Raw genomic sequence first — 228,509 nt, forward strand, 5'->3', positions numbered from 1 at the left:
CCCAGTGGGAGATGTGCAGGAGGCAGCTGATCGATGTTTCTCTCTCATCGATGTTTCTAACTCTCTATCTCTCTCCCTTCCTCTCTGTAAAAAATCAATAAAATATATTTAAAAAAAAAAAAAAATTCATGTGAGGGGATTTGTATTGTTGGCAGTGGACATGGAAAAGAAGAGAATGAGAAGACACATTGAAAAGAAAGAAGTTATAAAAAATTTGTTAAAATTCTCTCTCATGACTACCATGAATGCATAGAACTCATTGTTTACTGATTATTCAATACCCTAAAATTCTGATGACAGAAATAAAGAGGGGATAGGATAATGAGGTAATAAATTAATCTATTTTAATAAAGTTTATTATTGTTACTATTTAAATTTTAAAAGTTATGTTGAAAATTGAAATCTCAGGCAAAAGTTCTACATTTTGGACGCCAAGGCCTAGTTGCAATATCTACTGCCACCTGCTGGCAGAGATGAATGACTGGTCTCTTAATTGCAAATCTACAGACTTAAGTCATGCTTGTTATAGTCATCTAAATGTCAAGCATTTGGATGGTAATAGGGATTTCTATTCTTTTAAAAAATATATGTTTTTATTGGTTTCAGAGAGGAAGGAAGAGGGACAGAGATAGAAACATCAAAGATGAGAAAATCAAGGCCCCAACCCAAGCATGTACCCTGCCTGACCTGGAATCAAACTGTGATCTCTTGGTTCATAGGTCAACACTCAACCACTGAGCCAGGCTGGCTGGGCAGGGGTTTCTATTCTTTATTATATAATCTAATTGCTGAATATACAGACCAAGGACTTTCTAATAGCTAAGTTTGATACCTAATCCCATTTTAATTCCTATTAGTGGTTTTAGGATTTCCTTAGGTTAACAGCTTCTTAAATTCTAAGATTAAAACAGCAAAACTTTGCTAGTTGCTTTAAGGAAAAATGTCATAAAAAAGAATGGAGAAAACCATGTTGAAAAGCAACAATACTTTTGTTTATACCAGGCATCTGCTTTGTTCTACAGACTGATTTTTTAAAAATTTTTATTCAATATCATAAAATTTTTATTTTTGCCATGTTGTAGTAATATGTTTTGAAATCCAGTAGAGCGATTCTATATTTAAACAAAATATTGATGTGTTAATATTGGAAATACTGGATTTGTATACATATCCTTAAAATATTTCGGTCCTTTTACCCAATTTCATTTTGGAAATCTATGAAAGTAATCACAAAATGGTGAAACAATATTATTATTATTTTTTTTTTTTAATATATTTTATTGACTTTTTACAGAGAGGAAGAAGGGAGAGAGATAGAGAGTTAGAAACATCGATGAGAGAGAAACATCGATCAGCTGCCTCCTGCACATCTCCCACTGGGGATATGCCCGCAACCCAGGTACATGCCCTTGACCAGAATCGAACCTGGGACCCTTCAGTCCGCAGGCCGACGCTCTATCCACTGAGCCAAACCGGTTTCGGCGAAACAATATTATTTACAAACACGTATCACATCATTTGTAATAACAAGAAATTGACTTTTTATTTAACTTTTTGAGAGACCACCAAACTGTTTTCCACAGCGGCTGTACCATTTGGTATTCCCGTCAGTCATGCATGAAGGTTCCAATTTCTCCACATCCTCACCAACACTTACTATTTTCCATTTGTGTTTTGTTTTTATAATAATCGTCACGCTGTTGGGTGTGAGAGACACCCACATTTTGTGTCCTGTGTGTCCTTAGCAAGCACACTACCAACAGACATTTATATGTGTTTGTTACGCTTTGTCACGCTAGTTAACATTTGACCCTGGGCAGTTGAAAACTAAAGTTTGCTGTTTACTTTCTCGCCTCCAAACACCTCCTACACACTTCGTGTAGGAAAGCTGGCAGGGAGCTAGGCAGTCACGGGAAAGCATGACAACTGCGGCAGGAAGAGTTCCCCGGGAATACTGGAGACAGCAAGCCCAGAGCCCAGAGGAAACCAAGCAAAGCCAAAAGGACACGACAAAGAGGTAAATTTACAAAAGAAGCAAGAGCAACGAGTTAGGGGAAGGAGCAAGGAACCAAAGAGTCGAAGGAGATTTTCCCAAACAGAAACATCACAGCCTGCTTCCAGAAAAGCCAGTTTGGCAGCTTAGAAAGAGGAAAGGGTAAAAGGCGGTTTCTGATCTGAGCGCTAAAAAACATATCTGGACATGACTTTTCTACAGTTTGATCTTTTTTGCTTGCTTTTCTAATCCCCATCCTGCTTTAAGTGATTTCTGAAATTAACCTAGGCATGACACCATCACAGAATTATTCAGGCATCTGCGATGAAACTCCTTTCACTAGTTTTCAAAAATAGATGTCTGGGTGTGTGCAACCAGCTAATTACCAAACTCGAATGTCTCATACGCCAGTCTAGTACACAAAAGCATTTTAAAAGATTAAAACATTGTATTTTCTATTTTTTGCCAGAAGCATTAGATTTTTATAGAAGCCTCCTATTATAACTGTAAAGATTTAACTTCTAGGTCTCCAGTAAAAAATTTTAAATGACAGCATATATGAAATTTTTTGTTGCAAAAATTAACTCCTATTCCTAGATGACTCATTTCCTCCATTTCACACCTGAACTTGGTGGTCTGAAAATACAAATTTTTTTTTATCTTAGAATTAAAAACAACACATGATAAATACTTTTTCTTTTGAAATTTTTACATAGCAAAATACCAAGTAAAAAATATAAAAATTTTAAATGGAATTCTGGTGTATTAGGTTATTCTTCCAAACTAATTTTATTTCTAGGCATAACTAACTGGAGACCTTCAGGGGAAACCAAGTGTGCTCATAATATAGATGATTTAATAAGAAAAAATTTCCTTCTGAGTAATCCTGAGACACTTTTATACTTAAAATGATACATAAGGCATTAACAGTAATCTCAGGCTGAAATTTTAAGGTGCCAAATAGACATTATCTCCTCTATTATTATATGACATTTTAAGAAATTATTTATTTACAATTCATCTCTATTATTCTCTTCTGAGACACCAGCCAGGGCTGCCTTCTTTTACTTGAGGTTTTCGTATCCAACTATAAATCCCTAAACACTTGGGTAAAATCCCAAGTTAACTGGCACAATATTTTATTTTTTAATTTTAAATATATTTTATTGATTTATTTTTTTACAGAGAGGGAGAGGGATATAGAGTTAGAAACATTGATTCAGAGAGGAAGTATTTTAAAAAATACTATTAAGCAATATCTCTATACCAGAGAATCAATCAAATTGTGTATTGAGCCTTCATACTGGCAGACATTGTGAGGGATAGAAATGAGGTAAAGCATAATTCCTGATCCTTAGAAAAGTGACTTTTTTTCCTTTTAAGAGTTCACATTGATGTTTCTAACTCTCTATTCTTCTCCCTTCCTCTCTGAAATCAATAAAAAAAATTTACAAAAAATAAAATAATAATAAAAGATCAGGGCCTGGTCTGGTCACTCAATTGGTTAGAGCATGGTCCTAGTCTGCCAAGGTAAGGGCACATACAAGAAATAACCAATGAATGCATAAGTAAGTGGAACAACAAATGGGTGTCTCTTTCTCTCCCTCTCACTCCATTCCTTTCTAGAATTAATAAATTAAAATTTTGCCAAAACCGGTTTGGCTCAGTGGATAGAGCGTCGGCCTGCGGACTGAAAGGTCCCAGGTTCGATCCCGGTCAAGGGCATGTACCTGGATTGCGGGCATATCCCCAGTAGGGGATGTGCAGGAGGCAGCTGATCGATGTTTCTCTCTCATCGATGTTCCTAACTCTCTATCTCTCTCCCTTCCTCTCTGTAAAAAATCAATAAAATATATTTTAAAAAAATAAATTAATTAATTAAAATTTTAAAAAATCAGCCGTTAGTCCAAGACCTTTTTTTTTTTTTTTTTAAATATATTTTATTGATTTTTTACAGAGAGGAAGGGAGAGAGATAGAGAGTTAGAAACATCAATGAGAGAGAAATATCGATCAGCTGCCTCCTGCACATTTCCCACTGGGGAAGTGCCCGCAACCCAGGTACATGCCCTTGACCGGAATCGAACCTGGGACCTTTCAGTCCGCAGGCCAACGCTCTATCCACTGAGCCAAACCGGTTTCGGCTAGTCCAAGACCTTTTAGCTAACAGCTTCCTGGAGCCTGGTGATCATAACCAATGAAATTCGCATAGTGTAAGGGCTAGTCACAGAGGGCTAATTGCTTTATTGTCTAATGTTTAAAAAACATTGTTATTGATTTCAGAGAGGAAGGGAGAGGGAAAGATAGAAACATCAATGATGAGAGAGAATCATTGATCGGCTGCCTCCTGCACACCCCTCATTGGGGATCAAGCCCGCAACCCAGCCATTTGCCCCCAACAGTAATCAACCTGGGACCCCTCAGTCCACAGGCTGACGCTCCATCCACTGAGACAAACCAGCTAGGGCTATTGTCTAAATTTTAAACAGTTTCATGTGTCTCCCCAAAATATAAAATGGCACAACCACTTTGGAAAACTGGCAGTTTCTAATAAATATAAATATGTGCCTTTCGACCCAGCAATTCTGCTTTTAAGTAACTTCCCAAGAGAAATTAAAACATATGTTCATGAAAATAATTGCACACTAATTTTCTTTTTTAAAAATATATTTTATTGATTTTTTTACAGAGAGGAAGGGAGAAGGATAGAAAGTTAGAAACATCGATGAGAAAGAAACATTGATCAGCTGCCTCCTGCACACCTCCTACTGGGGATATGCCTGCAACCAAGGTACATGCCCTTGACCGGAATCAAACCCGGGACCCTTCAGTCTGCAGGCCGATGCTCTATCCACTGAGCCAAACCAGTCAGGGCTGTACACTAATTTTCATAGTAGTTTTATTCATAATAGCCTGAAAAGATCTGGAAACAGTCTAAAGGTCCATCAATATGGGAATGGATAAACAAATTATGGTATACCCATACAATTATATATTATTTAGCAATAAAAAGAACTATTACATGCAGCAACATGGGTGAATTTTAAAATATGCTGAGTAAAAGAGCCAGACCCCCCCCCAAATTTACATATTGTGTGATTCCATTGATATGAAGTCTAACAACAGACAACTCTAATTTGAGATAACAGCAGTCAAAATTGTGGTTATTGCTGAAGGACAAAATAAATTATTATTCTCAGGAAGTTTTCTGGTTTGGAGAATTACTAGTTATAGATCTCTTAGTCTTAGTAATTTTTTAAATATATTTTATTGATTTTTGACAGAGAGGAAGGGAGAGAGATAGAGAGTTAGAAACATTGATGCGACAGAAACATCGATCAGCTGCCTCCTGCACACTCCCTACTGGAGATGTGCCCGCAACCAAGGTACATGCCCTTGACCAGAATCAAACCTGGGACCTTTCAGTCCGCAGGCCAACGCTCTACCCACTGAGCCAAACCCATTACGGCAGTTTGAGTAATTTTTATAAATAAAAAAACTAGTTTCTCTCTGCCCTCGCTAAATAAATGTTGAACATTTACAGAATATCTGTTCATTTAATGGGGTACTAAGTTTTCAATCCATCCCTGGGAGTAACTGTTATCCTGTCAAGAACAAGGGACATGCACTGGGAGGGTAGGGGAGGCCAGGGGAATGCCAAGGACGGGGGGAAAAGGAGACATATGTAATACTCTTTGTAATACTTTAAGCAATAAAACAATTAAAAAAAAAAGAACAAGGGACATGGAAGGGAATAAAAAGGGAGCATACATACCATTGAAGGGGTGGCAAAGAGTGTCAATTTACCGAAAGGCATTTTCAGTCTCAGCCACTAGGGGGCAGAATTGCGGCAGCAGTAATGGTGGAATGTTTCCAGAAATGGAGAAGCCGGAGGTAGAATCAGGCACCTAGCCAGTAAAAAAGCAAGAAAAGGTGCAGGCCAGAAAAGGCACAGGAAACATGGGCTCAGCAGAGCTGGGAGGCAGGAGTGAGGGTATGGACAACCAGGAGCATAACGCTGAGGTGGCAGGAGGCTTCTGAAACTGCTGAGCTGCAGGCTGAGAAAGGTTCAACCAACCTGCAGAACCTGGCATGGCATCCGACACGGGTACCCATGTTATAAGCGACTGGAAACAAGAATCTGTAAGTCTGGACACTTGAACACCCATTGAGGGTGGGGGAATGGGTCTAACTAAGGAAGAACAGTTTTCCGAGGGAACCTCCCAGGAAAGTTGGAAGGGATCCAGAAGCAAGTACAGACAGAAAATGGGGGTGGCCTGAAACTAGAGGTATGATTTTTCAGGGGTGTGGCGAAGAAATGCTACTTGGTCAGTGAATGGATGATTAAAATTTCACCAGCTCGCCTGGCCGGCGTGGCTCAGTGGTTGAGCGTTGACCTATGAACCAAGAGGTCACTGGTTCGATTCCTGGTCCAGGCACATGCCTGGGTTGTGGGCTCGATCCCCAGTTGGGGGCATGCTGGTGGCAGCCAATCAATGCAATGATTCTCTCTCATCATTGATGTTTCTATCGCTCTCTCCCTCTCCCTTCCTCTCTCCCTGAAATCAATAAAAATATATTAAAAAATAAATAAAATAAATAAAATTTCACCAGCTTGCTTTTCCCTGATCTTAAAGCTTTGATCCCAGTTAAAATGCAATGCCCAAGAAAAAGGGAATACTTGGAATACCGGTGACTTATTAAACAAATGTTAATTGAGCATCTGCTTTGTGGAGCTAGAATTTGCATCCTAGTCAGGCCAAACCAGCAATAAACAAGTAAACAAACACATAGATGAAACTGTCAGATAGTGAAAGGGCAATGGAGAAAATGCATCAGATACCAAGAAAAAGGAAGACCAGGCATGTTGGGAGAATCATCAGATAAGATAACTCAGAAAATTTTCTCTCCTAGTGATATTTGAGTCCAGGCCTAAATGCTGAGAAAGCTGCAGTGCAAAGATCTGTAGGAAGAACCTTCAGGCAAAGGGGGCAACAATGCAAGGAGGGTTCAGGCCTTTGTTATTTAAAGCTCCATAATAAGGGGCTGGCTTACTTTTCTACTTGAAAGTCATTAGAGAGTTCTAAGCAGGAGAGTGGTCTGACTTCATTTACATTTTTAAAAATATATATTTTTATTGATTTCAGAGAGGAAGAGAGAGGGGGAGAGAGAGATAGAAACATCAATAATGAGAGAGAATCACTGATCGGCTGCCTCTTGCATGCCCCCTACTGGGAATCCAGCCCACAATCCAGGCATGTGCCCTGACCAGGAATCAAACTATGACCTCTTGGTTCATAGGTCGACACTCAACCACTAAGCCATGCTGGCTGGGCCATGTATATTTTTAATGATGCTTAGTGAAGCATCAACTCAAAGGAGGCAAGAATGGAAACAAAGGTTGCAATTAGGGAGCAATTGCAATGGTTTCCATGAGAGACAATGGTGGATGGACTAGAGAAGTCGCTGAGGGATGCTGAGAAGTAAAGAGATTTTGACTTCGTTTTATAGGTGGGTGAGGGAGGAAAGGGGAAGCATAGGTGACTGCTAGGTGTTTAGCTTGAACAACTGTGTAGATGAAGGGGCTGTTAAATGAAATGAGGAAGCCTACAGACCCATCTGGTTATTTGGGGTGGAAAGGGGGGGGGGTGTAAATCAAGAGTTCTATTTTATACTTGGTAAATTTGAGGCGTCTAAGAGATATCCAATGGAGATGTCAAGTAGGCACCTCTGGAAGAAGGTCAGGGGTGGGACTATAAATACCATTAGCATAAGGATAGTAGAGTATTTAAAGCCAGCTGCCTAGTCCACCCAGTGTGGCTCTGTGGTTGAGCACCGACCCATGAACCAAGAGATAACTGGATCCATTCCCCATGTTTGGGGCTCGATCCCCAGTAGGGGGCATGCCGGAGGCAGCCAATTGATGTTTCCATCTCTCTCTATCCCTCTAAAATCAATAAAAACATATTAATTAAAAATAATAATAAAGTCCTAGCCCATTTGGCTCAGGGCTTAGAGTGTCAGCCTGCGGACTGAAAGGTCCCAGGTTCGATTCCCATCAGGGGCACATGCCTGGGTTGCAGGCTTGATCCCCAGTAGGGGGCGTGCAGGAGGCGGCTGATCAATGATACTCCCTCATCATTGATATTTCTATCTCTCCTTTTCCCTTCCTCTCTGAAATCAATAAAAATATATTTTAAAGTTAATAATGATGATGATGATGATAATAATAATAATAATAATAATAAAGCCAGCTGCCTAAGTGGGATCACACAGGGACAAAGTGCGGACCTGGCAGAAAAGAGTCCAGCCAAAGTTCCAGGTCTGAGAACTTGAGGAGTGAGGCAGGGGAGTGGAGCCAACAAAGGAGCTGAAAAGTACAAGTCTGAGAGGTAGGACAGCCCAACGTTGTGGAAATAAAGGCTTGAATGTACCTCAACGGAAGAGGGTGTGCCATGTGTCCGATGCTGCTGACCGTTGAGCAAGATGAGAAAGAGAAGTGATGATGGCCTTAGCAAGGGTGGTTCCACGGACTGGGGAAGTTGAAAACCCACTGGGAACCTGGTTTTGATGGTAAGGAAACCTTTTGTGAAAACAGATTATCCAGAAGAGAGGCACACACAGATACGTCAGAAAAAGTCCATCCAGGACACTAAAAACAGATCCCAAATAAAAGGGATTCCCAACTTGGCTAGAATGTCAGAATCACTGAGGAACTTAAACACCAAAACAAAACAAAAAAAAACAAAAAAAGTTTCCCATTCCCTTTCTAGATCTAGTGAATTAGTAGAAATGAGAATCGGAATATATATATACAATCGTCCTTCCTTATTCAAGGGGAATACCTTCCAAGCCCCCAGTGGATGTCTGAAACCACAGATAGTACCGACCCCTATATATATACTACGGGGTTTTTTTCTATACATAAGTACCTATGATAAAGTTTAATTTATAAATTAGGCATGGTAAGAGTTTAACAATAATTAGAAAAATAGAACAATGACAACTACACTGTAATCAAAGTTATGTGAGTCTCCCTCAAAATACCTTATTGCACTGTACTTACCCTTCTTATGAAGAGGTGAGTTGATACACTGCCAACATGATGAGATAACGAGAGGTGAATAACATAGGTTTTGTGACATAGCATTAAGCTACTTTTGACCTTCTGACAATATATCAGAAGGGGGATCATCTGCTTTGGGGGATCCTGGATCTTCGAGCCATGACATGTTGATTGGCTGTCAGGATCAGATGACGTTGATAGTTGGCGATCCTCAATAGTTGAAGGTTTTTTAGGTATTTTTCTTTTTACCCCCAAAAAGGCTTTTGGAAGAACACTGTAATCAAAAGTTGTTTCTTTTTAAATCATCAAGGTGTTGCGGCAGAGGTTGTAATCCTTTGGTAATCACCTGGGTGACTTCAATGCTGCATGACATCTAGAAAATATTCCATAATTTTTGTAAAATAAGGGTTACTTGAACACCGAGACAGTCGATCTGATAACCCAGAGGGCTGCGAAGTGACTCAGAGGCGGGGATACCCTGGACAAAGGAATGATTCACCTCCCAAGTGGGATGGAGTGGGAGGGCATGAGATTTCATCATGCTACTCAGAACTGCACACAATTTAAAACTTATGAAGTGTTTATTTCTGGAATTTTCCATTTAATATTTTCATACCACGGTTGAACACAGGTGACTGAAACCACAGAAAGTGAAACTGTGGATAAAGGGGACTACTCTATATGTGTAAATTATTATTTTTATTGTCATTAGTTTTGAATTTAATTTTTACTAATGAATCTATTTTTTAAAAACTCCTCAAATAAGCCCTACCTAGTTTGGCTCAGTGGATAGAGCATATGCCTGCGGACTGAAGGGTCCTAGGTTCGATTCCAGTCAAGGGCACATGCCTGGATTGCAGGCTCAATCCCCAGTAGGGGGCATGCAGGAGGCAGTCAATCAATGATTCTTTCTCATCATTGATGTTTCTATCTCTCTCTTCCTCTCCCTTCCTCTCTGAAATCAATAAAAATGTTTTTTAAAAAACCCAAAAAACTCCTCAAATAATTCTGACTTAACTGAACAGAGTAGAAGGTGAGCTGGATAGGAACATTCCCACCCAAACAGAATCAATACCTTTCTCCTGGTTAAAGAAAAAAAAAAGAAAGATAAAAAGGTTAATAGGTAGAACATTCAAATTTTAAGATCTCTTCCATAAATTTTTTTCTTTATACGAAAAATTAGAGCATGCTACCACTTATCTTCTGACGAACTTCAGTGGAACACAGAGTGAATATGTCCTGAAAAACGCAGAAACAGGTAACCACACTTGCTCTTTTTTTTTTTTTTTTTTTTACAGAGAGGAAAGGAGAGGGATAGAGAGTTAGAAACATCGATGAGAGAGAAACATCGATCAGCTGCCTCCTGCACACCCCCCACTGGGGATGTGCCTGCAACCAAGGTACATGCCCTTAACTGGAATCGAACCTGGGACCCTTCAGTCTGCAGGTCGACCTGCTAGGGCCATCCTGCTCTTTTTTAAAGGGGATGTGTGCTCATGGTTGAGTTATGATACTGGAAACGCAGAATTAAAGGGGTTGTTTTTGCCACTAATTTTTTTTAATTTTTTTTTTTAGTGATTTCGACTGTGTTACGGCAAATTGCATGTAATTTTTAGGTATTCTGCCTTCAGAACAGGTTTGAGAATGCTTGAAATGAGCTCTGAAACCTTCACGCTCGCCCTCTCCCTGCTCTCTCTCCCATCTCTTCCTCCCTCTCTCCTGTTAATCTCTCTCTCCAACTCCCTCCTCCCTTTTCCCTCCACCCCCACCAACTCTCTCTATCCCTGCTCAGATAAGTAACATCCTCGAGGTAGACCTAAAAGCTAACTCTCTGCACCCCTTGAGTTCAACTAGATAGGAGAAAATTCCCCAAATAGGAGTAATTTGATGTCTCAAAAAAGTAGGAAAAATAATATTTAAAATGGGATCTTCCCTCCAAGAGGCCTTATAATCCTTTACAGTTCACAGTGCATCATGACTTTATTTGATCTTTATATCCATTCTGGGAGAAACTATGCTCTTATCAATTTCCAACCATTAAACAAACAAATAATAATAATAATTTAAAAAAAAAACACCCACCCTGGCCGGTGTGGCTCAGCAGATAGAGCGTCAGCCTGCAGACTGAAGGGTCCCAGGTTCGATTCCGGTCAAGGGCATGTACCTGGGTTGCGGGCACATCCCCAGTGCAGAGTGTGCAGGAGGCAGCTGATCGATGTTTCTCTCTCATCGATGTTTCTAACTCTCTATCCCTCTCCCTTCCTCTCTGTGAAAAATCAATAAAATATTTTAAAAAAACACCCTAGGAGATGAACTTTCTAAAAACAAAACAAAAACACTCAGATGAATAAATGAAGTCTTGGAAGGGTTAAGATAATTCCCAGGATCCTTCAAGTAGAAAAAATAAAAACTAAGAGACTTGTTCACAATTACAGAGTAAAAAAAGAATAAACTCAGCAATATAAAGGAACAAACTATTGATATATGCAACAATTTGGATGACCCTCTGGGGAATTATGCTGAGTGGGGGGAAAAAAGAGCCAACCCCAAGAGGTTAAATACTCTGTGATTTCCATTTATATAAAATTTGTGAAATGATGAAATTTTAGAAACACAATAGTGATTGTTACAGGTTAAGTATGGTGGAAGGAGGGGGGACAGGAGGGAAGTGGGTGTGGTTATAATAAAGCAACACAGAGGATGTTTATGGTAATGGAACTATTCAATATCTACACTTTGATGGTGGATACATCCTTAAGGAGCAATAGAAGTGTAAATACACACACACACACACACACAAATGAGTACAAGCAGAACTGAAGAAATCTGAATAATGGACAAATCACTGTCAACATCCTGGTTGTGATATGGTACTATAGTTTTGCACAATAATACCATAGGAAGGAACTGGGTAAAGGGTAGATTTTTCTCTGTTTAATTTCTTACAACTGCACATGAACCTGTAATTATCTCAATAAAATTTTCAATTTGAAAAACAATGAATGAGTCAGAGTGTATCTCTGGCTCCTGGTTCTTGCCTGTGATTATTTACCTCCCCAGCGTGTGATGGAAAGAGATGTGGTCTTGTTCTTGGAATTGCCAGTTTGGCTCAATGCCCCTTTAAGTTAGAGATGGGGGTGTATCCAAATTTGACTCTGGAAGGTATTATTACATCAGGCTAAAAAAATAGGTTCTCCAGAATAACGAAACTCCCCGTGTTTCATACATGGAGAGCCAGGACACCTTACATTTTATATGGGGCATTCCAACATTTTTATTTTCCTGAGCCAGCAATTCCAACACATACCCTGAGTTTTCCCTGACTTTCTGGGCTCAGCTTTTGATGGGGACAGTGTTTAAGGGTGGGAAAGAAGGGAACAGTAACAGAGCCTTAGGTCTGGGGGGAGGGCAATTAGAGTTGCTTGCTTGTGGGAGTGGCAGAGTTCTCTAAGGAATTGTTTGTGTGACAGAACCAGAAACTGAGGGTCGGCTTCTGACCAACAAAGCTGGTGCAGGATGCTCGCCCATTCAGTACCTCAGTCTCGACTCGCCCTTTTCCTTCTTCTGTTCTCCTCCTGCCACTTAGCTTTACCCACCTCTCTCCCCACTCTCCCCACCCCATCTTCTTTTCAGTCTCTTCCTCTTGATTTTTATTTTTCTTCTTTTTGCTACATTGTTCTACTATGGCCACATTATAATTAATACGCAATTTTAAAGTATTAACAAAAAAATAGCCCAGCCGGCGTGGCTCAGTGGTTGAGCATTGACCTATGAACTGGAAGGTCACCGTTCGATTCCCAGTCAGGGCACATGCCTGGGCTGCAGGTTTGATCCCCAGTGTGGGGTGTGCAGGAGACAGCTGACCAATGATTCTCTCTCATCATTGATGTTTCTCTCTCTCCCTCTCTCTTCCTCTCTGAAATAAATAAAAATTTAAAAAAATTAAAAAAAACAACAAGACAGTCACTAAAGCCTAGTGTGGTTGTTGCTGTAAGGTCACAGAACTGCAACTCTAGTCCAGAGCTGTCTCCGCCATGAAACCGCTTCTTGCTGCAGGAGTGCGTTGCTGGGGGTAAGAAAACCTGAGTTACAGTCTGAGCTCCCCCACTAACTTGCCACTTGACCTGAAGCAGCTTGTTTCCTCACCTAGGAAAGAAAAGGAAAGGACTCAGATTTCCCTGTCGAAAGTCACTTTCAGTTTTGCCTGAGTCTAGAGAAACAAGTCTTTCAGGCCAGGGGTGGTGGAATGCTGGAAAAAGACGGGCCAATCTTGATGGAGAATGAGAAGTTAGGTCACTTCACTTGGCATCTTTCCTGGAGGCTCAGTATTCTTATGGGCCAGGAAGTTATCATCAAACCATGTGTCATCAAGCCAAGGCTGCTCTGCAGGCCGACGCTGTAATTATCCTTCCCCCTTAATAGCAAGCAGGAACTGTAGGTGCTGGACCACAGAGGAGGGGCAGTTCATCAGGAGAGGAGGAGGGATCTGACCAGTGCTGAATGACTGTCAAACTAGGAAGGGAGATGATTCCTTTCATGTATCCAGGAAAAGGTTTGCACGGGTGGCTTAATGGCAGGGAGAAGGCTCTTGTGAGGGACTCAGTGAAGAGCAGAAAATGTAAATAGAGTGGAAAACACTGAAGAAAGAGAAATTGCTCTTCCCAAGACTGATTCCCATGGCAATAATAATACCCTAATTCTAGGTCCTAACAGGTTGGGTTCAAAGTAGAGGAGGAGTTTACCTTTGGGGAGGAATATACACACGTTTATGGTGCTTAGTACTTGGGCCAGCACTTTCAAGGGTGTTCTCTCATGTAATCTTCACAGCAGATGAAATAATCTACAAAATATTACTACCCCCATTTTATACCTGAGGAAACTGAGGCTCGGGGAGGTTAAATCACAAAGTAGCATGTTGGGCGGAACCAGCATTAAAGCTGGGCTCGTCTGAGTTCTTTTTAGCAGCTTCTGAGCCACCACTTGTTCTGAAATCTCTCGCCTCGCCTTGCCACTGACCATACACTAATGACAGCTCTAAGAATGCTCTAGTATCTGGCAGTGGGCAGGAAGCTTGGTCTTGATTTTGAGTCAGAAAATCCTGAATTTGAATCTGCCTCTGCTAAGTCTGTGCCTATGGGCAAGATACAAAACCTTAGACCTCAATATTAACGTCTTTAAAGTGCCTCACCCCCAGATCTAAGGCTCTATGACTGTTCCATTCTTTCCCAACCTTAATTTCCTCTAACTGTTGACTTAACAACATCGGAAATGTCTTATGTTTTTGTTGTTTAGAAAGCTGATGATACCGTGATCTGGATTTGCTTCGTGATGACAGCCAGTTAATAAAATTGATAATAAGCACAGTGATGGTTTATTAAAATTTTAAAAAGAGAAAACCTAACAGTTCTTGGCTGCCTTATTGTTTATGCACAGACAGAGGCAGCTGCCCCTACAAAGTCAGACCTTCCTGTTTCAGTAGGGCTATTAGGAAAAAACATCCAATCAGAAGTAACAGCGAGGCTCCCAAGCTGACTTTTCAGCTTACTAGCAATGTGAACTTGAAGGAATCATTTAACCTACCCAAATCTCACTAGTCTCATCGGCAAAATGAAGATAATACTTGCCCTACCCTTCTTCTTTTTAACAGATTTGAGTATCAAGTGGAACAGTGCACATGAAATCCGTGAATACCGCATAGTTCTATTATATTGCAATGCCAGACAGTATTCTCACACATTTACTAGGGCCTGGTTTTTAAGCTTTTTCTAAAAATAGTCAACTGATGGGTCTTTGGTGCCAATTCAAGGCCAACAGGAACCCCCACATTGTGACATGGTGAAGACGGAAACTCTATTCAGTGCAAAACAGCTCAGTTGTAATATAGCTCAGTTGTAATACAACTACAGCAGAACTGTGAGACAGCTCTGAGGCCAGGCTCCTCTCCAGCCAGACAGCTCTGTTCCATGCTGGTCTGCTCCAGAAAAACAAAACAAAAACAACACAACAGCAGGGAAACACTCTTTAGTGAAAAGGGAAAGTGCACCCTCAGAGAGGAGAGCTGACTTATATAGACAGAGGTCCCCGCCCTGTTCCCTGATTGGTCTGTCCTCATGCAAATGAAGACTCCAAATCCACACAATTTGATTGGTCCCAAAGGCACTGTCCAGATAGCTCAGAGTGGAGTCACTTTGGTCAGTGAAGAAGCTGATTGGGATACAGGTGTGTAGCTCTGATTAAATGGGGAAAGCCTCAGTCCTACTGGTGGAAATAGGATTCCAGGAACTCCTTTGTGAGGATTGGCTCAGCTGGCGGAAATACAGCGCAGGCAGGCAGTTCAGTGCAGACTTCTCCCTGAAGTGCAGTTTGTAAGGGAGGCCCCTGCGTAGGAATGGCTCCTAGGTTCTGGTGTTCTTTTGTTTGTTTTTAATTTGAGCCCAGGTAGCCACTGGGAGCCTTTTTTTTGTAGGTATGTTCTTTCTTAGGGTCCACGCTACAAACAGTCCAATAGAAATCCTTCAATTCAACATTGGATACTACGACATACACTGAGAAGCATAGTTTACTTATTCGCTGCCATGTCCAGTGCTGGTGCTATACCTGGCAAAAAGTAAGTGCTTGGTAAATATTGGTTGAATGAAGGAAAGAAGAAGTGAAGCTGGGCAAGTAGGTGTGAGCAGGTTTGTGGCGTTAGGACTGTGTGAAAGTAGGGCAGAGTAATTGTGTGAGTGAAGCATGAGGATCACCTTAGGCTTTTACAGTAGTATTTCCAGAGTGGACAGAGCCGGGTTGTGGCAGCCAAAGATGAAACTGTTTTCTTCCTGTTTTGTTCCAAATGGAGCAACCTCCCTTGCAGTTTCTTAACTAAACTAAGGAGATAGGAAAAGGCATAGGGGAGAATGGTTGAATCAGCATTTTTGTCTGAAAATATTTTTAGTTAGCAAAACACCATCAATTCACAACAATATTTAAGAACAATAAAAAACGGAACAGCCCTGGCTGGGTAGTTCAATTGGTTAGAGCATCGTACCAATAAGTCAAGGTTTTATCCCAGATCTGGGCACATAAAAGAAGCAAGCAATGAATGCATAAATAAGTAGAACAACAAATGGATCTCTCTCTCTCTCTCTCTCTCTCTCTCTCTCTCTCTCTCTCTCTCTCCCTCTCCCTCTCCCTCTCCCTCTCTCCTCTCTGTAAAATCAATTTAAAAAAAATTTTAATGGCCCTAACCGGTTTGGCTCAGTGGATAGAGCGTTGGCCTGTGGACTGAAGGGTCCCAGGTTCGATTCCCGTCAAGGGCATGTACCTTGGTTGCGGGCACATCCCCAGTGGGGGGCGTGCAGGAGGCAGCTGATGGATGTTTCTCTCTCATCGATGTTTCTCTCTATCCCTCTCCCTTCCTCTCTGTAAAAAAATCAATAAAATATATATATTAAAAAAAATTTTTTTTAATGGAACAAAGAATAGTTAGTACCGACTTTACTACTCACATTTGGCTGCTTCTTTTCTTGTGTCTGTAGCCAGACAGGAACTACTGGTTGCTCAAACCGGGCGCTTTTTCTTCTCCAGGCCTCTGGCTCAGCCACCAATAATCTTTCCTGCCAACTGCCAAAGTCAAAAATGCCAATGAGTTAATCACTGGCTCAGCAAGTATTTATTGTGTTCATTTAGCATCGACAATGTGTAAGGACGGAGGGAGCAAACAGGCTAATTTTGGTAGAAGGAGAAATATATATAAAGGCATAACTGTAATGCTGCAAGATAGGTTCTTTTGTTATACAGCAGTTTTATTGACATTTAATTCACATACCATAAAATTCATCTCTTCAGTGTCCAGTTCAGTGGTTTTTTGTATATCAGACTTGTAAAACCAACATCACTATCTAAATTTAGAACATTTCATTGACTCCTGAAAGAAACGTTTATGTTCATTAGCAGAAATTCCCCATTCCCCACGCCCTCCCGGGTCCTAACAACCGCGAATCCACTTTCTGTCGCTACGGATTTGCCTATTCTGGACAATTCATGTAAATACAATCATACAATATGTGGCCTTTTGTGACGGGCTTCCTTCATTTCACATAATGTTTTCAAGTTTCATCCAGGTTGTAGTTTCTGTCAGTACTTCATTCCTTTATATAGCTGAATATTATGTTGTATGACTATAACACATTTCTGCACTTAGATTCATGAGCCTTTTTAAGTTATTTTCTGTACAATAAATGGAAGTGGTCCCACTTAATTATTTTCCACATAACTATCCATTGTCCCAGCACCACTTTTGAAAAGACTATTTGTGGGGAACCGATATAGGGTTAAGCCTCGGACTGACCTGTTGGCAATAAATAACATCATCCTTTTCTATTTTGTTATAACCTTTTCTATTTACAACACTTGAAAGACTTATTTTTTTCCTTTGACTGAGATATAGGGCCATCATAAAACTTATCTTCACTAACTCCAAATGGCTGTATCTGCCAAGTATATTATCTCAACTTAACAACACTTTAAAATACTTCACACACAAAGCAGGGTGACAATGAGTTCCTGATCTTGTGGTTGCATTTTGCCAGAATAACAAAACTGTCCCTTTACCAGTCAAATGGATGGACGAGGAGGTATACGACAGGTAAGCAGAGGAAAGTGAGAATAAAACAAAGCTTCTTAAACCGTTCTTTAAATACCCACTCCTGTCAATCCACCTTGACTTAAAAGAAAATGTGTGCACCCTGGCCAGTGTGGCTCAGTTGGTTAGAGCATCAGCCCACACACTGAGAGGTCTCTGGTTCGAGTCCTGGTCAGGGCACATACCCAGGTTGTGGGTTCAATCCCCAGTCGGGCACGTGCTGATCAGTGGTTCACTCTCACATAGATGTTCCTCTCTCTCTCCCCCCCTCTTTTTCCCTCACTCTAAAAAAAAAAAAAAAAAAAAAAATCAGAGTGGATTAGAAAATGGTGGTACAACTACACAATGGAATACTACGCTGCTGTAAAAAAGGAATCCTTACCATTTGCAACAGCATGGATAGAACTGGAGAGCATTATGCTAAGTGAAATAAGCCAGTCGGAGAAAGATATCACATAATCTCACTCATTTGTGGAATATAATGAACATCAAACTGATGAACAAAAATAGATACAAAGAAGCATCAAACAGACTGTCAAACTTTAGCTGGAAGATAGCGGAGGGTTGGGGGGTGGGGGTAAGTGATCAACCAAAGGACTTGTATGCACGCATATAAGCATAAGCAATGGACACAGACACTAGGGAGGTGAGGGCATGTGCCAAGGGTTGGGGGAGGCTGGCAGGAGGTCAATGGAGGAAAAAGGCGACATATGTACCACTATCCATAATACTTTAAATAATAAAAGAAAAATAAAGTTCCTCATGAGCTATTAACCTAAAAAAAAAATCAATAAGAATAGATAAGGTTTGCTATTGTGCTTCCCTCTCTGACTGGATTTTGGGAGAGGCAGGTAACTATTCCTCAGCAAAAGGCATGAGGCCAGAAGTAAGGAGGGCCAATTCCCCTGGGTGGGCTCATTTCCCTGGATGCCCACTTAAATAGATAGGTCCTGTGGTCCCCAAGGAGAAGGCTTATCTTGTCCAGATTCATGGTGGATTTCCCTGTGACAATGGTCAGTAAAGGCTTGTTTAAAGGTGTCCATCTGCCTTGACGGGGTCTTTCGTCTAAGCTCAGGTCAGAGGGCTAATGGCTTTTGTGGTTGTTGTCTGGAGAGACCCCATACCACATGGAGATTCCCCTTGAGCTGCAATTTTCGACCTTTTTCATTTCCTGGCACATATCAACTAACTACTAAAATTCTGTAGCACGCCAAAACTTACATATATTTCTTTCTAATCTGACCAAAAAGTAGGTATAATTTTGATTCCTTCGCACCTATGACTATCGTAGTGTTGGCTGGTTGTCTTTTTATTTGACAGTCTATGGGAAAAGAGGCCAGGCTCCCAGACTAAATAATCAGGTATGGCATGTTTTAAAAATTCTTGTGGCACACTGATTAAAATCGCTGCTCTTGAGTAGTAACTTTCCTGGTTTTCAGGTTTGTTTTCTTCAAGGAAAACGTTTCTTTATACATATCCTCTGCCCTTAAAGTGCACATTATCATCATGCACACTTTTACAGGTGAGAAACTGAGGCCTTGTGAGGTTAAAGCACATACCCAAGGCTGCGAGGTAGTAAATGGCAGGGCTGATTAATAAACCCATACTTTGTCCACACAGACTGTCTATAATAATTGCTATAATAAAAGTTCAGACCGGTAATCTGTTTAAATATGTAATGCACAGAGTAATTAATAGAAAACTATATTGTATTTAGTTATCTTGACCATCACCTCTCCCTACTACCTCACTTCAAAGAAGATGGACTTGTCCAGAGACTATAACATGTGATCTCTCTTACAACTACATCTAATACAAATAACTAAGAAATATCAATGGCTTGTGGCAGCCTCACAATTTTATTTTTAAAATTGTATTTTAAAAAACAAATATAACCTACATACCAGAATTGTCCACCCTTTTAAAGAATACAATTCAGTGGTTTTTAGTATTTTACATTTGTAAAAACCAATACCACTATCTAATTAGAGAACATTTTTATTCACTTCTGAAGCCTCTTTTCTTACAGGTACAAGAAAACTCCAAGAAAGATCGAGATCCCAAACACAACTGGAGCCAGCAAGTGTAGTGCTGCTACTGTAGTCATCAAAAGGAAACTGCATTGCAAGTAGTATGAATATGACATATACGGCCATGGCCGGAGTGCTAGGTTGATTAGAGTGTCATCCCAATATGCCAAGGTTGCAGGTTGGATTCCTGGTCAGGACACATAAATGCACATATATTTGTATACTCTATCAGAATCATTCGGAAGTGTCATAGACATGATTCTCCCTTATTCCTGTCAACTTTATCAGAATCATTCAAAGGTGTTACAGACATGATTCTCCCTTATTCTTAAATGCTGGGTACTTCCTAAAACAAAGGACAGTCTCCAGACAAACCACAATATTACAAAATCAGGAAATTAACACTGATATAATACTGTTATTTAATCTACAGACCTTATTCAAATTTTTTCTATTGGCCCAATTAACAGATACAATATTGTTATTTGATATACAGGCCTTACTAAAATAGTTTTCTTTTGTCCCAATAATGTTCTTTAAAGCAAGAAAAGATTAAAAGAAAAAAAAAAGGATTTCTGGTCCAGGATCCATATTTAATAAATTCCTTTAATCTGGAATAGTTCTTCAGTCTTTCTCATTCATGACCTTCATAGTTTTAAGAATATAAGCCAGTTACTTTTCAGCCTGCCCCAAGAACAAGGAGGATGAAGAGGAGAAAGGGAAGGAGGGAAGATTCTAACTTATTCTGGAAGTTTTAAAGGTGGTTTCCAGTGAAGACTATAGGTAAAGTGAGCTCCTATTCTCAAGGTTCCTCTCAGCCAACTCATACTGATTATTCTAATACATATTAGAATTATTTACAGCCCAGAGGCCCGGTGCACAAAATTCGTGCACTCGGTGGGGGTGGAGGGGTCCCTCAGCCTGGCCTACACTTAGTCCGGGAGCCCTCAGACATCCTTAGTGCTGCTGCAGAGGCGGGAGAGGCTCCCCCCACCACCACCACCACCAGCTCAGGGCTTCTGGCTGAGCAGCGCTCCTCCTGTGGGAGCACACTGACCACCAGGGGGCAGCTCCTGCATTAAGCATCTGCCCCCTGGTGGTCAGTGCACATCATAGCGACCAGTCATTCCGTCATCGGTTGATTTGCATATTAGCCTTTTGTTACATAGGATGGGATAGACAATAAAACCTTTTGTATTCAGAATGGATCTGCTTGTACAACATAGATTTTGTTCTTGGCATTCCTGCATCTTACAAGAGTTGAATTTTCTCAAAAGTAGGGTTGTGTCAAAGAATTACCACCTACTCTCTTTTAGTCCTTGAGAATTAAATTACCTGCAGACTCCCATTTTCAGAAGCTCACCTTCAGTAGCTGAACTATGGCCTAAATCAGGAGACAAGAGCTGCAAAATGGATGGGTATTCTTCCTTAAAATCATTCAACAGATATTTGTTGAGACCTGACCAGGCAGTTCAGTTAGAGCACTGTCCCAATAGCCAGGGTTTCGGGTCCCGGGTCAGGGCATATATAAGAATCAACCAATGAGTGCATAACGACCTCTCTCTCTCTCTCTCTCTCTCTCTCTCTCTCTTCCCCTCCCTTTCAATAAATAAAATAAATTAAAAAAATACATTTGTTGAGTGCTCAGTATATGTCAGGCTCTGTTCCAAGCCCTGGGAATACCTTCGAGAACAGAAGAAAACAAATCAAAAGCCTTATCCTTGTAATCTAGTTGGGCAAATTAAAATTTAAATGAGCAGAATCAGAAACCCAGGCTCTGGCTTCCTTAAACAGGAAGAAGGCAAACCTCGGTGAAAGGGGGAGCCCGGAGATTGGATTCTAACATGGGCAGCCCTGCGGAATCTCTGGCCGGCGGGCTGATAATAAAGCTCAGTTTCCCCCACGCCCTTTCCAAACGGTTAATCCGAACACGAAGGCCTGCGAGGAGGAGCGGGGCAGGATTACTGAGCTTTCTAACCACTTTCTCAGCCACACGTGCGGCGCGGCGTGGGACGTGGGACCTCCGGGCTGCGTGGCACGCACTGGGGTGCGCCCGGCCAGGCTGCCAACCCGCGCGCACCCCTCCCGGGCGGCACCTCCCGGCCCAGGTAGGGCCGAGCACCTGGGAACCGAGCGCCCAGCAAGCCCGGCGGGGAGGCGGCTCGGGGGAACCGGCTCCTCCGGGCGGCCTCGCCCACTGCAGTGCAATCTGGGTGGTTTTCCCAGGTCCCTCCCTGCCTCGCCCGCGCCCAGTCCCAGCCCCCGCGGCGCCGGCGGGCCCCCGAGGGTGGCTCCGAGGTCCGGGGATGAGGCGGGGACCCTCTCGGACCCCGCACCCCGCAGTCCGGGAGGTGGTAGCACACGCCGCAGCCTGCACGGCAGGCGCGCGTGGGACCGAGTCACCTCCCCGGCCGCCGCCCGCACTCGGGGGGCGGGAGCAGCTCCCCGCGCCGCGGGAGGCAGCGTCGGCCCCCGCAGCCTCGCAGCTAGGAAACGCGGCGGTTCGGTCCGGCTCCCGAACCCACCGCCCGCCCTGCTCCCGAGGCGCCAACCCCCTCTGCCCTCCGGCCGCGCTCCCTCCCCGTCGGTTCAGCCCGGCCGCCAGCTCCCCCGGGCTGGGGTGCTGCAGGGGGTTTCCCGTGGCGATAGGTGTGCGGTTCCTGACTTTTTATCATGAATATAAAGAGACCTGGACTCGGAATAGTAATACTTGAGACGGAATCGTGTACCCCAAAAGAGACCGGTCGGAAATCTACAACTCGAGGAAACTTCACCGCCAGGGCTTTCCTCTCCAAAATGTCAACAGGACCCACCGCAGCGCCCCCCGACGTGGTGGTGGGCGCGCAGCCCCGGGCCAGACCTCGCCGAGCGAGAGCAGGGGCCGCGCTGGGGACCTGCCCCAGCCCCGCAGGGACACGGGCCAAGGTGTAGAGGGCGCGGGGTCCGAGGGGAACCGAGGGGAGGCTGGTGTCTCGGTCCTCCCGGTGGCGGCATCTTATTTAGGGCGCGGGGCAATCCAGGCAGCGGCCCCTGCCCCGCGGGAGGTTTCCGCCCGGAGCCGGCAGCCAGCACCTCACAGGACGTGGCCAGGACGGGAGTAGCCGGGAGGAAAGGCGATGGGGTCCGCGGTGCCTGCACGTCCTCCCGGGGGACCCCTGACGCCCGGCGCGCAGCGACTGCTTCTCGGAGCGTCGCCGAGAGGCTGGCCGTCCGGGCCCGGAGCGCGGCGCGCTCACTCCCGAAGGCGGGCAGCACCCGGGGGTTCGGGGGAGCCGGCGCCGGCCTCCAGCTGGAGGAGACGGGCCGCGGGTCCCGCTGTTTGCACGGCAAGGTGTGCTGGGCGTGGGAGCGGCTGTTCCGGGGCCTGGCACGGCCCCGCCACCTCCCCGCTGCCGTTGGCGGGCCCTCCCTCCGCCCTCCCTCCGCGCCCCGGGCAGCCCCGCACCCGGGCTTCACCTCTGGCCTCCTTTCGCCTCCCCGCGCCGGTCCTCCTCCGGCTTCGTTCCCCACGGCCGGCATGTCTCCAACCCCCTACACCTCTCGGTTACCTCCAAAGGCGTGACCCCCCCAAACCCCCGTGCCCTTTCCCCCTCACCCTTTTCCCTTCGGGCCTCAGCTCTCCTCTGGGTGGCCACAGCCTCTTCCCGCCCTGCGTGTCTCCCCCACCCCCCCGTCCCCCGCCCTTCCCGGCCGCCCCTCTCCATTCATCCAGCCATTGTCTCCCGCCCCCTCCTCCTCCTTTTCCCCAGGCGGCCTCCTCCCCCACCGCTGCCACGTCGTGGTTTGAAGGAGCCAATAGGCCGGCGCCGCCAGGTGTCTCTTACCTGCACCACGTGGGGGAGGGGGAAGGGGCGGGCAGGTAGGGCCACATCCCAAAACAGAAAAGCTTTCAGCCATTGCGCGCGCCTCCCGGGGGTGCAGCCCGGCTCGAGGCTCTTTGCATAGACGCACCGGCAGCTGAATACAAAAAGGGCAGGTCGGCGGCGCCCTCCTTCCCGCCCCCCTTCCTGCCCAGGGCGTGGAGCGCTGGCCAGGTGTCGGCTGGGGTGGCTGCTTACCGCCTTTTGCTCCGGCTGCGGCGAGAGGAGGAGGTGGCGGGGGTGGGGGTGGGCGCACTTTCCTTTTCTTTCTGGAGCGGTGCTAGCGCCGGGCCACCCGTCCTCTCTCCCGCGCCGCCTCGCCGCCGCCCGACCCCCCTTCTCCCCCTCCCCACCTCTCGTCATGACGGCGTCTCCGGACTACTTGGTGGTGCTTTTTGGAATCACTGCTGGGGCCACGGGGGCCAAGCTGGGCTCGGATGAGAAGGAGCTGATCCTGCTGTTATGGAAAGTCGTGGATCTGGCCAACAAGAAGGTAGGTTCCCGCAGCGCCTGCCCAGACGGCGGGAGCGGGGCCAGAAGTTGGCGGCGGCGGTGGGGGGAGCCCAGTTCGGTAAACAAGTGCCCTCGTTTGTTCACTTGGTGAGGCGGGACCTGGGGCCTAGAGAACCCGGGGGGGAACCGAATTCGTTGGCCAACAGCCGGGGAGCTGTTTCTGCACCTTCCCGCCCAACCCCCCAAACCTGGCGCAGGTGGGGAGGCCGGGCGCGGGACGCCCCGCGGAGCCGCGTGGAACCCCCCGGGGTCCCCGGTCCGGGTGGGGATGGGGGTGGGGTCGGAAGCTGGGCCGCGCCGACCTCGCCGCCTCCGGAGTGGCGGGCGACACGTGAGCTCTGGTTCCGGCGGCCGGACCCCTCCGGAGGCGCGGGCCGCCCCAGGGGGGGAGCGGGAGGGGGGAGAGGGGCAAAGGCCCCCGCATGGAAGAGGGGGGACACTGACTCCCGCGTCTTGGCCCCCCCGCCTCCCTCCCCCGAGGTGGGACAGTTGCACGAAGTCCTGGTGAGACCGGACCAGTTGGAGCTGACGGAGGATTGCAAGGAAGAAACGAAGATCGACGCCGAAAACCTGTCCTCGGCGCCGCAGCTGGACCAAGCCCTCCGACAGGTGACAGCCCCGGCCGGGGCCCGCCCGCCCCCCGCCCCGCCGCCCAGGTGTCCGGGGCAGCGGGCCCGGCCGGACCGGCCCCCCACGCCCTCGCCCGGCGGTCCCCGCGCGTTCCCGGGGCGGAGGGGCCGGCCGCGTGGGTGGGGATCCAGCCGGAGGCCCGGGGCGGACCTTTGGGGAGCAGGTCGCTGTTCCTCTTCCCCCGGACCCTTCGGGGTCTTGGGCCAGAACTCGCTGGCTTTCCAGCTGCTTCCCGAGTCCAGCTGCTGGGCCCGAGAATCGGCCGGGTTTTACCCATCGGGGGATGAACGGGGTTTGAATCCTAGCGCCCCCACTTCCCCGGCCCAGACCCCCGACGTCCCTGCCCGCTGCTGGGTTTGGGCCTGCGGCTCAGCCCCGGGTCAGGGGGCGCTGTGGTGTCGACCCGGGGTCCGGCCCCGTGCTTGGGTGCAGGATTCTGAGCTCCCAAGGGCTCGATTCCGGTTCCATGATTGCTTCTGCGGTGGCCTTGGTCCGAGCGCCGCGCCGGGGAGGGTTGGCGGGCCCGGACGTGCGGGGGTGCCTCTGGGGCCACCGAAAAGAGGTGGAATCGGTCCCCTTCTTGGAATCGAGGTGACCTAACCCCCAGCTGCTGCGGGGTCCTGACCTGCTAGGGGTTGGGAGGCGGGGCCGAACACCTGTGCACAGGTGCGAGTCCGATGCTCTCCTGGCGGGTTGCCCATGATAAAAGGCGAAAGTCATCATTTCTGAGGGGTGTTCCAGGAAGCGTGTGACCCGACTTTCCAGAGGTCTATATAGACATCCACCCACATTGCCCAACTGGCATCTTCCTTAAGCCTAGAACAGCCAACCATTAAAAAAAAAAAAAAAGGGAACACCAGGGAATGATGTAATCTGAAGGCAATCTGCTGATGAAACGAGACCTCTGATTTAAAAGTCTTGGCTTTTTCGCAGACACAGAAAGGGGGTACGGACGGATGGTAGGGTGCATGTACTGAATTTTCCCTCCATGAGGTTGATTGGAAAGCGTTCCTATTTAAGGAAGCTCGGCAGTTTGTGGGAACCTGGTCTTCCTAAAGTTGCCCCCGCCCCCCCAACCCGATGTCCCTTTCCGCAGCAGGCAGTTCGATTTTCTGTGGTTATCACCAAGTGGGGCCACTTTGCAGAGTTTGTAAATCCTGCATCAATTGCATCGTGTGTCTTGTTCTTTTCAGTTTAACCAGTCAGTGAGCAATGAACTAAATATTGGGGTAGGAACCTCTTTCTGTCTCTGTACTGATGGGCAGCTTCATGTCAGGCAAATCCTGCATCCGGAGGCTTCCAAGAAGGTAAGAGTGCTGGCTGGTGACTGGAGGGTTTTGTTGTTGTTGTTTTTAATGGTTTACCCAATTTTCTCGATTTTGAAGAGATGCATATGGGGAGTCATTGTTGCAATTGTTAAAATGTTACATAGCGTGTGATGTATATTTTACCACAATACGAAATTCACAGCACTTTCATAGAGGCGTTTGAGATCGCAGTAATTTTTAGAGATAAAGTTTGGTGACTTAATAAAAGTTTTAGTTTTGTTTATGTTAAGTTTCTGAAATGTTTGACAGTCTCTCTTTTCTAATGCATATTAGCTACACTTTTGACACTTAAAACTACAAGTAAGAGAGAACTGTATTTTAATACTCTGTAATATTCCCATCTACATGGAAATTGGTTTATCTTAGGAAGGAAGGGGCAAAGGAAAAAAAGTCCAATTAAACTTTTTAAGTTATATGTCTCATAATTTCATTCAGAAGCTTGCACTTCAAAAGTAAGACTTTACCATATAACCAGTAAAACGTTAATTGTCGTATAGTGAGCTTTCTCTGACTTAAAGTAAATGTTCAAAACTGATTGGATCCTGTGTCAAAATAATAGGGTCAGCCCCATTTTTCACCTTTGCTTATCTTTCTGATAATGGAAGAGAGTATGGGGTGCCAAAAGTGCAATCTTATTGTAGATATAATGTGTTTTCTCTCCCCGGGAAGAATGAGGGTTTGGGCATAGATAGCAGACCCAGTGTCGCCAATCTTTGCTAATATAGTTCATCTGATCGACTTAATTAGCTTGCGCTCTAACTTGAAAGAATGGAAGTAATATGTTTTTAGGGAAACTGTACGAGGCAATTCTTGCAATGAAAGGTTTAGACTGACAGTTGATGTTGCAACTGAGTAGTCCGTGCAGATCTTCCTTTTTACTCCAGTAGGGAAAAGGGAAGAAATACATGTACAGTGATAATTTTTAAAGTTTGAAGGAGAAACTCAAGTTCCTATATCTTGAGGATTGAGAAAAGCACTCCCTTTGTAGCAACCTTAGTAATTATTGGATTAGAAGGGGGAAGTATTTTTTGTTAATTAAATGCTAGACCAATTGCTATACCCTTGATCCAGAGATAGACATATTTGAGGATTCCACACCCCCCTACTCCCCACCCCACCCCTGCAACTCATATGAGGTAGGATAAAGCTTAATCCTTTCCCTGTTGGGCTGAAGAGAAACAGCTGTTTTTCTTATTTTAGATAGGCTGTCTTGGATATGGGAAAACCTCCAGAGAAAAAGAGACATTTTCCTGAGTCACTTGTATTAGGATTTTGATTAAAGAAAACAGAAACAATTAATTTAGTATAATAAAACAATTTAGTATCATAATGAATGTTATTCTATTCGTTAAGGAAAAGTAGAGAAAATGGTAAAACATAAAAGTAAATATTCCTGCCACTCAGAATATATTAAAGTATTTTTCTCTAATATGAACATATCTGGATATATTCTTAAAGATTTTTGTAAAGAAAAAAAAGCTTCATTTTTACAAGGAGCATTCACACTGCACAAACCTTTTCGCCTATTTTATAATTTAACAATATGAATGTCTTCTGTAAGTACTAAATAAAATACTCAGCATTTTAAATGGATGCAACTATTTAAACCGATATTTTATGTTAAATATGGGCGTTATTGTCATTAATAGTAGCTTTTAAGTGAGCATTTTTGTAAGCAATTGTGAGGATTCATGATTCTTTTGGTAACTATTTTGAAAACTGGCCATAATACAGTGCTAACCCTATTTCAAATATAGTATGAGCAGGTTACATGTAATAGAATCCAAAAAAGGAAAGTTATATCGAGACATTCATTATGGCATAAATGTTAGGGGTTACAAACATTAAAAGTCTTTATTTCCTTGATTTTCTAATTTACAAATGAGAAATTCCCAATAAGTAAACACAATGAGAGGTTTTCAAAATTTTAAGAAAAATCTAAATTCAGTTTTAAAAAATCTTCAAAAGTTATTCAATGAGGGTCCCCTGGGGTGGGGGTGGGGGTGGGGGGGTCAGAGAAGAGAAGAAACAATAGTGTAATATTTGTCCTGACAGTTGCTTTGTATGATAATCCTAAGAGTGGTACCTAAGAATAGCAGGTAACTATATCTCCGTTGCCTTTGAGATTTATGGTATCTTTTAAGTCTAATTTGACTTCTCAGGTATAGCCAAGAATAATGGTCAGGAAAACTAATGTGGCACTGTAATTTCGCACAAAAATAATTCTTTTCAGGTAATCAGGAATTCACTATCTTAATGTGATTTTGGTACAGAAAATATGCATTATTAGAACCTAGTATTTAAAACTACGTTTTCTAACTGAATCCTGTATGTGAACATATGCATTTTTAGGAGAACTGAAGGCTGGTTTGCTGCTGAAAATACAAGTGGACTAAAATGATTACAAGTTGCAAAAGAGTGTAGTTTTATCAAACAGAATTTATATTTTGTATTTTATATAAAATACAACAGCCTAAATGTATTACAGCATTAGAAGTGTTTTTGAATGGAATGAATAATGGAACATAAGCATTATAATCCATTGCCTTAAACTAAGATGAATTTTCCCATGAGACTTGTATATGCAATACAATACTATAACAGAAAATAAAAACACCCTAACATTCAATTTAAAAAAATTGTGGTAAAATATATTTACACTCAATCCTTAGATTTATAGTTATTAGGGAAACAGTAACCTAAATTCATCTAGTTAACGATGTATACCTTGTCCTTCCTCAGAATGTATTATTGCCTGAATGCTTCTATTCCTTTTTTGATCTTCGAAAAGAATTCAAGAAGTGTTGCCCTGGCTCACCTGATATTGATAAACTGGATGTTGCAGCAATGACAGAGTGTATCCTTTAAGTGGTTACCCAAGTATCATTTGAAAGGATAGCTGCAGGGAAAAAATGGCAACGCAAAAGAAAAAAACCATTAAAACATTTTTAACTTTATCAGTGTATGGATGAAAATGGCCTGTCCTAAACTTGTCTATGTGCTATGAGAACTAGCGCCATTATAGGCATCTTTTAAAGTATTTATAATTTGCTGAATTTTGATAGTGATTTAGTTAGATGAATTTTTGTGAGTTGAACACATCTAGAGTAGAATAGAGTTTCATATTATGGGAGTAGCTTGGGTCTTCTTGGTGGTTGATGAATTGAAGAATGTGAAGACTTAATTTCTTTGATGCCAATTCCAAGGCCACTTGTTCTTGACTATCTTGAGCAACTCCACTAGAGCAATAAGCCATCTTTTGAGATAAAGTGAGGTTGTTTTTTTTTACCCCCAAATTTTGTATTACCAAGGTGTAGTGTATCTAATGCATTATGTCTTTAAAAGTAAATCTAATAATCACAAGTCTTATAATCATGAATGACCCATCATCTTTAATCCGGTAACTCTTTAAAGTGCTAATTAATAAGCAGTCATGTGCTAACATATCATGGAATACTGAGTAATAGAAGGGTTAGGTGACACGCCCAAAGCCACTATGAGAATTGTCATGACGTTGGGTTCATGTTGCTTTCAGGAAGTTGTGGGTTATAGATGTTTCTTCTTAAACTTTCTCATTCTTTTTCAGGAGCTAAAGCCTGGCTTTGTGTTTCTTTTCTTAATCCAAAGCCTGGTTTTGTTTTGTTTTAAATATATTTTTATTGAGTTCAGACAGGAAGGGAGAGGGAGAGGGAGATAGAAACATCAATGATGAGAGAGGATCATTAATCAGCTGCCTCCTGCATGCCTCCACTGGGGATCAAGTCCGCAACCTGGGCATGTGCCCTGACCAGGAATCGTTTTGGTTCATAGGTCAATGCTCAAATACTGAGCCATGCTGGCCGGGCTAACGCCTGGTTTTTTAATTTATTTTAACATTTCTTTTCTTGATTGACAAAGGTTTGCGTATTTTTCTTAAGCACTTGTAAGTGTGTCAAACTCTAAATTTTATTTGCCTTCTTCCTAGAAGCAGTTAGCTTCAGTTTTGGTTTAGCTGGTTAGTAGCTAGTTGTTGGTTAGCCAGTTTAGTTCCCAGTGGAGCTGGGAGAAGGGTGGAATAAGCACATTTTGCGAGGATTCTTTGTAAGAATTTCATTAGAAAGTTGGGACAGCAGAAAAATTCTTACTTTTTGTTCTGTTGGTTTGAATGCTTGTATTTGTTAACTCCGGCTGCCGTAACAAATACCATAGACAGGTGACTTAACACAATTCTGGGGTCTGGGAAGCCTGAGATCAGGAGGCCAGTTTCTGGTGAGGGCTCTTCCTACCTCCTCACTGTGTTTCACATGGGTGGGGGGAGCAGTGGGGGAAATATTTCTTTTTCTCTGTAAGGCCACAGATCTAACAAATGAAGGCCCCTTCCTTATGGCCTTAACTGCCTCCTGAATACTGGTCTCCAGATACAGTCACATTGGGGGTTAGAGCATCAACATAGAAATTTTGGGGAGGAACACAGTTCAGTCCATAGCAAATGCTAACCTATCTGATGCACTGGCATAAAAGAGAGAACCAAACATTCTAAAAAGAAATGAAGAAATAGTGGAGGAAAACTCTTATAAGTTATCTTAATTTAGAAAAAGACAGTTTGAGTAGGAAAGGCAGTTAAGAATCCTTTATCCCTGACTATTCAGTTTCCTCTTTAAGCAAAGAAACTCTTTCCCTAGTGCTTATAGGTCAGATACTGGTAAAAATTTACATAGCTACAAATTTTTTTATATTTAGGTATTTTGGTTTTCTTAATGTGTTGATAGTTTAGGGAAAACTTGTTAAAAGTTCATCCATTTTTTTCCTCTTGGTTTCTTAAGAGTTTCACATATATAAGATTTGGGTTTATTATTCAACATTTTCAAATATGGTAGACTGGGCTTTTTACTTGTTCATGTTACTTTTAAAAATAAAACATGGCATTATCTGACCTTTAGGTGAATGGGTAGGATTCTGTGCCAATTATTTTTTGTCATTCCTTTTAATCCTAATTCTATAACTATTTTGTTGGTGGTTCTTTTTCAAATGCCATGGAGATGAAAATTAAATATAGCATGAGTTGTGAATGAAGCTAGGTCAGGCTCCATTTCAGGCATATCACACGTGAACTTTTAGGAAGGATCTCATAGCCATTAAATAATGCCTTCATTGAAAAAATTAGGGCCCTGGCTGGATTGGCTCAGTGGACAGAGCTTTGGCCTGGGGATTGAAGGGTCCTGGGTTCAATTCTGGTCAAGGGCACGTGCCTGGGTTGTGGGCTTGATCCCTAGTAGGGGGTGTGCAGGAGGCAGCTGGTCAGTGATTCTCATCATTGATGTTTCTATCCCTCTTCCTTTCTGAAATCAATAAAAATATATTTTTAAGAAAAGTAGGGAATTTTATATTTCTTTAAAAATAGCTTAATTAAAGCCTAGTTTCTTTTGGCTTCCATTGGGAGAGTTAGATTTATAGTTTCACTACCAATCAAGAAGTGGATTTTAATCTTAAGTGTGTTCATTAATGTTTACTTGTGTGTCCCCCCCCACCCCCCCACCCCACTTAGCAGGTAAGAAATATTATTAAGCTTTCCTAGGAGTGGCTTTTGTTTTACTTTGCTACTGTGATCAATTATTTTGTGACTCCTATTCAGAGGAATCATTATTTCCCTGAGCAGGCCACCAAAGCAATTCCTCAGGTCAAAAGCAATTATACCAAATTTGACTTATCAACTTGCCCTTATCTATGCAAAGGATTTCTATAGTGCCTGCATTGAAGAGCTGTCCTATTCTTTCAGACCACTAGACATTTTCCTTTGTAATATGGAATTGGCACTAAATTGGGAAACGGTAAAGATGGTCATTACACATCCTTGGTGGTTTTGCCAAGTAGATGTAGAGTCACTTGCTCCTGAAGGATTTACCTGTTCTACCAGGTAAACCAGCAAGGAAGGGCGGCTCTTGCCAACCCCTGGGAAGAGACAAGCGAATACGCGGCTTGGCTTTCCTGGGAGAGTCACTTGCTTTCTCCAAGCCTCAATTTTATCTCAGGTATTCCCAAATGAAAGCTTTGCAAACTATCAGGTGCTATGTAAACAAAAAAGTGTAGCTACTTTGATAAGAGAATGGGTTTTAGGAATTTCTTGAATGCAGTTCTGGTTCTTATTTTAGCACTTATTTTCCTCTTTTGTGCTGGTTCTAAAGCCACTTCTGGTGTTAGTGTTGGGCCCCTCTGAGGTACGCCAGTGGCAGTGTTGTTACCTGCCTTTTGAGTTATTCGGTCCCAGCTGAAGAGACTTCCTTAGTAGGTGAACTGTGGGTGGCATTTTGTAAGGTTTTTACTTAATCAGGTGAGGTGGTGAGGGTGTGGTGATAGGTACTGGGGCCCTTGTGATCTGTTGTTTGGTTTGGGGGAAGAAATAATCTTAGGTCCCTTATGGAAATTAATACTATTTGTCTTCTGGTAATAGGACATTTTGCTTGTGGGACTATTTACATAAATGAGTTCCCCAGTTTTCAAAAAGTGTAACTGTATTTTATCCCCCTAATGTTGGATAGAATTGGTTTCTTGACCTATTTTTTGTTAGCTTTGGTATTTGTGAACTGATTTACTCTGATTAATCAAGACCCTCTCCTGTTTTGTTTACTCCACTTTGCCAAGCCTCTACTAAGAACTTACTTTTATGGCCTGTAAGGAGAGTAGGTGAAAGAAGAGAATTGTTTGTTGAGTGCTTACTATATATGCCATCAGTAGCCTCACAAGTGCCCAGTGGAGGGTGGTATCACCCCTTCTTACAGCTGGGGAAACTGAGGCTTAGAGGTTTTATCTTTTGTTACTTAGGAGCTGCCAGCATTTAATCCTGAATCTGTTGTAAAAGTCCTACTCGTTAACTAGGGAGTAATATTCTAAAATGTATAAAGATCTTTTGAGGGTGGGGCAGGCATTTTAAGTAGATTATCTCCCTTATAAATTTACATTCTGTGCTTCTTGAGCACATACTAAACTAATCAGCAGGAAAAGGAAGTTGATTTTGTAAAAATTCTATTCAGTGGTAGGGTATTGCATCTGTATGTACAGTTTGACATTAGCAAACTAGAGACCCGGTGCACGTGCACTAGTGGGGGGCATGGCCTATGGGGATAGGCCTGCTGTGGGGGTGCCGTTTATCCTGGTCAGCTGAGCTGCACTCCACTGTGGGAGCGCACTAACCACCAGGGGGCAGCTCCTGCATTCAGTGTCTGCCCCCTGCTGGTCAGTGCACATCATAGCGACTGGTCGACCAGCTGTTCTGGTCATTCTGCCTTTCGGTCCCTGGGCTTTTATTATATAGGATACCATTGTATTAATGCAGCTTTTCATTATCAGGGTAAAAAAAAAAAAATCACTAAACCACTCTTACCTGCGCATCCAAGGTTTAGTAGAGGTGTGAGTCTGTGTTTATACGTGTTTTACCACCTCTCAGTGGGGGTAAAGGATATGTGTGTGTGTGCGCACATGCTACTAACACAGTGAGATTGGCCTGTTTTTTTCATATATTAACGGTGTTCATATATAGCAGAGTGCTTAAGAACATGAGCTCCAGAGTTGAATTCATAGGGGGCGAATTTAGCCCCCTCTCTACCTCAGTTTCTCCAGTTTGAAATGGGCATGGCTGTTGTAAGGAATGATGAGGCATTGTATGCAACCACTTAGCCAGTGCCTGGTCTGCGGCACACCCTCCAAGGTTGACTGTGATCCTTCAAACCTCACCAGGTTGTTGGGTGTCTCTGATGAAGAAAAACAGCTGCCAAGAACTTTGAAAAGGACTTCCTTATTGATTTAAGATCATGTCTAAATTGCTTTGCCCTTAAAACTTTTTTAACTTCGTGTGAGACTGGATATAGACCTTTAAAAGCCTCAGCTGCATGTTAATACAGGCATACTTCAGGGTTAATTTCACTTCTCTGTTTGTAGAATATTCTGTGTTGTGAGTGTCGTTCATTCTGCTCTTACTGTGCCTATTTGTTCTGACTAATTGAACTGGGCCTTTGCAATCGCACAAGGCTTCATTGCCCTGCTTGAAAAGTGAAGGAAGGATTGAGAATCCTACTTAGTACCTTTCAGCGTATGAAAGGGATTTTTAAATCTTACCAAGTGCACAGTTAAGCTGGGTTAGGAGTGACCTTGTTAGCTAGAGAGGTAAGAAATGATCTTTGGCATCACATTGATATGATGTGAGCCAAATCGGCAAATACTCTGGTTTGTGGTCTGTAATAAGTTAGGGACTAGAAATACTGTATATTCTTGGCCAGCACTCAGAGATATGTTGATTTCCTATGGTTTATTTTAATTACAATTTACTTGTAAAGTGTGAGTTGGGAATTCCAGGATAATTTTTTTGTGTTACACGGCCTTAGAAGACTTGTTTACTATCATGGAATCTCCCTTCCCTAATATACCCCATATCAATTGTTTTTTCTAAAGTAAAATTTTGGTCTCTTTTGTTGCGTTAGTCCTTACTTCCATCTTTTTTCTTTCAGGATGTAATTGACTTGTCAGTTTTGTTAGACATTCATGTGGTGCTTCCTTACAGCAACACCTCCTGAAGAAATATTTATTAGGGTAGATGTCATTGTTTTTTTCCTCTTGGAAAGAGTAAGCTTCTGAGGAATAGAGTTAAAGGTTATTTTCCCAGCATTTATTCTAGATATAAAGACATTTTTCTTGCCTTGGCTCCTAGTTATGTTCTTATACATAGGCATTCTTGATTGACTTCTTTTCAAAGCTCCTTTTAAAGTATAGCAGATCATTTATAGAACTATATTTTTAAATTTTCAGGGGAATTTGTCTCTTGTTTCTTTCCTTTACATAATTGTAGGAAATTCAGTTCTTAGTTGGAGCAGTAGTTCAGCTTTTCTCTTGACATATTTTGTTTGCTATTCTTTTATTCATTGCCATAGGTATTTTATTGTAACATGCCTGGCAATATAGTTAGTTGTGTTATACTACAAATAAAAGGGAAACACCCTTGTTTTTGAGGGGTCTCTGGCAGGGCAAAATTGGCTTTGAGTTGAAATTTTGAATTGGGGTGCAATTATAACTTAGGATATTTAAATTGTAGTATATAGTTTAAACATCATTCCACAGTGTGTTGTTTTATATGTGTGATTCTCTTAGATATTAACTAAAAATTTGGTTTGGTTTAAAAAGATACTTAGAAGTAAAAATTGGGCCTTCTATAAACAAATTTGTCCATTTTCAGGCAGTTGGAAAAGGTAACTTTTTTGAGTGGATAAGCTAATGAACTTTGTAAAATTGCTCTCTCTGAATTCTACTTTGAGCTAATAAAAGTGTGGGTTAAATCCTGAAATCTGTTTCACTAACGGTGGCACTAAAGAAAATAACTCTCTTGTTCAAATAGAGGCAAGGTCTCTGGGCTTCTAAACTCTGTATAACTGTAGCCGTTTGCTCAATTTTAGCCTGAAATGTTAGATTTGTTCCCACCTGCGTGGCTTTACCCTTCCTCATTTCCTCACGGCGTTCCTCATCTGTAAAGCTGGCTGAGCCTGTTGGTGCTGTTGAAGCTGCCTCAAGGGCAGGATGAGTAAGTTGCATGACGAGCCATAAATCAGGAGGCACAGACTCATCTTGCCTTCCCTCAAGATCAGACGTGCAGCAATTCAATATATAATTATAAATTGATAGGGGAAAGGATTGGCACTGAAACTTTTTTCTTACTTCCTTTCATTTGTTCATGTTAAATTCTGGTAAAGATTATGAATGGAGCAAACCTTCCAAAAGAGAGGGAGGGTGTGTGTGTGTGTGTGTGTGTGTGTGTGTGTGTGTAAGGGGGTAGTTTGGGTATGCAGGAGGTTAGGTGACTTTTAAAAATTAGGAGCTTAGAAATGTGTGATGACTTGAAGAGAAACGTGTTGGCACATGTTATGTGGAACCAAGTTCGACAAATGTCTAGAACATGCCCCTCCCCAATTACATTTTGCATTCAGTATTATTCTGTATTAGCTTCAGATCTACAGCACAGTGGTTAGAAAATGATGTACTTTACAGAGTGGTCCCCCTGACGTTTCAAATGTCCATCTGGCCTCATACATGTTTATTACAATATTATTGACTATATTCCCTATGCTGTAATTTGCATCCCTGAGAACATTCTCTTAATTAAAAAGTAGAATTCAGTAAAATAACTCATTAGCTACAAGTCTGTGTCTACACAGGATACTTTACATTTGCTCTCTTTTGCTTGGCTCTTACATATACATGTAGAAAGCTTCTCACAACAAAGTATTGCTCAAAACAAATGAGGGAAAGCGTCTTGGTGCAGGGAATCGAGTACCCATAGTCATGTCAGAGGTGTGTTGTAATTCCAGCTCCCTTTCTTACCAGCTGGGAGACTGGGTGAGTTACGGCACTTCTCTAAATTCTAGTTTCTTGACCTGTTTGGTTCTGCTATTGGCAGGGCTATTGCAAAAACAGGAGGAAATAGATGGTGTTTGGTCAATGTTCTTTAAAAATCTCTGTCCAGTAATGGCCTCTAACAGGAGAGAGCTTTCTCTGACAGTTCAATACATGGCGAAGGGGGGAAGGTGGAGTTGTTGGGAACTGTTAGCTTTCCCAGTCGTTCTCAACCTGGGGTGGGTTTTGCCCACCAGAGGACATTCAGCAATGTTTGGAGAAATTTTTAATCATAATCAGGGTGGGTAGCAGCCAGCAGGCTACAGGAAACCCTATAGTACATAGGAAACCCCTTCCCAACAAAGAGAAATCTCTGCCCTACATGCCAGTAGTGCCAAGGTTGAGAAACTGGCTTATCCAATAGGGTTGGTTTCCATTTCTTGGATATCTTTCTCTCTACTCCATTCATTGCTGACAAAGCTGAAAATGTTACTGTACTAGAATTGCAGGGTTCCAAACTATTATTCAGCAGTAACAAAGTTTTGTATGACAAACTATGGCTGGTCACAGCTAATCTTTCTTTGTTCTGTAAGGATCCTTAAAGTAGTCCTCCCTGATCGCCTGTTCCTCCACAGAAAATTTAGGGCAGTCATCTCCCCAAAGTATCTTTACCTTTTGATTCTGGTTTTCTATCCTGTTACTATATTCTTTGAAAGTGGTACAGAATTAATAAATATATATAGACTAGAGGGCCGGTGCATGAAATTCGTGTGCAGGTACGGTCCCTAGGCCTGGCCTGCGATCAGGGCCATCTTCCCCCGCTGCCTGGAGCCGGATCTGCACCCCCACCCCCGCCACCACCCACCCCTGATTCCCCATTCACCATCAGGTGATCAGAGCCTGCCGGCGTGGGGGAGGAGCCAAGAGGTGGTCATTGTGCCTCATAGTGACTGGTTGAGTGGTCGTTCTGGTCATTCTGCCGTTAGGGTCAATTTGCATATTACCTACCCTTTTATTATATAGGATAGTACAGCCTTTCCACAGGTGACCATTTTAGTGACCCCAATAGGTGGTCATTGTTCTGTTGTTCAAATATCTCCTGGGATTGATTTTTTTTTTTAATCCTTCAGTGAGCAGCACATTTATTTCATCACTAGATGATGTAAAGGGAGTGATTGCGCAGGTGTGTGTTGCAGAAATTATTTACCATTTTAGCCTGATGATTATCTTATGAGTATCCAAGTCGGCATCTGGTGAATTCAGATTTTTTTAGTCATAAATGTGATCCTCAAAGTGTGATGAAATAATGGGTTATAATGGGAAAGTTGGTCACCTGGTGGTTCTAGGAAGAAGGGGAAAGGGTATCACTTATTAAATGCCTGCTTTATGCCCTTGCTTGCTTTATCTCATTTCATCTTTACCAAAAAAACAAACAACAAACAAGAAAAACAACCCCAGGAAACTAAAGATGATTACAGTTTATGCTTTACAGATAAGCTGAAACCACATGGCTGCATTTGTACACGTGGTATATGTAACTGCAGAGACATGCAGCTGGTGAGGGACAAGGGAAAAATGAATTTGCCTAGCAGGGTGGGTCTCTGCTGGAGGAAGGAAGAAAGGAGGAGGCTTAGGAGGGGGTTGAAATGGAAAGGAGATTTTGGAGAACGGAAAAGGGTATTACTTACTGAATTAACTACAGATGATTGGCTCTAATGATTGGTGGAATGGAGCTCTCTGAATTTTTTTTTTAACTTTTTTTTTATTGATTTCAGAGAAGAAGGAAGAAGGAGAGAGATAAAAATGTCAATGATGAGAATCATTGATCAGCTGCCTCCTGCATGCCCCCCTATTGGGTATTGAACCCACAACTCAGGCATGTGCCCTTGACCGGAATCGAATCTAGGACTCTTCAGACCGTAGGCTAATGATGCTCTAGCCACTGAGCCAAACCAGCAAGGACTCTCTAAATTGTTTTAACATTGTACATGTCCTCTTCATTTGAAGTAAAATAGTACCTAAGAACTTTTTCTTAATAGCTGCCTTCATATTTTATCCTTATAAAATACCAGTCAGAAAATTATAAAATAATGCAAATAGGCTAATAGCTACCACCCTAAATATAGGCTATCTTCATTTTATTTCTTTTAGTTTTTTTAATTGTGATAAAATTGGTATACAAGCCTATATTTATTTCAGCTGTACAATATAATTCAATATTTGTATCCACTACAAAATATTCACCACTGTAAGTCTAGTTATCATCACAATACAGTCTATCCCCTTCATTCCTTTTGCTCTCCTTCCAACCTTTTCCCCTCCAGTCTGTTTCCCTGAAATCTATGGTGTGTTTTTTTGTTTTTGTTTTTTTAAGATTCCACAAATGAGTGAAATCATATGGTACTTGTCTTTCTTTCTTTGATTTATTTCACTTAGCATGGTACCCTGTGTCCCTCCATGTCGTTGCAGATGGCACAATTTGCGTCTTTTATGTGTGTGTGTGTGTGTGTGTGTGTGTGTGTGTGTGTACTGATTTCCGAGAGAGGAAGAGAGAAGGGGAGAGAGATAGAAACATCAAAGATGAGAGAGAATCATTGATTGGCTGCCTCTTGCACTCCCCCTACTGGGAATCAAGCCACAACCTGGGCATGTGCCCTGACCAGGAATTGAACTGTGATCTTCTGGTTCATGGGTCGATGCTCAGTCACTGAGCCACACCAGCTGGGCAAGATTTCCTTCTTTGTTATGGCTGAATAATACTGTGTGCTACATCTTTATCCTTTCATCTAGGTTGCTTCCATATCTTGGCTATTGTAAATAATGCTGCAATGAACACGGGTGCAATATATCTTTTTGAATTAGTGTTAGTATTCTTGGGATAATTACCCAGAAGTGGAGTAGGTAGGTTAGATGGCTCTATTCTTAATTTTTTAAGAAATTGCCATATAGTTTTGCATATAGTGGCTGCACCAGTTTACATTCCCAACAACAGTGTGTGAGGACTCTCTTATTTCCACATCCTTTCCAATACTTATTTGTTGTCTTTTTTATAATAGCTGTTCTGACAGATGTGAGGTGATCATTATGGTTTTGATTTTTTTGACTTCAATTTTTCCAATAATTAGTGATGTTGAACATTTTTTATATACCTGTTGGTCACTATTTTCATTTTGAACTTGAGAAAAGATAAAATCCCATTTATTATGATGTGTTTTTTGTTTTGTGCTTTAAGGGCAAGAAGAATATAAAAAGAAAAGACTTATCTGGCTTTAATTGGCTTTCATTTCTCTTGTCAAACGGGTGTGGGATTTTATTTGTATACACGTTCTAGTGGTCCTAAGCAACTCATTAAATCCTTAAACAGGGTAAGCTGTGGGGCAGCTTAAACGATCTATTGGGGAAAATCTTTTTTTTAATATGTTTTTGTTGATTTTTTTTTTTTTTTTTGACAGAGAGCAAGGGAGAGAGAAAAACATTGATGTGAGAGAACATTAATTGGCTGCCTCCTGCATGCCCCTTACTAGGATCGAGCCCATAATCTGGGCATCTGCCTTGACTGGGACTCAAACTGGAGACCTTTCAGTGCATGGGAAGATGCTCAACCCACTGGGCCATACCGGCCAGGACTATTAGGAGAAATCTTAATCAGGGAGTAATTGCTCCGTCTTGCCTAATTCTTTCCCTTCTGCTTCGTGTGCACTATAAAGTAAGCAGTGCATGCGAGGGTAAGCCTAGTGGTTAGCAAAAAGGAAAACTTTGTAAGCCCACTCTGCCATCTCAGCACTGGTTCAGGTCCATCATTTGGCCACAGCCTGTTTGATTTTCTAAAATAATCCAAGGAATCCCTTTTCCATGAGTACTCTCAGGCTCTCCTTTGTTGAGTAGCCTTTAACCTCAGCACATTCGTGAAATGTGAACATCATGACTTCCATGGCGTCTTCCATTTGAGATGGCATTTTGGTGAAGTCTTGGCTGGAGGCGTACCGGACTGCGAGGCTGACTGGAACATGGGGCCAGTCAGTACTGTTATATGACTTGTACTACGTTATAAAATTGATGCAAATCTATGCATAATACAAGTGTGACTGTAGCATTGAAACTTAAACACTTTCAATGACTGTTAGCTTCTAAAGGTAACTATCTTAACAAAGATACATGCTTATTTTAGAGAGATTTTAAATTCATAAGACTTGATGGAATTCTTCTTTTGGGTTCCACCTTGAAACCCAATTTGAGCCATATATTTCTTAAAAGCCACGTGTCCTGTCTTACCCAAACAATCTCCTTTCTGGATCAAGAGCTATGTTGGCCAGTGTTGGCGTGAGTGCTTGAATTGTTTCTTAACACAGTTACTCTCAAAGGACAAGCGTTTGCTGCCATGCAAGATGGCCATACTCTGGGACTCGAAAAATCTTTCAGAAGAGAAGTTTTGAGTAGAGGTAGCATCCCCAAAAATAGCATCATCAGTAATTTGAGGTGTGTTTTTCCAACATTAGACTTAAAAAAAAAAAAGTCATTTATGATCTTCACGGACATAACCACATCTTTATGTCAGCTTAGTCATTGCCTTGTGTGTGCTGTAACGATATATAAGATGAAGAGTTCTCTTGATTTTGTTGAATACTTCATGGTTTGAAACTCAACAAAAGTCTCAGTATTGATGCATTTACTACTGCTCAACAAACAAATTTTGTTGCTGGTAGTACCTCAGGACAGGGTTTATTTGGCCATTTTTATGTCGGAGAGATGGGAGACTTCAGGAAGTGTGGGTGAAGTCCAAGCTGATGGGATGCAGCCATGCTGAGATTTGAAAGAATTGCCTATCTAGGTACATTTTACTTCGCTTCTTAGCTGTGCGTGTTTCATTTGAAGTTAGAAGCAACCTCATTTTACCTCCCCAAAATGCTTCCTTGACTTAACCTCCCAGGTTTAAATTTTGAGAACAACAGTTCGGTGTCCCGGTATGGAGCCTCTGAAGTTGAAGATATGGGGAATATAATCTTAGCAATGATTTCAGAGCCTTACAGTGAGTATCACCGTTGTAACGACGTACACCTAGAGTTTGACCCCACCCTCTCTCCCTCACCTATGCTTTTGAATTTCCTTCCATCACCTATCTCTCTAATAGCTAAAATGATGACGTGTGTGTTCTCATTTTTAGATCACAGGTTTTCAGACCCAGAGAGAGTCAATTACAAATTTGAAAGTGGCACTTGGTGAGTGTTGGAGCCTTTTGGTTTGTTTCATTCGCTTTGTGACATTTAACTTCCTTTATTCTTTGGCTATCCATTTTTCACAGAGCAGGTCATTCCTAGAAGAAGGTTTATCTTAAACTGTGCTTGGATGTCGGGATTAACATTTAATGAAATATTTGCATCCTTAGTCACTGTGACCTTAGGTACAGCAGCATGTGTTTGTGTCTGTGATTACTGTAGCCTCTCTGAACTATCCATTCTCTCACTGGAAAACTTCCAAAGGGGAAAATCATAGGCTTTACAGGAGTTCACAAGGGTCTTTCCTGAGATAATTTGAAGTATGTTCTATCAGCTTCTACTTTAAAGCAAAGGAAATAACTGGGGAGGAGTAGGAGGTGGTGGTATCTCTGTTTGTGATCACAGGCAGACCTATTTAAGTTTGTAAATCACTGCAGTGAATTGTGTGAGATTGCCTGGTGCCTGACATGAACAGAACCTTCTGGCATCTTTGCCCACAGAGAGACTTTGAGGCCTATTTAGTTGTAGAGAAAGTGACTCACTAGGAAAATGTCCTAGGAGTACTGAAAATATGAATGTGGGAGGAATAGAACATCAAAAGGTGTTCAAAATATATCATAGGTGGTTTGCAAATGACTCATTAAGGGGTGTGGGCACTCCTGGGCATTTCCGTAAACACTGTCTGTGATGGCTCCCCTGTTTGATAGAGGAGATATTTTAATGGCAGACTTGTGACCGTGCACACACATTCCTGACGTGGGTTAACCGCCAGCTTCATGCACACCTTAAATTTTGCTATCAAAGTGGGTTTAAAACCCTCCGGTGTCCTGGCCAGTTCTGAGGATGAATTTAAGCCTGTCCTTCTTGGCTCTGAATTCTCCCAAGCCATCCGGATGTTGGGAGAACTCTGCTTTCTCAGAATCGATCCTGGGCCCTTTCGAGTGTATGGCAGGCAAGCAGCGACTCAGCTGATGGATGGATTGCAGGGGGAGCTAGCGTGTTGGATCTGTACAGCCAGTTGTCTTTCTGTAGTGAACCACCTAGACATAACTTTGAATTGTGCCCAGATAATCTTTGACTTTACGCAGTAAATTAGGCAAGATTAAAAGTCTGTCCACACTCCAAAAGAATAACACTTCATGTGTGAATAGGCAAATTGTCTTACTGGGGGTAAGAGGTCAGACGCCCTAGCTTTAATCATGCAACCTGAAGTTTCGCTTGATCCACAGCAGCAAGATGGAACTTGTTGACGACAACACGGTAGTCAGAGCCCGGGGTTTGCCGTGGCAGTCTTCGGATCAAGATATTGCAAGATTTTTCAAAGGACTCAATATTGCCAAGTTGGTTTTCTTTCGTCTCTTATTTTTTACTTAACAATCCCAAAGGGATCATGGGTTGCCCATCATTTTTCCCCTGACTGTATTTTTTTTTTTTTTTTCCTACTGCTCCCTGTTCTGATCTTTCTAAAGGGGAGGTGCAGCACTTTGTCTGAATGCCCAGGGTCGGAGGAATGGAGAGGCTCTGGTTAGATTTGTGAGTGAGGAGCACAGAGACCTCGCACTGCAGAGGCACAAACATCACATGGGGACCCGGTACATAGAGGTACGTCCTCACCACCTGAGACCCTGACATCTTGAGTGCAAACATTAGAAGGCTCAGAAACCGTATCTTAATTTCCCTTTCTTTTCCTAGGTTTACAAAGCAACAGGTGAAGATTTTCTTAAAATTGCTGGTGGTGAGTGCCTTTTATAAAATGTGGCTATAATAAGAATCTGAAACTTTGACCTATATGCCAAGGTTAGATAAGCAGTGTCTTGAATAGTTTTTAGTTCCCAATGAAACATAGAAATTAACTTTTTTTTTTTTTAATAGGAGGAAGAAAATGTCCAATAGTATCAGTAAGTGTAATGCATAACTCTTGCCCTAAGGCTTGAGTCAACCCACTATAGTTAAATAGCCATTAAAAGTAGGATTACACAAAGTGAACGGGTCATATAAAGTTCATGTACAAAGGGGGAAAAGTAGTTCTTAAAAGAAATGAGGTAGTCTGAAAACTACTTTTAAACAGCCAAGTAGAATACCTGGCATTGTTGCATATCTGCTGCTAGTTTTTCTCTAAATTTCCTTAATTCATCAATGGCCACGACTATGGTAGCTTTCTGGCATCTGGTATTTTAGGATACGTGGCGTAAGTCTTTATCCAATTCTTGGGTGATTTGCAACTTTAAAACCTAAAAATAACAGATGCATAAAAAAATGTTAACTAGGACTTGTCCAACAGATTTTTTTCTATACGTATAACTGCTCTGTAAGTTTCTATTGCTCTGTTCAGATTGCTTTATAACTCCCTTGCTCCTTTTAGCATATTGAATATCTTCCTATGTTACTCAATTTTCTTAAATGTTCATTACTATTCAGTATTATATGTACCATACATTTTTATTAAACATCCCTGTTGGGCATCTAGAGCTTATGTCCAATTCTTCATTCTTAAGTATGTTACAGTGAATATTTTTGTGTCTATGTATGTGCCACTCATTGGGATGAGTGTCTAAAAGTAGGTTAGCTGAATCAAAGGATGTGGGTGAGTCTTGGAAGAGACCTTGGATACCTATTGCCAAAATATACTAGGGTAACTTTCACTTAAGTACAGAGGACATTTGTACCCCTGCATTATGTAGCGCTGGTAAAAAAATTTTGCCATTGTAGAACTTGTAGCAGCAGCTTCTGGTTTACACAATTTGCTGGCATAATTCTGTTCTCGAACTTATTTCTTGAGATAAACCACGGCTTCCAAATTTAGAGCTTCAAGTTTAATAGTGTTTCCAAAGTAATGTTTGGTATTGGTTGAGGATAGAGTGTGTTTTGAGTTGCTATGATTCTGAGGTCCTATGATAGATAACATTGTAAGTTGCAGGTGGCAACGTTATTAATGTTCAAGTTAATACCTAGTATTTCATGGTATGTGAGCAGTATAAGTAAGGGAAAATATTGCTAGTGTAGAGCTTGAATGATGTGCATTTGAGTATTTGCTACATGGCCATACTGTACAAAATGCTTTATGCTAGGCAGAAATGTGAATAAGTGTTGAAACTAACTGCTAAGTATATTTATTATACTATTCTCTGTACTTGAGTATGTGTTAATCTTTCTTAATAAGAAGTAATCAGAAAACAATAACAAAAATCACTAAAGTACTTTATATATAATAACTTATAATTTATGAGATAGGTAATTTTACCCTCATTTTACAGATGAGGAAGCTAAGTCACAGAGGTTAAATTTTTCCAAGTCCTGTGTACCCTAGTAAAATGGTAAAGCCAAGATTGGACCCAGGCATTCTGGCTCCAGGACCTATGCCCTTAACCATCATGATGATTAATTGCCTCTCCATGAGAAGAATATGGTGGCTGGTCCATAATTGAATTGTCTGGTTATCCTCCTAATTGAGAAGTGTTTTATGAAAATGGTAGGGGGAAAGTTTTAAGACTGTGGGAAGAGAATTCTTTTTTCCTGGGTTGTTACTAAGAAACTCAACTGGGAGTGTGGGACTTCATTACAAATTCAAGACCTTGCCAAGAATTTTACCATTTCAAACTTGGTGAAGTTGATGTCCTAATCATTTCTCCCCCTGCTTCCTCATCTTTGTGTTTCCTAGGTACATCCAACGAGGTAGCCCAGTTTCTCTCCAAGGAAAATCAAGTCATTGTCCGCATGCGGGGGCTCCCGTTCACAGCCACGGCTGACGAAGTGGTGGCCTTCTTTGGACAGCATTGCCCCATCACGGGGGGGAAGGAGGGCATCCTCTTTGTTACCTACCCAGATGGCAGGCCCACGGGGGATGCTTTCGTCCTCTTTGCTTGCGAGGAGTATGCACAGAACGCGCTGAGGAAGCACAAGGACTTGCTGGGTAAAAGATACATTGAACTCTTCAGGAGCACAGCAGCTGAAGTTCAGCAGGTTGGTTTTTAACAGCGTGTTGGTGGTTTTGCATTATTTCTATTTATTTCCGGAACCAACCCTACACTATTCGTTGTTAAAATAAAATCTTACTCTGTAACAAAATGATAGCCACTGTTAGCCTGTGTACACACATACAAAAATACCAGGTGTTTTTATATAACTGGGATGCTGCTATAGATATTCTTTTGTATTCTGTTTCAAAAGTATATATCTGGCCTGGTCGTTGTGGCTCAGTGGTTGAGCATCGACCCATGCACCAAGAGACCATCGGTTCGATTCCTGGGCAGGGCACATGCCCAGGCTGCAGGGTCAGTCCCGGGTAGGGACTGGGCAGGAGGGAGCCAATCTTTAGCTGTGTTCATTCTTTGTTTATTTGTCACTTCTTACTCAGAGAGCAGCTGTGAACGGGGGTGAGTGAGGAAATTAGGGCAAATTTTCAGGTGTCTTTTGGTTGCTATATTTTTAGTTTATAGGATGATTAAGTTTGCAATGGTAAATTGTTCAGAAAATCCGGGGATGCCACACATGGCATTTGCACAGTATTATCAAATAGAGGGCATGTTCTAAACTAAGACAAAAATCTGCAAGAGCTTTGAATTTTGCATGGGAACGTTTTTTTTTCTCCAAAATGAACTTGACCACGTTCATTCTCAAGATAGTTAAATTTCTTGTATTTAAAAGTCAAGATCCTCTGCCTTGCCAGTGTCTAAAGTTCACATGGAAGCTAGTGATTATTTTTATGGTCACTAAATTATTATTTTTTCAGTTTCACATTGCCGTTCTATCTTTTTGCTTTATATATTATTTACTTTGTAAATGTGGCATTATAGTTTAATATAATCCAGAGTCACTGTTTTACCTGTGGTTCCATTACTGGGCTATTCTCCTTTTACTTCTTGGGTTTGGAGCAATGTGAAGCAATACTACTTAAATAAAATGAAACTGATAGATTGCTACAGTAGTCCATGATTAGCCATCCCAGATATTTATGCAAGTGATAGATTTTAAGGATAGTTGTCCCAAGGCAGATAGTGATGTGTTTGTCGAGTAGACGAGTCCTTCATCTAAGCAGATTTGTGCTGTGTGTGGTACATACCTCAGCACACATTTGCAAAAGTGGGTCTCACGCTTGCCCTGATGCAAAGCATGAAGCCCTTTCTCCATGAGTGCGTCTCAAACTTTCATATGCTATGCCTTACCTGGGGACCTTGTTAAAATGCAGGTTTATATTTAGTAGATTTGGGGTAGAGCCGAGATTATGCGTTTCTCACAGGCTCCTCCCCCAGTGATGCCAGTGCTGGTCTGCAGACAGCCTTGGCAAGGCAAGACTGAGTCCCTTCTGTTTTGCTTTGAGTACAGGTGCTGAATCGATTCTCCTCGGCTCCTCCTCTCATTCCGCTTCCGACCCCGCCCATTATTCCAGTACTACCTCAGCAGTTTGTGCCCCCTACAAACGTTAGAGACTGTATACGCCTTCGAGGTCTTCCCTATGCAGCCACAATCGAGGACATCCTGGACTTTCTGGGGGAGTTTTCCACAGATATTCGAACTCATGGAGTTCACATGGTATTGAATCACCAGGTAAGAAAGTCACTTAGCTCGAAAACTGATTTGCTTATCATTATCATCAAAGAGTCTCTCCCCTTAAAAGAGTGCAAATGTTTGTCAGTTTTGTAGTTAGCCTTGCAGGAAAGATGTAACTATAAATGCGAGAGGTCTTTAGGATGAACTCCAGAAAGAATGCTGTCATCATTACGGTAAATACAAATTTGAGTCTGATTCTGTCATCACGTATATCCATCAGATTCTCAGTAGCATCACATAGTACACATCAGTCTAATACAACATTTTACTGTTGCTACTGCTGAGCTCTGCAACGCTGCTGTCATAGTGTGAAAGCAACCGTGGACAAGATATACCCATGAGCTTGTCTGTTCGAGAGTATTTTGTATCCATAGACTGTTTAGAAAACGTGTATGTGTGTTACATATCAAATTACGTTCAGTAAAGTACAACCTCAATAAAGACTAGTATCTGTACCAGCTAGAATAGGATGTGGTCATAACAGGCACTCAAATGTATTAATGAATTATTTCATAGAAACCTATCAAAATCTAACCAAATTCTGTGGTATGCAAGTATACGCTCTAAGCATATTAAAAATCATTCCTGGCTTAGTGTCCCTTAATTTGTGGTTTAAATATAATTAATCATCTTTGTTGCTGGACAATATGCCAGTATTTTGTGCTGTCATAAGCAGGACAGAATCCTCAAAACCTATAAACCCAGTAGTCCTAATTAAAAATTTTGCAACTCTTTATTCAAAGCGAAGTTGTATTAATCTTTGAAAATGAGATGTTTCTGATCAATGATGGGTTTAATACGGGTTTGTATTGGAAATGCCAACGTTTTTCTAAACTGCTAGTGTTCCATTTTCCCTTCCACATGGAGATTTGGTCATATTTGAAAGCATAATCCTGCCTCACTGGGAAGTGCATGTCACTGGGTACAGGCAGTCGGAAACTCCTGAACCCCTGCTTGGGTTTCCACACCAGCACATGCTAGGTCCCCTCTCAGCATGCTTCACTGGTGAAAGTCCTTTTGAAGAAAATGCCCCACAATTGTCCATAAATCCCCACCAGGGATTGGTTTGGTTTTTCTTTTGAGTCACCATTTCTAATAACCTAGGGGCTATTACTTTTTAACTAATAACAGTAGACAGATTGACCTATCATTGACCCACATGACCTATTGTGATTGCACTTGGGAGAAATGCTTCTTAGATGATGGACAAGCTGCCTCAAAGATGTTAGGTTTCCCTCTTGGACTGGGTTTCCCTGGTATCCCTGATTTCCCTGGTTTGGCAACTCGTATGGTAACTTGCATGGTAATCATTTGCACTAAATAGTCCCTGAGAGACTTTTAAAGAAATCCATAACTATGAAAGAATTCCTATAAGCTGATTGTGTCTTTTTCTCCCCCCCATAAAATGTCCATGCTAAATATAACTAAGGCATTCCAGTTCTGTGGAACACATCTATCAGCTTGGTTCTAAATAGGAGATTTTTAGCAAGCTACTTGTCATAGAGAAAATTACTATCAGCACCTGTTTGACTAAGATTTAAGATGGAGATGCATGGGCAGAGGCGAGAGAAGGGCTTCCAGACTAGGCTGGTGGCACTGCTGTCCCCAGCCTGAACTGTGCTTGGCCACTGCCCATTTCCTGTCTCCCTTCCTTGCCCCAGGCCACATTCCAACCTAGGCTGCAGGGAGAAGAGAAAGGTATGTTGCAGGTCAGTGATGGACAGAACTGAGAGCCGAAAGAGAACACTCGTTCATCCAGTTTCTTACAGGAGGATATGTAAGGCTCTAGTACGCATTCTCTTATCAGCTTTTCTCAATCAAACGTTATAATTGGATTTTTCAGAAGTGCAAGACCCAATACACAATCCTATACTTTGAAACCACAGTTACAAGGAGACCTCGTCAACCCTTTGTAAATCTGATAACTAATAGAAACCAAGAAGGATCACTTTCTCCCACGAACCCTCAAAACTGTTTCTTCCATGTTTTGCGGGCCATTCTGGTAATTAGGGGATGAAATGCCAGTCTGATTTCAGGACAGCACACTGTCACCCAGATTTTGTGCCTACAGTGTTTGTGCTGTGGGTGATTGTCACTTTGCATGTTTTGAAAGCAACCATTTCCTCATTGAAGGAGACGGTCTCCTTTTGTTTTTTATTCTTCCCCCGCACGCTCAGGGCCGCCCATCAGGAGATGCCTTTATCCAGATGAAGTCTGCGGACAGAGCATATTTGGCTGCACAGAAGTGTCATAAAAAAACCATGAAGGACAGATATGTTGAAGTCTTTCAGTGTTCAGCTGAGGAGATGAACTTTGTGTTAATGGGGGGCACTTTAAATCGAAATGGCTTATCCCCACCGCCATGTAAGTTACCATGTAAGTTTTTCTTGGGTCTTGGCGCTCTTCTACGCTATATGCTGGTAGGTGCTTAAGCTGCTTTCTGTGTTCCTGGTTCTTTCTGAGGCAGGCAAGGTGGTTACGTAGGCTTTCCCATCTGAAATCGGTAGTATCTGGGAATCATTGAAGACCTTGGTTGCGGACACCCCCATAATTAGAGATGCTACAAATACCTCCTTTCCAATTATATTCTCGCTTTCCAGTGATATAAGCCCTTGATTTCTGAAGCTTAGTGTGCTCAAGATAAGCACTGACTCTGGGAGGCAACCTGGCTATTGTAGATATTTTAATACGCATTTAAAGGTAAAATAAGTATGGCCGGATCTTTATTTTTTTCTCCTGTAACCCAGGAAGCTTTCTGTAGAAGGGTCATTTGATACCCATTTTGCATTTCTAAGTCACTGAGCATTAAGTATTTTTGGATAGGATAACTTGGGGAGCATTTCTCTTGCTCTCCAGGATATCTGGAATGAGCAAGTTAGTAAAACAAAATATATAAATGCGTAAATAAATTAGCCAAAGTTTCCATTGGATCACAGGATCAGTGCTTAATTTCAAGACATGCTCTTGCGCATTGGCCCCTGGGTGCAAGCCCTCTGGAACCCCAATTGAGAGGAATAAGCCCTGTAGTCTGAAGACCAAGTTCTGGTTAGTCATGAGTGTTAAAACTTCAATCTTTGGACAGTTTTCACTTTCGAATAAAACATACCTGTCAGGAGGCATGTTGGGTATGTTTGAAGCGTGTAGCACTTGGAATACAGTCCAGAGATAATGGAGACAGTAAACTGGATGATGTGCTTGATTCCAATAAAATGGGGAGTGTTAGAGAACATTTCTTTCTAATACAGAGAAATCCATACCAAGAAACCTATTTCAATAAGTGTTAATTCAGAGAATATTCAGTGGGGCTTAATCCTTTTTTTCCCCCTTGGAATTCCTAAATGCTAATATTCCATTTACCTGCTGCTTGCTGTTGGTGAATATCTAAGAGTTGATCTAATGAGCATCAAGTTTTGAAAGTTTATGATTGGGTTTAAGTAGTAACATATATATATTTTTTTAATATGTTTTTATTGATTTCCGAGGGGAAGGGAGAGGGAGAGAGAGAGAGAGAAACATCAATGATGAGAGAGAATCATTGATTGGCTGCCTCCTGCATGCCCCACACTGGAGACCAAGCCTGCAACCCAAGCATGTGCCCTTGACCAGAATCGAACCTGGGACCCTTCAGTCCGCAGGCCAATGCTCTATCCACTGAGCCAAACTAGCTAGGGCTAAGTAGTTATCGTAAAGTAATCTTAGTCACATGTATTCTGTCCATAAGCCACTGATTATGTCAGTAACTTTTATGATTTCTCTTAGTGATAATCTATCGAGTGTTATGAGATAAGGGAATTTTTCCTTCATGTGTAACCCAAATTCTGCTGTGATATCATTTTATTTCTCTCTTCCTGGTGCAAAACTGGTCATTACACTTTCTTCATAAGACTTTTCATTTCTTCCCTTTCTCCCTCAGAAGCCCTAAAATAATAAACATGATAAATGTATTTTTCACATAAAAATATATTTACACATTTTTACTATTAATATTTTCCCAAAATTTTAACTAAAATTTGGCCATTTTCCATTTTAGTGAAAGAGTTCACTTATTTTTTAGTTTAAGTCAGAATTCCAGTTTGTGCTAATGTTACGCCTGTTCTACTGGACTGTTCTTTTCCTGCCGACTCACATTAGGTGATTGCCTATTTATACAACAACCAAAAAATTTACAGAAATTGCATTGTTTTTTATATAATCTCAAGGACTAATACAGTTAAAATAGTGATTAGTTATGACTCACTGAGGAGTTTCTTACTGAATTTGGGAAAGACGTGCTGCTAAAGTATCATTGTTTTAAAGTTGTAAACTTTAATTTGTTTATAAAAATTTAACTTTTCTAAAAGCTGAGCATTTTAATTTCACCTCCATGTTTCTAGTCTATGAAAGTATACTCCTTATTCTCTTTTAGGAATATGAGAATAGCTGTCCTATCATTTGAGGAATACCCAAATCTGAGTAGACTAATATGTTTAGTTATTAAAAATTACTACTTTTCTTTGTTTTAAGGCAGAAAAGACTTATACCTACTATATATATATATATCTGTCTTCTTGGTTTGAGATACTGTCATTAATGAATTGCTGGATAGTTTTGAAAGCAGGAAATACACACAGGCTTTATAATTTTTTATGTGACTGGTGCCTTAACTTGTCCTGATTGCCCTTTTAAGGCCAGGAATCATAATTTTAAAATTCATGTACATGTAGCTCGATTTTCAGTGAGTATGAACGAGGTATCCAGTAGGTGAATACGAGGTCGATATGTGTACCCATATGCAGCTGACCGCCTACTCCTCTCCATACACATGTAGAAACACACAAGACTTGCAGAAGACGGGAGAGATTTTTCATGTGAAAAAGTTATCCCTAATGCCTCTGAAATTTGCAAAATAGAATAGGTCATTCCAGGTGTGCAAATTACAGTTAGGAACCCTGCCCTAGCCGATTTGGCTCAGTGGATGGAACGTTGGCCCGAGGACTGAAGGGGTAGGGGTCCCAGGTTCGATTCCAGTCAAGGGCATGTGTCTCAGTTGCAGGCTCGACCCCCGGCCCTGGTTAGGTGACCTGTACTGCGGTAGGTGACCAGTTGACGTGTCTCAGTCTCTCCCCATCCCTTCCACTTTCTTTGCAAATCAATGGAAAAATAGCCTCTTGAGGATTCACAAAAAAACAAAGTTAGGAACCCTCAATTCAGGCAACCTCTCAGTTACCTCATTGTTGGGTACAGATGGCCTGGATAGTGTTCATCTCACTTAGTGAGTTAGGGAACCAGAAAACAAAGGAATTTCATTCGTTCTCTTTTCTATATAATCTGAGTATACAATTTACTGCTGAGTCTCAGGAAGACTTACACTTCTGTTTCTCAGGGCTAATTCCCAGGTTGGATTTTTTAAAACATGTTTGTATTGATTTGAGAGAAGGGAGAGAGAGAAGAAGAAGGGAGAGGGATAGACAGATAGAAACATTGATGAGAGAGAAACATCGATCGATTGGCTGCCTCTTGCATGCCCCCTACCAGGGATTGAGGCCACAAACCAGGCATGTGCCCTGACCAGAGTAATCCATCTGTGACTTCTTTGTTCATAGGGTGACTGATGCTCAACCCCAGAGCCACATTGCCTGTGCCCAGGTGGTTGTTTTGTTTTTGTGGTGTTTTTTTTTTATAAGTTTGAAGGTGTAGATTAGCTTCAAATTTCATCATCTGGGTTACCGTTAGGTGGAAATAATGCAAAGTTAATCCAGCTTTTAGTTGGAAATTATACTAAATGTCAGCCCTATGCTTCTTTCCTCAAAGTTTTTGTGGTAACTGGCACTCAATCGTAGGGGGGGAGGAAATCACATGTCAAGAAATGGTTGAGCTGATGTTTGATGGTACTGGTTTTTTCCAACTTTTAGACCAAGAACGGTTCTGTAGGTTGATGGAGTGTGAGAATTGAGATTACTTCTAAGTTTTGTCTGTATAACCAAAGGAAGTTGCATGGGGTAGTATAAAGATTTGCTCTCTTACTTTAAAGGAATATATATGTATACGTGTGTGTGCGCGCGCGCGCGCGCGCGCGCGTGTGTATGCGCAATAGTAACCTATGGCTTGAGTGTTAAGCACACATGCGTCAGCTGTTACAAATGTCTCAAAGTGTCTCTCTCTGCTTATGTAGGCCTGTCTCCTCCTTCCTACACATTTCCAGCTCCTGCAGCTGTGATTCCTACGGAAGCTGCCATTTATCAGCCCTCTCTGCTTTTGAATCCACGAGCACTGCAGCCCTCCACAGCATACTACCCAGCGGGCACCCAGCTCTTCATGAACTACACAGCTTACTATCCCAGGTGAGGCTATGACGGAGTGGAAATGAGGGACAGAAACAAATGACTCCTTTGATGGCCGCTGCCTGAGTTCACAAAAGACTATTGTCTGCCACGTTGAAGGTTACCATGGTAGGCAATAGCTTCTGGTCATCTCTAAGCAAGAAGGTCCTTTTAAGACAAAGCAAAATAAGTTGTGTGTTTTTTCTAAACCATATATTAACAACATCTTTTAGGCTATTTTTGTATACAACTTTGCTTTTCTCCTTTCTTAGGGCCCTAAGTGAGGGGCACTGTGATCATTGCAATAGGGTGGCAGTATCTTGTGAATGAATTTTAAAAAAGCAAACACTAAGAAAATCCTTAACGATAACAATTATATTTTTAAATAGCATTAACTCCTGTTACCCCACAATAAATAAAAACAGTTCTTTTAAACTGTACACAACTTGTATTCTTTCACCCCTAAGTCTTTACTAACAAGTCCAAAATGAGACTTATTTAGAACTTCCTTAGAATCAAATTTTTTATTTTTTTCTGGATTCTAGGGGAAAAAATTTTAAAAATTATAGTTGATATACAATATTATTCATTTCTTATGTACAACATAGTGATTAGACATTTATACAACTTACAAAGTGATCATCCCGATATGTCTAGTACCCACCTGATACATACGTAATTAGTACAATTTTATTGACTATATTATAACTGCCAATATGTACTTCCTAATTCCTTCATATTTTTCACCCACCCCTTCAAACCTCCTCCCATCTGGTAACCATCAATTTGTTCTTTGTATCTGTAAGTTAGTTTTTGTTTTGTTTGGTCATTTATTTTGTTTCTTAGATTCCACATATGAATGAAATCATTCCATATTTGTCTTACGCTAAGTGAAATAAGTTAGACAAAGACAAATATGGCATGATTTCAACCATCCATGCTATTATAAATGGCAAGGTATTTCCTTTTCATGGTCAAGTACTATTTTATTATATACATGAACCACAACTTTTTTATCCAGTTGTCTATTGATGGGCATTTGGGTTACTTCCATATCTTGGCTCTTGTAAATAATGCTGCAGTGAACCTAGGGAGGCATATATATCTTTTTGAATTGGTGTTTTTCTTTTCTTTGGGTAAATATCCAGAAGTGGAATTGCTTGGGTATATGGTAGCTCTATTTTTAATATTTTGAAGAACCTGTATACTGTTTTCCTTAGTAATACCACCATCCCACCAACAATTCATGAGGGTTCCTTTTTCTCCAAATTCTCATCAACACTTGTTGTTTGTTGCTTTATTGATAATAACCATTCTGATAGATGTGAGGTGATGACCGATTGTGGTTTTAATTTGTATTTACCTGCTGGTTAGTGATGGTGAGCATCTTTTCATATATCTATTCGCCATCGGTATGTCCTCTTTGGAGAAATGTTTGTTTAGGTCCTCTGTCCATTTTTATATATATATATATATATTTTTTTTTTTTTTTTTTATTGATTTTTTACAGAGAGGAAGGGAGAGAGATAGAGAGTTAGAAACATCGATGAGAGAGAATCATCGATCAGCTGCCTCCTGCACATCTCCCACTGGGGATATGCCCGCAACCCAGGTACATGCCCTTGACTAGAATCGAACCTGGGACCTCTCAGTCCGCAGGCCGACGCTCTATCCACTGAGCCAAACCAGTTTCAGCCCTCTGTCCATTTTTTAAAATATATTTTTTTATTGATTTTATAGAGGAAGGGAGAGGGAGAGAAAGAAACATCAATGATGAGAGAGAGTCATCCCTCACACATACACACTCGGGATCGAGCCCAGAACCTGGGCATGTACCCTGATTGGGAATCGAATCATGACCTCCAGGTTCATAGGTCGATGATCAACCACCAAATCACACCAGCAAGGCTGTCCCATTTTTTAATTGGATTGTTTGTTTTTGATGTTGAGTTATATGAGTTCTTTATAATGTTTTTTAAATATAAATTTTGGATAGTAACCCTTTATTAAATGTATCATTGGTGAATATCTTCATTCAGTAGATGGTCTTTTTGTTTTGTTGCTAGTTTCCTTCCTTGTGCAAAAGCTCTTTATTTGGATGTATTCCCAGTTTTTTCTTCTGTTCCCTTTCCCTGGGAGACATATCCCAACAATATTGCTATGAGGGATGAGAGATGTTACAGATTTTCCTGCATATGTTTTCTTCTAGGAGTGTTATGGTTTCAGGTATTATATTTAAATCTTTAATCGATTTTGAGTTTATTCTTGGATATGACATAAGAAAGTGTTTCAGTTCCTTTTTTTTGTTTGTATCTGTCTAGTTTTCCCAATACCATTTATTGAAGAGACTGCTTTTATCGTGTCATTCAATACTCGTTTTATATATTTAGGTCCTTTTGGTACTCCTTTGATGTGAATGTTGGCACACTTGATGTTTTCCCCAAAGTCCCTTACATTATTCTCATTATGTAAATGCTTCCTTTTTCTCTTTTGATATTCCAATTGGGTGTTTTCCACTACGTTATATTATAGATCACTGATACTATTTTTTTTTTTTTTCCCAGTGACACAGATCTAAGTTTATTGTGTAAGTGCAGCAGTATATATAACATTTTGGACCAATCAGAAGTTTACACAATCCTTAGGGCAACCAATAGTAGGAAAGATCAGGGTACTATGTAGGGGCTCTAGGGGGCTTACTCAGGCGGGCGCTGCCACTTCCCGGTGTGCCGAGGAAGCTTGTATAGGCGGAGTGTGCTCACTCCATTGCATCTGCCACTGCACTGAGATAAATCTCCTGAGCTCTTGCCACAGATTGGCACTTTCCGCTACTACCTGAGTCCTGATCTATCACCCCAGGGAGAGCTTGCCAATCCTGCACTTTCCTGGGTTGGAAAGGCTGCAGTGGGGTTAAGGATAAGGCTCCTTGGGCCTACCTTCTCCCATGCCTCTACATTTACCTTTCCTTCCTCAGAAAAGCATGGACATACTTCTTGTGTAAAACATTCTGTCTGACTGGGAGTAACCTTAACTCCTCTGCTAGCAAGCATATGTGTTAAAAGATCAATACGGAGTCTTTTTTCTTTAGACTCAGTATGGTACATCTTCTTAATCTAAAGATCAATGCAGAGTCTTCTTTCTTTGGACTCAGTATGGCACATCTTCTTTTTTTTTTTTTTTAAATATATTTTATTGATTTTTTACAGAGAGGAAGGGAGAGAGATAGAGAGTTAGAAACATCGATGAGAGAGAAACATCGATCAGCTGCCTCCTGCACATCCCTACTGGGGATGTGCCCGCAGCCCAGGTACATGCCCTTGACCGGAATCGAACCTGGGACCTTTCAGTCCGCAAGCTGACGCTCTATCCACTGAGCCAAACCGGTTTCGGCGGCACATCTTCTTAAAATTTAAGTTCTGTACTATCTACCTTCTTACCCTACTTATCCTCTATAGGGGGGTCTGCAGCACCCTGGCGGAGTCCTATCTGTCCCGAGTGTGGGGGTTCTCAATGGGGGAGAGGGGACTTACCTAGGGGAATCCTGTTCCATGGGTTCTCAAAGGTGTGGACGGAGTCGGCGAAGACTATCCACCCTTTTCCTACGGTGGAGTCCTATCCGTCCCGAGTGCAGGGGGGCTTACCTAAGGGTCTCTGTTCGAGCACCATATGTTGGGGTCCATCCCCAGCAGGTACAGGGGTTCCCATAGGTAGGGATGGAGTCGGTGAAGAAGGAATGACATGGAGGCAGTGTTCAGTTGATCAGCATAGCGAGTTTCTCCCTCCAGGATCTACAGCCAATTTCTGTCACGATACTATTGTTTTATTTTAATTATTATTGATTTGAGAGAGAGATAAACATTGATTTGTTGTATGCATTCTTATATGTACCCTGACTAGGGATCAAACCAGCAACCTTGGTATATTGGGATGATCCATTATGTTTAATTCTTTTATAGAGTTTTTAGGGTCCCTGGCAGGTCTAATTGCCCATGATTCTCACTTGAATACATAAGGACCTCTCATTCTTAATTTTCTTTTTATAAAATTTATTAAAAATCTTTGTTAATCCAATAACCAGTTCAGTTTATTAAAATTTTACTTTAACAAGCAATATTGCTCAAAATTTTAAAACTTTTATCAGGTTTTGTTGTTTTCTTCCCCAGCTGTTTAGACTAAATGTTTTGAGTACGTCCACCAATATGTGACTTTTTAAAAAAGTGTCCTGGAACTAACACATCTGATTCCTACAGTTGCTATGTTGCATTGTATTTTTCTTTCCTCTCCATCTCTAGTATTTTAGTAGGAAGGAAGAACTTTGGAATCTCAGTAGCAGTGAAGCTTGTAGCCACATTATTGAAACTATTCTTTATTCTACTGGGGGGAAAAAGAATCAGGAGATAGCCATGATAATTGTAAGCTGGCCAGCTTTTAAAGGGTTGAAAAGACACAGAAGCATGTGTAATTAATTTTTCATCATTGAGTACTGTGTCAGGCACCTCTCCCAACTCCAATCTGTCACCTTCTGTGGACTCTGTGACAATCACTTGCTGGCAGTGGTTATAACAGAGGTCTTTGTTTACCTTTCTTACATCATTAGAATGTCAGGAGTGGAATGCATTGTTTCACTGCATACCTGGTGGAGTTTCTCATGCCTACAATACGTTTATTTGCAGAATATGCAGTTCCCTCATTGACTTGCTCTCTGGCACTATTAAAAAAAGGAATCTCTTAGAAATAATTTTCCACCACAGCGAGATGGAAAACTCTTGAATTGAAACCCCAAATGCAGGAGGAACTGACATGTATGGCTTAATAGCTCCTGTAATTTTGGGCCCCTGACTATATGTTAATTTTTTTTTTCCTTTATTAGTTTTAAAGTTTGTAAAATCCTCATTGTCAACTTTTTTTTTTTTTTTTAAATATATTTTATTGATTTTTTACAGAGAGGAAGGGAGAGAGATAGAGAGTTAGAAACATCGATGAGAGAGAATCATCGATCAGCTGCCTCCTGCACATCTCCTACTGGGGATGTGCCCGCAACCCAGGTACATGCCCCTGACCGGAATCGAACCTGGGACCTCTCAGTCCGCAGGCCGACGCTCTATCCACTGAGCCAAACCGGTTTCGGCGTCATTGTCAACTCTTAAGAGTATAAAGTATAGTAAAGAAAAGGATATTCCCATTTACACACTTCACAGTCTAGATGAATCACTATTATTAGTTTGGTAACATACACATTTGTATGAGCTTCTAAATAATGTGGCATACTTAAACCTGTACTGCCTATTTGTTCTGTTATATATAAACTTTCCAATATGTCATGGAGCTCTTCCTATTTATCTCATTCTTCTAACTTCCACATGATGTTAATATAATCGTAATTTAACTATTTTTAGATATCTAATTTTCTCTAGTAAATAAAAGGTTTTGTTGATCTTTGTGTACTTATATTTCTGTAGGATAATTTAATGATAATTTATAAAATAAAAATAATTTGTAGGAATAATAACCTATAGAAATAAAATAAGCAAATTCCCAAAACAATAAGATATTGTACAGTTTTGGTAGAACACCATTAATTTCTAACCTCACATGATTATTAAGGCATTTGAGGCTAACGGAAAACTTCGTTGTGTACATGTCTTTGATAAATAGGCAAGTTTGAGATCTCACACTCTAAGCTAAAAAAGATATTAAATCAGAAGATTTGGAGTTTGTCTCTGAAAGTAACATTTCTGTAATTTCCCTCCATTTTAAAAAATGATATATGTCAGTTTGATTTCAGATTAATGCAATGTATTCATTGCTTTAAAACATCAAGATTCTAATGTATTTTGTGGATTTCTAAAAGCATGTCCCTCAAAAAAAGTTAAGCATTTTTAACTTTTAATTTTACTGAGCAAACTTATTTAGTATCTCTTGAGTGTGACATTGGGACTAGTAAGATTAATAATACATGGACCCATTGGTTCCACAAATGCAAACCGGAATTCAGTGTACAATATAATGACACTAGAATGTTGTAATAGTGCAATAAAAGCAATAGTGTAATAATGAAGAAGCGCCAGATAATTTTTGTTGATGGAAATGATTATCTCATTTTTTTTCAGTTTGGATGATATTTCTAAATGATGTAAACAAGAACTGCTGTGGGCAATTTTTTCTCTACTATCAGTGAGAATTCATTCTAGCTTTCATGGAAGAAGTAGTCATTTGCTAGTCCAAAGACCTAATACATATAATGAGCAGTTCAGGGAATTAAAATGCAAATATACTTACAATTATTTTTAGCATTACAGAAAATTATGAAGCACAGGGAATCTCAAGAAAAAAAATAATTGCTCAAAAAACCTAATGAAATTGGTTTCAATTTATAGATCTGTTTTTCTAAGGATTTTTCTTACAAAATTGGGATCATGTTATTTTCAAGAATAAGTTTAAAAATCTGTAAATATGCAAATAAACATAAGTTGAGAATATCTACTACCCAGTTGTATCAATATTTTGCCATTTTTGTTTCATCTATTAACACTCTTTGCCTTACTACCAGAACACTACAAAAGCTAGGGATTGCTTCTTTCTATTGCTATTTATGATGTGTCAAATATATTTTTAAATATAATGCTTTAAGAGTGAGTAAGCACCTTCCTCTTAAAGCATTAACACTCTAGTTAACAGAGAGAGAACTTGACTAAAATACATGTGCCAACCTTGATAAAGAAAATAACTCTGCCATGGCTGGTGTGGCACAGTTGGAGTGACCTCCCGTATGCTGAAAGGTCGCAGGTTCAATTCCCTGGTTGGGGCATGTGTGGGAGGCAAACAATCCATATTGATGTTTCTCTCTCTCTCCTTCTCTCCCTCCCACCCCCATCCCCCCCCCAAAAAAAATAAAATAAAAAACATTAAAAATAAAATAACCCTATTTTGCATCTACTGTCCTATTGAAGCATTTCCTTGGTATATCTTTAAGGGACTACACTAAAGTAGGCCCAATAGAAGAACTGACATTTGTATATGAATTTTACTTAATAATAGAGGCTGATTTGTGATTTTCTTTATGAGTTAAGTAGTTTCTTAAACTACCTCTTTTTAAAAATTTTTTTCACTGAAAGCAAAATGTTGTATGAGCAAACGTTTTCCACTTACATACAAAATAATCAATAAGGTATCTCTGGAAACATAGACAGTAGATAACCAAGGAGCTGTAACAGGTTGCTTTTACAGAGTGGTTCAGATCTGTTGGGGGAACGGGTATGATGGAGTCATATCTGTATCTTCCCTATTGTACACTATTCCTATTCAAAAAGACAAAACTGTATTTTTTTTAAATGACCATTTTTTTCAAAAGTAACCTGTGAATGGACATTGTCTTCTGCTGCCGTGCCAAGAAGCACAAATTCCCATGTATCACGGTGTGTTTTGCTTGTTTCTTCGTTCTATGATGTAGCATCATATTACTTTTTAAAGTGCATTTTCTAAAACATGTAAGAGGATCAGTTGTGTTATGATTTTGTGCTTTCAGTCAAACAACAAGATTACCTTCAGAATAATACCGAGTGTGGTAGGATTCAGTTTTCAAATGAAACATGGGGCTTGCCCCAGCCTGGTGGCTCAGTTGGAGTATTGTCCCTGACAGAAAGAGGGTTTCTGATTCGATCCCCTGTCAGGAGGCACAGGACCCATGTTTCTCTTTCTCTCTCTCTTTTTCTCCCCCTGCCTCTCTCTAAAGTGAGTAAAAACATATCCTCGGCTGAGGAATTTTTTTTTTTTTTTAATGGGGCTTTCTGGAGGCTCTCCTTGCTTTGAGTAACCAGTCTGTCGCTATACTATGTACTTGAAACATGATAACTGTAATGGCGGGTTATATTTTATACCCTTTAACATAGTTGGATTAAAATTTAAGTTTAGTTACTAAACTGTTTTGACAGAACATAAATTAGCTGACTAGGTGAAATAGATTCTTGGAAGATCTCTTTAAGCATTCTGAAGTGTTTTCATATCCGTTGGTTATTTAACTTTTCTTTGAAAGGTAGATACACATGCATAAAGAGGTGTATACAGTCATGGCGCCCCATAAGGATGTTTCAGTGAGAAGTGTCAGTGATGGATTGCACATAGAAAGGTGGATCCACAAATTATAAGAGCGCTGAAAATTTCCTAACACCTGATAGCCATCATAACCTCATTGCAAATACTTGTCATCGTGTTACAATTGTCTGCAGCAGGGGTGGGGCACATCCAGCCCGCGGACCATATAAGGCGCATGAAATCACTTGGTCTGGCCCTGCCAAGGCATTAGGGGTGAGTTAATTAAATGTTTGACCAAATACAGCAGGCCAATTTTTAAGTTGATCATGTTGTATGGCCCTCAAATGATGTTATACATGTCCAAATGGCCCTTGGCAGAAAGAAGGTTCCCCACCCCTGATAGTATTCAGTAAAATAGCCACCTACACAGGTTTGTAGCATAGGAGCTGTATGGGAACGGAATGTTACCCCAAAATATGTCTTTGGCATTAGGATTATTTTAGCCTGATTAAGAATCAGCACACAAGCTTTGCGCAGTGGCAGTATGGTATGGTAGCCAAAGAGGTTTATCCGAGGCGCGATTATTGCCGATCGTTTAAAAAGCAAAAGAAACAGCACACAGGGAGATGCTCTGAAAAGCAAGTTGAAGTTACTTTTTGTAAAAGTTATTTACGTTCGTTAGGAAAATCTCTCTTAGTAAGAATATCCCCTGCCTGTGAAGAAGAGGATGATTTTTATCACTAGAAACTCTTAGTACTGAAAACAACAATCTTAAATCTGCACAACCTTAACCTTGTTTACTTTGCTTTTCCTGGTAACCTGTCCCCCTCCTCCTCAACTCCTCACTCCCCCTTGTGGTAGTTAAGGTGGCGGCTTCAGCCATTCTGGGGAGTTACTCAGATCTCCTAAATCTCTCCCATGCTTACAGAAAGTATACATGTCATTAAGCTTTTTGTTTTTCTCCTGCTAATCTGTCCTTTTTTATTTTTTAATATATTTTTATTGATTTCAAAGAGGGAGAGGGGAGAGAGAAATATCAATGATGAGACAGAATCATTGATCATTTGCCTCCTGCTCGCCCCCTACTGGGGGTTGAGCCCAGAACCCAGGCACATAACCTGTCCTGGAATCGAACTGTGACCTAGTTCATAGGACAATGCTCAACCACTGAGCCACACCAGCTAGGCTAATCTGTCTTTTAATACAGCCAAGAACCTAGGAGAGAAGAAAATTATTTTTCCTCCTTTACAAAGCAGTAAGCTATACCATTTAGGTCTTATAAGTGCACTCACTCAATGATGTTCAATCAATGATGAAATTACCTAAGGATGCATTACTCAGAGTTAAGCAGCACATGACCGAATATAGCCTTTCAAAAGAGCTAACAAATCCAGGATCCAGATATAGTAAGCAGTCCATGAGCAGTCAGGGAATTAAATTTCCAAAGAGTACTGAAAAGTTAACCTTGCTGAAATGATTGATTTCAGATGAAAACTTAAAGTTAGTTCAAAAATTTCCTATATAACATCCAGCCGGGGTGGGTCAGTGGTTGAGTGTCTTATCTATGAATCAGGAGATCATAATTCGATACCAGTCAGGGCACATGCCTGGGTTGCAGGCTTGATCCCCAGTGGGGGACTTGAAGGAGGCAGCCAATCAGTGAATCGTTCTCATTATTGATTCTCCTTCTCCCTTCCTATCTGAAACTTAAAAATTATAATGAAAATTTTTTAATTTCCTACATGAAAACAGTCACTTTCCAAATAAAAGGTCTTTATAACACTCAGGGATTTAATGAATGTTAGTCCAAAAGGATCTGTGTAGTAATTTTGTCAGGCAGTGGGAACCAGGTGTCTTTCACGGGACTTCTCATGTTTCCTATGCTGATGTGTTGTGCCCATCCAGAGGGGAGAATTCAGTCCTCTAATCTTTTCAATTAACCTCTTTCTTTACCTGATAGGTAATGCTGTGATCCTCTCTCCTCTAGAGAAATATGGCAAGTCCTCAAATGATAAATACTGCCACACTATGACATTATATTTTAGAATGCCGCCCGATAACATTAATCAGTGTCACCAATGTTTAGTAATTTGTAATATTAAATGAGTAAAGTGTATGTGACCCTTGTTTTCTCTAGAGTGTATATTATGAGTGTCATGGGGTAGGCATCCTGGCCCCCAGTATTTTATTTATTTATACACACACACACACACCTGTTCACAGAATTTTGAATAACTTACTAGGATACATTGAACATTATGAAATTAAATGATATAAATTAGTATCTGGGAAAATGTAGGATAGGAAGCAGTGTTTGAATAGTCTCACAACAGGATCTCAAGCAACTAAATTAGAATTGCAAACCTCAGAACTTCAAAGGAAAGGAGGCCAGACTCTGAGGGAAACAGGTTTTCTCTACATTGGGTTTAAAATTTTTCTTTTTTCTTTTTATTTATTTTTATTTTTTATTTTTTTTAAATATATTTTATTGATTTTTTTTTACAGAGAGGAAGGGAGAGAGATAGAGAGTTAGAAATATCGATGAGAGAGAAACATCGATCAGCCGCTTCCTGCACATCTCCTACTGGGGATGTGCCCGCAACCCAGGCACATGCCCTTGACCGGAATCGAACCTGGGACCTTTCAGTCCGCAGGCCGTCGCTCTATCCACTGAGCCAAACCGGTTTTGGCTAAAATTTTTTTTACCTAAATATGTAGGAAGGACGTGGAGCACTGCAGTGGAGGAGATCTGGAACAACTTTATGATACGCGCACTTGTGCGCTAAATTCAGCGATTCTTCACACGTGTGGCTTGTGAAGGAGCCTCGGCCGTGGTCATAAGTACGGTCTGTGCAGCAGCAATGCTCCGTGGTGCCGAACTAAGCCTTTGGTAAAGCCCCTCTCCTGATGTTTTTCTTTTCTTCGCTTCATTTCCTCTCACCCCCACCTCAGTTCTTTGTTCAGGCAGCTCAGCAAGGTTTCTGACCAGCTCAAGTGCAGTCCCCTTGTTCATTTACGTGACGTGGTACGATCTTCCAGCACTCTCTAGACCTTTGAATTCATTGCTGTATTGACTTGTGGAAGTTACATTATTAACACTATGTGCACAAGAGACACTGATAAATATTGACACTTGGGAATCTAAAACCTAACTAAAAATACAACGGATGTGAGTAAGAACCAAAAACAGTGACTAACAATTGAGCATAAAGATTAGGATGAGTTTCTGATATAGTCTGGCTTTGATGGACAGCTCCTACCTGTTTTTTCTTTTTTAACTGTATTGATTTCAGAAAGGGGGAGAGAGACAGAAACCTCAGTGATGAGAGAGAATCATTGTTCAGTTGCCTCCTGCACGCCACCCGCTGGGGATTGAGCTTGCAACCCAGGCATGTGCCCTGACTGGGAATCGAAACGTGACCTCCTGGTTCATAGGTGGACGCTCAACCACTGAGCCACGCTGGCCAAAAAAAAAAAAGATATATTCTCTTTTTCAATGTTTGGTAAATTCACCTGTGAAGCAATCTCTCCCAGGTGACTCTAATAGGCAAACAAGTTGAGGATCACCGCTTTAGAAACTGAAGTGGTTAAAGGCAGCTTGATGTCAAGTATGTAATGCTTTCAGGCTCTCCCATATTTTCAAAATAGTGCAATAGAATGATGGTTATGGAAATAGCAAAAGTGAAATAACAAATTATTGCATTCTATGGTTTATGGAATAACGTGGTATGTTTAATCATTGAATCTGCAGAACAGTTCTGTGAAACTTGAGAGGTGCTATCATCCCCATCTACCAAATGATGTAATTGAAGTTAAAAGAAATTAAGTGACTTGCTCAGGGCTACTGTGCCAATTATAAAATGGAGTCTGGAACTGGATGCACACCTGGCATCATTCCTCTTAACCATCAGTTAGGATTATGTAGGCTACAGAATCTCAAAGATTTTGTCCCTTTCATTTTTGTGTTTGCTTGTCTTTAAAATGGGATATTCACCTACTTAGAAAGATTTATGAAGGTTAATAATCTAAAACTGTGGGTCTTTATTGCTCTTTAAGCTAATAACCTATTTTAAAATTTTCCCAACATTTTCAGTTACGGGTTTCTGGCCACTAATTGTGGTGGAAAACCTATTGGGTGGTGAATAGGATGAAACTTATTTAATAATATGGTAATTACTTAAGCTGCCATATAAAGAAGAATTAGGGATTCACTTGGTGTGTGCTCCTTGGGGGTGATTGCTGTAGGTGTACCAAGAGGGACTCATGCGTCAGCTTTCCCGTTGTGTTAATGGTGGTTGATTTTAATTTGCTGTGAATCTTTTCCACTTTACCCACCACCTCCTCCTCTTGCTTTTTAGTCGAGTTGGAAGGGATAACAACTCAGAGGTGCTTCAGTATTTTTGTATTATTGTGCTCCACTTACTGTGCTGTACCTTTGCTTGTGGGCATGGGTAAAGCAGTCTGTTCCTTGGGAAAATCCCTTCAAATGCTGCTTTCTTTCGGTGTCTGTGGCGATGGCTCCTGTTAGTCCTTCGTATTCATGCCTTAGTATTCCTGATGGCGAGCCAGTTAATCATCAATGAGCTGGGCTGTGCAAGTGGTGCTTTGTGGTTGAGTGCCCTGAAAGGCTTAATTCTCTCCTTCCTGTCCCTTCAAGAATCTCAGCGAGAACGGGATCTTTGAGGAAGCCCTGCACTTAACTCTGCATTAACCCTTCTCCCTTGTAACTTCAGGCTTTTCTGGGAATGCGGTGTTCTTACCTGGCTTGGGAGTGAAACCTCGGATGATTCTGAGATCACCCAGAGAGAGTCTGTTACCTTAAGTAGCTAATGTTTGTAGAGTAAATATTCGACGTTGTCTGTTCCTATTGGTTCACTGTACTTTCTCTTCCTTTAGCCCCCCAGGTTCGCCCAATAATCTTGGCTACTTCCCTACAGCTGCTAATCTTAGCGGTGTCCCACCACAGCCTGGCACGGTGGTCAGAATGCAGGGCCTGGCCTACAATACTGGAGTTAAGGAAATTCTTAACTTCTTCCAAGGTTACCAGGTCAGTAGCTTGAAGAAGAAAACTATTCAGTGCCCTTAATACTTAAGTTGATTTGCCTAAAGAATGCAGCCAGGAAAGAAACCGATTCTCTGTAACTCGTGTGTGTGCAAGCGTTACTAGATGGCTTACGGAGGCAAAAAGAGCCCGCGTCAGTCAGCCAGGAGGACCAGTGTGCGTGCTGACTTCTAGCTCATCCCTTTGACGAGATCAGGCCTTTTTCCACTCTATGTTTGTTACTTCTGTTTAATCTGTTGGTGCTTTTTTGGGAAGAGCTCTTTAGGGCACCCACAGTGTGGGTCTTTCCATCTAGAACAGGACTGGCTAAAGAGTTTTCCTCGAAGTCAAATTCTTTTTTCTTTTTTTTAAATCCTCACCTGAGGCTGTATCGTTTATTTGTTCAATTCTTTGTTTTTATTGGAGAGAGAGGAGAGAGAGAATCGAGGATTGGTTGCCTCCTTCTGGGATTGAACCTGCAACCTTTTGGTGTACAGGAGGACACTATGACCAGCTGAGCCACCTGGAGGGGCCCAAGTCAAATTCTTGACTAACAAAAAAATACTTAAATGTGGTGTTGAAATTGAATATTTACAAAGTTGTCAGAGGGCTCTATGCCTATCCTGAAAAAAAGAAAAGAAAAGGAAACTCAATGAATCTGTAGTTAAGAACTCCTTAAAATGAGCTGTAGGATATTCATTGAGCCTTTTATGTAATGATCCACAATTAATTCTTGTGAAACTGGTATTACTCTTGTCACTCTGCCACTGCCTGTGTCCATCAGTTGTTTTCCGACTTCAGATAAAGAATGAGATTTTTCTTGGTAAGCTCTCTTTAACAATGAGCAAAATCCCCTCATTGCCATCTCATCTGAGCAGACACCTTTCCTTAAATCACATAATACCTAGAACCGAACTCTTCTTTCTTACAGTAGCTAAAAATCATTATCATACAGCCTTTTGATTGCATTAATAGGAAGAACTGTCTTTCTTCTTGGAGCTGAACTTGGCTTGAGTCTTTACAAGTTGGGAAGCCTTTATAGCAGCGGTTCTCAACCTGTGGGTCGCGACCCCTTTGGCGGTCGAACGACCCTTTCACAGGGGTCGCCTAAGACCATCCTGCATATCAGATATTTACATGACGATTCATAACAGTAGCAACATTACAGTTATGAAGTAGCAACGAAAATAATTTAATGGTTGGGTCACAACATGAGGAACTGTATTTAAAGGGCCAGAAGGGTGAGAACCACTGCTTTATAGGCATAATTGTCAAATCCTGAAATAGCCCTTAATTGTTTATAGTACAACATTTTAAGGGTTGTGCCCGCAGAAGCTGTTTTCACTATTAGAATGGACTTACAAGCTTGGTGTCCATGAATCATGGAAGATTGTGGAGCTCAACGAAATTTTGTGTGTGTTTTTTTTTCCCCAGATAGCAGTAGATACTTTGCTTTTTCCCTAAACAATTAAGCTGCCTAACAGAAGAAGCCCTTGCAGAGATGACTCAGTAGTTGAGCTTCAACCTATGAACCAGGAGGTCAGGGATCGATCCCCTCCGGGGGGGGGGGGGGGGGCATGCAGGAGGCAGCAGATCAATGATTCTCTCTCATCACTGATGTTTCTATCTCTCTCTCCCACTCTTCCTTCCTCTTTGAAATCAATAAAAATATCTATATATTTTTTAAAACTTACTTTCTAAGCTTCATATCTGATTCATTAGGTTATGAAAAGAATAGAGAATTTTATCAAAGGTTATTGAGGGGTTGCTTAGCCCTGGCTGGTGGTTCTCAGTGGTTAGAGCTTCAGCCCACGCACCAAAAGGTCTCAGGATCGGTTCCCAGTCAAGGGCAAGTACCTGGGTTGTAGGTTCATTCCCAGGCTGCAGTCAAGGCGCGTGTAGGAGGCAACCAACCCATGTCTCTTTCCCTCTCTCTGTCTTTCTCTTTTCCCATTCCCTTCCATTCCATCTAAAAGCAATGGAAAATCCTCAGATAAAAAGTAAAAAAAAAAAAAGTTTGCTTAATCTCATGGAGTAAACATTTGAGTTTTGTAATTTCCCCCATTGTTTTTCAATTCTAGAAAGTATAAGCAAAGTTTTAGGTTTTAGTTGTCAGCTGAATTAATTTGTTTTTTGTTTTGACTGATCAACTTTTACATTCATACTGAATAGAATTAAGCAGTGGTACACATACGTTGGTTTGAGATTAAGCAAAATTGCTGCTGTTATGAAGTGTGCAATGGCTGGCTTTTGTGGGTATTTATTCTACCACAAATAAGTAATAATCATTTTTAGATTTGTGGCTAAAATATTGGTGTGCTGAGTTGTGATACAATAACTTCAATCTGCGGCAGTTTATCATCAAGATTGGGGTAGAGTTATCTGATATCAAAAGCAGGAAGGTTGTGCAAAATGATTTCATCTCTAGGCATTTGGCCTTCCATTTCCGAAGTGCCTGGAATTTATGACCTGGCCCAATGACTTAGGCGTATGTAGGGACCTCGATTTTTCAATTCAGTATATCAAATTATTGCAATGTTTTCCTTCAGTAATTTAAGCTTTAAGATAGTTACAATGCCTCATTCAAAATCTTTTCTGTCCTAAGTTTTTACCACTCTCACATAAAAGCTCATCTTTTCTACTATCTCTAAGACTTCATAATTTTTTTAAATAAATTATTTTTATCTCAGTTATATTAAGAACAGAAAATAACAGCCATGCTTTTCAGCAGCTGTGAAGCTGAGGAGATCTGGCCGGGCCGAGGACATAGGATCTCATTATCCTTCCAGCGATCTGACCCTCCTGTGAAGGCCCTCCGTAAAAGAGACTGATCCTAAAAAAGAAAGAAAATAACAGCCACTAGCTGTGGGATTCCAGATTCTTTAGATACCATTTTGTCACAAGACCAGTCAATTAGAGGAGGACTTTTTAAATCTTTACTTACAGTGTATTTATTGCTGGTTGCTGATTTAATAGTTTTTCATTTGATTTCTGGTTATTTAGCATTTGTTTTATGTAATTATATAATTTACTTATATTAAGCAAATACTTGGTAATAATTGGTTGAGAGAATGAAATCTCTCCATAGTTTAATTCTGGCATTTATTTATTTATTTATTTATTTATTTATTTATTTTACATATATATATATATATATATATATATATATATATATTATTGATTTTTTACAGAGAGGAAGGGAGAGAGGTAGAGAGTTAGAAACGTCGATGAGAGAGAAACATCGATCAGCTGCCTCCTGCGCAACCTCCCACTGGGGATGTGCCCACAACCCAGGTACATGCCCTTGACCGGAATCGAACCTGGGACCTTTCAGTCCGCAGGCCGACGCTCTATCCACTGAGCCAAACCGGTTTCGGCTTAATTCTGGCTTTTAAAAATACATATATCTTGCCCAGCCGGTGTTGTTCAGTGCTTGAGTTGTCGACCCATAAACCAAGGGGTCTCTGGTTTTATTCCCGGCCAGGGCACATACCCAGGTTTCGGTTGTGGGCTCAATCCCCAGTGGGGGCTGTGCAGCTGATTAATGTTTCTCTCTCATTGATGTTTCTCTCTATCGCTCTCCCTTCCTCTCTCTCTCTAAAATCAGTAAAAATACTTTTTGAGCCCTAGCCTGTGTGGCTCAGTGGATAGAGCACCAGCCTGGAGACTGAAGGGTCCCAGGTTCGATTCTGGCCAAGGGCACATGCCCAGGTTTCGGGCTCAATCCCTGGTAGGGGGCATGCGTGCAGGAGGCAGCCAATCAGTGATTCTCATCATTAATATTTCTCTCTCTCCCTCTTCCTTCCTCTCTGAAATCAATAAAAATATATTTAAAATATATATGTTTTTGAAAATACATATATCTTGATATAATGATGGCATATATTATTCTCTATACATATGTTATTTTTTTTTTTTAAATATATTTTATTGATTTTTTACAGAGACGAAGGGAGAGAGATAGAGAGTTAGAAACATTGATGAGAGAGAAACATCGATCGGCTGCCTCCTGCACATCTCCTACTGGGAATGTGCCCACAACCCAGGTACATGCCCTTGACCGGAATCGAACCTGGGACCTTTCAGTCCGCAGGCCGACGCTCTATCCACTGAGCCAAACCGGTTTTGGCCATATGTTATTTTTAAATACAGTTTTTGGAATTATGTTTCCCCCACTCAGCAAAATTCCTTCTATAAAACTACTCCAACTTAAGTTTTCCATACTTCATTAAGGGTGAGGCTGGAAAGGGCAGGATTTCCACAAAGGGGGGAATTCTGGTGGGCTCAGCAAAATGCAGGGCATGGGTTCTGCTAGGAAATCTGAGTCTTATAAAGTTAAAGTACCTGAGTTAGGCCCATTTTGAGGAATGAGATTAATAGAATGAGGACTGCATTTACTGAAGATAAACCACCAGTAAAACATTTGATGATGAGAATGTCATTCTGGTCATGAAAATAAGCCTGTATTTTATATTTTAGTTGATGGGTCTGTTATTCTGAATGGACTCTTGAGAATCCTTATACTAATTCCTTTTAAGTTTTTCATTTCCTCTTTGCATGATCTTTTACTGTCAATGATTTTGCATTTTCAGCAAGTGCTAGACTTTAATCATGATCTCTTTGGGCCTTTCACTGCTAAGATTTTTACTTGCTGTCTTACTGAGAGATTAGAGCAGTATTGAAAATATATTGAATACTATTTAAAGTTGACAGGGTTGTTAGGACATATTTGGCTTATTTTAGAATACCTTGCAAATAGTTGGTGCTCAAATATTTGCTAGCTAGTCATACCTGTGGTATCATGGAAACTGTACTGTTAGCAGGCCCTGAAGTATTTGGTGATGTTTACTGTGGAATGGTGGTGGTGTGTGTGTTTAATCTATGTGTTCAATCAAACTTCCCTCCCAGAAGGGATTTTTAAGGTATTCAGACATGTTAAGTAACAAATGAAGACTTGGGATTAACACTTATGTATATGGCTTGTACCTGTTTTAACTTGTTTTCTATAGTCTAAATGCCCAATAATTGGTTGGTAGATCTATTCAGTTGAAATACTAACCATTCGTGGTGACAGTTTGTCCATCTTTTGATCCTGTTTGTTTTAACTTGCATTTTAGTATGCAACCGAGGATGGACTTGTACACACAAATGACCAGGCCAGGACTCTACCCAAAGAATGGGTTTGTATTTAAGGGTCCCAGCAGTTAGACCACCCTCAGAAAAGAAGGTAAGGCTCTGTGATATGAAAGGTAAATTATAAAGGGCTAAACAAATAGAGATCAAGAATCAGAAAGTGTTTTCTTAGGAATCAGGTGAGAAGTTTCCTCTTTTCTCTAGTGTGATGTAAGTGTGTCAGAAACACTGGAAGGGATGGAGACTGCAGTTAAGATTGTCATCTCAGTAGGTGGTATCTAAGCAACATTTGTGGATAATAGTAAGTTATCCTCCTATATAATAAAAGGGTAATAAGCAAATTGAATGGTGGCATGACCAGTTGCTATGATCGCACTGACCACCAGGGGGCAGACACTCAACGCGAGAAGCTGGTCTCACAGCTGGCAAGTGCAGCAGGGGTGGCAGGAGCCTCTCCCGCCTCCACGGCAGCGCTAAGGATGTCTGACTACCGGCTTAAGCTGTCAGTTGTACATCCTCCGAGGGCTCCCAGACTGTGAGAGGGTGCAGGCTGGGCTGAGGGAGTCTCCGAGTGCATGAATTTTGTGTACTGGACCTCTAGTTTGGGATAAGGGGAAACCTTTCCATTTGGAAATTCTCTTGCTATATCTCATGTGGACTATTGGTTAGGATTTGCCTATTCTGGATATTTCGTATAAATGGAATTATATCTTATACCTGGCTTCTTTCACTTCACATGTTTTTGAGGTTCATCTATGTTGTAGCATGTATCATTACTTTATACCTTTTTGTGGCTGAATAATATTTCATTGTACAGATATAACACATTTTGTTTATGCATTTATCCACTGATGGACATTTGTGCTGTTTCCATTTTCTGGCTATTGTGAATGCTAGCACTGATGGTAGCATTTATGTACACATATTTAAGAACTTGCTTTTCATTTTGGGACTTATGTATCTATGAGTGGAATCACTGAGTCATTCTATTAAGTTAGATATACTTTTTTCCCAGTTTCCTTTTTTAAAAATTGTGGTAAAATATACATAACATAAAATTTATCATTTCTTAAGTTTACAGTTCAGTGACATTAAATACATTTCACATTGTTGTGTAAACATCGCTACTATCTAACTCCAGAACTTTTTTCTTTTCTCCAACTCTGTTTACCTTAAGTAATAAATTCCCATTTCTCTCTTTCCCCAGCCCCTGGCTTCTCCCATTCTTCTTTCTGTTTTAATGCATTTGACTGTTCTGGTTACGTCATAAGTGGAATGACATAGTATCTGTCCTTTCATGACTTGCTTTTCACTTAGCATAATATTTTTAAGGTTCATCTAGGTATAATTTAAATGTGATTTATTCCAAAATGATTGCAAGGTTTTTGTTGCATATCTTTTTCCTTTTCTAAAACTAAATCTAGAGGGAAGGAACCCTGATAAGGTTTCTTTGAAATTAGTTGGGTTGGGTTTTGTTTTTTTTTTTCCTTTTCCTATTAATTATAGCCTTTTCTGGAAGGATGATGCATTCTGGGTGAGGCTCCTCAAGGGGTGGAGTTGTAGGAACATGCTCAGGCAATAGTGTGGTTTATTTCTTTATTACTCGGTTTGCTGAAACTGGCTTGCTGACATGTTGTTTTCAAATTTTGTCAACATTTTCATGGTTAAGGACCCTGTGGGCTTCAACCATATGGCTTCTAAATTGAAATTGGGGTTGCCAATAAAATGTTATCCTTGAGAAGTCACAATTGGGGACTTACCCTCTTATTCTGAGGTTGTAGAGACTCCAGTTCTGATTTGGAAGTGATAGATTCTCTGCCATTTTCAAAGAGGTTTCAGAAAGCATCATGCCCAAATACTTAGCAGTGGGACTGTGGAGGATTTTCTAGTGTAGTTCACAGTGGTAGGAACCCATGAGTCTAGCCTGTGGATATTCATTTCGGTTCGTACTTTGTCTTTCCCAATGTTCTTTATTCAAGCCCTTCATGCTGTGTATGAATTTGGTAAACCTACTATCTCTTGTAAAATTAGTATATTGAATAAGAAATGATTATAAAAGGAACTTTTTGATGTTACGTTAGAAATGTTCTAAATTGACTTTTGGTGTATCGGAGGATGCTCTCACCGGCTGAGCCCCACCGGCTGCGCAGTGTTTTTATTTTAAAGTGTTTGTGTGGCGTATAACTGAAATATCATAGTGCAACCAGTACTGTGTTCAGATTCTCAATCTGCCAGTTTTTCAGCATCTATAGGATTAATTGCTCTGTGCCTCAATTTTCTCATCTGTGAAATAGGGAAAACATGGTAATCTAATAGGGTAGTTGTGAGGGTGAAATAACCCAACTAAAGGTTCTTAATCCACTACATGCTAGTCTTTGGCATGTAGAGCTCATGTTTGCTGCTGTGTCATGCCTCCGTGCTTCTTATTGATTCAAATATTTTTGTTTGAAATTAATGGTTTTATTTCCTTTAATAATGATATTTAAATGTCTGAAATCAGAAGGATGCCGTCATAACTTGGGGACCCAGGCTAGGGAGTGAATAGAATAGTCTCTCCACAAAAGGAGTTGAGTCAAGTAGGGAGATGGAAATATACACAGTATTCTATGCATGATAATACAAAGGGTAGGAAATTGCTGAAATGCAAATTATCACATAACCTTCATTTGCCTATGCTGTACTCCCCAAGAATTTGCTGTATAAATGCCAACTATGTGAACTACCTTAAGGCTTTTTTAGAGCTTTTAGAATTGAAAATTATTATGTTTTTATAGCTGCTAAGAATTAAAAATTTTAGAGACTATAATATTTCCTTTTATTCATTCCCCCCCCCCTCCAGTGTTTGAAAGATGTATGGTGATCCTGAAACCATCAGACACCTCATCAACTTCAAGCAACTTCAGGGGACGTTTGTCTACACTCAGGCTGCAGTGTTTTCAGCAAACATGATTGGACAGTGGGCCTGTGCCCGATCTTTTGGTGGAGTGGAAAATTTGAGCCAGTGAAGCCAAATCCTTCTAGAAGCAGAGTGCCTGGCTCCTTGCTGATTGCATTTAAAATGTGAAATGGAAATTGGATGTCTCCATTACTTCCAGCCAACGTGGCATCATACGTGTTTCTTAAGTTTCATGCCTTGGGAGGAAAAATACTCCACTTACATGTCTACGATCTCCACCAAAAACTCTGTTATGCAAACTTCATTTTTGTGTGTTCCCACTCTTCTCTCCACCTCCCTACTTTCTACACAATCATGTCCTCTTACTAAGTAATTCAAGAAAAAGGTCTTGGAATACTTAAATCACAAACTTAGAAATAAAACTAATATTTTCTTAGTTTCCTGGCCATGATGATATCTCATAGCTAAAGAAAAAAAAAAAAAAAAAGAAAAAAAAAACCACAATGAAAACAATTTTAAAATACCTTGGGATAAATCAGAAATAGCGCAGCCAACACAAAACATACATAGTTTAAAAGTTGGATCTTTTTTCCCAGCAGACACCAGTTGTAAATAAGAATGAACTCTAGGGGCCAAAATGCAAAACCAAAAAATGAAGCAGCTACATGCAGTTTGTAATTTCTAGTTTGATCTGTAACTGAACATTGTGGCTTTATATGTATTATTTTATATTGTACTTTTCCCATTGTTGATTGTTTGGACTTGAATAAGAGTAATTCCATAGTTTTAAATATGACAAAAATGAGAATATTTGGACAGTGTGTTCTGGAAAGCAATGTACTCACTGAAGTGAATGCTTGTATATATTAAGATAGCCTTAAACCTTCTCTAATGCCTTAACTATCAAACAATAAAACTTTTAAAGCCTAGGATTATAGTCAGCATGCTAGATGGAGAGGTAAACACTGGTGTGGTTAGAGCAGGTACTGATGCTGTCAGTATTTAGCACTATGTGTTTAGCTGTGTTTATGCTAGCTACAAAAGTGCAATAGTAGACACTCGCTAGCTAGTACTGCTGCCTCATGGAACTCCAAAGAGGAAAACAGGATTTGATTAACTCAGTGCACGTTTCCTTAAGTTACTCATGTTGTCCTTTGCTTGAATGCAATGCCATGCAGATTTTCGTGGCTGCTAATTTTTATTTACTTTGCATTATGTTGACTAACGCTTGGAGAACCAAACATCCCTTCTTCAGCTGACCACGAATAGCCCTTTAACTGCAGTAAGAAAAAATAAAAATAAAAAACAAAACCATTGTGTGTGAATATTGGTGATAACTGGCACTTAAGATCAGAAAACAGTTCTTTATACTTGATGCCTTAAGATGCAGTCTGCCCAAAGTTCTGAAAGACTGATAGGCAAGTAATACTACAATACTACTACTGAGTTTTTGTAGAATATTTACATTTGATAATAAAACTCACCTGTTTAATCTCAGTGTTTCCATTCTTTTTTTGTTATTAAAAGAGCTATAATGGTCGAAGGGCAGTGGGTCAGCCATCTTTTCCTGAGGTGGTAAGATTTTTCCCTAAGTTTACCATAAGTATTTATAAAAACCTCAGTGGATAGGGCGTCGGCCTGTGGACTGAAGGGTCCCAGGTTCTATTCCAGTCAAGGGCATCTACCTTGGTTGCGGGCACATCCCCAGTAGGGGGTGTGCAGGAGGCAGCTGGTCCATGTTTCTAACTCTATCTCTCTCCCTTCCTCTGTAATAAATCAATAAAATCTATATTTTTTAAAAAAACTATTAATGATAAATGCACTCCAAATACAGTACAACCATCCCTAGATGGTTAATTATTGAAACTTGGTGACTTTTTTTAAAAAAAAATATTTTTATGATTTTAGAGAGGAAGGGAGAGGGATAGAGATTGAAACATCAATGATGAAAGAGAATAATTGACTGGCTGCCTCCTGCACGCCACCTACTGGGGATTGAGGCCTCAACCCAGGCATGTGCCCTTAGCCCAGAATCAAACCTGGGACCCTTCAGTCCACAGACAGACACTATGCACTGAGCCAAACCGGCTAGGGCCTTGGTGACATTTAACTGTTGTGGAAGTCAGAGATATTAATATTTGGTCCTTGTATTTACTGGAGCTCTAGTTGCTTGACGACTTGAAAACCTGTTTAAGCCACATAAAAGTAACACAATCTAGAACTTTAGTGTTTCTGAATTTCACATACTTATTTTTTCTAATCACTCTTCCTGCTGATGCTAAGTTCTCCACTATTGTCTAGTCCAAATCCTATCCATTTTTGGGGGCTATAGTACAGTCTTGACTGACTTCTTCCATTTCAGAGCTATATATATTGCCATTATCACTTGTTTGACATATAATCTTGTTAAAGAGCTGAAGTGTATCAATTCTGAGTTTCTATTATAACCATAAGGGCAGGAAGTATACCTGTATGTCACTCAAATGTCTAGCACATTTCTGTTCCCTCAGTTTGCCGTTCTTAAGCACTCACTGAAGAGAGTTTAATTTACCCAGGAAAGTTTTTCATTCCCAGTCTTTGCCGGTGTCATTTACAAAAATGGGACCATTGCTTTCAGGTTTGTATTTCAGCTTTGGGTCTCTGCCGTTATCTGCAAGGAGATAAAAAATAAAATTTTCTCCTTTCAGAGCCAGGGTGGACAGAGCATTTGCAGAAATGCCCACACATGATTGTGCACACGTTACTGCCCACGGCAGGTGACTCATGCTGCTCTTGTGTGTTGCGATATACTCGGAACAAAATGAAGCCAACGCCATCATTTTGCAGTGCCCAACCAAACTTCTTTCTGTGGAGATTTATATTCTGGACTACACTGCAGTTTTTGGTGGATGGCAGTCACAAAACTCAAAATCAAGTAGTATCTACTGGCTTTCTGAACTCTGTGCACACCCTATTTTAGTCTCCTACACTTGTTCTTCCTGGAATGTCTGCATCTCTACATTAATGCAATTTCCCTCTCAAAATTAAAGATACACTGCCGTTTCTGACACTTACACATCCCACGCAAAGCCTCATTGGACTTTTTTTTGTTAAATTAAAAATGCATTCAACAATCAAGTTTCTAAGGTGTTAAGTGGGGAAAGATAATGTGTAATAATCAAGAAATGAATTTACGCCCTAGCTGGGTTGGCGCAGTGGGGAGAGCGTCAGCCTGTGGACTGAAGGGTCCCAGGTTCGATTCTGGTCAAGGGCACATGCCCAGGTTGCGGGCTCTGTCCCAGGTGTGTGTGGGGGGGGGGGTGCAGGAGGCAGCCGATTAATGATTCATCAGTGATGTTTCTCTCCCTCTCCTTTCCTCTCTGAAATCAATGAAAAAAAAAATAAAAAATATATATATTTTTTTTTTTTAATTTTTTTTTTAAAGAATTTACTAAAAGGGAAACAGAAACATTGACCATTTTTTCCTCAGGAAGGAGTAGAAATCTGTGGTGACCGTAACAGACTATGAAGTCTCCTTAAAAAGCAGTATTCTCATAAAAGAAGAATCAAGTTTTTTTTAAAGCCCTAACACTAGAGAAACAGGAAGATTTTATATGTTGTGTATGGGGTTTTTTTTTAACGTTTTTTGCCTAAAGATTGAATATCTTTCATATTTCTGTAAGAAGCTATTTCTTCTCTTTATCCACTACTGTATAGAGCAGGCAAATTTATAATTAAGTCCATCAGTCACCCTGGTGATGGTGAAGGAACAACAGAAGGAATGGACATCACCTCAAGACCCTCAACTTGCAAAACAGTGGTCCTCATTGGTCACTGTATTCTTCTCCCATGAAGTGGAGCTTTTGCAGAAGCTCCTCTAGTCATCAGGACACTGGTATCTTCTGCCATATCTTGCAGTTTTCAAGGTCCATACATTGTGTTTTCTCTGCTTTGACCCAGGTCTCTTCTGGCCCACTAGTACCTGCCATGGTATTTCTTTTTCTTTCTTTTTTTAAAAAAATATATTTTATTGATTGTTTACAGAGAGGAAGGGAGAGAGAGAGTTAGAAACATCGACGAGAGAGAAACATCGATCAGCTGCCTCCCGCACATCTCCCACTGGGGCTGTGCCCACAACCCAGGCACATGCCCTTGACTGGAATCGAACCTGGGACCTTTTAGTCCGCAGGCCAACACTCTATCCACTGAGCCAAACTGGTTTTGGCTGCCATGGTATTTCTAACTCGTGTCCATTGTTGCTTGTCAGCAAGACATATGTAGAGGCAACCAAAAGCAAAAAGAGTCCCTGGAACTGATTTTGCACAGTATTGAAAACTGACAGCTGCTCCCCAAACATCCTCACTTGACAAAGGTGCTATTAGGAGACTCTTGCTGCCTGCTAAGAATGGGGCATCCATAATTACCCCAGACTTCAGTGAATTCTAATCCTTTTTTGCTCTTGCTCTAAAATGGGCATTTGGTCAGTTTCTAAATTTATTTAGAAGTACTGTTAGAGGAAAGGTCCTGGTATTTGTTTAAGAATGTCATCTCTATATATAAAAGCCTAAGCCACCAAACTACGGAATGATGGACTGGTCCCTATGACGAGCACTGACCACCAGGGGGCAGACACTCAATGCGGGAGCTGCCCCCTGGTGGTCAGTGCCTCCCACAGTGGGAGCGCCGCTCAGCTGACCTGGATGAGCGGGGCAGGATGAGCGCAGAGGCTCCTCCCAGGCCACCTGCAGACTGGCACACTACTACATCCCTAGGGTATGTTGGACGCTGAGGGACCCGCCTCTAGTATAGCTAACAAAATTGAAGACATACACAGTTTGACGAGTTAAAAGTATGTTCCATTGTTGTGGAATACCTTCCAAGTGCATCCTGTCTTCTGCATAGAGGACAGGATTATTGTTTTTAAAAATAATATCATGAGCCTCGCCAGTGGCTCAGTGATTGAGCATCCACCTATGAAACAGTTCCATTCCTGGTCAGGGCACATGCCTGGGTTGCCGCCTAGGTCCCCAGTTGGGGGAGTGCAGGAGCCAGCTGATCAATCATTCTCTCTCATCATTGATGTTTCTCTCTCCCTTCTCTGAAATATATATATAATTAAAAAAGAATATCATGAAATGCAGATTTACTCGGTTAACAAGTTTGGGTGGTTAAACACACGGAGCTCCAAGTACAAGCTTCTTTCTTGCCCCGGTCAGGAGGCCTACTACACCCAAGCTCTCACCCGTGGTGGGTGTCCTGCGCGCCCGGAAAACCCGAGCCTGCAGACAGGCTCCGAGGTCGGGGCCCAGGGCTCGCTCTGCCCAGCTTCTCCCGCCCCCCACCCCGCACAGGCGGGACCTGTTTCCCTTCTGCAAAATGGGGCGGGGACGGGACCGGCCGGATCTGGAAGGTGTACCCGACGGCACCCTCTAACTCCCTGAGTGGAACCTCAAAAGTCCCGGAAAGCAGCTCCACCTCCCGCTTTCCCGGTTCGGAAGGCGACGGGGAAGGGCTGCCGCGGGGATATCAGCCCGGGCTCCCGGAGGGGGCGGTGCCCCGGCTTCCAGCCGCCTTCCTTCCGGCGCACCCGCCTAACGCGCCCGCCGCTCTCCGCTCCCGGCACTCTGGTTCCCGGGCGCGCGGGGGACGCGGTTGGCGGAGGCGCCGGAGGGGGACGGGCCCGGAAGTGGGGGCGCGGCGGCGCGGGCCTCGCGCGACGGAGGGGCTCGGCGACGCGCGCAGGGCGGAGACTCCCCGCCGCGCGGGAGCCGCAGGGGTGCCCGGCCTCCGCGGGGACGATGGCGGAGGAAGAAGGTGACGGCCCGGGGTGCAGCGCTCCGACTGGCTGCCCAGGTCGCGGGGAAGAGGGGCCGGGGCTGCGGGCGCGGGGGGAGGTTCCCGAGGGAGCGGAGTGAATGGGCCCAAGTTCTGTGGGCCGAGGTGGCGCTGAAAGTTGGGAATCGAGTAGGAACAGCAGAAGCTGGGGGGGGGGGGGGGGGGGGAGTGGCCGAGAGCGCGGGCTGTGAGCGGATAATCCTCGGGTCTTAGGAAATAATACCTTTGAAGGGTCTGTTTTAGAAGCTTAGGAGCGGGGACCTATGAACCAGGGGGTCCCGGTTCGATTCCCGGGCACATGCACGGGTTGCGCGCTCCATCCCCAGTGGGGGGCATGCAGGGGGCAGCCGGTCAGTGATGCTCATCATTGATGTTTCTTTCTCTCCCCCTCTCTGAAATCAATAAAAAGATATATTTTTTAAAAAGACAGTGGCGTTAAAAAGAAATAGCACAGCCATGCCCTGTATAAAAAATGCAAAAAGGGGTAGGTAGGCACCCAGTGGCTGTTTGAAAGCGGTAGTTCTTGAACCAGGTGCGCTCCGTGCTGCGTGCGCAGGTGAGAGGCGGGGGAGGGGGAGGGGGCCTCCGCCCAGGGCCCCCAGAAGAGACGGGGGTTTGGGAGGAGATGAACAAGCAGAAACTGAAGACGTTCACCCGCAGGGCAGGAGGAGATGGCAAACGTGGAAGGACCAGAAGTCGTTGGGGATTGGGAGGCCAGGAGAGCCGTGGAGGTGGGGGTGGGTGAGCGGAGGCAGCGCCCCGTGCCCCCGCAGGGTGCATGCCAGGGAGTTCATTCTCGCTGCAGGATCAGCCCTAGGAAAGGACAGGTATGAGCCCTGGCCGGTTCGGCTCAGTGGATAGAGCGTCAGCCTGCGGACTGAAGGGTCCCGGGTTCGATTCCGGTCAAGGGCATGTACCTGGGTTGCGGGCACTTCCCCAGTAGGAGGTGTGCAGGAGGCAGCTGATCATTGTTTCTCTCTCATCGATGTTTCTAACTCTTTATCCCTCTCCCTTCCTCTCTGTAAAAAAAAAACAATAAAATATATTTTTAAAAAAAGAAAGAGAAGGACAGGTATGAGAAAAATGGGGAACTGGGAGGCACTTGGCGAGTGATAGCTATGATAGGAAACATGCGTGCCACAATAACTTCACGATGCCATATTAGCTTCAGGAACAGGTATGATGTCCCAGGACTGAGCGGTTTTTATTTTGCTGGAAAACATCGCTTTTTTTTTTTTTTTTTTTCCCCTATTGACTGGAGTTTGTATTGTGATCTATTTAGAGTTAAATCTTATTGACCCAAGGAGTGCAAGGAGAGCGTTTCAAGAATTCAGTGGAAAGCGATTTTTTAAAAAAAAATATGTACTTTTTAAAATTGATTTCAGAGAGGAAGGGAGAGGGGGAGAGAGATAGAAACTTTAATGATGAGAGAGAGTCATTGATCGGTTGCCTGCTGCTTGCCGGCCACTGGGGATGGAGCCTGCAAGCCCGGGCATGTGTCCTTGACCAGAATTGAACCTGGGGCCCTTCAGCCTGCAGGCCCATGCTCTGTCCACTGAGCCAAACCAGGCAGGGCAGGAAAGCGATTTTTAAAACGTAAATTGTGAGGCGTGTCCGCAGTCCTGTGACTTGCTGTCTGGTCCCTATGCTCACACCGGCTTCATCTTTGCCTTCTCTTCCTTGAGTTCCCAGAGTGTTAAAACGGATCTAAATGTAAGACACGCTACCTAAAAACAGCTTCAAAACAACACTATTTGTGGTTGGTGAGGAAGAATCTAATTTCATTTGTTGCCTTGGATTTTTTATCTTTGGCTGCAGTATATTTTTAAAACATTTCTTGATATTTTCCTTTCCTTTTCTGACTCATTGCAAATGTGTGGGGGTAGGTTGCTGAGCTGGTTTATAAGTTTCCTTGAGCACTTTCATGCTCAAGTGGAAGCAGCAGTTTTCACCCGGTGTGCTGCAAGAATTTTTAAGACATGCAATAACTGACTTTTTCAGTCAGCGGCACTGACCTCTTTCGCCTTAGATTGTCAAGGAAAAAGAATGACAACAGCCAACACAACAATAGCCGTCTGGTGTGAATGAATCAAAATTATACCTATTTTTTTGGTCAGATCAGCCAAAAATATATTTTTGTGTGTGTGCCACAGAATTTTAGTAATTAGTTTATGTATGGCATGAGGTGAAAAGGGTTGAAAATCGCTGAGTTAATGCTGGGGACAAGGGTGGGAGGGAAGGGGTCAACAGGAGGAATAGGGGGAGAGTATGTTAATACTTTCAACAATAAAGATAAATTTAAAAAATTAACACTGGGTACTAAAAGTCTTTAATATTAGGCATCATATAAAATGACATTATAGTTACACAGTTAAAAAGACCATACCACCCTGCTGGTGTGGCCCAATGGTTGGGTGTGGACCTGTGAAGCAGGAGGTCACCTTTTGATTCCCTGTCAGGGCGCATGCCCGGGTTGTGGGCTGGATCCCCAGTTGGGGGCATGCAGGAGGCAGCTGATTGATGATTCTCTGTGATCACTGATGTTTCTATCTCTTCCTCTCCCTCTCTGAAATTAATTAAAAAAAAAAAAAAGACTACACTATGTGATATAAAGTAAAAAATGATTCTTGCCGAAGCCGGTTTGGCTCAGTGGATAGAGCGTCGGCCTGCAGACTGAAGGGTCCCAGGTTCGATTCCGGTCAAGGGCATGTACCTGGGTTTCGGGCACATCCCCAGGGGGTGTGCAGGAGGCAGCTGATCGATGTTTCTAACTCTCTATCTCTCTCCCTTCCTCTCTGTGGGAAATCAATAAAATATATTTAAAAAAAAAATGATTCTTGGTTGTAGAATTACAGATATTTCAAAGCAGTTAAATACATCTTATATGAAACATAATCAATTGCAGTTTATTTAAAATATATTTTCACTCAACACATTTTTAAGTTACATAAATATTTGGATCCCTACTGTGGTAGGTGCTGGGATATAATGGTCAACAGCGAATAATTAAATTCTGACTTATATAGTAATGCTAGTAATGATACTTATAGCAAGCATGTCTGTGTGCCAGGCATTCTGAGTGTTCTGCATTTACTTAGGACTCAATACTTTCCCCCCACAAAACACATGTTGTGTTCACTGTGTTAAAATTAGACTAATTTTACTTGTATCCCCATGTACTCTATATCTTTTTTTTTGCTTATTCACTTGGATCCTCTTCGTTGTCCCACTTTTTCTCTAAATAAATATTATTTAGGAATCTCATCTTCCAAAAGATGTCTTCTTTGATGCTAGGGGTCCGGGTGTTTATGCTTCCTGAACGAAATGTTAGAGCAAAGAAAGAAGTGACACCCTGAGCAGAGCAGTATTAACACTTCACTTGGAGATGCTGTATTCTGGATGGACATGTGCAGGCCCCTTTGTATTCCTACTGTCTCATGTAAAGATCACTGGACCAGAAGTAGCAGGATGTTTTTGTGGCTATGTTATTTTCATTTTTCTTTTTCTTTGCAGTGCTAAATACGTAAAGTAGTGAAAGGAAACTTGAATTCTATCCTAGAGCTTTTCTATCAGAATTCATAATCTAGTTAGTCCACTGTTTTGGCCTTTATTACTTACCACTGAGAGATTCTTGGCTTTATCAATTATTAAGTTAGGAGATCAATACAGAGAAAACAGGTGAGATTTGCATCTAATCAGATATGTTACATGGTGACAGTTAGAAAATTAGTTTTAAGAACAAGGTTGAAGCCCTGGCCGGTTTGGCTCAGTGGATAGAGCGTCGACCTGCGGACTGAAGGGTCCCAGGTTTGATTCCAGTCAAGGGCATGTACCTTGGTTGCGGGCATATCCCCAGTAGGGGGTGTGCAGGAGGCAGCTGATCGATGTTTCTCTCTCATCGATGTTTCTAACTCTCTATCCCTCTACCTTCCTCTCTGTAAAAAGTCAATAAAATATATTTTAAAAAATTAAATAAATAAAAAAGAACAAGGTTGAAGAGATTGGCTAAAATGAATACTGTATTTCCCAAGTTGTACTTTTTGTTTCCACAATTTAATGCCACTGTAATTGTCATGTTCTAAAATCAGTGCATATATTTAATATGCTCATGGTTTTCCCCCTTGAAAAACTTATTAAATAATATCTTTAAATGAATGGCATTTTAGAATTAAGAAAATAAAGCATTATAGATCCTTTTAGTATATTGATTTGTATGATCTATCATTACTAATATAGATTCTTGAGAGATGACTGTTAAGATTTGTATGCTTCATAAATTATTTTGGAAACTGCAAAATTTTTGTATAACTTGTACTTTCATAAATAAAAATCCATTTATGTGCACAGAGAACACTTTATTAAAGACCCTAGTAAAGTGATTTATTTTATAAAGATTTTTTTTTTAAAAAGGAAAATTGTAGCTTTTTGTAAAGAACACTTTATGTGAACACTCCCTTCCCAATTTATCTTTATCTTAAATGTGTGCTTTTAGACACTGTCAAATACAAACACCTACCTTGGTCACAAATACCCATTGGTCACACACATTTGTTAACAACCTCAATATATTTGTTAATTTGATTTCAGAGAGTATCCAATTAAATTTTTTTAAAAAAATCTAAAACTATTAATGTGTTTAATATGCATGTATAGCTACTAAATAAACTTTTTGTGTGTGTTTTCTTTGTATGCTTTTAAAATAAAATTTAAAACAGTAACTTGCATCTGAAGACTTTACTGGCTTTACATAAAACTTTATTCTAGTTGACCACTTCTAACTTTTGCTCTAACTCATATAAGGGGAAAATTAAAAGGGCGTCATGAAGAAGGAATATATTTATTAGTTGACCCAGATTTGTATGCACAGAATCTCAAAATTCACAGTATGGCTTTTCTAATAATGTCATTTTCTTATGTATTCATTGGCTTCACTAATGTGGTAACACAAAAAATAGTATAGAAATGGTTAAAAATTAGGCTAGTCAAACTGAATCCACAAAACATACAGTTTTTTTCCTCACTATGACAGTATTTAAAGATATTTTGGCAGCCCAAACCGGTTTGGCTCAGTGGATAGAGTGTCGGCTTGCGGACTGAAAGGTCCCAGGTTCGATTCCGGTCAAGGGCATGTGCCTGGGTTGTGGGCACATCCCCAATAGATGTGCAGGAGGCAGCTGATCGATGTTTCTCTCTCATCCATGTTTCTATCTCTCTATCTCTCTCCCTTCCTCTCTGTAAAAAATCAATAAAATATATTTTAAAAAAAAAAAAGATATTTTGGCAAACATGAATTTACTCTGACGCTATTTTAAAATACACTTATTTTGCCGAAACCGGTTTGGCTCAGTGGATAGAGCGTCGGCCTGTGGACTGAAGGGTCCCAGGTTCGATTCCGGTCAAGGGCATGTACCTTGGTTGCGGGCACATCCCCAATAGATGTGCAGGAAGCAGCTGATCGATGTTTCTCTCTCATCGATGTTTCTGACTCTCTATCTCTCTCCCTTCCTCTCTGTAAAAAATCAATAAAATATATTTTAAAAAAAAATACACTTATTTTAGCCTGTCCGATGTGGCTCAGTGGTTGAATGTTGACCCATGAACCAGGGAGGTCACAGTTGGATTCCTGGTTAGGGCATATGCCCAGATTGCGAGCTCCATTCTGTCGGGGAGCGTGCAGGAGGCAGCCTATCGATGATTCTCTCTCATTATTGATGTTGCTATCTCTCTCCCTCTCCCTTTCTTTCTGAAATATGTATACATTTATGTGTGTGTGTGTGTGTATGTGTGTTCTTTAAAAAAAGTAAAATACATTTACTTTATTCATTTTCTACAGTAAAGTTAGAGAATAATCCATCTTATCAGCAACAGTAGCTGACTCATTTCTCCTTTTTTGACTCCTCTCTTTAGGCTTATATTTCATGGCCTACAGTCATCACAAAAAGAAAAGAAAAATCTCTATAAGGAGGAGACAAATACTTTTTAAAAATTTTTATTTATTTGTTTATTTATTTTTTAAATCTTTAAATTCTTTATTAGTTAAGGAATTACAAATGTGTCCTCATTCCCCTTGTAAACTTGACGGGACACTCTAACTTCATAAGGGCAAAGCTTACCCCATAAGTTAATTATTTCTAATGAGGAAAAGTATTTACATTGCATATAGTAAATTTCTTTTTAATTTGGGATTTAGTTTACTTGTTTGAAAGAACTTTTTCTGCATTATGCCTTTTTTTGGATTAGATATATAAAAGGTAGATAATCTAATATTGGGGAATTTTCTGAGATTTCCCAAATACAGGGATATTTATAGGTTCAGCCTATTTTCTAATACCTAAGTCTATAAGACTATTGAAGGATAATGATACCACAGCATTGTGAAATTCTGCAGAACTTTCAGGATTATTTAAAAAATGAAGCATAACCCTGGCCCGGTGGCGCTGTTGGTCAGAGCATTGTCCTGATGCGCCAAGGTTGTGGGTTTGTTTCCCATTCAGGGTACATACGAGGAAGCAACCAATGAATACGTAAGTGGAACAACAATTCCACATTTCTCGCTCTAGAAATCAATCAATAAAAAGTAAAAAATGAGGTGCCTGGTCGGCATGGCTCAGTGGTTGAGCATCGACTTATGAACCAGGAGGTCACGGTTTGATTCCTGGTCAGGGCACTTGCCTGGGTTGTAGGCTCAATTCCCAGTGTGGGCACGCATGCAGGAGGCAGCCGATCAATGATTCTCTCTCATCATTGATGTTTCTGTCTCTCTCTCCCTCTTCCTTCCTCTCTGAAGTCAATAAAAATACATCAAATAAATAAATAAATAATGAGGTATATTTTTATGGTCAATGTGTTTTATATTTTGATTAAAAATCATTAATCCATGTATTATGCATGTAACTAATAGGTAACTAGAATAATAAGCTAACTTTTTACATACCAGTTTGTTTCCCAATCATGAAAAAAATTTACTTATTTTGGGATATTGTGAAAATACCTTCATCTCCGGAGAAGAGCTCATTAGTTTATCAATAAGACTCTGAAAGCACATGCTGGAGGTGGAACCGATGTTGTCTTTTTTGTTTGTAGGAAAGACAGTTTTGTGATGAGTGCTAAAATAATTATGAAAAAAGTTATCTTTGGTACTAATAGGTCTTGGTGTGACTTTTACCTTAGTATAATAAAAGTTAATCATTTGGGATACAGACAGAATGATTTGATACACATTGCAATAACTTTTCAAATATTTTAAGGACCATCTATAGAACTGCGCCAAAGAAAAAAGCCAAAATCTTCAGAAAATAAAGAATCTGCCAAAGAAGAGAAAATCGATGACACTCCAGTTCCTGAAAGAGCTCCAAAACGTAAGTTAGATTTGGAGTTTTTGTGCTCCCGCAAAAATACAGTTATGGTAGGTAGTCTATTTTATATTAATACTTTAAATGTAGATACATATTTTGTGTTTAAGATGTGGTGGTACCAGACAACTTCCATTAGGTTTTACTGTAGAACCACCTCTAAATCTCACTCATTTATAACACACTTTAGTACCATTCTAAAGTCAGGAAATTTAAAGTAGAAACAGTGTAAGTTGGGGAGTGTCTGTACAAGATTTGGTTGAATATATATTTTTCTACTAGCATTTGATAATTAGGATTAGCTTGCTATTGGGTAAGACTTAATGAAACACACACACACACACACACACACACACACACACACACACACACAGGAAAAGATCCATGTTTAGAAACTTGGAAGAACTTTTGCCAAGCTGCTGCCATAAATAAGTTTTCTTATTGTGTTTTTACTGCGCTCTTACTATCTGCCAGGCCAGATGCTTTACACATGCTATTGGAAGCAGTAATTTTAAAATAATTTTATCATACAGATACTATTTGATTTACTGGGTAGGGTTCTTCAAGCATTTTTATTATAATTCATATTAATTTAGTGATACCTAAGTAGGCTTTAATGTCTAATATGCTGTGCAAACTAACATTTATGAAATAATATATTGAAAATAGCTAAGATTTTAGTTTATCTAAACAAATAAATCAACAAGTTGATTTTTACAAACTTCCAGTCATTCAGTAGCAGAACACTAGGCTTTGGGCCTTTAGACCCATGCTTATATTTAATCTTAATAGTTATAGCAGGACTAAATCATCCTGTCTGTAGAAAATCCAAATATGTAAATATGTTTTATGTTAGTTCATCAAGAAATTGTTACATATACATAACAGTTGTACATGAAGTTTTAAATACATAATCATCAAAAGCCATTGAATTGTACATTTTATTTTATTTTTGTATATATATTTATTTATTTTTTCATTGATTTTTAGAGAGAGGGAAAGACAGAGAAAGATCGATGTCATAGAAACACATCGATTGATTGTCTCCTGCACGAGCCCTGACCAGGGCCCTGGGCCAGAAGGAGCCTGCAACTGAGACACTTGCCCTTCACCCGAATCGAACCCAGGACCCTTTGGTCCACAGGACATCACTTTATCCACTGAGCCAAACCAGCTAGGGCTATTTTATTTATTTTACATTTTTATTGATTTCAAAGAGGAAAAAAGAGTGAGAGAAAGATAGAAACATCAAAGATGAGAATCATTGATCGGCTGCCTCCTACTTGCCCCACACCAGGGATCGAGCCTGCAACCCGGGCATGTTCCCTGACCAGGAATTGAACCATGACCCCCTGATTCATAGGTTGATGCTCAACCACCCAGCCACGCTGGCTGGACAAATTGTACATTTTAAATAGCTGTAGTTTATAGTAAACTGTTCCTCAATAAAGAAAAAGATTCCTGGATAAGAAAAAATATCAGTAGTAATTCTGATTGAACCTATTTTTTCTTTAGATATTTGGTATTGTAGTACATTCTACTTATTCCTTTTTAAAATGAATAGATTTTTAAAAAATATGTTCAATTTATAGAAGAAATGAGCAGATAGTACAGAATTCCCAAGTTATCATCCCCCCCCCCCACACACACACACACAGAGTTTTCCTTATTATTATTATTTAACTAGAGACCTGTTTCACGAAATTCATGCATGGCGGGGGGGGGGGTTCCCTCAGCCCAGCCTGCACCCTCTCGCAATCTGGGACCTCTGGCTCCTAACTGCTGGCCTGCCTGCCTGCCTGATAGCCCCTAACCACTCTGCCTGCCTGCCTCGTTGCCCCTAACCACTCGCCTGCCTGCCTAATCCCCCTTAACCCCTCTGCCTGGTTGCCCCTAACCACTCTGTCTGCCTGCACAATGCCCCTAACTGCTCGCCTGCCTGCCTGATCGCCCCTAATCGCCTCTGCCTTGGCCCCTGTTGCTGCAACTTCATCCGGAAGGATGTCCAGAAGGTCATTTGGCTGTTTGGTCTAATTAGCATGTTAGCTTTTTATTATATAGGATATTAGTAAGGTACGTTGGTTATAATTAATGAACCAGTATTGATACATTATTTTAAACTAAAGTCCATATTTTATTCAGATTTTTTTGGTTTTTGCCTAATGTCCTCTTTCTGTTCTAGGATACCATCTAGGATATATTACATTCAGTTGTCATGTCTCCTTAGACTCCTCCTCTTGGCTGTGACTGTTGTGCAGGCTTTGTTTTTGAGGGCCTTGGCAGTTTAGAGGAATAGTGTTCAGGTATATTATAGGATGCCCCTCTGTTGGAATTTGTCTGCTGTTTTTCTCAGAATTACACTGGGGCAATGGGTTTTGGGAAGAAAGACCATAGAGTTAGAATGCCATTTTTATCACATCATATCCACATCATATCATAACTTTTGATTACTTTTTCTTTTTTAATTGAAGTTCATAAATATAGATATCATCTACATCTAACTACTTTTAATATGTTTTTTCAGATGTATTATTTCAGCGCTTTGCAAAGATTTTTATTGGCTGTCTTGCAGCAGTTACTAGCGGTATGATGTATGCTCTGTATTTGTCAGCGTACCATGAGCGGAAATTCTGGTTTTCCAACAGGCAGGTAAGAAGAAAGACTTTCGAGCATATGAGAGTTTTTTTAGTACTTAATATTAATTTAACTAATTTGCTTTTCCAGAGAGCCCAAACAGTGTGATAAGTATGACAAGTGTTTTCTTACTTTTTTAAAAAAATATATTTTATTGATTTTTTTACAGAGAGGAAGGGAGAGGGATAGAGAGTTAAAAACATTGATGAGAGAGAAGCATCGATCAGCTGCCTCCTGCACACCGCCTACTGGGGATCTGCCTGCAACCAAGGTACATGCCCTTGACTGGAATCGAACCTGGGATCCTTTAGTCCCCAGGCCCACACTCGATCCAGTGAGCCAAACCGGCTAGGGCAGTGGTCAGCAAACTCATTAGTCATCAGAGCCAAATATCAACAGTACAACGATTGAAATTTCTTTTGAGAGCCAGATTTTTTAAACTTAAACTATATAGGTAGGTACATTATTGACCTACCTATATAGTTTAAGTACTGTTGATATTTGGCACCTCCCCACGCTGCGTATCCTGCGGCCCGCCTGCGCTCCGTCTCCCATCGCCCGACCGACACCCCCCACTCCTTCTAACGCTACTTCTTCAAAATAGACTCACCCAGGCCGAAAACCGTCTTCTGCGCATGGGCCAGGAAGTTTCAATCGCACTGTACATGCGCGCCCGTGTGTGGTATTTTGTGGAAGAGCCACACTCAAGGGGACAAAGAGCCGCATGTGGCTCGCGAGCCACGGTTTGCCGACCACTGGGCTAGGGCAAGTGTTTTCTTATGTATAGCCATTAGAAACAAAATGGTGTAAAAGCTGTTTTGAGAACACTCATAGTATCAACCTTGAAAATTTTAGTGTAATATATTTTAAGGCCATAGAATAGAAATATGAGGATGCTTTCCTTCATGCAATTAATTTATCAGGGACTTTTGGTGGCAGTGAAATGATGAGGAGTGTACTCAGCTTTTTAGTTTTCAGAAACAATCTGAAAATTTCAGGATCAAAATATATTTTTAGCCTGGCCAGTGTGGGTCAGTGGTTGAGCATCGACCCATGAACGAAGAGGTCACGATCCGATTCCTGGTCAGGGCACAGGCCCACGTTGCCGGCTAGATCCCCTGAAGGGGGAGCCAATCAGTGATTCTCGTCATTGATGTTTCTAGCCCACTCCCCCTCTCCCTTCCTCACTCTGAAATCAATAAAAACATTTTTTAAAAACCCCAAAACTTTGACCTACTTAAAGGAAAATTCAAACATATCTTTGAATAAATGGATAAATAAATAGTATTAGTTTAGAACAGCGGTTCTAAACCTGTGGGTTGCAACCCCTTTGGGGGTCAAACGACCCTTTCACAGGGGTCGCCTAAGACCATCGGAAAACACACATATATCATTACATATTGTTTTTGTGATTAATCACTATGCTTTAATGATGTTCAATTTGTAACAATGAAAATACATCCTGCGTATCAGATATATACATGACGATTCATAACAGTAGCAAATTTACAGTTATGAAGTAGCAACGAAAATAATTTTATGGTTGGGGGTCACCACAACATGAGGAACTGTATTAAGGGTCGCGGCGTTAGGAAGGTTGAGAACCACTGGTTTAGAAGATGAGAGTGATGGAAGATAGCAGTTGAAATTTAGGACACTGGTATTTAAATAATCATTATATTTTCTTTTAGGAGCTTGAACGAGAAATCACATTCCAGGGTGACAGTGCCATTTATTACTCTTATTATAAAGATATGTTAAAGGCACCTTCATTTGAAAGAGGTATGATAAGTACATTTATATTTTTAATAATAATATTTTTATTTTAAAATAAAACATTTTTTCCCAGCCAAAATGGCTCAGTTGGTTGAGCATCATCGTCCTGACCAAAGGGTTGCCGGTTCAATTCCTGGTCAGGGCACATACCCAGGTTTTGGGTTTGGTCCCAAGTCGGGGCACGTACAGAAGGCAACCACTTGGTGTTATCTCTCATCTCTCTCTCTCTCTCTCTTTCTTTCTCTCTCTCTCTCTCTCTCTCTCTTCCCTCTTCTTCTCTCTAAGCATGTCCTCAGGTGAAGTTAAATAAATAAATATAAAATAAAACATTGTTCTTCTGTATCGTAGCCTTTGATTGTAGAGATTTGTCTCAGAATATAGATATTGTTCTTCCTAATACTTAATAAAATAATTGGAAAAATGAGACACAGTATTATTTTGGGATTTTTCTTTTTTTTTTTTTTTTGGATTTTTCTTGATATTAACTTAAAATATTCAGTGACTTCTGAATGACATGTTTAATTATCATAAAAGCAGAATAAATAACCTAGGGAAAAATGTTTCTGTCTTTAGGTGTTTATGAACTGACACATAATAACAAAACTGTATCTCTGAAGACTATAAATGCAGTGCAACAAATGTCTCTATATCCAGAACTTATAGCCAGTGTTTTATATCAAGCAACTGGTAGCAACGTATGTGTTTTTCTTTTTATTATAATAGTTATTATCTCGCATACTTATGATTCCTCAAAATTACTTGATGTAATTCTGTTATCTCCTTATCTCTCTATTTTTTTCAATTAGGAGATTATTGAGCCAGTATATTTCTATATTGGTATTGTTTTTGGATTGCAAGGAATATATGTTGCTGCTTTATTTGTTACAAGTTGGCTTATGAGTGGAACCTGGCTAGCAGGAATGCTTACTGTTGCATGGTTCATTATTAACAGGTAAGAAAGGTGTTTTTAATTAAGTTTTACAACTTTCTGTGTCTGTGGTAGTCAGTTCTAAAAATGCTGGCTCTCCCCCTGACTCTCATATTTATATGGCACTGTTGACCTGGAGTAGGAAGATCACCCAGTAGGCCTGACCTAGTGGGATGAGCCCCTAAAAGTGGAGGGCTTTTTCCAAGTAGTGAGAGACAGTTTGAAGCATGAGAAGGGTTTGCTCTTCTGTTGCTGGATTGAAGTGAGGAGGAAATGACTTTTCCTAGTAACTATTGAGCTCATAAAAGGACTACAAATATGGATGAGAACTGCAGCCCTAGCTGATGCTTTGATTTTAGCTTAGGGAGTCTCTGAGCAGAGAATCTAGCCAAGTGCTGGATTTGTGACCTAATAAATCTGTGCTGTGTTGTTTTGTTTCTTTAAAGATTTTTTTTTTTAATGGACTTTTAGAGATAGAGGAAGGGAGGGGGAGAGAGAGATAGAAACATCGATATGAGAATGGAACATCGATCGGCTGCCTCTTGCATGACCCCTACCGGCTATTGGGCCCAAAACCTGTGCATGTGCCCTGACCTGGAATCGAACCAGCAACCTTTTGGTTTCGAGATATGTTTTAAGCCACTACATTTGTGGTCATTTGTCATGCAGCAATTGGAAAATATTATACGCACCTTGTATCCCTTTTTTCAGATATAATGACATTGGCATATATAGATATACTTCTTCTATTTAAAGTTGATGACGTAAGCTTCATGAAAAGAAGGAAGAGGCATCAGATACATCACCATTAAGTTAACTACCACAGATAACTATTCAATATTGATCGATGGCAGTGTGCTTTGCTTTTTATTTTATTTTCTTATTGGTTTTAGAAAGAGAGAGAAACATTGATTTGTTCTACTTATTTATGCATTCGTTGGTTGAGTGAAACTGAGATTGACTGCTAGTTTAGGGGATGACAGTCTGATCTCTCTATTGTTTTCCTCTTAAGACTAAAAAATAATCTGTGCATTGTTTTGGGGTACCAAATGAATTTCCTTTTCACCATTAACCATTTACTTCAGGGTTGTAGCTCCAGTTAGTAATCTTTCCAAAATTAGTGATTTCATTCTGGTTATCTATACTAATAAAAGGGTAATATGCTAATTAGACTGGATGTCTTCTGGACGTCCTTCCGGATAAAGCTGCAGTGGCTGTGAGGGCTGAGGAGGGCTGGCAGCCGCAGCAGCTGGCAGTGGCAGCCTTCCACTGATGAGCCCGGTTGCCTCCTGCAGAGGGAGGCCAGAGGCAGCAGCAGAGGCAGGGTGATGGGCCTGGCACCTTCCCCTGATTGGCCTGGCCGCCTCCCGCAGAGGGAGGCCAGACTGCGGCTTAGGCCTGCTCCCTGTGGGGAACGGGCCTAAGCCGTCAGTAGGACATCCCCTGAGGGCTCCCAGACTGTGAGAGGGGACAGGCTGGGCTGAGGGACCCCCCCCAGTTCATGAATTTTCATGCACTGGGCCTCTAGTAAAATTATATTTTTCTATTTTCATTAGCTACATTCTTCATTATTCTTTTTATTTGTCTTGTTTTGTTAATCCTCACCTGAGGATATCTTTCCATTGATTTTTTAAAAAAATATTTTTATTGGTTTTTTTTTACAGAGAGGAAGGGAGAGGGATAGAGAGTTAGAAACATCAATGAGAGAGAAACATCGATCAGCTGCCTCCTGCACACCCCCTGGGGATGTGCCCACAACCAAAGTATATGCCCTTGACTGGAATTGAACCTGGGACCCTTGAGTCCGCAGGCCGATGCTCTATCCACTGAGCCAAACCGGTTAGGGCCCATTGATTTTTTAAGGAGATTGGAAGAGAGGGAAGGAGAAAGAAACATTGATGTGAGAGAAACACATTGATTGGTTGCCTCCTGTATGAGCCCCGACCAGGGCCTAGGCCGGGGAGGAGCCTCCAACCAAGATACGTGCCCTTGACCAGAATCGAACCCGGGACCGTTTGTTCTGCAAGCTGACGCTCTATCCACTGAGCCAAACCAGCTAGGGCATTTTCTTCATTCTCCAAAGGTAGAGTTTTTCTTTATTAGCCAGGGTTCTTTGGCTGTCTTTAAATTCATTTACTATTTGAAAGTCAGACAAATGGTTAACTTCACTTGATCAGTTTCTGCGTGTGTTGTAGCTGTCTCCAATTGTGATAAGAAACTTTTTCTGCTGTTCTCCCTCTCTCTCTTTTTTTGGTTAATTCTCACCTGAGGATGTTTTCCAATGATTTTTAGAGATAGTGGAAGGGAGGGGGAGAGTCAGAGAGAGAAAAACATCCATGTGAGAGAGACACATTGATTGGTTGCCTCTTGCAGGCTCCTGATCGGGCCGGGGATGGAGCCTGCAACTGAAGGACATGCTCTTGATCAGAATCAAACCCAAGACCCTTCAGTCCCAGGGCTAATGCTCTAACCACAGAGCAAAACTGGCTAGGGCAGTATTCTCTTTTTAAATATCTTTCCCTACTTAGGAATTTCCATTGGCTCAATAGGACTAAATACATTACCATGATTGTTCTTTTAGTTGCTCAAATTGTCACAACTTTGGTCAGTAGGAGTCTTTTCAGGCTGACTTCTGAGTTCTTTTGACACATCTTCATTAATCTTTGCAAGCTTTCTTGCTTTTTGACTAAACAAGCAGGCTGACCTTGTATATCCCCTGTGAAAGATTTGGAATTAGCTATTTCTCTAAGGATAGCTCTGGTTGCTTTCAGTATAGACAAGTACTAGGAGAGCAAAAAAGAATAGCACTAGAGAATGTGGTGTGGTTGCTAGGGGGGTAAAGTGATTTCTTGTTATGTCAGAAAGTACCTGTTAGAGAATATATAAGTTTCTTGGTGTTTTTTATTTATTTTAGGTACATGCCCCTGACCGGAATCAAACCTGGGACCCCTCAGTCCGCAGGTCGACGCTCTATCTACTGAGCCAAACTGGTCAGAGCTCTTTTTTTTAAAATATATTTTTACCTATTTCAGAGAGGAAGGGAGAGGGAGAGAGGGAGAGAACATCAATGATGAGAGAGAATCATTGATTGGCTGCCTCCTGCACACCCCTCCTGGGGATTGAGCCCTCAACCCAGGCATGTGCCCTTCATCGGAGTCAAACCCAGGACCCTTCAATCCTTAGGCTGATGCTCTATCCACTGAGCCAAACCAGCCAGGGCTATTCTTATACAGTTTCTGAGGGTCAGGAATCTGGAGTGGCTTAGCTGGGTGGTTCTGGTTCTGGGCCTCTGATGAGGTTGCAGTCAGGAGTTGGTTGGGGCTGCAATTATCTGACAGCTTGACTGGCCTGGACCATTTACTTCCAAGTTCACTCCTGTGGCTGTTTATAAGAAGCCTCACTTCCTTGCTGGCCTACAAGGCCTTCGTTTCTCATCACATGGCCCCTCCACAGGGCTAGTCACAACTTGGCTGGCTTCCTTAGAGTAAATGATCCAACGAGTGTGCATTGAGTGTGCCATAGTGGAAGCCAGATACGTTTCATAACCTAATCTCAGAATGGTACGCCATCACTCTGCCATATACAGGAGTGGGCAAAAGTTGTACGTATGGAAAAATACCTATAATAATAAAAGCATAATATGCTAATTATACCAAACAGCTGAACGACCTTCCGGAAGTCATTCCGGACAAAGCTGTGTCGGTGGGGGCCGTGGCAGAGGCGGTTAAGGGCGATCAGGCAGGCAGGCAGGCAAGCAGAGTGGTTAGGGGCGATCAGTCAGGGAGGCGAGTAGTTAGGGGCCATGAGGCAGGCAGGCAGAGTGGTTAGGGGCAATGAGGCAGGCAGGCGAGCGGTTAGGGGCGATCAGTCAGGCAGGCAGGAGGGTGAGCAGTTAGGTGCCAGTGGTCCCAGATTGTGAGAGGGATATCCCATTGCCAGTTTAGGCCCCAATCCCTGCGGGATCCCTGTGGGATCGGGGCCTAAACTGGCAGTTGGACATCTTCTGAGGGGTCCTGGATTGTGAGAGGGTGTAGGCCAGGCTGAGAAATGCCCCCCCGCCCCTGCTCTCCCTCCCCCACATGCATGAATTTTTGTACCGGGCCTCTAGTATAATATAAGAATAAATAATAATACAAGAATAAACTTTCACATACTCACTACTTTTACCCACCCCTGTACTATTCATCACATAGACTAACTGGTACACTGTGGAAAGTGACTACACAGGGTATTTGTTTGTTTCCTGACAAAATGTTAGAAATTTCTTTATTATTACTTATTAAGCACCAGCTTAATATTGCAGAAAATTTCAAATCACCCTTTGACAGTTCATTCTCCCCCCCACTCCGCCCCCAAATTCTTGATAATGAACTTTTCAAGTAAAGATGCGTTCTCTTCTCTCTTCTTTATAAAAGTTTATAAAGTAAAGGTGAAGAACTGTGTACATCTTGCTATAAAATGCTGCCCATAGCTGTGGGAACAGTGTCTGCCCAGCTCTCCTTACTGTCCAGGTCCTGAGCGACTCCTGCTCATGAACTGTCTCCTCACAAAGCACGCCCGCCACTTGCTGGGTGTATCGTCCTGAGGGCAAAAACTCTCTTAGTCTCAGCCAGGCTCTCGCCTTAGCCACTGCAGACAGGCCCTCATCACTCTGTCTGCCTGTATGCGTGCAGGTTTGGCATACATTTTGTTAAATGGAGCACCAGGCTCTCCTGGCATGAGAAAATTAGTGACTCCCTGTGTATACATTTCTTTCTCGTCTTGGCTTTTGGAATTGCACTTTTGGAGTTTCTTTAGACACAAACTTGAACTCAGAGCATGCCCATCTCTGTGAATGTGTCTGCAGGTCTATGAATCCCACTTGACCTAACAAATATTTTGAACTGCTGTTTTTTGCTGCTATCTGCTAGACTCAGTCACTGGGGAGAACAAGTGGGTTTCATTTGATTTTGTCACATCCCACTGTTAGCCTTCTGGTCCTCACTGCAAGCATGCGGAGGGGAAGAGAGTGAGGAGCACAGGTGTTCAGGAGGGCAGCAGTGAGGAGGCTTGTGCAGGGGTAGAGAATAATTGGCAGAGAGTCTACTCAGTTTGTGCTATAGTGACTAGAGGAGAAGGATCCCTTCATCTCCTCCCCAGAAAGTGTTTCTGGAGCAGAGTTTTAAAGATTTTACTGCACTAATTTGTGAGTTGGACAGTGCTAGAACCTTTGGAACAGGGACTGCTGGATTAAGCTCCCCAATTCTGGGCTGATGGAGTGGTTGGCTCTGTCTATGTCTACGTCACAGGGTTGTTAGGGAGAACAATGAGATGTGTGGGAAAGTGTTTTGATAAGTATAGTGTTACACAAATATAATGTCTTGCTCTTTTGCTCTTTATCTGTGGTTTATTTTAGGATGGATACAACAAGAATTGAATACTCCATTCCTTTAAGAGAAAACTGGGCACTACCATATTTTGCATGCCAAATTGCTGCCCTTACCGGCTATTTAAAAAGCAACTTAAATACTTATGGAGAGGTGAGATAGAATTTTGTTGTTTTGGTCATAAGTTGGGATTTATTTTCATTAATCATACAAATAGTTTTGGGGGGTAAGATACAAATTGATTTCTCACAATTCTGACATATTACAAATCTGGTACATACTTTTAAAGCTAATAATGAGTTAAATTCAATGAAGCTTAGTTACTACATAATGATATAGTTAGGTAGTCCTAACATAAATAACACTGTTATTTTGCATTCTAATTGACAATAAATTATTTTTAGGAGAAAGAAGATATATTGTTTTAGTACAGTTACTTGACAAATATATGAATAATATCTTATTTTGAAAATCTCATTGTTATTTTACCATTTCTCTCACTTCTGTAGCACTGATGGCCTTTAGTCATCACAAGTTAAAGAAATATTAATGAAATATAAAAAGTGTCTACAAATGACAGCAACATTAACTATTATGGTAGCACTGCGTATCTTTCTGTTTACCTTTGTTTTCTGTGATGAGGTGTAGGTAGGTTAGTGAGTTTCAGGAGACTGTCTCAGATAGTTTAGATTTTTTTCTTTTGTTGTTGTTTCCATAAATCCTTTTGGTAGTCAGATGAAGCTTACAGACTCACTCAGAATAAAGATTTTAAGTGCATAAACTGAAATGTAGCAATCTTTTGACAATCTGCCTATCTTGGGTTAAAATTCCTACCTGGAAAAAAAATCATAAGGAACAAGGAAAGGCCTCTCTTGAACCTGATTGGCTGGGAAATAAGATACACTCTAAGATTTCAAAAAGAAATAAGGTTTCTTTTTGAAATCTCAGAAAAATGTACTGTGTTCTCTTCTACTTTCAGTGTTGACAAATGCTCTGAGCATAGGAAACTTTTAATTTCATTTATTATAGCTATAGTATTTTCTTTTTTATGTAAAACTAGAGGCCTGATGCACAAAATTTGTACAAGGGCCTCAGCCACAGCTGCAGCCCTAGAAGGTTGTCCAGAAGGTCGTCCTGCCATTCAGTCTAATTAGTATATTAGCTCTTTATTATATAGAATAACATTAACACATTTCAGATTTGTACATTTTGTTTTGCTGTGTTTATATAAATAGCTCTCTCAGCAAGAATATTTTCTTTCCTTTTTTATGTTATTTATTTATTTAATTAATTTATGTTTAAATCTTTATTGTTGAAAGTATTACATAGGTCCTTCCCCCCCGCCCCCAACCTTTTCCAGCAATTTTTTAAAAATATATATTTTTATTGATTTCATAAAGGAAGGGAAAGGGAGAGAGAAATAGAAACATCAATGAGAGAGAATCATTGATTGGCTGCCTTCTGCACATCCCCTACTGGGGATCGACCTGCCATCCAGGCATATGCCCTTGACTGGAATCGAACCCGGGACCCTTCAGTCCGCAGGCTGACGCTCTATCCACTGAGCAAAACTGGCTAGGGCAAGAATATTTTCTTTAATAGTCAGGGAGTCTGTCATTTAGTATTCTCTGGATAGATTGTGCAGCCTTGTAGGGAAGAACAGTTCTTCAATTTATTGTTTTATTATTATGTTATTTTTAATTATTATGTAAAAAAAACCTTTGTTGTTGAGAATATTACAGATGTCCCTCTTTTTAAATGGAATTATATGGTATCCTTCAAGATTGTCTTTTTCCCTCAGCCTAATGCTCTTAATATCCTACCAAGACGTTGCATGTCAGTAGCTTGATCCTTTTCATTGCTGGCAGTAGCGTATTTCTCACTCTGGAGGCTAGATCTCATGGTCCTGTTGCATCAGGCTATCCAATCTCAGATAGTTTGTACAGTTACCTGAAGCCACCCAGAGATGCCTATGGTTGATTACTGAAATGCATTTAGTGTGTCACTTACGTTACATGTAAAAAGGTTCATACTAAAGGCATAGTTGAAAAGGAAGTGGGCAGGGTTAGGAGTAGTATATAAGAGTGCAGAGAATCTTTGAAAATGTTCAGAGAAAGGAATAACTTAGTTAATTGTCCGGGTTGTGTTTGATACGTATTTCTGTCTTATTTTCACTACATGTTCTTAAGTAGTTTGAGAATACAATTAGCAGGGGTTTCAGTACAGGGTCGCTCTTCTCCAGCTTCCCCAAAGCATTCTCCAAATGGCCAGTAGGTCGCCTGGGTCTAGATCTGAGCCTTCATTGGTTTCTCTAACTGGGTTCTCTGGGAATGGTGGTTTCAGGCCTGGCTATTGCAGTTCTGGTGGTTCCACATTAGATTTCAGAACACCTTCTCCTATAGCTGTTGTGATAGGAAGATCAGAAGCCCATGTGTTCTACAACCCTGAGTCCGCCTTGCAGTTGGTATTCTTTGAACAACTGGTGGAAATTTTTCATCTCTTACTAGTACATTTTGTCTTCTGGTCTTAATCTCCTTCCGGATGCTGAAAAATTCTTGTATCTGCTGATGGCCTGAGGTATTTCTGGCTGTGGAATATATCACTGAGTGTAGTCAGCTGGATCTGGATGCTTTAGGTTTCCTGACTTGACCTCCTTCACTGTTCTTATGGGAACACAGCCATGTGACACCATTGCTGACGGAAGAATCGGGAATGAAAGAGTAGATCCCTGGAGGTCAGACTGTTGTTAGAAATATGCGAAGGGACAGTAAATTTCTCACAGGCTTGGTTGTCACTAAGGCTCATTTGGGAGATGACACTGGAAGGACAGAATTGGTTTTAGTCAGGCACATTTCACGCAAGGGCAATGAGATCCTTGTGTTTAGTTCTTCAGCCGAGGAAAACACCTAAGAGTTTTCTGTGGTGGACAGTACGCTTTTCTGAGAAGAAATTTAAATAGCAGTGTGCTTTTTCTACGAGCTGTGCAATAGGCTGAGTGCGACGCCGACATACTAATTAAGGAAAATATGAAGCAGGATGGAAGTGAAAGTATTTTCTAGGGTGAAAAGAGTTACTTCCGCAATAACAAAAGCCCACCAGAGCCAGATCTAGTAAAGGCCACCGTTTTCTTATATTACTTTACCTCTTTGGTGATGAAAGAAAATTGTACTGAATTTTATTTTATTTTTCCCTTTGTCTTCTGAAATTCTCAGTGTGATGCTGAACTTTGAAGGATGTCATTGATTTCTCGCTAGAGTGCTTTAAGATCTTACTGTTTACGTAAGGATTTACTAATAATTATGTTGTTTGGAAACAGAATTTCAAGAATTAGCTTAACGTTGAACCAATAGCAGAGCTGCCACTTTGAGGTAACAACCTCCTAGATATTTATAGTAATAATGCTATTGATATTTAGTTTCTTTCTTTTGTTTTCCCTAGAGGTTTTGCTACTTATTGATGAGTGCTTCAACTTACATGTTTATGATGATGTGGGAGTACAGCCACTACCTCTTGTTTCTGCAAGCAATATCTCTGTTTTTGCTAGATAATTTTTCACTGGAGCAAAGTGATAAGGTATTAATGGCATTTTGAAATTGTGACTTTAAAATCAGAGAAATAAATGTTTTTATAGTGTTGTATCTAAAACCACCTAACTTTTAAGCTTTATTTTAAAATGTTTTAATAGTCTCTGATTTTATACTTCTCCAAAGATTGCTAAATTCTTCTCCTCTATCCTTGTAGATGCACTTTGAAATGCCTTTAAACACGATCTGCTTAAACAGAGTCACCCTGTGCTTCCTCTCCATTTCTAGCCATTTCTCCTTCTTCTGTTTTTGTTTATTTAAAAAGAAAGAAAAGTGAAATATAGGACATGTACAAAAGAGTGTATGTCTGGTGTATATATATACAGTATTAGAATATAATATGGGTATTTGATCACCCAGGCCTGGAAGTCGAATATTTGAATAGCCTAGAAGCCTCTTTCTAACTCTTCCCCAATCATATCCAGTTCCCTCCCCAACAGAGGCTATCTGTCCTGAATCTTGTTAATTCTTTCCTCTTTTTCTTTATGGTTTTTACCAGCTAGCTGTGTGTTCCTAAAAAAATAAGCTGTAATTCATTGTGTACTTTTATCTGATTTGCCTTTGAGATTCATCCATGGTGATGTACTGAGCTATATTTTATTCATTTATATTTATATATTCTATTGTTGATGGAAATTTCAGGGGTTTTTTTCAGTTCATGTGCTGCTATAAGCATTCTTTTTTTTTTTTTTTAATCCTCATCAAGGATATTTTTCCACTGATTTTTCGAGAGAGTGGAAAAGCAAGGGAAAAACAAAGAGAAATATCGATGTGAGAAAAACACATCAATTGGTTGCCTCCTGCACGTGCCCTGACCATGGCTGGGGATTGAACTTACACCCAAGGTATGTGCCCTTGATCAGAATCGAACCCGGGACCCTTCAGTCCTCAGGCCAGTGCTCTATCCATTGAGCCATTGAGCCAAACTGGCTAGGGCAGGGATTTTTTTTCTTGCTGTTTTTTTGTTTTTTATTTTTTTACTTTTAACACTCTGCCTTTTTATTTCCCATCCCCACCCTAAACACCTATGCTTTGTCATATATATATATATTTATTTATTTCAGAGAGGAAGGGAGAGAGGGAGAGAGAGGTAGAAACATCAATGATGAGAGTGAGTCATTGATTGGCTGCCTCCTACATGCCCCACACTGGGGATTGAGCCTACAACCTGGGCATGTGCCCTGACCAGGAATCAAACCATGATCTCTTTGTTCATAGATCGACTCTCAGCCACTGAGCCACGGCTGGGCCCTATGCTTTGTCTTAATTTTCCCTTTCTAAAATGAATTAACTTTACACCCTAGCTGGTTTGGCTCAGTGGATAGAGTGTCGGTCTGTGGACTGAAGGATCCTGGGTTCAATTCCAGACCAGGGCATGTACCTTGGTTGCAAGCTCCTCCCAGGCCTGGGCCCTGGTCAGGGTGTATGCAGGAGGCAACCAATCGATCAGCTTCTCTCACTTGGATATTTCTCTGTCTTTCCCTCTTTCCTTTCCTGTCTCTCAAAATCAATGGAAAAAAATATCCTCATGTGAGGATTAAAATAATAATAAAATGAATTAACTTTTGGATAGGTTAAATTATTATACTATTGAATTTTATTTTTATTTATTTATTTATTTTTAATATATTTTATTGATTTTCCACAGAGAGGAAGGGAGAGAGATAGAGAGTTAGAAACATCGATGAGAGAGAAACATCGACCAGCTGCCTCCTGCACATCCCCCACTGGGGACGTGCCCGCAACCCAGGTACATGCCCCTGACCGGAATCGAACCCGGGACCCTTCAGTCCGCAGGCCGACGCTCTATCCACTGAGCCAAACCGGTTTCGGCAAATTTTAAAAAATAAATCTACTACGACATAACTTTCCTGGTAGATCTTCTATTAAGACACTGAATTTAACTTTCTTATGCTCTTTGTTAAATAGACCAAATGCAAAAATACTTTTCTCTGTTCCTACATGCTATGGCAGTATATTTTCATTGGGTAGATTTCAGGAACTGCTGCTAAAGGTTTATGCAGTTTGATGTTGCACAGACACATTTTAACAACAAGGTAAGCCAAGTGAAATTAAGCCAGAGCCTGGGACTACAGAAGGTTCTCCCAGCAGACTTAGATGTCCTTCGTTTTAAAACTTTAGCTTTGTTTGCAAGAATTCTTTCTAAGAAGGATGTGATAAATTAATTACATAGCATAACATTAAAAAACGGATTGAACATTTGTACAATATTGTCCTAAATGATAATAGAGCATTTATCTTGTAATTATAGTAAAATCTAAACAAAACTAATGAAAATATGTACAATAAAATTCATTTTATTCTTATTCATTTTATTTTTGTCCCTACAGGTTCATGAAGTTTATAAAATCTATATATTTTCTCTGTTTCTGGGATATTTACTGCAGTTTGAGAATTCAGCTTTATTGGTGTCTCCTTTATTAAGTTTAGTAGTAACCTTAATGCTTGTTAAGTGCCTTCAGGTAATTAGAATTGCCTTTTTATCATTCTTATGGTGAATTTTTAAATTGTTAATTTTTTATGCCTCACTTCTTTGTTCATTTTATTCCCTTCCTCCCCCCACAGCTAAATGTGAAGAAAAGAACTTTCGTAGCTAAAATAATGAAATTTATTAATTTTTATTTGGTGTGTACTCTGACAGTGACATTGAATATTATAATAAAGGTAAGTACCTCCGTGTCTTTATGTAGCAGAACAAATGAAATAATGAAATAAAGTGGACTAAATTTTAATGAGGGTAATGAGATAGCAATTAATAGTTTGTACAGTAAAATTTTGAGTTGACCAATGATCATGCCTAGCATATTAAGTTAGAAAATAGGATTATGGTTCTTTTCTGGATATACTTTAAAAATACATCTGCTTTATTTTCCATTTAATTTAAAGAGTCATTGTTAGGCAGTTAACATTAAGTAATACATGGAATCAACTGAGATGAGTCAGAAGTATTTGGAAGAGTAGGTAGGTTACTTAAGCCAGGTGGGAGAAGGATGAAATCTTACTACCCCATTATAGTTTTAGGCTTGAGTGTAAAGTAATGTGATGGACTTATGCGTGTAGATCTCCTTGCTTCACAGTTACACCATGTATTATTTCATTCATATTTTTGTTTTGTAGTCTTGCTGTGTTTTCTGTTTGTCGTATTGGACAGTAGCATATTGCTGTAAGTATAGCAAATTGTTTTTGTGGTAACTTGTGTTTTTCTCCTCCAGACGTTTGTCCCACACAAAGAAAATGGGCACATGCTGAAATTCCTTGAAGTGAAACTTGGACTAAATATGACTAAGTAAGTTTTAGATTATTTAAGTTTCCCTAATTCTATTACCACTTAGAACAGTGGTTCTCAACCTTTCTAATGCCGCGACCCTTTAATACAGTTCCTCATGTTGTGGTGACTCCCAATTTCATTGTTACAAATTGAACATAATTAAAGCATAGTGATTAATTACAAAAACAATATGTAATTATATATGTGTTTTCCGATGGTCTTAGGCGACCCCTGTGAAAGGGTCGTTCGACCCCCAAAGGGGTCGCGACCCACAGGTTGAGAACCACTGACTTAGAAGATAAAGAGCAAAAATAATCAAAGGAGGAAGTACACACCTAACTAAATACCACTTAGAAAATAAGTAATTTGGGATATTATATCTAGAAAAAATCTGACATTAATGTTTTCTCTCATTAAAAAAATTCTCATTTAGGTCTTCTTGAAATTAGATATACTTAAACCTCAGTGGCATCAAAGTATTTAGAGGTTACTTTCTCCCTTGATAAGGAATAATGGTGTAGTCTAAGGTCAGAATAAATGAGAGATTTAAAATGTATAAAGAACTACAGTAATTTTAACCACTACATTGGCAAAACGCTTACATGAAAAAGGGTATGGGGCCCAGCCAGCATGGCTCAGTGGTTGAGCATCGACCTATGAACCAGTTAGCACGCATGCTGGGTTGCGGGCTCAATCTCCAGTGTGGGGTATGCAGGAGGCAGCCGATCAATCATTCTCTCTTATCATTGATATTTCTATCTCTCTTCCCCTCTCCCTTCCTCTCTGAAATCAATAAAAAAGATATATTTTTTAAAAGGATATGGGCACAAAAAAGGGGTTAGGCAGTAAGATATTTATTTCATAGCGAAGAATCTCATCTTGGGGTTACAATGGTGATTGGAGAAGAAGCTGACTTTTTATGAGACTGACACATTGCCTGCTGCACTAAGAGGACAGCTAAGAAGCTGACGTTTTTTAAAATTGAAGTATAGTGTTTCGCCTTTTTTGTTTGTTTGTTTGTTAAATACATTTTTTAAAGCCTAAAATGAAATACATGATTTTACATACTAACAGAGCCTATTTGCATAACAGGAAATATATTTTACCTGCACATTTCTCTAATTCATATAATATACCTCAGAACCCTATTATCATTTGCTGCAATTACATGGGATTTTAGATACTGTGCATGTAATTTCATGTTGTGATATATCACAGTTAACAAAATATTTGGCATGGTTTAAACAATGGAGAAGTCTTCTGAAGTGTAAGCCATATACGTATGTCTAAGATAAAATGATCCTTTAGAAGGCCATATTCTATATTAGAAAGCCCTGACTGATATTGGTATATGTAGGCCTTATACATAGCAAGCAATTAGTAAAAAATGGTTGTAGACATTTGTAATTTTCTGCCCTTTTCACTGACTTTCTTTCCCTTTAACCTTGGAAGACTCTAGAACAGTGATGGCAAACCTATGACACGTGTGTCAGGTGACACGTGAACTCATTTTTTTGGTTGATTTTTCTTTGTTAAATGGCATTTAAATATATAAAATAAATATCAAAAATATAAGTCTTTGTTTTATTATGGTTGCAAAGATCAAAATATTTCTCTATGTGACACGGCACCAGAGTTAAGTTAGGGTTTTTCAAAATGCTGACACGCCGAGCTCAAAAGGTTCGCCATCACTGCCCTAGAATGAGCCTAGGATTAAGGGCTGCTTTTGTCCTTGTTTCTTAGTTGATATTATGTCAGCCCCTTTATTCAGCATGTCAGCTTCTAGACTTATTTCACAAGGTAATGTATTATGTGTTTTAAGAATAAGACATGGCCCTAGCTGGTTTTACTCAGTGGATAGAGTGTTGGCCTGCAGACTGAAGGGTCCCAGGTTCAATTCGGGTCAAGGCACATGCCCGGGTTGCAGGCTGGATCCCCAGCGGGGGCGTGGGGGGGCATGCAGGAGGCAGCCAATCAATGATTCTCTCTCATCATCGATATTTCTCTCTCTCCCCCTCTCCCTTCCTCTCTGAAATTAATCTATATATATAAAAGCCTAAGTGACCATTTGACCAGTAGCTATGATGCGCACTGACCACCAGGGGGCAGATGTTCAACACACAGGCATGGAAACATGGAACAGACTGAGGAATCTCAGAGGGAAGGTGGGGAAAGGGTGGGAAGAGATTAACCAAAGATCTTTTATGCATACTAGAGTCCTGGTGCATGGATTCGGTGCACGGATTCATGTACTGGGGGAGTCCCTTAGCCTTGTCTGCGGGGATTGGGCCAAAACCAGCAGTCTGACATCCCCTGAGGAGTCCCGGATTGCAAGAGGGCGCAGGCCAGCCAAGGGACCCCACCGGTGCACGAATCCATGCACTGGGCCTCTAGTAAAAATACATTATTTTAAAAAAAAGAATAAGATATGGTTCCTGTCCTTAAGAATATTGCCATCTCATTAAATAATTTCTTTTTTTTCATTAAATAGTTTTTGTACAAATAATAACATGGCTGGTATAAACAGTAAATGCCCTATGCTGAAGTGTGCGAATTGGATATTAGGATTTGGAGTTCACCAGTATTTTAGGAAACATTTCTGTTGACACAGACTTTCAGGAACCACTAATGAAATGTTAATAAATATTTATTGGATATGCAGGAACTAGGCCAGGTACTCTGGGGGTTAAAAAAATGACTGCAATCTAACATATGACAGATTGCATTAAGGACTATAATTGAGGGATAAGTAAAGTGCTGTGGGAATATTGAGAAGGAAAGGCTGAAGGAAAGACTGGGGGTATGGAAAGAATACTCATTAAGTTGGGATTTGAATTGGGCCATTATAGAATTAATAACTTTAATAGGCAGATTTTTAAAATGTGCATTTTTTGTAAGTGCAAGGTATTTTGATGGCAGCTTCTTTGATACAGCTGTATTACTGTTTAACACATTGTGAAACATTAATCTATTATTCTAAATCCAGTGATTTTTGAAGCAGGCATTCTCCATGAGTCCATGAGCACTCCTGAACATCACTCCATCTCTTAACTCCTTCCCCAGGGCTAGGGATTAAGGATAAAATGGAATTTAAAAAAAAAACACACAACTTGATGGATTGGGAATGGGAATGCAGATAAAACTACATATAATTGGGCGTCTTGTTGCTCATATTTAGCTTAGGGTAAAAAAAAGGTTATCCTGTTTCTCATAGCTCAAAAGGTTTACATATCAAATTTTATGGTTTCTGTCCTAGTAATTACATACCTCTTTTTAAAAGTGGTCCCAGCCCTAACCGGTTTGGCTCAGTGGATAGAGCACCGGCCTGCGGACTGAACGGTCCCCAGTTCAATTTAGTCAAGGGCATGTACCTTGGTTGCAGGCACATCCCCAGTAGGGGGTGTGCAGGAGGCAGTTGATTGATGTTTCTCTCTCATCGATGTTTCTATACCTATCGCTCTCTCTTCCTCTCTGTAAAAATCAATAAAATATTTTTTTTAAAAAAAGAGGTACCAGTTGAGTTACATTTGTTAAAACCAGGGCTATCTAATAATAATGTGAGCCACATAAATAATTTTCTAGTAGCCATATTAAAAAAATAAAGAGAAAAAGTAAATTTAATTTTAGTAATGTATTTAATTTAATCCAACAGATCAAAAGTATTATTTTAATGTATAAACAATTAAAAATTAACATATCTTGTATTTTTAAATGCTTTTTTTATCTTTGAAATCCAGGGTATATATTGGCCACATTTCAAGAGCTAATAGCCACATGTACCTAATAGTTAACATAGTGGATAGTGCAGATGTAGAGGTTGGACAGCTGAATTTTTTATTGTCTTCCAGATACAAATAGAAAGTGGAACTCCCTTAAAACTGTATTGGACTCTAGAGATGGTAGCATTCCTTGGGAACAGAAAGCCACAGTTTTACATTTACTGGAGCAGTTTGTTGAGGAGATGTCATAAATGCTATTGTCTTCACTTGTAAAGGGTGGGGTCTGGCTGTTATAAATGAATGGATTTAAGAAATGTGTTTTGTTTTATCTAAGTTTCTACTGAGATAAAAAAAAATTATGGTCAGTAGTTTAAAACACATGTTATTTTAATATGATTTTTATCTTCTATAGGAATTTCACAATGAATTGGCTCCTATGTCAAGAATCCCTACAGGCACCATCTCAAGAATTTTTTTTGCGATTGACACAGTCTTCTTTACTACCTTTCTATATTTTAGTGTTAATTATTTGTTTTCTTTCTATGATGCAAGTTATTTTTAGGAGAATTAAGTAAGTACCAATGAGAATCAATCACATTTCTAATATATTATGGAAATATAGTATATAAAATACTTATTTTTAATATTCCTCCAATATTTGTGTATTTGTTTTAGAGCTTCTAATTTCATTCCCTCTTCATCAGCATGTAAAAAATATAAGTTAACCAGATAAAATTTAAGTTTATAAATCTAAACATGTAATATCCAGATTTAGTTTAGGAGTAATATTTAAGTAATCAGGTAAGCTTTCACAAACTTGATAATTTACTCAGATTTTTACTTAACATAAGAATAATTTTTTCTATTTAACCTCAATGAAGCTAGTAGTATAAGTGATTTTAAGTATAAAGTTTGATTATTTCTTTAAACGTTTATCATGTTTGAAAAGGGATTGTGTGTGGTATCTTGATTTTGAGAGCTTAGTTGTTTAAATTATGATTTAACTATATTGGTTTAGCAATTATTAGTGAGTGATAATTGATCTTGGAAAGGATCCTAAAACACTTTTTAAATTATATTTCTGACCTTTCATTTTTAGTCTTCACTGAGTCAGTGACATTTAGGTTCTAAAAGCCATTTTCAAAGACTTGGAGATAGGAAAGTTAGTATTGGACTAGCAGAATATACTTTCAAATGATCAGAACTACTGATATTTCTCTTTATGAGGAAATTTAAGATCTTTTAGTTTTCAGATATTTATTTTAGTAAAAAACATATTTCCTTTCTGTAGCGGTGAGTCCCTGGAAGAGACTGTTACTCTGGAAGATGGACGGATTGGAGAAAGGCCAGAAATAATTTATCATGTGATTCACACTATTTTTTTTGGTTCTCTGGCAATGATTATAGAAGGGTAAGTGTACTTTATTTGACCTATTTAAAAAATATAATTTTTCATTGCCTGGCCGGTATGACTCAGTGGTTGAGCATCAACCTGTGAACCAGGAGGTCTTGGTTTTATTCCTGGTCAGGGCACATGCCCTGGTTGCTGGCTTGATCCCCAGGAGGAGGCATGCAGGAGGCAGCCAATCGATGATATTTTTATTGAGTTTTTAGAGAGAGAGGAAGGGAGGAGAAAGAGAGAGAGAGAGAGAGAAAGAGAGAGAGAGAGAGAGAGAGAGAGAGAGAGAGAGAGAGAGAGAGAGAGATTGAGAGAGAAGAAACATTGATGTGAAAGCAAAACATTTTTTGGCTGCCTCCTCCATGCCCCTTACCGGGGATTGAGCCTGCAATCTGGGCATGTGCCCTGACCAGGAATAAAACCGGCAACTTCCAGTACATGGATGACGGCCAACCAACTGTGCCGCACCATCCAGGGCTGACCTACTTTCTTAAGTAAAGAAGTGTCCTTTCTAATGGTAATTGGTGGATACTTTCAAGAATACATGTGTAAAACTTTATATAATAAAATCAAAGTCTATAAACTTTTTTTAACCTAACTGGAGTTTACGGGCAGTTACTAGTAGTTGTGGAGGTGGGTAGGAGAGTGCAGTTTAAGGAGCGTTTCCTAAATGGGGTGACAACATTGAGAGAGAAATAGAGATTGGCCCGGCGGTCACTTTCCTTGTGTATATGTAATTTGGGAAGAAGTATTTTTTGGGAACTGTAAGAGGGAAGTAGCAAGAGATAATGTCTAGAAAAGTAAATAGGGACCAGATTAGGTGGTTTAATGCCAAAATTTGACAGGATCAGATTGCTTGTTAGTAAGATCTCTCTGGCAGCAAAAACTGAGAAGGATCTGAGCAAAACAAGATTAGAAGAAAATAAGCCATTGAGAAGACGTCACAATGGAATTTAGAGGAGAGACGCAATGGAGATGGAGGCAAGGGGCCTGCAGGAGGATAGTAGGGACTGTGGTGGAGGGACCGTAGGGAGAGCTGCAACTCAGAGCCGAAGGAGGGCTTTTTAAAGGGAGATGTGATCAGATAGAGTAGAAGGTGAGGAAAGAAAGATGAGCGTGGACGTCAAGGAGTCTGGCTGTCATGGGAATCAGAGTCTAAGGCAGAGGGGTACATTTGTACCGGGAGGGAAAAACTTATATGCATTATGGGATGGCAACATTGAGATTGTTCCTCAAACTGTCTGGAACACTAATCATATTTAGAGATGTAGTAGGAGAAAAAACTGGAAAGGCAAGTCAAGGCCATACTTTAGAGGGTCCTGAAAACTATTTAGATGAGTTTTCACTTATTTCAGTAGGCACTGGGGAGCCATTAGAATTTTGAACAGAAAGTGTTTTATAGTTATGTTTGAAGAAGATTCATTTGGCATTTGGTTGAGCTGGAGGAGAGTCTAAAGGTAGAGATGTTAATTTATAGGCTCTTGCAATAAAATAGCGAGCAAGGGTTGGATACAGAGAAATCTGTGGATTTGCATAATGGTCTAATCTCTAGAGCAGAGAGTTTGTGTTCGAGGGGATATTCTATAATATAACTCAGTGTATATGATATCTCCTGGAGTTATAAACCAGATTGTAGTATTGATGTTCATAGGATATCTCATATGTGACTCCTTTTGTCTTTTCCAGCTTGAAATACCTCTGGACTCCTTATGTATGCATGTTAGCAGCATTTGGTGTATGTTCTCCTGAACTTTGGACGACACTTTTCAAGTGGCTTCGATTACGCACTGTACACCCAGTATTGTTGGTGAGTCATTGTTATTTTAGGTTAAGTACTTGTTTCTCTTCTAGTTAATGTAAATGGAAACCACATTGAATACCATTGAAATAGCATGAATAAGTCACATTATAACTTATGGGTAGAAAGAGATCCTGTGAAAAACATTTTTTAATAATTTCTAAGTGTAAAAGAAATGCATTTTAATTCAGACAACTTAAAACATGAAAGGTAAAGAAAGTGATGTGAGGCTATCAAGAATTAATTTTTATATCTTGGTTTGATTGAGATCTCTGGTATGTTTTCAGTGTGAATGGAGCACTTATACTGCCTGCTGTGTGCAATGTGCTTGGAGTATACAGATAAATAAAACATGATTAATTTCATCATGTAGATTATGGTCTCCTGATCATAAAAGTAGCTAATAACAAATATTGATGCGCCTGGCTGGTATAACTCAGTGGGTGAGTGTCATCCCATGGACCAAGAGATCCCGGGTTCAATTCCCAGTCAGGAGCACATACCTGGGTTGCTGGCTCCATCCCCAGTAGGGGCATGCAGAAGGTAGCTGATTGATGTGTCTCTCTCATTGATTTTTCTATCTCTTTCTCCTTTTCCCTTCCTCTCTATCGAAAAATCAATAAAAACATATTTAAAAAAATTATTGATGCTATTGGAACACAGAGAAGGGAAACTTTATTCAGTTTTTAAGACTTTCTAGTATGACATTTGAAAGATGTTAAGTTATTAGTCAAATAAAGGGGAAAGAAAGGGTATTTGTGGTAGAAGGAATAAACACAGATAGGCAAAGAATGATGTAATCAAAAGTATAAAAACAGAGGAAAAGAAAAAGCATGGTACATTTAGTTTTGTTAGCACATAAAATGCGAGGCGAGGTAGGGCGGGTCAAGAAATGAGGCTGGAGAAGTTGAAGAGGATAAGGTCTCGGAGGCCTCTCAGTGTCCTGCTGTGGCACTTGGTCTTACCCTAGAGGCAGTAGGAAGGCATGGAGATTGCAGGCGGGGGTGTGAGAGACAGACTTACAGTTTTCTCTCAGCTCACCCTTCCAGTTCCGTGAATGATAGACTTACAGTGACAGACTGGAGCTAGGAAAGATGCTGTCACTCAGGAACAGGCCATGGTAGATGAAAGTAACAAAAGCTTTAATTCATTGAGTGCTCAACATGTGTCAGGTATTTTTCAAAGCATTTCACATGCTACTCAACCCCTACAAACACCTAGTGGCTAAGTTTTATTATCAGTATTTTATAGACAAAAAAACTAAAGCCTACACCGGTCAAATAATTTTCCTGCGGTCACATAGCTTATACGGCTGGACATCAAGATTCACACCTAGGTTTTCCTTATTGCAAAGCCCATTCAATTCATACTCTGCTATACTGGAGTGAAAAGAATAGTTAGAAGATTAATGAGACTTGGTGCCTGTCAAGTGTGGGAGAACGAGGAAAAGGGAGAAATCATTGTTTTCTATGTTTCTGGTTTATATGACTGTGGATCATGGGGTCACCAATGAGCACGGGACAGTAAGGAGAAAGACTTGGGAAGAAAGATGATGAGTAATTACCTTTAATATTAGTCATGTTGTATTTTGCCAATTTTTTCCCAAGGAATTTATACATTTTTATTTTAGCGTGCTAGCATATTGATGTATGTTAGCTATTTTGCCTGTGTTATTTCATTGTGTTTTTGTTACTGTTGTTAGTGTTTTAGGTAGCTGTTCAGGAACCTTTGTGTACTCTTCATAACTTAAATTCCTGTCAAAATTGTCAAATATTGATCTGCTATTTGAAATACATGTGTTACTGTTTTTATGTTCTGCCTTAAAATTATATAGTAAATATGGATGTTTCACTTTACCTCCAGTTTAATATGTCTTAAATTTATCATTGGTCTTCAGCCATCTCACTTCATGAGCTAGGTTTCATGCTGACTTAAATTTGTGTAATTATTGATATGTGCTTGGTCATAGAGTCAGTGTCTAGTACTTTAAAGTACAATCTGAAATGTATTTACTCATAACCCTTTTGCTTTCATGTTTTAGGCTCTGATTCTGAGTATGGCTGTGCCCACTATAATAGGTCTCAGCTTATGGAAGGAGGTAAGAAAATCAGATTTTTGTATTAAAACTTTATCTATAAGGTAGATATGTGTGTAGGATATTTATATTGAAATACTGTTCTAACAAAATAAAGTCTGGTATTCTTAGTAATACTTAATTTTTTTTTATCATTAAGAACAGGATAGAAAAGCTAAAATATTTTTAGAATACCATCTGATGCAATTTTCTGTTGTCTAATACTGTCATTAATTCAATTTATAATTGGTAAAGGAAATTGCTGAATAAACAGTGTTTATATTAAAAAGTATTTTGGCAACTCCAAAATGTAAATATTTATAAAATAATATAAATTATAATATAGCATGAAACTAATCGCCAATAAACATGTGAACTATTTGACCCCAAATTAATTAATTTAAATTATTTATGATGTGTGTGCATAAAAGACACAACTGGTAATTGCTTGGTAATTATAAAATTATTTATTGAGTCTAGACAGTAAATTAACCATAAAATAGTTGATTTGGGTTGAGAAAACTGAGCAGGTCACTGTCAGAACAGTATTCTAAAATTGTTTGTAAAAAAGTCTCTTTTCAAATACTCTGGAAAAGTTTTAGACTTTCTAGATACTTATTCTTTGGGTGGGTTTTGTTTTTGCATTTTAGTTTTTTCCAAGATTAATGACAGAATTAACTGAACTACAAGAATTCTATGACCCAGATACAGTGGAACTTATGACCTGGATAAAGTAAGAACTGAACTGCCCAATACTGTTGTTAAACTATTAATTAATCATTGTGTGCTATCTTATGGATTCAGGGTAAATAATAATGTTTTTTCAAATTCTCATAAAATTTTACATTGTATTTTTAGGGATATTTAATTTTTTATTGGATTTACAATTCTAATTTTCTAAATGAACTCATCTCCTTTGAAAATATAGCATTGATAAGTCTGAGATTTGAGACTCTCTGCCATCAAACACCTAGAAATGTGAATAAAAAGGAACAAATACCTTTTATTTGAACAGTCAAAAGGGTGTTTCTTTCACCCGAGGTTGGAGTTGGACAAATGGTAGATTGCTAGTCTTGGTAATTAAGTTTACCAAGATTTTTTATTTCAATTTTAATGCCCACCCAATATAAGAGATATGATTTTTGGCCTATAGAAGCAGAGACTTATAACTGAGACAACTTTTCCCCTCCCCCAATATACACATATATAACTAAGGGGCTCTCAGAGGGTAACACTACCAGTGAAAGGATAGACTAGCAAAAGATCCATCCGGTGGTAGAGAAAAATGATAAGAAAGCATGACCTTTTTGACCTCAACTCTTAGTCAAAAAAAATCTCTCTGAATTTGTAGCAATGGATCTGAATTAACAAGGGTTTGTAGTTTAAAATTATACTTGACTAATCTAGGAAACCCCAAATCAAGAAATCAACATAAAAAGTGGCTCTGGGTTGGTCTGGAATACCTGACATATCCTCAACCAAGAGGGTTCCACAAATAAAATTTCATGAAGATTAGCTGTAAAATTACAATGAGGAGACAGTCTAACAGTAAGAATCAAGCTCTCTAGAATTAGACCTTTAGTAATTTCTGAAAATAAAATTAGTTTGTGTTGGTTAGTTTTATGGCATAGTAGACTACCACAATATTTAGTGGCTTACAAACAATAAACTTACTATTTTGCCCCATTTTGAGGGTTAGGAGTTGGGAGGATTCTTCTGGTCCAGGCCAGCTCAGCTGGGATTGGATAGTCTGGTATGGCCTCTCTCACATGTCTAGGTTTGGGTAGGTATCAGCTGAGAGCATGGAATTGACTTGTCCATGTGCCACCTGATTTATATGTTTACTAGAGGCCTGGTGCATGAATTCATGCACAGGTGGGGTCCAGCCGACCCACCCCCATGGGGGCCGATCGGGCCGGGCCTGCAGGGGAGGTGAGGGGCCATGGGAGGTTGTCTGGCTGGCCCCGGCCCTGATCTGGTCAGGGCCAGCTGGCGAGAGGGGCTGCCCCAGATTGGGCCGGTTGTCTGGTCGCAGTGTGCGTCATAGTGATCGGTCGTTCTGGTCGTTCTGGTCACTTGGCTTTTATGTGTATAGATTGTCTTCAAGCAAAGATCTTATCTCCACCCCCCTCCTTAAAACAATTTCTGTATCTTCTGCACTCAGAATCATTCCTAATACATAGTAGGTGCGCAGTTTATTTTTGAATGGATCCACAAATAAAATGAAGTGAAGGCTGACATTGAAACATAAGTATAAAATATATTGTAAGTTGCTTGGTATTTCAGAGTTTATATAATGAGTGATCTAAATAGTATATTTACCTTTCCAGTGTCTAAATCTCTATGGTTCTTTGCAGAAGGCAAGCTCCAGTTGCAGCTGTGTTTGCAGGGAGTCCACAGTTAATGGGTGCGATTAAATTATGCACTGGTTGGATGGTGACAAGCTTGCCTCTTTACAATGATGATGATCTTCTCAAGAGAAACGAAAATGTAAGGCATTTTAGATTCTATATTTGGATCTTTTTTAACATCACTCTATTTTAGCATAGTTTTGTAATGATGCATATGTTCCTGATTAGCTGGGAAAATCCAAATAATTTTAAAAGGGTTAATTAGCTTTAATTTTTAAAAAGCTACATAATATCATATTGAAGGAAAGAAGTCAATTAATGTCTTGATACACTTTGTATTTCTAAGGTAAAAATCTATGACACTGTGGTTTATGTTTCATTGTGGGCTATTATACTCAGTATAACATTAGAATGGTATCTAGTTACTTAATGTTCAGAGACCATATCATTTGAATTAGACACATATCTATAATTCATGACATGTGACTGATTTTTGTATGCTCTCCTGTGCCAGTGATTCTCAAACCTGGGACAGTATGCCCCTAGGGGACATTTGGCAATGTCTGGAGACATGACCTAATGATTAGGGCAGATCCCCTGTCAGGGCCCATACAAGAATCAATCAATGAATGCCTAAATAAGTGGAACAACAAATCGATGTCATCTATCTATCTACCTACCTACCTACCTACCTACCTATCTGTCTATCCCTTCCTCTCTCTCTAAAACCAATTTAAAAAAAAAAAAAAAATTAAAGAGAAAAATCGAAATGAAAAATGCCACGAAATCAAAACTTAAATTTTAGGCATCCTTGGCTCATTCAATATTTTGTGACAATGGTCAAGTTATTTTTAACCTTGCTGACTTTATTTTATGTATAGAATGAGTATAAAATACTCTGATACATGGTAATATAAAAGATTAAAGGAGCTATCACAACTCAATGATAAAAAGACAAATTAATTTAAAAATGGGCAAAGGCCATTTGCAACAACAGGGATGAATCTTGAGTGCACTATGTTAAGGGAAATAAGTCAGATAGAGAAAGACAATATTGTATGATATTACTTATATATTGAATTTTTAAAAGCAGAATTCATAAAAACATAGAGTGCTTACCAGGATCTAGAGCAATGGTTCTCAACCTTCCTAATGCTGCAACCCTTTAATACAGTTCCTTATGTTGTGGTGACCCCCAATTTCATTGTTACAAATTGAACATAATTAAAGCATAGTGATTAATCACAAAAACAATATGTAATTATATATGTGTTTTCCGATGGTCTTAGGCAACCCCTGTGAAAGGGTTGTTCGACCCCCAAAGGGGTCGCCACCCACAGGTTGAGAACCGCTGGTCTAGAGGTAGGAAATTGGGAGATGTTGGTCAAAGGATGCAAACTTCCAGTTATAGGATGAGTAAGTTCTGGGGATCTAATGTATGAAATGTTGATTATAGTTATTAATGCTGTATTTTATACTTGAAAGTTGCTAAGGGAGTAGATCTTAAATATTCTTACCACAAAAAAAGAAATGGTAATTATGTGACATAATGGAGGCTAACATTATGGTGGTAATCATTTTGCCATATTTAAATATATTAAATCAGTGCATTGTATATTTTAAATGCACATGATGTTATATGTCAATTATATTTCAATAAAGCTGGGGGGAAATGGGCAAAGGACTTGAATGTAGCCCTGGTTGGGTAGCTCAGTTGGTTAGAGCATCATCCTTATATGCCAAGGTTGTGGTTTTGATCCTGGTCAGGGCACATACAAGAATCAACCAATGAGTGCATAAGTAAGTGCAACAACAAATCAATGTTTCTCTCTCTCTCTCTCTTTCCCCTCTCTCGTCCCCTTCCTCCCTTTCTCTCTTTCTAAAATCAGTAAGTAAATAAAAATGTAAGAATATAAAAAAGACTTGAATGTACATTCCTCCAAAGAAGATATACAAATGCCTAATTGCATAGGAATCTATATATATAAAAGCCTAAGTGACTAGCCAACTGGCCGACCAGCAGACCCATTGGTAGCTATGACGTGCAATGACCAGCAGGGGGCATACGCTCAACATAGGAGCTACCGAGTGACAGCAACTTTGCACAGTGTCCTCTCATACTCCGAGACCCCTTGGGGGATGTCAGACTGCCAGTTTCAGCCTGATCCCCACGGGCCAAGCTGAGGGATCCCACCGGTGCAAGAATCCGTGCATCGGGCCTCTAGTACTTTTATGAACTTCCTGAAGGCAGGAATCAAGTTTCAGTGAATATCTTTTCCACAGATAGTACTCAGTCCTAAGAACATAATAGAGAAAGAAAGAGAATAGTGGATGCTTAATGTATAGTTTTGCTTAACAAAAGTTTTATATGTCCTTTAACATAACTGTTTTAATGATATTCTTTCAGATCTATCAAATCTATTCAAAGAGATCTGCTGAGGATATTTATAAAATACTGACATCTTACAAAGCTAATTACCTAATTGTAGAGGATGCTATCTGCAATGAGGTGGGAACCATGAGAGGCTGTAGGGTTAAAGATTTATTAGACATTGCAAATGGCCATGTAAGTAACCATTTGGAAATGAATTCTTTTTGAGAAAAATGACTTTATTTAAACATGTAATCTTCAAACTTAGTTTGGGAACTTAGCTAAGAATATAATTAAAAGTTATTTAACAATGGGCAGAACTTACTAAAAGTAGTGTGAAGTATTTTTTCAATATACAAAAGAAAAGTTGGATATTTTGGGGGGCGGATTTTTTTCCAATACGTGGATTTCTTATTACCTATACTTATGCATGTTCAACATTTATAAACAAAAGATGGCCAGGGATATAAAGTACAGCGTAAGGAATATAATCAGTGATATTGTGATACCTATGTACAGTGCCAGGTGGGTACTAGAAATATCAGGGGGAATACTTTTTAAAGTACATAATTGTCTAACTACCATGAGATACATCTGAAACCGATACAAAATAATACTGGAAAAAAGCATTAAAAAATAAAAAGATGGTATAATTTGAATGATTTTAACTCATAATAATCTAAAGAGGAGCTGGTTGCAATGTCCTTTTTAAAAAAATATGTTTTTGTTGATTTTAGAGAGGAAGGGAGAGGGATAGAGATAGAAACATTGATCAGAGAGAAACATTGATCAACTGCCTCCTGGAAGCCCCCCACTGGGGATTGAGCCTGAAACCCTGACATGGGCCCTGAACGAGAAAAGAATCGTGACCTCCTGGTTCATGGGCCAATGCTCAACCACTGAGCAGCACCAGCTGGGCAATGTTACATTCTTAGGTTGAGAAATTTATTGTCATCTGATACATATCTACTATCTTACCTCTCAGTCTGTAGTGTATACTGTATGTGTAGCAATTAACAATACTGGCCGGGGAGCGTTGTCTGGAATGGGTACCTTTACTCCTGGGAAAGTTGAGTGTGGAGGACCTTAGGAAAAGTTTATTAGGTCATTAGATCATTCTAGGTTGGAGCGCACATTCTATTCAGGTTGCGGCCAATATTTTTTCCATTCTTTCCTAAATAATCAGTTGTCTTATCAGACCAGTTTGGAGGTGAGAAATTAGGTTTTTTTTTTGTTTGTTTTTTTTAAATATATTTTATTGATTTTTTACAGAGAGGAAGGGAGAGGGCCAGAGAGCCAGAAACATTGACGAGAGAGAAACATCGATCAGCTGCCTCCTGCACACTCCCCACCGGGGATGTGCCCGCAACCAAGGTACATGCCCTTGACCGGAATCGAACCCGGGACCCTTGAGTCCGCAGGCCGACACTCTATCCACTGAGCCAAACCGATTAGAGCGAGAAATTAGTTTTTATGATTTTCATCTTTCTCTTTCTTCAAGACCTCTTAAATTTGTAATATAAACCTGTTTTTTCTGTTTTCTGCTGCATGTATTTTGAATTTTCTCTGTTGGTACTTAATATCTGAGATCTTTTGCTTAATTGGTGACAAGATGGAATTTTAGTGAACATCACAGTTATTCAGTAATTACTCTATTGCTATCTGCTATCTGGAGCCTTTTTATTCTGCTTTTGGCTACCTTTATGCTCCAAGACCAGGTTACTTGCATATAATGCCAGGCATGGACTTAAAGCTAATCTATCATTTTACTCTTAAAGTTGGCTCTCTGACATTTTTTGTTGGCATTAGAATAACATTTAGTGTTTTATTATAGAAAATCCTTCAAGCTAGCTAAGCTATCTTAGTGAACATCATTAAGGTGGGAATGTAAAGTTGTGCACTGGATAAGTCATAAAAATTTACTTGTTTACTAGGTAATTGTCAGTTCTACGCCAGGAAAAATGTTTGAATATACATTAAGACTATATCCCTGGCCATTGTGGCTCAGTTGGTTAGTGTTGCCCTGTGCACCAAAACATGGTGGGTTCGATATTCGGTCAGGGCACATACCCAGGTTGCAGCCCAATCCCCAGTTGGGTGCGTATGAGTGGTAGCCGATTGATGTTTCTCTCTCACATTGATGTTTCTCTCTCAAATCAAAATTTTAAAAATACAGGGTTAAGCAAAAGTAGGTTTACAGTTGTGAGTATGCGGAAACAGAGTGTGTTCTTGTATTCTCTGTTAGCGTATTATTTTCTACATGAACAACTGTAAACCTACTTTTGCCCCACCATGATGTTCATTTCTCAGCCATGATAAGGTTCTTAATGGACTATGGAGATAGAGCCTTCTACATTTTAGAATTAAATATTTTAAAAATTAGAAACACTTTATACTGGTTTCTCAATCTCAATGGGATGCTCAAAAGTTTAGTGTATGTGGTTATTCTTTTAATGAAGAGGCTTCTATTGGCTAAACAGTATGAGATGTTCACTGACTAATGTGAGTTCATGGTTAGCATAATATATTTCCATATGAATGTATCATTTGTACATTGCTTCTATTTATACTGTAACCTTAATAAGCTTTTAATATTATGTTTCATATCTCTTGATAGGTGGTTTGTGAAGAGGGTGACAAGTTAACCTACTCAAAATATGGGCGATTTTGTCATGAGGTCAAAATTAACTATTCTCCATATGTGAATTATTTCACTAGAGTGTATTGGAACAGGTCCTACTTTGTATATAAAATCAACACTGTGATATCCTTTCAGTCTTGAAAATAGTAGAGACCTATTCCATCTGAAGTAAAATGTTGATTTTCTTCTACCAATGGGGGTCTTTTTGGAAATCAGAATCTGGACATTGGAAGTGTTGCTGCTGCTTTTCCTCTCCTGCCGTTAACTGGACCCAGAGTTCTCTGGGGAATAGAAGATGAAGCATCACTGGCCTTTGGTAAATGTTATAGCTTACCACTCTGCAGTGTTCCAGCCAGGGATTCTTCTTACTGTTACATGGTCTTTTAAGATTTCACCTTCCAAACTATTATAAAAATTTCCTCAGAAATCTTTATTTTATCATAACATTGATCTTGAATTTGAATATATTCAAGGTCTTAGTATATTTCTCAAACATAACATTTAATATATACTTAATATGATATAATTATAGAAGAAGAATTATTCTTACATTCAAGGCAGTTTCTAAAGGTATTTTATGCTTTATAATAGGACTGAAATATTACAATAAATAGCTAACGTAAATGTTAGCTAAAAATATGTGGCATTTAAATTAAAGTGGAAATGGCATAAAGGAAAGTGATTTTTAAGGATATATATAAAGGTATATCCAGATTTTCCATGATACTGTTCTCATCTGCTGCTTATATAAGTGAGCACTTTCTTAGTAATTTACATAGTGCATGATACTGCATTTTATTACTTTATGACTTTTAAGTGGTTAGCTTTTGTCACTTATGCTCATAAACTTGATATGAATTTAATCATCATAAATAGTAACTCTCTGTACCTACATATTTTTTAAAACAGACATTTATAAGAATGTTGATCAGGTTTTTAAAAAATACAAATATGGGATTTATAACCTATTCACATGTTTTGTACTAAAATATTAGGTAAAAAATTGTTATCAGAATAAAAATACGTACACTAAAACGAGCTACAGTTTCTGGAAACATGTGCAGATTCTGTTAAATACACCTCTGTTTACAGGGAGGCGTATTGTAAAACAAAAGTGCAGTTACTTGTGAAACTGTGAGGCAGTCTTCAACGTTAAGAACCAAATGACAATTATAAAGTTCACAGCACTTAGTTCCTCTAAGTTAAATATTTTCATATTTTAATCATTTATAAAAAGAAAATCTGAAATGACTTACTTGGCTCGGATGGGGGGATGCATGTTTATTTTTATCTTGTATATCTGTTTAGTGACCAGGTTTTCAAAGTGCTGTAAAAATCAGTTTCACTACTCTACATTAAAAGGGAGCATCTTTCCATTATCTTTATTTTCTGTAATATATTTTAAAAGTACACAGGCTCATTCATTCCTAGACTAGCTCTCGGATGCTTTGCTCTTTTGGAACTTAAGGATTGTTTGATGGCTGTGTCATATCTGGTGCATTAATTTTATTAGTTCTCAAGCTTTTATGTAATTTTTAACAATTCTATTAAGATAGCTGTAGGCAGGGTATTTCAGGTTCTCTGTACATCTTAATAGTGAGTCACTAATATTTAGCTTCAAGCCTTATGAAAATATTTCCATAGTTAACCTATGTACGTAAAACATGTAACACATTGTGATTTAAAAGTCAGCTTGCATATTTTGAAAGGGAAATAGAACAGCCTATTTTCTATGCAGCATGAAATATTTAATTGAATTTTTATTGATTTACATTATAATCAAATACGCAGAATTAGTTTGTTGTGTGTTTTTTTGTTTTATTTTTGTTTGTGGTATATTAGTAAGTTGCTTTTGCTTCTGTCAACTTATTTCTTAAATAAAACAGATTTGGAGAAACTTTTAATTGAATTTTTGAAATAATGAATTTTTCATTCAGCATCAGTTAAAAAGGAAAATGTGATCTTCAATATAGAAATAATAATACTGGATATGAGAAGTACGCTTATTTTTTTCTATTTTAACTGTAGTTAAAACAATAGTACTGGAAAACTGATTGCATTTAATTAATTTCCTTACGTATTTGTAGAGTAACAAATGATTAAGCATTCTGTAAGTAATCCTGTTTGGGTAACTTACAGTTGTTAGGTTTGACAATAAAGATCTATTATGTGCCCTCGCTGGTCAAGGGCACGTACCTGGGTTGCAGGCTCCTCCCTGGCCCTGGCCCTGGCCGAGCATGTGCAGCAGGCAACCAATCAATGTGTTTCTGTCACATTGACATTTCTGTCTGTCTTTCCCTTTCTCTTCCACTCTCTCTAAAAATCTATGGAAAAATATCCTCAGGTGAGGATTAAAAAAACAACACTATTCTGTGAGGAGCAAAGTTTGTTGTATTTGTGTGGAAGGAATTTCTTCAAGAAATATAAAACGTACTTTGCCCTTAAAAACATTGAAATAAGTGCCTTAACGTCTTTATTTCAAAGTTTACTTCATATTTTTGAAAAAATATTATCCATTTCTTTTTTTTCCATAAGAAAAATTTGGTAACTTTTTCCTTATTATTAAGCACAACCTCACTATTCTATTTTCACTAATAAGCAAATTTTTGTTAAGGGCAGAGATGAGATTTCTAGCTTGTTAAATTCATTTATTTAGCTCGCAAATGCAAAACAATCCAACAAATAAAACTTACTTGATAGGGTCTGTGACATTGACTCTCTGCTGGTTTCTGTTTATTCTGCCTTTGGCATCTGTATCTTGGTGCTTTTTGTTAGACTGGTGGGTTTTACAACCTCAGGAGTATGCATTGCACTTTGGAACTTTTTTCTTTATTACTTGTGTGTAGTCAGCATGTTTTTCAGGATATGAACCTACATTGCCAGTGCCTCTGTGTCGGGACACTCTTCCACACAGTCCGGATTGATTCAAGGGCAAAGCAGAAGTGGAGGTCAAAGTGTGTTACAAGTCAGGGCTGAAAAATATGCTTTAAAAATTATGAATTTCTTGAAGGACACAGTGAATCTGATTAAACTGTTTTGTTTTTGAAAAATTGTTACTTGGCCTGTCTATTTTGAACTGTTAAAACATTTTGATGCCTTTTGTGGGTAAAACTAGTGCCTCTCTTTATAAAATTGGTGGGGTTTCTAAAAGTTGTATGTCAGTTGATTTTTTTTTTTTTTGGTACATTTATTTTAAATGCATAAATATTTAGAGGGCATATGTTATGAATTATTCTGCATATTTAAGAATCTTCTGTAAAGCAAATAACTACTTCCTGATTTGCATCAATATATTCTCTCTGTATTGGTCCAGTTTTTAAAATAGTTTTTGCTATTTGCTAATAGTTTTAGATCCCAATATGTATTAAAAGTACAGCTCTAAAAAAGTTGCAAGTGAAATTGACAATTTCTTATTGAAACAATGGCTTAAGTTTTTTTTTTACTGTTTTTTCTTTTTTTATTATTTTATTTTATTTTATTTGTGGCTTAAGTTTTTTAATGTGTAGAGTTAACAGTTTAAATAAAATTAGAGGACAAAATTGCAAAGGAATATATTTGATTCAACTATGTTTCATCCATTAAGGTTTCTAAACATTAAACTTGTTTTTCATAATAAAAAAGATTTGCTGCATTTAATATAAAGGCAACTTGGAACCAAATCTGTTTATAAGTTTCTTGGAATTTGCAATATTTTAATCTCGGTATATATAATCCTATGTGCAGTTCTATAGGAGATACACTGAACATCTGATCATTGTAATTAGTGGAATAATAGTATCAGAAAGAAACATGCATTCCAGACTTATGGCTTGAAATATTTCCGAAAGAATCCTTTCATATTTTATGTTAATAGCTTTGTACAGCTGTTTAACAAAGATGAATACAACTGGTTTTATGTATGTTGACTTATGAATTATATCTATTACATTGAATATTTAGATTAAATGTGCTCATCCTGTAACTAAGGTTGTCTTTGCAAAAGAATAAAAATTAATTTCAGTAAGTATAAATCCTTTAAATGAGTTGGGGTGTCAACTAGTTTACTTCACATTTTTATAATGTGTCTATTATCATGAATGAAATTATTTCATGCTTAATTACACTCCCTTGTGTTTCCATAATAAAATTCTTGGAAAATGTTTGTTATTTTTTATTTATACATAAACCTTGAGTTCTCATAACTAGTGTTTTTCTAATACATAGTAGTATTTCTTATATTGAACATAGCTGGTGCTTTCACATCATACCAATCTTTCTTAGAAAATGGATCAACCACTTTCTTCTTGGCTCCCTTTTGGCCACCTTTCTTAAGGCACTTGTTCTTGTTGACCACCATGGCCTGGGAATGGAACCGGCAACCTTTTTTTTTTTTATATAATATATTTTATTTATTTTTTACAGAGAGGAAGGGAGAGGGATAGAGAATTAGAAACATCGATGAGAGAGAAACATCGATCAGCTGCCTCCTGCACACCTCCTACTGGGGATGTGCCCGAAAACCGGCAACCTTTCAGTGCACAGGACGCCGCCCAACCAACACTGGCCAGGGCTGTACTGATTTCTTAAACCTTAATGACATACATGATTATATGTTTTTTGAACATATTTACTTTGTAAATGGGGTTAACAATACCCATAGCGGGGACATCAAGAGGCTTACATAGGAGCTAAATGTTGAGAGCTAGACCAGGGAAGTGACAAAGTCTGCATCTCGCTGCAGGCTGTCATCCCTGGAGGAAGAGAAAGGGGACCAGGGCGCTGGGGGCCAAGTCCTTCGGGACGACCCAGGTGGGAGGAAACCTCAGAAACGGAAATGGGGAAATTGAAAGCACCCGAGACAAACTGCCTGGCTCACTATTTTTTTTAAAATTTAATAAAGTTTAATTTTTCAAAACGTGCAGCTGATGGGACCTGTTGTTCACGCATCTTCGCCATCACCTGGGGCATCGAGGCCTTTGGTGTTTCTGGTGTCAATTACCTGGGCTCTGTGCTGTGACACTAGTGGAATAAGCCCTTTAGCAAGGAGCTGAGGGCTGCCCAGGCCAGGAACCCAGGATCTTCCGTCTCAGAGGCAACAGCTGGGCACGCGTTGCTTTGTCAAGCAGGACTAGGAGCTGAGCTCGTCCTGCACTTTGCCTCGGGACCACCCCGATCTGTTCTGGGTCTTTGTCTTTCTTGGCCGACTTCCCAGCATCGTCCTCCTGCTTGTCCTTGGGCAGCACCGCGAAACTCGCAGAGCAGCTGCTACCCCCGCTCCCTCGCTGAGACGCGCTCACCGTCTTCCACGAGCACGTCGAGGCTCGTCGCAACCCTAATCAGGGTGTTTCTTTCACTCGCTGAGAAACTCCCAGAAAAACGCGAAAAGCCCGCTGGGACCCAGCTTCCCCCAATCATCTCCCACGGTAACCCGCGGGGGGCGTGGTCTGTGGTCCGGTCCCGCCTCCTTCCTCTCCAACCCGAGCCTCGATTGGCCGGAGGCGCAGGGGGGCGGGGCCCGGGGCTCCGCCTCCGCCGGGGCCGCCGCCATCTTAGATCGTGCGGGGATCCGGGCGGGTCTGAGCGCGTCCGCGTTCCCGGCGGTTCCGCGGGTCGCAGTCCCGGGCCCACGTCCGTCCCAGTGTCAGGTTGGAGCCGGGCAGCGTCCCCGGGGGTAGCGGCGGCGGGGGCAGGATGAGCGCGGAGGCGGCGGACCGGGAGGCGGCCACCTCCAGCCGGCCCTGCACCCCGCCGCAGACCTGCTGGTTCGAGTTCTTGTTGGAGGAGTCGCTGTTGGAGAAACATCTCCGCAAGCCCTGCCCGGGTGAGCGCGGCGCCGGCGGCCCGAGGGGAGCGGGGCCCGGGCCCCTCGCTGCGCAGGAGGCGTCCGGGTGCGGGGCAGGCTCTTCGGTCCCCGTGTCCCGGTCCTTGTACCGCACGGTGGTCCCCGGAGATGGCTGCCTGGCGGGGGCTGGCTTCCCGCAGAACCCCGGCCGTGTGATCAGTGGTGGGGGCGTTTGGGGGGAAAGAAACGGCTCCGTTGTAATCCTGACGCCGGCGATGCCGTCGGTGCTCCCTGACTGTTCTGTGCCTGGGCGAGAGGGTTTCTGCCGAGTCTTACTGTGCATTGCAAAGCGGGGCCGCACCTCACTGTGGGCACGTCCTGGAGGACAGGGAAGGCCGTGCGGCTGCAGGTGACTGTTGTTGAGGGTGACAGTGATGGGCGTCCCCGGCCGCGGGCTGTTCGGGGAAGAAGGCGGTTTCCAGGCCTCCCTGGGACGGCCCTGGGGTGGGAAGGCACCTCCTGGGGCAGGGTTTTGCTGGTCAGGTGGGGATCCAGATGTGGTGCGGGCAACCGAAGAGACTGGCTCTAACCGCTGGAAAGCTAATACTGCGGGAGGAGTGAGTGTGCTCTCCTCGGTCATGTTACCGCCTGTGTTGTGTTCCTTTTAACTCCGTTGCTCTTGACAAGCGTTTGTGAAGGGCCTTCTGGGGGTCAGGCTCTGTGCTTAATGCCTCGGGTCATCTCATTGAACTCGTTCCTCCTCATCAGCCTGTGAGGCAAGGGGTGTCATCTCCGCTGGGCAGGTGTAGGGAGGTAGTTGATGCAAGTGCGACCAATTAAGTTTTGAAACAGTCATGCTGGTGGTTTCATCCCGTTCCTCCAGTGGACCTTGGGTATTTGCTGGGCTGGAAATCTGTGGCCTTGCTCTTCTTACCTGCCACGCGCTTTCTTCTGCATGTGAATACTCCTCTTTTAAAAAATATATATATATATATATATATATATATATATATATATTTATATATATATAAATAAAAATTGATACAGTTCAATTTAATATATACATGCATATGCATATATATATATATTTAATTGATTTGAGAGAGGAAGGGAGAGGGAGAGAGAAACATCAATGATGAGAGAGAATCATTGATTGGCTGCCTCCTGCACGCCCCCAAATGGGGATGGAGCCCAGGACTGGAATTGAACCTGGGACCCTTCGGTCTGCAGGCCCACCCTCTATCCACTGAGCCAAACCGGCTAGGGCTGGACACTCGTCTTTATCCCTTCCTCTTTACTCCTCTTCCTGACCTTCCCCCGTTTCCCAGGTACAATTCTTACATATCGTATCCTTAGTCATTACAACTACACAGCTGCTTGGGTTCCTTTTGTTGCCGTAAACCGAAACGCTAAATCCCTTTGCATCTTCCTAATGACAACTTAATTTTAAGAGTTTGTTTTCTTTTCAATCCTAGATCCTGCACCTGTTCAACTTATAGTTCAGTTTTTGGAACAGGCTTCCAAACCTTCAGTTAATGAACAAAACCAAGTTCAGCCTCCACCGGATAACAAGAGAAATCGCATTTTAAAGCTACTTGCTCTGAAAGTGGCTGCACATTTGAAGTGGGACTTGGACATATTGGAGAAAAGGTATGCGAGATTCAAGTGAAGTTTATTTCTTTGGTGGCTCCAAAGCTGGGAGAGTCTGGCCAGGCCGAGGACGTCAGATGTGTTTGTCCTCCCAGCCTTTAACCCTCACCCGAAGGCCCTCAATGAAATGGTGGGATCCAAAAATATTTAAAAATGAGTAAAAAGGAAGAAACTTATTTTGAAGTACTATTTTTATATATGCTTTTATAATATCAGCCTTTAAAATGAAAGTTATTTTTCTGTATATTCTTGATAAAATATGCAAGTATTTTTTAAGAAAGTATTTGAGTGTTAGATGAATTTAAATCACCTTTTAAAGTAAAAACTTTATTAATATCAAGGCAGTTAATGGTGATAATGATTTGATGTGGTGACTAAAAAAATTCTCACTTAAACAGTTTTAAGTGTTTCAGTTTACTTTTACATATCTGAAGGAAATGGATAAAAATTAATGCTATAACCCTGGCTGGTGTGGCTCAGTGGGTTGGAGCATCAGCCCATACCCAGAAAGGTTGTGGGTTTGACTTCCTGTCATACCTAGGTCGGGGGAGCATATGAGAGGCAACTGATCGATGCTTCTCTCTGATCTTTCTCTCTCTCTCTCTGTCTCTCTCTCTTTTCTCTCCCCCCCTTCTCCCCTCTCCTCACCTCCCCTTCTTCCTCTCTTCCCCTTTTCCTCCTCCAATACCCCTCTCTGAAAATCAATAAACATATCCTCGGGTGAAGATTAAAAAAAAAATAATGCTATGTTATATAATATTATGAGTTATTTGCTATTGAATAATAATTCAGTTAATTTCACTGGTCACAAATCAATAACTATCTCCCAGAATTTCTTATTAGGATCAGTGTTTATTTGTTTACAAATAAATACTTTCAAACTATGCTTAGAAAATGATTTAAAAATATTTTTATTGATTTTTAGAGAGAGGGGGGGAGAGAGGGAGAGAGAGAAACATCGTTGGCTGCCTCCTGCACACCCCCTCCAGGAATGGAGCCTGAAACCCGGGCATGTGCCCTGACTTGGAATCGAACAAGCAGCCTTTCAGTGTACAGGATGACCACCAACGGAGCCACACCAGCCAGGGTGAAAATGGTTTATTTTTATCCTCTTCTCACAATTTAAATAGAAATACCTTATAGAAAATTTGAAAAAATTCAGAAAATAGGAAATAATAGGAGCGGAGAAAAGTATTTTTAATATTTTTGTTGTTTTTTTGCTTTATTTTTAAACAAAGTGTGATCATACCCTATATACTGTTTTGATTTCTTTTTCCCCCATATAACAGAATATCATGAACGTTTTCTCATTTTATGTGTATTTTGAAGATAATTTCATTGTATAATTTATTAACTTTTCCTTCATTGACAGTCATTTTGTTTTCTAGTTTTTCATTTTTATAAATCACAAAGCCTTAAATATCTTTGTCCTTAAATCTTATCTGAATTTTTAGTTATATTCATAGTTTAGATTATTAAATTGGTGGATCAGGTAGTATAAACATTTTTGTTACTGTTGTTGTTCATCCTCACCCTAGGATATTTTTTTCCATTGAATTTTAGAGAGAGTGGAAGGAGGGAGGGAGTGGAAGAGAGAGAGAGAAACATCAATGTGAAGTAGACACATGGATTGGTTGCCTCTCATACCTGCCTGGATTGGGGACAGGGATTGGACCTGCAACCCAGGCACGTGCCTTTGACCGGAATTGAACCAGAGACCCTTTGGTGTGAGGGCCAACGCTCCAACCACACAGCCACATTGGCCACAGCTAGTGTAAACATTTTTAAGGCACAGATTGCATTCCGGGAGAGTTGTACGAGTTTTTAACTCTCATTAGTAGTGTTTAAATATTTTTTCCCACCACCCATTCTCTAGCATTACATATTAAAATTTTTTTAAAATAACTTTTTATTGATTTTAGAGAGAGAGAGATAGATAGAAACATCAATGATGAGAGAGAATCATCTATTGGCTGCCTCCTGCACTCCCCACACTGGGGATTGAGCCTGCAATCCCAGCCTGTGCCTTGACTAGGAATCAAACTGTGACTTCCTGGTTCATAGATCGACGCTCAACCACTGAGTCATGCCGGCTGGGCAACATATTAAAATTTAAAAAATTCTTTAATCTGAAACCTAGCTATTAATAGACTCAAGAGGGATAGCAACAAATAGCAATGTGTACAAAAAGTGTGGTGTTTATGGTATAGTTGGAAAATTGAACATCCATTGGATATTTGGTGATAAGCAATTGAAAAATTTTTAGATGTGAAATTAATACTATAAATATGTTAAGAGTTACTTTTTGGGAGCACTATTCTGAAATACTTAGGGAAGAAATAATTTAATATTGGAAATTTGCTTCACAATAAATGGGAAGGAGGGAAGAGGGTAAGAGTAGAGATGAAACAAGATGGGCCATCAGTTGATAATTGCTGAACTGAATGATAGGGCATGGGGACTCGTTATACTATTCTGTCTACTTTTGTATGTTTAAATTGTTTTCAAAATACAAAATTTTCAAATCTTAATATTGGATATTTTCATATAAGTTGAGACAAATTAATAAGATGGCCCTGTAGATTTAGTCCTTTTAACAATGTAATTCTTTTCAGTGAAGATACTCAATTGTATATTTTGTGCTTCTTATGCAGCCAACATGCAGACATGTACCTTTTGCTTCTTCCTTTTAAGTTTGTCTGTTCCAGTATTGAACGTGCTGCTGAATGAGCTGCTGTGCGTCAGCAAAGTTCCTCCCGGGACCAAGCATGTAGACATGGATCTGGCCACTTTGCCTCCAACCACTGCCATGGCTATCCTTCTCTACAATAGATGGTAAAAAAAAAATAATTTTTTTTTGAGAGTACGTTTATTAAAGCTGGGGACAGTGAAACAAGAAGGGGCTTAGGATAGAAGAAGCAACAGGCGAGAGCCTATGCAGGATGGCTTTGTTTCTTTAAAAATGTTAGAGGAAAGAAATGAAACTGGGCAGGGCTGCTTTGGCTTGCTGAGAAGTCAGAGAAAAGGGGGCCTTGGAGACAGGGTCTGGGGTAAGCCAGGGTCGAGCTGCTGCTGCCCATGGCTCCCTTGGTTTCAAGCCTTAAAGTTCAGGAGATGCATGCCTCTGGGGGGAAAGAAGGGGAAGGGAAAGGTGCAGGTGTGCTCCCAGGTGGAGAGCATAATGGTAACTTTTCTTACAAACCTAACATGTGTTGGTTGGGCAGCCTCCGTTTAAGTTCACTCTAGCTTCCAGGTGTGTGCATTTAAGGGTTCCTTATACTTCATAGCTCTCCCGGAGGATCTTGGGAAGTGAGTTTAATGGAAAAATCTTGTGACTGCATAGATGGAAAGCATTCTGATTTTTAAAAATTGTGGATGATTTAGAAAGTTTTCATGTCAGTTCACACTCCCGGTAATTTATAATATGAATCTTCTAAGGAATACTTGAAAAAATAATTGAAGTGACATTTATAAGGTATTAAATTCTCTTTTTCCTGTGTTTTCTTCAGGGCAATTAGGACAATCGTTCAAAGTAGTTTTCCTGTCAAACAGGCAAAACCTGGACCTCCTCAATTAAGTGTGTAAGTTGGCAGATATAACCCTTACCTGGCACTTTTTTTCATATGATCCTTACTTGGAAATTTTTTCATCAGATTAAAAAAAAAATTGCAAATCTTTAATAACCTCTACATAAGTGACAGAGCGAAAATTGGAGGGCAAGAGGGCCTTCCTCAGAAGCTGAAGTTGGAGGAGTTAGAGAATCATGTAGTGTTCTGCGTATTTAGCGTAGAGAGCTCTGAAAGAGAAGGGGAGTGCTTTGTGAATTGTGCCTTTCATCTTAATAAGTATTAGCTGACCTTCAAAATACTATGATTTTTTTCATTTAATTAAATTTACATGAAGATATATTTGTTTTTATGGGGGGAACTGTTTTAATATATGTAAATATTATTTTAGAGTACAAAAGTTACTACAAAAGTTTGATCATACCTGGAATTTTAAGCCTAATTCTTAAATCCCAGGTGGCAGCTTATTAAAATTTGGAGCTAGAGAGCATAGATTCTAACTTGAAATAAATAAGCTTTTGCTGCCAGTAAGTTTTATTCTTTAATTGAGGTGTGTGTTTTTTTTAATGTGAAGCATATGAGAAAATAATGGTAAAAGAACATTTTAATTCAATTTCTGTTTTTTTTAAGCATGAAAAGAAATAGCATGAAAACATTTTTATTAAAATATAATCTTGTTTTCAAAGATGATCCTTTTAAGTTTTGAATTTTCAGTCCTTCGAGTAACATTTGATACTCTGCGATTATTTCTCTTTTAGTATGAATCAGATGCAACAGGAGAAAGAGCTAACAGAAAATATTTTGAAAGTGGTGAGTGTTGGCATCAGTTATACTTTAACATTCTGGGACACATTTAGAACATATTTAGATGCTTCTCCTAACCTTAGGTATGTGAGAGTTGGCAAGGTCTAGTCTAGGTTTTCACTGTTTGAACACCGCTTGCTAATATGGTAACTTGTACAGATTTTCATTGTTAATTGATAGAGTGCTTTACTACCATTCTGTTGTTAAATATTTCATAATACTTTAGCAGATATGATATCTTTATTACTCTAAAAATTTTACGATAAACATATTTTTAAGTTATTTTTGTAGTTAAAAATATACAACAGATTTTTTAAAATTGATCTAGTAATATAAAAGTAGAAATGTGGGAGTTGCCATAATTTAAAAATGATCTGTAATTCTGTATTTAGCACCTAAAAATTTTTTTTTAATTTTAACGTAACTATTTCAACAAATTTAATTGCATTCCTATTGTGTTAAAAAGTTTTCTTAATAGCTTAGTACACTAAGCTACTAAGTATCCTGTAAATGTATTTTGATTAATATAGTCCATTGCTGCCATTTTTGTATTTTAATAATTTGTTTATTGAATTTTTGTAGCTAAAAGAACAAGCTTCTGATTCTATTTTGGTACTAGAGGCAGCCCTTAAGTTGAACAAGGATCTTTATGTCCATACAATGAGAACATTAGATTTATTGGCCATGGAGCCAGGCATGGTAAATGGAGAAACCGAGAGTTCTGCAGCTGGATTGAAAATCAGAACCGAGGAGATGCAGTGTCAGGTATTTATTTCAGCATTTAATTAGTGCATGTCAAATTTTTGGAAATCTTATGAGACCATTCCAGTATTATTTTGTTGTTGTTAATCCTCACCCAAGGATATTTTTCCATTGATTTTTTAGAGAGAGTGGAAGGGGTGGGGAGAGGCAGAGAGAAAGAAACATCGTTGTGCGAGGGACGTATTGCCTGGTTGGCTCCTGCATGTGCTGCAACCAGGGACTAAGGCTGAGTATTGAGCCTGCAACCGAGGTACCAGCATGGAACCTGGCACCCTTTAGTCTGCTGGCTGATACTCTATGTGTTGAGCCAAACTGGCTAGGGCTTTTGAAAATATGTATATTTTTATTGATTTTAGAGAGAGGAAAGGAGAGGGAGAAAGAGAAACATCGATGGGAGACAATCACCAGTTGGCTGACTCCTGCACGCCTCTTACTGGGGATTGAGCCTGCAACGTGGGCATTTGACCTGATCGAGGATCGAAGCGTGACCTTCTCGTTCATAGGTTGATGTTCAACCACAGAGCCACTTTGGCTGGGCAATCATGTTAGACTTAAAAAAGAAAAAAAGAAAAAAGTAGGCCTTATTTACTTATATTGTTATTTTTAACATACTTTTATTGATTTTAGAGAGAGAGGAAGGGAGAGAAACATCAGTGTGAGAAAGAAACATTGATGGGTTGACTCCTGCGCCCCCACTGGGGACTGAGCCCGCAACCCGGATATGTGCTCTGACCGGAAATCGAACCCTGACCTCCTGGTTGATGGTCGATGCTCAACCACTGACCACACCAGCGGGGCCCCCTCCTCACACTTTTGGAGTGATTCCCCAGTATCTCTTCCCCTCTTCTATTTTAGAAGAACTCTCTACCATCTGAGACTTGGTGGGACGAGGCAGAGCTTGCTTCTAGTAATAGAGCTGAAAATTACAAAAAACGAGCTTTCTCTAGCCTTACCTGCTTGAGGGCAAGAATGTCACACAGACACATACATTTAGTTTAGACTGCATCACGAGCTAGCAAGTCAGTGAAGTGGGGATGATAGAGAATCCATTGTGATGATGAGTAGCAGCAACAGTGATAGTAAAATCTAGTTTGCAGGGTCAGTACTAGTACGGGCGTATGTAGCTCCTGCTTTCAGGGTTTCTAGCACTGGTGGCTGAGGCTGATAGGAGCTGTGGGGTCTAGTGTTGAGGTGACTGCTGCAATGGTCTCTCATTAGACCAGAGTGGTTCTTGTCCTGACGGCGTGCCTCCCTTGCCCCTTTGTTTTTCAAGCCTGATTCTTTGACCTTACCAATAATTCTGTAGGCCACCTGAAATCTTACTGGTAAATCTATTTTCTGCTTCGTCAGAGTTGGTTTCTGTTGCTTATAATGAAGGTCATTCACTTCTCGTTGAAATGTTTTTTTCTTATGGATGTACCTGTGTTTTGCTGAGATAAAGATAATTTTGGATTTTGTCAACTTTTAAGTACATGAAAAATTACTAAGCAAATTGGTGTTCATTACCATTTTAGGTGTGTTATGATTTGGGTGCAGCATACTTCCAGCAAGGCTCTACAAATTCAGCTGTCTATGAAAATGCCAGAGAAAAATTTTTTAGAACCAAAGAACTAATTGCAGAGGTAAATACGGTCATACCAGGCACATAATCTTCACTCCTTTACAATATTGTACATTTTTTGGCTTTAATATTTTTGATAAACGGTAAGTGTTTATTGTAGTAGTAACTCTGCCAAATTCAAAAAAATACTGAAAACAGTTGTTAAAAATCTATACCACTACTGCCTGGAAATAACCCCTGTTGTCATTTTAACTTCTTCTGGTTTTTATTCTCTCTGTATGTATTTATATAGTTAAGCTTATTCTGTATATACTACTTTGTGTCTTGCTTAAATCTTGAATAGACATTTAAAATGTATTCTATTCTGTGATTTGCTTCATTTCCCTGATGTTAGGGCATTTAGGTTGTTTACTGGTCTTTATTTATTACAAAGCAGCAATTTTATATCTCCAAGCATAAGTTTTTCTTTGGATTTTAGTTGCTTTCAAGTTAAATTCTTGCAGGTAGTAATTGCCACTTCCAGTGGTTACTTACTTATTTGTCCCAATCCTCATGCGAGGACATGCTTAGAGACAGGAGACGGGAAAGGGAGAAGGAGAGAGAGAAACAAACTCTGATTGGCTGCCTTCTGTAAGAACCCAAACCTGGGTATGTGCCCTGACTGGGAATCAAACTGACAACCGTTTAGTGCACAGGAGGACACTCAACCAACTGAGCCACTCTGGGCCCACTATTTTTATAGGCTGTAAACCAACTTGTTTTGCCAGGTACCTTTCTCTAAGAGTACTCTGATCAGCAGTGATGTTTCTTTTTTAAATTGCTAATTTGGTGAGTGAAATATAGTATCTTTAAAAATTTTGTGTTTTCTTAGTTCTTAATAAGGATACACTTTTTCAAGTGTTTATCATTCGCATTTTTCTTTTTATGGTTCAGACAACTGAAATTTTATAGTGTATAACTGTTTTTGTATGCCTGGTGCCTAGAAAATGTCCCACTTCAGTCTCCTTTCCTCACCAGAGAAAACAAATTTAAATTCTCCAGAGATCTATGTTAATTCTAATCTGGACTTATTGGGAATCCCCATTTTACTTTGCCTGGGGTACTCATCAAATTTCTAATTTTATGGCATTTAGGGAGAGTAATTTATTCTTTAAATTTAAAAAAAATGTCTTTAAAACAATTTTTCTGTTTTGGTAGAAGCATTCCTGTTCTTTCTAGTTGAGTGAAGATTGAGCTTTCTCTGTTCTCCCCCTGTAAACTTCTGCCAAGTATTATGTATTTTTAAATATTTTAAGTTTCTAACAACGTTTACTCTGTTAATCAAATTCTTAATTGTCATACCTACTTAGAGTGATAATGTCTACCTGTATGTTCGCCTGAAAACTCTAAACCAGGAGTCAGCAAACTTTTTTGTAAAGAGCCACATAGTAGATATTTTAGCTATTGTGCACCTTACATAGTATTTGTTGCATATTCTCATTTGTTGTTTTTTTCCCTTTAAGACCTAAAGAATTATTCTTAGCTCAAGGGTTCTACAAAAATAGGCTGCAGGCTAGATTTGGCCCATGAGCAATCATTTTTCTGACCCCTGTTCTAAACTTTTAACCTGTATATATTTTATGTTTCCTCCAGCCCCGAATTTTTCTTTAACATTTTCTTGTATTGTTCAGATGCACTAAGTGGGTGTTAGACTATTGTTTCTGTTACATTGATGGATAATGATATATACCTCTTACTTTACAGATAGGTTCATTATCTCTTCATTGTACCATAGATGAGAAGCGGCTAGCTGGCTATTGTCAAGCATGTGATGTTCTCGTACCTTCTTCTGATATTACATCTCAACAGTTAACTCCATATAGTCAAGTCCATATTTGTTTGAGATCTGGCAATTATCAGGTAAGTCTTATGATGGAGTTGCATTAGTGTAGTTGAAAAATTTTGGAAGCTAGATAGAACTGAATTTGAATCCTGGCACTATCATTTAGTATTTGTCTGATTTGTGGCAAATCAGACTGTGAGATTGGCCTATAAAAATAGCAGTAGTAATTATCCAATTTCATAGGCTTCTTGTGAGAATTAAATGAGAAGTTACTGCTTATAAACTCTGAGGCAAAGCACTATATAGATGCTGACTATTATTGATACAATCCTTTCTTGAAGTTACACAGCTTGCCCATTTTAAGTGAATTCTGTAAGAAACTTTATATGCAGGACTTTTAACTTTTAAAATGACAGGTAGAGAACTTTTTGTGCAGGGGTCCTCAAACTACGGCCCGCGGGCCACATGCAAATACAAATATTGTATTTGTTCCCATTTTGTTTTTTTACTTCAAAATAAGATATGTGCAGTATGCATAGGAATTTGTTCATAGTTTTTTTTTTAAGTATAGTCCGGCCCTCCAACGGTCTGAGGGACAGTGAACTGGCCCCCTGTTTAAAAACTTTGAGGACCCCTGTTTTAGTGTTACGTAGCCTAAAGTTTTTTTTAAATTTTCAATTACAGTTGGCATTCAGTATTGTATTCATTTCAGCTGTACAGCACAGTGATTACACATTTATAGAACCTACAAAGCGATTCCCCCAATAAATCATGCACACACTTGACACCATGTATAGTTATTAGAATATTACTGAGTGTATTCCTTAAAGCTGTACTCTACATCCCATAACTATTTTATAACTGCCTGTTTGTACATCTTAATCCCTTCTCCTTTGTCACCCAAGCCCCTCCCATCTGGCTACCATTTGTATGCCTGGTGTCTAGAAAATGTCTCACCAGAGGAAAGCAGACCGAAGTGTTCTCTGTATCTATGAGTTTGCTTCTGTCTTGCTCGTTTATTTATTTTGTTTTTTAGATGCCATATATAAGTGAAATCATATGGTATTTGTCTTTCTCTGACTTATTTCATTTAGCAAATACCCTCTATATGGAGACTAAAGTTTTGGGTCTGATTTGAAAGTATAACCTTGTAGCCTAGCCTTACTATAGCCACTGCAAATACTAAGACTGGAGGAGAAAGTGAGCGGCAGTTTGGGTAGTGTTGGATGGTACGTTGCACAACCCACTTTGCCAATGAGCCTGGTCAGTATTTTAATTTTACTCATGCAAAGGGCTTAGAGTAGTCGGTTGAGATTTTTTATTGCTCCCCTCCCCCCGCCCTTCCCCCTGTGGGTATATATATTTAGTTTTGTAATGAAAAGCACTGGGAATTAGAATTTGTACTTTAAAATCTTCTTTTGGAAAGCCTTTATTCTAGAAGGTGAACAGTGCCTTCATGTTGTTTAATTCAAAACAGGAATTATGAAATGAAATAGCTATGGCATACCTTTAGTTTTGTGTCTCCAAATGTGCTTTAGTCCAATTTTTTAGGTCACTCTTCTCAACCAGAATTATTTCCCTCCCCCCAGAAAATAGAAGAAAAGAGGGGCTAACGCTTTCTCCCCCTCCCTCTGGCCCTTTTAAAAAAAAGTTCTGCTTTAACCTAGGGAAGAAAATCAAACTTTCTTGAGGATGAATTATAGATGCAGATGCATTTATTAAAGACTGGAGGTCTTTCAATTGTATATCCCTAGTAAGGCTTATGGACGGTTACTTATGGTTAAGATAGAGAATCTTTAAGAAGCTTCCTGTGCAAATTAAGACCTTAGAAATATTACTCATAGGTAGGTACAAGTTACTGTGAATATAACAAAGTGCCAACATGTGTAAATCAGAAAGCAGTATAATTGGGTAGCTAGGAAGGGGAAATTGTGGTTTTGTTGTAACTGAAATTGACTACTTTATCACTCTAGTTAGAGATCATACTTCGCCTTCTACTACTTGAATAGGATTCTCTGTATGAACTATCTCGTGTTTGTTTTGTGCTGATCAACAACTGTAACAAATGTGTCTTCTCACCTTGGGAAGGGCTATTTTGTCCTGTGTAACCCTCCCTTGCTCATGCTTGACTATGGAGGTGAAACAGCGGTTGCCCTATAGTTTTGAAACCACTTTTGTCAGTACTTTTGGGATAACAGTTGAACGGCGTTAACTTTCTCAAATCTTCCCCATCTCCTCACACTGTCATCCCTTCTTTTTCTCCTCTTCCATTGCTTGATAAAGAGCCGAAAAAGTCTGGATGTAATAATGTGGATATTTTCTGTAATTCACTAATTTTAAACCACTTAAATTTATTAGGATAGTATTTTGGCAGGTTTTTCCCCCAGCTGAATTATTTTAATTATTATTTTTAAAAGTTTGTTGTATTAATTTGTGTTTAAAGTGAATGAGAAGAATTTTTTAAAAGTTCTAATAATGTAGCGGCACTACCTCTTACTAATGGATTCTTCTCTCACCTCTCATTTTTGGTCCATGGTCTTTAATTTAAAAACCATGAGGGAGGGAGCATCTGAGATCTTGTTCCCCGGCAAGTGTTGTCAATTGGCTCAAATATCTCTTACACAAATTTTCATTCATAAAGAAGTGTAACATTTTGTGATTTTTCCTCAATGTGTATTTTTACTATAGAAAGACTTATTTTAAAAATTTATTTTTAAATTTAATATTTTGGGGGGAAAGGCTTTATTTGGGGGGGAGGGGCATGGGAGACTTTAAAAGTAAAGAAACTTTGCCATGATTTTTGAAATGGATGCAATTTTATGTCTATGTTCTAGGAGGTAATAAAGATTTTCATTGAAGATAACTTAACCTTCGGTTTACCTGTCCAGTTCCGACAGTCAGTACTGAGAGAACTCTTTCAGAAAGCTCAACAGGGGTAAGTAAGTAAATCAAAAAATTACTTTTTGATTTTTGAATAAAAGAGCAAGTGTGCATTTCAGGTTTATCTGAAACACACCTCCAAATTACCTATAAGTCTGTGACAATACTTTCACTTTTGTTAGAGTATAGAAATTAACATAGCCAGAGGAACTTAAATGTTCTATTAAAAAGTGCTTGGGAAAAAAGATTATACAGAGCAGAATTCGATTCTGTTACCTAATTTGTAACTAAATTGTCCCTTAATAAACTCAAAACTTTTCTGTTATGCTTTCCCCCCTGACTTGGGTATTTACTAGTGTGCCTGCATATCCTAAAATCTTAATCTCTCAAGAATAAATGGCTCATTCTTGTGAATTTAGTTTTGTAATATATACCTTTTTTCATTTAAAAAAATATTAGTGCATCTACTTTTGTATTCTACAGAAATGAAGCTCTAGATGAAATCTGTTTTAAAGTCTGTGCCTGTAACACAGTCCGTGATATATTGGAAGGTAGAACAATTAGTGTTCAATTTAACCAGCTATTTCTTAGACCTAATAAAGAGAAAATAGACTTTCTCCTTGAGGTAAGACATTATTTCCCCTTTTAACTTACAGTTTTGCTTTAAGACCAGTGATGTCTTAGTTGCCAAATCCAGTGCCCTCTTTTCTGTCTTCATCTGACCTGATAATTGATACTACTGACAGACGACACGCTTACCTTCCCTCTTTTCTATTTCTCCTACATTATTGGATTTTCCTGGGTCCTTCATTGGCTTCTATTTTACTCTCCCTTTAGTGTTTTTGTTTTACAAAAGTTTTGTCCTTGGCTCTTTCATCTTCTCAGGTCATTTTTTATTCTCATCCAAAGTCAGTCACCTTTTCTATCACCTGTTTACTGAAAACTCTCAAATCACACCATTAACCTCCTCTCATGGCAGTTCTAGAGTCTGTGCTTCTACGGGATCTTTCAGCCTCTTTATTTTATTGTTTTAATGTAATAGACATTGAGAGAAGTACATAAAGCATAAGTAACACCACTTAGTTCCAAAGTGCAACATTACCAACACTGTAAAAGTCCTTCTTATGCTCTTTCCAAATCCTCTCGGCCTCTCTTTGAGGAAATCGCTGTCCTGCCTTCGATGATAATCCTTTCCTTGCTTTTCTTCATAATTGTATCACCTTTATATGCACCCTTAAAGAATATTCTTTAATTTTCCTGTTTTGAGCTTTTATATAAATGAAATCATACAAAATGTATTCACTTTCTTTGACTAAACATTTATTTGTGAGATTTTTTTTTTCCAAGTTGTTTAATGCAGATACAGGTTTTTGTTGTTCTTTTAATCCTCACTTGATAATTTTTCCATTGATTTTTTTTTTTTTTTTTTTTTGAGAGAGAGAGTGGATGGGAGGGATGGGGGTCAGAGGGAGAGAAACATCGAGTGTGTAAAAGACAGATTGATTGGTTGCCTCCTGCATGCACCCCACTCTCCTGCATGTGCCCCGAATGGGGCCAAGATATCCACCCTGCAACTGAGGTACATAATTTTTTTAAAAATATATTTTATTGATTTTTTACAGAGAGGAAGGGAGAGAGAATTAGAAACATTGATGAGAGAGAAACATCGATCAGCTGCCTCCTGCACACCCCCCACTGGGGATGTGCCCACAACCAAGGTACATGCCCTTGACCGGTATCGAACCTGGGACCTTTCAGTCCGCAGGCTGACGCTCTATCCACTGAGCCAAACCAGTCATGTCATATAATATCAAAGTTTTTTTGCCACCAGCATGCATGAGAATTCTCATTGGTCAACATCTTGGGATTTTTTGATTTGCCTGTCAGATCATTGTATAATGGTATCTCACTGGGTTTTAAATTTCCATTCCCCTCTAAGGAATTTACCAGCTTTTCATTTACTTTTTGCTCACATAGATTTCGTCTTTTGAAGTATCTTTTTCAAGTGGTATGCCTTATTTTTCTGTTGGATTTTATTTTTTTTGCAGACATTTTGGGTGGTTCTTTATAGCCTTTGTCTTTTACCATTTTTATATATTCCAGGTATCTTCTTTGAGTTTGACTTCTCTTTTAACTTTCTTTTTATTGTTTTAAAAGCTCTTAATTTTAATATAAAGTTTATAAAGGTTTCATGATTGCTGTGTCTTATTTAAGAAAGCTTTTCCTATCCTATAGTCATGAAGATAGTCTCATAGTTTATTTTCTAAAAGCTTATAGCATACCCTTCCTTTCACATTTGGGTCTTTAATCCATCTATAATGGATATTTTTGGTGTCACGTGAAGTAGGGGGTCCAGTCTCTTTTTTTTTTTCCTTATATGACTGTTGGTTTGTTCCTGTACCATTTACTGAATGGGCCATTTTTTTTTCTTCCAATCCCCAGTGCTGCGCTTATAGAACTCCCAAGTGTGTATGGCCTGCTTCTGGGCTCTATTCTGTACCACTTTCCTATTTGCCTATACATATCTCAGTATTCCTATGTCTTGATATCTAAAGCACAAATGTTGTTTTGCAAAGTTGTATTGGCATGCTTGTCCTTTGCATTTTGTTGTAAATAGTAGATTCAGATTGTCAAGTTTTACAAATAAGCCTGATGGATTTTTCTTTGGAGTTAGCTTACATTTAAAAACCAAGAAGAATTAGTACTTTTTATAATATTGAGTGTTCAAATCCATGAACTGGTGTATCTTTTGATTTATTAAAAGGCTTAAGAAATTTCTTTAGATATGTTTTTTATTGATTTAAGAGAGAGGTATGGAGAGGGAGGGAGGGATAGAAACATCAATGATAAGAGAGAATCATTGATCAGCTTAGGCATTTTTTAAATGTCCTTCAGAGCCTTTTAATTTTTCCATAGAGGTCTTTTTTGTTTTTTCAAATATGCATTTAAAAGTAGTTTATGAATTGGTACAGAGCTAGAGTTGTATAATGATTTTGTTTCCAACTACTTTGCTAGACTCTTAAAAAATTCTCTTAGCCCTAGCTGATTTGGCTCAGTGGATAGAGCATTGGCCTGTGGACTGAAGGGTCCCAGGTTCCATTCCGGCCAAGGGCACATGTCTGGGTTGTGGGCTCATCCCCAGTAGGGGGCGTGCAGGAAGCAGCCAATCAGTGATTCTCATCATTGATGTTTCTATATCTCTCCTTTCCCTTCCTCTCTGAAATCAATAAGGAAATATATATTTTTAAAAGTTCTATTAATTCATCTGTGAGTTTGTTTTTCTGAACAGTCTCATTTGTAAATAACGCATTTTGTTTTTCCCCTCTTCTAACCTTTTCATTTTTATTTCTTTTTAACTGTTCTTACTGCGCTGACTGTGACTGGTACAGTGTCCAGTATAAGGGGCTCTGGTGCGCTTCCGGTCTCATTCTCAGTTCCGAGGAAAAGCTTGCACTGTTTCACCAAGTGGAATGATGATAATTTTGTTTTTCCTGTAGCTCTTCCTTATGTGATTAAGGACGTTTTCATCTATCCTTAGTTCACTAAGGGCTCTTTTTAAAAAATCATGAATGATTTTTAGATTTTATCAAATGTTTTCTCTATGTCTATTACAATCTTGTAATTTTATTTTTCTCTTCTAATCTATTAATGTGAAGTATATTAATTGTTAAATTATCTTTGGAACAACCAATTAGGTCATGATTTTTCAAAATCTTAATTGACATGATTAGCATAACTGCTTCAGGTGTATGTCGTGATTTTTAAAAAATATATATTGCTTGATTTGGTTGGCTAATATTTTAAGATTGTTATACATTTTTGTGCAAGACTGATGCACTTGCTTTTTTTTGGTCTTGCTTTTGATTTTGGTTTCATTGTCATGCTTACCTTATAAATACACTAGAGACCCTGCGCACGAATTTGTGCATGGGTGGGGTCCCTCGGCCTGGCCAGCAATTGGGGCTGATCGGGGCCATCTCGCCCAGTCCTGATTGGGACCAGCTGGCCAGGGGGATGGACCGTGGGAGGCTGGCTATGGGAGCGCATTGATCACCAGGGGGCAGCTCTTGCATTGAGTGTCTTCCCCCTGGTGGTCAGTGCGCATCATAGTGATGGGTCGATCCGTCATTCAGTCACTTAGGCTTTTATATGTAGAGATTGGAAAAGTTAGTTTAAAAATGAACTCATTGCTTCTTTTGATGTTTGCTAGAATTTCAGAAATGAAGTATTTGGGACTAGAGACTTTTTTGTGAGAAGATTTTTGGCTGTGGGTCCATTAATCAGTGATTGTAGAGCTATTCTTCCTTAATAGTTTTAAGAAGTTATTTTCTAAGAATTTGTCTATATCATCTAAATTTTTGTGTTAGTATTAAAGTTTTTATTACCTTTATAATGTTATAACATTTATAGATACATTCCTTCTTGTTTTTTTTTTTTGTTTTGTTTTGTTTTTTTTAAATATATTTTATTGATTTTTTACAGAGAGGAAGGGAGAGAGATAGAGAGTTAGAAATATCGATGAGAGAGAAACATCGATCAGCTGCCTCCTGCACATCTCCCACTGGGGATGTGCCCGCAACCCCGGTACATGCCCTTGACCGGAATCGAACCGGGACCTTTCAGTCCGCAGGCCAACGCTCTATCCACTGAGCCAAACCGGTTTCGGCCCTTCTTGTTTTTAATGAGGCTTTTAAAAAAATTGAGGTGAATTCACGAAACGTATATTACTTACCAGAAGTTAACAAATCTTCCCTAAATTGTTCCATGACACATGTACAATGCCTCTCTAAATGTGAATAAATAATCTGATATGGAAAGACACTCAAGTGTTACTTATCATAAGATCTTACATATGACAGCAAATTTAATATTAGTTTTTATATATATATATATTTTTTGTTAATCCTCATCTGAGGATATTTTTCCATTGATTCTTCGAGATAGTAGAAGGGAGGGAGAGAGACACAGAGATAGAGAAACATCAATGTGAGAGAGATACATCGATTGGTTGCCTCCTGCACGTGCCCTGACCAGGCCTGGGGGTCAAGCTTGCACCCAAGGTACATGCCCTTGACCGAAATTAAACCCAGGATTCTTCAGTCTGCAGGCTGATGCTCAACCACTGAGCCACACCGGCCAGGCCCCTTAGTGTTTTCATCGTTCGTGCATGTGGTAGCATGGGTCAGTTCTTTAACCCCGTGGTCGCCAACCTTTCAGACCTCACGGACCGCCAGTTGGCCACCTCTGCTGTAAACATTTTAATGGTTGAATAATATTCCATTGAATAGGTATACTATTTAATGTCTCATTTGTGTGTCCATTCATTTGGGTATGCTATCCATTATACATTTGTGTCTCTTCAGTTGATGCACTTCTTCAGAGTTGTTTCCACTTTCTGCTGTTATGAACAATGCAGCTTCAAACATTCTATATCTTATTAGAGAATATTAGATAGTTTCTTGAGGTTAGGGACTTTTATACTAATTATGTTCTATTTTGGCTTATAAATAATATATGGGAGGAATCCTAATGAATAATCTCAGAATAATATTAGAATATTCATAGATAATATTTTTATAACTGGTTTCTGTAATTCTTTATTTTTATAATTTTCTAAACCTTGGTTAATTTTTTTAAGCATTAGTTTTATAGCTATTAGTTTAGCTATTACTGATACTTCTTTGCAACTAAGATGAATCTTAATCTTCTCTTGCTTTTCTGACAGTAGCTACTGGTTCTTATAGTTTATCACTACATATAATTGGTAACAATTTATAAATTATGGGAGAACTTTATACCATGCTAAATAGACTATTCTTAATATCTGCAGTTATTGAAATGATTAGATTTTACTCCTCCCCATTGTGGATTTTAATTTTTTGATATCATCTTTTAATTTAACCAAATTTGTGATTGACATATGGCTGAAAAAGGAAAATTCAGTTGTTTTCAAATTGTAGCTTTTCATACCTAGTGTATATTTTTTAAAGCCCATACTCAAATGAAAATACTCAAACTTCTAGGTATGTTCAAGATCAATAAACTTAGAAAAATCTTCAGATTCTTTGAAAGGAAACATGGCTTCTTTTCTAAAGTAAGTACCTTTCTTTTTTTCTTTTCCTTAACTTTGAACTTAGTCCTGTGAGAAAAGAACCTTTTATTACTTTTTGTATTTGAACTGCATATCTTATAAACAGGCAGTAACTGATATTTGAGAACCAGATATGGTTGAGATTAGTGCAGCCCCACAGAACTTATGATTGTATAGTTACTCTTATATTGTCATTGATATCACAATTTTAAATAAGGACCAAAGTGAAATTTTAAAATCTATTTCAAAATATTGTTAATGCAGTTTATGAAATGGTGATTTGTTAAATGGTTTCTTAACAAAAATTGGTTAATATTGTTTTTCCCAAACTAAATCATGTCCTTTTTTGTTTTATAATATTTCTCACTGATGTAGGAATGTGTGCCTGGGTTTGGAAGATCTGCAGTATGTTTTCATGATTTCTTCACATGAGCTTTTCATTACATTGTTGAAAGATGAAGAACGAAAGCTACTTGTTGATCAGATGAGGAAGAGATCCCCTAGAGTAAACCTGTGCATTAAACCTATGACTTCATTTTATGACATCCCAGGTGAGCTCTCCAGTCTGCTAGCTAATGTTGGCACATTTTGCCCCTCAGTGTAATTGAGGATGCCCTCTTAATTGTTTTAATTTGCCCTTATGTGGTAATTAATAGAAATCTACCTGTCTTCTGTTATATTTCTGTCTAGGCAGTTAAGTGCTGAGACTTTGCTGAGTCTGTGGTTAGTAGAGAATTAGGTCTAGATACAGAAGAGATTATAGCTAGGGAAATAGACCAAGGTAGCTCTGCTGCTAATGTGTTCTTGGGAGGTAACAAAAGAGGTGAGAGGGCACTGGTAAAATGTGCTAAGACCATAAGAAATACAGGCTTCCATGCATTTCAGCCTATTTTACTGTGATACTACCTATTGGCTAAACATTTTGCTTTGGCAATACTACTGTCTTTTTTGCCTTATTTATGTGATTTTCTTCAGTTTTTGCCCTTAATTTATAAATGTAACTAGAAAATGTAGTCCTGTAATTAATAATAATAAAAGAAAATAAGCTTCAAAACTTAGTATGGGTGAGGTAGAGAATTCAGTTGGCTTAACAAAAAGGCAAAATTTTAGCAGCTTTGAAGCTCACTGGATTTAAACTGATTTACTGTTGTAAAGGAAAGGAATAACATTAACACATAAAATGCTGGAAATTGAGGACTGTCTCACAGGTTAGTTGTAATTAAGGGTTTTAATCATTTCATGATTCTTTGAGAAGGCAATATTTCCTCCTCTTCCTCTCCCTTCAAAAAACACACATTTTAAATATTTGTTATTTAAAATTATTATTCAAAATTAACCTTTTATTTATATGTGCTTTTGTTAACATATTATGTTAAAAAAGTAGGAGACTGTCTACATAAGTTAGTTTTTATCCATATACCACATAGATCTTTTCATGAACCACTTACTGATTTTTACCTTTGTTTATGTTTTCATCTTTATTAAATGAATTTTTAAATACAGACATAATACAAATTGTATTAGGTTTTTTCTGAGGATAAAGCAAATACGTAAATTACATTATGTTGGTGAATCAGTTCTGAAGGTGAGAGCTGTTTTTGAAATAGATATACTAAGAATAAAAACCCCACAGATATAATACTTACATACACGATTTCAATAAATTATCACTCATACTTACATGATTATTTACACCCTTGAATTAAATCATTATTAAAATAGGAATCTCTTTCTTTCTTAGCCTCAGCAAGTGTCAACATTGGCCAGTTGGAGCATCAGCTGATATTGTCAGTGGATCCTTGGAGGATTCGGCAGATTTTAATTGAATTACATGGTATGACATCAGAGCGCCAATTCTGGACAGTATCCAATAAGGTAAGAAACCCTCTGTTAAGAACAGGTAATAAAATTACCCTTGTTTTCTAATGTAATTTAATCGGAGAGTTGTTACCTGACTGTTTTGAGAATGAAGACTCCTTTTATTTGCCAACAATTTAGAACCTTCACATGAAATAATTGTACTTTGAACATCCATTGACAGAGAAATAAAAAATGTCAGAAAAGATACTATTAAATCAGTAGCCTCTAATAATAAGTTTATATCCCACTTATCATAGCATCTACATATACTTTAAATATATCTGTAAATCCTATACAGTGGGGCCTTGACTTACGAGTTTAATTCGTTCCGTGACGGAGCTCGTAACTCAAATTACTTGTATGTCAAATCAAAAAGTGAATGAGTGAGACACGTGATGCTGGGCTGATGTTGTGGTGTTCACTGTGACATTCGCTGCGCCAACTAGCGGTGGGGTATCTGAAGCTGTCTTGTAACCTGAATTTTAGCTCACAACTCAAAGCAAAAAATCAGCCGAGAGACGGCTCGTATCTCGAAAAACTCGTTAGTCGGGACACTCGTAAGTCAAGGCCCCACTGTATAATAAAGAGCTAATATGCTAATTAGACCAGACAGCAGAACGACCTTCCGGAACGACCAGTGGGTGGGTGGGCAGGGCCGCGAGGCAGGCCGGGGTGCGAGGTCCTACTCTTGCATGAATTTCATGCATCAGGCCTCTAATATATATGTAAGATATTTATGTAGTTTGTAGCTAATACTTGCTATGTGCTTAATATGGTGTTTTTGTTTTTTAATGCCTTCATGAGGTCTAAAGCCTACAGCTAGGAACCAGTTCATTAAAACTTCTTTATAGACATTTTTGGGTCTAGGTATTCATTTAGAACCCCTAGCCAGGCACCATGAGCCCTCCCCAGTGCTCAACCCCAGAATTCCCCTGGCTTGCCTGTGTGCCATGGCTGACAAGGAAACACCCTTTGATGATGCAGTAGAAGAACGTGGGGTCAACAAAGAGTACAAAATATGGAAAAAGAACACCCCTTTTCTTTATGATTTAGTGATGACCTATCTGAAGTGGCCCAGCCTAACTGCTCGGTGGCTTCCACATATAACCAGACCAGAAGGGAAAGATTTGGCTTGTCCTTGGAACACACATGTCAGATGAACAAAACCTCCTTGTTACAGCCAGTGTGAAGCTCCCTAATGGTGACACTGTGAGAAAGGAGGATTTGGAAGTTTTGGTTCTGTTACTAGAAAAGTTAAAATAGAAATCAAGGTCAGCCATGAAAGAATAAATAGGTCACATTATATTAAGAGAACCCTTGCATGTGATGTTCTTGTTTTTGACTATACAAAACATCCTTCTAAACCAGATCCTCTGGAGAATGCAGCCCAGACCTGTGTCTTTGTGGACATCAGAAGGAAGGCTATGGGTTTTCTTGGAGCCCAAATCTCTGTGGGCACTTCCTTAGTGCTTCAGATGACTACACCATCTGTCTATGGGACATCAGTGCTTTTCCAAAGTATGGAAAAGTTGTGGATGTGAAGCCCATCTTTATAGGGCATATAGCAGGAGTAGGAGATGTTTCCCGGCATCTGCACCATGAATCTCTGTTTGGGTCATTCGCTGATGATCAGAAACTTATGATCTGGGATACTAGTTCAAATAATACTTCCAGATCAGACCAAGCCAGTCAGTGGATACAATGCTGGAGTGAATAGCCTTTCTTTCAGTCCTTATAATAAGTTCATTCTTGCTACAAGATCAACTGATATGACTGTTGGCCTTTTGGGATCTGAGAAATCTGAAACTTAAGTTGCATTCCTTTGAATCAGTAAGGAAGAAATATTTCAGGTTCAGTGGTTTTCTCACAATGAGACTATTTTGGCTTTCAGTGGTACTGATTGCAGGCTGAATATCTGGGTTTTAAGTAAAATTGGAGAAGATGCAGAAGATGAGCCATTGGGGTTGTTTATTCATGGTGGTCACTGCCAAGATACCTGATTTCTCCAGTGAACCTTGGGTGATCTGTTCAGTGTCAGAGGACAGTTAGCATACAAATGTGGCAAATGGCAGAGACCATTTCTAATGATGAAAATCCTGAAGGAAACATGAATCCAGAGGACAGGGGTCTTAAATTACATCTGTACTACGTGTGATTTTAGACTCCTCTTTTTCCCTCTCTCATCTCTGAAATTGATTTAGCACTGGCTTTGAGACAGACTTTGTTCAGCTATCCCTCTAGAGTAGGTACCATGAACAAACTGAGGGTGTTTTCTAAGTATTAACTGGGGGACTTGATTAAGTGAAGCCACTGACGTATATTTAGATTTTCTAAAGGAATTTTTCAGTAACAAATATCTAAAGTAGCCACTGAAGGGGGAATATTGTGTGTGCTTATTTTATTTTTCTTATTATGTTATATCACTACGTTGTTCAGACTCATTTAAGTAAAGGCTAGAAGTGAGTAAAGAATAGAGCCAAGTGAGGTATGTGTATGAACCATGAAGTATAAGTGCTGCAATATGTTATTTTTATTCAGGAAGTAGGAAGATTCAAGTCATATAAATTTCTATTTTAAAATCTTCATATCTGACTTCCTGGGATGCACATTTTCCTATGTAGACCAGTCTCCTCTTAGTTTCATAAGTTAAGTTAGAACTACATGTTTATCTTTCCCCTTATATTTTCGCTTGTTAATGTATTTTTTAAGCTCTTTTTCTAAAAAATAATTTTTTAAAATTGATTTTAGAGAGAGAGAAAGGGACGGGAAAGAGAGAGAGGGAAACATCGTTCCTTTGCCTCGCTTACATGCCCCAACTGGGGGGTCGAACCTGCAACCTGGGTATGTGCCCTTACTGGGAATAGAACCGGCAACCTTTTGGTGCACAGGGTGATGTTCAACCAACTGAGCACGCCGGTGGTCAGGGCCTTAAGCTCTTTTTATATCCTTTTTTTCTTTCTGTGAAATGGTTTTTTAAAAAAACTTGGGACCACCAAGTTGTAAAGATGTATGTTATTACCGGGCAGTTATACCATGGGTAGACTGTCTAGTTGAGAAGAGTGAGTCAATAGCTTGTATTTGTTTTTAAAATTAAAATAATCCCGGATTTTAAAATGAACCCAAACAGGTAATGTATATACCTGTTTCTGAGGTTATCTGTTTTAACAGCTTTCCTGCATGGAAGTGCAAATGAAAACAGCTATATATTTTATGGGACTTGAACATGCAAGTGCAGTGAAATGGGAAATTGCTGTGGACATTAATTGGGCCTCATTGGTATTGACATGGTTATTAGTGTTCATTTGTATAGATGAGTAAGTATAACATAATATTAGAGAGGGAGTTCTGACACTAACTACCTGAGTTTATAATCAGGTTCCATACTTTCTAGCTATATAATCTTGAGCAAATTATTTAACATCTGTGTGCCTTAGTTTTCTCATCTGTAAAAGGGGGATAACTACCTACTTCATAGTACTGTTGTGAGGACTACATAAGTTAATACATATACTCTTTTTTTCTATAACCTTCAGAATGTTCCAGTCAATTTAATGATTTATTACTGACTCATTATAGTGAATATGTTCATTTTGAATAGCATTTTATTATGACTTATTTTTTTTTTTTTAAAGATGACGTTTGCATGATTTTTTTTAAAGGTGATTGAAGATTATTGAAAGATATTTATCTAGATTTGGCTTTCTCTAAGTGTTTATATTTACATATTTTTATTTATTCTAGTGGGAAGTACCTTCTGTTTATAGTGGTGTTATCCTGGGAATTAAAGACAATTTAACAAGGGATTTGGTATACATTCTCATGGCCAAAGGTTTACACTGCAGTACTGTTATGGTGAGTAAAAGTGTACATTAACTACTGGTTAAGAATATGCTTTACTAATTTTAACATGAAAGCCAGGAATCAGAATTTTCTATTTTCCTGATCTTAAAATGATAGCCATTGGCCTAAAAGGATTTTTTAAAAATATATATTTTTTAATTGATTACTGAGAGAGGAAGGGAAAAGGAGAGAGAGAGAAACATCACTGATGAGAGAAAATTATTGATTAGCTGTCTCCTGCATGTCCTCTACTGGGCATGTGCCCTGACCTGGAATCAAACCTTGACCTCCTGGTTCATGGGTCGGTGCTCAACCACTGAGCCACATCAGCCGGGCCTAAAAGGATATTTGAAAAGGTTTGTTCTTTTTTTGTGTGTCTGTCCTCATAACTGTACCAAACTGGTCTTGGACATATGGATACTGGTCTATTCCTTTTTAAATATCTGGAGACTCTGAAAAATTGTAATTTATAACCTTTAGTGTTCATTTAGTAAAGATTGTGTTCCAAGCTATGAAAACAAAACAAAATCCCTTAAAATATCTTTCATAGCTTATTTTATTTTTTTAAGTTTTTTTAAATTTTGATAAACTATTAACTTTCTTCCTTTTTAAAATATATTTTTATTGATTTCAGAGAGGAAGGGAGAGGGAGATAGAAACATCAATGATGAGAGAGAATCATTGATCAGCTGCCCCCTGCGTGCCCCCTACTAGGGATCGAGCCTGCAACCTGGATATCTGCCCTTGACCTAATTAGAACCTGGGACCCTTCAGTCCCCAGGCGGGCGCTCTATCCATTGAGCCAAACAGGCCAGGGCTCATCTACATTTTTCTTAAAAAAAAAACACAAAAAAACAAAAAAACAACAACTCTACAGAGGGTGTTATTTCAGTTTTTAGGTGAGAAATCAGAGACTCAAAGGTATTAAATTGTCCAAGGTCACATAGCTAGTAAGTGGCATAAGTGCTAGAAAGGATAGAGAAAAGAGAGCATATTAGAGAAATCTTAAAGAGGTAAAATCTAGAATTGATTGCTGATTGGCTGTGGAGGGCAAGAGGGAGAAAAGGATCACAATGATGCTCAAGTTTCTGTTTTGGGTGTCAGGGAACAGATGGAAGTGCCAACAAGTGAATGTAAAGAGAAAAACATTTTTGAGGGGCAGATTATGAGTTCCTTTTTACAGTGTTTAATTTGGGCCTGCAATTGGATACATGAGCCTGAAGCTTGGGAATGGTCTGGGCTGAAGATACTGATTTGGGAGTCATCAAAAATCACTCAGGGAGAATATACAGAGCTTGGGGGTGCAACATTGGGTCCAAGAAAGGGTGGTGTGATGGATAGGAGGACCAGATGCATGTGGAGTTATAGTAGAGAATGTCTAGAAAAAGTTCATTAAGGTAACTGAAAAATGTTCAGTAGATTGGACAATTAGAAGATCTTTGTTTAGCTCTGGCTGGGTGGCTCATTCCGTATACCAATAGGTTGTGGGTTTGATCCCCTCTCAGAGAGGCAACCAATTGATGTTTCTCAAATCAATAAAAACATCCTTGGGTGAGGACAAAAAATAAAAAGGTGAAAATCTTTGTTTATTGAACTGTTTCTTCATTATAATGGAGTAGAAGCCAGACTGAAGGGGTCCTGTGGAGAGTGATGGAAAACTACTCTTTGGAAAAATTAGATGTGTAGGAAAGAGCTTGGATTGTAGCTGATTTGATTTACTAGCCAATTATGTAGATTAATAGTGTGTACAAAGATTTTAGAATATGGAATCTTGTTGAAGAGTGTAAGGTGTATGGAGAAGGCTGGTAGGAATTTTACACCCTTATAACGTATATAACACATATAACTTATGTAAAAAATTTTATTTTTGTTTTATAATTTATGTAAAACTTATTTAGTAATATGGCATGTAATTTATATTGATTGATTATTGGATCTTTTTAAAAAGTTTCAAAAGAATTACGTATTTATTGGACTAAATCACCAATATAGAGATGATAAAGAATAAGATAATTTAGCCTCATTCCCTGAGATAGTTAGTGTTAATCATTTAAATTAATCTTTCTCTCTGCTCTGTACTCATAAAGTTACATATTTTTGGTTTGCAAGGAAAGGTGATCCAGGCTATTCTGTTCATTCTTTTTATAGGACTTTTCCCATGCTAAGCAGTTATTTGCTGCCTGTTTGGAGTTGGTAACAGAGTTTTCACCAAAACTTCGTCAAGTCATGCTGAATGAGATGCTGCTTTTGGATATTTATACACATGAAGCTGGGACAGGGCAATCAGGAGAGAGACCTCCTTCCGATCTTATTAGCCGGGTGCGGGGATATCTGGAAATGAGGCTTCCGGGTAAGACTTCCACAAAGCTGCATTTCAGAAACTCATTACTCAAGTAATTGTGGGAAAGCCCAAGAATGTTTCCTTGACTTTTTACTCTCTGAAGAAAGTTATTTCTCTCCAAAAACAGAATTCAGATGTGGACTTCACTTGAGAACATTGAGGGAAATGTAGGAATCTAGTCATTTCCTAAGATTGCTATAACAAAATACCACAAACCAAATGATTTAAAACTATAGAAATTTATTCTCTCATAGTTTGGAGACTGTACCTGGAACCCAGGTGTCTGCCTGCAGGGCCATGCTCCTCCTGAAGGTTCTAGGGAAGACTCCTTGTTTCTTCTTAGCCTGTAGCTATGTCACTCCAGTGTTTGCCACCTTTTTTCTTCCCTTAGTTTCGTTTTTCCTCCTCCTTTATATGGCATTCTGTGTGTGTGTGTGTGTGTGTGTGTGTGTTTGCTCTTATAAGGGACCAGTCACTGGATTTAGGGATTGCCCTAGTTCAGTATGACCTCATCTTAGCTAAGTATATCTGCAAAGACCCTATTTCTATGTCAGGCACATTCTGAGGTTTCAGGTGGACATGAATTTTGAGGGGACACTACACTACAGAAACTATATTGCAATTTGAAAATACGTACTCTGTTAAAACAATCAGTGTCCTTAAAGGTACATCTTGAAGGTTTATTTCCCCGTTACCATCATAATCACAGGAAGGCCTCAAAATGATTGCCACTGAGTCAGGAACTCACTGTGGTCACTTTAGGAACAGTCCTCTTTTGTCCCATTCTAAATGTAAATATCTTATGAAAAGGAGCTTGTATCAATTATCACCTATGTTATATATATATCTTGCTTAGTTAAAGCAGTTTAATTTTACATGTTTTAATAAAGTCTTTAGAGCAATTAAATCATTCTATACATATTTAGAAAAATATTTATATTTTTTATTGATTTCATAGAGGAAGGGAGAGGGGAAGAGAGAGAAACATCAATGATGAGAGAGAATCATTGATTGACTGCCTCCTGCATGCCCCACACTGGGGGATTAAGCACACAACCCAGACATGTGCCCTGACTGGGAATTGAACCATGACCTTCTGCTTCATAGGTTGATGCTCAACCACTGAGTCATGTCGGCTGGGCCATACTATACATATTTAATGTTATGAACAATAAAATTGAAGTGTAAAGGAAGGTGCTGATGTGTCAAAACTGAAATGGCTGCTGACTCTCTGGGGTCTTTTAAATGAACTTAATTGTTATTACATTCAGATTTCTAGCAGAAATTACAACTTTCTAGCACTCAAGATAGAATATCTTTGAGCTTTAATGCATCAGTGCCCTTCAGTATCATAAAAATTAATCTAGTATGCTGGCACTAACTGTTGACTGACATTACTACTATGTCTGGGTAGGGTGGGTTTTAAGGTAGAAGGTTGAGTTTTCATACATGCTTTCTCTAAAATTAAAATTTAAGAACAAAAATTGATGCCCTAGCTGGTTTGGCTCAGTGGATAGAGCATCGGCCTGCAGACCAAAAGGTCCCAGGTTCATTTCCGTTGAAGGGCATGTACCTTGGTTGCAGGATCCTCCCTGGCCCAGGCCCTGGTCGGGGCTTGTGCAGGAGGCAACCAATCAATGTGTTTCTCTCACATCAATGTTTCTCTCTGTCTTTCCCTCTCTTCCACTCTCTCTAAAAATCAATGGAAAATATCCTCGGGTGAGGATTAACAAAACAAACAAAGTTTAAAAAAAAAGAACAAAAATTGAAAAACCCAAACATTGATTGCTAACTACATGTCAGATAATTGTTTTAAGAGCTTTAGGTGCATAACTCATTTAGTCCTCATGGCAGCACTGTGAAGTAGCTACTTATTTAATTATCCCCATATTATAAGTCTAGAAACTGAGGTGCTGAGAGCATAAGGAATTTAGCCAAAGTCATGCAGTAAGAGACAGAACTGTGATTTGAATCCAGCAGTCCAACGTAAGCCTATGCGCTTCCTCTTTGAGATGGCTGGCAAGGCTTTTAAATACGTTTAGTTGGCATTTAATTATACCTTAAGGCCATGGTCGGCAAACTGCAGCTCTTTGGCCCCTTGAGTGTGGCTCTTCCTAAGCCTTAGGAGTACCCTAATTAAGTTAATAACAGTGTACCTACCTATATAGTTTAAGTTTAAAAAATTTGACTCTCAAAAGAAATTTCAATCGTTGTATTGTTGATATTTGGCTCTGTTGACTAATGAGTTTGCCGACCACTGGGTTAGGGCTGTTGGGCCAATTTTGAATTAGTTAGATGCATGCCCTCTATGGACCAGGGAAAGAGAAGTTCTCCTTTACGTGGGTGGACCTGGCTTTTCTATCAGGAATAAGAAATTATCTTAACTGACAGCAGATCCAACCTTTTAGGTATAGAAATAAGAGCTACAGATTAATTATTTTGATATCTCTTTTGGGAGAGATCCTCCGACGTTTAAATACCTCTGTGTTAAAAGGTAGCTCTCTGTTGAAATACGTGTCCTTGTTATGTTTCTTGGCTGCCTGTTCCAGCATGTGACTATGCTTTTTGATAATGAACAGTTGTATTGCAGGTGCTTAAAGGGAAGCGTAGTCTCTAAATCACTGCCTCTCGGGCTGTATCAGGACTCCACTCTCTGGGTTCTGCTTCAGCTTTCAGAGCCATGGCCATCTTACTGCGAGGGACTGCGCTAAGGAACGGAGGCGTTGGAGCCAGTGCTGTGCAGGCTTCCTTTGGCAAACTGTATAGCACTCAGTGACATGCGGCACTTGGGATACTAATTTCACTCCTGTCTTCATTCCTTCCTTCAGAACATCAGTCAGATGATGGTTTTTATTTGGCTGTGTTCCTGTGCTGTTTTTGGTCATCTCAGAGCCTTTTTTGGAATAAGATGAGATCTAAAGTAAATAGCCACCGGCAATCTTTGTAGAAAGACTGAATGTAGTTATTTAGGTTTAATAGCTCTTTCCATTTAAAGTTTTAACCTTGTCCTGTAGCATTCATTGGGGTTTCTTTTTCCTGCAGTACATTAAAACCTGACTGTTATACTAAGGAAGTATTCAGAACAGTTGTTTCTGGTGCAGTAATATTTTTTTAAAATATATATATATTTTTTTTTATTGATTTTTTTACAGAGAGGAAGGGGGAGAGAGAGAGAGTTAGAAACATCAATGAGAAACGTCGATCAGCTGCCTCCTGCATATCTCCCACTGGGGATGTGCCCGCAACCCAGGTACATGCACTTGACCGGAATCGAACCTGGGACCCTTCAGTCCGCAGACCGACGACGCTCTATCCACTGAGCCAAACCAGTTTCGGCGAGTTGCAGTAATATTTTTTGAAAAAGTGAATGAATTGTCTCAGGAATATTTATTACATTTTAATTAGAAGAAATAATAAAAATGATATATTAACTCAGATTTATTACAGTTTTACATGGTTTAGCTATTTCTGTTCTCTAAAAGTTTATGCCAATGCCATTTTGTACTTGTTTCATTTGTGTGTTCATTTTCTCTGCTCATTTGAATTATAAATTTCCTCAGTAGAGTGTTGGGCATCTGAGGTGTTCTTAAGTTCATACTTTTTTGATTAATAGTGGGGACCACAGCAGTCTGTTGTTGGGAAACCTTTAAGCTTCCTAGAGAAAAGTATAAAACGTTAGTATTTTTCTATTTTTCATCTGTAACTGTTGTTTTTAATATGTTTAACTAAAATCTGAGCAAATTTTGCTTTGTTCTCATTATAATGTTATGATGGTAATTCCAAATATTTTCTTGGCTTTTTAGATATTCCTCTTCGTCAGGTTATTGCTGAGGAGTGTGTTGCTTTTATGTTAAACTGGAAGGAAAATGAATACCTTACACTGCAAGTTCCTGCCTTTCTGCTTCAGAATAATCCATATGTAAAGGTAATTCACGTTTAATCTAAATCAAAGAATTATTAGGATGGAATTATTGTACCTATTTTTTAGGTCTGTACTACTTAGGGAACTTGTCCAATTTTTATAATACATTGTTAGATTGGACAAATGTTTGTTGGTTTATAGTTAAAAGTATAGTTTTTGATAATTCAGGCATTTGAATTTGCCTTCTCATATTTTTTTCTAATACCCTATAGTTCCATGATAATGCAAGCAGAAATTATGTAGTTAAAAGATAAATTTTTGGTATAATCCTAAACTAGTGAAAGGTGAGTCAGCTTTTATTGCTTTGAATGATAAAATCAAACCCAGCTGGCATGGCTCAGTGGTTGAGTGTCAACCTATGAACCAGAAGATCATGGTTTGATTCCCGGTCAGGGCACATGTCTGGGTTGCAGGCTCGATCCCCAGTGTGGGTCGTGCAGGAGGCAGCCAATTAATGATTCTCTCTCATTATTGATGTTTTTCTCTCTCCTTTCCTCTCTGAAATCAATAAAATATATTTAAAAAAATCAAACTCTAGTTTTAAGCTCTGGAGTACACAGGCATACATGGGTATACACTGGTGGGAGCCGTAAGGAGGGTGTAGTTAACTTTCACCAAGGGATGAGAGAGAGAGAGAGAGAGAGAGAGAGAGAGAGAGAGAGAGAGAGAGAGAGAAACTAACTCTGATGTTAGAGAGAAACATTGATCAGTTAGTTGCCTCCCGTATGCTCCCTGACTAGGGATTGAAAGCGAAAGCTAGTGTGCCCTGACCAGGAATCGAACCTGCAACCTTTTGGTGTACAAGGCGACGCTCCCAACCAACTGAGCCACTCAGCCAGGGTGGACCTTACCTTTCTTTAGGGTCTGTTTACTTCTCTAAATGTGATGTGCTGGATTGTTATTAATGTACATGTTTGTTATCAGTAGTGACACCCCTGAATTGGCAATTAGTTGTTCATTCTTTTTTCCTCCTCTAGTTTAATCTTTATTTTTTTCATTTATCCCTTCAATGCCCTCTCCTGCCTCCACTCACACATTCTCCTCTCTTAATTATCTTTCCTGTGCTGAATTAGCTATAAGCCTGATTTTTTTCTCTACATTTTGGGTCTGTCTCTTCTCTGCCTTTTGCTTTCAACCCTTCCACTTTTTATTATTTCTGGGTCCTACCTACATCTTTGGTCTGTGTGCTCTTAATTCAGGTCAATCATTTTCCATAATCTGTCCTTCCCTAATTCTGCCTCTTCACATAGCAGTATCCCCAGTTGCTACTTTTTCTTAGAGAAGAGTTGGCTTTGAATCTTGTTTCCTTGTTCTGTCAACTTCGATTTCCATATTTTTTCCTCAAGAAATATTTTTTAATGATTATAATGTGTGTGTAAAATTTCAGCACTATTTTAATCTCATTCATGGGCTTTTATCACAGTTAACATTGTGTTGTATACATTTTGCAAACTTTTTTTTTTTAAAGCAGGATCATACTATATGTATTTGGTAACTTGTTTTTTTCCCACTTCATAAGTCACATACCTCTTTGTGTCATCGCAGTTCATTCTCATTAGACTGTACTTGTTTGGAACAGTGAGGTTTATAATATACTAGAGGCCTGGTGCACGAAATTCATGCACTTGGGGGGCGGGGTCCCTCATCCTTTTCTGTGCCCTCTCGCAGTCTGGGACCCCTTGGAGGATGTCCACCTGCTGGCTTAGGCCTGCTCCCTGGGGGGGGGTTGGGCCTAAGCTGGCAGTCAGACATCCCTCTGGCAGCCCGGGAGCCCTCGGGGTATGTTCGACTGATGGCTTAGGCCCGCCCTCCGGCCTAAGCCGCATTTGGACATCCTTAGTGCTGTCGAGGAGGCAGGAGAGTCTCTCACCACAGCCGCTGCACTCACAGCTGTCAGCCTAGCTTGTGGCTGAGCGGAGCTCCCCCTGTGGAAGTGCACTGACCACCAGCAGGCAGCTCCTGCGTTGAGCATCTGCCCCCTGGTGGTCAGTGCATGTCATAGCGACCGGTTGTTCCCAGTCATTCCGCCGTTAGGGTCAAATTACATATTACCCTTTTATTATATAGGATTAAAACCAGAGGTTTCTTTCCCGAGCAGATCTAGATCTGTCAGTAGACAATGAGCTCTAAATTTCTCAGTTGTTGGATAGAAGGCACAGCATAAAATAACTGGTTGGTGTACTTGGGCAGCTATCCATTTTTTGTGTGTGCCTTAATCATAGAACTAACATGTGTGACATTACAGATTATCTCTTGTGTATTTTCTGTTTGTTTTTGTGTTATAGCTTGGACAGCTTTTAGCAGCTACAATCAAAGAGCTTCCAGGCCCTAAAGAAAGTAGACGGACCGCTAAAGACCTTTGGGAAGTTGTTGTTCAGATCTGTAGTGTGTCCAGTCAACACAAACGAGGAAATGATGGCAGAGTTAGTTTAATAAAGCAGAGGGAATCCACATTAGGTATAATGTATAGGTATGTTTTGATCAGTTTATTTTTTTTAGTTATTATTTATGCTATTTGTACTATTTCCAGAACATCTACCATTATCCTTATATATCATAAAGATAGACAGTGTAAGAATTTGCTAGTGCTGACATCTGATGGATTTGTCTGACATGATCACCTTTGGAAATACCTTGTTTATTTTAAGAAACTATTATTTAATATAATCAATGAAAGCTTATAGTTGGATAGTAATATAGAAATTACATTGGTATGGCAGTAAAATATATTCTTATACTTGCAGAACTGGACAGTTTGGAATAAATCTTCACCTATAATTTATTTTCAATGTATATATGAAATTTTTTTTTTTTTTTTTGTAGGAGTGAACTGCTTTCTTTTATAAAAAAATTACGGGTATGTTTTCTTAAAAGTCAATTAATTACTATTGCTGATTTTTATAGACTATAACTAAAAAATATTGAGTGCTCACACAATTATTTAGGTGAACTGTTAATGTGCTTCAGTGTTGAGGATAGGATAATCTAAATGGAGAAGGTTATTTTGCATTTACCTAATTTATGTTCTAGCAACTACAAACAGGTATTTTTTAAATGACAAAGAAGTCTTTATAATATGGCTAGATGTGTGAAGCCTAGCTTTAATTTTTGTTTGATTAGGCTAATGTCATTAATTTACTGGACATAACCTACATTCCATCCTTTATTATTTTAAGGAATAAAAGTCAGTTTGTTTAAGGGAGCTGGAAGTACTCGTGGAATGCGATCCATTTACTCAGCTTCAGAAGTCATGAGGATTCGTGCATTATAAACCAGACACCTAAATATGATTAATTTTTTGTGTAAATTTGTGCCATGATTTCTTTCATGACATTAAAGATAAGTTGATCTTTAGTGTGTTTTAAACTAAAGTAGATAGTAAATTCCAGAGAGTGAGAATCTTTTGGAAGAAAATACTTGGTATCCTTGATCTTGATGCGAGAAATATTAGCATAATATATAATATTTAAGGATTCTGTGTTCTCTTTCTTATAGGAACCATTGGTTTTGACTATTATTTTATCACTCTTTGTCAAACTTCACAATGTTCGGGTCAGTATTTCATAATTTCATTGTTTTAAAAATGTTTGAAATATACTTCCTTCTAAATCGCCTTTTTTTTCTTTTCTTTTAAGGAAGACATTGTGAATGATATTACAGCTGAACACATTTCTATTTGGCCATCCTCCATCCCCAAGTAAGTATTATAGCTTACATTTTATTAAATTACTTATATATTTAGGACCATCCTGCCTGGTATAGATAACTTTTGAATAGTTTGATTAAAAGGCTACAATGTTAGGATTCTATAGCTAACTTTGTATTTCTCTATAATAGTAATTGTCTTTCTGAAAACTGTGAATAAGGCATAACTCTTAAGAGCTGAGGTATACCAGCCTTAGGTAGAACAGAAGAGCTCTAAGTAGTCCTGTTTACTTGTCAGTGGGTAAAATTTAGAAAATCGAGGCTAAAAGAATGGCTTTCTATCAGGTTTCTGGAATCTTATCTCTTTTACAAGTATCTATTGAAAATGTTTATTTTTTTATTTTAAGTAATTCTTTGTAGATCTCCTCTAGCACTGTGATTATCAGAGGCTCCAATCCCTTTTTAGTTGCCTTCATAAGCTCTTTAATTACTTTAAGAAATCTTCCCCCCTTACTTTCATCACCTGAGACTTGCAATAAGATGATGGGGGAATTTTTTTAGGGGAGAAAAGTGTTCTTTTTTTTTTTTATTCAAATATATTTTATTGATTTTTTACAGAGAAGAAGGGAGAGGGATAGAAAGTCAGAAACATCGATGAGAGAGATCGATCAGCTGCCTCCTGCACGCCCCACAGTGGGGACGTGCCTGCAACCAAGGTACATGCCCTTGACCGGAATCGAACCCGGGACCCTTGAATCCGCAGGCCGACGCTCTATCCACTGAGCCAAACCGGTTCGGCAAAGTGTTCTTTTTCTGGAAGAAGAAACCATTTACATTTTTCTCTTCACATACACACACAGGCGCGCGCGCGCGCACACACACACACTCAGAAGAGTCCATGTTTGTTTCCTCACCAATGTTCCTTTCCTTCCCTCTCTTCCCCCCAGTCTTCTTACTTTGTGCCTGAAGGGTAGGTCCTAAGCCTTATTTTATTGCTCTTAGTGGCATCTGTGAAGAAGAAAGATTTCAGTAGGTAGGGAAGCAATCAGTAGAATGAGTAATTTACTTCCATCTCAGTCTTTGCGACTGGAAACAGCTTCATATCTCATATGGAGATGGGAGGGTCAGAAATGGGTTAGGGGCCCTTCCCTCCACTGACAGGCTTGTTTGCCAAGGGAGTACATGCTTTATTTTCAGTGCATGTTTATTACAAATGAATAAAGAGGCCCTTGGCCAGACTCAGGGTGGGAGTCTCAGCCACTCCACTTACCTGTATGTGACCTTGGGCAAGTTGCTTTCTGTGCCAGTTTCTGCATCTGTAAAATGGGTATACGAATAGTGCCTCCCTCAGAATTGTGAGGATTACTTTAATTTCGTTACTGGTAAATTGTGCCTAAAAAGTGGAGCTAGGTGTTTATCCTAACTCTTTTATATGCTTTATATTGTAAAATATTTAAAGAGAACTTTTTAGAGTGGTCTAGTAAACCTTCTTTGGCATTTTGGGGAAAAGGAAACAAAAATCAGATTGTTTTCAACTGCTTATAAAAAATTAGCTTATCACACTTTCTCTGACTTAGATGTTTTTAGTTTTTATAAATTTACAACTAGGAGTATTTAGACTATTTGTGGTCACCTAAATGTTGGGTAAGTCTTTTTGTTTTTAGTAAATGTGTGTATGGAATTTGAAATTGTTTCTTAAAATGGAGCTTACTGGTCATTGTCTTCCCTTTAGCCTCCAGTCAGTGGACTTTGAAGCTGTGGCAATCACAGTGAAAGAGCTGGTTCGGTATGCCCGCAGTATCAATCCAAACAACCATTCCTGGTTAATTATTCAGGCAGACATTTATTTTGGTAAGTGAGATGTATGGTTGTGCCGGGGTCCAACCCCAGCAGGTCCAGGGGTCCCCAAAGGTGTGGATGGAGTCAGGTGAAGAAGGAATGACACAGAGACAGCGTTCAGTTGATCAGCAGCCTAGCCAGGATCTCTAGCCAGGATCTCCAGCCAAGTTCTGGTCTGGATCTCCAGCGAAGTTCTGCTGTTTATTGTCTTGTTACATCCATATTTATACCAGTTGATTTTAATCCTGTCAATTTCTATTACAAAGGTTAGGGCGTTTCTTATCTCCATTCCAGGGAGTAAAGATTATGTAGCTTAAGCATGATTGTAGTTAAAGTGATTAACTACCCGCCTGGCACTTAGTTAAGAGGTTTTATTCCCTCCCTAACTTCAGGGAAAAATCCCTACCTGGGGAAACAACCTTTCTCGGAGAGGTGACCTTGGTTAAAACACACAGCGCTAAGGGGAGCAAACATATTAAGAACAGTATGCTATATACGCCAGGTCCCTTGAAACATATGCTGTGCAGATGTTTCTATCCTGCAGTGACTGTGTCAAGCAGCAAGGATGGACCGGCTTCCGGCATGGTTGCTTTGTGTTTTGTTTTTGTAGTATTTTTAGAGGTGAAAATAATGTATTATAATTGATAATTATTTGTGTTCTTGGGAATACAGTGATAATTCTCCCATTTATGTGATTTTTTTCAACTTGATAAGAATATTTTTGTTACTGTACAAGTCAAATAAAATTTTTGACTGGTATCATTTCATGATCAGTGTTTTAGTAGTTGAGTTTTTTAAAGAGAAGATTCCAAATAGAATAGAGAGGATAGTATAATGAAACCACATGTATGTGCCAGTCTCATTTTATCTGTACACTCACTACATTATTTCACTCGCTATATTATTTTTGAAGCAGTAGTTGATGATTTAAAAAAATATATATTTTTGTTGATTTCAGAGAGGAAGGGAGAGGGAGAGAGAGAGAGAGAAACATCAAAGATGAGAGAGAATCATTGATTGGCTGCCTCCTCCTGAGGATTGAGCCTGCAATCCAGGTATGTGCCCTGACTGGGAATCAAACCTGATTCATAGATCAACGCTCAACCACTGAGCCACACCAGCTAGGCTAGTTGATAATTGTTGATGCTTATTTTCACCCCTCGCCCTCCACTCCCCCCCTCCCCCCAAAGAATTTATTATCAGGATCTTATTATCTATTCAGAAAAGATTTACTGATTCTAAACTACCTCAGAAAATTAAGTATGACATTTGGGAAATAAAACCTCCAAATACTAAGTTCTGTACTAGTAAGTTTGACAAGAAATCTGAAACAGATTTTTGTGTAGTCACTTTTAGAAGGCAAAAACTATTATATTGCTTCTTTAAAGTAGTTTTTTTTTTTTTTTTAATGTTCCCACCAAATGTGAAATAGGCCCAGTCAATGCCATTTATTATACATGTTGAACAGCCTTTGAGACACAAAGGCTCCCATATGAGAGTTGCTGTTTTTTTCCCGTTTTCTTTTTTGCATCAAACAGGTTCTTCCAAGAGCCTGCTCACAAGGAAGACAAAAACGAGTAATCCTCAATAAAATAAACAAACAGGAATAGCTTAACAGTCTACATATGAAAAACAAAGGTTAAAAAACTCAACAGACAAAATCCACACCAAACACTCATCCCATTTAATTTCCTGTTTCATGCACTGAGGAAACCAAGAACATCAGGCACCAAAGCAGTAATGCTCTGAGGTTCTAGTTCAGGCTCCCTCTATGTGAAAGATTCATGCACACACATCCACACATACTACTGACCCAGGCAAAAGTACACATGCACAGGTAGCCAGAAAACCACAGTGGGGGATGAGGAAAGGGGGTGGGGAGTGGCTGGTCAAGGATATGGTATCAACTGGAACCCAGGGGCCCAGAGAACTAAAGTAGTTTTTTTAAAAATATATACTTTTATTGATTTCAGAGAGGAAGGAAGAGGGAGAGAGAGATAGAAACATCAATGATGAGAGAGAATCATTGATCGGCTGCCTCCTGCACACCCCCCACTGGGGATTGAGCCCGCAACCCGGGCATATGCCCTTGACCAGAATCGAACCTGGGACCCTTCAGTCTGCAGGCCGATGCTCTATCCACCGAGCCAAACCGGCTAGGGCATAAAGTAGTTTTTTAAAAAAGGCAATATTTTGCAGTGTTTTCTTGGATAAGTGTTATCTTGGTTTGAATCTGCTTTTGGTTTGAATCTGCTTTTGTCACCTGACTTCACCAAAGAGGCCCGCCTGTTTTTCCAACTGATAATTTGTGATAGGTAATTCTTGATCTCTGTTTTCTACTCCAGCGACAAATCAGTATTCGGCAGCTCTTCACTATTACCTTCAGGCCGGAGCTGTGTGTTCTGATTTCTTTAATAAAGCTGTACCCCCTGATGTTTATACAGACCAGGTAGGTTGTTTATTGGCGTTTCTTCTTGTCTGCCTTTAAATGCTCTTCCTGGGTCCCTTTTGGGTGAGTTTTCATTTCCATGTTTGTTGTGATGACTCCCAAATTGATTGCTTTAGATCAGATTGCTGTCCAATATTAAAAATTTTCAGTAACTTTTTTAAATTAATAGTTTTTTAGAACAGTTTCATTTATTTTTTAATTTTATAAAAATATACTTTTATTGATCTCAGAGAGGAAGGGAGAGGGGAGAGAGAGTAGAAACATCAATGATGAGAGAGAATCACTGATTGGCTGCCTCCTGGGGCTTGAGCCCTCAACCCGGGCATGTGCTCTTGACCGGAATTGAACCTGGGACCCTTCAGTCTGCAGGCCGACCCTCTATCCGATACTGAGCCAAACTGGCTAGGGCTAGAACAGTTTTAGATTCATAGAAATGGAGAAAAAATTAGAGTTCTCATATACCTGCTTTGTATCAGCTATCACATATATCTTAGTAAATGTTCCCTGTATACTTTAAAAAACAAATGTGTATTCTGCTGTGGTTGGGAGTTCTGTAAAAATGTACAACTTCCAGTCGTGTACAAACTCTCCACTGTTCACATCCCATATCAGAACAGTACATTTGTTATAATTGATGTTAATTAGTTTCTTAAAATAATCCAAATTGTTTTTATAGGTAATAAAAAGAATGATAAAGTGTTGTTCTTTGCTGAATTGCCACACACAGGTTAGTTTAATATTTTGATGTTGGTTTATTTTCCTGTATATTAGAGTTTATAGTAAATAGAAAGCATTGGACTGGGAAATAGCTTTTATTTTCCTTACTATTGCTTAAGTTTATGGTATTTAAGAATTTGGCATATTTAAGTTTTTTTTAGTTCTTTATAGCAGCGGTTGCCAACTTTCAGACCTTACAGACCACTGGTTGGCGACCGCTGCTCCAAAGGTTTCCTTAAACCAGCGGTCACCAACCTTTCGGACCTCACGGTTGGCGACCGCTGCTTTATAGAATTTATTTAAAATGAAAGAAGATTGGTCTTTAAGCCTCCTAAGTGGAAAATAAACATTCTCAAGTGTGTTTTCTTATATTTAAGAGTAGATATGTACATTAGTTATTAGGAAAACGCAGATCAATACTACATTAAGTTGCCACGTCATACTCACTAATATGGCCGTTAATTCAAAGACAGAAACAATCTTTGTAAAGATGTGGAGAAATTACGCTGGTAGGAATATAAAACGGGGCAACCTTTTGGAAAAAGCTTGGCATTTCCTCAAAAAATTGAAAGTATAATTACCATATGACCCAGCATTTCCTTTCCTGTATAAGACTAAGAAAATAGAAAACATGTTCACAGAAAAGTTTGTACATGTATGTTCACAGCAGCATTATTTATAGTAGCCAGAAAGTTGGAAACAACCCAGTGTTTGTTAGCTGATGGATAAAAATTTGATGTCTATACAATGGCATATTATTCTGTCATAAAAAAGGATGATGTACTGATACATGCTAAAACAGGGATGAATCTTACAAGTATTATGTTGAGTGAAAAAAGACAGCTACAAAAGGCTGTTGTATAATTCCATCAATATGAAATGTTTAGCCAGAGGCACATCCATACAGTCAGAATATAGAGTAGTGGTTGCCAAGGACTGGGGGGGACAAGGAATGGAGAGTGATGTCAATGGGAATGGAGTTTTTGCAGGGGAGAGGATGGGAAGGAGACTGGAAGGGAGGATATTTGATACTTGTGATGGTTGCTCGACTTTGTAAATATACTAAAAACCATTGAATTGTGCACTCTAAAAGGGTGAATTTCATGGTATATGAATTATATTTTTTTTAAATTAAAAATACTTTAGAAAGAAATAAGAATTATGACCTACATACTTAATTGAAGTGGACCTGCTTTAGGTTAAGCAGACCGGCAGCCTAAATTTTGCCAAAATGAGCTCTGTGTTTGCCATCTGTCAAGGTTTAAGCATGTTCTTATGTCCTTGAATGTCATGAAAATGTTGTTTGGCAGTTTTCCATTCCCTTCAATTTTTTTTATCTGGCTTTTTACCAGTTTCTCATTCAAATAAACCCCTAAAAACTAGAGGAAGAAAATACTGGGCAGACAGTTGTTGGTATAAAGGTTTTTGCAGTTGGAATTGGATAGAATCCATCAGGAGCCAATCCCTCAGGGTGAACGGCAAGGCCTCTTAAATGATATATTCTTGATATAAGAATCATTACAGATTTCCCCTTTAAAACCAGGAATTATTGTTCATACTAGTTACCTTAAACCATTTTCAAATCCTTATTTGTTCATGTAGGTGGCAATTTTATGTCAGTTCCTCAGAGAAATTGACTACAAAACAGCCTTTAAATCACTGCAGGAACAAAACAGGTATGCATGATTTAAAAAAATATGTAATGTTGCAATTTTTCTGCTTAAAAGGAAGTTAACTGAATTCTATCTTTTTCAGTCATGATGCTATGGACTCCTACTATGACTACATATGGGATGTTACCATTTTGGAATACTTGACTTGTATCCTTTCATCTAATATCACATGTGGTATTAGTACAGTTCATTTCTGTAAATTAAAGAAGTATTTAATAGTGTGTATCTTCTAAACCAAACCTAAAAAAGTTGAAATTCTGTTGTGGTTTTTAATAGTATTAGATTTATTATTCTTAACTCATTTAGATCTTCATCACAAAAGAGGAGAAACAGATAAAAGACAAATTGCGGTAAGTTATTGTGTGTCTTACTTCAATAATATACTTAAGAATTGTACCAACAAAAAAAGATTTTGTGTGTCTATTACTTCCAAAAGTTGGTTACTAGTGTTTTTTTAAAAGATCCTATTTTGATCATGAGCTTTTGCATCTAGTTTATTTCAATTAAAATATTAGATCATGTCATCTCTCTACTCTAGACCTTTAAATGGTTTCTTATCTCACACATTAAGTCCATACAGTGGCCTATAAGGCCACATATGATTTGCCCATCTAACCCCCACCTTGCTATAACTTCTACTATACCAGTAAGTAGTTTTATGTGTGTATATGTTAGCAAGACTTTATTTTTTACCAGACCTCTAATAACCTCACTTTTCTGTTTTGGAAGATCAAAGCCATCGGTCAGACAGAATTGAACGCAAGCAACCCAGAAGAAGTGTTACAGCTGGCAGCGCAGAGGAGGAAAAAAAAGTTTCTACAAGCAATGGCAAAACTTTACTTTTAAGCAGTTAAAATTTTTTAACTTTTATTTTTTAAACAATAGGCTAAATATAAACAGTATTAAAAGATGAAGTTTATATATAATACATATATACACGTTTAGTGGTGTTTTCTTTCCAGACAAAAATACTGAAACAATTTAAAAACAAACTATACAGAAGATTTCATAATAGCTTAAGTTTATAATTTCTTCAGAGAAAAGATTCACATGTCTAGTAACAAACAATCTACTATAATTTGTTTTCTAATTAAATCCACTCTTGATGCTGAAATTTCATTTTTTCAAAAACATTTATGTAGAATTAGTCTATATACCAGCTTATGTGAAGTTGACTTGTTTGTTTTTTAAATAAATAGATGGCTGGGAATTGGTATACATTTAATACTTTTCTGCCTTAATAGAAGTCTAGGTCAGGTGTTAAGCTTGATCACTTTGACACTGTCCTTAACTCATGTAGGAATTTAAAAAGGACCTTAGCAGTTTTACAAATGGAAATAAAGCCTTAGTCACACTAAATAAAAAAAAAAAAATCCTTAGGGATACCTTAGAGCAGCGGTCCCCAACAGGTGGCCCGTGAGGTCCGAGAGATCGGCGACCACTGCCTTAGAATAATAAAGTGACTTTCTCATATAAATAGTTTGAAAGGGTACTTAAGTTTTTTCATTCAAATTGTGATGTACAAAAAAGTTGCTATAAAGCAATCTGTATGTCGAAGCCCCAAGTAGGAGCTACAGCATTTACATTGTTTATCATTTCTTTGGTATTCCCACTGTTTAGAGCGCAGTTTTAAACACCATGTTCTTAGCCTTACTGGTTAAAAATGTTATGTATGGCAAGGCAAATAAACTACTTAAAAAAACATTTTTAAAGTTCACCATTTATAAAAATTCAAGTTTTATAATAGCTCGCTACAGCAGCTATAGAAAATTAGTCACCTTAGCACAAAACTAAACCTTTGTAAACATACTTAATTTTATTTTCAAGAACCAAATTGCACTAAGCAAGGATATATGAATTTTGAGAATCTAAAAACTAGATTCAAAGTACTGTATCACTTAATGTACTCTTTAAGGTAGCACTTGTCTAGTCTAAGATTTTAATGATAAAATTCCTAGTCCATCAAAATAGTAACACTGGATCAGAAAAATTTTATGGCATAAATTGTGGCTGGCTTCTAGCCAGTCACCTTGGGAATTAACTTTTTGTAAACAAGGCCTGCTGTTTCTTTAAACAGCTGACAATGAAATACATTTCTTAGTGCCAATTTTACATAGTTTTTTTAAATCAAAGAATGGCATTGAAATTTCTGAATTCGCTAGGGTAGTTCTGGCACTATTTTCCTGTAAAACTTTAGTACATTTTAATGACATTTTACCCAAAACTCAGTGAATATTTGTCAGCTTAGTTATCTTCCTTAGTGTTTTCCTGATAGTTTTTCAGTGCTCTTCGGTGGTGTCATGATGCCTCCATTGCACACTGGTGACAGTTGTCCCCCATTCCTGAGGGTGTTTACGTAATTGACTTCCTCCTGCACATGTGAAGAAATGCAGAGATTAGCAGCTAAGGTAAAGTACTGACATAGTAAAATAAAGTCAAACCAGATTTCTGGATACTAAATTGAGGCTGCTTAGGCCTAATATAATGGTCTCCCCCACCCCAGTTATGGAAAATATAGATACAAATAGATAATAGATGTAGAGAGGTATATATAAAGGAAATGAGCATGTCTTTTTAAATTTTAATTGTTTCATTTTTACTTTTTAAAAAAGCTTTATTGTTGAAAGTATTACATATGACCCCCTTGCTCCCCACACCAGGCCTCACTACCCTATTGTCGGTGTCTGTGGGTTATGCACATACGAGTTAATTGGTTGATCTCTTTTCCCCCACTCTCCCCTGCCTTCCCTCTGAGGTTTGATTGTCTGTTGGATGCTTCCAGGTCTCTGGGTCTATTTACAATGGTGTATTTTATGTCTTTGCAACTTGGTCACAGTCTAAGGTTCAGCAGTTTGAACTGCTGTAACTATTTTTTTAAACTCAAAGTAGACTGTTGGCATTGATCTTAAGAAACTTCAAAAATCTTGCTTTGACTTCAAAGTTAATCACTGTGTCCATTAGAACTTTCTATTCCTTTATTCTGTATCATCCTTACTGTCATAGTTTTAGTGACTTACTAGGTAATAAGACCAAGAAACCCCACGAGAAACATACCAGCATAGGCAGGTAATTTGTGTGTGTCTGGATATTGTGTCTGTCTTCCATAGAAATCTTATTAAACATCTTCAGCTTCACTGGACTAGCACTTTTTACTACACTGGCAAAGGGCACCATCCACTCTACACATTCAGAAATGCTTTCCCATTCCAAACCTAGGAAGAGAAAAGTTAGCAAAATGTAAGGTTACATCAGAAAGTATCTAATATATGCCTAATGAATTTGTTCATGCTTCCAAATTGAAGGATAGCTATATTAAAACTCATTCCAAAAAAGAAGCCAAAATCAGTAAGTTTTAGCAAGTCAAAACAGATTATGACTCTCAAACTACATGTGACTATTTTGAGGGAGGAAAAAGACTTCGAGCTTCTTAACCAGTACCTTCTACATAGGAAATTAAAATGATCAAAACCCAAAGAACTCTTAAAGCAGAACTATAATCATGATTAACTTCAAATGGATTTAAATTCCATTTGACCTTATTTTTGTTTGTGGATAGACACTGAGGATTAGAACTAGCAGAAAGGAAGGTAATCACTACACTGCTACAATTTTTCCATTAAAATTTTAAGTTTCTGTTTAGCAGCATGCTAGAGTTCATAAATTAATAGTCTCTTTAAAAGTTGTGAACAGATAAGAAGGTAAAATAATGACTTACCTGAGGCTTTCTTAACGACTTCAATAGAGGTAAAATGGCACAAGGCGGCAGCAGCCAGTACTCTGTACTGGAACTCTAATGAATCAATGGCTAGAATACATAGATCTAAAAGCTGACAAAGGAAAAAGCAAAAGTACAAAGTATTTAGGAGACACAAAATATCAACTCAGTAACACCGTTTTGAATACACAGTACCTATTTTACACACTATGAGAAGTAGTCAGGAAGGAATGGTACCCTCCTTTAATTACCTTGTTAGAACATCTCTTATATGATGGTCTAGGAATATTTAGTTGGAACTTAAATTTTTAAAAAATGTAACTAAGGTGATTTTAATTCTAACATGTAAAATAGGTTCCCTGTGTATTCAAATATAAAAGATAATCATATAGAACAGTGGGTCTCAACCTTCCTAATGCCACAACCCTTTAATACAGTTCCTCATGTTGTGGTGACCCCCAACCATAAAATTATTTTCATTGCTACTTCATAACTGTAATTTTGCTACTGTTATGAATCGTAATGTAAAATATCTGCTATGCAGGATGTATTTTCTTTTTCTTAAATATCTTTTATTGACTTTTTACAGAGAGGAAGAGGGATAGAGAATTAGAAACATCGATCAGCTGCCTCCTGCACACTCCCCACTGGGGATGTGCCCGCAACCAAGGTACATGCCCTTGACCGGAATCGAACCTGGGACCCTTCAGTCCGTAGACCGATGCTCTATCCACTGAGCCAAACCAGTTAGGGCAGGATGTATTTTCATTCTTACAAACTGAACATAATTAAAGCATAGTGATTAATCACAAAAACAATATGTAATTATATATGTGTTTTCTGATGGTCTTAGGCGACACCTGTGAAAGGGGTTGTTCGACCCCCAACTAATTGATGTTTCTCTTTCAAATCAATCAATTTTTTAAAAAGCTAAACAAAACCTGTAATTAATATTAGCATTTACTCAATAACAATGTCAATACCTGAGCTATCTGAATGAACTTGTCCTGAGAATACTGAGGTAGAAGAACTTTAGGAGCATCTTTAAGAGCATCAACTTGAAGGAAGAGATTGAGCCAGGAGATGACTGTTACAGGACAGAGTTCCCATTTTAAAGCCTGTTAAATGAAATTAAAATGCCTGTTAATAAATGTAGGTACATAGATACCACATTGTATAGCTACTTCCTAAGATAGCCATTTAAGAAACTTTATGTTTTTAGGCTCATTTTTTTTCTAGGAGTTTTATTATTCTGACTCCATTTATTTTTATTCAAGATATTTATAGATACCTCACAATCTAAAGCTGCTTGTGTGTTGTAATCTATTATTGACATAGACTGTTTTATTCTCAGTTGTCTTTATTTACAAAGTTCATTCAGCCTATTTTTCATTACTGCTTTTCTCATTTCTTGCAGTCACTGGTCTTCCAAATTTGTTCTGTACTTCATTAAAACTACTCTTTTAATTGTATTCAGTGACTCCACAACGAATTCCATTTAGGTCATCTAAGAATTGATTCTAGACTTCTTATTTCTGTAATCTCCAATGACATCTTTCCCTCCGTGAAGCCCTGAGACTTTACCATTTATAAGAAGTCCAAAATAATTAGGAGAAAGCAGAGGGCCTTAACACCTGTGGAACTGCCCAGAGAATGCCATCTTCCCTTTACATCCTCCTTGTACTACAAGTCTGAATCTGGATAATTTTATTATTAAAACAGTATCAACATGTCAACAAGATCCCATTCTAACAGAGCTACCCGAATGTTTAGTTTGTAAACATAACTTACGATAATTTGTAAATGAAAGTCATATTGATTACGTTTTGTATATCCTATTAATAAACCCATGATGTCCAAATTTAAAAACATACTTTCTAGTAGTTTATATTCACTCTTTAATCTCTAATTGAAGGCCTAATTAAATACTTTTATGCTTCTCTTCTCCATATTTCTATTAATAGCCCTTTCTCTGCATATAGAAAAAAAGGCAGTGAAATAATTCTATTTTCTGTCTGCTGGAAGAAAAGGAAAATGACTAAGGTCTGGGAATCATTGTTGGAATTCATTTATATATATTATATGCTAACTACTAACTATATGTTTTGAAAATATCCATAATTACTTAAATTAAGAAAATAGTATATTCTCAATATAGAAACTTGAAAGATACAGAAAAATAGAAAATAGGTTAAGCAAATTCTTCTTTCATCCATAACATTGTCAATATTTTGCATTAGCCTTTTAGAACTGGATCCTAATACTAAAACCTCAGTTTTGATTACTTACATTGTAGTATTTGAGATTCAATAGTAATTACTGTTATTAAATTGCAACTAGAATAATAAAAGATATAATTATTACCTTTAATATAATGAGCTCCATCCTTAAGATATCCTCTTCACTGCAAGCACCATCAGTGACATAAGCAAACTCTTGGAGCTTAGGAGCATAGATTTCCTTTAAAATGGATTTTAAAATTAGTGTTAAGCACAGTTGAGATTGAGGTAAGAACAAAAGAATTATATACAAACTACCTACAGGCTTCATTTTATATATATAATAGATTTCAGAGAGGAAAGGAGATGGGGGGAGAGAGAGGAACGTCAATGATGAGAGAGAATCGTCGATTGGCTGCCTCCTGCACGCCCCACACTGGGGATTGAGCCCGCAACCCAGGCATGTGCCCTTGACCAGAATCGAACCTGGGACCCTTCAGTTCATAGGCCGACACTATTCACTGAGCCAAGCCAGCTAGAGCCAGGCTTCACTTTTAAGGACAGGTTCACAAAGGAAAATCTTAGTAAAATAATTCTACAATAGCCAAAGCAACCATACATTTAAAGGTATCTTTAATATCTAGGTCTAAATTAGCCAACTATATTAAATGAGACTTATTTTCATGGAATTGATCTTGAATTGCAGTTAATAAACATCAGTATTTTAAACAGTCATTTCAGTTAAAACACAAAAAGCCACTCTTGTTTTAAGATTGCCTATTACATTGGTCAGAATAAAACAAAAACACTCAACCAGTGAGTTCTAGAAACTGAAAACATTTCCTTTACGTAATACAAAAGGATGGTTTGTGTAGTTGGCTGATAACAGGTCTGCTTTAACAGTCCAGAGAACTAGGATGGTCAAATGAGCAGAAAAGATGCCTGCCACAGATGAGAACAGGCTAAATATGAAGATTTCAGTCTAGAAAGATATCTGAAACAAAGTATTATTTCGGTTCAGAATCGACTGAATACAAACTTAATCACCAAATTTGGCAGAATTTGGAGATATCTCTTAAAGCTCAAAAGGCAAATTTGGAAGAAAAAAATACACTTAAGGAAATCAATGCATGATTTAGTCCTCCAAACACAGGCTTCAAAGATTTCAGGTGAAGGTACTAATGATACTCATATTCATATTGAGATTGTGTGAAGGAAAATCTCAAGCAGGAAAGGAGTTGCCTTCTATCCTGGCACCACCATCAGATACAAAAATATTCTTTTAACCCAAAAAAGCATTTCATTTGATTGGTTAATCAGTTGTCAAAGACCATTCTATTGGGTCCAAGTGCCATAATTCTGTATATAGGGACAGCATCAATATATTCCGTTTGGCAGAATGAGCCATGGAACATTTGACCTAGATACTAATTCCAGAATTTAAACCGGAAACTTATAATAGGCTTGAATACTAAAAGGCAACTATAATATTTATCTAAATCATAATGTTCAGAAAATAAGGAAAAACCCACTCATCTTCCCTAAGGAGTTAATATCAAAGTAGTAGTGTTTATGGAATTGATGTGTTGATTTTAAAACCTGGGTCGGTAAATATGTCTCTGAATAAACTTTTGAGAACTTACCTCAAGTTTGGAAGCAATGAATAATGAGGTAATTCCGATGAGTTGGAGCATATTTTTATTTATATCCTTTTGTGTCAACATAAATCTATCAAAAAAGTCTTGCGCAAGGTAAAAGGTCTCCCGGTGCAGTGTGTATACTTCGCACACCTAGACAAGAACCCCGAGATTTAAATACTACTCCATGAGTTTCTCCAAGTTAGCAAGTTGTGTCTTCGCGTACCTGACAATACTTTTGTAAGCCCAACTTTGCTTTTTAGGGGACCAAAGTTAAGATTGGGGAGAAAAATAACATGCAGTGATAGGGTAAACAAATCTGTTGTCTGCATTTACTCTTATTTTATAGTTTTTTTCCATACGGACTTAAAAAATGTATTTATTCCCAGATACATTTTATTTTTACTATGAATGAGAACTTTTTTCTATTAATTTCCTAATTGTTTATTGCTGACAGATAGGTAAATTTTCATGCTTAGTTTATATTCTTATCCTAATAGTTCCAACTGATTCTCTTCTCACTTTAGATTAAATGACAATGTTGTTCCTTTCAATGTTTTTATGTCATTTATTTTTCATGTTTTACTGTACTAGCTAAAATTGTAGAAGAAAACTGAATGAATACCATTGGTGATAAACTCTTTTATCATATATCTTGTTTAGGACTGTAATGGGAATTCCCCCATTTCATTATTAATAATAGTATCTGTCATTTCCACATTTATCAGAGGAGAAGCTTTTAATTCCCAAAATTCCATGATGTAGGGGCCGCTACCCCCATTTTGAAGATAAGAAAACAGAGGCATAGAGGTTCTGATAAACTGTGTTAAGGAAATTTATTACTGGTTTACTTCATGTCTTAAAATCAGATATGGATACTGAATTTCAAAAAATATCTTCCACATATAGTGAGATCTTATGATTTAAACTAGGTAATAAACTAGGTAATAAATAGGTTAAGGTAATAAATAGCTTTTTAAATGCTGAAACATCTTTCAAATAATGAAAGGATATAGGGTTGGGCAAAAGAAGGTTTACCCAACTACTTGATAGTTTATTATTTTCCATATGAACAACTCTAAACCTGCTTTTGCCCCGCCCTGTATATACTAAGACAAAGTAGAATGTAACACTGTTGGATTTGTCTTAATATATTCTGTACAGTTTTGCATACATAATCATATATTTAAGGGAAAACAGGAATACATTTGATAGACAATCACTAGATAAAAATCAATGAAATGTAAAAAAGAAAATAAAGCAAAACCAACATAATTGTGCTTAAATTGCTTTCATGATCACAAGACACTTAGAAAAAATAAAAACCCAATCACCTTATAACCACATGACTGAAAAACAATCTACCTTTCTAGTCAGAATAAGGAATTAAGATAACCTGACTCGAACATTTTGTAGTCTTAATACCCTCAACACCTTGAATAGCGTCCGGTACACAGCAATACCCTAATATCAAGAATTCTGAATTGGGTTTGGGTTGTGTGAGATGTAGTGGCTGTGTCCTCATGATCTTGCTCTTACAGACATTTTCCATTTCGGTACTATCAACTACAGTAAGTACCCCCAAACAAGGTGGCTGCTGGCAATGGATAATACACCATGAGGGCACATGAAAAGCACATTTACGTCTATTTTCCATCATACAGAGAAGGGAAATTTGTATTGCTGGAACATACCTCTAAAAGCCAGTCTAGAAGTATTGACCTCATTTGTGGTTCCAAGTCAGAATGCAGAACTTCAAAATGTTTGTCATGAACATATCGGGTCTCTTTCTTTAACATGTTTAGCCAAACATCATTCGAACATCCCCAGCTATGGAAAAAGGGTAAAAAGAAATAATTGTGTGGTTTACATAATATACAAGCTATGTTTTACATTGGGAAAAATTCAACTTTAAGACACTGAAATCCAACTTTCAATTTAGAACTTGATAGGAGACACTCTTAAGGTAGTTTTATCTACCTTTTAGCATGAAAAAGTAGAAACCTGAAATTATACAGCAAAAACCTGGATTATGATAATCTAAGTTGATGGGAACAAAAAAAACATTCTTTTGAAATCTATTATAATAATCCTGTTTAAGATAGCCATGTTTTCTCAAGAGCAATACTAAAAAGGCAAATATTTAAAGCTTATGATCCCAGTAGAGACAAGTGTTAACCACCTCCAGCTAGTTCACCAATAATAGAGTCACCTACAGTGACTCTAAATTACGAGAGGTTTTGTATAAGCTGTACTTCCTAGTCCTGTTCATTAACTAGAAAAAAGTATAGACCTTACTAAGCTTGGTAACAAATAGATGGGATTGATATATCAAATGATACATGTTAAAATGTTTCCATCTTAACAATTTAGATAAATTCTTTAAACTCCATTAAGGTGATTCAGTTCTGATAAGGCTTACAGTACTCAGCAAGCAAATGAAAATAACTATAGAAGCAATGTTTAAAATTCCTCTATCATTTGCAAATAGCACTAGTCAGATTATATATGCGTAAGTATCGGTAAAGAAAGCAATTTACAAGTTTTTCTATCTTATAATGAAGGCAAAAAAATAAAGTAATGCCATTTATGAAATCAGAACAATTTTAATCTCTGATATTAAATTACTGAAAGTTTTCTTACCTTAAATCTGGCAAAGGTGAAGGATTAATAAAAAGATTTTTAAATCTATAATTTGTAAATCTGGAGAAGTCACTTGTTTCTATTTCTTTGTGGGGTGTTTCAATGATAATGCAAGGACTGATCCCCCCAGATAATGCAGGTGGCCAACAGTTCTGTCATTTAAAAGAAAAAAAGAATATCTGTGCAATAGGAAACCAGCTTTTATCTGAGATCTTTCATAAATGGAAGCTAGTATTTCTAAACAGTGTACAGTTTTCCCCAAACCACTGCTAGCTAACATGCTGACAATGTAGTAAGTTGGCAGTTCTACTTATATTTTATAAATAAGTCGTATAGCTCATCAATTTTCATAAAGAGTAACTGATAGGCTGTTTTAGACAACAAAATACAATTCTGGAAATACAAGACATTATGTATTGGGAGAATGGAGGAATAACAATGCATCTGTAGTCAGATACTAATAACTTACAGATTTATAAAACTGCTCTGTTATTTATCAATAGTGGCAAGGGCACCTTGTTTTATAAAAAGCTTCCCCACGTGCCTCCCCCCACCCCCTAGTTAATCTTGCTCTGATACCTTAGATTACTTTCAGGCAAAACCTTAAAAATGGAGGCAAGTGGAATCAATTACTTAAGTCCTACTTAAAGGCCCCTTTCCCCCAATGCTGGTTTCAAAGAGAGCCACTGTCTCTAAGGTTTCCTTTACAACACACAGGAGGACTTGGGTAGCAGAGGGCTGGGTGCCAGTTGTCAGTGACCTCGCATCCTATTTGCGCCTCAAGGAGCAGCTATGAGGACCCTCCATTCTAGCCACAGGGGAACAAAGAGCAGTACATGGGGCAGATTAGGCGGGCCCGGGTGCAGTGGGCAGCTCAGCTCCGAGGAGGAATTCACAAAGAGGAACCAGCTGCTTCAAGGCAAACTTGAGCAGGATTCAGGCACATACAAACCGCCCTTAAGAGAAGCGCCTCCCTGCTGACCTCTAGGGGCAGCAGGTAACAGTGTCAGGCGAACCTACTGCAAAGCCAAGCCCAGCCCGCCCCGTTCTGCATTACCCTAATCTCATACTGGTGTTTCTGGGCGACCTTCTCCTCTCTCCTCTTTCTGACATCCTGAAAAACAGAAAAGGCGGCTGTTACACTAGGTCCCAGCAAGCAGTCTCCTCTCCTCTCCTCTCCCCTTAACTCGCCTGGGCTGTTTTTCTCTTCTTGGCCTGAATTATCTGGGCTTCTTGGGGGGAATCAGTCTGGCTGGGCTGGGGCTGCTGCTTAGCTTGTAAACGGCTGCTGTGGTGGGTTTTTAAAAAGAACGCTTAATTAGTAGATCATGCGTCTCAAAGACCGCAGCTAACACGGAAACACATCTCCAAGACAAATAATGTTACCTGCGTCTTGACATCCTTCTCTCCAGGTGTAGGAAACCTCTGGAGGGGAGAGAGAACGAGTCAAACACATCGCCATCCCTCCGAGTGCCCAGTGGACGCCGACCCGGAGGCTGCAGCTAAGCCCCCGTCGGTGGTCCGACATCCCCCCCCCCCAACCCCCCGCCCTGCTGTCCGCACCACATTCGCTCTCTCATGGCGTCAATTTTGGACACAAGCCTGCATTTCCCCCACCGACTGTACAGCCAGGATGCAAGTGGAGTCTTCAAATATTTACAAAGCACACCCCAGCACCCCAAAGCGCAGGGAGGAAGGTCTCCCCAAATGGGTCTTCTCTGCACCCTCCCCTCCCCCGCGAGTGGGGTGAGACAGCGCCCCCACTCCCTCCGTCCCCGCTGCGCCGCGAGAGGCTGTGGAGAAGCCGGTTCCGCGCCAATTTGGAGAGCGGGGTGGCGGGGCGGCGGGGAGGCAAGGGGCGGAGGGAGCGGGCTGGTCGCGCCCTTCCCCTCCTACCCCCACCCGGGCCTGCCCGTCGCTTAGAGGGGCGCCGGGACCCCAGCTCCAGGTGGGGGTGACAGTGAAAGAAAGAGGTTGTTAATTAAAGACCGGGAACTGCTGTTCGGGACTTGTCTCCCCGTGAAGGGGACCCAGACACCCATCCTCTCCCGCGGGATGGCTCCCCAAATGGGGGTGGGAGAGAAGCCCGTAGCCGAGGGGAGTTTCCCGGGGCTGGGCACTCAGGGGAGCCCTCCACCCCCGTCGCGCCCCGACCCCCTGCCAGAGGCCCCGGCAGGCACCGGACGCGGGGAGCCAGCCCCACCAGCCGCCCAGTCTCAGCGCGCCCCTTGCCCCCCTCGGGCTCCCGCCGGGAACGAAGCCGCCGAAGGAGGGGGCTTTCTTCCCCCCGCACCCCGCACCTCCTCACCGCCGGACCCGCCGCTGGGCTCTCAGCTGGCGCCGGCGCCAACCCAATATATAGGCCCGCCCCGCACGCATGCGCCTCGGACTGACACCTCCACCCCGCGCGCTGCCCGCCCCCGCGCGGCGCCCCGCAGCCCACGCGCCCGGCCTCGGTCCGCGGCGGCCCACCCGGAGGGGCAGCGGGACGCCTCCCGACCCCCCGCCTGCGGCCCCCGCGCCCCCTCCACCTGCCTGCGCGGCCCGCCGGCGGGAGGGCTCTCTCAGAAGCTCCTCCCCGGACCCGGCTCCCCGCTCGGCTTCCGCACCTCCCGCCAATCGGTTCCGTTCCCTCCCGCCCGAATCCCGGGTCCTGGGGTGTCAGGCCAGCCCAGCGCGCGACCCGCCGCAGCGACTCCGGGGAGCGTAGAGCGGCCGAGAGGGGGCCACCCCGCCGCGCACCCTCGCCGTCCCGCCCCGGCCCCCAGGCCCCGGGCTCTTGCCTCCGAGGCGCGGGGAGCGAGCGGCCCGCCCCCGCCGGCGCGCGGGCCAATGGGAGGCGAGGACGGCGCACAACGTGGAGCAGCTGCAGATGTAAACACAGCCCGGCGCGCGGCGGCCACGTGGGTCCCGCGCCGCGCGTCTGCCCCGGGGCTGGCGGGAGCCGCCGGTGGCCGCCTCGGGGAACCACGCTCGGGGACGCCGACCTTGCCCTTGGCTCCAGCCCGCCGACCGAGGTACCGATCCGCCCTGTCTCCCCGCCCCCCCGGCAGCCGGCTGGCTCTCCCTCCCGCGGCGGCTTCCCACGCTGGAGTCCCCGCGCTCGGGACTTTCGCGCCGCGTCGCGTCCTCCCTCCCTCTCCTCCCCGCCTCCAGTTCCAGGGCTCAGGGCAGAAGCCCCTCCGGAGCGGGGCCGGTGGCTTCTCCTGTCCCCACCAGCCCGCGCCTCTCCCGGGGCGGGGCGGGGCGGGGAGAGCTGTCCCGCCACGTGCAAGCCCCGGGCCCGCCCGCGGCGCCCCGCCCCGCCTGCCGCCGCCAGCGCGCCCTGCGGAGCCCGCGCGAGCTGCCCGCGCGGGAGGCAGCGGCCCGCCTCCGAGCCATCTCGGGAGGAGGCGGTCCAATGCGTTCCCTCCCCTGGGCCCCCACATCTAAACCCGGGGTCCCCTCGCTGCCTGTTCATGTTCCCGCCCCAGCGCGCCCCAAGTCCGGACACCTCCGAGGAGGACGTGCCGGCGATGATTCGCGAATTGGTTTTGTGGCGGGATCGGTGGGGAAGGGGCTGCCCGCGGGAACAAAGGCTCCGGGTGCGAGGGCCGCGCGCAGGCTCCTTTGAACCCCGGCAGCGGCGCCTGGACGCGGGCGGGCGGGCGGGCTGGTCTCCCGGCCCCGGCGGCGTGTGAGCGCGGGAGGCCGAGGCCCGGGCCCGTCCGGAGATGCACCGGGAGGCGGCGGCCGGGACTCCATCCCCTTCTTCTCCCCGCGGGGTCCCCTCCCCGCGCCTTTTGTGCGTCGCGGTCCGTGCGGGCCTCCGAGCCTGGAGATGATGAGCGCTCTTGGGCCCTGGGGCCAGCGGGGTCCGTTTCCCCGCTTTCTCTTTCGTGTCCGACAACAGCCTCGTGACGCTGGCAAAGTGAGTGTTTTTGTCCCAAATTTACACGTGCGGAAGGAGGAAGAGTCTTGCCCAGGCAGAACCAGAAGGGACCCAGGATCTCGTCGGTCCCAAGAAACGTCCTAGCGGCTGTAATGCTTGCGATGGCTCTCCCGCCCGGGGGGGAGGCGCCTCCATGCGCGGTCGCGATCGCGGTGTAAACCTGTAAAGACATCTCGCAGCCTGACTTTACCAAGAAAAGGGGGGGGGGGGGTCCTCCACGCGAACGTGAGCAGAACCGGTAACCTGGGGGCGTGGATTCGACCATCCCAATGCACCGAACACCAGCGATGGCGATCACATTTGTAGGGTTAACCTTGGAGCCCCGGGCTCACTAGTCAATTACTTGAAAACGGGCATTAGAGATGTACTTCGGTCCGTGCCCTTGACTATGAAGTGAAGAGGGCGCACCTTTAGAAAAGGAGAAGGTGGAAACACCCACAAAACACAGTGACTTCTGCCATTTGCATGTACCTGGTCAGGGGTCCAGCGAGACTGAACAGGTCATGGGCTTACCTGTCAGTTGCCTGAGGTTACAATCCTGCTCCGCTGCAAGGTACCGGATTTCCCTGAGCGAGGGTTTCCCCTAGAAGAGATAAAACAGCTTGTTTCAAGGGTTGTTTCAAAGTTGGCATTTCCTAATGTCCATAGAGCCTGTCTTGCAGACGTAGCTGCCACAGAGCATGCGCAGGGTTAGCCACTGGCTCTCCTGCCCTTCCCGTTCCTCATTGATACTCATAGAAATTAAGAAGTGATTTGAAAGGTGCTGGATAAAACAGAAAGGTGAGTGATAAAACTGCAGTTTCTCAGGGTTGTGTTCCTGTAGCCGTCCTTCTGGGTCTCTATTTTAGGCATCATTATTCAGTGTTTCATGTTTTTATATGTTCATGTTTAGCCCCTTCTTTTACTAATCACCCCGCTTTAAAAATTCACTTACTTTGAAATGTATGAGATTCCTATATAGTACTTGTAATCATTTTAGACACTTGGGCATTTTCTATACTTCCCTACTGTGCATGCAAAGTCAACACACATGGTAAAGCCGCTATTGGTCTCCACTGTGCTTTCGCTTTCAGAAGAAAGGGGGAGGGAACTGGGAACATTCTGAGAGGCACAGGTTTTGTTTTTTTTTAAGTGAGGGCCAGCCCACTTATTTCTTGCTTCCCTGCATTTTCACCTCCTCTGCGAAGCCTCCCCAGGTGCCCTCCTCTGCAGTTATGCCCACCTCACAAGGACAAGAATTACCTTGTAAAATGTCTATTTCCAGCGAGGCCTTGGGCCTCCGTTGGTCATCTTTCTATGGCCAGGGCCCAGCCGTTCAGAGGCAGACACAGTCAGACCTTGGTAGCTGCTGAATAAATGACGCATGGCATATCCCATTATGAAACTTTTCGTTCTCTATGGTTAGCGTGATGGATGGTAGAATTATTCCCAATTAATGTTGGGGTTTTTTAATGAATAAACTGGTGGGGGTTTTTTAGAAAAGTTTTAGAGTTTCAGAGAAATGGAGCATGCAGAACAGAGCTCCCATACACCCTCCTACCCGCCGCTGCCCCTTCCCACAGTTTCCCCCATTATTGACATCTCACCTTAAGGGGCTGCATTGACTGCCAGGTGGACCAAGGGTGATTCATTATTACTTTGTTCAGACTTCCTCAGTTTTCCCCCCGTCTTTTTACTGCTACAGGACCCCAACACCACCACCCTTAGAAACCATGTCTCCTTAAGGTTCCTCTTGGGTGGAAGTTTCTCAGGCTTTTCCTTGTTTCTGATGTCCGTGACAGTTTTGAGGGGGCTGGTCAAGGATTTTGTAGGGTGCCTTTCTATTGGACTTTGATGTTTTTCTCGCGGTTGTACAGAGGTAAAGTGCCGTTTTTATCACTTCATGTCGAGGTTACAGACTCTCAGCGTGGTTTATGACTGTGGGTGCTGGCCTTGGCCACCTGGTAATGTTTGCCAGGCTTCTCCATGGTGAGGTTGCTCCCGCCTCTCTCCAGGCTCTGCCCTTTGGAAGGAAGTCACAGTGCAGCCCACACCCAAGGAGTGGGGAGTTCGCGCCTCCTCTAGGGCGAAATAGCTACAGAATTTATTTGGAATTCTTCTGCATGGGAGATGTTTAGAAATTGGATTAAACTTGCTTATTATCCATCTTAAGCCAAAATATTTTTATAAAAAAGGTTCTTCCAAATTTTAACACTGGACTACTACTCATCAGAAACATTTTTCAGTAAACTGGCTTTTTTTTTTTTTCTTAATGGTCAGTGGCGGTACAGTGGCTACTGGTGGAGTGTGCAGCCACCACCTTGGGTTATGCTCGGGCACCAGTGGTTGCATTTGCATGATCACAGCAACGTCAACACAGTGAAAAAGAACAGTTGTCTTAATTTTATTGTGAAAATAGTTTTGGCTTTGTGTTGCCCTGAAAGAGTCTTTGGGATCCCCAGAGGTCCACACTTCTGAGAATGGTAGATCTAGTTTCCAAACTAGAATGCTGGAAGTCATCTTAGTCCTTTTTTTTTTTTAATCCTTTACCTGAGGATATCTTTTCCCCATTGATTTTTAGAGAGAATAGAAGGGAGGAAGAGGGAGAGAGAAACATTGACTTGAGAGAGACATCAATTGGTTGCCTCCTGCACGTGCCCTCCAACGGAGGTACCTGCTGCCCTTGACCAGGAATTGAACCCATGACCCCAGTCCCCAGCTGACACTCTAACCACTGAACAACTGGTTCCCTTCTTTTTTCTGAGCTCCATAATTATAGCTAGCACGTCCTGAGTAAGGTGACGTGCTAAGCTCCACTCGAAGCTTGTACCTTCTATAATCCACCAACACCGAGACAGGTGCTGGTACTGTCACCCCCACTTTACAGATGAGGAAGCTGAGGCATAACCTGCCCACGACCCATGGTGGAGCCTGACTACGGCAGCCCAGTAGCCTCCTCCCGTCACCGTGTTATCTCCAGATGAACCCTCTTTCCCCTCTGCCTTCGTTCAGGTCTCCAGTCTTCCTTCAGGTAGTGCAGTCAGCTCCTAACTGGTTTTCCTGACCCGTGTCGCCCCCCTCTAATCTGCCTCCCGATGAAATGCATTGCCAGGGCCCGCTGGAATTTCTAAAGCGCAGACCTGTCCCGCGGCCACTGCCCTGCTATGGGTCACCTTGGGTTAGAGGCCAGACCCCTAACCCACAGCCCTGGCACCCAGGAAGTCCACCTGCATGCAGTTCCCACACACCTGCCCTTCTCGCGGGGACCTTTGCACTGCGCCTCGCACGCTCCCCACAGCCGACTCCTGTCTCTCCATGAACCCTCAACTAACACCACCTCCTCTAGAGAGCAGCCCTGCCTGCCCTGGGATGGGGCTCTTCCTTCTACGCCCCCCTCCCCCACGCTCCCTCCCCCACCACGCGGCCTCTACCCCTGCCCTTACCAGGCGGGGCGTGCTCACTGACTCCAGGGAACACTTCCTGGAGGAGCTTGGCAGCTGGCACCAGCTTTGCAGAGGGCTCAGCAGGTCCCAGCTGAGTGCTCCCCCTGGAGTCAGGGCAGGTCCCGGCCTCTGGACTCCCCGGAGGCTAGCAGGGAGTGCCCGGCCTGCCAGGGCTGCTCATGGCCAGGCGGGAGGGGCGGGAGGCGCGTCCCATGGCGGGCATCTTGGGTGTGAGTGCTAGAGCACACCCTGGCCCTGGCCGCCCGGCTCCCTCAGGGTTTGTGATCCTGCACCGTGTGGGGAAAGAGCAGGGACGACAGGGCGGTTCTGGAAATCCCGAGGCCCTGGGTAGAGGTTGAAATAGACAGGAGGGCGCCCGGTGGGTCAGCCTGCTCTGGGCCGGGCAGAGACGGGCCGTGTCCACCAGACCATGAGGTGGGGGCCGGAGAATAAATGTGTTTCACATCACTGTCCCCTCCCGAGGCGCTGTGGAGAGATAGGAAGGTCACATGGTGGAAGGCACTGCTGTAGCTGCAAAGGGCTGGGAGGACTCACGGAGGTGGCATTTTATTTAGTTCACTTAGTCATTTCACACACACCAGAGCACCCAGTGAAGCAAAGATTCCTGCCCCCTCAGAGCTTGATTCTAGTGGGCGGGGCACAGGGGACATAAAGGTGTTGTAGGCTAGTGATAAGAAGAGGACACAGGAAAGCAGCTTGGGGGTGTGCTGGGAGGTGCTGGCCTACATGGAGTGCAGGGACGCCCCTCCCCTGACATCTGAGCAGAGAGCTGAGCAGCAGGGCAGGCCACACAGGTTCACAGGAGGAAGAGCATTCCTTCCGGGGAAGGGCCAGTCCAGGGGGCCTTGGCGTATCTGATGAACAAAGAGGTCAGTATGGCTGGAATGTGGTGAACAGAAGAGAGTAGAAGAGGCTGGGAGGGAGCGCTTTAACCAATCGATCGATGATCGATGATCGAGATCGATCATCGTGTGGCTGTGTGGAGAGCAGTTAGTAGACCCGTGGGACCCAGGGAGCCTGGACAGGATGGGGGGCTGGGGCTGGTGAGAAGTGGCTGCGTTCAGCGTGTATGTTGAAGGCAGAGCCGAAGGTGCGCTGATGGATGAGACGTATGGGACAGGGACCACTCCGAGGTGAGCAACTGGATGCCCAGTGCCCGTCCCTGGAACGGGGCAGATGCAAGGAGTGGCTTTCCCCTTCCCTTCCACTCTTTCTAAAAATCAATGGGAAAATGTGCTCAGATGAGGAGTAACAAACAAACAAAAAGGTCAGTTCCAGGATAGTGGTAGCTCAGGTGGTGGGGGAGATGAATGGGGTCTGAGGGATTCACAATGGGCTTCAACTGTATCGGTAACGTTGGATTTCCTTCAAAGCATCTGAAGCAAATACGGTGAAATGTTAAGGTTCTCACGCTTAAGGAAGAAATTCTCAAGTTGGTTGGTGGACACATGTTCACTGTATAACTCTCTGAAGTTTTTGGTTCTCTGGTTGCAAACTTGTCTGTTTATTTCATTTATTCACTTGGCCTCTGGCCCCCACTTCTGTAGGCAATAGAGCCTGGGATGAACCCTCACTTCTGAGCCTCCCTTGTGGCTGCCACAGCTCAGGGGAAGGTCCTTAGACACCCCAGGGAGGAGGTTGGGGCAGACAGCACCTCTGACCTGCTCTCGGTGACCTCGGCCCAGCCTTCCTTCCCCACCTCGTTCCTGAACTTAGGTCTGTGATCGCGGCCAAGCTCTCCTACCTCAATTGTGAGTAGGAGATTGCAAACTGGGATTGCAAACCCTACTTAAAATGGAGCTATATTTTAAAATACTTGTTCTGTTTCATTGCTTTGGGTTTTTTCTTTTTTTTTTTTTTTTTAATATATATTTTATTGATTTTTCATAGAGAGGAAGGGAGAGAGATAGAGTTAGAAACATCGATGAGAGAGAAACATCGATCAGCCGCCTCCTGCACATCCCCCACGGGGATGTGCCCGCAACCCAGGCACACGCCCCCGACCGGAATCGAACCCGGGACCTCTCAGTCCGCAGGCTGACGCTCTATCCACTGAGCCAAACCGGTTTCGGCGCTTTGGGTTTTTTCTTCAGGGACACTAACTTTACATTCGTACAATTTCCTCTGCTCACCTTCTCCCTCACTCCCTAATGATTTTTATTAATTTTTATCTCCTTCACGTTTATTAGGGTTCTTTATATATTCCAGAGCCCTTACAGTCGTGTCTCCTCTCTTGTGTTTCGTCATTTGTTGTGGTTTCTGTATTTTTTTATACTTATTTTCTAAACCTCCCCGTCCCTGTTCCGCGTCCTGTTCCCTGTCCGCTTGTGTTGCCTGACCATTGCTTCCTTGAGTTGTCTGGTTCTGCTTTGTCAGCTTCCTGCGCAGCCGCCCCTGCCTCGGTGTATACTTTTTAAGTGTACAATAGGATGTTGTGTTAAAATGTCCTTCTGCTTTGTGGCCACATTTCTCTGGTGAGTTTTTGTCATCTGCAGGGGAGTGTTGCTGCTCCTTTTCAGACTTCCGTCTGACGGTGCCTTTGCCTGGATGGTTTTCCTCCAGTGCTTTTGGTTGGGTGTTGAGTTACAACTCTTATTTCTGAACTAGAGGCCTGGTGCACAAAAATTTGTGCGGGGGGGGGGGGGGGGGTCCCTCAGCCCGGCCTGTGCCCTCCTGCAGTCTGGGACCCCTCGGAGGATGTCCACCTTACGACCTGAAATCTTTCTGTTGCTAAATCAGCTGACAGTCTATGCAAACTCCCTTACAGGTAATTAACTGCTTTTCTCTTGTGGCTTTTAGGATTCTCTTTATCTTTAACCTTTGACATTTTAATTATGCTATGTCTTGGTGTGGGCCTCTTTGGGTGCATCTTGTTTGGTTGGGACTCTCTGAACTTCCTGGACTTATGTTTTTTCCTTCACCAAGTTAGGGAAGTTTGGGTCATTATTCACATAGGTTCTCAATCTTTGCTCTCTCTCTTCTCCTTCTAGTACCCCTATGATGCAGATGTTACATTTCATGTTGCCCCTTATTCTATCCTCATTCTTTTTAATTCTCTTTTCTTTTCACTACTTTTTTTTTTTCTACCTTGTCTTCCAAATCGGTGATTGATCCTCTGCTTCATCCAACCTACTTTTTTATATTTTTTAAATTGATTTCAGAGAGGAAGGGAGAGAGATAGAAACATCAATGATGAGAATCATCGATTGGCTGCCTCCTGCACGCCCCCTAGGATTGAGCCTGGAACCAGGACATGTGCCCTGACTGGGAATCGAACCATGACCTCCTGGTTCATGGGTCGATGCTCAACCACTGAGCAACACCAGCCAGGCCCTGCCAGTATATTCTTGATGTCAGATATGGTATTCTTCATTTCCAACTGGTTCTTTTTCATGGTTTCTATGTTGTTTTTTCATGCTGTTATAGTACTAAGATCTTTGAGCATCCTTAGAACCATTACTTTGAACTCTGTATCCAATAAATTGCTTGCCTCCATTTCATTAAGCTCTTTTTCTAGAGATTTCTCCTGTTCTTTCATTTGGGGCCTGTCTCTTTGTGTTTGTTTTTATGTATTAGATAGAACTGCTATGATTCCCAGTCTTCGTGGCCTTATGTAGCAGGTGCCCTGTGGGACCCAGTATGCAGTCTCCTTGATCTCCTGAGCTGGGTTCTCTAGGGATGTCCCTTGTGTGGGTTTTGTGGGCCTTTCTGTTGTAACTGGGTCTTGATGCTGTTAGCCCATTTGTGGGTGGGATATTGACCCCCAGGCTGGCTGACTGTGAGGCTCAACACGGATCAGGGTGTGCAACCTACTGTACAGGTGCTCTCTGTCAGTTATAATTTGCTTTGATCATGTGTCAGATTTTCTGAGGACACCATCCCAGGTTTCTCCTGGCAATTTTCTGGCTTTCTGAGTTAAACAGAATCTTAATACACTAAGTAAATACTCAATCTGGCACCGATTCAGATGAGAAAGGAGTCTGCTTACCTTGTTCTCTACCTCGTACAGGGGCAATCTGCTTTAGCTGTCTAGAGCAGAACCAGCCATGCAGACCCCAAGTCAACCTCCATGACCTTATTTTCATCTTTGGGGTGAACCCCTCCTCCCCTCTGCCCGTATATTATTGTTATCTCAGCAGAGAGATGACAGGAAATCTCCCTTGAAGTAGGTTATGGTTCTAGAGTGCTGATCTTCCCCCAGGGACTCCTTAACACAGAACTTATTCTTTGAGCTTCCTAGTCAACCATTCTCATGTTTACTGGCCTGATTAAAGTAGAGCCACACAATAGGGGGCATTAATGGACCTGGGGTCTGTCCACACTGCCCCTAAAATGTTTTTAAAGATTGGGTCTGCCTTTCTGTTGGAAAAGAGCCATTGAGAATTCACTAAGCTAGCTTGGAAAAGTCTAAAAACCAATGTATTAAGCCCTATATTTGTGGGTGTGTTGTTTTTGTTTGTTTTTTCATAGGTTGGTTGGAGGGAAGAAGTACTGGCTGGGAGTTACCTTCAAATTCATACTCAGTGGTTATTTTAATATACTAATTTTAGTATAATATACTATTTTACACGTTTTTAGAGTGTATATTAAACACATCTTTTGGACAAGTAAAACTCAGCAGCAAATATTTTAAGATATACCTAGTTTTAAGACTAACAGACATAAAGAAAAAAAAAAAACACAGAAAATCTGACAAATGTGAAGTTAAAGGACATTTTATTTACTGACAGATTAAGAACCATAACTCCAGGTGGTGCAAAATGCACCATTGAACCCAATTACAAAGAACTGGTGTTAATACACAATTTTTAAGCAATGCTACACTTATTTTTGGCAAAGTGCTGTATTGTTTAGTCTGTGTATAAAACTGACCAGCTATGAACTAATCAGTATAAAAAATTTCTATAAAAACAGAAAAATTTAGACAGTGGCTCAAGAAAACAAGCTGCCATTTATGCATAGATTGATGTACAGTATACAACCTAACCAAATGTCCCTTTTTTAGATTTCAAGTTGTTGAAAAAGTTGTGTGTCCAGAAACACATCAAGAAGGCACATAGTGCAATCTACAATACTCTTCAGTTTCTACAACTGATGCCCTGCCCTTGAAAAGCAAATGTGTTCACAATTTTACTTGAGAAATAAAAAAACAAAGCCACTTTCTTTAAATAACATACACAGAATTATTGATTAAAGTTCCAAACCTCTGGAGGAAAATACAACCAAAAAGCAAGCAAAACCACTCACACACAACAAACCTGGAAACATACACATCTAATCTCCCCAAGTACTGGTTTTCAGAAGTCCATCCAGAAAAACGAATACTAAAACTTCAGGCAAATATAGAGCAAAACTGGGCATTTAACAATTACACACTTTTAAGAAGTAAGGAAAATTCTCAATAATATACAAAACATTATCTATGTAAGCTGCCTTCCTCTGAACAGTAACTTCTCCCACATAAAGGGTAATGTTGCAAATAGAAAAATATACCCTTCTCGGTTTGCTTTCCAGTACCTTTCTCCACCCTAAACCACTGTGATTGGTGTCAAATTTCAAGTGAAACTGGTACATGGCAAGGCTGACACCAAACATTATGTTGGTTTTCTAAATAAAGCATTTTAAATAAAACTTTAAGCATTACAATAAGTAGATACGGATGCCACTTATAACACATCAACCTGGCAGTGAAACATCCATGGTAGTAGCCCCCCTTCTTTTTTAAAAGAATTTAATCTGTGTGGGGGCCGTATAAAATAAGATAGCTTTAGGATAACGTTAAGGTAACAGGACAAACAGATGCTAGTATCTCCAGCACAAGGAGCAGTCTCTTAACTGATTCTAAAAGCAAAAAAACTAATACTCGGAAACGCTTAAGCTGTCTCCATTCATCTATTTAAGTTTAAGTGTCTATCTTCTGGTTGGAGTCCTTCATTTTTGTTTGTTTCCAACTCAAAGAAAATGAGGATAAGATACTCTTCTTTGCTCTTTTCTCCTAAAAACATAAAAGACAATACATGTCCTTGAGGAGGAAGAGAAATAGCAAAGACAGATTCAATGAAGATGTAAAGGTTACCAACCAGTGTGCTACACAGATCTGAGAAGTAAAAACAGGCAATGCTGAATGGCCCTCTCAAGTTTTAAGTAAATTGTCTTCTTACTAGAATCAAAGTACTGACACAACAGAGAACGCATGTAAAAAGGAGCAGTTTGCATGGAAACTGGAAAAATGAACTGAAAATTAATGTTAAAAAAAGGAATAGGAAGTCAGAAATTCAAACACTTTGCACCTTCTGTAAAAAATTCCCCACTCAGCCAGCAATATAAATGCATTGCCACAGAAGAAAATGGATGGCTGATTTTCAACTTTCAGTGCAGCGCGTCATCCAATCAGCTGAGGAAGAAGTAATAAACATAGGATATACATTATAAAATGTTTTATTAACAAAGACACAAACTTTGAGAAACGTGGTTATAAAAACTAAGTAACTCATTCATAAGCACTGCTGTGTATACCACATATTCCAGACTTTTTCCAAGTAACATTCTATATTATCAGTTTATAAACAGTCAGAGCACTCAATTCAAAGGTGTCTTATTTCTCACTGTGTGCATTTTTAAGAAATATGCATTAAAGCACATTGTAAACCACTAATATTTACAACAGCAAAAATAATAATTTACTTATAATAAATTGTATTTTGGCCGTGTTTCAAAGAATACTTAACTTGTCAACGTCATTACTGGTGTATCTTGTACATAATAGATACCTAACAAACATCTAATGACCAAGAACCTCAACTGAATGATGTAACTAGTTTCTTCAATTCTTATATGTGCCAATTTTAGACAAAAACCACAATATATCACAGATGGTGTGGTAGCCCTTACCCTGAAAAAATATCCCAAAGACTAAAATCATTTGTCTTCCAGGAACAAAGCATAACAAAAAGGTCCAGATAAGGAAAACAAAAAGGCAGTAACTGATAGAGATGTAAATGTGTTTAAGGTATCAGGAAATCTGAAAAAATAAAAAAGGGCCACTCAGTTTTATATAGAAATCTGTTCATGCTACCAAATAAATTCTCAAGGCTGAACTTCTATAGCTCGCGAGGTACTAACAACTTGCATGTAATATATGAAGAGATGCCCACGTAGTCAGAGGCTTACATCAAGAAAACATTTAGCTGGTCTATTTTCAAGTTACCAATATATGGCCCTATAACAGACATGATGTGAAAACATACACACCCTCATGAAAACTCTACCTTATCTCCCAACTCAGGTAAACACAAATAGTAACAAATAACTTCTAGCTCAGTTTGACAAAACTTGACAGACTTGGCCCCTATTAGAAAACAAATAAATAAAGGGGTCATTGAAATGGAAAGGGGAAAGGAGAGAAGGGGCTCTAGATTCTTGCTCTAGAGACATTCCTGGCCCTTCATCAACGCCAGTGGAAGAACCACCTCACGCCACCGTCTGCTGCACTACTTGACCGTTTCTGACCCCACAGTCCCAGTCTGGTCAGAAAAGAGCACAGCTCTTCACTGGAGAAAAAGCTCCCACGGCTCCCCGCAGTGAGCGCTGCAGGGTTCCTGAGAAATAGAGTAATACTTCACATAACTATATGCTGCTTTTTCCTCGGAACATTGTAGAGACGTGTACTTAATTAGGTTTGCAGAAGAGATGGGAAAAGGAGCTATTTAATTTTGAAGACGATACTCCTGTCAGCAGAATGTGCTCTGGATTGTAAGTATGTGCTTAACTTTATTTCAGAAGAAATCGGTGAGTGTGGACGGCGCAGCAGAACCATCACAGCTGCTAAGAAATGAAGTGACTGGCTAGCGGTAAGAAACAGATCTCGTGTTGAGTTAACTGGCCTCGCTGGGCATCAAACGCTGCACTCCGGCCTCCTCAGCACCAACACGGAAGAACAGCTGTGGCAGAAAAACAGCCACGGGCCCCATCCCATCACTAGATTCAGTAGAGAGGCCCTTGGAATCTCACACAAGACCGGCCTGTACAACCCACTTCAAATCAACTGCCAGGGAGGTAACTGCCTGCTCCCCTTTTGGTGGAGGAAACAAGCCAAAGTGGTTAAAGATTCTGCCTGAAGCCAGACTTAAAACAAAAGATGAAAACTGAAGAAAGCCAACCTGTCGCTCTTCATTTGTACACCATGAGAAGAGTCCCCAAGAACTCCCCTTCCCTCGCCTGCCACTGCACCAGGAATACAAAGCCTATCACTGTCCCCGTGCGCAGGTGTAACTATGAAATCACTCAAGTGCCTGGACAAGGACTTTGAATTTACAGCTGATGTGAGGTGGTGAGTGGGCAGAGCTGGCAGGAAAGAATCCAAACAACTTAAATAGTGCACTAACAGGTTAGTTACGGACACACATTTTCCAATTGCAACTTCACAGGTCTACTCTAACCCCTCTGCATGTGAGACAAGTGCTCTCGTCCCACGATACCTGTCCATGTCTGTACCACGTCACAGTCACGCCGGAATTACTGAATGCACTGTTCACTGACTCTTAATGTACCTGAATTCCAAAATGAACTGCATGGCTAATCTGGAAAAAACAACAAAACACCACACACAGAGAAATATATCAAGTTTTCTTTCAAAAGACAATTCAGCCATAATTCCATTATAACTATGGCAACTATAACCTGTTAATGCTCATGTTAGTGTGTAAAAATGTATTCGTTATATACAGAAAAGATTATCAAGTACTGGTCAATAAAGTGTATGGCTGACCCTGAGAATAAATTTTTGCTTACTCAAAAGATTGATTAAGTAATACAAAATAAAATGAAATCGAAAGATGCCTATTCTCAACTTGAGAAGAAATGTCTTTAAAATGCTAATTCATGTACATTTTAATAGATTTAAAGACATCACCAAACACTGCCATTGTATTGATATGTTTCCAAAAATATTCTGAAAAAATTTACCAAAAAGTAAATGTTAAGAGCAAGGCATTATGTGATACACAGCATGTAAATCTGGTTTTCAAGATAGTGTCTAAACGCACTAATAAAACGACTATGTGATTGGTCACCAAGTGGCTATAGAGACTTCACATCCAAACACACACATCCACACACATATGTACAAACCAAGAGAAGCCAACCAACCACACTTGAAATTCTTAGTAATTGTACTGACGTGGGCAGGGCTGGTGGACAGCCCAGCCACTGTGCTTGACTTGCCGGGAGTGGCAATCCCTGGTAAGATTTTGGCGACGAAGGCTATTTCTGTTCAGAGCCTGTCTTTCACTGTGTTCTTTTATCCACTGGGAGGGGCGAAAACTCTTGGGTTGTTCCAGAAAAGCTGCATGAGCAGCAACAGCTGCAACATAGCAGTGAATGTGCTGCCCCACTTCATTTTGAGCTTCCACTCTGAAACAGAAACAAATGGGCATGGATTATATAACAGAGTATGTCAGCAATTCAATTTGCCACACTAATTTATGGTTGAATGAGAACTTAGTGTCTCATGGCTGACAGACAAGTTTATATTTTGTGATCATTCTGACAGACAGTGGTAGAAAGCAGCCAACTTTTAATAGAAATATGCCATATAATTGACAGGTGGTTAATTAGGTAGATTTTTTTTTAAAATAAAAAGTGCTTTACACTTTGAATAAATTTCAATTGCAAAGCAAACGCATTTGCATATGCTTTTCTAGGAAGGAAACTAACATTTACTGAATATCTGCATTTACCAACTATTTTGCAAATATTCTGTATTTTAATTCTTGCCATGATCTTAATAGGAAAATATTTTAATTTCTATGTTTTACTGAACAGAAATCCAAGGCACTGAGATGTGTTAAGGTCACAATGATTAACTAACCAGGATTCTAACACAGATTTCCCTGTGGAGGACATGGTTACAAAGCAGATGAATACTGAGGTCCTGTGGCAAAGCGCCTTCACTGCGTTTTCTGTCTATAAGTACAATGTTCTGGGAAACAAGGTTTACACTGTATTTAACAGAAATACGCACAAGGAAAATCTACTCAACACCTTTCTAGTAAGGAGCAGCCACTCATTACTAGAACAATATTTGCATAACAGTATTATAAAGACCCTTGGCTACAAACCATATGATTATTATGTTTTCTATATTAAAAGCTAATGAAATAGGATATATCTAAACTACACTGGAGAGTTTTAAGATTTTTAAGGGATATTTTACACAGGAAAGGCAGTTATAGTATACTGTTTGCAATAACTAGAGGAAAACACTGTTCTTTTTTAAATATAGTTTTTTAAAAAACATAATGGAAGCAGGTCCCATTAAGAAACTAATAAAGAGAAGTTAAAATGAAGACTGGTTCTTAAAAGGTGGCACCTTGAGTCCTTAACCTCCCTGCTCAGACTGATAACACATATCACACAGGCTCAAAGCGAATATACTTACTCTGTGCCAGTGAGTCTTATAAGCAGCTTTTCCTGGCCCTACAATGTTAAATGGTGAGCTATTAAATCACTAGTAAGATTTGAAATACTATTTAATTTTACTATTAGAATGTAGTCAACTTTTCTATATTTTAACTGGTTTACTATGGGTCATGAAAGGCACATATATTACTTAAGATTATAGTATTTGTAAAGGTTAAAACACAATAAAACACACAAGCTGAAGCTCATCTGTACTTATAAAGCACCTTGCTTTTATGTGCTTTGTACTAATATTTTCAAGGATAAATAGAATGAAAATGATCTAACTTTTGAAAAACATGATTTATTTCCTGTTCAGAAAATACAAATAATTACTACATAACCATTTTCCTAATTTTGGTAACACCTAATTTCTATCTTGATTTAGTAGGCTTTAAAAGAATTTCAAATCCAAAAATAAGGATATTAAGAAATATTTTAGTTATTATAATAACTTGCAGTACTTCATGTTCGGAAAGAATTCATATGAAGTTAAATGTGTTTTTTGAACTGTTACATATGGAGAAGTACGTACTTACTTCCCTATGTGTCATTATTAAAGTATAAAAAGATACAAAAACAAGATAGAAGAAATGACAGTCTCACTGCTGCAGAACTACAAACATACAACCAAATGCAGTGCAAGGCCTGCACCGGACGCTGCTTTGTACAAACTGGACGAAATGCTCTGGGCTCCATGAGGAAATCTGAGCATGGTTTTTGTAGCAGATGCAATGAAATTTTACTAAAAAAAAAAAAAAAATAGGTGGAGATCATTGCCTGAAGCAGCAGATTATAAAACAGCATATGCAGCTTGATCCCATGTAGGTTAAAAATGGGGTATATGTGTGTGCACACGGGCGCACAAGGACATACAGGAAAAACAATCTGGAAGGCTATGCCCTGGGGTCACAGCAGTATTCCTCTCGGGGTAGACGAGTGTCATTTCCAGTTTCTGCACATTGGCATTGTCTATTTTCTGCAATACATATGTACTGCTTCTGTGATAATGTTATTTCCAAAGCTGCTGAATATACGTATATACATACTTATATATAATATATATATATACTCATACATACAGACACACATACTTTAAAATATTGAAGAGCATATATACAAATGACAGTAAGTTTAAAATGACTATTAATCATGCTAAATTCTTGAATGGAATTTCTCAAAGGTGAGATCAGAATCAGGAAGAATTTTTAAGAACTGAAGAAATTAATTTGAATTAAGTATGACACAGTTAAATCAGTATCACCTCCAAAAAAAATTATATTGTAAATTTTTGTTGGAATGCCTGAAACACTGACCTCTTAATAAACTTATGGTGCTGAATAAAGTGCTAATTAAGGTCACATTTCCCATCAAAGATCTTACCTAGTAGAAAGCCTGGATAACTATATAAGCAAATTGTTTTTCAATCTGGTACAAGCATATGTTTATCTTCCTTCAAGATAATCTACAATATCGAGACTTAAGAGTACAGCAAACTCTGGTAAAGTTAACAAATTAATGAGCTGTCTGGGCTTTGTTTATATTTGGCAAACAGGAAATAGAAGATACACACAATGGTCTAGTTTGCAGAGTCAGAGCTTGGACGATCCAAAAAGAGGCCCTTAGGAGGACACCACCAACCACAGGAATATTCTGAACTGCTCCAAAGAATCGAGTTCACCTGCCCTTGCCAGGTGTTAAAGGCATTAAGGCAGCGCAGCGTCCTAGCAGTACTCTACAACACAGGGAACCTTCCACTCATGTCCATCATGGACAAGCCAGACTTGGAGCTAATTAGCTGCCATGAGCTTTATTTTATGGGAGGAGCAATCCTGAATATATCCCCGGATAAAGGCCACAAACTGTCTCTAAGTTTGCTCTGGAACATAGCAAACGTCACTGGCCAGGCACTCTCCTTGAACCTCTCTAGGCCCTCAACCCACCTGGCACTGAAACAGCCTGTCAGGCCACGCGGCTTCCCACCCATGTGTCAACAAACACTGGGGATGAAACCTTTCCTCTCTGAGGCAGAAAACAACTCTGAGCAAAATGTTTTAGTAAAACAACCATTTTACTTCATGCCTACGATATCTCAGGTTTTCAAGGTTAAGAGCCATTTGAAGTGACCTCGCTAGGACTACTTGGAGGAGGAGAGTTTTATTTTAAGACATACTATTCTTGTCAAATGTGCTACTCTCAATCCGCTGTACAGTACCAGGGTTAGATTCTAAGCAGAAATGCCAGTCTTTTCTTTCCATGCATTAGCCAAATATTATAAATGGAACGGCTCTCCATTATATAACTGGAGCATGCTATAATATTTTTCTTTTTTCCCCCATGATATCTTATATTTGAATGTCATTCATACAAAATCATCCTCTTCCCTTAAGTGCTTACTACTGAAAATTACTCAGCATGTCAGCTTTCTGCAAAATAAATACGTGTTTATTTAGGTCAGAAATGTTAACATGTGCATTGAAGACAAAGAAAAAACAGATTAAGAGGAGATATAACTTTAAAAAAAAATCTAAATTGAACAAGTTTTTTATACCATCAGCTGCCTTGTGCACTATGCACATACTTCCATAAATCTCTAACAAAATTACTCTTGCGCCTTCTAAAAACTTAGCTTTGGATTGTAGTAAAAATAAATAAAATACATGCTAACCAGAATGCCTGTGGAGAGAAGCAAATACTTACGACGTACCTGGGGCCGCTGGCGTTGTGAAGTTCGTCAGCCCCACAGCTGGCCTCGTGGAGACCAGGGCAGGAGTTATGCACGGCGTACACAGACATGCTGGGGTGTTCGATGAGTAGGTTCTCCATCGGGCTGGTTTCCACCTTGAGAGTGGTCAATCCTCCGGCGGTGAAACACGGCGGAGGGGTGATGAACCAGCTCTCTTCCATCGGACAGGGCTCAAACTGGAGGAAGCAGGAATCACTTGTATCAGCCAAGCACTCAAGAGATGCAGGTAGACAGGAAAAGACTGAAGGATGTTCGGTAGGTGACTCTTCAATGATGTCTTCATCCTCGTCTTCTGCTGCCGACAACCCAGTGCAAGTGTCTAGACCGGAATCCACATGCCGTTGAAATCCCACAGGAGGATGAGTGTCACAACGATATCACGTCAGAGAACAGAAAAAGGAGAGCGATTCTATTAGCTGATGCTCACATTCCTTCATTTAATTTTTTAAAATTTATTTTTATTGATTTTAGAGAGACAGGGAGAGAAACATCAATTAGTTGTTCCACTTATTTATGCATGCATTGGTTGATTCTTGTATGTGCCCCGATGAGGGACCGAACCTGCAACAATAGCATATTGGGATGATGCTCTAACCCAGTGGTTCTCAACCTTCCTAAGGCCAAGACCCTTTAATACAGTTTCTCATGTTGTGGTGACCCCCAACCATAAAATTATTTTCATTGCTACTTCATCACTGTAATGTTGCTACTGTTATGAATCGTAATGCAAATATCTGATATGCTATATGTGTTTTCCGATGGTCGCGACCCACAGTTTGAGAACCGCTGCCTAACCAAATGAGCTATGCCGGCCAGGGCACATTCTTTTCTTTTTTAAAAAATGTGTTTTTATTGATTTTAGAGTGAGAGGAAGAGGGAGTGAGAAATAGAAACATCAATGAGAGAGAAACATCAATGGGCTGTCTCTTGCACACACCCTCACCACCCCCACCCTGCCTGGGGATCAAGCTCGAAACCCAGGCATGTGCCCTGACCAGGAATCGAACCTGCAACCTCTTGGTGCATGGGACGATGCTCGACCAACTGAGCCACACCAACCAGGCTTCCTTCCTTTATTTAGGTCAGAAACAAAATCATTTCTGTTCACTCATAGACTATAAAATAATGTCTGAGCACTGTGTATGTGTGGTGTATCACTGTATGGGGTGGATTATGTTGGCTTTGCAGGAAGGTTTTCAGACTATTTCTGTTCTACCGAGTAAACATGTAACCAGCCATATGGTTTTTGCTTATCTAGTCTGAGGGTTTTCTATTAAAGTGCTCCTGATTTGCCCAGCCAGTGTGGCTCAATGGTTGAGTTTCAACCATGAACCAAGAGATTATAGGTTCGATTCCTGGCTAGGGCACATGCCCAGGTTGCTGGCCCAGGCCTCAGTTGGGGGCACGTAGCACTGATGTTTCTATCACCTTTCCTTCCTCTCTCTCGAAAATAAATAAAAACATTTTTTAAGTGCCCCTGATTTGATCAGGGTATAAGAATTGCAAAACTGGAACATCTAATGTCAATCAATTTCATTAAGTGATCACCTAGCACAGGATGTTTCTGCAACTTAAAAAATATATATGTTTTTATTGATTTCAGAGAGGAAGGGAGAGGGAGAGAGAGAGAAACATCAATGATGAGAGAGAATCATTGATCGGCTGCCTTTTGCACACCTCCTACTGGGGATCAAGCCCGAAACCCAGGCATGTACCCTGACCAGGAATCGAACTATGACCTCCTGGTTCATAGGTCAACACTCAACTACTGAGCCACAATGGCTGGGCTGTTTCTGCAATTTTTTAATACAAATTTTTGTTTATTTACTTTTAAGTCTTAAGAACCTTCAAAGTTTTTGATTTTCTTATGCAAAAACTAAGAGGCAAGTGTTTCCACTTTTGCTGGATGATTAATGGCAGAAGATACCTTACCGATGAAGTCGACAAGAATCCATTCATCATCTTCCTTCTCACTAAATTCTGGTTCTTGGTTGGAAGTATTGCCTTCACCCAAAAACATTTTGTTCAGTCTCTGGAACATTGTTAAGGCAAGACTGAGACTTTGGCTGGATGTCTTTATAGCTGAGATTTCAAAACCGTCTTTAGTCAGCCTGATGCACTGACAGGAGATTAAAGTGCACAAGGTGCTTCTTCAGTTTCGGCAGGGAGGAGAGTCATTATCCCTAAAATAAAACAAAAATAAGGTTATTTCAAATCAGCATCTCTTTATATAATATGTGTATGTCGTTTCAGAAGTGCACACACAGGGTTAACCAGGTGGTTCAGTTGGTTGGAGCATTGTCCCATGCACCAAAAGGTTACAGGTTAAACTTCCAGTCAGGGCACATACCCAGGTTGTGGGTTCCATCCCCAGTCTGGGAGCGTACGGGAGGCAACTGATTCATGTTTCAATTCATTTCTCTCTCTCTCTTCTCTCTCTCGCTTCCTCCCTTCTTCCCTCCTTCACTCCCTCCCTCTCTCTCTCTGTAAAAATCAATTAAAAAACCAAACACGCCCTAACCAGTTTGGCTCAGTGGATAGAGCGTCGGCCTACGGACTGAAGGGTCCCAGGTTCGATTCCGGTCAAGGGTATGTACCTTGGTTGCAGGCACATCCCCAGTAGAGGGTGTGCAGGAGGCAGCAGATCGATGTTTCTCTCTCATCAATGTTTCTAACTCTCTTCCTCTTCCTTCCTCTATGTAAAAAAATCAATAAAATATTTTTAAAAAAAACCACAAAAACCAAACACATCCCTGGGTGAGGATTAAGAAAATTACATAAAAGTGCACACATACACCCTAAGAAGAAAGCACATGCCTTAGCCTTCAGTTACAGCTGTTCCTTTCCTGCAAGAGCCAAACATAAGATCTGCAATAGCCATTACTTACAAAACATAAATGAGTGCTCAAACACAACCTTTCAATGCCTTAAAATGTGAAATAAAAAGCAAAGAGTTGGCATAGATACAGAAAACAGACTGATGGTTGCCAGAGGGGAGGAGGGTTGGGGGACTGGGTAAAAAAGTTGAAGGGTTTTAGAAGTACAACTTGGTAGCTACAAAAGTTATGAGGATGTAAAGTACAACGTCGGGAATATAGTCAATGATGTTGTCATAACCACGTATAGTACCGGGTTGGTACTTGAATTATGCGGGGGACACTTTGTAAAGTACATGACCGTCTAACCACTCTGATGAACACCTGAAACTATACGGAATGTAAACTGTAATTAAAAGATAAAAAATTTTCAAAAACTGAATGGATTCAGTGCTTGTAGAATTTACTTTCACAGCCCAATTCAGGCTGTGCCTCTGGCCTGGAAGGGTCCCAAGCCGCCGCCCGCTCCCAGCCCGTACTGGTGTGGCGAGCACTGTCTCACCCACAGGACGTGGACCTCTGTGGCTAGAGTGACAGCTTCTTCAGGGCAGGGACAATGCCGTTCATTTTTGTTGCCTCAGCTCTTAGTGCAGCATCAAATCCAAAACGGAAATTTAACTGTTTATCATATGAATTAGGAACGGTTTCTTGTAAATAAAATGGTAATTCATTCTAGAATTCATTTTTTTAAAAAAATATATTTTATTGTTTTACAGAGAGGAAGGGAGAGGGATAGAGAGTTAGAAACATCGATGAGAGAGAAACATTGATCAGCTGCCTCCTGCACACCCCCCACTGGGGATGTGCCAGCAACCAAGGTACATGCCCTTGACCGGAATCGAACCTGGGACTCTTGAGTCCAAAGGCTGACGCTCTATCCACTGAGCCAAACCGGTCAGGGCGAATTCATTTTTTTAATAAGGTAAGAGCATTGTGAGTAAAAATACTATTGGAGACTTGCAAAGAAAAAAAAAAAAAAGGAGGGAAGGACTTGGTTCTTTTTCACACCTTTGCTTTTACCATAAGGGATAAATTGGAATTTATTTCATTATAAATTTATACATTTAAATAATTTCAAGCTGCAATACTGCTTTTCTGTAAGTAGAGGAGCAAAAACTAGATATTAACAGTCTTGCAATATGATAGTCAATTGCCCAGGAGCTGCCGAATGAACCCAGTGATAGTGTCCCCCTATGCCAGGCCCTCATCTTCCCCTGGCTCATTTCCTCTTGTGCTCTGTATTTCTGGTGTGTGACTATAAGCATACCTAACTGCATGTAAAATCAGCAAGTACTGCACACTTTAAGCTTCACAATTCCTACAGCTGGCATGGAAAAACTGACACTGTAGGAAACGAAGGTGGAAACAGCCATTCACTGTGCAGGGGCAGCAGAGGTCCGTGTGCCCGGCTCAGTGCTGGCTCTGCGGCTTCCGTCCTGTGAGTTGGGAAGTTAACACTGTTGCCACTGGCAGCAGTCCACCTCAGGGAGTTCTGGTGAGTTCTAAATGAGGAACTCCAGCCTTGTCTGATCTTATTCCAGGTTTATGTATTCATGTCTCCCTGGTTACCTGAAGAGCCTATCAAAGCTAACACCAAAGAGAACTTTTAATTTTCCCCACAAACGTAGGCACCGCCCTTCATCCCATGCTGTGAGCAGCAGCAGCATCCCACAGTTACCCTTGGCTTCCTTCCCGCCTGGCCGCCCTCCCTGTTCCCCATCCCTCCACTCCTCCCAACTGTCAGCAAGTGCTCTTGACTCCAGCTGCCTGTGTGTGGCTCAACCCACCTACTTCCCTCCACCACTCTCATCCTAGTTGAAGACAACCTTCCTGGTGTCCCCCCCACTCTGCCAGTCACCACCTCCAAGGTGAGATCCAAGGGTTCTGTGGTTGAGCATCAACTTATGAACCAGGAGGTCAGGGCGCATTGCCAGGTTTGCGGGCTTGATCCCCAGTAGGGGGCGCACATTTAGGAGGCAGCCGATCAATGGTTCCTTCTCATCATTGATGTTTCCCTCTCCCTTCCTGAAATCAGTAAAAAAATACATATACAAAAAAATGAAATGAGATCATGCAGGCAACCTCTTGGCAAGGCATTTGGCACAAAGTTCTCAGTCAACATCGACTATTCTACAAATACTTATTGAGCACTCAGTAGGCATCAGACGTAGTGTTACATGCAGGGAAGACATTGGTAAATAAAGCCCTCCATGGCGAGTGTAACAATCGGCGTGATATATGCCATGGAAGAGGTACTGGTTGTCCCTCAGGTCTACGCAGGAGGAGGTCAGGGAAAGAAGAACCCCTTCAACAGTGACTTTAATCTTGAGTGGCTGAGACGATCGAGAATGGAGGAAGGGGAGAAGGAAACCTGCCACTGAGAGAGGAGGCACCTTCAGTCTGTCTAGGATTCAGGTGGACAGTTGAGCACAGGCTGGATGGGGCGACGCGATGAAAGGGAGGGGAAAGTCAAGGATGACCCAGGTTTGGCCAACTGGAGGATGGTGAGACCATTCACTGGAACAGGAATACTGCATAGGGTGCAGGTTGCACATTCTGGACAGGGTGAATTTGGGAAACCTCACGGCATGCACCTGGCGGTGTCTAGTAGGCAACTGAATATAGGGCTTTGGAGCTCAAGAGCACAGCCTCGGCTGGGGGCACAGACTTGGGAGTTGTCAACGCAGAGTGGGTGACAGAAACCATAAGAGTGGATGGGACCACTAAGGAGGATGAAAGGTGCCTCACTAAATGACACTTCTTTTTCTCATGAGCATGAGCCTTGAATCCATAACTTCAGACTTCTGACATTTCACTTTTAAAAAAAAATCCTCACCAGAGGATGTTTTTCACTGATCCTAGAGAGAGGGGAAGGGATGGAGTAGAGAGAAACATCAATGTGAGAAACAATGATCGGTCACCTCACACATGTGCCCCGACTGGGGATCGAACCTGCAACCTGGATATGTACCCTGACTGGGAATTGAACCCATTGGCGCTCTAACCACTGAGAAACACCGGCCAGGGCTGACACTTCACTTCCAAAGCAATCATGGCTAGCTGTAAATGAGTTAGAATCTGTAGCTCATGAGATTCCTGGTTCACATTTTTACATCCAAATTGGACTGTTACAATTGTTTGGCATGCTATTATGACTATGTAGTACTACGAATGTGTCTTCAAATCAATGACATTTGAATACTTTTGCGGTCACAACCCTCCCCCTAAGCCATTAAATATGAAAACAGGTAAACAGGAAGTGTCACTGCGTAACAGTCTTCCTGAAACCCTTCTGGAAAGCAACGTGGCCAAGTCGTAAGGGCTGGAGCTCTAGTCTGAGAATGCAAATTCAGCTTTATGTTCCATGTACAAGTTAGGAGAAAGTGGGATATGTAGTTCGCCTGCCGTTCTGTGGTGTGACACCTATCCCAAAGATGGACAGTCACAAGCTTTGGTGTAAGTAAAGGTTTTGCATATATAAACTAGAAGGGAAAAAGTTATTTTAAACATCTCTGCTCCACTTCTCTTACATATGGAGGTTAGGGGGTGGGATGGCAGAGGACACACCCACAGGAGAACCCTTGCTTATCCTAAGGGAACTCCGTGTCCCCCAACTGTGATGCTACATGGGGCCCAGACCAGACAAATGGCAGCTGTAAGACAGAAAACACTGCTGGGGTCACTGTGGTGGGGAGCTGTGGGTTCCCAAACTGCAAACTGCCCCTCTGGCTACAGCTCCAAACCCACGAGATGGAAGCCAGCTTGTCTTGAACACACACCACCCTGTCCCAGGAAAGGGGTCTGTGTCCGGGGGAGCTTTTCCATGGGGTGGCACACGCCAATCTTTTGTTTTCCTGCAGTCAGAGGCGGCTGCCAAGTGTCCCAGGCCCTGCAAGGGCACCCAAGCTGGGGTGCGCCGTGTTCAGGAGCACAGCCAGGCAAGAGGCTCATCCTCATCTCTCAAGTCACTGCTGGTTTTTCAGTGACACACCTGTTGGTTCCCAGGGGAAGGATACAGAACGGAGTCTTGCCTAGCCTCCCGGTGACCCAGGGACTCTCTACCCAGTCACTGCCACTCTGGGCCTTGGCTCCCACCAGAACAGTGTTCTCCACCCGGCTGTTTCCATGTGGAGCTAAAGAGCAAAGCAGGAGGGACTTCACTCCTCACCACATGTCTCTGACTTTCTGATAGTCACAACTCTAGGGCAATGATAAAGCTGCAGTGAAAATCCCCAGGACAGGTTTACAAACACAGCTCCGAATTCAGTCGAGGCCTAGGCGGGTGGCGCTGCTTTTTGGGGGGCACCTGCAAGCCTTCAGCCTTAACCAGCCTCCACTGAGCAGGCTCACCCCAGTGGAGAAAGAAGACGAAGTGCCTGTTGGGGCCCCAGCATTTCAAGGCAGCTTTGTCCCTGTAACCCTGGCTCAAAACACCTCCCTTTAAAAAATGTCCTTTTCATTAGAAAGTGAATGAAATAACATTATAGAAAGTTTAGAAAAGAGTTATTATTCCATGTCTTGTTGCAGCCATGGTTAGCGTAGGGTACATTTTGCTCTAGCCTTTCCTTCTACACGTTTCTTTTTATCATTAGTGAGAGTCTAGTGAAAGCAGTTTTGTATCCTGTTACTTAACATTTCATCATCAATGTTTTGCATATTACACGAGTAGAAATGCTCTGTGAGCAGAGGAAGGTGGCTGAGTTGATACTTCTGGGGAAGAGCATTCTAGTTTGAGAAAGGGAGCTTGAAGGAGCTTGTTAGCTTGAAGGCACCAACCTACAGGCAGCCTGGCTCTGGTGTCAGCCTGCTGTGTTTGATCTTGGCTCTGCTACTTGCATCTTGCCTGAATTTAGGATATTTAGTAACTTTTTATGCCTGAGTTTTCTTACCTCCAAAATGGGGATTAGTAAGGATTAAGTGTAAACCACTTAAAATAGCACCTGGCACATAGGAGGTATCCGGTAAATATTAACAAGTTCATGTCAGTTGTTGACTGTGAGCAAGTAATTCAGCATCTTTGGGTCTGAGTGTCTTTATCTGCAAAATGTTTATATAATAATCTGAGCTACAATTTACTGGGTGCTGATGGTATGTGACAGGGACTTGAGGTACTTACGTGTCCCAATGTAGTACTAAGAAAACTGAGGCTCAGAAATTCGGTAACTTGCTCAAAAGTGACAGAGCCGATGAGGGGAGGAGCTGGCATTAGAGCCGCCATTGCTTTTCACTGCACAGGCTCTCAGGCTCCTCCCAGCCTCAACTCTGGCTCTGTGAACTTGAGAACAGCACTTTTCAGTTGGGTTTGGCTGCCAGTAGGCGGCTCCAAAAACAACATTAAAAAATAAAAATCCCACAACTTTGATGATCTAACTTCTGTGTACAGATGCGGCTTCTTGACAGTTTCGAAATACCAGGTGGCTAAACTAAACATATCCTCATTGAAAAGCAGCCTCAAAATTATCTTTCTCTTTACATCCCGTCCCCCTCACTATTTTAGAAAAATAAACATGCTGATTTGAGTAATTTAAAATCCATGTTAAACGTCAGGAAATTCAAGCAAGAAAGTTGTAGTTGCTTGTCCCACTTTGACCCTTATTCCTCTAGTACTACAGGGGGGTAGTCTTCCAGGGACCCATCAGTGTTGGCCTGGAGGCTGAATGACAGTGGACAAAGACAGCTATAGGTGGTAAATCATGGCCTGTTAACCTTGAACTTTGAAAGTAGGGCCATTCCCTAAAGAAACATAAAGGAGCACTCACAGAAAAGAACAAAAAATAGAATGAAAAGGAAAAAAAAGAGAGAGAGACCTTGGTCACAGAAATTAGTTAAGACCCTGTTCCAGGCGGGACCTTTGAAAATCATGCTGCCAGTTCAGAATTACAGTGGCCACAACTTAAAATCAAAAGCTTCCCAAGCGCTGTTCACATCTGCAATGAAAAACGTATTTCAATTACCGAGCAATGTCAGGATCCTTATCACTTCCCTTCACTGACCCCCACAGGCCACTTCCCCCAACCCTTTCCCCAAACCTACTTTGTATTCAGAAAAGTGTTACTTTTAGCAACATATGCGCAAGTCCTGCCAAGTTACAGATGGGAAAGGCGTTCTTCCTTAATCTACTTTAAACTGGAATTAACAGGAGATGATGAGCAGACATAATTGGGTAATACCAATGAAAAGAAGAAAACCTCCCTTAAATTCATCTCCATCTCTGAAAGAGAAAACACTGTCCTTTTAATGGGCCTTGTGTAAGTTCCTCTCTCTGGGCCTCGGGTTTCCTATCCATAAAATAACATCATAAAGCACCCAGCATGTAGGGCGCCTCGCAAACCCGCCACCAGCGCGGATGAAAATGATCAGGATTTTAATCCCGATGGGTCAGCGCTCTCTGCACAGGTGCAACCTCAAACCGTGATGCGCAGAACCCGCAGGGCCACGAGCCCGCCACGGAGAGGTGGGCGGGCGCTTCGAACGCTTCGGCGGCGGCTGCGGGTTCCGGGAGCCGCCGGGCCCACGGTGCCCCGAGGGCGACCCGGCCGGGCGGGCAGGCGGAGGGGGCGCGCGGGGCGCAGGGACCGGGACGACGCACCAGGGCGGCGCCCAGGAGCCCCCGGCGGGCAGCCCCAGCCCCAGCCCCAGCCCAACGGCCGAGCGCAGGAGGTGGAGGGGAGCGAGGAGGCGGAGGAGGTCCGGCCGCGGCCCAGAAAGCAGGGCGCGCTCGGGGGAGGAGGCAGAAACCAAACACCAACCGCCACCCTGCGCCGGCCAGGCCCGGCCCAGGTCCGCGAGGTCGCCTCCGCCGCACCTGGGCCGCGGGCCCGCCGAGGGCGGGGAGGAAGCCGGAGTCCGGGGAGCGCACGGGCCGGGCGCGCGGGTCGGGCAGCGCCGTCGGGGCGGCCGGGGAGCGGACGCGGCCCCCACCCCAGCCCCCCGCCCCGCACTTACGTGGGCCCGACCGGCGGCGGAGCAGCAGCGCCTCGCCCCGCGGAACCGGGCGGCGCGGGCGGAGGTGGCGGCGGCTTGGGGACTGCGCGGCGCCGGCCTCGGAGCTGCCGCTGCCCCGCCGGCCGCCTGCGCCTTTTGTTGTTGTGCGGCGCCGGGAACAGCTGATCCGCCGCCCCGCCCGGCGCGCCGGCCCCTCCGCCAATCGGGGCCGCGGGGGCCGCGGGGCCGCCCTGCGAGAGGCTGTCGCCAACGCACGTGACCTGGCGCCGGGCCGCCGACGCTCCGGGTGAGAAACAAGCCCGGGCAACAAAGCGGGCGGCCGGCGGCTCGGGGCGTGGTGGGCCCGGCGGGCCGCGCGGGCGGCGAGGGGGGCTGGGGTGCAGCCCGGGGACCCCGCCGCGGGCGGGGCGAACGCCGAGGCGGCAGAGCGCCTTGGGCCCGTGGGTTGTGGATTCAAGTCCTTTGTTGTTGTTGTTGCTGCAAGAGGAAAATGAAGGGCATGGAGAGTGTTGGAGCCTGAAGAACCCAGAAGGCCCCTCCAGGCCCCTGGAGCCCGAAACCCGAGTTGCGGCCCCAGCTGGTGTGGCTCAGTGGGTAGAGCGCGGCCTGCCTGCTGACTGCAGGGTCCCGGGTTCGATTCCCGGTCAAGGCACATGCCCGCGTGGTGGGCTCAGGCCAGGAGGCAGCCGATCAATGATGCTCTCTCAGCATTGATGTTCCTCTCTCTCTCTTTCGCTCTCCCTTCCTCTCTGAAATCTATAAAAATATGTGTTTTTTTTTTTAAATAAACCCGGAAATGTGGCAGGTCGGGCAGGCCCACTTCTTGGGAAGAAAGTCTGGCTCCAGAGACAGAGGGTGCGGGCCACCCTTTGAAGGTCGGGACCGGCACCACCAGGCTGAAGTCATTGATACCGGCTGCTGACAACTTGCCCGCGGGCTCAGCATTCAGCCTGGGGGAGGGCGAGGCAGAGGAGGCCTCAGACCAGGCCCTGGAGGTGGAGACAGGAACCCCCAGAAACCCTGGAGGAAGGAGGTTTAGAAGACCTGATACCCCCCCCCTCCCCGCCCCCGCCAGGCTCTGATCAAAGCTCTCCACCATTAGACCTGCGAACTGTGGGCAGTCCCCGCGTGGCCTGCCTGCTCCCCTGATGATTCAGAGTGAGAAGAAAAGGAGACAGTGGGCTTGGAAATGCTTTCCAAACCAAAGCTCTGGACGTGCACGTGTCTGGCAAAGGCAAGGGAGCCATGTGCATGCACGCCTGTTCTCCTGTGGATCCTGTGTGGACTGAGGTGCAATTCTCTGACCCAGGGTGGGACTCGTAGCAGCAACCTGCAGCAGGTATAGCGTACACTGCAGTCTGTGAAAGACGCGCACAGGAATCCCATGTTCAGTGCACTTCCAACAATACTGATTTCAAAGGATGCACATCAAAGTGCAGGGGATTATCTGACACCCAGAAATAATAACCAAAATGTGGTGGCCATTTGACTTTTTCTCGGGAGGCAGACCAAGCCTGTGGCTTGTGGACTGGACAGTCTCACGGCATTGAGCATGCTTTGGGTTTTAGGTTTTGGCAAATCAGGCTCATCCTAATATTTTCTAGGTCTGGAGTCCTAGAATCTCTTGTTCCGTAGGAATCTATGAAGAGATCCTCTTTCCATTCAGAACCAAGGCATGATCGTTATAAGGGTCTAATTTTTAAAGGTCAAATCTAGACTCATCTTTTCCAACTTGGTAAGTTCTATCACCAGTAAGGCAAAATGGAGAAGCGCACAATACCTCGTTAGGACTGAGAAAACAACACGAGGCAGACAATGTTTTCAAAGATGGTCACACAATATCTCCTGCATCGGGAAGCGGAGTCTACTTTTCCTCCCCTGGAATCTGCGTTTGGCCCTGTGACTGATTTAACCAATAGAATGTGGCAGAAAACTTGTCCTAGGACTTCCGAGGCCAGGCATGAAGAAAGCCCGACAGCCGCTTTGCATTCTGGGAGAAGCCGGCTGCCACATAAGCAGAGACCACCATGCCGTGAGGAAGCCCAAGCTCCGTGGAAAGGCCAGTGGCAAAAGCAAGCTGCGTGGCCAGCCCCTGGAGAGTTAGCCCGTTCCAGCTGAGACCTGGGCATATGAGTGAAAAAGCCCCCCAGGACGTGGCAGCCCTCGCATGGAAGAGATGAGGCATCCTTCCGGGGACCTGCCGCCATCGCAGGACTGTCAGCAAATAAGTGATTGTTGCTGTCAGGCCCTCGATACTGGGGTGGCTTTAAAAGTAGCAATAGGTCACCGAAACACAAAGCCGAACAGCAGAAAGACTCCTAGCACAAAGGGGAGTTTCAGGGATAAAAACATTTTTTATCTTAGGCATCATTTGCTTTCTGTGTACTCTCTCACTGACTTAGAATTTTCTCACCTGGTGCTTGTTTATCCCAGTGGTGTATGGGGGGGGGGGGGGGGCGCGGGGAGGACGGGCCAGCTGGGAGAAGTCTGCCCCTGTAAGGGATGCGTATTTTATCACTGATATTTTTTGGGAACAGTTTGAGCATGAATATAATAAAAAACAAACGGACTCTTAGTCCATTTTAAAGTTCTCCACACACACACACACACGCACACACACACACACACACACACACACACAGAAATTCACTGCTTATTGCCTACCTGGGGTCGGTCGTTGCCACTGCATCCCTTTTGGTCTGCCACTGGTTTACAGACACACATGCAGCAAAAGCGAAACCCAGGAGTGATGCCATCTCCACAGGAGAGATCTGTCTGAACACAACCCAACCGTCACACTGCACAGCTGCAAGCCAGCCTCTCATCCGTTGGTTGACAAAGACCCAGCCAGGTTCCCTGCCCAGGCAGACCCGGGGAATCCAGCCATCCTTTCATGCAAAGGCTCATGCTCAGTGGGTTGCTATAGTACCCACTTCCAGCCCACCCCTGCTGTGGGGAGTGACCCTTCCCCATCTGTCGGAGTCCTCCCATCTGTTTTCCATGGGGCTCAATGCACTCCCTCGTCTAACCCAACAAAGGGATTCAACCTCAAGTGTTTTTGTTCTGAAGGACCACAGGGCAGGACCACATTTATGCCAACACCCAGAAACAATACAGCGACTGCCCCCTCCTCTGCTAAGAAAGGCAGGCTGTGGCTGTTGCCCTGCCAGTTGCATGAAGGCTGCTAGAGAACGTTGTTTCCTGCCAAGCTGCAGGTGGGGACCCCATAGGGTGGCTACTCAGCGAAACCCTGGGGCAACGAACAAGTCATCCAGTCTGTTCTGAATCGATCAGTAACTACGGTCTTCTGAGCTGCTACCATCTAGTCAGCAGGCCAAGTGTCTGGAAAGGATAGGATAGTTTTTTATTAGAATTGCATTTTGGGAGAACAATCCTTGGTGTTCCAGCAAAACCTACTGTCCTAAGAAAGGGGAAAAGGTCCGTCTTGGTCTCCAGAGAGCCTGGAGCAGAAGGAAGCAAGAGGTTTGTGAACTCCACTTTCTGAAATAAAACAGAAATCTAAGTGGGCTGCCTGTTACCATCTCTGGAAGAAGGGTATACGTATGACCGCCTTTGAAGATCCTGGGACCTCTCTAGGCCCACATTTTAGTTTCTTTAGCCCTATGCCACATGGCGATGAGAAATACAACCTGAAAATGAGAAGGCTCCGTGTGCCGGCGGGGGCACCAGGAAGGAGAAGGGGGATGGACCGCCTCACGCGGCAGCCAGGCTGTAGGGACGGGAGGCCTCAGAGCTGCGGTAGCGGATGCTGGGTGATGAGTGACCCTCGAGGTCCGCTGACTGAGTGCTTTCTCCAGTTTCTGTAACATCCTGACTTTAAAGGCCGTTCAGTTTCTAGGCGGATGCACAATAAGTATCCAATTATTTAAAATTGTATTAAAACCCATCCTTACAGCAGAGCAGAAAGCAAGTCACCCTGAATGGGTGTGGCCCAGATACCGGGCATACGATGTGCCTCCATGTGCCACCCCCAGCCCCAGGGAGCCTTGAAGCTTGCAGAGACCCGCCGTCTGGGGCAAGCCAGCCGGTCCTATGGCAGTTGCAGTGTTATCACAAGTGTGTGAGCAAAGGTCCTTTATAGCTCCTGCTGCCAAAGCTACCTCTTCACTCACACGGCCACTCTGGGTCACTGTCCACAGTCTCAGGTGCCAGAAGCAGCCGCAGGTGGGGGCTGCAACCATAAATTGCTCTATGATGGGGACAGGCTGAGGAGAACGTGTCTTTCTGGAGTTCTCAAAAGGATGACGCTGACAATATGATTGCTACTCACGTAAGCTCCACAGTGCTGACATAGTCTGCCCGTGTAAGGAAAACTTGTTTATTGTTCTGTCTGGAATTAACCATCTTAAATATCCATTACATCTTGCAAGATTAATTTGTGTTCTTAAATGTCCAGGTTTTTCATGGCTTTGGCAAAGCCAGACCTAAGCCTGTTGATAACGTGAGGTCGGAGGTTTTGATTTCTGTTCTTTCAGGGCCTCTCCTGCTGTCCCCCTCTTGGTAGGAGTTCTCATTTCTTTCCCGTTATAATCAGACAGCGGGAGGGTACCAATAGCATAGCCCCATAAAGGTTGAACATCAGCCACTTATTCCTTCAGGCCTTCTGTGTTCACAGCATCCATCCATTCATTCAATAATGACTTAATGAGCACCTACTCTAATCCAGGCAGGAAATATCATAAGCAAATATATATATAATATGCAAATTAGGCCAGGAGGCCTGAACGGGTCACGACTGGACAGGAGGAGGTTGCGCGAGCAGGTGAGGAGGGGAGCGGAGCGGAGCCAGGGGGATGGGGGGACACTGCGAGTCAAGCGCAGGTCCCAGCCCCCCGTGGGGCGCCTCCTCAGCCTCTAGTAAATATATAAAGTAATAAGTGTTGTGCAGAGAAACAAAGCTGGGTGAAGGGTTAGAGAGAGGCTGGTGAGGAGGTAGGGTGGTCAGGAGGACCTCGCTGAGGAGGTGGCGCTCGCGCAGCAAGCATGGAGGGCGTGAGGGAGGGAAGAGGCAGCCGGAAGAGCCGGTGCCAAGGCCAGAGGCAGGAGAGCCCTTGTGCTCAAGCGTTAGCACTGCTCTCGTGCTAAGCGGTGCCACCGAGCGTTCGGTGTGATGTGGTGGCTGCTGGTTACTTGAGCAGAACCACAGGTCTACAGGTTGAAGAAGACCGGCCACAGAACTGGGAATTCCCGTGCACTCTTTTGGGTTTTTGCAGCACTTCCAGAAAGGCATGTAGGTCCCTGAGAAGTAACTTTTGGTGTTTACCATTATATCATGGAACTGAATTTCAGAGCCCTGAGAAGAGGGCCCACAGTTTGGGTCTCAGGTAACCAGTGTGCTGCATGGTGGGAAGGCAAACCCGCTTTGGAGTCTGTGCTGCCTGGTAAGGAAGAAACAGGCTGTTCCGGAGGTCCTGCTCTAGAACAGGGACAGTCACTCCGCTCCCGAGTGCCTCGGCTTCCTCAACTGTGAAGGAGGGAAAGTAACACCAGCTCGGAGAGACAGGAAAAGCAGGAAAGTCCCTGGGACACGTAGATGTTTGATAAGACTTTGTTCTTACCAGAACATAGAACTTGTTAAAGGGTTTTATATGTGGGAAATAGGATTTTTTTTTTTTTTTTAAAAAGGAAAACACACACTAAAGCTTAAAAGATTCAATAACTTCTGCGACTTGAGCCACAAAACACACAACAAGCTTAAGGTCTCCCGTCATTAAAAAGTCTAAATAAGCAAGAACCACAGAGGTGATATAGATCCAAGTTTAAATCTGTCCTGAGCTCATTTGCATTTTTATTTTTTGTTAATCCTCACCCAAGGATATTTCCTCCACTGCTTTTTCAGAGAAAGGGGGGAGAGAGAGAGAGAGAGAGAAAGAGAGAGAGAAACATCGATGTGACATACATAAACTGGTTGCCTCCTGCATGTGCCCCAATTGTGCTCTGACCGGGGACAGGGAGAGAACCTGCAACCCAGGTACTTGGCCTTGACTGGGAATTGAACCGGAGACCCTCTGGTGTGCAGGCCAATGCTCTAACCACTGAATAACACCGGCCAGGGCTTATCTGCATTTTGTATTAAATGTTTAAAGTCAGAGTTTGGAAAATAAGCCCGGAAAAGTAAACTCCTAGAAGCCATTCTATATAACAAAAGGCTAATATGCAAATTGTCCCCTTCACTGGGAGTTCCACCCGGGAGTTTGACCAGGGTGCAGGGTGGCTGGCCAACTGCCCGTGGCCCCTTCCCCGGCCGGCCCCACCCCCAATCGGCCCCCCACACCCTGATCAGGGGCGGGGCCGGCCCAACCCCACCTGTGCACAAATTCATGCACCGGGCCTCTAGTATTGTTCATAATCAAGAATAGCATTTAAGCCCTGGCTGGTGTGTTCAGTGCTTAGAACACCAGCCTGCATACTGAAGGGTCCCGGGTTCAATTCCCGGTCAAGGGCATGTACTTGGGTTGGCTGGACTTTCAAGATCAAAGTGTCAACAGGGTTGGTTTCTCCTCAGGCCTCTCCTTGGCTTGCAGATGGCTGCCTTTTCTCTGTGCCTCACCTGGTCTGTGCTGTCTGTGTTCTAATTTTCTCTTCTGGGAAGAATTAGGGCCCACTCAAACTGCCTCAGTTTAACTTAATCGCTCCCTTAAGAGCCCTGTCTTCAAATACAGTCACATTCTCTGAGGTATTAGGGATTAGGGCTTCAATACATGAATGTTGGAGGGACAAAATTCAGCCCATAACACTAAACAATTCTTTGTTGGGAACTTTGCTGTGAGGGGAACAAAGGATTGCGGTGGAACTAGAGGTGAATGGGGAGACAGGTAGGTTTTGTCTTTAGTCTTAATATTTACTGGGCAAGAAACTTCAGCTGCTGATATTACTGGTGAGAACGGCATGTAGAGAAGCTGAAACTGTGGCTGCAGGAGAGAGAGAGGGGTCCTTACAGTAGCCAAGTCCTCAAATACATGAGAGAGGCTGGGACCAAGAGGGCTTAAATGACTTACAGGGGTCACCAGCTGGTGAGTGGTGGGGCTTGCATTTGACCCAGAAATTCTCACTCTGAGCCTCTATCCCACCAACTACATCTCAATACCTGTTCTTGGGAGCAGAAATAACTGTAACAACTCCTCGGGAAGGGAGTAGAAATAACTGTAACAACTCCTCGGGAAGGGAGCAGAAATAACTGTAACAACTCCTCGGGAAGAAAGCAGAGGACACGTGTTCACATGCGGAATTACATCCGTCCTGGAGGCCCCCCCCTGCCGCCCCCCCCCCCCCCCCGGCACTCAGGGCTCCTCGGGAAAGGTGAGGGAAGGAGGTCATGGGTTCATGGAAGAGGAAGGAAGGGACATGGATGAGGCTCTGTGTGACTGAGGGATGGACAGACACACCCTCAAGAAGCCCAGTCCGAAAGGGGTTCACGTTCTGAATCTGAAACCCAGCATTGGCCTGTTTATTTGAACGGCGCTTGGCTTCCGGTCACCGCCAGGTTCAGACTTCTCATATGTGGATTGCTAACCTCTTTCCCCAGCGCCAAGGCACACGTGGCTTTATGGCTTCACAATTTTGCTTCTACAAACTCTCTTATCATAGCACTTGCGTGTTGGAGCCCAGACGTTAAACAAATCAATCAATAAACCTTGGCTTCACATTTTGTACAGACGAATTTAACGGACAGACACAATCTCCTAGCTGCCCCACAGCCTCTGAGTCATGGGGTCTTTGCCTGTAAACCCTGCCTTTTTCTCCCTTTTTTTTTTTTTTTTGGTAACAGCTTTATTGAGATATAATTCACATGCCATCCAATCCCATTTAAAGTGTACCAGTCATTGGTTTTTAGTGTATTCATAGAGTTTTAAACACCTCCTCAACACTGGTTTTCACTTGAGTAGACAGGTCAATTTCCTAGCATCAGAATGGCTCTATTTCAGTCATGGCCATTTCCAAACCTGACAAGGTTATCTGAAGGCCCGTGCAGACCTGACTGTGACTTTTCTGGTGCCTAGTGAGCAGCTGATGAACTGCCCAAGTTCACCGGTGAAAACCTCTCAGTGCCTGTTACGTGGGTGACTCTTATGGAATGAATGAACACAGAATTGAGAGAGTAGGTTTTACTACAGTGAGGGATGGACACTCTACTTGGTACTCAGACAATGGTGTCTCAGTATTTTTTTAAGTATTGTTTTAAATATATATATATATATATATATATATTTCAGAGAGAGGGAGGGAGAGGGAGAGATAGAAACATCGATGATCATCAATGGGTTGCCTCCTGCATGCCCCCTACTGACGACGGAGCCCGCAACCCAGGCACGTGCCCTGACTGGGAATCGAACCGTGACCTCCTGGTTCATGGGCTGACACTCAACCCCTGAGCCACACCAGCCGGGTGGTGTCTCAGTATTTTTAATCCAAATGGCAGAACACCAAATCCCTTCCACTTGTTGTTTCACATCTTCTGACCAACCCTCCCCCTAAATGCTCCATTTCATTATCTTCTGAAGTGTTTGTTTTGAAACCACGTATGTCCTCCTTCCTCTCATGGAAACCACCTGTAGCAGGCACCACTAGTGCTGCTACAAACATTTGTTTTTGATAACAGTGTATTTTGAAAGTCTGTGGTTTCCATTTCTATTTTTGTCCCGTACTGTCGTAACATTTTGATCTCTTCATATCTTTCATGGGTACTTTTGCTTTTCCCAGACATTTTGCACTCTGCTGAATGCGTCAGTACATAACTGTGACAAGACTACTGCAAGTTTCCTTTATCATTATTATGTCCAGAAAATGTCTTATGAAAGACATCAAGATGCTAAGAGGCCAACACATACAGCACATTTTTAGTCTTGTATTGATTATATACAATCATCCCCAAACACTGGAAACTATGCCAAGAGGATATCTTTTCTGAAATGCTGGCCTACAATACAGAGGAGCACAGTAAAATAAAGCATTCAGTCCCAGTGAGAAAATTTCCTCTCTGTATTAGTCAGGGTTCTCCATCAACACATGAAATTAACCATCACACTCCTCTTAAGTTTTATTTTGTCTCTGAACTCCAGGAGTCACCTCATACAGAACTTTTCCTTCCTTGGCACCAGCCACCTTTTTATTTATTCAATGGGAACTTTTACAATTTTAAAATCAGTGCAATTGTCCAATGACTTACATTATTAAAATGTTTTTTATTTGACATTAGAGAGAGAGGAAGGGAGAGGAAGAGAGAGAGAGAGAGAGAGAGAGAGAGAGAGAGAGAAACACCTGTGGGTTGCCTCCTATCTGCACCCCGCGGCAGGGACCAAACCCGCAACCTGGGCATGTGCCCTGACTGGGAACTGAACCAGCAACCTTTTGGTGCATGGGACGACCTCAACTGAGCCACACTGGCCAGGACCAATGACTTACATTTTCTATCTACATTATTTAAATTGGTCCTCACAGCAATTCACTGAATAAAGTCAGGGCAACCATTAATATTCCATTTTAGAAATCAGAAAACTAAGTTCTTCTGGCTAGCAAGTAATAGAACTAGTATTGAAAAAATACACGATTTGGCCCTGGCTGGTGTCACTCAGTTGGTTAGCCTCCGTCCCATGCAACGAACAGCTGCTGGTTTGATTCCTAGTCAGGGCACATGCCTGGGTTGTAGGCTCCCATCCCTGGTGGGGGGGGGGGGGGGGCGGGGGGCGTGCACAAGGCAGCCGACGGATGTGTCACTTCGGTGTTTCTCTTTCTCTCTCCCTCTCCCTTCCTCTCTAAAAGATCACCAAAAAGTATTTTTTTAAAAATACAGGATTTGAATTCTAGTCTAGGATTTTTGCCTATCATAATACTGGCCATTACACTGAGTGGCCAGATTATTATGACCACCTGACGTTTGAAGGCAAATTAGCTATAATTTCGTGCTGAAGTTGCTAGAGGGCCAGACCATTATAAATAGGGAAGCAGGTTGTTTACCACGACAGTAGAAGCAATTTTTTTTCTGCAGATATGGGTAAACAACGCGATTTAACAGCCTTTGAACATGGGATATATAATAATCTGAGTGGCCAGATTATTATGACCACCCCATCAGTACTTTGTTGGGCCACCTTTTGCCTTCAATACTGTGGCGATTCTTCTTGGCGTTGACTCCACGAGATGTTGAAAGGTGATGCGAGGACTCTGACACCATGCCTGATGAATAGCACTGTCCAGTTCTGTGAGATTTGATGGTTGTGGAACCAGCTGCCTGATGGCTCTTTTAACTTCGTCCCACAAATGCTCAATTGGATTGAGATCTGGTGATTGTGGGGGCCACCTCAGCAAGGTAAAGTCTCCCTCATGTTCTTGAAACCACTCCTGCACAATATGAGCACTGTGGCATGGCACACTGTCTTGTTGGAAGAAGCCATCTCCATTGGGATACGCCATCAACATGATAGGATGAACTTGACCAGCAACGATACTTAGGTATGTTGTGCTATTCAGACGTTGTTCCACATGAATTAAAGGGCCCATATTATGCCAGGAAAACATGCCCCAAACCATAACACTGTCCCCACCAGCTTGAAGGGTTGTACTCATGCATGTGGGGTGCATGCTTTCATGCTGTTTCCCCCAAATTCTCACGCTGCCATCTGCATGATACAACTGGAAACGTGATTCATTGGACCACATGACTTCTTTCCAATGCTCGACTGTCCAATCCTTGTGTCCCTGTGCGAACTGGAGGCGTTTTATCTTGGTAACTGCAGACAGCAAAGGTGTTTGAACAGGCCTTCGGCTTCCATATCCCATACGATGCAGTGTATGGCTAATTTGCCTACAAATGTCAGGTGGCCATAATAATCTGGCCACTCAATGTATAGACATATATGGATAGGCCATGGACACAGACAATGGTATGTGATGGCCTGGGGTGGGACAGGACCCAGGTGGAGAGAGGTAATGGGGGGAAATGGAGGACATCTGTAATACTCCCAACAATAAAGATAAATTTTTTTTAAAAAAAAGCTTTAATACACCAATGAGCTGGTAGATGTTCACACACTACATTGGCACTTTTATTTTTCCCCCAGCAGTACACGGAAGAATAAAACTTCATGACACATTAAATCTGGGAATGCAAAAGGCCGGCAGACTTTGTATCTGAACTGATGGCCTGGAAACTAATTCCCCATGTGCGACATTTGAATGTCCACTATACTTTCTCCTAAATACATAGCCATGGGCTTCAAAGGTTTTTAAACATGGAGAAACAATTTTAAATTTATTTATGGAAATTGTCAACATGCACAAAAGTAGTGTAATGCATTCCTATGTATCTATCACCCAGATTCAGCAATTATTAGCATTTTACTAATTTTAAGAAGCAGTTTAAAAATCCATGGAGACCAGTGCTTAGAAGTTAAATAATTTGAAAGGGTTAAAACAGTCATTCAAATAATTTGGGAGAGGAAAATAAATTAGGTAAACTTCTTAAATGACTTGGGCAAGACCAAAACAAAATCTTCTAAAAATGAAAGCACAGTGTGGGACAGTAAAAGGACAGAATTAACCTTTGAAGTAGCTCTGTAGTGTACTCCCTCAAATCCCTCCAAATTCTATCCTACAGGAGGGGAAACCTGCTTTCTATTACACTTTATTCTGCAGCCCAAAGGCAAAACAGTTCAGTTTAATTCCCCACACTTGTTGAGCCTTTGAGACAGACCCCGGGCGGGCGGGGGAGTTTCCTAGTGCTATGGGAGACCAGAGGGAGGAGCTGCAAAGTTCGGCCAGTTTTTGGAAGGCTTTGTTGGGACAGTGGTGCTTGTGTGGCATCTTTGAGAGTGAACGCCATGGCTGAAAGCAGATGTGGAAGGGGACCGCACCCCAGGCTGAGGGAACTGCATGTAAAGGACGGGAGGCAGGAAGGTATAGGGTGAGTTTGGGGTGTGGTGACTTATTGTTTGTGAAGGAAAGGCAATGTAAGAGCTGGGAGAATCTTAAAGGTGACATCAGGGAGCAGAGGTTAAAGGCATAGGGTCTGTCTGGACAGACCTGTCTGGTGACCTGCTGCCTGGGCTGGTGAGCTGGTGGCCAGGCCCAGAGCCATTCCCCGTGTGCGTTCCTGGCTGGAAGAGCCACCTCTCTCTACAAAGGCAGGGGGTGTCAGATAGCGACTCACCAGCCTCTCTTGCATCTAACGCATGGCGGTGTGAGCCCACGCTGGCCAAAGGGAGTCCACAGGCTACTTCTGGAAAGAGTTTTCTCCCTAAAATAAAATTTAAAAAAACACTTGAAAGCCAGAACTTCTTTTTGCCTTTGAGCACAGTTGTATGAGAGCCGGAGCTTTGGGGCTATGACAGCCATGCTGTGACCGTGAGGACACAAGCTGAGGAGGGCAGAGGAGGAAGAGGAAGGCCAGCCAGTCCTTGAAGGCGTCATTATGCAACGCCACAAATGCCACCCGTGACTGGGGCTTTCTGTTACGTGAAATACATTTTCCTTACCATGTAAGTCATTGTGATCTGCTAAATTTCTGGATTAGCATCAGCCCAGAAAGCAGCAAAGAAAATAAAATTATTTCTCCTTTGTAGCCTTTTCTTAATTTTTTAAATTAAATATTTAGAGAAAAAAAACACAAGTATACATAGAGAGTAAATGTAAAATAAAAATCTAGCGGTAGCTTTCTTAAACGTAAGAAGTGTCTTCATTACTGTTGAGTGAGACTCCTTCCACGTTCTGCGTGGAGTAGGGTTCGGTATCTGAAAGAGGAGCCGCACAACAAATGAGAGAAAAAGACACAAGATAATTTTGCAATATTGGGGGACCAGGCGGCAATTCCCGAAGGACTTCTCCCTTGCTCAGGCCTCACCAAGCTTTTATTGATCTGGGATGCACCCATAGCATAGCCCTTAGGCAGGTGACCCCCTAGTAACAAGCAGACTAGCCCATCAGCAAGGATTTACATAATAATAAATGGGGGAGTAGTTTCAGCTACCACTGTCTGGACAAACAGAGGTGGTGCCTAGCTCCGAGCTTTGCTAGGGCTTCAAAGGCACCCAGCCTTGGGGGGGGGGGGGGGGTTTCGGGGAGTTCTCTGTCTATGCTTATCAGATAGTGAAGGCAATAAACAGTTTCCCACAATTACGTCTCATTTGCACTCTTACCTTCCGCAGGTCGCTTAATGTAGTCAGTGTACAGGCTCTTGAAGCCACTAAGTCAGCCGCTCTATCCACTGAAGAAAGGTAGTTCTGTGGGGTTTCCAGCTTTTCCCTTAGGGTTCACAAATATGGTCTATTTTATGTTACCACATTAAAAAGCTAAGTGGGCACATGAAACAAACTATGTGGATTATATCTACCAATGTTTACTTTATTGGTCATTCATTAAAACTGATAAACTAAAAAAGAAAACATGGTTGGAAACAACTGGCGTTTCTTAGTGGTTGAGCGTCGACCTGTGAACCAGGAGGTCATGGTTTGATTCCCCATCCGGGCACATGCCCAGGTTTCGGGCTCAATCTCCAGTGGGGGCGGGGGGCGTGCAGGAGACAGTTGATCAATGATTCTTATTGATGTTTCTGTCTCTCTCTCCCTCTCCCTTCCTCTCTGAAACCAATAAAAATACATTTAAAGAAAATGCTTTAGAAAACACTGCTGTGAGCAGACAGTGCGACACTCATTTCCCATCACTCTGCTTTGGAAAGAAAACTCCCAGCATGGTTGAATTCCCTTGTGTCTCTTCCTGAAGGCATTGCTTCTCTGTCACCCAGAATTAGCAACAATCTAGGATTTAATGTTTACCATTCCCGTAACTTTCTTTATGTTTATCTAAAAATGAATATATCCCTGGAGACATATAGCTTTAAAATGTTAAGCCCATGCAATCATACTTTCTGTAGTATTCTGCAACTTTTATCGGTTATTTTTGGTTCATTCACCCTTACAGGTAACCTTGGTCGCCCACCCTCTCCCATATCTGGGCTGCAGTTCTCTCCAGTTCTTTATTAACATGCCTTGATGTGTTGCTTCTAGTTGCTTTCAGACATGATCGTGGGACATTGTGTGGTAACAGAAAATACATCTTAGTCTCTGCCCCTGGTTCCTGACACAGACCTCTCATAAATCTTTGTAATTTCCTGGGCGACTGGCCCATTCTACTCACCTATGGCTGGTACACAGACAACAGCAGAGAAGAGAGACATCAAATCAGAGAAAGGGGCAGGGATAACGGTGAGTTATGTTCTACAAAGAACCAGTCTTTATTGATTTGTTTCACTCTCAAAATTCCTTTTTCCCTAAAAAGTGAGAAAAAACCCATATAAATAACAATAGAAAATAACGAGGAGACAGTCTTAGAAGCTATGTTGCATTTCTTTTTTTTTTCTTTTTTTTTAATTAAATCTTTATTGTTCAGATTATTACATTTGTTCCTCTTTTTTCCCCCCATAACTCCCCTCCTTCCAGTTCCCACCCCACCTTCCACCCTCACTCCCCACCCACTGTCCTCATCCATAGGTGCACGATTTTTGTCCAGTCTCTTCCCGCATCTCCCACATCCCTTTCCCCCCCAAGAATAGTCAGTCCATTCCCTTTCTATGTCCCTGATTCTATTATAATCACCAGTTCATTCTGTTCGTCAGATTATTTATTCACTTGATTCTTAGATTCACTTGTTGATAGATGCATATTTGTTGTTCATAAATTGTATCTTTACCTTTTTCTTCTTCTTCCTCTTCTTAAAGGATACCTTTCAGCATTTCATATAATCCTGGTTTGGTGGTGATGAACTCCTTTAGCTTTTCCTTATCTGTGAAGCTCTTTATCTGACCTTCAATTCTGAATGATAGCTTTGCTGGATAAAGTAATCTTGGTTGTAGGTTCTTGGCATTCATCACTTTGAATATTTCTTGCCACTCCCTTCTGGCCTGCAAAGTTTCTGTTGAGAAATCAGCTGACAGTCATATGGGTATTCCCTTGTAGGTAACTGAGTTTCTTTCTCTTGCTGCTTTTAAGATTCTCTCTTTGTCTTTTGTTCTTGGCATTTTAATTATGATGTGTCTTGGTGTGGTCCCCTTTGGATTCCTTTTGTTTGGGGTTCTCTGCGCTTCCTGGACCTGTAAGTCTATTTCTTTCACCAGGTGGGGGAAGTTTCCTGTCATTATTTCTTCAAATAGGTTTTCACTATCTTGGTCTCTCTCATCTTCTGGCACCCCTATAATTCTGATGTTGGTACGCTTGAAGCTGTCCCAGAGGCTCCTTACACTATCTTCGTATTTTCGGATTCTTTTTTCATTTTGCTTTTCCGGTTGGGTGTTTTTTGCTTCTTCGCATTTCAAATCTTTGACTTGATTCTTGCGCTCCTCTGGTCTGCTGTTGGGAGTCTGTATAGTATTCTTTATTTCAGTAAGTGTATGCTTAATTTCTAGTTGGTTCTTTATCATAACATCGAGGGTCTCATTAAATTTCTTTTAGATCTCATTAAGTTTATCGGCAGCTTCTAGACAGTGCTTGAGAGACCTTAAAAGTGTGGTTCTGAACTCTATATCTTCCATTGACAATTTTGTCCTGTTTCTTTGTCTCCGCATTTTTTTTATGCTTTCTTGGTGCACCCCCTAGTGGTCTTTGCGCACAGTTTTGTTGTAGTTAAGCCTTGATTGTTGTAGTTAATACTGGGGGGATTTGACCTCCAGGCCAGCTGGCTGTGAGAGTCAGCTGTGTCTGTAGTGGGAAAACTTCTGTCCTCTGGGGAGGTGCTAATCTAGCCTTTGCCTGAGGCTATCCGGCAAATGTCTCTGTTCAGGGCTTGGGCGGGTCGGGTGGCACGGGATCAACAGGGCTGGCAGAGGGAGCAGTTATGGCTGCTCTCAGTCCCGTCCCCAGAGGCTCTGCCTCTCAGAGTCCCAGCAACCACTGCAAACCTCGGAGAGAAAGCTGCCCTCGCGTTCCGACTGATGTCAGACAGTCCCGCTTCTCCCATTTGAGTTTGGGTCCCTAGAGACTCACCCAGAACTGGAGCTCAGGGCCTGAGCCTCCCTCCGGATTGAAAACGACAACCGCGCCCTCAGCCGCCAGCCCGCTCCGCGTGCACCTCTGCACCTTTGTATTTTCTGCACTGCACCTCCTCTGAGTCTCGGTATGCTGTTCTCTTTCCTTCTAGTTGAAGAATTTCCCCTCAGCTAGCTTTCCTGTGGTTCTGGGTGATGTCCGTTCCGTCTTTTAGTTGTATTTTTGAAGTGGTTGTGCGAGGCAGCAATCTCTGGTGTTTACCTATGCCACCATCTTGGTTCTCTCCTGAACTTATTTATGTTGCATTTCTTAGCTTCATTCCCTATTGCAGACTCTCTTAGGTATGTGTTTTGAACGTAGAAATGAACTTGTCCTTTTAAATTATGGGACCTAATGGATTTAATGGGATGAGCACTTGGCTTTGAATGGTCTCGAACCAGCCATTTATTTGCTTCACTTCTTTCCCATGTAAATTGAAATATACCATTGACTAATAAATGGGTAATTAAGATCTGAAATACCACATAATAGAATATTATTCAACCATAAAAAGAAATGAAGTATTGACACATGCTACAACATGGATAAGCCATAAAAATGTTATGCTAAATGAAAGAAGCCCAACACAAAAGGTCATATATGTTATGATTTCATTTATGTGAAATATACAGACTACCTAAATCTGTAAGGACTGAAAGTAGATTGATAGGTTAGCTAATGGGTATGGCTGGGGTTTCTCTCTCGGGTGATGATAATGTTCTGAAATTGATTGTGGTATGGCTATACTCACAACTCTGTGAATATACTAAACACCACTGACTTGTACACTTTAAATGGTAAATTGTAGGGTGATTGAATTATATCTCAAAAAAGCTGTTATCAAAAACAATAAGCTAGTTTCTTCCCAGCTCAGATATGATGTGACTTTCAATTAAGTTGTTTTTCAAATAACAGATGCATTTCAAACCACACTATGATGATTATTTTTAGATTTCATTACTTGCCTACATTGGAAGCTGATGTACTAAGAGTTCTCCAGTGATAACTGGCATTTATAGAGACCAGGGAAGCAATGCTGCTTACAGCTGTGTGCATGAAGGTCAGATAGGAGGGAGCATCTAAAAGGCCATGAGAATGATGAGGGGAGGGAACACAGCTGGACTGTCAACAGCTCCTCGAGGCCAGGGATTGATTCTGTCTTGTCCTCTTGTATTCCCAGTGCTTCGTACAATGCCTGCCCTCAGTAAGTGTGAATGGATGATGAATGGGTAAGTGGTGACACTAATGAACTGCGCGCCAACCAAGGAAAATGATGAGACCCCTTCACTCAGCCAATAAACCATTTTACCAGCCAACACAGCCAAGCCTTGGCTTTGATGCTAACAGTGACTGGGGATCTGGGCATTTTACTTACTTATTCTATTACCCAGGGAGCGCTAATTCTTTTTGAAGTGTTGCAGATCACAATGGTTCTTATTTCTCCGTCAGAGCGCAAAGAGGAAAAGTTTAACTCTGTATTGACGTTCTCAGTGTTGTGACTAACGTTCGCTGCGTTTTCTGTAAGTTGTGATGAGCCGAGGAGAGGGTTGGTCTCCAGAACAAAAGCATCACGAAGTCTGGCCTGGTCATGCTGGGAGCACCGAGGGCCCATGGGGCAAGCTGGGAGGTCAGCTTTGCTGCGAGACAAAGGCAAAGCATTCATAAGGCGCTTGGAAATTAGGGCAACAATTTTGTGTGGTCCTGGCATTGTAAGCTACTGTGATGGGGACAGGAGTCACCAGCCTCGGGAAGAAGCAACCAGTCTCTAGTTTTCCATTTGGAAAAAGTCCTGGGAAAGGACTTGTGACTTTGGCCCATGCTGGCATCATGGCAAACTACTGCCACTGCAGCTGCAATGAAAGGGGAGAGCCATCCAAAGAGAAAACTCTCTACTTTCTACTCTGAGCTATCCACATGATAGAATATTATTATACTCCCTTTCATTAAACTTAAAAAAGAAAAAATCCGCCCTAGCTGGTTAGGCTCAGTAGATAGAGCATCGGCCTGCGGACTGAAGGGTATCGGGTTCAATTCCGGTCAAGGGCACATCCTCGGGTTGCAGGCTCAATCCCCAGTGTGGGGCATGCAGGAGGCAGCCGACCAACGATTCTTTCTCATCATTGGTGTTTCTATCTCCTCTCTCCCTCTCCCTTCCTCTCTGAAGTTAATAACAATATATTAAAATAAATAAATAAATAAATAACATGTAAAAAGAAAAAATCCTTGCCATCCATAGACCTCTCATTAGAACCCCTCTGAAGGACACAGAAGTGACAACCACGTGACTGATGGATGTTAGGATCTGGAATGCTCAGAGCAAGAGCTACTTCTTCATCCCAGGCCTGGATATTTCCACTTAGAAAATAAATCCGGCTTAAGAGAGATTTCCTCATGACAGGGAAAAACACAATTAGTTCAGAAAAGATCTAGAACACACAGTGTAATTGAACCGGCTGCCAGCGCCTTCACGCAGTGGATGAACTCCAGATTCTTCTGTTCCTGCTCAGACAGCAAGTCCTCCCGGCCGGCCGGCCGGGAGATTTGGCAGCGGGGACAGCAGAAGCCTCTCCAGCAAGGGACTCCCCTTCACCTTTCATTTCCCTTCCTCTCTCTCCAGTCACTTTCTTGGACAACATGGCTGGGAGCTAAACAGCATAAACTCTAAACTTCCAAAGCCTCCATAAAATAATTACTTGCCTAAGAGAACGGTATGTGCCTCATAAAGTGGATCATCTTTCCCCTCCTCCACTCATTTCTTCCAAAACAGACATCTAAAAAGCCAGCAAGTCAACAAAGGAACAAATACACACGAACAGCCAGTAAAGCCAGCCCATTTGACTAAAAAATACCTCCCAGTCTCTCGCCCCTTGTATTTGTATAAACACCCTAAATATATTTGACCATGACTTTTGATGATTCTGCCTTGGATGCTATTTATTTCAGACCATAAATCTGAAGACCAGGGCCCCTGGTATTTACCCAGGGGACAGTTCGAATGATGCTACCGGGTAGACTTTGGAGTTAGGCAGAGCGAG

At 40.9% G+C, this 228,509-nt stretch overlaps 5 protein-coding genes, 2 long non-coding RNA genes and 2 pseudogenes across 33 annotated transcripts; 4 read left to right on the forward strand and 5 right to left on the reverse strand.

Annotated features, from left to right (window-relative positions):
* Window positions 1-14,405: 14,405 nt before the first annotated feature.
* On the reverse strand, window positions 14,406-17,958 carry LOC118670625. 2 transcript variants are annotated; one of them, XR_004972412.1, is made up of 5 exons: window positions 17,866-17,958; window positions 16,865-16,963; window positions 16,545-16,659; window positions 15,801-15,923; window positions 14,406-15,654 (listed from the first exon to the last, which is right to left on the reverse strand). It is a non-coding gene; the product is annotated as an uncharacterized LOC118670625 (long non-coding RNA). The 2 variants fall into 2 exon arrangements; XR_004972411.1 differs by having other exon boundaries at window positions 16,865-17,943.
* A 5,643-nt stretch (window positions 17,959-23,601) lies between these two features.
* ESRP1 (epithelial splicing regulatory protein 1) lies at window positions 23,602-76,043 on the forward strand. Of its 10 annotated transcripts, none has more exons than XM_036337729.1 (16): window positions 23,602-24,063; window positions 24,564-24,692; window positions 25,907-26,020; window positions 28,784-28,898; window positions 41,319-41,417; window positions 41,553-41,607; window positions 42,834-42,944; window positions 43,074-43,206; window positions 43,297-43,339; window positions 45,263-45,564; window positions 46,927-47,148; window positions 49,329-49,527; window positions 53,333-53,471; window positions 66,378-66,528; window positions 71,640-71,749; window positions 74,495-76,043. In XM_036337729.1, the coding sequence occupies exons 1-15, from the start codon at window positions 23,932-23,934 to the stop codon at window positions 71,712-71,714; spliced, it is 2,019 nt and encodes a 672-aa protein (XP_036193622.1). In that variant the 5' UTR covers window positions 23,602-23,931; the 3' UTR covers window positions 71,715-71,749; window positions 74,495-76,043. The 10 variants fall into 10 exon arrangements, 8 of the variants coding, with proteins under 8 accessions (XP_036193622.1, XP_036193623.1, XP_036193620.1 ...); XM_036337730.1 differs by having other exon boundaries at window positions 49,329-49,515; XM_036337727.1 differs by having other exon boundaries at window positions 23,603-24,063; window positions 53,303-53,471.
* On the reverse strand, window positions 40,062-40,347 carry LOC118670521 (annotated as a pseudogene).
* A 4,174-nt stretch (window positions 76,044-80,217) lies between the features above and the next one.
* Window positions 80,218-125,786, forward strand: DPY19L4 (dpy-19 like 4). 4 transcript variants are annotated; one of them, XM_036337745.1, is made up of 19 exons: window positions 80,218-80,344; window positions 87,613-87,723; window positions 90,242-90,366; window positions 92,043-92,133; window positions 92,701-92,822; window positions 92,934-93,079; window positions 98,451-98,574; window positions 101,860-101,994; window positions 104,357-104,488; window positions 104,592-104,690; window positions 105,239-105,312; window positions 109,426-109,584; window positions 110,305-110,424; window positions 112,099-112,219; window positions 114,252-114,308; window positions 114,935-115,017; window positions 116,642-116,774; window positions 119,043-119,201; window positions 121,624-125,786. In XM_036337745.1, the coding sequence occupies exons 1-19, from the start codon at window positions 80,329-80,331 to the stop codon at window positions 121,786-121,788; spliced, it is 2,172 nt and encodes a 723-aa protein (XP_036193638.1). In that variant the 5' UTR covers window positions 80,218-80,328; the 3' UTR covers window positions 121,789-125,786. The 4 variants fall into 4 exon arrangements, 3 of the variants coding, with proteins under 3 accessions (XP_036193638.1, XP_036193637.1, XP_036193639.1); XM_036337744.1 differs by having other exon boundaries at window positions 80,285-80,383; XM_036337746.1 differs by lacking the exon at window positions 80,218-80,344 and adding an exon at window positions 89,900-90,020 and having other exon boundaries at window positions 87,611-87,723.
* Window positions 125,787-126,566: 780 nt separating this feature from the next.
* On the forward strand, window positions 126,567-170,046 carry INTS8 (integrator complex subunit 8). Of its 4 annotated transcripts, XM_036337739.1 has the most exons (27): window positions 126,570-127,447; window positions 128,884-129,058; window positions 131,753-131,893; window positions 132,568-132,639; window positions 133,383-133,434; window positions 134,011-134,193; window positions 135,705-135,812; window positions 137,495-137,650; window positions 140,408-140,508; window positions 140,937-141,078; window positions 146,477-146,547; window positions 146,920-147,095; window positions 148,286-148,419; window positions 152,146-152,256; window positions 154,393-154,594; window positions 158,389-158,510; window positions 160,793-160,977; window positions 161,331-161,364; window positions 162,003-162,059; window positions 162,143-162,204; window positions 163,885-164,003; window positions 166,337-166,440; window positions 167,117-167,167; window positions 168,760-168,833; window positions 168,913-168,977; window positions 169,137-169,180; window positions 169,560-170,046. In XM_036337739.1, the coding sequence occupies exons 1-27, from the start codon at window positions 127,318-127,320 to the stop codon at window positions 169,674-169,676; spliced, it is 2,988 nt and encodes a 995-aa protein (XP_036193632.1). In that variant the 5' UTR covers window positions 126,570-127,317; the 3' UTR covers window positions 169,677-170,046. The 4 variants fall into 4 exon arrangements, with proteins under 4 accessions (XP_036193633.1, XP_036193634.1, XP_036193632.1 ...); XM_036337740.1 differs by lacking the exon at window positions 167,117-167,167 and having other exon boundaries at window positions 126,567-127,447; XM_036337742.1 differs by lacking the exon at window positions 126,570-127,447 and having other exon boundaries at window positions 128,927-129,058; window positions 131,713-131,893.
* LOC118670630 lies at window positions 149,078-151,178 on the forward strand (annotated as a pseudogene).
* Window positions 170,047-170,192: 146 nt separating the features above from the next.
* CCNE2 (cyclin E2) lies at window positions 170,193-181,358 on the reverse strand. 3 transcript variants are annotated; one of them, XM_036337748.1, is made up of 12 exons: window positions 181,345-181,358; window positions 180,431-180,469; window positions 180,236-180,329; window positions 180,102-180,158; window positions 179,045-179,196; window positions 178,096-178,231; window positions 176,408-176,554; window positions 174,910-175,005; window positions 173,529-173,663; window positions 172,546-172,657; window positions 171,885-172,042; window positions 170,193-171,201 (listed from the first exon to the last, which is right to left on the reverse strand). In XM_036337748.1, exons 2-12 carry the CDS (start codon window positions 180,442-180,444, stop codon window positions 171,088-171,090), a joined length of 1,215 nt encoding a protein of 404 aa, XP_036193641.1. In that variant the 5' UTR covers window positions 180,445-180,469; window positions 181,345-181,358; the 3' UTR covers window positions 170,193-171,087. The 3 variants fall into 3 exon arrangements, with proteins under 3 accessions (XP_036193641.1, XP_036193640.1, XP_036193642.1); XM_036337747.1 differs by lacking the exon at window positions 181,345-181,358 and having other exon boundaries at window positions 180,236-180,332; window positions 180,431-180,459; XM_036337749.1 differs by lacking the exons at window positions 171,885-172,042; window positions 181,345-181,358 and having other exon boundaries at window positions 180,236-180,332; window positions 180,431-180,459.
* Window positions 181,359-191,117: 9,759 nt separating this feature from the next.
* On the reverse strand, window positions 191,118-212,132 carry TP53INP1 (tumor protein p53 inducible nuclear protein 1). 9 transcript variants are annotated; one of them, XM_036337751.1, is made up of 7 exons: window positions 209,444-209,580; window positions 208,306-208,425; window positions 201,555-201,805; window positions 199,577-199,941; window positions 196,857-196,894; window positions 195,597-195,829; window positions 191,118-192,812 (listed from the first exon to the last, which is right to left on the reverse strand). In XM_036337751.1, exons 3-7 carry the CDS (start codon window positions 201,661-201,663, stop codon window positions 192,781-192,783), a joined length of 777 nt encoding a protein of 258 aa, XP_036193644.1. In that variant the 5' UTR covers window positions 201,664-201,805; window positions 208,306-208,425; window positions 209,444-209,580; the 3' UTR covers window positions 191,118-192,780. The 9 variants fall into 9 exon arrangements, with proteins under 9 accessions (XP_036193644.1, XP_036193645.1, XP_036193647.1 ...); XM_036337752.1 differs by lacking the exon at window positions 209,444-209,580 and adding an exon at window positions 208,532-209,062; XM_036337754.1 differs by lacking the exons at window positions 208,306-208,425; window positions 209,444-209,580 and adding an exon at window positions 212,108-212,132.
* Window positions 212,133-221,606: 9,474 nt separating this feature from the next.
* Window positions 221,607-223,718, reverse strand: LOC118670483. Its single transcript, XR_004972351.1, has 3 exons — window positions 223,592-223,718; window positions 222,595-222,700; window positions 221,607-221,696 (listed from the first exon to the last, which is right to left on the reverse strand). It is a non-coding gene; the product is annotated as an uncharacterized LOC118670483 (long non-coding RNA).
* Between the last annotated feature and the right edge of the window lie 4,791 nt (window positions 223,719-228,509).

This window comes from Myotis myotis, unplaced genomic scaffold, assembly GCF_014108235.1.
Source record: "Myotis myotis isolate mMyoMyo1 unplaced genomic scaffold, mMyoMyo1.p scaffold_m19_p_16, whole genome shotgun sequence".
Taxonomy (NCBI): domain Eukaryota; kingdom Metazoa; phylum Chordata; class Mammalia; order Chiroptera; family Vespertilionidae; genus Myotis; species Myotis myotis.

What these genes read in the sequence shown, in the direction of transcription:
- CCNE2 (XM_036337747.1), bottom strand. An exon ending in TCATTGCTTCCAAACTTGAG is followed by an intron (nt 175,006 to 176,407) that starts GTAAGTTCTCAA and finishes TCCATTTTAAAG; the next exon opens with GAAATCTATGCTCCTAAGCT. An exon ending in AGTTCATTCAGATAGCTCAG is followed by an intron (nt 172,658 to 173,528) that starts GTATTGACATTG and finishes TTCCTTTGTCAG; the next exon opens with CTTTTAGATCTATGTATTCT.
- TP53INP1 (XM_036337754.1), bottom strand. Translation starts at nt 201,663, where the DNA reads ATGTTCCAGAGACTGAACAAAATGTTTTTGGGTGAAGGCAATACTTCC. An exon ending in CCAGCGGCCCCAGGTACGTC is followed by an intron (nt 196,895 to 199,576) that starts GTAAGTATTTGC and finishes TTAACATTGTAG; the next exon opens with GGCCAGGAAAAGCTGCTTAT. An exon ending in TGTCCACCAGCCCTGCCCAC is followed by an intron (nt 192,813 to 195,596) that starts GTCAGTACAATT and finishes CTTCTTCCTCAG; the next exon opens with CTGATTGGATGACGCGCTGC.
- DPY19L4 (XM_036337744.1), top strand. Translation starts at nt 80,329, where the DNA reads ATGGCGGAGGAAGAAGGTGACGGCCCGGGGTGCAGCGCTCCGACTGGC. An exon ending in GTTATTTTTAGGAGAATTAA is followed by an intron (nt 109,585 to 110,304) that starts GTAAGTACCAAT and finishes TCCTTTCTGTAG; the next exon opens with CGGTGAGTCCCTGGAAGAGA. An exon ending in CTGTACACCCAGTATTGTTG is followed by an intron (nt 112,220 to 114,251) that starts GTGAGTCATTGT and finishes TTCATGTTTTAG; the next exon opens with GCTCTGATTCTGAGTATGGC.
- INTS8 (XM_036337739.1), top strand. Translation starts at nt 127,318, where the DNA reads ATGAGCGCGGAGGCGGCGGACCGGGAGGCGGCCACCTCCAGCCGGCCC. An exon ending in TGAGATCTGGCAATTATCAG is followed by an intron (nt 137,651 to 140,407) that starts GTAAGTCTTATG and finishes TCTATGTTCTAG; the next exon opens with GAGGTAATAAAGATTTTCAT. An exon ending in TGGCCATCCTCCATCCCCAA is followed by an intron (nt 162,205 to 163,884) that starts GTAAGTATTATA and finishes TCTTCCCTTTAG; the next exon opens with CCTCCAGTCAGTGGACTTTG.
- ESRP1 (XM_036337727.1), top strand. Translation starts at nt 23,932, where the DNA reads ATGACGGCGTCTCCGGACTACTTGGTGGTGCTTTTTGGAATCACTGCT. An exon ending in CAGCAGCTGAAGTTCAGCAG is followed by an intron (nt 45,565 to 46,926) that starts GTTGGTTTTTAA and finishes CTTTGAGTACAG; the next exon opens with GTGCTGAATCGATTCTCCTC. An exon ending in TACACAGCTTACTATCCCAG is followed by an intron (nt 53,472 to 66,377) that starts GTGAGGCTATGA and finishes CTCTTCCTTTAG; the next exon opens with CCCCCCAGGTTCGCCCAATA.